Source organism: Juglans microcarpa x Juglans regia, chromosome 7D (genome assembly GCF_004785595.1).
Source record: "Juglans microcarpa x Juglans regia isolate MS1-56 chromosome 7D, Jm3101_v1.0, whole genome shotgun sequence".
NCBI classification, from domain to species: domain Eukaryota; kingdom Viridiplantae; phylum Streptophyta; class Magnoliopsida; order Fagales; family Juglandaceae; genus Juglans; species Juglans microcarpa x Juglans regia.
Window position 1 is genome coordinate 17,183,195 of NC_054606.1, and position 268,455 is coordinate 17,451,649.

The window sequence follows — 268,455 nt, forward strand, 5'->3', positions numbered from 1 at the left end:
CGATTGAGTTTGTCACCTACACCTCAGAACTAGTGAGGGAAATAGTTGGCTTGAGTTTGTGCAGTGAGCATTCTCGTCGTGAGAATCCTAGGGAGCAAGTACTCCTCTTGGTGAGCATGGCAGTCACAAGCATTCTTTCGAGAGAGTACTCCTCTTGGCGAGCATCGCTGTTGCGAGCTTCTTTGTGATCGGGCACTCTTCTTAGTGAGCACCCTCACAAGTGAGCAATCTTCTTGGTGAGCATAGTTGTCGCAAGTATCCTCATGAGCGAGCACTCCTCTCAGCAAGCATTACTGGTGAGCATTTTCATGAGTGAGCACTCCTCTCAACAAGCATTGCCGTCACTAGCATCCTCACGAGCAAAAATTCCTCTTGGCCAGCATAGTCGTCGCAAGCATCCTTGTAGGCGGACACTCCTCTCAGCAAGCATTTATAGTCATGAGAATCCTCACGAGTGGCAATCCTTTCAACGAGCATTATTGAGAAGCTATCACTCCTTATGAGTGAGCACTCCTTATGAGCAAGTGCTCCTCTTGGGAAACATAGTTGTCGTAAACGCCCCTAGGAGCAATCACTCCTCTTGGCGAGCATTGCCCTCACGAGCATCGTTACAAGTGAACACTTCTCTTGGCGAGCATTTGCTGTCACAAGCATCCTCATGACCAAGCGCTCCTCTGGGTGAGCACTCTCGGCAAGCATCTTCATGAGTGAGAACTTCTCTTAGCGAGCATTGCCTTCACGAGCACCCTTACGAGCGAGCACTCCTTTTTGCTGTGTTTCACCTCTGATTCTGCGTTTGGACTTTTGGTCCTGGTAGGTGGGCTTGGTCCAAATGGGCTTTTATGAGGAGACTTTCTTTCCCCCTAACAGCTTCCGTTAGCAATAGAGATACCCTCACACAAACCCATATTTTACCCCCCCTATTTTCTTTATTAGAGAAAACCTTTTACTAAAGAATTAATCTTGGAATCAACCCACTGTTCGCATCAACCATAACACACCTGACATGTGGACCGGGTTCACTAACCAGTGGACTAGTTTTTCCCATTTTTCGCTTCGCGTCTCTCAGCCCTTAGATTCGAATTCCCCCGAGCCCCAAATTCAAATTCCCCCTCCCGAACCTCCTCATCCCTTCATCTTCTTCAATCTCAACCCTCGAAGCCAAGCCATCACTGGCCATAGCCCTCCCCACCATGACCTCAACCCTCTCGAGGAGATTAGTCCCTAAGCCCTGAGTCCTTGAGTCCACCAACTCGAAGCCCTCGGTCCCTAAGTCCACCAATGTGAAGCCCTTAGTCCATTCGGCCCGACGTCGGCCTCAGTCCACCGACACGAGCCTGCCCTCAATCCACTGAAATGAAGCCACCCTTAGTCCACCAATGCGAAGCCCTCAAATCTGCGGGAGGGTAAATAATCTGTGATTCTAGGGTTTGGGCATACTTTTTTTTTTCTCTGTATACTCCATTCTTTTTCTCTCTCTGTATTTGCTAGAAACTAATGGTGTAGGGTTGTAGATGTTGTCGATGCTGCCTCTCATGTTATACATTTCTCTTTTTTCTCTCTGTGACAACTAATGTTCAATTATTTATCTAGCATGTCAATAGTAACAGAGGTTCTTCTGTCAGCATTTTCTTTTCAGGAATTGCAAATGCTTCAAACAGAATAAGCAAGAAGAATTTATTACCCTCCATCCCGGTTATAAGTTCAAGCTCCTTCATCACATATTGAAATTCTTAGGATAGACTTGATATTTGAAGTTTCTTACATTCATATGTAATTCATGATAAACTGTTACTTCATTAATAAAATACAAGCACATATGGCACTTGATATGTGTAATTCTCATATATCATAATGTTTCATTTTTTTTTTTTTGTCTAATTTCTAATTGTTGTTTCAGAATACGTCTTAGACCTCTGTTATGGTAGTTCTATGTTTTAATTTTTTGAGGCTTATTAGTTTGCTCATTCTTGTGGACAAAAACAGAAAAAAAAATTAGCTCAATCCCATTGATTACTTCTTTGTAGTACTTGATTTGGTTTTAAAAGTAAAACAAATGCATAGTTGGCTAATATGTAAACTCAATTGCGATACTTTGTTTTAGCTTAACCCAAGAGTTGAACTCAAAATCCAACCATTTCCCTACACTTGCTGCTTGTCCTTTGGCAGTATGCTAGGATCCCTTTAACTATAACTTTTCTGGACTTGAATTTTGATTAGCTATTGCAATTCTACCAACTTTTGGGCTTGACTAGTTTTGGTTTACATATGTTTCTGAATTAAGTAGCACAGTTCTTGCTAAAATCATGTGCATTTTTTTTTATTTTGCACATACTGTCAACCCATTAATAAAAATTAGTGATAATAATGTTTAGTTTCTGATTTTGGTAAGATAAATTTTAAAATAAGCACTTACATTTTGTTTTTTGTGACACTTTTGTCAAGGTAAAGTCCTTTGGGGGTTTTGAGAATGATTTGAAGTTTTTGAATCTCCTTATTTTTTTTTCCTGAAAAGAGAACCGAGCTTTCAACCCAATATTTAAACAATATTTACGAATATCAAAATATAGAAATGGTGTTTGATTTCATCTTTGAATTGCTTCTTAGATGATCTTTTTGATAAATAATTGCTTCTGTGATTTTTAATTGTGTATGTTTACATATCTTTACTTGGTTGTCCTGTTCTATGCATCTTGTTCTAGTAGAGGTATAGAAAGTTGACCTTGCTTTTACTGCTTATAACTGAAAAATGTTGGTAGCTGGTTAGGGAAGAAGCTGCTCTCCGTAGCTTTGCCAGTTAATGATGAGAAGTCATATTTTCTCCATAAGTTTGTAACAATCTATTGGAAAATGGACTAAATTCTGAGACGAATTAGAAGTAATATATATATGGCTTATTGTCTATACACTAATTGCTTTGTTCATCTTATCTTATCTATTACAATATAGGTAATTGAATTTTCATGCTTATTTCTTGGTAGAACATGGTCTTCCAAGAAGAAATGACAGTACCTTAATTATGTGTGAATGGAATATGACAGTAGAATAGCCTGTATTGAATTATATATATATGTGTGTGTGTGTGTGTGCGCGTGTGGTGAAATAGATGCTAATTTTGATGTTTCTGATTTTGTTTCTATACACACATTCTATGGTTTTTGAGAATCACGAATGGAGTCATTCCAATCATCATTTTTAGTTAATGATTTTGTTATGGAATCACCAACTTGTTGGTGTGCACTAAAGACGTCCCACACTAAGAAAAATCCTGGAAGGAGATTTTTTGCTTGCCCAAAGTATAATACAGTAAAATGACTTTATATTTATTATATTTGCATATCGATTTGCTACTTGTAGGGTGTTCTTTATCATGTTAATTGGGAGTTCATACTGTGTGTAGGGAGATGCGAGGTGCGAATTCTTTGTATGGGCAGATATACTTCAGTTGCTAGAGGAGAACTTTTTCTTAAGAGAGAATAAGGCTTGAAATATATGGGATGATATATTACAGCGCGAGTATGACGTTTGAAAAAGGGAAGATAAAGTGAGAGAGAAAGTGAAGAATCTAAAAAAGGAAAAGCGAAAATTATTATATTTGTACTGGGTTGTGACCTTTGTAATAGTATTTGTTTGGTTTGGATAAATTCCATGTAAAAGCACTTTGTATGGATTAGACGAGTTTTGAATGGAAACAGGTTGTGCACATGGTTTGATGAACACACAGTATGTAAATTGTATTTTGAGGGAGCAACCTATGTAAATTGCATTTTGAGGAAGCAACCTGTGTAATTAAAAGAGCTTGTGCACTTCAATTGACTTTGTAAACTTAGCCACGTCTTGTGTAGTTATGTAGTTTGGAAAGCACGTCCAGCTCGAGTCAATCATCAAGTAATTCAAGTTGCAATTTCGAATGTCTAAACTAACAACAGTTATATTAACAACAAACTAATATTGTAATTATTCTTGATGCTCAATTTATTTTCACTTCTATTAATTACTTTCTGTTTTCAAAGAATGAGAAATGAAAGAGAACATAAAAACAATATTCTAGAGGACTACTATTTCAAGGACAAATTGTTGTCAAAATTTTTTTGAAGTGAAATATACATTGTAATAACACTTTAATAACACCAGAAAATAACAGTGTAATAACTCTTTCAAGCAGAAATATACACTTTAATGAAATATACACTTTAATAACACCATCTGATATACATTGTAATAACAATATACAAGAAAACTCCTCCACAAATATTGCTTGTAGAACCCATGATAGAACTTTTTCTGGAGGTCAGGAGGGAAGAATGTGGGCACACAATTAAACTCCTCCAACAGTCTTTGAGAAATTTCTTCTTGCTCTCTGGCATCGATACCAACTTTCAGAGATCCCACATAATCTCTGCAAAATCAACTTTAAACTCCCCTAATAGTGTCTGTTAAGTTGTTGAGCCTGCATCCATAGAACCAAAATCAACTATAAAACTTCAACCCGTACTAGTCAACGTTAAGAGAGTATAAAAAATAATAAATAATTAGATACCTCAGGTGAATCAAATGGCATAATGATGAAGCACTTTAAAACAACACTTGTTCATGCATCCACTAACTGGTATTTAGATAATGTCACTGAAATATTGCTATGGTATGTAACAGCACCTTATTCTTATAATTTAAAATTGCTCCGGTTTAACTTAATGGTGTAAAATAAAGATAACATGAGATTTGAAACATAAAAAAACTTTGAATAATGAAAATAAACTGAGAATGTCTATGAATGCCATTGATGTCTATAAATGGTGCAAATTAAGTAAAATTTCGAGCATACTAAGAAGATGATCCTCCAAGGAACCAATCCAATCCCATTGATTTCAAGGTGTTACACCCCACGTCTGACTGAATAATTCCCTGTGCAATACAATGACCACTTAAGCTAATACATTTTATGGAGACCAAGAGTTTTAAATAACAAATTGGACATCACTGTTTTGAGGTAGGGTTTCCACCCAAGTTTTTTTTTTTTCATGAAACTAAATCTACATACTGTGGTCTTCATTATAATGACAGAGATTGGTTCATATAATAAAAAATCTTTTAAGACAATCAGTTAAATCATGTTCCTGATCAACGAATCACAATTCAAATGTAACATTGCAGAACATAGAGCAAAAAGTTGTCTAAATGGAGGAAACTCCCTACAGAAATATGACTACTAACCAGTGAAGAAGCTGCCATGTGCAAAATACATCCTTCACCCATCACCCTACACAAGCAAAACCAGCAAATGTAAACGTGTGATTGTTAACTTGAAACCCAAAATAAGTAGTGGTTTAATTAAGCAGAAACCCCGCAAGTCATTAAAAATATTTCTTACCAATACTACCCCTAATCCCTGCAAAAATGAATATGATGTTCTAGCAAGGGCAACCTGTGGACAGAATCATGGGAACCTTACAAGTCAATGTATATCATTAAGTCAAATAATATGGGCAACTTTCAAGTAATAGCATTAATCTATAGGGAGGAAAAAGCTGTAACCTAGAATGCATTACCTAATAAAGGGGGGCAGGAAGATAAACGAGTATAAAACCCGCACATATGGCCATTACCTAAGAAAGGTAATGAGTGGAATTACACATTCCAAATAAAAAGTGAGAATTTCTAAAAAGTCACATATTCTGAAGAATGAAATAAGATATAATTCAAATATATATATATATAAACACAACTTTCCTCGTTATTGCCACAACAAATGGGATCGATGCCTAATCTTTCCTTACCCTTTTTCACTCAAATATTCATACAATAAATTTTAAAATGAGAATGGAAAGAAACCAAACATTTGCATGTTGCCCGTCATCAAAGACACAGTTAACCAACATACACAATCATGCTACCAAAAACCAGCTACAGGAAGACTAAGCTCATGGTACCAAAACACCTCATCTCTCCAAGAGGTACAAAAAATAAGTCGTTGCATCTCCACAAAAAAACTTACCTTACCTTTGACATATTCGCAAAATACACTAAAACTACACCAAGAGGTACAAAAATGCATTTTGAATACCAGCCCATACCCTCTCAAAGAGGTACAAAAATTACACCGGAAGCATATTGATAAACTACACCCTACTCTCTCCAATAGACACAAAATTTTATTACGTTTTGTATATTCACAAACTACACCCTACCCTTTCTAAGAGGAGCAAAAATGAAACACTTTACATATTTACAAACTACACCCAACCCACTCCGTGAGGAACAAAAAAGAAACACTTTGCATATTCACAAACTACACCCAACCCTCTCCAAGAGGAACAAAAAAGAAACAATTTGCATATTTTCAAGCTACACACAACCCTCTCCAAGAGGAATAAAAATGAAACACATCAACAGATACAAACTACACCATGACCATTACCAATAGACACAAAAACAACAACTCAATTATGGCGGCACATCTAAAAGAAAACAACTATAATGTAAACAACTTTTAAATTATGCATGTAAACTTTAATCGAAAAAAATATATTCAAAGACACATTTAACCAATAGTTGATGACCTCCTGATTTCCTGATGGCATCGATTATGTGATGATGCTGTTTTGTGTCCTAACACCAACCCTTTCATCAAATTGGGGGTGTTGAGATCTCTGGGTGTCACCCAATTGTGTTTCATCATCTAATATTTTTCTGCAAGCCTAAGTTAAAAAAAAAAAAAAACAATATACATAGATTAGAAAAAGAATACTAACTAGTAACTGAAATTTAGAAAGTGTACTATCTTTCTCTTTCTTGCCATCTTCTCCACGGGCGGAACCTTTCTCTTACTTGGAGGTCTCCCTTTCCCTCGGACCACGTGGGAGCTTAATATCTTTTTATCCTTATCTACGACTACATTCGGTCCAACCTTCGTTGACTCGAATCTCGACCCAAATGTTACATCATCACATTTTGAATCAAAGTCATCGACATAGCGTAGGAATGCATTGATACTCATCACATGGGGATATTTTAATTGCTAATTTCATGCATCTTTTAACTACCATCTCATATCTCCGTGCGTCTCCACTGGCCTGCAAGTCATCATAACTACTTTTTATCAATGTGTATCTCCTCTTCTCGTCCTTCCTCCAGCAGTCCAACTGTTATCTCTACCTCCACTTTCTTTCTTAGAGCATTATCAAATTGGTCCACAAATTCATTCAAGGTCGTACCGGAATAAACATACTCGTCGAAAAAAGCATTCATGCTTTATGACTGTTGTGTTGTGCTCATACCAGCCCAAAATACATCATTCAAGTAAACCGGAACCCAAAAAGTCATTTCCTCATATGAAGACTATATCCAATTATTGCCTCTGAGATCATACTTATCAAGAAGTTGACCCCACCTCTCTTCAAATTCTGTGCAGGTCTGTGAATCATACAATGCAGACTGAATGGAGGTCTTCAACCCTGTGCTGAAATGAGAGTGAGATCCTAACTTCTCTGAAAGTTTGCACATTATATACCATAGACAATATCTATGGTGGGTTTCTGGAAATACAATCGAAATTGTTTTCTTCATTGCCTGGTCTTGGTTGGTTGTGATGGCTTTGGGTGCTCGATCATTCATGCAAGTTATCCACATGCGGAACAACCAAACAAAGGAATGCGTGTTCTCGCTTGACCGCAACCCCGTCCTTAGTAGTATGGACTGTGTACGATGGTTAACACCAACAAATGGAGCGAAAGGCATCCCATATGGGTTTGTTAGGTACGTTGTATTGAAGGTTACAACGTCTCCGAAATACTCATAGGCCGCTCGATCCGTGCATCAGCCAAAACACATTCCATAACCTTCCCTCATCTTCATCTATGTCGTATAACATTTCTAAACATGGAAATATAGGGATGGATTAACATCAATTCAATATTAGCGTCATTAAAGTGAAAGCAAAAAAAAAAGGTGTAATACCATCAGCAACATCAGAAAATATACTTCCAACATTTTCTTTAAATTCAGAAAATTCTTGCCTAAAGTTCTATGGATTACTTGGCGGCAGAGGGTAGGGCATATTTACATCAGAATTATGATGCAATTATGCAACTAATTAGATTAATGAGCACGTCAAACACACTTTTTAAAAAAAATAAAAGACATCAACCTGCACACTCACATGGTAATCATTTGGATCTCCAAATGTATTTTGAGGCGTCATTAATGACTGTGAAGTCAAAGTCGAAGGCTTGGGTGCCATTCTATCTTCCTATTCCCCCATCACACTAATTCTATGAATGTCTTCCGAGATTTTAGGGGAAGCACATGATAGCAAAAGAAGATAAATGAACATTAAAGTCTCATAATTGATAACAGTAACAAAAAGAAAAAGAAAAAAGAATCTAAAAAGTAAAAAAATAAAATAAAAAACATTTAAGCATAAAGAGACAATTTATCATTCCTGCATTCACCAACATTAACATTATTTTTTATGGAAAACATATCTGTACATTTGATTTGATGTTGTTTAATTCTGTTGATAGATAGGTCTAGTTTCAGGCCTGATTTGGAAGATTTATTCGACCCAACTGGTGGTGCATTCTTTTAGGTCAATGTTTAATTTATGTTATTTATCTATTGTTGGAAGTAGTTGACTATCTATCAACAGAGTTGTAGTAGTCTTCTTGTCCCTGTCACTACCGTTTTTAATATATTTTAGATTGAGACTGCATATGATATGTTGTTCATGCAAAGTCTAACTCAGCGGCGAGTGGGAAAAGTTGTGAATATTAGCATTCGTTATCCTGATGTTAAACCTTTAAGTGCTCTTGGGATGGCATCAATGCCTCAGTGGTGGCAGGTTGCTATGAAGAATCCACCCATTTCAGTTGAAACACCATCAAGCAGTGATTTGGGCATACAAGTAGGTGTATATGGGGCTTTAATGGTCTTAACTTTTGTCAATGGAGCTTCAACATCCATTGCAGCCCTGTATGCTAGGGCTAATGTTCCTGGACTAATCTTGGCCAGTAGTTTTGGAGCTTCTTTGTATTTCATGAGAAAAAAAAAATGTGAAGTTAGGTAAGCAGCTTTCTTATGTCTATGATTCTACTTGCATAATTTTATTTGAATACAAATGTATGTTGTCGTCGAGAAGTTTGAGATGCCTTACAAATTTAAACTCAAGAAGTTTAGCAGAGAATGTGATGGAAACCAGGAAAGAGAAGTTAAAAAAATTCAAATAATTTCACTTATACAAATTAGCTCCATTTTGGATGGGAGAAAACCCAATACAAGATATAGTTTACTAACCACAGACAAAGTAAACTACACCAATAAACCTGGCTTTTATAGACTCAACCTACATTTTTTTTAATCCAATCCACTTCCACAGGCATAACACACTCTCTTCTCACAATCAAATTCTATACATGCACCCACATCACACACTCAGACTTACCCATGTTGCTCTCACACTACACGACTCAATTGACTGGCTGTGTCTCTCTCCACTAGCTACATCCCTTTGACATGGCTGCATTCTTTCTTTCTTCCCTTTTGCTCCACAAACAGAGATCATGGAAGCCTCTCACATCTCCATATCTCATCCCATATAGCTTGTATCCCTTATGGTGTATCACAAGAATAATGCCTCTATTAATAGAGCATTATTTGTGCTCATAAAAAGGGCATTATCTCGCAATTATTTGAGATGGATGTAGGAAGAGTACAAAAAGTCTATTGATAATGCTAATACTCTGCTTAGCCCAAAAACTTAAACCTACACCAAGAACTGAATATCAAACATATCAAATAATCCAAGCAATATCAAAGGCAAGCAAGAGAAAGGGAGACCCATCTTCTCCATGGCTGTGTCTTCATTTTTAGACACCCAAAATCATGACCCAACCCAAAATGAGAGAGTTAGCAACTGTGCAACAAAAGACACCCAAAATACCCAAAACACAAATCATGGTATGCACGAACTACAAACCACAAACTAAAAATCAACAACAGCACTCCAAACTAAAGCCCAAGCATTTTGGGTTGAAATATGCAAGATAGGGAGGGACTTTAGGGCAAGAAACCACTCACCTGGCTACCGAGATGTAGATTTGGAACGTTGATGTCGATTATGAAGTAGGGAAGATGAGAGAGTTAGCAACCGTGCGACATGTATTTCCCAAAATCAATTTCAAATGCCCAAAACAGATATGAAGCAAAGAAAATCAGGGAGAAAGAAACGCACACACGCACCTGGGACGATGACCAAAATACTTGGAGAGGATGGGGAAAAGGATGGACGATGCGGGTGGTGGTGGTGGGGGTGACGCGGGGGCCCCGGGTGGGAGTGGAACAAAAGGGCGGGTGATGGGGAGGGAAGAGAGCTGGGCGAGGAGTGGTGGCGCTATGCAGACGGGCTCAGCGTCACTTGAAAGAGAGACGGCATTGCCGATGGCAGTAGGCAGAAGAGGTTTGACGCGGGTGGGGAGGAGATTCGACGTGGGGGCTTGAATTTGAATTGGGAATAATATGAAAACACTATCGAAAACGGTGCGTTTCGCAGAATAAAAAAATAAAAAAAAAAACGATTGTCACGTAGTGTGTGCAAAATTGCACCCCGCTACAGTGGCTAATCCCTATCAAAACTCTTTACTAAAACCAAGCTTCCGACATATAGAATTTAGCAAAAGCTACCATAGGTTCTATTACTGCAACAAGTTTTAAAGAGTAAGTACTAACAAGACTCCTTAAATGACGCAAGGTGCTTTTATTAGCTATACGTCTTATAACATTAACAATGATTCATTTATCTTATCTTTTAAAATACATAACTAAACCTCATTTTTTTTATTTTACATACTGACTTTTACAACATATCATACATCATTTTATCTATTTTTTCTTCATATCATTTAAATAATATTTTTTATTCTTTTTAAACATTTCATTTCTACCAATAAATTTGTAATATCCATATATTTTTTTATATTTACAATATATAATTATATACAATGTAATATAATTCAGTCCTATACACAATATATATATATATATATATATATATAAGCCAAATAAAAATTAAAAATAAAACCAAAATATGAAAAAATTGGATAAATAATATTTTCAAGATATTTTTTAGAAAATAAAAATAAAATAGAGGTGTTTTAAATGATGAACAATAAAAAAAAATTGTATTGAAATGTAAAAGTAAAAGGAAATAAGGGAGTAAATGAAGTATAAATAATTAAAAATTTGTTTGAAGGATGAACAGTACCCGCTACATATAGTAAGTTACTCTAGTGATTTGTATTTTACATGTTCTTTTACATAATCGGATGGAACTCATTTTATGAACAATTCTTCAAATAATTTACATTTATGAATAGTACCTGCTACTGCTGCCATTTTTTTGTTTTTGTTTTTCTGTTTCGTGATTAAGGAAGTGTTTTTTAATGATGTTGTGATTTTTTTTTAAAAAAGTATTTAAAAGTGTTAAAAAAATACATGTAAAAAAAAAAACTAAAATAATTATCATGAACTAGCGACGGCTATAGTGCCATCTTAAAAATTAAGGAAAATGATATTCTCACCATTGGTTCTTACAGCTCGGTGTTACAGCTGGAATTTTTTATTTTATTTTTTTATTTTTCTTTTTACTTAATGATTAAAGAAGTATTTTTTAATAATATTGTATTTTTTTAATTTTTTAAAAATATTTAACAGTGTAAAAAAATACCTGTAAAAAGGACAATAAAAAAATAAGATCAATTATACCTAATGGTAGCTCCCAGTGAGAGTTGGGAGCGGTGGACGTAGCACCGTCCTTTTTATATTATACACAAGTCATTGAGAATGCTCATTCCAAACTAGGATTCTTTGCATCAGGAAAAGATTTTGGTAGATGATTTTGGGATAGCCCACTTACCATTGTAACCCTTGCCCTAGCCACACAAGCTTTTCACTCTCGAGCAGCTGAATTCCTTAATAGCTAGTAGCTATTCCACCAAACGGTACCAAACCCTTCTCTGCCACATTTCTTCTCTCCATTGATTCAAGATTTTTCCCGTCAATTTGTGGTAAAAATCCTTCTCCTAAGCCACTGGGATTTCCTTTCGGAATTTTTTGTGCACTTTTTGCATTCTCTTCAGGTGGACTAATGCTTGCAATTTTTGAGTTCTATATAATTTGTTGTACATATAAGATGGCAAGCCTTGCAAAATGGATAATTTGGGCATCTTTGAAATTTGCCGTCTAGATGTTGAGGTTTGAGTTTAGATTTTTCTTGTGTCTAGGTTCTTGTCGTTCGTAATTTTCTGAAGTAAGTTGATTATGGTTTAATTTCATTGATATTATGTGACATAAAGGGTAGTGTAAATGTGTCGCCCAGCTTTGGGTGGGGGTGCCCATTAGTACAGATTTTACTTTTTATTTCTTTTTTTTTTTAACATTTTTTTAACATATTTAAATATTTTTTTAAAAAAAATACACCAATACATTTTATAGTCACTTTAAGTAAAAGAAAAAAAATTAAAAAAATAAAATACATGCATGAGCGGTCAAAATGAGGCAATATAATAGCATTATTCTTTGTGCAAATAGGTTGGATGAAGATTATTTAGTTTCTGAATCTATTTGGTGGCTTGGGCTTCTACTTTCTAAGATGGTTAGGTAATATGAAAAATTGATGCTTTGAAATTCCAAAATCATCAGACTCATGTTGAATTCAATCTAGGACGGTAACTTTTTTGGGAGGTGGGATGGGGCAAAACCCAACAGACGTGTTGCAGCCCTATCCCTTGTCTTAATAAGTTTTAAAAATCTACGCCATTTATAATATGAAAACAGCTCATACAGAAAATACGTATAGCATAAAGAACACCACGGAGCATATTCAAATTCTAATACATATCCATCATCTCCCAGAAAGGTTAAAGAGAAAAAAAGGATAAAGAAAAGACAGACAGTTCCATCTTAACAAAACCGCATCATTTTTAAACTTTTTATTTGTTTTTCACATTCTGAACTCACTTGGAACTGGCCAGCTGTGAGCGAAGCAGCTTGGCAGCAACAACCATGTTGCTGAGAGCTGGCTTGACTTCGGCGTACTTGCGTGTCTTGAGGCCACAATCAGGGTTGACCCAGAGGATGTTGCTCTCCAGGACTGCAAGCATCTTGTTGATTCGGTCAGCTATTTCTTCTGAAGAAGGGATCCTGGGGGAGTGGATGTCATACACTCCAGGTCCAATGCCAGCACCATATTTCACTCCCTCACGGAAGACCGAAAGAAGCTTCTCATCCGATCTAGAGTTCTCAATGGTGATCACATCAGCATCCATGTCTATTATCGAGTGAATAATGTCATTGAAATTTGAGTAGCACATGTGGGTGTGGATCTGTCCAAATACATAAGATATTAATACCTTTTCTTCTCTTTATATGCATACATAGCCCGCCTTTTTTTTTTTCCAACGTACATACATATATACACAAAAAAAGAGACGGACAATCTTTGAAGGAAAAAAGGAAGTCACCACATCAATTTTACGTAATTTCATACATAAAATAATTCCAGATCATAGCAGCAGATAATTCCAAAATCTCAAAGCGTAATATTCCAGGCCTACTGTTACTCAAGTTGAACCAAGAGAATCTGGGACTACTAGACTGCTAACAGACAAAAGGGAAAGAAGCAGTATGAACCTGCGTAGTGTCTTGAATGCCAGTGTTGGTGATCCTGAAGGAGTGAACAGCCCAATTTAGGTAGAAAGCCTGTTCAGACTTCCTAAGAGGCAAACCTTCTCTTAGAGCAGCCTCGTCAATCTGGATGACTGTGATACCAGCTTTCTCAAGATCCTCAACTTCGTCCTTAATGGCCAAAGCAATCTGATAGCAGGTCTCAGATCTGAAGACAGATGTCATATGGCGTTAACAACTTGAAAAATCTCAGAACAAAGCACATCAGATGCAAAAAAAAAAAAAAAAAAAATCAGATGCTTCGTTACCTAGGCTGGTCATTTCTCACGAAGGACCAGTTCAGAATGGTAACAGGGCCAGTAAGCATTCCCTTCATAGGTCGCTTAGTATAACTTTGAGCCGTTGAAGACCAAAAGACAGTCATGGGCTTGGGGCGGCTCACATCACCATAGATGATTGGTGGCTTCACACAACGAGAACCATAAGATTGGACCCACCCATTGACAGTGAAGGCAAATCCTGATAACTGCTCTCCAAAGTACTCAACCATGTCGTTCCTCTGAATTTGTATGATATATTGGCAACAATATTAAGATTTTGAAACCTTGTATGTATGCCCCTAATAGAACCACCAAACACTTCTATTTAGGATGATAACTCACCTCTGGCTCTCCATGTACCAAAACATCAATGTCAAGCTCTTCCTGCAGCTTGACAACTTTGTTAATTTCTTCCTTGATAGCCTTGACATAATCTTCCTCAGAGATCCTAATATTTCAGGAAGACTACTTTAGATTAGATAAATATTCAAAATAATCACAAAAATGTTAGACCACATATTTATAAAAGCAGAATGCTCACTTCTTAGCCTTGTACTCCCGGCGGATTCTTCTGAGTTCCAATGTCTGGGGGAAAGATCCAATTGTTGTTGTTGGAAGAATAGGAAGGTTCAGCTTCTTCTGCTGAGCAACCAACCTGCTACTCACATCTGTGGCCCGGCGGTGGTCAGAGCCCTTCAAAGCAGCAGCCTAAGCAAGAGGAAAAAGCAGTCAAAAGTAAGTGAAACTGCAGAATATTCAAAGCTTTCAGGATAAAACTGTTCATCAAAACACTTACGGCTTTTTGGACAGCCTCATTTGTCACCCTTGGGGAAGATTTTCTGGAAGCCTGAGCCACAGCATTGGCAGAGAAAAATCCCTGGAGGCAAGGAGGCAAGGGAAGAATGAAATGAAAGAAAGACGATGTATGAATGTATGAAATGCTTTGACCATATGAAAGAAAAGAACTGCAATAGTCTAGATTTAAAAGGCGGAGGCAACCATCTTGTATGCATCTTGTATGGAGATTGGTTCACAACAGTGCACCACCTCTTATCGAGTGATGTCCATATCTTAGACACAATTTTACTTGAATGGAACAACGAAGCCAGAATTCTTGTGATCGTCAACTCTTATACAAGGGCCGTAAATGTATGTAGGCCACCCCAAGAGATTAAAAGAAAATTGTTTTGTGAATTGTGTGCAAGGTTTTATTTCATTTTACAACATGTTTTCAAAGATGAAAGATGTTATAACTCTCTTTAACGTATGATGTATCTACTTACAAGCCAGGAAAATCAGAGTGAAAGTCTTTTACTTAGAGGATGCCTTTCAACTAGTGCTTGTAGCAAAATTGGAATTTTATGATTAGTATGGATTGAAGATTATGTTTAATATTTAAATTTCTTTTTATGGATTGCAATAACGATGTGTGTTGTTTAAGTCTACTAATAAAATTAGTTTTGCTTTGGTTTTCCTGAATTCTTGAATGTTTGCACTTCAATACGTAATTATATGTAGTATCTATCCATAACATGAATAAGTGATACACTGACTGTCGAAATTATGTGTTTGTTGTATGTGTGTGTAAGCCTCAAATGGAAGACCTTGATGTAATTAATTGAGAATATTGCAGCAGCACAAGTGAAATTCTATATAAAATGGCCAAAGTTATGAACTAAACAGACCAGCATTAGATTATACACAATTATAAAGCACTAAATAAATACAAGAAAAAATCAGTTCTAGACGATGCACATTTAAGAAAATTTTTGCCATAATCTTAGGGATAAAAAAGAAAGATAGTCAGGACTCAAGAAAATGAACAAAAGGGTACCTCATCCTCGTGTCCAGACAATGCCTTGGCCAAAGCGTTTACTTCAACAACCTTTTGTGCAGCAAATGCAAGCCATGACTTAATCTCCTTATCCAACTTAGTCTCATTCACAAGATCAACCGCAGTGTGAAGAAGAGAGCAGGATGTTGACACAACAATCCTGTCTATATAATAAATAGCATCAATTAACTCCTACACGTTAAATGAATTTTGGGGGTAATTAAACTTTCCCCACAAACTACCACCTATTTTCACTTTGAACCATAAACTACAAAACTTTCAATTAAACTATTTATATTTTTCAATCTGCACCCTTGATTAAGATTTGACCATTGAGATGTATGAAAGTTTGGTCACATGACACAATCTCAATGAATATTTAAATGAAGGGTGCATGGTGAAACATATTATTAGCTTGTGGTGCAAATTGAAACTTATTTATGTTTAGGGTAATGAATGAAAAATGGGTGCAGTTTTTTGGTGAAAAGTGGGATTTACCCTAAGTTTTAGTATAATGAATAGTGCACTCAATGATGGATACCTTTTCCAACAATGCTCTCAAGAGTCTGTAGGGTATTAAGCGAAGATGCAAGATCATTTGCCCATATATTCCTCCCATCAACCACGCCAGCAAAGAGGTACTTGCCCGAAGGAAATCCACCCTTGATCAAATCAAGGGTCTGTGGTCCACGAACTAGGTCAAAACCATAACCATCCACACCCTTCAAAGACGTAAGTGTCTTGTATGCATTTGCTGGAACATCGGCGAAGTATGTCTCAATCAAAACATGTAATCCTGCTAAAGTTGACTCTAGCTCTGAGTAGGCATGTGTAAAGGCTTGCAATTGATGAGAATCAAGATCCATTACAAGGGTAGGCTCATCAAACTGGATCCAAGTAGCACCAGATGCCTTTAGTTCAGTCACAACCTCTCTGCATAGTGTAAATCCTCAGTATAGATAACCATGGCAACACAGCTATGTATATGTATGATCACAACAATATTGCTGAATAACGATCTTACTTATAGATGGGAAGAATCTTGTCAATTAGGGAGAGGAGGGAAAAGGATTTCTCGACACCCTTTACTGGTTTCGATAGCAGCAAGTACGAGACAGGACCTATAAGGACTGGAACAGTATCAACTCCAAGCTGCATAGATAGGAAAACATCAGTGTACCATGAAATATATAGCGACTGATTTTAAGGTATTCTTCTATTCAAAACACACGAGTCAATTCTGTGGAAATCAACATTGAAACTCAAAATTTAACATACTAAAAAATTAACATATTTTTTAAACATCCCATCAGCCTTTTATCTTCCTTAAATCAAATAATTGTCGAAACTATCATAAGAAAAGTCCTTTATATGGACAGTTGTGAGGACAGATTCAAATGAAAAATATGCCCTTAACTTACGAAGGTTACAAATTAAGGTGATATGATAAGAGTGTGGTCATCAAGTTGGGAAGGATTGGTATGCCACATAGTGGGTTGATAAAAAAAATAAAAATAAAATAAAAATAAAAAAAACTGTGATTTTGTCCCATGATTATCCAATGTGCTTCAATTACCTTCAAACTTCTTTGAAGTATATGCAAAAAAATAACTTCAAACTTCTTTGAGGTTTATGCAAAAGCTAACCTACTATGCATATCTCTGATAATACATTCCACTTGATCGAATTTTGGAAATCCTTAGTCATTATTCTTCCATTGTGTATCAAATATAAACTAAACAATTGCACCCTACATTCAAATAAATCATAACCTAACTTTACAGGAAAATATTAATTTTAAGATTACCTCAAATGGCAACATCTGAGGAAATGCTTATGCTCTTTACAGTGTTTTCATTTACATATAAAAATCCAAACGCTAAAGCTAAACATGCAGTTATTACAACTTTGTGGAGACCACTAGTTTCCAATTTTGAAGCAAATAAGATACCATCCAAAGAATCAAATATGACAGAATTAAAATACTTACAGCTTTAGCCTCCTTGAATTCATCGACAGCCTTGTGAGATGCATAAGAAAACTTAACATCTGGTCCCAATTCCGGGACAATGTAATGGCTGCACCAACAAACATAGACGTTTCATGTTGCATGACACCATTGACAAATATATACTTTACAAGCTTACCGACATTCTTGAAACATCAACAGAAAATACACATTACGTACTAGTTGGTGTCAAACCACTTGGTCATTTCCATGGCAGGTACAGAGGCATTTCCCCTAGCCATAGAGAAATATACATCAAAGCCAATCTCACCACCATTCCAACCATATCTAGGAGGAACAGCCCCAAGCATGGCTGTGGTGTCTAACACTTGATCATAATACGAGAAGGTGTTGCTAGGAATGTGCTTGATTCCAGCATCAGCCATCTGCTTCCAGATGGATGACCTGAGATCTGCAGCCACTTTTTGCAATTCCCCGGCATTGTTCTTCCCATCCCAAAAAGATTCCAAGGCAAACTTAAGCTCTCTCTTGGGCCCCATGCGCGGATAACCAACAATGTGGGATGCCATAGCCCTGTACCACCATTTACCATGACAAATTAGATTCCCTTGTTATGTTAAAAGGACTATATCACATTTGCAAACAAAGCCAATAAAATTGTTTCAACCAATAAATAATAAGAGAAAAACGTAAGAACATAAGTAGTTAACTTAGATTAAGATTTCCAATGCTTTTGGTTGAAATGCATTGGCGATCATGGGGGAGATACTGACAAAAATCTAACAATGCTCATATAACATATGAACGATAATGTATAGTTCAAATCATATCAATTAAAACTAATGTATCACTTTGTTTTTACCAATTTTAGAGTATGGTTAAAACGTTAACCCAAATCAAGAAAAAACAAATGATGAAAGAGGAATCTGACAATCGAACATTCTGCCTAGTTTACATCAAGTTTAATGCGACAAGGAGAGAGCAATAACTCTAGATAACCTGAATATTTAAGCATTAAACTACTGAATGGTAGCAAATGGAAGAGAGAGAAAAGACCAAAGACGAAAACTGTCACAATGTGACCAAAACACATTTTATTAATGAATGTGAGACTCATTAAATAAATACTACAAAGTTCCAATCTAATCCACGAATCATCCACATTTAAGATTACAAAATCAAAGCCAGAAAAAAAGAAAGAGATGATGGTCATTGAACAAGATAATACTAATACATTCGGAACACACGCAGAGATGTAACACTTACACATGAGAAATCCGAAAGGTTAAAACCACTGTTAAAACACAAAGGAATAAAATGCATATCCACTGTTTGAGATAAAACCGTAAAGATGCTCTGCATTCATCTTCTGTAAAATGAATTAGTACCAGACATTAGAGATTGGATTTGGTGGGCAAGGCGGGATTCGTGGTTGAGAAGGAAGCTGAAAATCTGGTTGGGGGGGGGGGGGGGGGGAGGGAATCTGGTCGAGTAGTGAGAGAGGTCTCCAGACACTCATACTGAGTTCCAAGTCCTGCTAAAAGATAAATGGACATCTCAGAATCAGACAAAGGGTGCCCCGCAGCCCCTAAGGTTGCTGCAAGCGATTTAACTTTGTTGAAGTAGTCGGAGATAGACTCAGGGCCTTTCTTCAAGGTAGCAAGTTGATATTTGGTATAGATTAGATGAGCAGAGGATTTGGCTGCAAAGAGATTATTAAGCGTGGTCCATATCTTGCAGGAGGTGGCACAGTCAAGAACTTGAGCCGGAACCGAATCTGATAGAGATGAATTAATAGCAGAAACTATTAATTGATCTTGTAAAAGCCATTGTGTATGGGCAAGATTTGCCTTATCATCAAGCGTGGCTGGGGGTGGAGGAAGGGTACCATCAACATACCCAAACAACTGATGCCCTTTCAGAAACGGCACTATCTGTGCCTTCCATAGAAGAAAAAGTTCGCTGGTAAAGTTTTATTGTAATGAAGTGTGTGGCTGAGTTATGAAGAGAGGGATTTGTGTTTGTGTTGGTGGATTTATCGGAAGAAGCCATTGAAGAGGAAGAAAGAAGAAGACGAAAAGGACGTGGGTCCGTTAGTCTCTGACACCATGTTAAAACACAAAGGAATAAAATGCATATGCACTGTTTGAGATAAAACCGTAAAGATGCTCTGCATTCATCTTCTGTAATTTTCATACAACAAAACCTCAGTACAGTAGAGAATATATAGAAGCATTTCATAACAGAATTCTAAAACAAACCAATCAACTCATGACACCTAGCTAGACTATTTATCTTTTCTGTTACAAGGAGATATTCCAGAAGATTCTTTTGAGTGGAATAATTCCGCTGCCTTAACAAACAAAGAGAGGAATCTATTTCTGGATCAGTAAAAACCCTAACAGAGACATAAAGCACCTATACATAGAAAAACCAATAACACAGAAATCATATGTAAAGAATCAAACGGCTTCTGAAGGAATTTGAATCCAAATTTGCACACACTCCATTCGGGTCATATAATAAGCACGGAAAAGAAATAAACAAATATTTGAAGGCTTCGCAGGTCTGAGAAGGAGGCAATTGGAGTCAAAGAATAAAAAAAAAAAACTCGAAAACTTTTATGTTTAATTCCATTCGCTTCTTTTACACAATATCTCAAAAACATCCATCCCGTAATTGAAGTCACCATGCAGCTAGCGCAGATCAAAGATTGAATCATGCATCAGGTATAAATTGGAAAACGGAAAAATTGTATCAGAGAAAGTAGATAGAAATAAAGAGAGCGTCCGTGTCTGTGAGTGTGTTACCTAGCACGGATGGAGAAGCGAAGGAAAGATAGCCGGTTGTTAGCAGCAGAGAAAAAGAGGGATGAGGAGAGAGGGCCTTGTGACAACAGTCCCAGAGAAGTGAAGCACGGCGCGAGTCTGTGAAGGGAGAAGACTTGGTTCATTTATAAGCGCGCTCGACCTCAGAGTCTCACTCACTCTCCACTCTACTGTAATTTGTACGTGAGGTCCCTTTCCATGGGTTAGGAAAGAAAAGTAAAAACTAATATGATTTGGAGAGTAGGTTGGGCAAATTCTCAACATTTTCAAAATTTTTTATAATTTTATTTGCAAAATATTACTAAAATATAAAATATTTTTCAATTTAAAATTTAAAATTTTTTCATTTAATCATTACCGATTTATTATTTAAATACAAAAATTAATACAACTTTTACAGATTTTAAAATAAAACACAAAAATCATTATAACTTTTATAAACTTAAAAAAAAATAACATATTTAAATAATATTTAATTTTATAATATTTTTATTCAATTTTTTTTTCATTTCTCAAAATCTAATAAAACATCTTAATTCAAACTATTTTATTATTATTTACATAATTATAAAATATTTCAAGTGTCCAAACGAGTGCTAAATTTAATGCATTTCTTGATTATTTGACAAGAAAAATGCTACTTGCAATCGCCTTGGAGAACTCCCGCAGCATCGTATCCAACGTGGCAAAGCAACGACGTCGTTTGCACTCTGTCTTTGTTCCCGTTTCGCCCCCCATCCCCACCAATGCTACTCTTCACTCTGTCTTCATTTCTTCATCTTCTACGTCCACACGAAGCCCTATCATCCTCTACCAAGTCGAAGCCCGCCTCAGCCTAATCTTCGTCTTCTCCACAGTTAGTCGTCGTGTTCTCCACGAACCCACGGACCCACGGAATCCACACGAACACCCAAAGTCACTGTTCGTCTTCTCCACCACTTCCTTGTTCCTGTGTCTCCAGTCTTTTATTTCTTTTCTTTTTTTTTTGGATTTTTTTTTTGTTGGGTGGAATCTTTTGTAATTGTGAATCAAGCGTTTAATGTCTATTAATATTTATGTAGTATAAATTTTATACCCTATCTCTCGAAGAAATGCTCCCTTCATCTTCCCACAAAAGAAAATCAATAACCTTAATTCAAGATTAAGAATCAGAAAATGAAGAAATCAAGGAAATGAAGAAACCAAAAAAAAAAAAACCAAGGAAATGAAGAAACTCCATTACAAAAAAAAAAAAAAAAAGACCCAGGAAATGAAGAAACCCCTCAAAAAAAAAAATTAAAAATGAAGAAACCCCTCACACAAAAAAAGAAAAAAACAAAAAAAAAGGACCTGAACTTACAAGATGGTTTACGAAGTGGAAAAATTATGCTTAGGAGAGATGCCAGAAGGCATGCTAGCAGGATGGAGATGACCAGTGGCAGCCATGGATGAGTAGGTGATGTACGCTTTGGAGAGCTTTTTATTGTTTCGGTGAATTTTGGACTCAAACAAAAGATTTCAATCGGTTTCAGACTTTCAATCGACCTTTTAATTTTTTTTTAATATTTGATAAATATTGAGGTCACGGTTACACAATGATTCCGCATATCGATTGCACGTAGCAATGCTGATTTGATAAACATATAACTTTTCAATGAAATGGTACGTGTCTATTTTAATATTAAGACTTTAAAAAAAAAATACTTACTTATCACGTTTTTAACGAACGCTTATCAAATTTATAGATAGATTGGAGGATTTTTCTGTCCATATAATTTTTGCCTTAATATTTTTTTTCTTTCCTTTCTTTTGAAAGGTGTTGGACTTTGTGCAGTGATCGTGTTGGATAATCAGACAAATTGTAGAATAAGCCTCAAATACGTCTAAATATCATACGAAAAACTTATAAATATGCTTCGTAAAAACGAGGTGAGAGTTCTCTTATCCATATTGATACACATTAATGGTATTCTTTTGAATAAAAAATAGACAAAATTCTGCAGCTTTTATTAGGCCCACAATAATCACCTACGAAACAAAAAATAATAATCTCGAGTGATCATAATAAGCTCTGCTATATTGAGAAATCATTTCAACTCATTTTATTACTATTCACAAATTTTAACTCATAAATTTTATTATTATTCACAAACTATCTTAACTCATCTCATCTTATTTTTGAATCTCAACGACGTAAATTTGTGAGAGAAGTAAGAATCTCTTAACGAATATGTCATCATTCTCGTAACGAGTACTTGAAACGATGTTTATAGGTTTTGGGTGCACTCAAGCACCATAAAAAAGATAGTGGTATCCATCCGAGGCAGGTATCTCTGCGAGACTTGTTACGCTAGTGTGGATCTCTCATGGAATAAATTCTATTGAAATGAGAGTAAGAAGTTGGATAGAACTTTTTGTTGATCGCAACAAGTCCATGTGTGGCCACTTGGCCTTGCCAAAGAGTGTGTTTTGCCTAGTTATAACCATTTCTCGCCTTCATGTAGGCTTTCTATGCATACCTCTTTAGTTGCCTTGCAACATTTCCTCGCCCCTAACGCACACTTCTACCCAACAGAATCCATATTAAATTGGTCTACATGATTTACAATTGATCAACAATTTAATGCTTATTATGATGCCCAAAAACATGACAAAATGATAGGGGGAAATACTCTTTTGGAGAATATTATATCCACGTATTAACTTATGCGGTCATACAAATGTAAGATGAAATGAGATAAAAGTTAAATAAAATATTGTTATAATATAATTTTTTAATATAATTTTTATTTTGTGTGGAAGTTTGAAAAAAGCAAAATGATTAACATTTAGGTAGTGAAAGTATTTGAGAGTGTTTGAAAATGTTTGTAAATAGTAATGAAAAAATAATAATTGAATATTAAATAATAATAAAAAATAATGAATAATAATAAAAATTATGTAAAAAATAATAATAAAATAAAAAATAACAGTGAAGTATTTGAGGGGTACCTGAGTACCCAAACCTAAAATAGTTTGTATAATCAAACAAGAACCTGGTATGTAGCAACCGCTGAATGTTGGGCGACACATTTTGTCGGTGTCATCTTCTAGACATGGAATAAGTGGCGGGAGGAGGAGGGTTAAGAGGTGTAAGAACTACGTAATAGAGTCGTAAATGGTGAAAAATAATTATAATAAAAAAAAAAAAAAGGAAAGAAAGGTAAATAAGAAAATTGTTACACGTAGGAATATAAACGGGTTGAGTGGTAAGTTTTTTTTATTTAACTTTTAATTGAACTCGAGTTAAATAGTTACACCTACACGGGTTCAAATAAAGCCAAGGTGGTCAATGTTCATGGGAAGTAAAATTCATTATAAAATAATCAAGAAGAGTACAAGACACAGCTCTCAAATTGGTTACAATATATTAAAGAGTTTTTCTACACTTAAGCCTATATAGTAACCAACACTACACACCGCTTATGTGGATTTCTCTTTTTTTTTTTTTTTTTTTTTTTTTTTTTTTTTTTGGCTATAGTAAAACGCGCCTGTTTTACACACAAACAAACCTCTCGACTTTTTCCTTAAATTAGTTCAAATTTTCTCCCTCCAACTTTAGAATCACCTCTCTCGCTCGTTCCTACCGCTCTTCTATTATCGTCCGCCTGCCGTAGTCGTGGTGTTTACAGTGGCATTTGTTTACCCAGTAAAGTGTTGCGTCGCCTCTCTCCCTCCAGCCTTTTGCCTCTGCCTCCTGTGTTCGTGTGTTTGTTTTTTTTGTTCTATTTCATTGTCAAGATGCTTGCGAGCACTTCTATTGTAAGCTCAGAGAGAGAGAGAGAGAGAGAGAGAGGGATATGTGGCAACTATAATTAATTTTGTCTTTTGTTGGAAAACTCAACGCTACCTTTCCCATTTTCTTTCCGACGAGCTTTTCGCTAGAAACTAAAATAAAACAAGAAAAAAAGACTACGCTGTTCTCATCCACTTTCTTATTCACATTTTCATTTTTTCGTTCGTTGCATCGAGACGTGAGGTGTCTCGCGTCTCACGCATCTGAGATGCTTTGGAGGGGAGATGAAATCGCTCGGTCTTGGTGCTTCGTGGTGTTCGCATCGTTGTTCGTGGGGGATTTGTTGTTCGTTTCTTTCTTGGGGATTCGGCAGGAGTAGATGGAGGGGGTAACTTGAAGGCATTGGATCGTTGACACTAAACCCAGTCAGCCACATCAGCTAGTGTGGGGTGTTAGAGCCTAGACCAGCTTTAGAGTAGATTTATTCTATATTTAATTCCCTTGTAATTAAAAAGCATTTTCAAAAGAACCCAAGTCCTTAATATACCATTGAGTCGGCCCTAGCATTTTGTAGAGAGAGAACCTACAACCTCTCTCTAACACCCAAACTGAAACCAGCTTGGGGGGTGGGAGCTTCGGCTCCTCCCTCCTCCCTCATTCCAATCCAATATTTCGTCTATTTCCATATTTATGTTTTCTATTTTGTTTGTTTTTTCAAGTCAAATAAAGAAGAAATGCTGATCTGTGGTTTTTCGATAGCCAACGTCCTACACACGCCCCATCGTGGGTTTTCTCAGTCGTTGATCTTCTAGACTACAGAATACGGCGCCAAAAAGGGTAGTCCATAGCACATACACGCGGGTTATCACGCACGCGTGGCTTCCATGTGCCCCGCGAGAAGGCTTATGCTGCCGCCACGCGCAGCATTTTTGAGGCTAGTGACTCTGGTATCCTCAAGATTGACTGTCCGACATTCTCATAGAGTAGCGCGTGTCTTTCATGCACCACTATAACCACCTTGGCCAGTGTATTTTTACTTTTTTTGCAGTGTTTTTAAGTGTCTATAATTTTGTTCTTTGTTTGTGTTAGGAAATAAAAGAAATAGGCTATTGGACTTTTGTCCATACTAGGATAACCCCTTCCTCTTATGGAGGATGAGGTGGTCTTGTCCTTCTCCTCCTTTGGAGGATGGGGGTGGATTTGTCATTCTCCTCCTTAGGAGATGGGAGATGGTTATCTCTTTTTTTTTTTTTTAGAGAGTGGTACTCTCAGACAAATCAGTTTTGTTAGTAGAGAGTTCTTAGAAGTTAAGACAATATCCGTCGTAAAGAAATTTGTGTGTGGTGAAGCTTCCCACAGATGAGTAATTTGGCCTGTAATATGAGTTTTTTTCTTTGTATTGACCAGTCACAATTGTAGCTTCGATTTCATGAATGAAATAATATCTATTTCCTATGTATAAAAAAAATCCCTCGTAATTAAACATTTTCTTTTTGTAATATTTGTCAAGATGAAGAAAAATAGGAAGAATATTTCATAGAAGACTATCATCCCCTTATTGTAAGAATATTTCATTTTTATCTCCTTGCATGAATCTCTTACTTGTCTAACTTTATTCCTCTCTAATAAATGATATTTATAGTTGTGAAATGCACAAATATCGTGTAATCTTTTAAAAAAAAATGAGTAAATAAGATATCTATATATAAAAAAAAATTAATTTTTTAATATTAAATATTATTTTTTTTCAAAATGATTATGTAGTGCACTTGTGTACTCTAGTGTAGCATTAGTTTTGAAGAAATTGACAGAAGAAGGCATGTGCCAAGCCACTCAAATAGTCCGGTCGTGTCCCTTATTGCTAGATAAACTCCTTGACTTTTGAGTGCCAGTGACTCAGTGGGCAAGAGTGAAGTGAAGAGAGAGCCTTTATTTTTATTTTTAAATATTTCAAAGCAAACGAAATACCTAACACTTTTTAACGGATAAGTTATTTTAATTAGAGGGCATAATTAAGAATTATTACATTAAATTTGCGAAGCAAATGTTTACCTAACCCACAAGTATCATGATCATTTTTGTTCTCTTCTTTTGGACTTGACGTTGACGTAGAGTTTAGAGTTACATAAAAGCATGCACGCGTCTTAAGCATCATTGGGAGACTCATTTGGTCAAATGTCATGTCAAGATATGGTAAGATCAGATGGCATATATTTTTCACAGACGACAAGGTTCTATCCGACGATTGCATTCATGCCACAAAGGGAGGAACTAGATTTTGACCAATGCTTGTGTTGTTTTTTTATTTTATTTTATTGGATATTAAAGTTAAATTTTTTATGAATAATAGTGAATTGAAATGATAAAATGAGTTTTATAGAACCCATCTAAAATGAGTTTAAGATGTATTTGAATGTTAATATAAATTTATATGTATTTATAGAAATTTGAAAAATATTATAAATTTCATGTGTAAAGAGGTGTTGAGTTGAAAAAAATTGTAGATTCTACATGTAAAGAGGTTTTGAATTGATATGAGTTCAGTAATTTGAATGTTAGATGTTTAGATATTAGAAGAGATCTAAATCTGAACCGAACTCAATTGAGCTGAGTGCGGCTAATGAATCAAACAAGCCTGCAAAATCTTCATCAATTTTTGAAAATATTATTTTTATATTTTCTGTTTATTTTTGTTCACAGTTGACGATACAGATCTGAAAAAAAATCTGAGTGATGAAAGTACTATATATATATGCATGCACCATATTTTATCCCCACTTTCGATATGGAATTATGTCATAAAGTTGGTGGGCAAGTAATGAGCAGGCCACTCCCCCAAACAAATTAATCATGACCTACCGTCAAAGGCGTGCCGGGGTACAAAATCACTAGCTGCATATATAGTATGTTGGTTCATTAGGATACATTCTTTAGAGAACTTTAAACAAATTCTAAGAAATATGAACTCAAGCTAATAGCATTGATTGAGAATTTAAGGTGTGATTTGGACAGCGAGTTGAAATGAGGTGAGTTAAGTTGAGATGAAAGTTAAAAATTGAATAAGATATTATTAAAATATTATTTTTTAATATTATTATTGTTTTGAGAATTGAAAAAATTGAATTATTTATTATATTTTGTATGAGAATTTGAAAAAGTTGTAATGATAAAATGAGATGAGATGAAATGAAATGAAACGAGATGAAACATTTTTACTATCCAAATGGGACCTACTGACTGATAAATTAAAAAGAGCAGCTATAAATTATATTGTAAGGTCTCCTCTATATGTCTATCTCTCTTCTACTTTATGCCTTAGAAATTAGTCAAGACTCTAGACAAATTACAATCTATATCATGTTCATTTACGCAAAGGAGAATATAAAGTAATGATTTTTTCTTTTCAAATATGTCATGTGAATAATGCTATATAGCCAGATCACATGATCTAATTAATTAGACTTATACTCTAAGTCTTGTTGTTACACTAGATTAACACCTGAAAAAGTTGAATATCTGTTCTGAATAATGAACAGCTAGATTTTCTTGTTGATCCTCCGCCATATGATTGTATTGATTGTATGGGAGTTCCTTAGAAAATCCTCCAAACATGTCGTGCATACCTAGGACAAAGTTTGAGAAAATTCTTACTCTATGCGTGTGGCCCAAGTGTTTCACTCAAGTAAATTTTCTATTTTTCTCTTTGTATTTTAGCAATATTCACTGGGAGATGATAGAATACTATATCTATAAAGAGATCTAGTAAAAGTAAATTAATAATTATCGTGACTTTAAGTAATACGTTAGATCTATTTTATAATAAAATTAATTTTATAATTTAATGTATCACATCAAGTCACGTCAATTTATGAGTTTATTTTTATGAAATCTCTTTTAATGCTAAATATGAGATGACTTTAATATCCTCGCTAATCACATATCCAGTCCATTTCTTGTCAATTGCACTGTTCAGTGCCATTTCAGGCTACTTATTTGACCTTGGAATGAAAATGAATAGTTTGAATGGTTGGAATGTAAGATTCCGAATAGTTGAAACGGGTGGAATGTATTTGATTTGGTTGGCAACCTTTAGGTCTCAATGTTCAACACGGGGAGGTCATCTGGTGAATCACTAATCCAAATTGGTAGCTTGGACCTGGGCCAAGCACTAGGTTTTTTCCGAGTCAATAATCGTCAATGAAGGAGTTTCAATGGATTCTCGAGTCGGACTGTCATCACTAGGTACATCTATAACACCACGTCCTCTGGGGTTAACAATTATGTTAATTTTAAAAGAATAATATTATATACCATACTCTCATCCTATTTTAATTATACTAAGTGGTATGTGACACATTCATCACTATTAAATGATAAAAAAACATGTAATAAAATTTTCTATTTTAAAAACCAAGAGGGACTGGAATGCTGCACGGCTTTAAAAATTTTATTTGTAATGAAACACCAAGTATAAAAGATTTCCTTACATAAAAATAAATTATAATACATAAAACTAAAAAGGGTCTCAGAAGTATTTATTAAATTTTTTCAAATCTTGTTCAATTAAAATCATGAATAAAAACCTTTGTACGTGATTTGCGCCTCAGCATCTTCTCCATGAGCTAAGTCCTGTCATGCAGTTTCATCTTCACATCAACCTAGGACAATCACATATTAAAAGAAAAATAAGTTGAATACTTAAAAAGAACTACTTCACACAATAAATACATAAGAATGTAGGTTTTTGTGAGGACCATACCAGCTCAAGGGAACATATTACATTCCGAGGACAAGTGGAAGGCAAAGAAGAGAGCTTTACCCTAAAAAGGTGGAAGAAGAGGTAGTGATGGCCAGCAAAGTGTAGCTAGTCCAAATAGGGTGAGTAGCACTATATAAGTTCAGGATGATACACCTCAGCATAGGGAGAAACAAAGGACTTGTCACCCAGAATTGGTCAAGCAAGAAGAGGTGTCAACCATATGTAGGTGAGAAAGACTAGTGTAGAGAGTGAGTTACAAGCATAAGGCGAGCAACAATCAAGGACAAGACCCATATGGACGTAAGGGCTTTCTGAATAACATGAAAATGCTCAGAAGGCAGCAACTTTATACGCAAAGACCCATACCCTACCTGAAATGTCACATTTGGGGTGAGTTTGCAGAAAAAAGCCTACGACTTTGCAGGCCATATTATCTGAACCTAGAGGTATGGTCCAATGCCACGTGGGAGACCCTTATTTGGGTCGGGACTCCGGATTGGACGCAAGGCAAGCCATAAGAATATGTGTACCTTGTCCCGTCAGTTTGTCTCTATCATCCTACAGAGGGACAATTGAGACAAAAGGGCTCTGATTCATGCATGCTTAGGGTCAGAAGTGCATTAGAAGGACACATGGAGATCCTACCCTATAAAAGGGATAGGACGAGGGACATAATCTCACTACTGAGATTTTGAGGGTTTGAGCTTCTTTGGAGTCGGAGTTCTTCAAGAAAGCAAGTGGTTTCAAAGAGAGTAATGGGAGAAGCAGCATTGGTGCTGCCGTAGTATTTTAAATATTGTTGGGGTAGGTTAGCATATAAGACAGTACTGAGAATGTGGGATAAATGTTGTGGATATGTTGTAAGATCTAGCCTTGCATATTTTGTAAATTTTTCCATTTCTTTTCATGAAAATAATATGCATCTTCTTCATTATGTTTATAGATTATCTTTACACTATGACTTTGAGATATTGATTTTGAATGGTTTGAGTTGATGATGTTGTGGATTTTCAAGTGCATGAGTCTTACCGTATGTCAATTATCAAGGATAGGTAGATGAGTCCCTGTGCCATTCCTACGACACGTTGCCATGAGTTTTATACAGGAGAGTATGGGTTCTCATGATGATTGGGGTGGAACGCTTTTATATTGGCCTCACTTGATAGAAAGGTCTAAATATTTCTTAGGCGTATCATGTGTGGTGTCTTCGAGTTGGTTAATCGGATGGAGTGTCACCAGGTCGATCATGTATATCTCAGTGTGTGTTGGATAATTTGAAATAGGCAACTTAGTTTGCATGTTGGCTGGGTGGGAGCCGCTGAGTTGAACAGTGAATTGATTCCCTGCAAGATTTGTATGATGAATTTTATGTGCTTGAGAAGAAGGTGGTTCATTGTCTCGGTGATAAGTATGTATACTTAAGATTTGCACAGAAGATAATTCCTCAAAGGATGATTCTTTGTTATGCTTATGTACTAGTATTTTATTCAGAGGTGGTTCCTTGCCGCAACTATGAATGCATGTGTTTTTTTCTTAGAGGGTGATTCCTTGTGACGCATAAATATGTGTTTATAGATCTTTTATATGAAACTGTGCACTACATCTTCACATCCATTATGTCTCATTAGCAATTTTGTCATGGCTCTTTAACCTATATATGGTTTCTTTTATCGGAATCGTAGACTTTGATGCAGAAGTAACCTCATGAGAGGATTCCGAAGAAGAAGGATTGACTCCGCCCGAGTGATAGTAACAAGGTCTGTCTCCATCAATAGTTGTTTGTTTTTTGGAGATGTACTATTTAGTCAGGCGACGAATCATATTTCATGTGTCGTACCTGGACATAGGAAATGAATAGATCGTACTGTGTAATATTATTTGAAAAGTGATAGTAACATATGGATATTTGTGTTTTAATGGATGAACCTATTTCTGGTTTAGACCTCTAGTACAAATAGCATTTAGTTTCTGACTAAACCTTTTACTTATTTTGCTGCGATATACATATACATGTCTATTTTGTTTACACGAGTACTACCTTGTGAAAATTGCATGCCTATTCCTGATTTAAATCTGGGGTATTACTGACTTGCTGGCATCCTTGGTACGATGGATCCTCGCTAGGTCCTTTACCGAGGAACAGAGCCCCACATTTTTCATTCATACAATAACATTCACATTCACATTCATCACTTTTAGTCATATTAATACATATACATACATTTCTCTTGATTTCTATACACTTCAATCATACATTAACATTTAATCATTATTTGGTCTTATTTGTGCCTTTATAGTCTTTCATCTTTTAACTTCATGGTTGGTACGCTATTAATGCTCGTGTATAAGAGTTAATGACCCTTACGGTGTTGGTTCTCCTCAAAACTATCTAGAGAGAACCCAATCCTCCTTAGAAATGGGAATCACTAGGTGCACCACCAGTGACACATTTCGCAGCTACAATCCCTTAACCTCATGGCACAATCTTCACTGTCATGATCCTTTTTAAGTATTATAACTCAAATAATAAAAAAATGTATTTCAGTCAATTTCCTTTCTTAAGCACACTGTAATTTTAAAAGACTTAGGGCCTATTTGGGATTGCGTTAGGAGTTTTAAAAAGTACTTAAATAGCCTAAAAAGCTCTTTAATGGAAAAATTAAGTTGTTTGGACATTACATATTAAAGTATTTTTTAGTTTCAAATGAGCTAAAAAGTAAGTTTGAATTACAACTTTTAAACTTTCTTTTGCGGATAATGCATTTTTTAAAAAGATTGTCAATGATCTAGAATACTCATACAATTTTAAGATAATTACAACTTTTAAAATTTTAAGGATATACTCATAATTTTTAAAAAATCAAATAATCGTCTTTACTACATTAGAAAACACGTTTTAAATTTGTTTCCAAACAAATGTAACATGTTTGAAAGTGTTTTAAACACCTGGTTACCAAACAATAAATAATTTTTTAATAGTAGAACTTATTACTTAAGCTATAAGTTATAAGCCGTAAAGTTATAAATTATATTTTTCATTGCAATCCCAAACATGTGCGTAGAACTCACTTAATAAGTGCTTTAGACTAATAACACTCCTTTAAATAATTTCTACTTGACTTCATGATAAATATTCAAATATCCAATCAATAACCACACGCCTAACCCTTAACCTACGGTAATCCACCTTAAGATTGTAATAGCCATAAATCATTAAACATTGACTCGTAATATAAAATAATCATGACCAATTCTTTCAACATTAAGCTCGTAAAATCGAATTGTATGACATATTAACCTCAAACTCGTCAAATCGTGAGGTTACATAGTCTCCACACACTTTGAACGCATTAGCCCATAATTTGCATAAATTCATATTTTCATGCAAGTCCATAATACAAAAAATCATCATCATGACCCAAAATAATTCATTTGCTTGAAATTTATCATTACCTAGTAACGTGAATATATAAATGGAAGGCCTAATTTAATTCCACTACCCGTGGTAACCACTTAGCATCAAAACAAGTCGCCATGATAATCTTTGTTTAACCCATTAAATATGACTTGTAGTTTTAAACTATAGCAATTTCTCCTGTAACACTACACGTCCAACCCATGACTAATTTGTAACTTGTAAGCCAATAAAATATATCACTGTAATATCTCTATAAGCACGATAAACCCATGGGCTTAACTAGGAATGACAATATATGACATGACTTATGAATCCAACCTGACACAACATATAATAAGTGGGTTTCGGTTTGATATAAATGAATTTGGGTTAAAACAAGTTAACGCAATAATATATGATTGATAAACGGGATAATTGAGGGTGAATTGCTTGTCAACCTGTTAAATCCGCAATCGACCCATATAACACGTATAGATATTATTTTCTAATTTTATAAATGTTTAGTTTTATGTGCCTTCTTTTGTTACTTGAATGTAATATTAATCTTAGTATTTGAATACTTAATATTTCAAACTATCAAACTTCTTTTTTGTTAATATGTAATTTTATTTTATAAGATATTAATGTTTTTACATATTAATGGTTTGAATGTTGATAATAAAAGTTATATTAATTGGGTTAAAAAATAAATATACGGATGAGTTCAACCCATTTATATGAAACATGTTGGGTCCAAGTTAACTCACTAAAAAGTTAATTATTAAACGAGTCAAGCGGGTCGTATCATGTTACCTGTTATTTATATGGGTCGTATTATGATTTTAGGGTCTAACTTTTTTTTTTTTTAGAAGAGCCAAGAATCACCTATCCATGAGTGACCCTATCTAATTTTATTTATAAACCCTCACTTATAGTGGAAGAAAACCGTAATTACAGACCGACACCTAGGGTTACAAGATAAACAAAAAAGTTCAAAAACCAGGTGTAAAAAGAGCCTAGAATTTGCTCGCCAAAAAATAACCAACCAAAGGAAAAAATTGAGCTCAAAAACCACACCTGCAAAAACGACGTTAGCACAACAAAACAAAAAACAAAATCTTACCAAACCAATAGGACGACTAAACGCCACATGAGGGATGACGCAAACAGCAATGCAAAGATGGCAAACCCAATTTATCCAAGCGAATTAATCCTCGAAGAATCCTAGGCGTATCCATAATATTCCATTCCGTGTTAAGACCAGTTGCCCCACTCCGAGCCAACCAATCAACAACTTTATTTCCTTCCCTATAAACGTGCTGAACTACGCAAACCATAGAATCCATAAGGGCAAGAATATCCTCCCAAAAATCCTCCAAGTACCATACATCACATCTCCGCCTATTCCACCATGAGATCACCACTTGAGAATCTAATTCAATTTCCACAAAACTAATCTCCAGATATTTACAGGCTTTGAGACCCTGCATCAGAGCTAACAACTCAGCTCCATTGTTTGAACCGAAACCAATATGAGAATTAAAAGCATGAACCAAATGTCCTCGATCATTTCTAATAATACCACCCACCCCTGAAGAGCCTGAATTGTCTAGACTACTACTATCTGTATTCAACTTAAATCACCCTTGAGCAGGTTTTTGCCAAGCCACAAGCTTTAAATACTACCCAGCGGGAACCAAAGGTGGGATTTGCAATGCTTGTAAAATCTGCGAATTGTACGTAGAACATTTAGTAACCTTATTCATGTCTTGACTTACTGAACCCATCCAACTCTTAATAGTATGCCAAACCGAACTGATAGACTGAATGTGACCCTCCATACGAGCTGTGCATTTTCTGCACCAAAGATGCCAAGTAATAATAGAAGGAAGAAGCCCCACAAAAAGCCCCACTTGAGAGTAGGATGACGCACCTCAAAACTAGGCCGTCACCATCTCCATCCAAGTACGACCAAGTGGAAGACCAAAAATAATGCCACAATAACGCCATATGTTAGCTACAAAATCTCCTCCAAATAGTACATGATTTTGGTCTTCGTACTTACCTTCTTCACAACAATCACAACGAGAAACTATCGAGATCCCAATACGTCGAAGACAATCATCAATGCTCAAATTCATATTCCATGCTTTCCACATAAAAACCAAAATTTTAAGAGGCAATAACTTATGCCACATCCAAGGATGCCAGTCCATGCTTAAACCTCGTATACGAATGCAATCCCAAGCTGATTTAGTAGAAAAACTACCACTCTCGTGCTTAGTCCAGATCAACATATCAGACCCCCTTTACAACCAGCCAAAGCCTCAATAATGTCATCCACATTATCTTGTCCCACTAACGTAGCCAACAACTCCACATCCCAAATATTAGATAGCTTGCAATCTTTAACTTTAAGCAGCGAGTTACCCACAAGTTGGAAATCATCAACTAATGGACCCCTATCCCTCCATTTATCATACCAAAATAAAATGTTCCCATCTATCGCTTGCCACTTTGAATTATTAAGAACATCAGGAATACTCTAAACGATCATTTTCCAAAACTCGTTCATTTTTTTAATGTCAATGAGGGACTAAGGAGAAGAACCAACATATTTTCCCTTAAAGAAATTAGCCCATAAGGACTTACCTTGAATTAAGTTCCATGCAAGCCGCATGTGTAAGGCTTTTTGCATATCCTTCAAGTTGCTCAAGCCTAGGCCACCTTCCTCTATTGGCTTACAAATAACGTTTCATGCCACCTACTTTTTTTTACCTTTACCATTCACCTCACCCCAAAAAAAATGTGCTCATCATACTGTTTAACGCTTTAATAATGATTGGGGAACTTGCAAAACAACAAATAGATATAAAGCTATAGTAGAAAGCACATGTCGAAGAAGTATTAGCCGGCCACCTGAGGAGAGGAGCTTCATTTTCCAACCGCTGATTTTGTTCCAGACTTTATTAACCATCTCCTTCAAATGCACATGCTTTAGACGCCCCAAGACCATTGGAACCCCTAGATATTTAAAGGGAAACGAACCTTCCGAGAATCCTGTCAGCCTTTTTAGAGCTCTCTTACGAACAATAGAAATTTTTGTAGAAAAGAATATGGCAGTTTTTTCTTTATTAATCATCTGGCCTAGCCATGTTTCATACTTTTCAAACACCAATAAAAGTTCCCTATCATACTTCTTACTACCATTCAGAAAAATCACAATGTCATCAGCGTACATAAGATGAGAAATCTGAGGAGTACCTCGAGCTTGGGAGAATTGCCCAATCTTGTTGGCCGCCACGCGATGTCTTAAAAGTCGAAAAAGTATCTCCTGAAGAATAATAAAAAGATAAGGCGATAGGGAATCCCCTTGATGTAACCCACGACCACCTTGAAAAAAACCTTTCATCGTTCCTTTTAGCATGACTAAATACCAAATATTCGAAATACTAGCATGAATTAATTCACAAAAAGAAGGAGGGAAGCCAAAACAATGGAGGACCTCCAACGAAAAATTTCAATCCACCCGGTCATATGCTTTGGCCATATCAACTTTAATCATTATATTGCCATCGTGAGACGCCTTATTTAGGGAATGAGCCATTTCTTGAGTAAGACTAATATTCTCAAATATGCTCTACCTGGGGATAAAAGCTCCTTACTCAAGAGATATCAATTTGGGAAGAAGGCCTGTCATACTATTCGCAGTTATTTTGGAACAAATTTTATAGAAGACCGAACAAAGACTTATCAGCCTAAATTTATCAAATCCCAAAAGCACATCTGTCTTCGGAATAAGCACAATGAAAGAAGCCGAATAAAACTTCTAAAGATTTTTAGAGAGAAGAAATTTCTAGATAGCTGCCAAGACATCCATCTTAACCACCTCCTAGCAGCTCTTAAAAAAATCTGCACCAAAACCATCTAACCCCGGAGAACTATTAATAGCAATAGAAGAGAGAGCCTCATTGACTTCATCCAAGGAGGGGGTGCAACAAAGACAGACATTATCCTCTTCTACAATAATCGGCGAGATTAAATAAGATAAATCCGGAAGTGCTCTTAACTGGTTAGTATTTTGGAGAAAACCCGCAAAATAATCAATGGCACCATGATGAATTGCTTCCGGTGAATTAAACTCAATCCTGTCCAAAGTTCTCATTCCTTGAATTCTTTTACGCCCTTTATTAGCTAACCATACATGAAAGAATTTATAGTTACGATCGCCTTCCATCTTCCATTTGATTTTAGCCATTTGAGCTAATATGGTATCTTCCTACGTCTCCAAGAGGACAACTTAGCAGAGGCCAACGCAAGCTCCCATTCGGCATCTACATCTCATTCTCTTCGCAGATGACCTTTAAGACCTTCGACCTTCTCTTCAAGAAAAGCAATATGAGCATTGGTCTGCCCAAACACCCACTTATTCCATTCACGAAGAGCCATCCTGCTAGTTCAGATCACACATACTTAACAAAATCCATAAAATCTGGGTGTTCAATCCACATTTGCTGAAACGAGAATGGAGAAGGGCCATAAGAATAATGATCCTTAAGGAACTCTACAAACATGGGGCAATGGTCCGAAGTTGTCCTCGGCAAATACGAACAAGTCGCATTAAGGAAAATAGATAGTAAATTAGCATCAATGAGCACTCAATCCAGTTTAGCCCAACCCCTAGCCAATCCACGCTGGCCATTGCACCAAGAGAACTTACTTCCCTGTGAATTCATGTCAATCACCCCACCCTGGTGAATCCATCGGTTGAAATCGTCCATAGCAGCTATTGGCCTTGGTCTACCACCCTTCATTTCCAAATTCGAGCGAATAATATTGAAATCTCCAACAAACAAACACGGATTCGCACCCATACTACTCGACCTCAGCTCCTCCCATAAAATCTGCCTTTCAATCATATTACACTTAGCATATATAAAGTTACCCAAAAAATGAAAATTTCCCTCCGTTATACGTAACAACACAAACTGCGAAGCCATTTGGACAACCTGCACAGCCATATCATTCTTCCAAAAGACCTAGATTTTCCCACCAACTTCCTCATTGGTTATTACGTTAGCAAAATGAAGTGCCAGCATATATCTTTGAGCTTTATCAAGAGTCTGGAATGGTTCCATCAACATTGCCATCTTCGGTTTAAATTATATGAGCATATTCTTTAAACGTCTCATAGAAGTTCCGATCCCCCTAATGTTCCAAACAAAAATTGGACTTGTCATAGAGAGAATTTTGTGGCTTGAGTGATCACCCGATTGGAACTCCTAACTTTCTCAAAATGCTTTTTATAATATTTCCGGTTCCCAGCTTCACCCTTTGTTTTCGTATGATATTATTTGTCCTGCGGAAAAACTTCAGCATGTAAATCAGGTTTCGGATCCGACAATGACCCCTCTTCCAAAAAGAAAGCATCCTTTGCAATTGATCCTCATCCCTCTGCTCTGTTTCCACCTCCAGATCGTTAATAAAAACGTCTTCAACCTCTAACCTATCTGTGTCCACCTCCGCCTCCCTCAGGAGGGGAGAAGTATGTTGTAACACTTCATTCATCTCTGATGTAACCTTATTCTTCCTCTCCTCAGCTGAACACTCAATAATAGGAGCCTCACCATGTTCTTTATTCACTTCCAACTCAATCAACAAAGGTGACGAGGATTCCCCTGTTACCAGATTTGCCTCAGGGACTATATTCTCTACAACCTCTTTTTCTATAGTAACCGAAAGAAATGTTGTACCTTCGGTTCTTCAATGACAGGTACTTGTTCTTCAACAACAGGTTCTTCAATAACAGGTTCTTTTGGTTCTTCAACAATAGGTTCTTGTTCTTCAACTACAAGTTCTTGTTGCCGAACCCAAACTTTGTTTTCAGGCTTCTTTTTCCCAGCCCAACAAGTCCGCACATTATGCCCCCAAATTTTACATTTAGAACAGAACGTGGGTAGAGTTTCATATACAATTTCTTGCTTACGGCTAGACCCCATCCCCGAAGTCCCAATCTAAAAATGAGATAGAGGCTCATTGGCAGCATCCATCTCCACACGCACCATCAGTGTGAGTCGCACAGTGAGTGAGATTATCACGCCTAATAAATCTACCTATCAGGGTTGTCAGAATTTTTAGAAAAGATTCATGGTAATAGTTAGGAGGCAAACTTGGCAATATGACCGGAACAATTGATGATTCTTCTTCTTCCTTAAATTCTGGTGTCCAATGGAATGCACGATATGGAACCCCATCAATGTTGCAAGCTTCCCATGATAGCGCCTTCATGCAATCTTCCTCCGAAGACATTCATATAAAAACATTCCTAGGACGCCTCATAGTAGAAACAACCGGAGTGCCATCAAGACTCTATCGGTTTCGAATGAAAGCCCGAATTGCATCCAAAGAAGGACGATTCCGAAGAAATTTCAAAACTATAAAGAACCTAAAGGGTTTTGCCGAACGATATATTTCCTCATTTGAGAAGTGAAAGAATAGTTCCCATCCTTAGTTTTCAGCACTCGGTGTGACACAGACAATTCGGGAAGAGGCTGGGGCACCACCGAAATGAGATCCACGAACAATCATCGACCTGCATTTTCAGCGGCTGCCATGCAGCCTTACGTGAATTTGGAAAAATCCCTAGCAAATAATGAAGGCTCAAGAAGAGCTTTCAAGAAAAAGCATCGTTCTTGAAGCTTCCAAAAAAAAAAAAAAAAATCAATGATTCATGAATATTTGTTAGAAAGGATTTAGGGTCTAACATGTTTAGTTAAAAGGGTTGTATTCGGATTGATCTATATAGTCTAATACTTATGATTTGACACGACACAAACACGACCCACAAACACGAGACGTTGCGGCCCTAAGCTTAACAACACACTCTTACCCATATATGACTCATAACTTGCATGATATACCATACTCTTACAACTTATATACCTATAACACACCACCCTTAAGATAAATATCACCGCCAACCCGTGACCCATGATACATGGTATAAAATCTTGGAGAGAAATAGAACAAATGCTCATTTAGCGTGTACAATTTACTTAGGAGTCTTTGTTATTTACTTAGTGAAATAGATGTGTGAATATAACTAAGTGTACACGTAGGAGAAATAACTAGACTATGTACATGTGTATTTTATATGATTCTTACAATCTTAACACTCCCTTCAACATGGGAAAAGATGTTAAAAGACCCATCTTGCAAACGAGAGTAAAGAACTGAGAAAATTGAGAAGGTTTAGATCAGCTAACTCATGCATATAGTGTGAACATGTAAATGGTGCGTATCAATCCAGCTTGTAATCTCGGACAAGGTTTCAATCAATCTCTATATGTTTCGTACGCTCATGAAACATGAAAATAAGTAATAATGCATGTAACCGGTTTAGTAGCTATGGGCTTTGTAGCTATTTGCAAAGAGTAGTGATATGGTTACTACCATATTACTACTCATTTACTACTCATAGTTCATTTCAAGTTTTTTTATTTTTTTTATCATTTTCTTTTAAGTATTTTTTTAACATCCTTAATCATTAAGAAAAAATTTTAAAAAAATATAATTTTACTAATAGTCACTTCCTTAACCATTAAGTAAAATAAAAATATAAAATCAAATATAAAATGAGTAGTAAATATATAGTAAGAGGGTAGTAATCCTATCATTTTCCATTTGCAAAAGGGCTTGATTGTCACAAAATAAGATAGCTAATTGTGAATGTGAAACATGAAAATCAAGCAATAATGCACGTAACCAGATTAATTCACAAACTGTAGATGCCATAGCCCGATACTGAGCCTTAGTCAAGGAATGTGAAATTATAGTTTGCTTCTTAAAAACACAGAATCTAGTAATGGAACACTTGGTATCAATGCAAGCAACTTAAGAATTCTTAAAGGTCTTGAGATGCAATGTATAGGAAGAAGAAAAAAACAAGCCACAGCCTAGAGAGCCTTTATACAACATAAGGCACAACAAGCAGCATGTAAATGAGATTCACGAGGTCTATCCATGAACTGAATCAAAGCATGGACGATTGAGTAGGTAAGATCTGGCCGTGTAAGTTTAAAATAGAGCAATTGACCAACAAGTTGTCTGTAAGCATTAGGATCTTCAAGTAAAGGACCATCAAACTTAGAAGGATGCAATTGTTGTTCCATCAGAAAGAGACTTGTTTTGTTCCAGGAAAACTAGTGTCATTTAGAATATCCAAGGCATACTTCATTTGACACAAAGAAATTATTTTTTCCGATCTAGCACCCTCCAAACTCAAGAAAACTTTAAGGGACTTGAGTCTTTAAGCTTGAACTAACTGTGATGAAATTCTTTCAAAGCATTAACAACAATAGAAGCATTATTGGCAATGATTATGTCGTCAACATAGACTAACAAGGCAATGGAGGAAGGACCTTGAATTTGAGTAAATAAAGAATAATCATTTTTTGACTAAACAAACCCATGTTGAGCAAGAGTGTTGGAAAATTTAGAAAACCATTGACAAGAGGTAACTTTATGCAAACCTCCTTATCCAAATCGCCATGTAACAACGCGTTAACATCTAATTTCACCAAAGATCCAGCAGCCCCCGTCCTCCTTGGATTAAGAATAACGTTAATTTTTAGGAATTTAGGAGAACCGGTATGCTACTAAATTTACCTTAAAATATTTTCTTTGCAAAAGAAGGGTCAGGTACAAAAGACTATAAAATAAACAAATTCATTCCTTATTAAAATAATTCAAATAAAACATTGAGTCTACAAAAGTACTTATTAAGATCAATCAAGTCTCATGTGCTTAACAAAATAGTTGATTAAATTGAAAATCATAAAATTGAGTAGGTCATAACTGTCTAGGCCTCTACCTGCCTCCCTTGGCCAAGTCTTGTCTTGCAGTTCCATCCTCATGAAAATTCTCACCTGGGGTGGTTAAAACATAAAAAAGTACAAAAAATGCTCAATAAGCAATATATCATACAACAAACATAATATTAACATAGATTTCTTGAAAAACATGCATACTCGTAGTTACATACGTAAATAACATGAACACGAACCTAAACTATGCATGAAATGCCTTGTCTTTCACTTGTGCTCATTAGTAGGTAACCACTGTTGACCCCCGTGAGTTAAGGTTAGCAAATTGAGATTCTGATTCTGCCTATAGTCACGGGTTGTGAATCCATACATAAGGAAGATAAAGCTGGGTGCACTACTAGCATATACATCTTGGCAATGCAATATGCCCCTTAACCTCATGGTACATTATTCACTGTCATAACATAAGTCATTACGTATCTTAACAGTCATACCTCATTATAATCATACATGCATACTTTCTTGTCATATATTGCCTTATCATATATTATCATATCATATATTTCAATTGAAATCATAATCTTTCATAAAATGTTGTGATACATATTTCCTTATATAAAATTACGACCTTTCATAAATATCTTGATGCAAAATTCCTTACATTAAATCATGACCTTTCATAAAATATTTTGATGCATCACTCACATAAAATTATGATTTTTTTTGTAAATATTTTAATGCAAGACTCATCACATAAAATCATGGCTTTTCATAAAATATTTTTATACATGTGTCATGCAACTAGCATAAAACTTATGCATAAATCATGGCATTATAAATCTATCATGTCAGTAAAAAATCATTTCCTTCATGACTTGGGTACGTAAAAAGGAGCTTCCAATGAAGGGTGTACAGAAATAATACTTTTATAAAATATATGTTGTTTACCATTCATACGGGTAAGATTATGATTATGCTACTTACCTTGAAGCGTTAATATAATATTTTCAGAGCAAAGTCGATTAGCTAGTATTAATTGATTAATAAAGGGTCATGATAGTGAAGATGACACCATGAGGTAAGAGGTAAATTGCAACGTCGGGATACATCATTGATGGTGCACCTAATGATGATCATTCTTAAGGAATGCTAGGTTCTTACCTGTTAGCCTTGGGAAGATATAGGATTGTAATGACCACTAACCCAAACACATGAGGGCACCATTGTGTACCAGCCAATGAGGAAGGAGAAAAAATGTACAGTCAATAATGAGATTAAATGTGATGATTGTGACAGTAGATGACTGTGACTGCTTATGTGTGAATGAAAATCTATCATTTTATATTGTTAACCATATAATGTAATTCCTTATTGAGTATTCGACTCAGTTTATTCTAATGTGTGTATGCCCTAAGTGATGATCTTTATGATGATGTTGTAGGACATAACTTGGTCCAAGGAGAAAAAAAGGCAGAGGCGTAATGACTTTAGAGATTTACCATTTACGTTGAGTACTTGAATTATGGTAGACACATGAGTTTGAACTGTTCTAAGTAAGTCCTTTCATTGACGTCTCTTTAAATTTCAATAAACAACATATTTATGTTATGGAATCTTCAATATTTGGTGCTTAAGTAGGAGGATTTTTAAAGGTTGGTAGCATTCGCTCTCATATTTTAAAAAATCTACTTCATTCTTAACCCTAGATAGACATAGTGCTATAATTCTAACTCAATTAAATTAAGTTTAGAGTAGTCAAAGCAACTAATAATCATAAGAAAGACAACACCTATCATTCGAATGCAGATAGAAGGCTAGAAATGAGAAACATCACAAACTAAGCATTCGAAACTATGAAAGTCCATCCAGACTACTAAAAATCTTCGCATCTATGTTACAAAATATTCCGTATTGTGCAATATGGTCAAGAGATTGTTGGTTTTGGTCACTAATTGTACAGGCTTCATATGGCAAAGTTCGAACAATGCCAAGTTTGTATCAGGTCATTAACAATCGTTATGTGCCATGTACAACTTAGCGATAATGCAGTATGACTTTTTGTCACATGATAGGTCCTTACAATTAGACATTGAAAAGTTTACCATTGGATAGAACCTAAGTATGATATTCTATATTATGTGATGATAAAGAGAAGCTCTACTTTTTATAATGATTCCAATGAGGTTCATATTGTACATTGACTAATCATTTTGCAATGACTCATATGAAAGTTGGGACTCTTTGGGGGGATTACATTTGGTATTAGAGCCTATCCTAAGTTTCCAACCAGAAGTGTGGAACTTGAACTCTCCTAGCTATAACGAAATAACCCACAAGGACGTTGAGAATTTAAGAAGGGAATTGTGATACGCTATATTAAGTGGAGAGTGTAGGTGACTGGGAAGGGTTTTGTGGGTTCCCAACCTTCCCTTCCAAAATCTTTTAAAAAAAAATCACTTAGGCGTTGTTTTGGAAATCTAAAAAAAAAAATTAAATAATTCCCTTATATTATCCATTTAAAATAATATTTTTACAACAAGATTAAGAGTATATTAAAAATATTTACTTTTTCTTAAAAATTTAAAATCTGGCTCTAAAAAGGATTTTTTTTTTTTTTTTAGGAAAACCAATATCATTAATAGAAGGAAACATTACAAGTTTTTGTCAAGCCAAATAGCTTGAGAAACAAACTCAAGAATATTCTCCCACCACATTTCTAAGCTCTCAACATTTCATGCATGTCTAGCCAGTTTATGTGCTACTTCATTCCTAAACCTGTCCACATGTTGGACTAGGGGTGTGTAAAATTCTGAGAATTCCGACTCCGTCCGACCTCCGTTCCAACGCCGACTCCGACGGAGTCGGAGTTTTTGGAATTCGGAGTCGGAATTCAGAGTAGCTTCGAATAGTTATTCGGAGTCGGAGTCGGAGTCGGAGCTCCTTGTAGCTCCGACTCCGACTCCGAATTTTTTTTAAACCCAGCTGTAAAACGACGTCGTTTTACAGTTAAGTTTAAAAAAAATTATTGAACGACACCGTTCCACTTAATATGGAATGGCGTCATTTCATATGTCTTCCTTCTTCATACGTTCCCCCCATTCTTCTTCCTTCTTCAGTTCTTCTTCCTTCTCCCTTCTCTCTCGCGTCTCCCGTCCCAGTGACTGAACCAGTGAACTGTGAAGCCGTCCTCACGTCTTGTGTCTTTCTTGCCAGCGTGCCGCCATTCGTCGTTGCTCCTCCGTGCCGCCATTCCTCGTTGCTCCTCTATTCAGCTTCCACCTACGGTGAGCCCTAAATTTAATTCAAGCACGTCTCTTATGAATTGGAGCCAGCAGTTGTGATTCTTGTGAATTGGTTGTATTGAATATTCAATATAGTCCCAACACGGCGCTCAAAACCCTGAATTTTACATTGTATTGCAGACTTGTGCTCGAGCGAGGTGTCGAGCGCAAGTCGAGCGCATGTTGTATTGAACATTGGCTCGAACGATATGTCGAGCGGAAGTCGAGCGAACCTCTCTGGAAGAGTTCTGCTCGAGCGCCACGTCGAGCGCAGATCGAGCGAACCTCTCTGGATGGATTCTGCTCGAGCGCCACTTCGAGCGCACGTCGAGCGAACCTCTCTGGATGGATTCTGCTCGAGCGCCATGTCGAGCGCACATCGAACGAACATTTCTGGATGGGTTCTGCTCGAGCGCCACGTCGAGCGCACGTCGAGCGAACCTCTCTGTATGGCTTCTGCTCGAGCGCACGTCGAGCGAACCTCTCTGGATGGTTTCTGCTCGAGCGAACGTCGAGCACACGTCGAGCGAACCTCTCTGGATGGGTTCTGCTCGAGCGCCAGTTCGAGCGCAAGTCGAGCGAATCTCTCTGGATGGGTTCCGCTGAGTCAAGCGCACGTCAACCGAACCTCGATGTAATTATGATACAATAATACATGTCCTATTGTATAATACAATAGCCTAGTTTATTTTTAAACTAATTTTTTGCTTCTAATTTAATTTTTTCAGCTTCATTGATTGTGATATGGATCTTAGACATAGTGGAGATGATCGTCCACAAGGGGATGTGGCGGATGCCAATGCTACAACTCCTACACCGGTGGGTACTTCCACCCCTAGAGCCACATTTAGGGCAACTACATCTAGAGCAGCTACATCTTGTGCGAGTAGTCGACTCCCACTCCCAGTTGATATAGAGGATGAGGATATGTTCAACGAAAAGGAGGAGATGCACATTGAGCAAGATCAACCACCACGACCTTCTAAAAAGAGGTCGTGGGCATGGGAGCATTTCACCAAAATTCCTGGTGAAATTGCGAACCCAGTAGCAAGATGCCATTACTGTGGATCACTTTGTAGATGTCATTCCAAGAAGCAAGGTACCAGTGTGTTAATAGCACATCTAAATGGTTGTCAACGATATAAGATAGTGAAGGGATTGCAAGCCACTGATCAGACCAACCTCAGTTACCAAACTTCTACAGCCACTGATGGTACACAGACTAAGAAATTGGTCATCCCTAAATACAGTGAGAAGATGTTGAGGGACATGCTTGCAGAGATGATAATTACTGATGAGATGCCATTTACCACAGTCGAGAAAAGAGGCTTTCGAAAGTTTCTAAATTTTTTTGAGCCACGATTTCCCATTTCATCACGGTATACAGTGATGCGAGATTGTATGAAGAGGCATGCGAAGGATAAGGAGGAGATGAGGAAGATGTTTATTACCACTGGCCAGAGAGTGTGTTTTAAGACTGACACATGGACTTCCATACAGAACGTCTGCTACATGTGTATCACAGCACACTACATTGACAGTGAGTGGATTTTGCATAAAAAAATTATTGGTTTTAAAGAAATTGTGGATCATAAAGGTGCGTCCATTGGGGCGAAGATGGATGATTGTTTAAAGGACTGGGGAATTCGAAAAGTGCTGTGTATTACAGTTGACAATGCTAGTGCGAATGAAACAGTAATTGATTGGTTTAAGCGGAACACGACGGTGAGAGATGATGTCATTCGGGCCCACAAGTTTATTCACGTTCGATGCTGTGCTCATATCATTAACCTTATAGTTGTTGAGGGATTAAAAGAGGTTCATGATTCCATAACCCGAGTCCGCAATATTGTACGATATGTGAGGGGTTCCCCTCAAAGGCTTGCCAAGTTTAAGGCAATAGCAGAAGATCTGAAGATTGAATGTTCTAGTATGCTGTGCTTGGACGTTTCGACTCGATGGAATTCTACATACATGATGTTGGATGTGGCACAGAAGTACCAAAAAGCATTCGAGCAGATGGAGGTCGAGAATGGGGGCCTGAGGTATGCTTTGTTGGAGCCAGCAGGACAGGGGCTCGGTGCGCCGGACGAACATGATTGGACCAGTGTGAGTTATTTTGTTGAATTTTTAAGAACTTTTTATGAGATAATCATGCGGCTATCTGGATCCAAATATACGACTGCGAACTCATTTTTCAGCGAGCTCTCGGAGCTTCACTTCCAGTTGGAAAATAGTTGTACTGACTCTGCTTGATTGTTATCTGCTATGGCTACGAGGATGAAGATCAAATATGATAAATATTGAGGGAATATTGGGAAGATAAATAGATTGCTATCTGTGGCTGTGATCCTTGACCCCCGAGTTAAGTTGGCCGTTCTAGAAGTTTGGGTAAATTCCGTCCTCGGGGCAGTGAAGGCTGCAGAGTTTATTAGATTGTTAAAAAGTGATATTGATGACTTATATCATCACTACAGTACTAGTGCTCAGCCTTCATCCGCAGTTGGTAGCTCCTCACATTCGAGGCCGACAAGATTGACAGTTTCCTTAGGTGATACTGACCCATCTGTAGGGGTTAGAGGCAATCGTATTATACGGCACTATCATCAACTCATGTCAACAAGGAATATTATGCATTGTATATCTGAGGTTGAACGATATTTTATGGAAGTTGTCGAGGCACCTAGTGATGTATTTCAGTTATTAACTTGGTGGAAAGTTAATTCCACCAAGTATCCAGTCCTTTCCCGTGTGGCCCGAGATGTGCTAGTTATTCCTGTCACTACGGTTGTCTCAGAGTCGGCATTTAGCACTGGAGGTCGCGTGTTGGATGCTTATCGGAGTTCATTGTCACCGTCAACCGTGGAGGCCCTCATTTGCACACAGAATTGGATAAGTGAAACGCCTATTGGACTAGATACCGTTGGCGTTGATGCCGAGAGCTATAGGCTTGAATCGGGTAAGTTTATATGCTTTTAAATGATGATTTAATTATTTTTAATGTTTCTAACTTCTACTTTTTATGATTTTATAGATCTAATTGTGAACCCTAACATAATTACCAATGATTGAGAGTCTAGAACAGACGCTACTTGAGAGTTGGGATAGAGTTGAGAGAACCTCATTTCTTGGTAAGAATCAAATTATTCTTTTACCGTATTCAATTTTTTATTATCAATTTTTTTTTTATCTATTGATTGCTACTTTCTATCTTCATTTCAGGCATGACCAATGGAACAAAAAATATTTGAGTGAAATCCGTGTTTAATTTTTATATAGTTATATTTCAAGATTGAGTCATATTGTTATTACGTTATAAATGAGACTGTTATAACTTATGGCTACATCATACATGTTATTTACTTTTTAAAATATTTATATAGTTATATTTATGTAGTTATATCCCGAGCAAAGACGTGAGATAAGTACTCTTTATTCTATAATTTCTATTAGTACTTATCCATCCTCTCTCAAACGTTTAGAATTTATTATGCAACTGAAATTAATCGAATTATAGAAATTCGTACCATCATTCTTTTTTATAAAATTTTAAATTTGTGTAATTTTCAACTCATGAGTCATGAGCACTTTTAATGCTAAATTTCAGGCGGACATAAAACAAATTAAAGATATAATCAAAATTCAGTAACAAAATCAGAACGAATATTTAAATTATTGAAAACTCTTGAATAAACCAAATATTTGTAGATCGTTCACTTTTAAAAAAAATATATATATGTTGCTCACTATCTGAAACGAAATTGAATAATAAAATTTAAATAATAATAAAAAAAAGAACAAAATTTCCGAAATTGAGTTCGGAAATTTTGTTCGGAGTCGGAGCTCCGACCTCCGTTCGGAACTCCCTCCGAACTTCAGTTGGAGTTCCGATTGGAGGTCGGAGCTCCGACCTCCGTTCGGAGTCGGAGTCGGAGGGGAAATTCGGCTCCGACTTTTGTCGGAGTCAGAGGTCGAAAATGACAACTCCGACTCCATCGGAGTCGGAGCCGACCCCTATGTTGGACCAAGCAATCTACAAATAAAAGCTGAAAGTTTTTAGTCTCTCTCACCAGGTTCCTAACATAGAAGAAGAATTACAGTTGCTTTGACTTCATTAACCATCATTAGGCTATCACTTTCAAGAATAAGCTTTTGTATTCCCATACTAGCACATATTTAAAGACCTTTGAACATTACAAGCAGCTCTATATCTTCTGGCTCATTAACTTCATTTTCTAATTTACTAGCTGCCATTACAATATCCTCATTTTTATCTCTTAGAACAGCTCCAATTCCAGTCTTGTGCCAATCAAAAAACATTAATCCATGCACATTTAATTTCAAGTACCGTTGAGGAGGGCTTCCAGCAGCATGATTTTCTCATCTTTATGCTTGGCAAAGCTTTGGCTCCCCTATGCAATTGCTGCAATGAAAGATCATGTTCTATTACCTGGCTTGGTTCCATAAAACTCTGCCCACTCACCATTTTATTTCTTCTATACCAAAAACTCCAAGCTATGAGGAAAAGTGTAGTAAGATTATCTATACTTCCTCTTTCTATCACATTTTGTGCAATTTCCATTATAGACATATTTATGTCTATCTCCTGCAGTAATGGAATATATTTCTTCCAATAATCCTTGATAGCAAGACAATAGAAGAGTGCATGAGGAAACTCCTCCTTACAAAAACATCTCTCTTCAGTGAGTACATTCTTTTTCTTGAGATTATGTTGTGTAGGCAATCCCTCCTTACATGCTCTCCATGCAAATAACTTTATTTTGTTAGGTACACACATTTTTCACAAAACTTTCCAAAGAGTCTGCTGATTGGTTGCATTTGAACACTCTCTTGGGCTTGCTTTGCTAGTGTCCCTTAACAATCTGTAGGCAATTTTGACACTAAACTTGTCATTTTTCTCTTGAGTCTAGGTCCATTTATCTGGTTGGTCTCCAGGATAGATAATAATCTTCAAAACCTCTTATGCTAACCTTGGATTGAATACAACTCTCACCTTATCCACATTCCACCATTTTGTTTGAATGTTAATAAGCTTGTCCACTATCTCTTCTATATCAACTTCTTTGATGTCACAAACTCTTCTGAGTATAGGGCTCGACGACCTGGGTTCTAGTGGTCTTTCTAAATTTTGACAGTTTTCCCACCTCCTATCCTCCATTTGCATCTTGTACTTAGCCTCTTTTTAGCTTCCCAAATACCTCTCCATTCATATGAAGGATTATTGCCTAGACTTGCCTCAAACAAATTCCCTTTTGGAAAATACTTGGTTTTATACACTCTTTGCAATAATGTGCCTTCCTCTTGCAATATTCTACAAGCTTGTTTAGCCAATAATGCCAAGTTAAAGGTTCTTAGGTCTCTAAAGCCTAAGCCACCTCTGAACTTTGAATCGCACATTTTGTCCCAACCAACCCAATGTATTTCCTCTCATCTTTCTTCTGCCCCCAACAGAATCTTGCCAGCAAAGCTTCTAGTTCTGAGCAGAGCCCTCCAAGCAATAAAAAATAGCTCATGGAGTATGTAGGAATCAATAGAGCAACAACTTTTATTAGGATCTCCTTACCACCTTGGAGCATTTGTTCCTTCCAATACTGTAGTTTCTGCCAAACTTTGTGTTTAATGTAAAAAAAAGCTTGAGTTTGGATCTTCCTACTACTGGAGGTAAGCCAAGATATTTTTCATATTGTTGTACATGATTTACACCCCACAATGTCAAAATCTCTTTCTATACAACTTTAGGCACATTTTTATTGAACACCATTGATGTTTTCTCTCGATTTATCTTCTATCCAGAAGCCTTTTCATATTTATCCAGTAACGGTTGCACCTTTCTGTTTTCTTGCAAATCTGCTTTACAAAAAATCACACTATCATCTACAAACAACAGATGATTAATGTGTGGGGCACCCTTGCATAGCTTTATACCCAAGAAGTGAAACTCCTTATCACTTGTTTAAAGTAGGGATATAAGCCCCTCAGTGCATAGTAAAAATAGATAGGGGATAAGAGGTCCCATTGCCTAAACCCTCTACTAGACATAATAGGACCTTTGATTCCCCATTTATCAGCACGGAAAAAAGTTATAGTTTTGACACATTGCATAATCATACTTATCAGCTGAGTATCAAACCCCATATTTGTCATAATAGCCTCCAAAAAATCTCATTCTAGCCTATCGTAAGCTTTACTCATATCCAAGTTTAAATACATATAACCTTGTTTTCCTTTTCTTTTCTGTTTCAATAATGAATAAGCTCAAAGGCTACTAAAACATTATTAGTTATAAGTCTTCTTGGTACAAAATCACTTTGTGACTCTAAGATAAGTGTAGGCAAGATTTTTTTTTTCAGTCGATTAGCAATAACTTTAGAAATCAACTTGTAAAGCACATTGCATAGGCTAATTGGTCTATAATTAACCACTTTCACATGAAAGTTTGTCTAAGGAATCAGAGTGATAAACGTGTAGAGGTTGGGAAATCACCTTGGTTTAAAATTTGCAAAACAACAGTTGTAGTTGGATTTCAAACAGTGCCACCAAATTTTGGATAGAAAATTGGGGCCATGCCATCAGGTCCTGGAGCCTTGGTGAGACTTATTTGTGTAAGAGCCTCAACGACTTCCTCTTCTGTATAGGCCTTGGTTAAGTCCTCATTCATTTCTTTTGTAACCTTACCAGATAAAATGTTCAAAAACTCCATGGTGCAAAGTTTTGAATTCCGTTCTAGTAATCGTTTCGGTCAAGATACTGGAAAGAAACTTTTCGGTACTGGTACTGTTTTAGTGTACCGTTTCAAGATAGTCTATATATATATAATTTATATATATAATTAATCTATAAGCAAATTATCGAAGTGTTTCAAACATATCCTGATCAATCTATAGTTAGTGATTGCTTCAATATATTTACAACACTGCATAAATATTTACAACAAAAATAAACACTACATAAATATTTACAATAAAAATAAACATCGTCTCAGGATAACTAAACAACAAAAATATTTACCTGTGGCTCACGTGAAGAAGCACGCACCCTTCCCTTGTAGCTTCACTTGGTAGATAATGATTGTCTCAATTGTTATAAGAATGAACTTGTGAGAATTACCATGTTTCTAGTAAATACGCCATCTATTTTCATTGCCACCATCAAATTTGATTTTATTTTGTCCATATGATTTCCTCATTCACCCTCCTCAGTAGTTCTGGGCAGGAAAGAAGGAGCATCATCTCTAGAATGGAGAAGGAGAACGGACGGGAATGGAGAAAAAAAAAACAAAGGAAAAGCACCGTTTAGAAGATTGGCTATTTCATATGGAAGTCCATCGTTTCACTTGAGTTTTTGTTTACCGCTTGCATTCAGTCCATTTTTCATCTCCCGCCCAGAACGCTCTTGAACGAAACGCCCCATATCATTTTCAACCTTTTGTGCACAAGAAGTACACAAAAATGACTGCACTTTCCTAAATTATGTGAGTTGAAAAGACTGAGGTGGGATTTTGCGAACCCACAAAAACTGAGTTACTTTGCAATAAGCCCGATTAAATTAACTTATAATTTGCATGCCTCAAGAAACATATTTTTATTATAAATTAAGAATGTAAATAGAAAATTTGTACCACAACAGGTAATTGAACAACGTGTATTTAGATAGATAGGAAAATGCAAAAGTAGATAGTTTAAGCAAATCACAATACTTGTAAACCATATGAAGCTTTACATTTGAAATGACTCGGATTTTGTAGGTAGGTCATTTCTTATTATTCCGTGTTTCACAGACCAGCACCACCAGGTGCTTTCTGCTCCTTCACAATACTTACAAATTACAATTTCAACAAGAACAATCATGTTCTTTGCCTCCTCCAGAGGCCAACTTATAACTGGTCTCCCACAAATCAACAGGTGCAGCTTGTGCATGAGGGACATGACTGGGATGCTTCTCTCTCTTGTCCCCCTTTATCTGCTTTAAAGCGTGCTTAAGGGCAGGCAACAAAGCCGCCATGCATTCAGCAACAGCATTTGGGTTCCCAGGCATGTTAATGATCTGAACACAAAATCCCATATCAAGGGAATGAAACAACCATAGATTGACTGAAATATGGTGCAGGCATAATCATATATGGATTCAGGTGCTACTCATGTGGGCCTCCAACTTAGTAAATCTGACCCACGAACCAGAAATCAATAATGTTTTGATAGGCAAATAATTGTTTTTGATGAGTAATAGGCAAATATAATTAACACATTAAACCCCGTGACTTCACTTTCCACCCCTTGTATCAGGAGATGGGAAATAGCATTTACTCAAGAGATCATTTGGGAAACAATAAATTTTAGCTGAAGATATCGGTTAGGTTTGAAATGAATTGTCAAATACAATTCCTACTAAGAATATTAGTGACAGTTACGAGTCCTCATATAAAATTATTCACATTTCTTTATTTGGGAGAAATTATGGTAAACTTATCTTCCACTTGTTATAGGAAGAAAGAATTGAAACTCTTCATTCTATGAAAGGTCCAAAAGTGCCTTCTGAAGGCTTTCATGACATGGCTCCTTCTTATCTCTCTAATAAACTTCATTTTCTCTTTATTTGCTTGTTCACGTTACCACTTAAGTTGATTTTATCATCAACGAGAAATTTAAAATATGTAATTCCTTCCCATGTTAATATCTATATAATTTTAACTGCAAAGAACCTAACTTGATGACAAAAAGCACCACCATGTCAATAAACCAGGAAAATAGTTGAATGAATTGTGGCCTTACCAATGATGAACGCCGTATTCCAGCTGCAGAGCGTGAAAGCATACCAAATGGTGTCACCTGTTTTAGAAAAGGAAAGGGGAATTGCAAACAAAACAGAGATAAATTAACCTGCAGTTTTGGTGCCAGAGAATGGGGAAGTGGTAAAGGTAACAGCTGGGAAAGGAAGGATAAAACCAATCCTAACATCTTAGACCATAGGCTTGATTAATAGGAAGCCTAACTGCAGCTATTTGAACTACCAAATATATTCATACTTCCCAGTAAAATTAATAACTTATAGATTACTAGACAAAAGTAATCTTGAACCCTCAGTTTAATCTCTCCCCCGCACCACGTGTCTTTCATGGTATATTTAGTACTGGTTTGGATAATAAGAGCCTCCTATCCCATCTCGTCTCAATATTCGAACACCACAAACACAAACATTTTTCAATTTCAAATCTTCAACTTTTTTTTTTATCTAATTATTATCTAATCATTACAACTTTCCCAAACTTCCAAACAAAACACAAAAAACAATTCAATTTTTTCAAATCTAAAAAAAAAAATATATTAAAAAATAATATTCTAACAATATTTTAACTTTATAACATTTTTATTCAACTTTTTCTCTTTCCTTTCCCAAAACTCCATAAAATATATTAACTCAAACCATTTCATTACTATTTACAAACTATTTCACTACTATTCACCAATAATCTCATCTCATTTCATTATCCAAACGAGGCCTAGTCAAAAGTTGCTGCCCGTGTCGTGATATGGGGATTATATGTAGCATGTGTTTTTTTAGTAAGCGGGTTGGTCAAAAGGGTTAACGGTATTATTGGGTCTAAAAATGGTTAGTTGGTTAGTTATAATCATGTTACACATGGGTCATGGGCTATGCTAATTTTTTAGGATTAACCGTGCACATGACGGTTATGGTTGATGGGTCAATACAGGTCCTAGCTAATAAGAATAAGAAAATTACGGGATGCCGGGTAATCAAATTTTGGGTTTACATATCTTTGTTTTGATAGAGATGTTGTGGAGAAATCTTTTTAGGGATTGATTATTTTATGATTATCTGTTTGGTGATAAATTGCGAGAAATTAGATTTTTTGGGTGTAGTAATATTTTAGGGTTTAATCGTATAATCATTTGGAGAAGTTATGCGGATAGAAATTAGTTGGGTGCAATGGTATTTCGGGTGACATGTGGATATTAGATTTTAAGGAAATAAAGGTCATCTAAGTGTTTCGGGTTTTAATTAGGATGTGATAAAGCTCCACGTCCAGATGGCTTCTCTATGGATTTGATCCAAACTTGTTGGGAAGTGACCAAAGATATAATGGGCTTCTTGCATAAATTTCATGAAAATGGAAGGTTTGCAAAAAGCCTCCATGCAACATTTATTGCACTCATTCCAAAAAAACCCGGGATTGAAGAGGTAAAAGACGTCCCATTAGCTTGGTGAGTGGAATGTACAAGACCCTCTCAAAAGTTTTGGTGAATAGACCGAGTATGGTGATGAAATTGATATCAAAACCCAAAATGCCATTTGTCAGAGGTAAGCAAATTCTTGACTCGATACTTCTTGCCAATGGAATGCTTGGATAGTAGATTCAAGTCGGGAGAGTCGGGGCTTTTGTGCAAGCTTGATATGGAAAATGCCTATGACCGAGTCAATTGGAGATTCTTGCTTTACATGCTCGAGGGATGTGGCTTTGGTACGAAATGTTGTTCATGGATAAAACATTCTATCTCTACTTCTTCTTCCTTTATCTTGGTGAATGGCACGCCAAAGGACTCATTTAAAACCTCACGAGGCTTGAGACAAGGTAACCCTCTATCTCCACTTTTGTTTTGTAATCGAAGCTTTTAGCAAGATGATTTTAGGTGTCGTGTAGAGTGGGTTCATATCCAGATTCTTAGTGGGGAAGGCAAATACAAGATCACTAAACAAATCCCATCTATTATTTGCCACTGATACCTAATATTTTGTGGGGCCAACTATCATCAAATTCAAGCTTTGAGGGCTCTCCTTCTATGCTTTGAAGCAACTTTAGGGCTGAAGGTGAACTTGGGGGGATGTTCCAAATGTGGAGTATGGTTTCCATTTTGGGATGTAAGGTATCTTAACTGCCTATGAAATATCTTGGCCTCCTTTTGGGTTCCCCGTTCAAATCGAAATCTATTTGGAATAATGTACTAGAAAAAATGGAGAGGAAATTGGCTAGTTGGAAGAGAATGTATTTATCCAAGGGTGATAGGGTCACCTTAATCAAAAGTACCCTTCCCAACTTGCCAACCTACTTCGTATCATTATTTCTGCTCCTTCTCAAGGTGGCTCATCGCATGGAGAAACTTCAAAGAGAATTCTTATGGGGGGATGAATGAAAAGTTTGAATTTCACTTGGTAAAATGGGCAACGGTATACTCCCCTATTTCAGAAGGAGGATTGGGTATTTAGAACTTGCAGCCTTTTAACAAAGCCTTGTTTGGCAAATGGCTTTGGAGATACCACAATGAACAGGGACCTTCTGGAGAATCGCCATAGAATCAAAGCACAGTGAACCATGGAGAGGATGGTGTTTGAATGAGGTGAATGGGGCATATGAGGTGGGGCTATGGAAGCATATAAGAAGAGGATAGAACACATTTAAAAAATATCCATGTTGAGGTGGGTGATGGACCTAAAATATACTAAATCGCGACAGTACCACAGTAACGCCTACAATACCAATGAACAATCTTTTCTTCCTACAGATATTGTCCTCCCCACCTTGTACGGTTTCACTCATTTTGATGATTTAATAGATTCCAAAGTATACATCCTAATTCTTCAAGGGAAACTTTTGTTGCAGTGAGACTCCGCTTGAGATCTAGTGAGCTTAGCTTATAAATATGGGGATCAAAATTTCAATGTAAAGAAGCATGTATTTAATAGAACTGAATGCCATGCCCCTAAAAAGGAGGGTTGTATTGGGAGAATAGGTAGACCTTGTTAGCATCAAATAATCAGGAATGGATTCAATCAACAAATTTCCCTTTGACTTCAGGAACCATTGGACAGGTAGAAGATATTGAGATAGTCTTGTGGCTCGGTTTCACAAACACTTCTACAGCACCCACAGGAATGTGTATCCAACAAAAATGTGAGCGTATCCAACCAATGTAGCACAATGACACTATGAACATGAGCAATTTTACCTAGGATTAATGAGTGGAAAGACACTACAATCTAATTGGTATGATTGGCCTGGCTCAGTTCATCATCATTGAAACCACACAATAGGAATGCTTTACTCTACCTCTTATGCAAGAAAGGTCAGCAATCTAGAAAAGAAACATCTCCAGTTGACCATGTTTCAAGGCGCAATTATTAGTTCAATAGCTACCAAGTCCATGACTACCCAAACGACAATAAGGGTTTAACATGGACAGCAACAATTCAGCCCTCCGATTAGGACAATCTCCTCATTAAGTTTTAAATTCCTTTCAGATGATAGTAAAGGTACAATAAAGAAACAGAAAGTAGACAAGTACTTATTTGTTTCGTACACAAACAGATAACTTACTGTATGAGTACCAATTCATGTAAACCAGTCGTACCTTTAAGCTCTCTTGCATCATTACATGCAGAAGACCAGGTGTCTCTTTCTCCAGCAACCCTTTTGTTGCTTCAGGGGTTACATCTCTTGGGGTGAAGCCAGTGCCACCTTCATTGAGAATATTTATCACAAAAAGGAAGAAGAAATTTCTTGGAAAAGACACATAGAGACTATGTCATATTCATCCATATAAATGAAAAGCTGGATTTGGATTATAAGAAGAAATCATACCAAGGGTAAGAATCAGATCCATTTTGTCGATGTCACTCCATCTCAATAGAACATCCTTAATTTTGCTCACATCATCTGGGACTACAGCCGTTGCGACTACCCTTGCTCCTCCTAACCTTTCTGACGAAGAATTTACAACAGAAACTGCCCTGGGACCACTGTCAATAAGCTATCTCATTACCCGCATGACTACAACCATAGTTTCAGTGTAATGTGTGTACTTCCAAAGAGGCCTCACATACTGGAGTCAACAGCCTAAGTCATCGAGTAGCGAGTCTGGAGGGTGCTAACAAATTGCCAATTGGCCATATAAACATACAAATACTTACATCCTAAGTTGTGACATATACTTTTTGGGAAGGGGATGCAGGACATTTTGTCAAGAACTTATTACGCTGAACTATTGAGCTATTTCAAACATATTGTTGCAAAGAATGTACTTTCAATTCTCCACTTCTAGCAAGCAGTATCAACTTCGCTCTTTCTTTGGCATCAGTTCAGTGACCTTTCTGAAACAATCATTCAAAAAGGAGTATCTGGATGCAGTTAAAGTTTTGATACTCACCTTCCTATTCCAAGCAGGGCATCATTAGAAAGCAGGGCATCAGTTTTTGGTACCAGCTGCTTAGCAGTGTTTAGATTTCATGATTTGAGTCTGAGACCAATGGCATTCATATTTTCATAACTGCTATTTGTTCTGTATAAAACAACTATCAGAAGATTATTCTTTTGATCAACTGATAGCATGATTTTGGCAACTTTTATTTAAACCAAGGCTCAAAAAATTGGAATTGGGAAAAGACCAATTCAATGAATTGGGCAATTCAACAAAATGAAAATTCAATGAATTGGGCGATTCAACAAATTGAATCGGACGTTTCATAACAATTTTGAATCGGTTATTTCAGTGTTGATAAAAATTATTAAAAATCATATATGATACAATTCAAGTATTTAATATCATGTATAAAAGAGTATAAATATAAATTCATTGACTAGTTTCAATAAAAATATGATATGAATCCAAATAGTTTCAATAAACATGTAATTTATGTATTTAACCTCAAATTTTGACATTTTTTTGCCTCATATATAATGCAATTCAAGCATTTAATATCATGTATAAAAGAGTATAAAATATAAATTCATTGACCAGTTTCAATAAAAATATGATATGAATACAAATACAAATGCAGTATTTTATGCACAACCACAATATAATACAAAATAATCATTCATCTCCTAATTGTTTTGTTCAACCAAAGAAAATAAAGAACTACATGTTTTATCTTTCACTTTTTCTTCGATTCTTATTGAATACAATAATGAAATTAAAAAAAAAAAAAAAAAAACAGTTGTTAGATAACTTAAATATAAATACATTTTTGAATCGGTTGGAATTTGTCTAAATCGGTCTATTGAAATAGTTCAGTGAATAGACTCAAAAAGTTCACTAAAATTGGTTCGGTTTCTAACCGATTCAATTTGAATTGGCTTGAATTGAATCATTTTTTCGAGCCTTGATTTAAAACCAAACAATGGAGGCTGAAGAGAGGAGGTTGCAAATTATGGTTTACAAGCACTGCTTTGTATGTAAAACAGAAAGCCTATAGTCTAACTTGTAGCACTTGACAAGTTTATGGCTAATCTTACACTAACATTTTTCACCATCACCTTCTTCACCAATTTTAGATGTTGTACCTCATACCAAGAATGTAGAATCTGAGGTGCCATTAATTCAGGAATGGCTGGAATTACTGATACCGTTATAGTCACTGGAATGGAATTATCGATACCATTAGTCACTGGTATACTTGCCCCTTTATTTCTTTTCGCTCTCAATTTCAGGTTGTCCCTGGTATTTCACAAACTTTGGCAATTCCAGGTCAGTATTTTCATGAGTCTGGAATGTGTTCTAACACAGATCGTCTTCATTTGCAAATCACATCTATGGTAATCTAGATGACTAAAAGCAACATCATCCAACTACAAAATGTTTTTATACCTCATTTTTTAATCACCAATATTATTTAACAAACTGTTAACATATCAAAACACCAACAATTCTATTGATTGATTCAAAACCGTACAACAAATTATATTGAAAACCAAGTCAGGATTTGAAATGAAGTTTAGTAGAGTTCAAAATAAAAAATAAATAAAAAAAGATATAATTCCATAAAATTGCAAGGAGTGCTATGTATTTTACTTTTTTGATTTCATTAGGATTAACAATTTTACTCTGTAACTAGTATCTTTTTACTTTTTTAAGTTCCACAAATAATTATTAGAATGTACCAAAAAGGGGAGCTGGATAAGAAAGAAAAGTCTACCTGGAAAAAGAAAATCAACCCTAAAGACTTGAGAAAATCTATACAAAGTATCTTTTTATTCATGTAGATGAAGTGGATTCTTCCATGGGGACACTGCAACTGAGTCCTTTTTTACTTTTCTTACTATTATGCATTGATACATTACATTTAAAAAAATTATTTAGACTTATGGTGTATCGCTTTAATTAGTCGTAGTAAAGTATTTTTTGTTTATGAGATTGGGAAGTATCATAGAAGATTTACATTTGTTCATTTTTTTTCGAACATGTGCGAAAATGAGATTGTATAAGGCATGATTTTCATATATTTATTTAATGGTGAGTTATGAAGTATGAACTTATATATTGTGGTAATCCTGAAACGGTATACTCGTTTACACCGGGACCAAAATATTCCGTTTCGATGTATAAAATGGAATGTTTACCATAACGAAATTCAAAATTGTCATATGGTCATCTACTCATGACTGATGACTGGCATGACATGAATCAAATCCACAAACATGAAGATTAATTGTCACCCAGCATTTGTGTGATAAGGGCATTTGAGTATGTATTTCTATACCGAAGCCTCATGTTTACTCCCCACAATAGAATGGCATCACTAAACCAAAGAATATTCATTTATTTCCCTCCTCTTCTTTCCCTCTTCCACCAAAGGTGTTTGGATATCTCTGCTAAATTCATAACATGAGTCTTCTTGATAAACTTTATCCTCGTGCTACAAAATGTGTTTTCTTGGTCATTGTCAGACCCAAAACAGATAATCATTGTTACAGTCCCTCTTGTTGCTACTTCGTCAGGGCTTTACACCATATTTCTTGAATGTCAATTCTCCTTATGATTATGATCTGGAACCTACCGCATCACTTGTTCCATCTCCTATCCAATGTACTTTATTGTCACCACCAGACCTATTTCCACCTCTATCTCACTTCCATTGCCATCACACACTACTGATCTGGAAGCTAATTGCTACCATGCGTCCACTTTCCACCCCATCTTTGAGTCCAGTCACACCCCCATTTTTGTCACTAAGCACCCAATTTCTCATTTTGTCTCTACCTATTCATCATCTCCTTTCAACACTTTAGATCCCAACTTTCTGCCATCTCTATTCCCATGACAGTTTAACAATGCCCTATCTAACCAAGGTTGAAGGATAGCAATACAAATGGCAAATGCCGCTACATCATAATGACCCTTGGGATCTTGTCCCATTTTCTCTTGAGAAGCAAATAGTTAGTTGCAAGTGTGTTGTTAAATTAATCCAGACAGACCTGTTGAACATTTGGAAGACATGATTGGATGTTAAAGGTTATACATAGACCTACCCTACTGATTATGAAGAGACTTTCTCTGGTTGCCAAGATCTTTTCTATTTGGTTCCTTTGCTGCTAACTGTAATTGGTATTTGTTTCAGTTGGATTGTGACTTATCGGAGGAGCTTAACATGGAGTAATCACCTGGGTTTGTCGCTCAACGGTAGTATTGTGGTTGGTTTGTATGCTTGAGATGGCAGTGAAGGACAAGAATAAAGATATGGAAGTTTTCTGATGCAAAAGTTGATCTCCACAAAGTTGAAAGGAAAAAAAAAAAAAAAACTCAACAAATGTTGAGCAGATCATTCAATATTTCGGTTACATACTTGTGTGTGGATTACATTCTTCTCATAATTTATGTACCATGCAGATGATATTGTTATTATAAGAAATGACTCTGAAGTTATCATCAGATTGAAAGACTTTTTGCAGTACTGATTTCGAACTAAAGACTTACACAAACTACGTACTTTCATCATATTGAAGTTGCTAAATCGAAAAAGGTACAAGTTTGTCTCAGAGGAACTACACACTTGATTTGTGCAAAGAAACTAGTTCGTGGGTTGAATGATCATTGATGTCCTTATAGATTCAATCACACTATTGCAGGATGAGGGACAGTTATTTGGACATTCTTGTAGGTATCATCGCTTGGTCGGAAGATCAAAGTATCTTAACATCGTTAGACCAAATATCTCAGATGCTATTGGTGTAGTGAGCCAGTCTTTTGGACCTCCTAAATTCCACTTTGGGATGTTTTTTTTTTCATATTTATGTGATTACACATTGGGATGGTATCACTCGTATTATTCATTATTTGAAAAAAGCTCCAGGTTTTGGATTGCTTTATAATTCAAATGAGTGTCCTAGACTAGAAAGCTTTGCTGATGTTGATTGGACAGGTACTCCATCAAAATTGGAGTTCTGTTACAGGGCATTGAACCTATTTTGGAGGTAATTTGCTAACATAGAAGAGTGTGAAACAGATGGTGACTGTGGGATCAAATGCAGAGATTGAGTACAAGGCAATGGCCCAAGCTTCCAGTGAGTTCTCTGCCCATTCACAAGGACTTGATTCTATGTCCAAACATCACATGCCAGCAGATGTAGTCACCAACATAGGTACTCAAGATATTGTGTCTGGAGAGGTGGATAGATAGGACTACTAGTTGCTCGATCAGGACCCTAGCTTTATTGCGAGCCAAAAACCTTAACATTGTTGCAACATTTTCTTGAAGTGATTGGGTTTCCAGCTCTGACTACTATTGAACTATATTGTGATAACTAAGCCACACTTCGTATTAGGTTGACTGTCACTACATTAGAGAGAAGATAATGAGTGTATTTATTCTATAACATTTTTTTTATCAGTAAATAAGATTTTATTGATCAAAAGAATAGACAAAAACCCAAGTATATGGGACATGTACAAGAGCAACGCCTAGGCATGCTTAATTTGGAGATACAAGGAATTTATGAAACGACAAGTCATGAAAAGCAATTACAATCGACCAATGGAGTGAAGTATTAAAAAAAAGACTTCTAAGCTCATCCATTGACCGTGCTTGATCTTCAAAACTTCTTTCATTCCTCTCCATCCAAATACACCACCATAAACATATTGGAACCATCTTCCAAATAGAGGCGATTAGAGAGTTACCCTAAATGGCTTTCCAAGAAGCTAGGAGGTCCACTACCCATCTCGGCATCACCCAAGCTAATCCCACCTAAGCAAAAACTTCATTCCACAATGTTCTGACAATCTCACAATGTAGTAAATGGTCAACCGACTCTCCACTCTTTTTACACTTACAACATCAATCCATGACAATGATTCAACGTTTCCTTAGATTGTCTAGAGTGAGGATCTTCCCTAAAGAAGCCGTCCATACAAAAACTTTTGCCTTTAGGGGCGCCTTTGTCTTCCAAACACTCTTCCATGGGAATGAAATTGTACCGTGCATTGTCATGGCTTTGTAGAAGGAGCGGACTAAGAACTTCCCAAAGTCTTTTGAAGTCTGAAGATCAATTCGAATATATGTTTACAAAGTCTTTGGGTTGTAATCGGTTGAAATTTACTTGTTCGAACCTAAGCTTATATGATCTATACGCTCCAACTTGAGGGTGAGTGTTAGATAGTATTCTTGTAGTCATATTCCATTGAACTGATTTTGTAACATTCATCAAATTGATCAGGATAGTTGGAGTTCTCTCCCCTCATTTTGTTGACCCTAATGCTTGACAGTAATGAAGGGAAGTCTGAATGGGAGAACATACTTTGTATTCCACAGTTCTCTTATATATGATTTTCAATGTCACAATTTGAAAGAAGAGTGGAATGTGCTGTGCACATAGAAAGGAGTTGTATGTATAAGGTAGTGATGTAAGCTCTTAATTTCTTGCTTTTATTTCATTTTATTTAAGCTAATCCAGAAAGAAAAATATTACAATAGATGGAAAGACAAGTTGAGAAAGTGGCAAAATCTAATAGGGACTGGTGCACATTGAAATTCACATGAAAGTTGATAGGAGAAAAAAAGGCAGTACTTTAATGGGGTCTTTTGTCAAAAACTGATGCTCATGGGGTAAGAGTTTCAGGCTCTTTAGGTAGTTTGGGCATTAGAAATATGAGATTTTTTAATCGGGCATTACTTGAAAAGTGGTTGTGGAGATACCATCAAGAATCAGAAGCCCTTTGGAAGATGGTGATTGAGAGCAAGTATGGTGGGAGGGAAGTGGGTGGGTTGGTGCACAAAAGAAGTGAGAGGGGCATATGGAGTGGGGTTGTGGAAACATATAAGAAGAGGGTGGGAGGTCTTTACTCGTCACACTAGATTTCGTCTAGGAGAGGGAGCCAGAATTAAATTCTAGTATGATACTTGGTGTGGCAACGGTGCTCAAAAAGATTCATTATTTCCCTCACATTCTGGATTGCAAGTGACAAAGATGCTTCAGTGGCGGAAGTCATGGTGAGATCAGGGGAGCAAATTCAGTGGAACATCAATTTCAGTAGGCTGCACAAGATTGGGAAATGAGAAGTTTTGAAGCTTTTTACAGACTTTTGTATTCCATAAAACCGAGCAACGCACATGATAGGTTGTGGTGGATACTTGCAGGTAAAGGTTCCTTCTCGGTTCGCTCTTTTTATAAGTCCATCACTTAAGAGCCTCATACTCAGTTTCCATGGAGAAAGCTTTGGAGACATAAGGCGCCACCCAAAGCAGCGTTTTTTGTGTGGACTGCTTCCTTGGGTAAGATCCTCGCAACTGATAATTTGAGGAAACGTAGGGTGATCATCGCAGATTGTTGTTGTATGTGTAAGAAGAGGGTGAATCTGTGAACCATCTCCTACTACACTGTGAGACAGCTAGAGGGTTATGGAATGAGGTTCTTGGTAGAGTAGACTTGGCTTGGGTTATGCCTGAGATAGTGGTGGCAGTTTTGGCTAGCTGGACAAACTTTAGAGGTATTCAACAGATTAAAGCTATGTGGAAGATGATCCCTATATGCATCATGTGGTGTTTGTGGCAGGAGCGCAATGAACGGACGTTCGAGAACAAAGAGATATCGATGGAGGAATTGAAAGCTTTCTTTACTAGAACTCTTTGTACTTGGGTCATTGTTGTTGACTTTAATGACCTAGATTTTCATGATTTCCTTATCTCTATTGCTTCTACTTAGCTAGGGCAAACTATACATTGTATCAGGCTTTGCCTATTCTTTGATTAATATATTTATTTACTTATAAAAAATAAAAATAAAAAAGAGTTTCAGGCTCAAGCGACCAGCATGGGGGAGTTATCAGAGAGAGAGAGAGAGGCAAAGAGAATTATCTTTAAGATTCAACAATTGAAATTATGAATATAAGGTTCTACGTTCAAGAAGTTACAGATTATTGCAGATGAATCAAGAATCAAACAGCAAAGGTCTTGACATAGAAAAACATGTAGGACAGTACCTTCGATCAGGCCCAGCACCTAATGCAACAGTATCACTCACTGTAAGAACAGCTACTCTGATCTCAGCACCCTGAGAGTCATCTGCAGTTATTTCTTTCGATGCACTTCCCTTGAAAGCCAAAGTCGAATCTGACAATAGTGAACTACTGAAAATGGCAGTACTGCTTAAGTCAGAAATGATGATGGCTGAAACAGCAGTCCCAGTAGATATGACACTGCCTGTTGCCGGCAATTCCAACAAAGCATTGGCTGACTTCATATTTAATAGTCTGCTGCTCTGCTGATGACCAGTGCTCTCTGCTACAAAACTGACAAACAAAAAAGTGATCCATTATCTTCATGCAATTAGAAGTAAACAAATGGAACAAGTTTGTTAGTAAATCATGTCCAGCAGACGATCAATGGGGAACCTCATTCCTAAAAACCCGTAGTCTCGTTTAACCTAAAAGAAAAACATATCTAGAGAACTTACCCAGGATTGCCTGACCCATCATTGGCCTCCCACCTAATAATGGCATGATGGAATTCTGGTCGAACGGGATCTGTTTTTATGGGATGGTGAAGACGAGCCTGCACTCTGCTCATGTTATTAAAAAAATGCAAACAATCACTTTACTGTACTAACAAAGATGGAAGGTGAGAGAGAGACAGCAGTCTTTTTGAAGCTTTATCAACCTGAAAAGATGTGGGTTTGCCCATCCAGCAAGATGACGAATGGTCGGGACCACAAAAAGATGGAAAGTGACTAAACAGCTCACTGGATTTCCTGGCAATCCAAATGCAAGAATTTTGTTCTGCCTTGTACTTTCAACTGATTTTAAATTGATCACGGCAAATGTCAAAGGCTTTCCCGGTTTCATAAAAACCTGAAACGGCAATCAAATCTCAAACCAAGATAATATAGTTCTTTTTCATCGAACTCCACATATTTTGATTGTCTGAAACCTCATCACGCTCCGTAGTTTGTTCCAACTACAAACATGAATTTGCCTCAAACAACTTCCTGAAAGAAATTGTTAATATGATAAAGAATGGATTATCGATAGACCTTGCTAAAATACACCGCCCCTCTGCTTGCAAGCAATGGCTTGACAAAATCCTTATCTCCCATCGAAACCCCTCCAGAAGTCAAAAGAATATTAATCCCAGAATATAAAGCAGTATCCAAGATCCTCTCAAGTTCTTCTTCATCATCTCTAGCAATACCAAGGTCAACAACTTTGCACTCCTGCTGTGCAGCTGCTGCTAGTATCATAGCACGGTTAGAGTCCCTAATCTGCAGTAAAGAAATCCGCTTCTTTCCCCAGATTAAACTTATAAAATAAAGCACATGGACGATATAAGCTAATCTTGATGAAAACACAATGCATGTTTAGACAACCTCCAAATAAATTATAGCATTTTGGACAGTGAAATGATGAGAAAAATACTACTATTTTAATTAGCAAAGAAGATATATATATGTTTTTTTTTATAGAAAATAAGAGAATTTATTCCAAGTATAAAGGCATAACCCAAGTACTCAGGAAATATAGAAGTACACCTAAATACAAGCTGAAGCAAAACAGAACTAAGGCAAAACATTACAAATATTCCAATCCCTTACAAGGTTCTTCACCCAAAAACTTATAGTGCTAAAGAAAAAATCCCTGAATTCCCCCATAGAATGTTCGCAATCTTTGAAACACCTCCCATTTCTCTCTAACCATAAGCACCAAAACAAACACAAGGGGATCATCCTCCTACACTGCCTCCACATCCCACTGAATCTTGCCAGCTAGCCAAAAAGTCCACCACATGCAAAGGCATCACCCAAACAATGCCTACCCTTGCAAAAATCTCATTCCACAGCTTCGTCACCACCACACAATGAAGGAAAAGATAATTAACAGATTCGTCATCTCTTTTACACATAAAACACCAATCAATCACAAATAAACCTCTTTTCCTCAAATTATCCATGGTTAATATTTTCTCAAGAGACACCATCCAACAAAAAAATGCAACTTTACTAGTACCCTTGCTCTCCATATACATTTCCAGGGGTATACTTTATCACCATGACTATTTAACACCTTGTAGAAAGATCTCACTGAGAATATGGAATTATAATCATGCACCCACAGCAGCCTATCCTCCTTTCTGATCGATCTTCGTATCATATAATTTTACAAAGAAATCAGCAGCTTCACACACTTGCCACTCCTGTAGATCTCTGGCAAATTCCACATTCCAATGCAACATATTATTAGAAAACTGATAAGAGTCAGCCACTGCAGCCCCTTTGTTTCTAGCAATCCTAAAAAGATTAGGATAAACATATTTAAGAGCTGAATCCCCGCACCATTTACCATGCTAGAAATAAATATTTGTCCCGTCCCCCACTTTGAAATTAATGTTTTTGACAAAATCCCCCCATCCCAACCGAATGAACTTCCACAAACCCACCCCATACACCCCTTTTACTTCATTAGTACACCAATTCTCCCACATCCTCCCATATTTAACATTCACAATCTCCCTCTGACAATGTGATTTTAATCAATGTGACTCTGCCCCCTTTTGACAAATAAAGCTTTTTTCAACTTGCTAACCTCCCCTCAATCTTGTCAATCACCCCATCCCAAATAGAAACTGATTTGTGAGGGGCACCCAGAGGTAACCCAAGATATTTCATAGGTAACAAAGCTACCTTACATCCCAAAATATTGGCCAGATCCAAAATATTTCTGATTGTACCCACTGAAACAATTTCTGACTTAGTTAAATTAATTCTAAGCCCGGAGACAGCTTCAAAACATAACAATAAGGCTCTTAAAGCTCGAAGATGATCCTGGTTGGTATCACTGAAAATTAAAGTATCATTTGCAAAGAGTAAATGTGAAATAGTAATGCTGCCCTGTGAAACATCACCCACCATGAAACCCGACACAAAGCCCCCTTCCACAGTTGCTTCAATCATACGACTCAAAGCGTCCATGCTTTGAAGGAGATAAATAGGAAAGGAGATAAAGGGGGTCTCCTTGCCTCAAACCATGGGAGCTGTTAAAATATCCAATCGGAGAGCCATTCACCAATATAGAAAATCTGGCCGTCGAAATGCAATGTCTTATCCACGAGCACCACTTCTCCCCAAAACCAAATCTCCCAAGCAAATAGAGTAGAAAATCCCAATTGACATGGTCAAAAGCCTTTTCCATGTCCAATTTGACTAAAATCCCAGATTGCCCCATCTTTTTTCTACTTTCCAAACACTCATGAGCAATTAAGATTGAATCAAGAATTTGTCTTCCCCTCACAAATACATTTTGAGATTTCGCAATAAATCGTTTTTTTTTTTATTGGCATCGGGTGTCTAGGAACAACGTCCCGACTAATCTCGGGGGTGCACAAACCCTCGCACTTCGTTATAATCTTACCATAACCACACTTAGGCGGTTAGCTAACACCTTTGAGATGATCTTATACACCCCATTTATCAAGCTAATGGGGCGAAAATCCCTCATTTCTATAGCACCCGCCTTTTTAGGGATGAGAGCAATGAAAGTGGTATTAGAACTCTTCTTAAATTTCAGGAAGGAATGAAATCCTTCACAATATCCCAAAATGCTTGAAAAAACGCCATGGAAAAACCGTCTGGGCCCAGAGCCTTATCCTTAGACATGTCTCTAACCACATCAAGAACTTCATCTTCCTCAAAGGATCTCTCTAACCAATATGCAGTAAGATGATCAATGGTTTCAAAAGCTAGCCCATCTAACTTAGGTCTCCACGAAAATTCTTCCCGAAAAAGCTTCTCATAGAAATTCACAATATGATCTTCAGTCTCCTTGTCACAAATCACATTATCACTTCAATGGAATTACTTCTTCGATGAGAATTTGCCATTTTATGGAAGAATTTCGTGCATTTCTCTCCTTCCTTTAGTCATAGAATTTTGGATTTTTGCCTCCATGAAATTTCCTCCATAAGCATTAATTTTTCAATTTCTGCCAGCACCCTTTTTCATCTTCTTTTCCGCTAAAGAAATTGAACCCATCATCTCCTTTTTCTCCAAACTATGCAACTGCTCCATAAGAAGTTTTCTATTATTTTCAACATTACCAAAAGTCTCCGCATTCCATCTCTTCAAGTCTTTTTGGAGCTCCTCAAATTTTCCAGCCAAGATAAAACTGGGAGTACCAGTAAAATGATAAGAGGCCAACCACCTTCTTACTCTTTCAACAAAACCTTCATCCTCTAACCACATATTTTCAAATTTAAAGTGTCTTCTCCCACTAATAATGCCCCCACAATCCATCAAAATAGGATAATGGTCAGAAACTATTCTCTGCAACCTTTTCTAACTTAACACCAGAAATAATGCTTCCCAAGAGACCGAAACCAAGAGTCTGTCCAAACGGAACCATGCTCTCCCATTTGATCACGTGAAATCCCCTCCCGCCATAGGTAAATCAATCAACTGCAACTCATAAATGAGTTCTGAAAATTCAGACATAGCTTTAGTAATTATCGTGTCCGCTACTCACTCACAAGGAAAGCGAGCAATATTAATATTCCCTCCAAAACACCACGGAAGATCCCACCAACAACAAAGACCCGCCATTTCTTCCCACAATATACTCCTACTAGAATTTGAATTTGGCCCATAAACACTAGCAAAAGCCCATTCGACGCCATCATCCACATTCTTAAAGTGACATGCCACCATGAATTCTCCCATGTAATGACCTTCTATTTCTACTGCCGTCCTATCCCACATAACAATAATGCCTCCTGAAGCTCCAATAGAGACTAAGGTATCGTTTGGATTCGAAGATGAGTTGAGATAGATTGTAAATAGTAGTGAGATAAGTTATGAATAGTAGTGAGATTTGTGAGTTAAAGTTGATGAATAGTAGTGAGATGAGTTGAAATGAGTTGAGATGGCTTGCGAATACAAACCGGGCCTAAATCGACCCAACCCACATAATTACACCTCCATAAACTATGAACCACCGATTGGTTAACGACCTTCAATTTAGTTTCTTGAAAACAAATAATTTCAGTCTTCCACTGCCTAATCATATTTTTCACTCAGAGACACATTCTATAATCGTTTAACCCCCGAACATTCCAAGAAATGATCTTAGGCTTCATGAGAAACCATTGACAGCCCTCTCTCTGTCCTTTTCTCTAAAGGCACTCCCATCCCTGGATTTGTAATTAATTGTACATTCCAATCTTTTTAGCAGCAGATCTGGCCAGAGCAGGATGTCCAGCCTCAATAGCAATAAGTAGAGCTCTAAATTGCTCTTCAAATCCCTCACAAGAAATGGCAACACAATTTCTAATTTTTTCCACCTTCTGTAACACCCAGTCAGATGATTTGCTAGGCCATTCAATGCTCGGGTTAATAGAGCATAAAGGAACAGGATCAAGGTCTTCATCTGATTCAAAAAACTCTCCAGATTCACAAGATTCAGAACCTTCACCTCCACCAATCACCAATTGCAAGTCAGGTTTATTAACCTGAGTACATGGAACTTGTGAGATTGACGCTCGGTCCCATTTGTCCCCTCACATCCTTCATCTTCAACCTCTTCAACCTCCCCTGTTGCGAGATCTATGGAGGACATCACAACCCCCACACCAGGCGCAAAACTCGACTCCAAAGAATCCCCTGAAGAGCCTCCAACCTCCATCACATCTTCCTGAGCAATAGGTTCACCTAACAACTTCGTCGACTGAGTCATCTAAGCCTCCAAACCTATAGGAAAATTGTTGGGAAGATCTCCTAAACCTGTTGACTTCTTCTGTGAAGGCAGGATCTGCGTCGAAGCATTCCTCTCCTTGGGCTGATCTCTAAAGTTTTTTGCCTTGTTCAAGGTCTCTTTCGTCATGAGTACTGTAGCAGAACTCATTGCCAAGAAACCTCCAAGAGATACGCCCGCCGCCGACGACGACTGACTTTGTGAAGACGGACCAAGTCACAGAGCCACCACGGGCTTGGGCTGGTGCAACTCTCTTCTCAGGCTGGTAGATTGTTAAGGCCCAATGCCAGACTATTTCTTTCATATATCAGGCTTCTTGAATGGGCCTTTCACAGGCCCAGTTCCTACATAGACATTAGAAGCCTTGGGTCCATACAGCCTCCCCTTTTCCTTTACTAATCCATCTAGTTTTCTAGTTGAAACCAGACCCATAATTAAGCCCAGTCCCTCATCAATCATCTTCAATATCGAATCCAGCCTGTCCTTCCAACCAAGAAGTTTTGCCCGCACATGCCAAAATGACCCTTCGACTTCACCAAATTTCTGCGACATCACGGGATGCCAACCATCACCTTCATCACCGGAAACATTCTTATTCCTCGCCCTCGACACTACCACATCTTTCTTGTTATTTCCTTTTCCATGTTTGTTACTGGGGCCAGGCTTATCATTAATAGCTTCCATCAATGCAGACAAATAAGGAGTTGTATGCGAGGAAGAAGCTTTGAGGATTAACCATCACCTATTTTCCTTTAGAGTCCCTCTTAGAAGCACCCTTGTTAAGTACACCTCTGTTTCTAGGATAAAAAACAGAGGAATTTGAACCAACAATCTCCTTCGTTTTCCTAACGAAACTTTCCCATCCACTTTCATTCCTCCCTTCAGGGTTAACAATAATTCATTTTCCCTTACCAGTGCCCAACTCCATCATTTTCACAAACCTACCAAACGATTCAACAAACTTGGACCAAAAAGACTCTATTTCCCTCCCTTTTAGTCTGATACGGAGCCCTATTTTATTACTCGAGAACTTCTGACTTCCCTCAACCACCTTAGCCAACTAGACCACCACATCCCTACTGAGGTAAAGGGTCTTCATAAACTTATTACACTTCTCGACAATACAAAAGAGATTCCCCTCTATTCTTCTAATCACAAAAAGCTTGGCTTCAATCCAAAAACTACTCTCCATCACCATCATCCTCCAACAAAGATTAAGAAGAATAAAGCAGAAGAAAAAGGAATAGAAATGAAAAAGAAAAGAGATGAGAGATTATAAATTACTCCCGACGAGAAGCGTTGGGAATAGAAGATGAAAGGTCATAGAAGAGAGGAGAGAGAGAGAAGTGTTTGGTCGTCCACAAATGTGATTAGTAGCACTAGGTTGAACAAAATCTAGGTTCAAGAACTCCTAATTTTCTTATTAAGTTCTCACAATTCAATTGACATCATTCAATAGGGTGCCTTAGAGATAGGCATGCAGCCCAAGAGGAGATTGGTAGAGAGAGCTCTCTAGCCCAAAAAAAAAAAAAAAAAAGATAAAGAAGATATTCTGCTGATAAAATATGAGAAAGAGAGAGAAATGCAGCCCAAATTATGCAGTTAGTAGTTCTCCAATAGAATATAATACCTGGCCACGGCCTAGAAGCTTGGTAGTTGGCTCTGATAGTTCATCACCTGTAGAAAGCACGCCAATCTTTGGCGTAGGATATACCTACATCACAACATCAGGCCTTAGTGTTTTGAAACTTTTCCTTCTGACTGAACAAATAAACAAGTACACAGGGGATGTTCACTAGTTCCTCCCCAGGGTCAGAGTTAGACGACATTTTTAAGCACATAGTAAGTTATACACCTTCACCATCATCACACCCATGGTAGCAAGTAAGCCAATTTCTGCAGCACCAACTCTTTCTCCAGACTTTAATACTACAGCATCTTTCTCAATGTCACATCCCTGGCAAACATGTGCTTGAGTGAGCTAAAAGATCTAATAGCTCAAAAGAAAGTGACACCATGAAACAGGCAAATTAAGTTTTTATTATTAGAGTATATTATATAAAGACAAATTCCAAGTGGAAGACTCAATTGTACCACTGCATTAGACTGCATAAAGCAAGCACTTTGAATACAACCTTTCCTATTCAAAAGTGGGTTTTAAGTAGTGTAAGTGACGTGACACTTGCATGGAGGTGCTGGATTAAATGGTGAATCGTGATGTGGTGCAACTTTAAAAGTTCTCTGTGCCACACAATAACTTTTGTATAATGGTACTCAATTTATTTACTATCACTGATCCATCAAGTTGGAGTTTCCTTGAGCAAATAAACACAAGTAATTAATTAAAGTTTACATTCATCAATAATGACCTAGTAACCGTCCTGTCATTGCCTTTTACATATTTTTAATCCAAATTACTTGTCAAAAAATCAATCATGACTAGTTGAAAGCCGCATGTATACAAAGTGATTGGAATGATTTGCTAAGCCTCAAATTCATTTTTTGCTTCATGGTTAAATGGCCATGAAGGGAATAAGTTAAATGGGTGAATAAAATTAACATCCACCAGCCAAAAGGGCATATTTTATTTTTCTGTATGACGAGGGAAAAAAGTGAAATAATAGATTTGGGTGTGTTTCACTATGGACATGCATGCCAAATTCTGAATTCAAACCACGCACTGAAGTGAATCAGCCAAAGAATATTAGTGGTTTTCATTCAATATTATGTGACCCAAGTTAAACAGAAGTTTGAAGATCATAAATCTTGGTTAAACATTTTTTTTTATGAACAAGAAATTTTATTGAGACAAGTAGTAAGACAAAGCCAAGTACACAGAAAGTATACAAAAACTGAACCTAGTTATAAGTCAGGAACTAGAAAAAACAAGGAAATCGTGAACGCTAGTTCCATTAAACACAATAGCCGAAGCCCATTGAAATAAGGTATTAAAGAAAAAACATGTAAGTTCATCCACTGAGTGTTCCTTATCTTCAAAGTATCGACCATTCCTCATATCCCAAATACACCACATAAGGCATAAACTATAAAGGGATCATATTCCAAACATCAGCAATTTGCAAATTACCCCTTAAACCTCTCCAGCAAAAAAAAAAAGATTCACCAGCCTCCTAGGCATCACCCAAGTCATTCCACTTCTATTAAACACTTCATACCACAACACCCTAGTCACCTCACAATATAATAATAAATGTAGGGGTGAATTCGGTCCAGTCAGGTCAGTTTTTTTGGACCAAACCGAAGCCCCAAAGGGACCGGACGGTCCGGTCAGTCCGTTCTTTTCTCTTTTTTGCACATAAATTAATAAAAAAAAATTAGTAAAATTAAAATTAAGTAAACTATTTAATGTGGATTATGTAATTAACTTAACTCATAAAAAAAATAGTTAATTATAATTATATTTATGATGTTAATTGCTAATTTGTAACTAACTTAGAGTATGTAAATGTATTATGATAGTTAATGCATAATGAGCTATATTAAACTTTTTACATTTTGTATATTATTAATAAATAATTATTTTTTTTATAAGTAAAAACATTATATATATATATATATCAATAGGAGTAGCCAAGTACAATGGATGTATACAACAAAATCCCTAACCCATACTAGAGAGCTCCTATTGCCCCAAAAGCCCACGAAAAACTACCCAAACATACATCAAGCCCGGCCCCATGTTTCCCGTAGCCCAACCCCATACATCAACCTCTATGTTTCCCCAACCCCATACATAAACCTCTATGCCTTCGACTTGAGCTACCACCCTTAGCGTCATAATTGATTGTACAAAAAAGAAGCTTCAACTCCCTGCTTTTCTTAAAGCTTGATTTGGCATCACTCAGTGGCTTGCCTCAATCGCCGTGATTAGAGCTTTAAACTAGTCTTCACATCCTCCATGTGAGATTCCCACAATATGCTAAATACTATTAACCTTTTGCAAAACCCAATCCGAAGATGATCCATCTATATTGATTAATGGAGGAACAGATACCAAGGGGACCACGTCTTCCCCCGATGTAGCACCCGACGTAGTTCCAAACAGTTCCAACGATAAACCCTTGCTCAAAACCTGTGCCTCCTCAACAACACCAATGGTACTCTCCATTGTAGATTCTGGGTTGGCAGTAAGTCCCTTCACCTCTGGCGACCTTGTGTGTGCAACTTTGACAGACCCTACAGACGTCGGAGTTACACCATGAGCACGTGACGGAACCAGAGCCAAGGGTCCCATCTGTGCCTTCCCACCGTGCTCCAAGCCTTCCACAGACTCTGCTCCTATTGTGGACTTCTCAGATACCCAACCTATCGCCTTCTCCGCCATTATGACTGGGGACAAGCCAGAAACCATTAATAAATAATTATGATTGTCGCCTTCTTCGCCGCCATTAATAAATAATTATCAATTTGTCATTAAACTTGATCACATTATTTATGATATATTATTAATTGATAGTATATATTATTTAATATTTTATATGGTCAATGATAATAGATTATATGAAAATTACATTAAATTATATAATTAATACATAAAAATATTATATTAAATTATTAAAAATATTTTTAAAATATATATATATATAGTTCGGTCTAGTCCGGTCCGGTCCAAAATTTATAGACCCTAGGACCAGACCGAATTTATTTGGTCCACAATGTATGGGACCGAGACCAATCGGGGGAGGATTTGGTCCAGTCTGGTCTAGACCGAAATCAAATAGGACCATGTCTTATTATTGGACCACGTAAAAGCACCCCTTGCAAGAGGTAAATCAACAAAATCAGCCTAAAAAATGAACTCAGAGAACTCTCTCATCACTGAGGTAAAGCTAGAATCCATCGACTTCTCACTTAGAAATGAAATGACATTAAAATTCCCACCAACACACCAAGGCACGTCCCACCAACTAATTAAACCAGCAAGCTCATCCCACAACAAACTTCTACTGCTGTCCACATTAGGGTCATAAATTCCAGCAAAGGCCCACTCGAAACCATCGGCTACACTTCTAAAATGACAAGCCACTGAAAATTCTCCCATACAATCCTCCAAATTCTCCACTACCCTCATATCCCACATTACCAACACACTCCCGAAGTCCCATTAGAAGGGAGAAAAAGCACATCCTGCATACGAACAATCCCATAAACTTTTGATAAGGCTTCTATCCACCCAAGACAGCTTGGTTTCCTTCCATAGATCTTTCTCGAAAGCATGACATTCACAACAAACACCCAAGAGAAACAGCAGAATGGTGAAGAATCCAATTGCAAATTGGAATATCCTAGATCCAGAGAAAGCTCGGTATGACTGAACACAGTAAGCCTTGGGCCCATTAAGTGTGAAAGTAGTAAGAAACCTTTTTCAGCAATTGTGCACAATCAACTGATAGTAGATCTATAAAGGATGGACTTCCAAATGGCATCCATTAAAGAATGTGCAGATTTCAGTCAAGGTCCTTGCAACCTCCAAGTCCTCGCACTTTATTTTGGGTCAAATCGCATCTTGGTCCTCCAAGTTAAGGCTTGTTATCAATTTGGTCATTAAATCTCTAAATTAAACAATTATTATATACGTGGGGTAATTATATTTCCTCCTACATCACTCCAGTGCCACTTTTTCTTAATCTTTGAGTTGGTGCAACTTGAACCCTAGATTGACTTCTCATTATTAATTTCCCACATAAATTAAAAATCACTGTTAACTTTAGTGAACTATGCAGATTAAAGACAAAGATACCCTTGATACTATCCTTTCACTGAAATGAAGGGTAATTTTGTATTTAATAATTTCATCCTCTGAATGTGATGGTAAATTGACAATGAAACTTCAAATTAAGCTTCGAGTTGCACTGAGTTTAAGTCTAGGGAGGCATGTGACAATGAGGTAGTAGCTCATAGTTATAATGTAATTATCCTATATCCAATATTGTTTCCAATATCTATTCAGTTCCATTAAATAACTGGTGTGCAGTGTCATATGAGTTGCATGTGACAGTAAAACGATGTAGTTTTGGTGAAAAATGTTATAAAAACAAATAACTCATTAGAAACCAAAAAAAAAAATGTTTTCTAAATAAGGTAAAAAGAAGAAAGCGGCAGAAAATGAATAGAAGAAAAGGAAAAATTCATAAAAAGTTTGGCGAAACATAAAGAGATGTCAGAAGAACATCCAATCAATTGTGATCAATGTTCTAGATGGCTTGAATACGATTTTGGAGCTTGCTTGCTTGCTTGCTGAATGTGTGCCACGAGGATGGAATCATTGCTTTAGGTGGAAAGGAAGGAGGGGGAAGGGGGGTGGTAGAGAAGGCAAAAAGCATATGTTAGTTGTCCCTCATCTTGAGAAAACTAACAATACGTTGGACCAGGGTGGCAATTCGTGTTCACGGGTCATGTTCATGTCGTGTCAAACCATGAGTATTAGATTATATGGATCAACCCAAACGGGTCGGGTTTGACACGATACAACCCACTTAACCCGTTTAGTAATTAACTCTTTTATTGGGTTAACCTGGACACGACCCATTTAACCCGCTTCAACCCGTTTTATATAAATGGGTTGAGCTAACCCGTATGTTTATTTTTTAACCCAATTAATATAATCTCATATATAATACAAGGATAACTATAGAAATAATTCACAATTACAACTGGATTCATGATAAAATACTTTATTATCAATATCCAAACCAATACCACATAAGAAAACTAATATTTTCATAAAATATGATCCCATCCACAGCCGATTTCACAATTTGACCAAGCCTTTTGAAGATTTTAAGTATGAACCATTATTTTCCTTTGTATTTTGTGCATCTTGGCACATTTTGGATAACATGTCTGTTTATTGGAAAACAAATCCTGTCTACTTTATTTATATATAACAAAATCAACCAAGGAGCAATGCAGGTGGCCAAGAAACTACCAATTTATCAACCATATATGTGAGAATTTCTGGTCAGCAAAAGGCCAAAAGCTATGAATCTTAAATGTGTCTTCGGAGTTGGCATCGTGGCAAAGTTCAACTGATATACACTTGGCAAAAATTACTCATGTTACAATTACATCGTTGACAAAGTTATGTCCCATTATAAGAATATTCATGTCACATACATGTCCTGAACAATTAATACCAATAAATCCATTAGCATAATTCTAAAGAAGTAATAAATCATACCACTGGACGAATATCAACACCTTTGCTAGTTTGTACCAATATTTTGACTCGCTTTGATTCACCTAAGGTGTTTTCAATTCCCTCGGTGTCCTCAACTTGAACAACTGCATCAGCACCATCAGGTATTGGACCTGAGAGAGGAAAAAGGAATACAAAAGGTGAGGGAGGGATCAAATATCAAATTGAAAAACGAAATTCAACTTTGCAAACAAACACTTGGACATATAGCTAGCTTAAACGGGTCTGTCTAGCTATATCAATTTTCTTTTAAAATTTAAGTTTTCTTTTTCATATTGAAATTTTGTAAGGAAAACCCTCCTTTTTTTTATGCAGAAGTGTGGAGCGAACTCAACTGACAAATTTGATACATATGTTCAATTTTCCCATACCCCACGTGGCAGCAATAGGCCACAGTTAAAATTCAATGCAGTACATCTCACCAACAAAAGTTCAAGTTGATTCATCTCCCAGATTTTACCTTCGGAGATTCTCTTACTACTTATTAAAAAAAAAAAAAAACTTTGGAGTGAATTTTTTTTATACATGCAGAAGTAGAAGGTGACTGCCAAAATTTCAGCATTCTAGCATGTGGGGCCCTGCATGCAACATCCAACAGACAAATCTTGAATAGTTTCAAATATCACATTATAAGTTATTTTGATTTTAAGAGACTTGAGTGATTCTCATGATAGTTATGGTCCTTTTAACTAAGCTTGAAAACTTCATGCAGAAATTTAACTCAAGCCAAAACACAAATACTTTCGTAATTGCATTATGTTGAGAATTTTCCAGAAGAAATTTGCATTCCAATCCTTCATTCTGATCCAGTCCAGTGGATACTTACTAGAAAGCTTCCATCTTGGTGAACATTTTGGCCTTTCTCGCTAATGTCCCTGGTAGGTCATTCTCAAGTGGATAGTGAGTTCAAGACCTTGGAAGGTGTTTATTGGCAGGTAGCTGTCATAAGCGAGAATCCCAAATGCCCTAATTAATTGCATATTGATACCCGGCTGTTTGATATTCTCTTCTTTGGTATCAATTGGTCTTTGTTTAAATGTTGAATGGTTTTATTTATCCAAAATTGTAACGCCCCAATGTAAGGTTCAAATTACATGGCCTATACTCCAAAAAGACTAGTCAATGATACAATTGAAGCTCTATTGGAATCTTATAAAGAGCAAGAACTTCTCTTTCACAAACAATGTAATATCATACACAACCTACTCTTATCCTTATCATATGGGGTATTACAATCTCCCCATCTTAAATTCCCGACGTCCTCGTCAGGTCTGTCCGTCGTAGATGGCAAGACTCAAGTCCCACATTTTTTATTAGGATAGGCTTTGATATCATTTGTAACGCCCTAATGGAAGGCCCAAATAACATGGCCTATACTCCAAAAGACTTGTCAATGATACAATTGAAGCCCTATTGAAATCTTATAAAGAGCAAGAACTTCTCATTCTCAAGCAACGTAGGATCTCATACACCACCTACCCTTATCCTTATTATATGGGGTATCACAAAACCCGACCCAAATAAACAAACAAGTCAAACGGGTCATGTAAGGTCAACCTGTGAAATAGGCATATAGGGTTCGGATCGAGGTGTTTAACCCGTTTAATATTCGTATTGGGTTTGGGATTGACTAAAAAATTACCCAAACCCAAATAACCCAATTGACAACCCTGCCGCACGCCGACAAGGCCAGCTCCAACTCACACACGTAGCCCAACTTCACCTCCACCACAGAGACAAGCTGGCCAGTCATCCCCGATCACCAACCTCACTTTGCCAAAGCCCACAATCATCTCTCTCTCATGTTCAATTCACTGCACCACCGAGAACCAACTCTTCGTCCACCCTCTGTCACACGTCTGTTGCCTCTGCACTACTAATGACAATAGCAAGCTTAAACGCGTTGTCTCTCATATTTGGAGTAATTACAACTTGCAGTTGCTATGTTGACAAACATCAAGTTTTGTTTCCATTAGGAATCCCATGAGATGCCCAAACACACCTAAACCACACAACTAACAGCTGCTTCAGAAATTAAAATAAAAAATAAAAAAAAATAATCCTGCATCATGAATTCAATATGATCAAAGGAACCAACCTCCAGTTGTTACATATGCAACTGCTCCAGAAGTCAAAGTCACTCCAACTCCATCGTTCCCAGCTCTTGCTTCAGCAATAACAGGATATTCACCGGGCCCATCTGAAGCAATTACAGCATAACCATCCTACCCATGAAATTATCAATACCATGAATGTCTCCAAAATTAAAGCCTAAAATGGACAATATAGCAACCAATTTCTCTTTAATTATTAACAATTACCTTAACAGAAGCTCGGTATGGGGGCAAAGGGTCAGGAGCATGAATATCCTCAGCCAAGACCTTGCCAAGAGCATCATATAGTGGAACATTGACAGATTGCAGACGCTGAGCCACGCTCAGTATTGTTTGGAGAGCCTCATCTGCTGAAATCATCAACGCTTGGGTTCTACCATTGCTAACATTGTGAGTGTCCATTCTGATTCTCACCCACTTGACGACAATCAATAGGAGACGATAATGAGAGTTAGAAAGGCCATTGTAGCAGAGAGAAAAAATTAATAGCTCAAAAGGGAAACCGTCAAGACAATTACATAAAGTCGAGGTGTCGGGGTTAGGTCACGCCATGAGAAGGTAGGAAGAAACCATGCATCTCCAGCAAGATTGACATTCTACCAAGTAAACAAAGGCAATGAAATGTCCAGTTAATTACTTTTTTTAATGAATAGAGGTCATTAGTCATTACTGTTAAGATTCATCCTAGTCGAATAATACAAACATTATCAGTTTTCCGATTTATTGACTCGAAAGAAAAATACTCTTTTCTTGTTAGTAACTCGACCATGTTGACTCGTCCATTTCTGAACACTTCAGGGTTTTTGTTCTTTTTGTTTTTTAGAACATTCGCATGAAAATCAAATTTCAGCAACTTTCACATCCACCCAAAAATCAATGCATCCGATCAAACTAAAAAGTATTCGAGTGACTTGAATAGCTTTACCCCAAAACTTCAATCAGTCGTCGCAGTGGCGCTGGGTTCGCAGCTGACAGTGTTTACCGGCCGGTATGGAAAAGCGTTGCAGAGACGTCTTGCAGTAGATGATAGATGTATAGATATGGTCGCTCAACCTGTGGGGATGATTCGGTAGCGGCGGCAACGGAGATTTTTTCTTAAAAATTTAATATAATATTATTAAAAAATCATTCAGCACATCAGTCTGTAGATACAACACATCATCTATTATTTTTTTTTTTAATTACAGCACATTAGAGTATGGGCTGATATGAATAATTTTTTATTATTAAAATATATTTTTTAATCTTATTTTTTTAAAAAATTAAATTATTTATTTTATTTTATATAAAAATTTAAAATAATTATAATAATTATATAAAAAGAAATGAGTTAAGTTGTAAAAATAAACAAAACTCTAGAATCATATGTATAATGTTGTGTTTATTATTATTTAATATTTTATTATTATCTTTTACTTATGTTTTATTATTATTTACTATTTTTTTTTTTATCGCTTTTCATTGCTATATATCGAGTATCTCAAATTCACCGTACAAATTTAATGGATGGAAACGGAAGGTCGAATTTGTGGGTCGGTCGATGCTTTCTCAGTACGTTCTTTTTATAAATGCCGACAATAAGGCCAAAGAATAATGTCAGACACTGTAGCAGGTTGAGTACTTTGTTTGGTTACGACGATTAGATGAATTGAAATAAAATATTTTATTTAAAATTAAATAAAATATTATTATAATATTATTTTTATTTTAAAATTTAAAAAAATTGAATTATTTATTATATTTTATGTGAAAATTTAAGAAAATTATAATGATGAAAAGATATAGCCATGAAATGTATTTATTTTGAAAAAAATATTATCTATTTTTAAAAAATTAATTTTTTTATATAGATCTTATATTTTTTTTTCAAAATGAGTGTGATTTTTGCACATTCTATAATTATAAATATTATTTTTTTAAAAAAATGTAAATATTTCATCTCATTTTAAAATTTCTTCTAATTTCCATTATAAATATCACTTAAATATAAAATATTTTTTAATTTCAAATTTTTAATTTTTAACATCTAATCATTTCTTAATTATTAAATTTTTCAAACTTAAAAAAAAAACATTACAAGTTTTTTAAATTTCAAAATAAAAAATATTTTCAAACAATTTGTTAACTTTATAATATTTTATTCAACTTTTTCTCTCTATTTTTCTAAAACTCAATAAAATATATTAACTAAAATTATTTCACTATTATTTATAAAATTTTCATCTCATTTCTCAAATATTTCCTTAAATGTTTTTTAAAAAATCATTTACAAGCTTAATACAAAATGGACTATTGATTTTTTCTCCTCTAAAGGTCTTTCTTTCAATCTGACCAAATCTCTTATATTTTCTTGCATTTTTTATTCATTCAATCACATTTCATCGAGCATGTTATAATTGGCATCAAAGAATTGAATATTGATTTGTTTGAATAATGAGATGAAATGAAAATTTTATAAATAATAATAAAATAGTTAAAGTTAAAATGATTTATTGACTTTTGAGAAAACAAAAAGAAAAGAGTGAATAAAAATATTATAAAATTAAAATATTATTATAATATAATTTTTTAATATAATTTTTTTTAAAATTTAAAAAAATTGTTTTTGTTTTCTATATTTTGTTTGAAAGTTTGAAAAAATTGTAATGAATAATAGGTAATGATTATATAAAAATGTTGAAAATTTAAAATTAAAAAGTGTTTATTTTTTAATAATGTTTGTGAATGAAATTATAAGAAGTTTTTATATGAAATTAGATCATCTCAGTTTTCAAACAATCTCGAGGAGTGAGATGAGATGAGAATTTTATAAATAATAGTAAAATAATTTGTGAATAATAGTGAGATAGTTTGAATTGAATATTTTTTAGATTTTGAAAAATGAGAGAGAAAAATTGAATAAAAATATTATAAAGTTAAAATATTTTAATAATATAGTTTTATAATATTATTTTTGTTTAGAGATTTGAAAAAATTAGAATTATTTTTTATTTTTTATTTGAAAGTTTGAAAAAAATGTAATAATTAGTTTGAAAAAATTATAATAATTAATTTAAAAATTTTATATTTAAATTATATTTAAGAATAAGATGAGATCAAATCAGTCTTGCAGGAAATCCTTGCATAGATGAATAAAATTATGGAACTAATGCAGCAAAACCATGAAGTCTTCCGGTAGCAGTTAAACGACTTTGCAAACAACTTTAAAGAAAAGTAAAAATTTTGATGGTAAGCGATTATGTGTATTAATACGCATATTAATTTAATATAATTGGTCAAAAAATAAATTTTATTAAAAACAGTATTAATTTAAATTTAAAATATGAAGACAACAATATTAATACACAAATTGATACATAAACTTACTTGTATATAACAAAACTTTAAAGAAAATTTAAATCAGTTAGAGGATCAGATTGGAGCAATACAAGGCCAAGGATAACGAGCAGCAACAGTTGACGAAAAGGGGAAATGTACCGGAAAAGAAAATCAGAACTGTTACGGATAAAAAAAATTATATAAAACTAAACTCATAAATTGATTTATTCATAAATTTATTAAATTTATTTTATAATAAAAGTAATTTTATAATATAATGTATCAGATCAAGTTACGTCAGTTTGTAGATTTATTTTGGATAATTCCTTTGTAATTAAAGTATTTTCTAAAAAAATATAACTTGTTTAGATACAGAAACTATCTCTTCTTATCATTATAAGTTTTTCAAATTTTTATACAAAATATAATAAATAATTTAATTTTTTTAACTTTTAAAATAATAATAATATTAAAAAATAATATTCTAACAATATCTCATCTCATTTCATCTCAATCATAACGAATTTTGTCCAACCAAAAACAATAATGGAGAAACAAATAAAGAAAAAAGAAGCACACGGAAGTGTGAAGCAAATAATAGAAAAGAAAGAAGAGTCCCAACGAAAGAAAAACTAGACTTGTTAATGTTGATTATTTTACTGGGGTTGCGGAACAAACGCAGGAGAATAAACTAATTATGGAGACAAAAGACAAGTGCCAAGCAAGGGCAAAAAGAGATGTCAAGGAACCTATGTAGTATGCTTTAACTACTAAGAGCACTTTCAATGCATCTTTTATAATATATATTTTTTTTAAAATATAAAGAAATTCTCTCAAAAGTGCCCTTCATTAGATCTTTTATTTTAAATATACTTTACATTCTTCTACTGTAAATCTCTAGATGTAGAGAACATTGTTCATCATTGTAAATATTTTTAATTAATTTCTCTTCCCTCCTCCTGCTAAGTTTCTCATTTCTTCAATTCTCTTTATTCACATTATATAATTATTAAGAATGAATATTATCATAATATATTTTGAAAATATTTTCATTATATAATCTCTTCTTTTTATTTTTTGAATTAATTTATATTTTGATTTAGCTTATAAATTTAGATTAATTTAAAATATGACATAATTATATAACATTATATATGAGGAGATATTGTAAATATAAAAAAAATATGAAGATATCATTAGTAGTTAGAGAAAATATTTTAAATGAATAAAAAAATAAAAAAATATAATATTTAAATGATATGAAGAAAAAATAGATAAGTTAATGTATGGTATATTGTAAAAGTCAGTATATAAAATAGAAAAAATAAGTTTTGGTGATGTATTTTAAAGGATACAATGAAGAATCTATTGGGAGTGTTTTAAAAGTGTTATAGTTATAAAGAGATTTCACAAAATTAAACTAATAAACTGACCTAATTTTATATTATATGTTAGATCTATTTATAATAAAAATAATTTTATAATATAAGGTATCACATCAAGCCATGTCAATTTATAAATTTTTACTTTTGTATGATCTTTTCGTGACTAAAACATTTATCTGTGTTATCATGTTATTTCATTTATTAACCTTTGAGACTCGATTATATTTTTATAATTGATATAATACTTGGAGAATTAATCACCCACTTTGAAGTTTAAGTAATATTCTCCAAACTAGAATTTTTGCAAAACTATTTATTATTTATTCTCATACAATAGCTAAAATTAGTCTATGATACTTTTGTTGCATGTGGTCAAGTTGTTGACAAGTAATGTTTTATTTTTCTTTTACTTATAACAGGAAAATGAATCCTGATTTTATTAATCTAAGTTTTTTTATTTATTAATTTATATGCTGCTATATATTTTATTTTAAAAAAATGGTTAAAATTAGTTTATACTATATCTTGGTTGCAAGGGAAGAATATGCTAGCCTATTTAGTGTCTATACAAAAATGACTTGATATTACCCTAAGTTAATCTTATTCTTTTTTTGTTTTATAATATTATATTTATCTGTTAATTTACTATTTTAGCAGATGCGACTAACCACTTAACTGTTAATTATTATTTCACATTTATTATTATTTTGTTTTCCTAAGTGTTAATTATTGTCTCGATTAACTATTTACTATTATTTCATTATTCTAACTGTTGCTATCTAGCTAACCGTTGTTCTATTATTTTAATAATTTTGACTAACCACGTGAATATTATTTAGTATTGTAATAAACTATTTATTGTTGTTTTATGTTGACATCCATAATTAACTAATTAATTTTTTTTTGTTTATTAATATTGTCATTTTGATGTACATTTCATTATTATTTATCATTTCAACATTGTCACTTATTTGTTTAACTAAGTGAAAGTGATTAACTTGCATCTTTTTTCCATCGCTCATAAAGTTGCGGATGGTTGCACAAACCATGCACAAATAGGAGACCATTAAGTCCTATGAGAGGACAACCCTAGGTGCTAAGGGGTAGTACAGGTGTAACACTTCGCCTATTTATCCTTATAGATTTACTCTTAGATCGTATTAAAATTTTAGATAAACATTTATACATAACATTTAGGGTAATCACATGTTAAACCCGAATTCACACCAATCGGCACCCATGTGTATTCTTGTGCACAATGGACTGATATGCCCCTAATTCAAACCTTTTTGTGCCATTTTTCTCAAAGGCATTTCTGTCTTTTAAGCACCTCATTTCATTTCTTAAAATGCAACCAAGCTTTGGTCACATTGATATCAAGAACCCTTGCCGAAACCCCAAACCAAGTGCACCAATTATTAGGCAATCGAATGGCATTTTTTTTTATTATTAAAATTTTTGCTATGGAAGAAGCACCACCCCACTCCACTCTCTTCTACTTCCATTCTTCAAAAGCCCCTCCAAATATCATAAAGAAATTTGAACCAATCCAAATGCACCTTTAAGTATCTCAGCAACCACCATTAAATCACCTTATTCATTCGGTTGCCATTTCATCATCACTTGGCAACTATTCCCCCACCCTCTACCGCCTATGTAGGGCACTTGAGAGTGCCTTTAAGCTAGGCATAACAACTATAGAGAAGAGTTCAAGTGAATAAGACAAAAACAGTTGACCTTGGGAAAACACCCTACCCGGCGGCATGATAACATGCCTTCATGCCATGCATTTATTCCACCACCCTTTCTCCACTCCCACACGGCAACTCTCCCTCTTCCCTAGCCGAATTAGCCTATATAGATGTCATCATGATGGAGAACAACCAACTACACCCCATGGCAAGGAGGATCTAGGCGCATCATCAACTGCCCAAACCCCCCAATGGGAAGCCACCGTTGCCGCACCCATCCACCCCTTTGAAACCTATATAAGCTCATCTCCCCTTCACTTCTTCCTCACTTCATTTCCTTAAGCTTTCCTTGAGTGTTCTTGAGAGCACTCTTCCCTTGCTCTTTGAGTGTTCTTAAGTGTTCTAAGTGAGTTCTTGAGTTTGTGAGTTTGAGTGGGAAGCTTAGGAGGGCCGCAAAATCATTGTAAGTTTTTCTCTCTAGATCTTAGTTTATGTGTTAAGTTGTGTCTTTGAGTGTTAGTATTAACCTTGGGTGAGTATAGCATGAGATACTATATTTAGCTAGAAGCCGAAATATTGGTAGATATGTTTAGTGTTTAAATTATTTTTGGTGAAGATATTAGTTATGGCATGCCTTGATAATTCATGATATGATTTGATTATGTCTTAGAATAAATTCTGAAGGTTTAGTTTGAGGTTAGAAACATGCTATAATAGGTTTTAATTTCTATCTTGTGTTGATCATCAAAGCATGTATGATTTGATTTTTAATCATGCTTCATTTGAGGAAATTAACTTGTTTTACTTAGGTTTGAAATATGAGCATTTAGAAAACCTTCTGATTGTGATAAGAAGAATGCATGATTTAATTCTAGCATATCACTGATAGAAATGTCATATCATGCATCACTTGAGGTTTAGTTAGAATGTAAGGAATTTATTAGGCATGACTAAGTGTTGGGATGAACTTGTTCAAAGTTAAGCTTTTATTTTGTCATTAAGATTTATAGTGATCAGCTTTTTATTGGAAGAATTTGTCGTGCATGCCTTCATGAGGATCAATAGTCAAAATTCCATATAGCCATATAGGCATCAACTAGAGAGCATGCCATGAATTGAGAATGAATAGGCTAAGATCCTTTTGATTTTTAAGGCATAGACGATCTTATAATGTGCAAGATATGAGGATTATGAATTATGGTTAAGTTTAGAGAGCATTTGTATTAGTAGTAGTATTTGGAAGTTAGGGGTATAGATTCTAAGATAGTATAGATTCTAACTTAGTGCAGCTTTTTATCACATACACTACCTCACTTCCAACTTCAACAGTCTGTAAGTTGGCCTCTAACTTACACTTTGATGATTACTTATGATTTATTGATAAATGTCGAATTCCTTTTATAAGTGTCATTTTGAGCATGAAATGTCATATCTATTATCTTATGTTCCATTTTTGTCATTTTGCATACAACTATCATTTTTTAAATGTGCCACATTCATGCATATCATGAAAATCATTTTTTAAGTATTGCATGAAAATTATTTTTATCACGACTCCAAAGGTTAGGATGAGGAAGTATCCTAGTGGAACTCATCCATTCTAGAGTGATTAAATATCGAGTGGTAACCTTTGAGATGACGAAAAACAATCAACAAACTTCGAATGGGTTCTTTTCAAAGAACGCCGGAGCAAAGTTATATGTTACGATACCTAATGCTAGTGGGTGTACATGTTATGATTTTTTACGATGTTATGTTTTGTTATATTACCAATGAATTGAGAGTGAGTCTATAGACAACGTAGTTTCAATGTGAGTTGTACTACGGTCACCGGCAGGTCCTCACAGTGCATATGGGAAACTGTGATGATACCATATGTTACAATAATTCCATGATTTTATGTAGTTCTTGATGAAAGAGTAAGTTTTTAACGAAGAAAGTAAAATTATGTTCTCTGTAAGAAAATATGCAACAAAAGTCTATTTTCTAGAGAAATCTGAATGGGAGACAAATACAGTTTTTCTGCACTGCATGCATTTCATGTTTATCATTCTTCATGCATAGTCTATCTTTGTGCATGTTAGTTGTCTAACTTATGGAGATTTCAAGTAAATCTCACCCTTTGTGGATCCATTATCATTTCATTCTAAATGATAGAAGTTGTAGATGTAGATGGACTCAATGGACCAGTGGATCATGAGGATTGAGGAGGAACTAGACGTCGACAGGAGACTTGATCTTATTTTGATATTTCTAGATCTAACCCTTCGTGCCATAGAACCCATGAAGTAGTTGGTTTAGATTTTTTTTTTTTTTTTTTTTTTTTTTTTTTGGGAAACTTGGTATTTTGTACTAAGATTAAGCTACCGGATGATTTGAAACTTATGGTTTAATCAACATTATTGAGATGATTTTAGTTATTCTGGCATAAGTTCATTTTCACCCTCACTTTTCACTACGATTATTGCATACTGCTAGCTGCATTTCTAGGATGCATTGCATATTAACTGTTATGGGGGTATGTGACCTTATGCTGCATGTCCCGACGCTCTAAGTCTCTATTACATCCCAAGCAGAGGTTGGAGGTGTCACAACAGGGCGCACAACCCACTTGGGGGGAAACCAAGCATGCAGGTTACATAATACCATAAATAATGAACAATAATAAATATAAAAATTTGGGATAATGGAAGATAAAGATGACAGATGAGTTGCATTATTTGATATTCTCTTTACGTGTTCATAGCTCATTTATACATGTTCAATTTCTGGTATAACTCGAAAGTAAAATGAGCCATTTAATAATTGTTGCATCTATTGGTACTATACTTTTATTGAATCATGGTTCATTATAACTAAATATGAGAATGAGTTTTCTGATAATTGTTAATTGATGAAGACTCATTTCTGCGTATTAAATGCCTATATGTTCATTGTTACATGTTCATTATTATCTGTGCACTATTATTATATGATGAATGTTATTTGTGTACTAATATTTGCAAGATATAATTTGCTTACTTGTTCACACAACTCACGCTGGGTCATCCCACTTACTAAGTTGTTGAACTCACTCATTTCATTAATATATCAGATGACACCAGTAAAGAGGAATAACAAAAGGACTTATTCCAAAGCAAGATATGACAATGATAGAAACCTCGATAAAATAGTGGGTTAGTTGTATAAGTAAGAATGAGTTATGACAATGCAATTTTAAATATATATTGATGAAATTAAAATAGGAAAAAAGTAAGAGATAACTTTTGGAGTCAATTGTGATATTATAAAAATAATGTTATTTTACTCCTTTCACTGTAATATTATTATAAATAGTCCAAATTATTGCGGACCCTTTTTGAGCTTTTGTTGTTATGAGATAGTTTTAGTTTAATTTATCTGCGTGAGAATCGCGGCAGCACATGCTTGCCATCACGGTGAAAAACATGGGAAGAGACATTGCTCGCCCGAGTAATGAACATGGAGAGTGGCAAGGGACCAAAGTGCTCACCACCCAAGGCGAGCACTACAAAATGCAAAATGCTCACCACCTTGGTGTGTATCATGGGAGAAATATTGCTCCTTTCGTGCAAGCAATTTGGCAAGAAACGTAAAAAGGGACTGTAGGCGAGTAATACGTTGAGCAATGTAAGGATCTCGCCAACCTAAGGGGATAGACCACCAATAGAGTTAAGTGAAAGGAAAATATAAGGAACACTCCATTGGTGTGAGCGGAGAAATTGATGCGAGTGTTGCAAAGTGTAACTGGTCCAACATGTGGACGAACAAGTACCTTGTAGAAGTCCTGACAGATATGTCTCAAAGCGAGGTAGAGTTAAGGGTCTCGCCTTATGGCAGGCAAGCTAGAAAAGTTGCCTATTTTGAAGGTAAGAACAAGGAGTTACATTTTAATAAGAGGGTGGTTCATCGCCATGTTTTACAAACCCATGTGTCTATGTCCCAAAAGGTGGTCCCTCGCCAAAACATACATATATGTGTCCTTTTGGTATTTTCATGAACTGTACATTGCATCTTTAGGAGCATTATCTCTCATTAGTAGTTTTTGTCAGTTTGCCTAACCTACCTATGATTTTATTTTCAGGACCATAGACTTTGATGTAGAGTTAGAACCAGGAGAGATGTCCGAGGAGGAAGAGCCAACCCCACTCAGCCTTAAAGACAGAGGCCTATCTCTGTCGTAGGCACCATGCCATATTTTTAAACTATTAGGTGACAAACTTTCCATTTCAGGTTGTACGTAACTCTATGTTATTATTTATGAGGAGTGATAGTAATGTTTTTTGAAATGTGTTTTAGACTCTGGTATTGCAAGTTATAGTTACTAACTAAACTTCTATATTTTTCGATGTGATCTTATATTTATATCATGCACGTGCACTTCCATGCGAATGAGGCACGTCTAACCCGATTAAATCTTGGGTAATGACCGCTTAGCTACCAACCTTGGCACCATGATGCCAAAACCTTTACACTAGGGACGAGGAGCCACATATTGGTATCAAAGCATGCTTATACGCAACTCTGGTTGAACCTATGAATTACGTAGGACGGTACCGAAATGTAGGGGTTGATTTTAGTGACATAAGTTTGAAATTTAAGTATCCTAGGTTTGATCTGCATTTAGAAATGAGCTAAGGATAAAGAGTAGTAGGCTCGGGTGGTGTGGCAAGATTTGAGTATGGTACGACCGAGAGTCCCATGAGGAGAGCAACCCCTAGTAGTCACAAGGGTGAATCATCAAGAGATAGGAGGGAAGAGGACCCAGCAAGGTCGTTAAATCGAATATCAGAGGTACTGGAGCAACAACACAAGCTATATTTCGATCATTTGCTAGTTCAGTCGTTAGAATCTCTCCAAGTAGAGCAAAGGGAATGCACATACGAGTGATTCTTGGCACATCGCTACCCAGGATTCTTCGATAACGAGGGTCCAATGAAAGCAGAGATGTGGATAACAGACATTGAAAGGACTTTCGAATTATGTGGGTGCACCAAAAGTTAGAAGGTATTGTATGCAAGCTATTTGTTATAAGAAGAGGTAGCGTTATGGTGGGGTACTAAGAGAAAGTTGATTACCATGGGGTTATGAGCCATGGAAGAAATCTCATGGAGAGATTTAAGAAAGAATTTTATGATCGGTACTTCCTAGTTATAGTAAGACAACAAGAGTCGAAAGACTTTGTTAGCTTGGTTCAGGGAAATATGACAGTAGAACAATACATCTCCAAGTTTATAAAGTTAGGAAGGTTTGTCCCTCATCTTATCTCTATAGAGAGTATGAGGAGGGAGAGATTTCAAGATGGGTTGCAGACCTAGATCAAGACCCAAGTAGAGCGCCTAGAAATCAAGGACTTTAAAAAATTAGTGCACGTAGTATCCATTGCTGAGCATGAGCAATGAAATTCGTAGACTGTACCAATGAGTTTAAAAAGAAAGACGATTCTCGGTGAAGGGAACAGCTCGAGTGTCCCTCAAAAGTTTGTGTCAAGGAAGAGAGACAACCACCAACTACTCCCAGGAGTATGCATGGGAAGGAGACTACTGGTTTGCGGTAATTTCCATTGAGCCCACGAAGGGGACTACTGACAGACTCCGATCCTATGTTTTTCGTGTAGGCAAGGCACTATGTGAAGGACTTCCCCCAAGTGACACAAGTGCAAAGAGCCGGACAAGGTGGAGGACGTGGAGACCATAGGCATGCTGTGCAAGCTAGAGTGTACACACTCACTTTAGGAGAAGTCGACGAAGAGGTTCTTGAGACCTTGAGACATAGGAGGCGGGTATCATCACAGGTACAGAACCATAGTTACGACTAGTTAATCATGCTAGTAGGTATATTGTATAAGTAGCAAATCGTAGTTGATTGTACAAGGCGATTTAGGGTGTCGCACTTCTATGCGAGTCAAGAGCTTTCTAATCCTTTGCGTCTACTACGTTCATTAGGATGATTGGTCTTCAAGTGGAACCAATGCGTCAAATAGTCTCTATAGCACTACTTGACAGAGACTACTTGATAGTATACAGCCATAAGATAGTTAGAGAGTGCCCTTTAGAGATAGATGAAGTCCTGTTAGAGGTAGATCTATTAGTGTTTGATATGCTGGGATTCGATGTCATTTTAGGAATATACTGGTTGTTTAGGCATTTTGTGAATATGGATTGCCGTTCGAGGATAGTGACGTTCCGCATGCCAGGAATGGAGGGTAGGATCTTCCATGGGAGCAAGTTGAGGTCAATGTCGGAAGTGATTACCTTGCTCTAAGCCAAGAATAAGTTATCGAGTAGGGCTAAGGCTTCTTTAGTGCACCTAGTGCTTAAGAAGAGAGAGCCCAAGGAAATATGGGATATACTAGTAGTGAGAGAAGTTCTAGAGGTTTTTGGAGAGATGCCAGGATTATCCCCTTCTAGAGAAATCGAGTTTTTGATCGAAGTGGAGCAAGGAGCAACTCCAGTGCACAGAGCACCTTATCAAATGCCCCATCAGAGTTGAAGGAGCTAAAAGGTTAACTACAAGAGTTGTTGATGAAAGAACTTATTAGGCCGAGCGTTTCACCTTGGGGAGTACCAGTACTCTTCGTGAAAAGAAAGATAGAACCCTTAGGATGTGCATTGACTATCAAGAGCTGAATAAGGTAACTATCAAGAATAGATACCCATTGCCGATGATAGATAATCTATTTGACCAACTGAGGGAGCAACAGTATTTTAAGATTAATCTTAGGCAAGATATCATCAATTGAGGATTAAAGAGGGTGACACACAAAATCGGCCTTCCAGAATAGGTATGACTATTACGAATTTATGGTGATGCCTTTTGGGTTAGCTAATGCCCCCAACAACTTTTATGGACATTATGAATAGTGTTCTGATCGTATTCTAAACTTATTTGTAGTAGTCTTCATAGATGACATCTCGGTATATTCTAAAGATGCCGAGGAGTATGAAAGCCATCTAAGATTGGTGTTGGAAATACTCAAGGACCAAGTTATTTGCCAAGTTCAGCAAGTGCAAATTTTGGCTTGATGAAGTAAGATTTCTCGGTCATGTGGTATTCAAGGAGGGAGTCATGGTTGACCCAAGTAAGATTGAGACGATAGTAGGATGGCAACGACCTACCTTTGTGCAGGAGGTGAGGAGTTTCCTAAGATTGAGTAGCTACTATTGGAGATTTGTGGAAGGATTCACTAGGCTATCAAGTCCACTCACGACGTTAACTACGAGAATGTTAAGTTCGTCTAGATTGACAAGTGCGAACCGAGCTTTGAGGAGTTGAGGAGGTTGACTACAACCCTTGTTCTAACCTTACTCATGTTTCATAAACCATTTGTAGTATTTAGTGACCCATAAAAGTACGACCTACAGGAAGGTAGGGTAGTAGCCTATGTGTTCAGACAATTGAAAGACCACGAGAGGAACTACCATCTACCCAACCCACGACATGGAGTTGGCAACAATAGTGTTTGCCTTGAAGATGTGGCGACATTACCTATATGGTGAAGAATGCAAAGTATATACTGATCACAAGCGTATGAAACATCTCTTCACCCAGAATAACCTTAACATGAGGAAACAAAGGTGGTTGAAGGTTATTAGCGACTACCGTTATGAAATTAAGTATCACGTAGGAAAGGCCAACTTGGTTGTCGATGCCCTAAGTCGCAAATCAAGGACAAGAGACACAAGAGAACTCTCAGAGGTGGATTCACTTTAGGAAGGAATGAGACATTTGATAATAAAGGACCAATCATAGGAAGAGGTTCTCACGGCCCTACAACAGATTGGGATACGCAAGAGAGGGATCTGAAATTATTAAGGATCCAAAAAAGAGTCTGCAAAGGTGAAGGGTCTATACATTTCAACTTGAGCAAGGATGGGACCTTGATGTTCAAAGGAAGAAAGTGGTTGTGACTAATTCGAATACTAAGCGAAGTATATTCATCGAATACTGAGCAAAGTACATTCATCGCCATACTCGATGCACCCTTGAGGAGTGAAAATGTATCGAAAAGTTAAGAAATGATTCTGGTGGGAAGGAATGAAATGACATATCGCCCATTTCATTGAGAGATGTGCCAAGTGATGGAGGGTAAAGGCAAAGCACCAAAGATCGGCAAGGAACTTGCAACCTTTACCTATTCCTGAATGGAAGTGAGAAGATATCTCCATGGAGTTTTTGGTTGGATTACCTAGGACCCCTAGTAGGAAGGACGCCATATAGGTGATCATAGATCGATGAACTAAGAGCGCTCATTTCTTACCAATCACCACGATAGACTGTAATGACCCGATCCAATATTATTAGGGATAAATAATGGATAATTTCATTGGGCCTAAATCAGGTTAATCGGCCAATAATTATAGAAGCCCAATTGAGTGTTAGAGTATTCTTACAATAGACTATGGGCCTAAAATCTTTCTTTTGGCAAGATATGATTTTTCTTTGAGTTTGATAATTAGGTTAAAAATCTTTTATGGGCCGAGAAAATTTTTGGACAAGTTGATTATTTTTTAGAGTATGAGTCGAAGCCCATAACTCAGGGAAAAAACTCTTTTTTTTTTTTTTATTAACTACCCAAAATGTAGGCCCAAATTTTTGAAATGGGCTCTGCCCGATCACCCTAAGGCTCACACCTATTTGTTGTAAACTGGGAGACCCAACGTGTAGTTTGTGTTTTTAAGGCTGCGTTTGGATGTTGAACTAAGTTAAGTTGAGTTGAGTTGAGTTCTTTATGAATAGTAGTGAGTTGAGAGGGTAGAATGAGTTTTGTGGGGTCCACCTAAGATGAGTTTAAATGTATTTGGATGTTAAGATGAGTTTAAATGTATTTATGAGAAGTTGAAAAAGGTTGTGGGTCCCTCGTGTAGAGAAGTGTTGAATTGAAAATGTTGTGATTCTCACGTGTAAAGAGGTTTTGAGTCGAGATGAGTTTAGTAATTTGAGAGTTGGATATTTGGATGTAAGACTTAGTTTAAAATTAGACTAAACTGAATTGAACTCATATGAGTTTAACAAACAAACGGGAACTCCCCACCTTGCACGTCTCTCTCCATTAGTCACACATGCATGTCTGTACGTCTATTTATACACTTCATGCACAGCCCCTTGCACATACTGCCTTACATGCATCCTAGAGTTTTCAGAGCCACAACAACCCCCACTGCCAAAACTCCTCAACACCATTTTTTGCATAAAAATATATCTACAACTATACAGAATCGTAACAAGTAGTAATATGTTTTAAAGAAGGCGGTTATCGAACCCACATGGAATAATTATGCTATTGAGGATTGAAATTGACTAAATTAATTACTATTTGAAAAATCAAAATTTGAAAAATGGATTACCTAAATTAAACTGAAGAAAAGAACATTAAAATTAAGATTTTAAAAATAATAAGAATAGATTTAGAGCCTTTGATTTCACCTAGCAAATCTCATGTAATTTATTCTTTTTTGTTATAAAATCTCAATTATCACAAGTTGATGATAAAAATCCATTAACTATTCAATATTTTCTCTCGAATAATACAAAAAATATCTCCAACTAATAACTTCAAATCTTTATGTGAATTTAACTAATTAGATACTCATTAAGTTCTTTGAATTTTTCTTGAAAATCACACTAGTCATAGTAAAGCATATATGTTTTCGCTCAATTAATGGTGTTTAATACTAGAGCTTTAATCACAAATCACCTCTTGGTCTAATTACAATCTAAAAGATCGAACAGTAGTTAGCTAGAAAATTGTAAGCATTAAGAACAAGGAATAAACACTTAATCATGAAAATATTGAAAATAAAAATAACTTGAAATATAAACTGTATGTTCAATACTAGGATACATCAAAGCTCTAGAAAATAGAATTAGTTTATAATGAAATTAAAAAATAAAAAATAAAACTGGTGTTCTTCTTTGAAGTCGGTTGATGGAGCATGCAGCTCTCACCTTTGCCCTCCATTTCTTCTTCTCGAAAGAACACTTAAAGAATAAATTCTAGAACTCTAAACTCAGACTCAGACTCTAAAACATAAAAACTCTTGATTCCGATTTAGAACTCTCTAACTTAGACCAAAATTAAAACTAAAACTAAGATTAAGAACCAAGACTCTTTATTCATCCCACAAGACGGGATTAAATAGATGTCAAAATTCAAATCTGGAAACAAGATAACTGTAGCTAAAATCTCACCTAAAGATCTGGAATATAGTTTCTAAATATAGATGTTAACATAAAAGGAAATTATCTAAAATGGAAGATTCAGTGATATGCGGCTTGAATTATAGAGTTCAGGAGGATTTGGTCAGCAATAGATTGACTGCAGAACTCGGAAGGGTGGTAAGTAGCAGATTGATCATGGTTGAGAGGAATTATTCCATCGAGTAGATGTCGTGTGAGCTGAATATAATTGGCATGGAGGTTACAAAAACCACACGATCCTCTCCTCACCTATGGAGTGGAAAAACTCCCGACTGGGAGGAAAGAATCCTCTCGTCTTTTCTAGTTGTTCCCCACGATGTCGTTTAAGTTGGTCTTTTAAGTTGGTCGTTTAGACTAGCCGCCTAATCTAATCGCCTAGAACCTTGTCGCCAAGTCTTCGCGCCTTCTGGTCGCGAGTCTTCTCGCCTACCGAGAGGTAAGTCTTCTCACCTTTGGATGAGATAAATCTTTTTGCTGCCCACGGGACAAGGCTCATTGCCCAAATCTCATCGGATCTCTTCAAATCTCGTTGCCTTTCATCGGTCTGGATCCGTAATCACTTCTTTTGTACCAAAATGCTCTTATTTTGCACTAAATCTTCTCATTCATTTAAATCTAAAAAAATAAATAAAAATATGTAGAAATAAAATAAAATTAATAGTATTGAAGGTAAAATAATACTTTTTATAAATAAAAGAATGAATAAAAATACATAAAAATAACACTTATCAACCGTGAACCCTCTCCCCCACTCAAAACCACCGTGTGATAGCCCACTGTCCAGTAGCCACTTCTCCTAGCATCAACCACGAGACCACCATTCCACCTCTTCTACACTCCTAAACAACGAACCACGAGCACACAACCCTACATTTAGTCCTGTAGCACTGCTACCCAAGTGTACTGCCACCATAACCCCTGAACACTACCGTGCCAAGCACCGAAATTTTATAGAGAGAGTGCTCTGTTTTTCACTACTGAAACAAAGAGAACTTCTTACGTTGCCACCAGTTGATTTGGACTCCAGACCTGTAACACCCGGGTTTAGCAACAAACAATTTTATAAAAATTTTGTTTTTTTTATTTATTTATACGTATGAAGAGCCTAGTTATTTTTTCAAGTATTTTTCTTTATTTAGACTACGTTCTTAAAATCTTTGTTTTGACCGATTATGATTTTTTTTTTTGGCTTGATAATTAAGTTTTCTCTAAAGGGCCAAAGTGAGTATTGAGCCAAGAATTTTCTGAGACAAATTGGATTATTTTTTTGTTCAGACTACACGTTCCATTTCTTTTTCACTTCATGCATGCCTCTTTCTCTCATCTCTAGGGTTTTATTTTTGGTCTTTCAATCACCTATATATTCTTCGTACATGAAGAAAACCCAAAATGGTGTTGCCGTCTCCTTTCCCCATCTCCCTCGTGCGCTGAAGCCGCCACCCTCCACAACCTCCATGCAGTCGCTATCGCTGCCTCTCAATACCTGCTAGCATAGCCACACACGGAGTCATCTTTGCACCCCCATTTGTCAACCAACACCCTCACGGAAGCTTAAACGTGTACGGAAGCCTAAACGTGTGCGTCACTGCTGCCTCTGCGTTACAACCCACCACAGTGCCATCCCTGCACCACCACCATGCTAGCCACTGCTCAGCCATCGCAGTCGCTTTCCCAACGAACCTGATTTGCACCTCCGTAAGCCGCGGTGACCCATTCAGCCTTCAGCCGCTGCACTTTGAAGTACAGATCGAGAGAAAGCCACGTCCAATGTGTGCACCGTAACACTCCCACTTAGCACTGCCCAAGCCCCTTCCATAAACTGCAGCCACCCATTTACATGGCCATTCCACCACAAGCCGCCAGCCCCGTCCGTTAACCTATATCCCTCAGCCGTGCAACACAGAAACGCAGCCTCACCAATGCCGAAGGACCTCTATTTTTGTTTTCCGAAACAGAGCAGTCTTGGCTCAACAAACCCACCGCCCTTAAGCCACCCACAGCGCGAACTCTCTTCTCAACCTGCCCAGAAAACGCTAGCCGTAGCCACCCGGGTCCGTCATTCGTTGACCTTCTCGATAAGCCCACAGCCTCGTTTCCTCTCACGGCACCATATGTCCGTCGCGTCTCATAGTGAGTTTCATCCCTCTCCCTCACGTTTTGCTCCCTCACTTCATATTTCTCTCTTGCTCATTAGTGGGTCTCTCTTTTATCACTCTATCTCTTGTACTCAACCGCCCAGTTGCCGTCGTCCACCTCTCAGCTTGTCGCACGGCTCCTTGCCTCACGGTGAGTATGCTTCTACTGCATGGTTTAATAAGGAAACTTATAATGTTACAAGTTCTCTTGTGCCATGCCCACAACCTTCCCATGATAGCCCATGCAATTTAAGTCGTTTTACTAAAACACCCTATCTTACGTACGTGCTATATTAGGCTAGTTTTTTTGTACGTATGAGGACTTTAGTTTCTAGATTTATATTTATAAAATAAACAAAGATTTGAAGTATATTATTAAAGTATAAATTTCGTATAGGAATAGTAAGTACAAAATTTTATTTTATTTTTTTAAAACCCCTTTAAATAGATACCAATTAAGCCTTTATTTTTTTTTTTATTTAAATGATATTTTTGCTTGATCCACTTTAATAGATTTTGATATAATTATATTATCCAATTTTATATTGTATAGTAAATAAGTTAGAATTTAATATTTTAGTCAGAATTACTAAGTGGAAAATGATGAATTTAGAAAGTGATAGTATTTTAGAGTTAAGAGAAACTTTAGGTTTTGAGGTATTAAAATATGTATTTCAAGTTTAAATATTGAAATACGTGGATTAGAAATTTATGGAAGTTACGTGATTATCTTATAGGTGACGTTTGATTTTTCGTTTAACACTGTTGTGGAGAAATTCAGAAGTTAAGAAGTCCAGATAAGCGGGGTTTCTATGCTAGACTTTGCATAAAAATAAAATGGGCTGAGGTTGAGTTTTGGAAAAGTATGCATGTTTGCTTTTAAAAAGAAATTTGAACTACCTTAGTTATTTGTTCTGCATTGCTCATGAAATTCTGTATAAGAATAAAGTATTTTCTGGCATGACTGGTATAGACATGAGCTATTTTGGCATTTTGTTTTTGAACTGTACAAAAAAGAGCGGATATGAAACTTTGTGTAAAAATTATATTTTTGTGATAAGATTCTATTCTGTTTTAAAGATGTCATGTACTCTGATATGATATAATGTGATTTCTAAAAACATCTGGCATAACATTCTATTTCTGTTATGTTCTAACCTTACCACTGGTGTAAAACTGTGGCCTCTGTTTGGGTTGTACAAACTTTCCTGTTTCTGGTGCACCCACTTTGGAAATAAAATGATTTTCTGCGTGGTCTTTCCTATGTGCATACTCGGGGTTCCGAGAATGAATAAAGGGAATATTTTCATTCTGTTTCTGCTTGGTTAGCTTCCGTGGTTTGGACAACCCTACCATGGGGTTAAACATGGTTTCTATTATGATATGATAAGATAAGATGAATATGTTCAGTTATGCTCTGCCAAAGGAAATTTTGCATAAGAATGTTTTCTGGAAGTTTCGCTCTTATATTTTTGGTAATATGTTATGATTTTGCATTCTGAAAACAAGTATTCTGATTCTACATTCTGAAAGAAAATATTTTATTTAGCATTCTAAATTCTGATAAATTCTCATGTTTACATACTAGTATATGTTTTTTACTTACTGAATTGTTGATAACTCATCCCTTATCTCCAAATATTTTTCAGATATTTTTTATGGTTCACCTGTAAAGAAGGGAAGTTTTAGTAAGGTGTGATGATCGTAGTGGAATAAGTGTCTGGGGTACAAGTGCTTATTTGCGAGTCGTAGTTAGCAAATTGATTTATTTTTGATTATTTTGATTTGATGAGTTAAGGATATTTTCAAATCTTTGGAGAGTTTTTAATTTATGTTATTAAGAATTTCTTTGTTGTCCCTATGGAGGAACATAGATATTTTGATTGAGTAAATGAATTAATATTTTATAGAGTTTTTTGAATTTTATAGTTGTTGTATTGAAGTTGATATTAAATAGTAAGAGCTAACTCTCCAAACCTCCAAGATCGGGGCGTTACAAGACCTACGACGAAGCAGTCCTGAACCACTAGTGTAACCAGTAAACGCCGGTCATGCACCCAGGTCCACCGTGCCCACCTCCCAATAAGCTCACGTCGATCCTCCCCATGCATAGCCTCTCGGCGTTTTTCTTGTTCCTCCCGTAATCTCTCATCATGTTATCTCTCTCTCTCTCTCTCTCATCACTCTCTATCTTAGTTGCACAATCTCCTACAGTACTTTGCCATCGCGCCCAGCCACGAGCAGCCGCTAGTTGTTGATCACGATAAGCCCACTGCCCACTACCTCTCGCGTAAGTCAATTCCCGAATGCATGAAACTAGTAGCATGAATTTTAGGTGGGTTAGTCAAATTATAGAAATGCCCCTGCCTTTTTAGGTTTAACAGTTGAGAATAATTTAGTATTAGGAAAATTTTAGGTTCAGGAATTATAGGTTATTTTAGTAGTTTAGATTTAAAATAAAATTGCATGTTCAATTAGAAATTTATGTAAATTACGTGTTTATTGTTATAGGCGATCGATTACGTGCCGAAAATAGTAGATTAGCACTACTAGGTAAGTAGCATGATCATTCCTTTACATGTATGTACGGTAAATGGCATGTCTTTTATAAAAAATATTATGCATGATGTATTCCCTCCATTAGAAGCCCATTTTTACGTGCCCAAATCATGATAAAATTATAAAAATTCATGATTTTATGTGAAAGTTTATGCATTAAATTATTTATGAAAATTCATGATTTTATGAAAGAAGTTATGCATTAAAAGATTTATGAAAAGTCATGATTTTATGTGAGAGTTATGTATTAAAATAATTTATAAAAAACTATGTATGATTTTATGTGAAGATTTATGCATTAAAATATTTATGAAAAATCCTAATTGTATGTGAGAAAACATCTATCACGGAATGTTATAAATGAATGCGATTTCATCTTAAATCTATAATATGACAAGTATGCAAGTATGATTATGATGAAATATGAATGATAAGATATGTAACGGCCTATGTAATGATATGAAGATGGTACCTATGTTATGAGCATATTGCATTACCAGGTCGTACATGCTAGTAGTGCACCTAGTATGTCTTCTTTATGTATGGATTCCACAACCCACGGTCACGGGCGGAATCGAAATCTATTTAGATTTGCTAACCTTAAGTCACGAGGGTCAACAGTGGGTATCGGCCTATAACAAGTGAAAGATAAATTCATGTTCATATTATTTACGTATGTATTTATGAGCACGCACATTTTTCAAGAAAATTTGACGTTTATTATGTTTACTATATGATGTGTTACTTATTAAGTATTCGACTCATTTTTGTATATTTTTATATTTTTAACCATCCCAGGTGATAATCTTTATGAGGATGGGATTGCAGGACAAGACATGACCCTCGGAGGCGAGGCAGAGGCCTAGACAAATTATGCTATGATTAGTTTTATGATTTAAAGTTTAAATAAATTATTTTGATAAGCACATGAGACTTTAGCATTTTTTAAATGAATGCTTCCGCAGACTCTATTTTGGATTTTAAATATTTAATAAAGTTTTTTATTTATTTATGGAATCTTTTGTATCTGGCGCTTCATTAAGAAGAAAGAGTTTTTAAATTCAAGTTTATTAGTGAAATTACCCAAGTACACCTGTAATGCAGCGGAAATATCTATCAATTCACTCAACAAATTGGTTAGTATTCAAGCATGTAATTAATTTAATAATTAAATAATAACATAAAATAAATAAATTGCATAACACTAAGATTGGTATCGAAGGGAAACCTTTTAAAAAACTTTTTAAAGGTAAAATCCTACGAGGCAGCCAAACCCAGGAAAGTCAATCTTATTATTTGAAAATCAATTACAAGTACTCATCAATTACAAAATCTTTGCAACTTGACTCTCTTACTTACTGAGACAAACGACCCATTTGTCTTCTATCGCAGTAGCAGGCAGAACCTCTGGCGATCTTCAAATATTGTCTTTCCTCCTAAAACTCTAGGGGCTGAAGTCTAATCACACGATCCTTCACGCTCGAAGTACAATCACACTCAAAGAGAGATCACAAATATGAAAATTCATTAAGGAATTTTCTCACCAAAATAATGTACTAAAAAGTGTTCTAGAAAATATGTAGATCTAAATCATTATGGATTCTAACCAGTAAGATCCTTTAAATAAACAATCTGGAAAGAGTTTCAGTTTCAGTAGGATTTTGCTGATAGATAGAATCTGTTGCGAAGACGTCTCCTGACGGATTGTTGACATGTCACGATAACTCTTCTCTGCAGTAACTAATTTATGTTCAGCTTCTGTTCTGGATAACTTCTTGATAGTTTGAATTATTTCTGCTTAATATCTTCTTTGTGAATCTTCTATCCAAATCACTTGATATCTCCTATCTTTTCAAACATTCAATTTTGATCAAAAGTCTTTTGAACATTTATCTATTTAACCCAATGTTTTGAAGATCATACCGGATGTCGTACCGGTCAAGGCACTAGAACGAAATATTTCGATATCGGTACCTTTTTGTGTACCGTTTCGGGATAGTCGATATATGAATAAATTATATATATAAATATATGTATATAAATTATATTTCGAAATAATAGTCTATATATGAATAAATTATATATAAATAAATATATATATATAAATTATAAATAGTCTAATCTGAATTGAGGGTCAAAAAATAAGCTTGTAGTGTGAAAAAATGAAAAAAAAATTAAGACCGAAATATTGGCCTGTACACAGGCCGGTACAGGCCAAAATATTGGCTGGTACGGCCGGTATTTGGGCCGGTACGAAATATATATAGTACTTGTACCGGCCCAATGGCCGGTACGGTACGGTATTAATAATAATGATTTAACCACTTATCTTAGAATTCAAATATTCATAGATAAAGATAAAGAAAAACCTTTATCTATTAATCTATTTATCTTTGAATTTAAATATTCATAGATAAAGATAAAGACAAATTACATTCATCCAATAATTCAAATAGGTCCTGATCATCTAATCCTAGCCAACAAACTTTTACATCAACAACCTCCCCCTTTGGCAGATTGGTGACAAAACCAACTTGATGAATGTAATTTAAAACCTGTCAACAGCACAAACAGTAGACCAAGAGACTGAGTAGAGATTCCAGGCAAAAAATAATGACATAGAACAATGACTAAAATTAAATTTTACAATTTTTAAAATCTAAGCATGTTCTAGTCTTGGAGTTGAATTATATCCATATTTTAGTTCTTCCCTCAATATTAAACTTTATTCATCAGAACAATAAAAATTCATTCAATTCCCCTTGTCACTAATCTGACAAGACTCATAACTCTCATGTGTCTCAACTTTTCATGGATTAAATACATCTGATGTATGAGCATGAATACAAGTAAAATCATGACAAAATGAATAAATAAATAAATAAAATTTGACAAAATCTTTATTTTTTTTATATATAAGCAATGGGACAAGTAACATGCCTAGATGCATCTTAGTTCAAACATAGTGTCACTCACAAAAAAAATTCAATAGAGTACACTCTCTTATTTGCAACAATCACCATGAATGTTCACATCTCATAAGATCATCAATGTCAAAGTTCATGTGAGTGTGTGAGTGAGCAAACTTATATAGAAAATTAACTCTTTATTTCTTTTTCTGTTCAATATATTTTTGATAAATTTATCCATGAATATTTTTTTCTTATAGATACTCCCAAAAGATTGTACTCACCTCAAAAGTCAAACTTTATACTAGGGTCTAGATACACGAGTATCTCCTCCAAACACTACACAACCCCTTTCATGTCCATTTTTGTTGCTCATTTTTTTCCGCAATGATTTGAGCCACGATTCTTTCTATAAGAACTTAAGGGATGGATCCGTGTATGATGTGTCTTTTTTCATAATAATGTAACACCAACTTTTTCTATATGGATCAACTATTTGTGTTTGGCAAGGGAAGATCTCTCTATTATTGTACTAGGTTCAACTAGTATTAGTCAATTCAAGGCATGAACTCTCTTTATAGTGAGCCTCTCAATAATAAATATGGAACTTAATTATAAGGTGCATACATATAAGTTTCTCACAGTGCTTTGTAAATGAATTTTGTCAAGATGACTCGAAAGGTTAGTATGCACAAAGTGAACTGCACAAAGTAGAAAGATGCATAAGTTCAAAAATTTATTTTGTGAGAACACATGTACTCAAAACTTTAATATATCAAGCATGTACTTCCCAAAAAAAATTAGAAACAAACCAGAAATTTTTTTTATATTATTTTTCTTATTAAAAAATATTGAAAACAGAAACATAACTTAAAAACAGAAAAATAAAATGCATGTCCTAGACTAATAAAATGAAATGCAAGAATGTAAGAACATGCAAGTGATCCTATCAATTAATGTGACACGGCATCTTCTTTGATCACCAATTTTGCTTTAAATTTTGGCCTATTATTTTCATTAATACCACTTTGTATGATCTTTTCTTTATTGTGAGAGTAAAATTCTGCTAGTTCACCAAGCTTTAGAGTTATGAATGTAATTTGTTGACTCATCTCATCAACTTGATTTTCTAGAGTCTTTCCCTTCCTTTTTAACTTTCTTTCACCTCCATTTTTCTTCACTTTATTCAAGTTAAAACAATATGATCTTATATAGCCAAGAATATCACAATGATAACAAGTAAGAATAAACTTACCTTCAAACTTACCTTAGAATAAACTTACCTTCAGACTTACCTTGGTTGGGCTTCTTTGTCATTGATCTATCATGAGAGGCTCTTGAAACATGAGTTTTAGACACGGCATTTTTTGGAGCTTCCTCATCTTGACTTCCTTTAACAGATATGATACTTTTTTATGAAGTGGCAGCGGATGATGAGCCTTTAAGTTCCATACCTTGGGAAGTCATATACCCCAAACCCGTGCGATCATAACTAGATTTTTGAGAACTTAACATCTCTTCTAATTTTGTGTTGCTGTTTTCTGCTTGCACTCTTGAAACTTTTCAAATTCTTTTTCAAGTGCAACCTTTTGATCTTTTAATATTGATATTTCAACATCAGAAATTTTTAATGCCTTAGAGAGATTGTTTTTCTCATTTTTCACAGTAGTAAATTTATTGTACAGCTTCTTGTTGAGTTTCTTTAATTTGACTAATTCTTCACACACATCATTATATGCTTCCTGTAAACTTAGTTCTTGGTTAGCATCAATAAGTGATACATCCGAATCACTGTAATCACAACCACTTTCAGATTTTGTTAGTGCAATCTCAGGAAAATCATTCACAATAGAAGGAAAAGTCATAAAAGATTTCTCATCATCAGATGATGAGCTTGAACTTTCAGAATCTGAACTATCACTAAGTGTGACATTCAACGCTTTTTCTTTACTTTCCTTGAAATTTGGACATTCAATTCTTATGTGGCCATAACCCGAACATTCATGGCACTTTACTTTATTTTTATTATCAAATTTTTCTTTATTTTAATTTTCAGAGTAATTTTGCTTTGCAAAAATTTTTTTACCTTACTTTTGTTTTCCACTAGCTTTCTTGTTGAACAAGAATTTTCTGAATTTTCTTGCAATGAGATCTATATCCTTATTGTTAAAATTTTCTTCATCAGAAAAATCATTTTGATCATTTTTTACTTTTTTAAAGCAATAGACTTACCTTTTCTTGTTTGAGGAAGTGAGGATTCATACGTTTGTAAGGAACAGACCAGCTCTTCAACCCTTATTGCATCCAAATCCTTACTTTCCTCAATGGGAATAACCTTAGGCCCGAAATCTTTTAGGTAGAGATCTCAAAATCTTTCTCATGACCCTTGAATCTTCCACCTTCTCATCGAGATTAAACCTGGAATTAACAATATCGTTAAGCTTAGCATAAAAATAATTAAAACTTTCATCTTCCATCATCTTAATCTCTTCAAATTTTGAAGTAAGCAATTGTAATTTTGAGTTTTTCACAATTTTTGTTCCTTCATGGGTAACCTCCAAGATGTCTCATGCTTCTTTAGCAATCTCACACATGGAGATTCTCTTAAATTCTTCCAGAGATATAGTCAGGAATATAGTATTTAGTACCTTGCTATTCCAGTTACAGTTGTTGATCTCATATTTTGTCCAAGCATCAATACTTGTTGCTGGTTTAGTCTATCATTTTTCAACTGAATATCACACTCGTTCATCCAATGATTTGAGAAAAGCCCTCATACGAACTTTCCAATATGCATAGTTTTCCCCATCAAAGTGTGGCAGGACAGGTAGCTACATAATCAACAGGGGAACGGATCACACTCGAATGAGTGAACCACGTTCTGATGTCAATTGAAATTACCTAAGTACCCCTGTAAAGCAGTGGAAATATCTACCAATTCACTCAACAAATTAGTTAATATTCAAGTATGCAATTAATTTAATAATTAAATAATAACATAAAATAAATAAATTGCATAATACTAAGATTGGTATCGAAGGGAAACCATTTAAAAAACTTTTTAAAGGTAAAACCCTACGGGGCAGCCAAACCCAGGAAAGTCAATCTTATTATTTGAAAATCAATTACAAGTACTCATCAATTACAAAACCTTTGTAACTTGACTCTCTTACTTGCTTAGACAAACGACCCGTTTGTCTTCTACCGCAGTAGCAGCTAGAACCTCTGGCGATCTTCAAATATTATCTTTTCTCCTAAAACTCTAGGGGCTGAAGTCCAATCACACGATCATCCACGCTCGAAGCACGATCACACTCAAAGAGAGATCACAAATATGAAAATTCACTAAGGAATTTTCTCACCAAAATAATGCACTAGAAAGTGCTCTAGAAAATATGTAAATCTAAATCACTATGGATTCTAACCAATAGGATCCTTTAAATAAACAATAGAGGCCCCGCCCCCGCTGCCCCGCCTCGCCTCCGTTAGGAGGGGCGGATCACTCCGCCTGTCAGATGCGGGAGGCGGGGCCACCCGCTTGCATCTGGGGCAACATCCGGGGGCGGGGGCAGGCTGGGGTGACCCCCGCCCCGTATATACCCCTCCCCGCCAGCCCCGGATATATATAATTATAATTATATATAATTATATTATATACGTTGTTTACATATATATTAAAAAAAAAAAAAAAAACCCAGGCATGAAACGACGTCGTTTCATGCCTGGGTTTAAAATTCCCAGACTTAAAACTGAAATCCAGCCCCCCTTTCTTGCCTCTGCCCCGATTTCTTCTTCTCACTCTCAGTCGCTCTCGCCTCTCTCTCTCTCTGAGTTACTTCTCGCAGCCGTGAGCCACCGCCCGGTCCGTCTATCTGCATCGCCATCCCCGTCGCACGACTCGGACTCGCACCCAGTTCCTCTCTCTTCATCTCCGAAGGTAAGAAACCCAAATTCGACACTTTAATTTTTTTGTGATTTACATATTTAATGGAGATTAGAGGAAGGATGTGGTTTATCGGAGATGGAGGATGGAATTTTGTGAATTGTGTGCTGTGGAGTTTAGATTGTGCATGTGGTTTGATCTTTGAAATTTTGAATGACTCCCGTGACCTGTGAATTGTGTGCTGTGAATTGTTTTTTTTTTTTTTGTTTGCATTATATAATGTGTGTAAATCACTAAATTTCAATATTATTGTGTCTAATTAATTTGGATTGGAGCCCTAAATTAATTTAGGGCTCCAATCCAAAACCCTAAATTAATTTAGGGGTTTTAATCTTTGAAACCCCTAAATTAATTTAGGGTTTCGAAATACTCTAAATTAATTTAGGGGTTTTAATCTTTGAAACCCCTAAATTAATTTAGGGTTTCGAAATACCCTAAATTAATTTAGGGGTTTCAAAGATTGAAAACCCTAAATTAATTTAGGGGTTTAATCTTTAAAATTGCTATGCACTAGGGGTTTAAAAAATTAATTTAGGGGTTTAAAAACAGAATTTCATGTTCCCTACCAAATTGAACAAAAAAAAAAAAAAAAAAAAAAGAATGCACTAGGGTATTTCGAAATTCAATATAATGAATTAAGATGAAATATATATATATATTTATATATATATATATATATGAAATTATGAATGTCAAGTGGTACTTTTTTTTATTCTACTTTTTTTTTTTTTTATGTTCATTATAATTTATATAGTTGCTATGCTTATGCCTTATAGTCTTTCAAGTTATAAATATATATATATATATATATATATATATATATTTTGAATGTCAAATTCATTTGAACACAAAAGAGAATTTGCATAAACATGTTTTAGTAAAAAGAAAGCATTTAGGGTGACAAGACAAAGCCCTCAACAAATTTGGAACATTCATACTAACACAATAATTATGGTGCATGCCCATTATCGATATGGACATCCATCCTTTTGTAAAGCGACCATAATCATTATTATCCATTCATATCAACATCTCATCCCTTGTTTTGAGTTGATTTCTAGACGTTTCATTTTTATTGTATTGTATTTAATTTTTTTATTTAATTTAATATGCTCGGATGTGATCATTTTTCTTAATATGTTGGTTCAAATTTGTCTGTTTTGAGTTCGGGGAAATAATTAAAATAGTACAATAAAAAATAACTAAAACCACTACAAGTTTTTTTATAACTTGAATAATTAATGTGTCTTTTTAATGCCTAAAATTTATGACTTTAAATTTTTTACAATTGTTTGATGAATTATATGGTCTAATTTTTTATTCTACTTATTTTTTTTTTATGTTCATTATATATTTGCTATGTTTTCTATAATTTCAGATTTGTTGTTTGCTTGAGTTCATGGATATGCCAGCAGATTCTAGTGCGAGCTCTCCTTTCCAGGTCGAGGGCACCCCTACCCCTACACCTACACCTACACCTACACCTACCCCTCCTACTCAAACCCCTACCCCTAGTCCTACGGCACCTTGCCCCGCCCCCAAGCCCAACAAGAAACCTGCTTCAATAGTTTGGAGTCATTTCACCAAACTAGAGGGTGGTGACTCAAGTAACCCCCAAGCCAAGTGTAACTATTGTGGGAAAATTTATGGATGTCACTATAGGAAATATGGCACCTCACAATTAAAGGTGCACTTAGAAGAGCAATGTAAAAAAAAGTCTAATATTAAGATCATTACAAGACAAAAGCCAATCTAGGCTAGAAATTGGACTTAAAAAAATGGCGGATGAGACTAGTGGGGGTGCAACTTTGAGGTGGTATACTAAGTATGATCCAGATGAGTGTAGAAGACACCTAGCTCGTATGGTCATAATGGACGAGCTACCTTTTCAAATTGTTGATGGGAAAGGGTTCCAAGCGTATTCTCGCTACTTGGAACCAAGGTTTAATATTCCTTCTCGCCACACGGTGGCAAAGGATGTAAAAAAACATTATTACATTGAAAAGGAGAAGTTGAGGGGTCAATTGGAGGATCAATTTGTTTGTCTCACCACTGACACTTGGACATCGATCCAAAATTTTAATTATATGTCTTTGACTGTGCATTTTATTGATTGTCATTGGACATTGCAAAAGAAAATTATAAAATTTTGTAAAATCACCGATCATAAGGGTGAGACAATTGGAAAGGCCTTGGAGGCCGCAATAAAGGAGTGGGGGTTGACTCGAGTGGTTACAGTCACAGTCGATAATGCCTCGTCTAACGATGTTGCATTGGGACATCTAAAAACCTATCTTAGAGAGGCAAATAAGACACTCATGGGTGGTGAGTGTCTGCATGTGAGATGTGCGGCACATATTCTGAATCTGATTGTCACTGATGGTTTGAGAGATCTTCATGACTCGATTGCTTGGGTTAGGACTGCTGTGAGATGGGTGAGATCTTCTCCTTCGAGGTTGGACAAATTCAAGGTTGCTGCGAGATCTGCGGGCCTAACATCTAAGAGGGGCCTTTGTACTGATATGCATACACGATGGAACTCAACATTTCTAATGTTGGAGGCGGCCCAAGAATATAAGCTGGCATTTACATTATTGGGTGACGAAGACATCCAATATTTTAAATATTTTGATGATCACGGTGGATTGGGGAAACCCGGAGAGGATGATTGGAAAATTGTAACTAATTTTGTAGAGTTTTTGAGGCTTTTTTACGATGTCACCATTAGGCTATCTGGAACTTTGTACCCTACATCCAATGTTGTATGTCAGCAAATATGTAGGGTAAAAGAAGAATTAGATCACATGGTCGCGGGTGGTCACATTAGGATGCGGGAGATGTCATTGATTATGAGGACAAAGTACGACAAGTATTGGGGAGATTTAACGAAGGCTAATATTTTGTTATATGTAGCTGTCGTCTTTGACCCGAGGTATAAGTTGGATGGCATGATATTTGGATTGGGCCTTGCGTACGGCAAGTATGGGCAGAGCTTATTGCAGCAAGGGTTCGGGAAACCCTTACTAGATTATTTGATGAGTTTTCCATCCTGCGGGGTGGTAATATTGTGGCACCTACACCTACCCCCTCAGCCTCAGGCTCACAGTTTCCTGAAGACAAAGTTGGGAAAAGACGTAGATTGGAGTGGGGTGAGAGGTATGAGCAGACCCCCTTCCTTCAGAGTTCTATAGAGGCTCAGCCAGAGATAGACAGATACTTAGCAGCAGAGATTCTACAATTATCACTAGATTTTGATATATTAAGTTGGTGGAAGGTGAATGCCGTGAAGTATCCCATCCTTGGAGAGATAGCCCACACACGTTTGGCCATCCCTGTTAGCACAGTAGCCTCAGAGTCGGCCTTTAGCACGGGAGGACGTGTATTAAATTCATTTCGGAGTTCATTAGCTCCTGCCACTGTGGAGGCTTTGATTTGCACGCAGAATTGGATCAAGGGAACTCCAATTCATGTTCCGGATGTTCTTGAGTATAAGAAGGCCGACGTCGAGGAGGATAGTGATGATCAGTTTGGATCTTGTATTTATTTTAATTTCATTTTCTAATTTCTTATTTTAATTTATTTATTTTCATTTAATTGGTATTCATTAATTTGATTTCAAATTTAATACTTATAGTGATACATGAGACGACGTCTACGGTTACTTCCGATGCAGTATGACTTTGTATTGGACCCACCATTGTCATGGTTTGCACAATTTCTTCCATAATTGTTTTTTGCATTTAAAATTTTGTTTCATCTTTATAAATTTTTAATTCTAATTTGTTTTATTTTTAACTTATTAATATTTCAGGTTTTATAACTTATTGACTTTTATGATCTTGATTTTCAGTCTCACAGCAATCGACATAACTCACCACTCAGTGAACTCACCGCTACGGCTCCACCCTAAAATCAAATTGATCAAATTGAAAAATTATGATTTTGTTAATTTATAATTAATTGTAATGTTGCTACAATAGCTAATTGTACAATTTGTAATATTTATTTCTTTTAAAGGAGTTTGTAATAGTGTAATAGTTTATTAGTTCTCTTAATTTGTATAATTGTAAACAAAATATTTTAGCATAGTGTCTTACTGCCTTAGTGATGATTACTACTTAATTAGTTAATAACGTAATAGTTCACTCTATGATTCTATATATATATTTTTCTTGTTTTTAAATCTATATACTTTTTAATCTAAATAATGGGCTCAAATGGCCCAAAAACGAATTATGGGCCCAAAGTGGCCCAAAAACCGATTCTGGGCGATTTAGGGCCCAGAAAAATGTACTGGGCCGAAGGCCCAGTATGGGGTGCGGGGGGTGTAGACGGGTGGGGGTCCACCCCCGCACCCAGGCCCAACGGACGGGGGATCCCGCCCCGCCATGCGGGGGCGGGGTCCGGGGAGAAATTCCCCACCCCCGCATATGCGGGGGCAGGGGGCGGGGGAGGGGTGGCCCCGCCCCGTAGGGGGCGGGTATCACCCCTACTTATTAGCAGTTTTTATTATGGTTATGCCCAAAGAATAATGCAGTAGTTGTAGCACAGCTTTGGGGTGTCGATTCCATAGAGAGACAAATTAAAAGAATTGTAGAAGGAACAAAAAGACTAAAGAAAGATATTAAATGACTAATGGAGAATAAAGATTAATTTTAAATGTAAATTAAAGTGAAGCAAAGTGACTAACAGAAAAAGTACTCAAGTTTGATAAACAGTAAAGCGTCGAGAATCCTTTGCACAAATCTGGTATTTTAATTATTCTTAATTTATTGAATAACTCAATCAGGAACTCAATTCTCAAAATTCCTAATCAGAAGGTATAGATTTATAAACCAAGATTAAACCAAATGTAACCCGATGAAAAATCATTCACTATTTTTAAAATATGTAAATTATTATCACTATTGAGAAAATTCAGTGACGACAATATACTCAAGAAGCGATATTGCAGCAAAGAATTAAATCAATATAGATAAATAATTTATTCAAACATAATAAAGAGCTAATCCATTCAATAGAAAAAGCGTGACTGAATCTATAAACATAATAAATTCTATGATTATTCGGAGAATAAAACATCAACAATGAATTGAAAATGATAACATAAAAGAGTTTTAGTAATTGAAAATCAAATACATAAATCAAGAATAAATTAAAAATATCATCTAATGTGCAAATTCATCCCTAGCCCTACTTGAGAATTTAGTTACTCATAAATATAATGGACAACAAAAATCTCAAGAGAAAAATAGAGCAAACGGCGGCCATGGAAATTAATTTCAGATCTTTCTCCTTCAAACTGAGTCGTCTCCCCTCTTCTGCCCTCTCTAATTTTGTGCTAATGATGTGCTTAAATAAGGTAGGAAAGAAACCCTAATGTCTTCATATTCCCGCACACAAAATCACCTAAATTTAAGGACTCAACTTGGTAGCCACTTACGTGCTTCAAGAGTTTGAATTTAGAAATCCCTTTTAGAGACAACTTTGTAGTCCTTTAAGATATCTTTCCAACTCATCAAGAATCGCATTAATCCAATATTTGAGTGGAAAGTTATGGTTAAAATACTAAAATATGTTCATTCTCTCTCCTAGCACATTTTGGACTCTAATCCGAATTACTCTTAAACCTCATCATTATCCTTATTTTGAAGAGTCCTGCACTCGTTGAAAGTTCTTAGGTTGTTCTAACTTCTTGTTCACTTGAAACTCCTTTGAATTTGAATGGGTTTGGACTTGCTCTTTTATAGACTCTGAAATTAAATATAAAAATTTGCTCAGGAGTATTCCAAAGTAAATAGAAATTCAATTCAAGAATACACATTAATTTCAATGATTTCTATTAACATTTTAGCATTTTAGTCCAATAATAGAGTATTTAGAGTGCACTTTCGTACACTCATCACACCCCCCAACTTGCTTATTGCTAATCCCTAGCAATTTCTATGCTAAAGAGATGAAAGATATGAGAATCACTAAAATAGGCCACCAATTCACATTTTCTAAATTCACATATTAAAAACAAACTAAGGAATCCAATAACCCATCAAGATCAATCCACTTATAGCAATTCACAAAGTGTGTGTTCTCCAAGCTATAACCATCTTACCACTAACATTGACATATGCAACATCAAGAATGTCTCAAGTAAAATGTTTAACTCCATAACTCACGGGTATAATAGTGTTTCGTATAAGGGCTCTCTCTATGAAGTTGATAAGTGGTGTACACACAATCACATAGAGATTTAGGTAATTATGAACAAGCAACAAGCAAGCATTGATCTTATGATAGGAATACTAACAAATGAGAATTCAACCATTCTTTCCAAAAACTTACTTAGGATCATAACAGTCAATACAAAAGGTTGTAATGTGGCTTAGGTTCGGGGCTATATGAAAAAAATGAAAAAGGATTCAAAAACTTTCAAGTACATACAAAGGGAATCTTATTAAATATCTCAGTAGACCACACTTCTCACTTGATGTACTCTCTAACTTTTCAGATCATCGAATAATGCCTCTTTTTCCTTCTTTTTTTTTTTTTATTTTTTTTATAATTTGGTGAACAATTATGTCACCTTGGTATTTTGCTATTTCTACCCAGCCATGACATTTTTGCCTTTGGAGCTCACTCACTTGAACACCTTGTAACTCATGTTCTTCCATTTTGTCTCTCTCATTTTTTTTCTTCCGTGCAAAAAAAAATAAGAATTTCACATCTAATACACATTTGGAAGTAATAAGGGTAGGGAAAATAAGTGTATAAGCTATACTCCAATGTGGAGAGGCATGCATGTGAGCATATGAAAAGAAAATGTTACATGTGTTTATTGGCTCAAAGTTGGCGACTAGGGGTCTATGATGGAAATGGTTAGCTTGAAAGGCTCAAACGTTGATCCTAAGTTGACATTCATCATATCCCAAGTATATCCACCATCTTACCACAAACCATGTAATGATATTCTCAAAGGAAGTGTCCAATTCAACAGATCAATGAACGTTTATCACAATTTATTACATTTGTATGCTCTCAATCCTCTCCAAAACCCATACTAATACTTAAGCAAAAGAGTTTTCTAGCTACATGTGTCAAACCACCATCTTATCACAAAACTTGGATGAGTGCATTAAAGAATCTGTGAATGCTTCAGCAAAAAATGATTATGGTGGGTTTAGTGAATTCACGAAGATGGTTATGAATGAGAATGAGTACACATGTGAAAATGATGCACGTGTGATGCAAAATTAAAAAATATTGACATATGAAAATATGTCACTTGACACATGAAAATATGCCACAGAGTTCCAACAAGCATTTTAAATACTGAATTTGCACCACCACCCTCCAACTTGAATAAAACATTGTCCTCAATGTTTAAGAATCAAATTTGAATGGGAAATAACTAAAAAGGGTAGAATACACCTGATGAGTGACATGGGTAGCTTGCTAAGCACCAAAGATGGTAACCTGAAATGACAAAATGAAACTAACCTGCAAATAAAAACAAAGAAAACAACAACAAACAAAAAGAAAAAGAAAGAAAATAAGAGAGAATAAAAATAAAACAAAACAAACAAAACAAATAAAGAAAAACATACCTGAGTGGTGTGGTCAAGGTTGATAGACCGGATCCACAAGTGGAATGTCTTCCACTTCCGAAACTTGTCTATCAATTAATACTTTAAGGTGTTGACCATTTTCTTTGAAGATCTGACCATCCTTAAGATCCTCTATTTCTACCTCCCCATTTGCAAAAACATTCTTCATTATAAAAAGGCCGGTCCACCTAGACCTAAGTTTTCCTGGGTGCTTATGGAGTCTAGAATCATGTAAGAACACTCGATCATTAGGCTTAAACGTCTTCCTACCAATATTTTTGTCATGAGACGCTTTCATTTTAGTCTTATAGATTTTAGGATTCTCATAAGCATCATTTCTCAACTCCTCTAACTCGATTGACAGAATTTTCTAAACTTACCCTCATTCAATTTAGAAGAAATATTAACAGGGGAAGTGTCACCTCGGTCGAGAAATGCATGCTTAAGACTTGGGGGCAGTGGCTTCAATTCCAATTTGGGACTATCCATGCTTGAAGGAATTTGCTTTTCACTTTTCTTAGACAGCTCCTCAAATTTCGATTGCCAAATATGTGAGCCATAATCTTGAAGTTCATAAAAAATAGCACAAATATCAACAACATCAAATGAATCATTCATAGTATCAAACTCAGAATTAATAAGAAAATATTCAGGGGAATCAGAATCATGAGTTGTGTGAACTCCCTTGTTTATGAGTGTGTCAATCATGTATGTTTGGTGGCACTCATCATCCTCCCTGGGCTGATTATTGATGTAGAAAATGTTGACCTCCATGGTCATGTTTTCAAAAGATAGTTTCATCAGGCCATTCCTGCAGTTTATAAGTGCATTAGCCGTAGCAAGGAAAGGTCTACCTAATATGAGAGGAATTTTAAAGTCAGAGTCAACAACCGACTGAGTATTCAAAATTAAAAAATAACAGGGTGGTAAAACTCGTCAATTTGGATCAAAACATCCTCAGCTATCCCTCTTGGTTTCTTATCTGAACGGTCAGCCAATTGAAGCACAACAAAAGTAGGCTTAATTTCACCCAAACCAAGTTGCAAATAAATAGAATAAGGCATCAAATTTACACTAGCTCCTAAATCTAGCAAGGCTTGCCCAAATTCATAATTTCCAATATTACATGCAATGGTGGGACAACCAGGATCCTTGTATTTAGGAGGCATTCGCTGCTCAATTAGAGCACTAACTTGCTATGTTAGAAATGTTGTCTTCTTAACATGGTGCATCCTCTTAACTGTACACAAATCTTTGAGAACTTTTGCATAAGTAGGAACTTGTTTAATAACATGTAAAAGAGGAATATTGATCTTTACCTGCCTGAGGTTTTCTAAGATTTCATTGCTAGAATCCAAAGTTCACATACTAGATTTTAAAGTTTGAGGAAATGGTACCTTAACTGGGCTCTTAATTACCTCGGCTTCCTTGGGCAACTTGGCACTATCTTTGCTTTGTTCCTCTTTGACATCCTCTGGCTTATCAGTTGTTGGGATGTGTGAGGACTTACCACTTCGTCTCACAATGGCATTGACCTCCTTCAAATTTTCTTGAGCCATATGTTAACCTTGGGGTATGGATTGAGCTTGAGAAGGGAACTTGCCACGCTCATTCACACTCAAGGAGCTCATCAACTTGGATACTTGGCTCTTTATCTCCTTGTTTTCTTCAACAACTTGCATAATCAAAGATTCAAACTTTTGGTTAGTCTTACCCTGTGCCTCAATAAAAGCGTACAAAGTGTATTCTAAAGGACTCCTAGAAGATGAAGGTGCATGATATGGTGCAGGATATGATCTAGGGGCTGTGCAGATGGCTGGATTTTAAACTTCCAGCTAAAATTGAGGTGATTGCGCCACCCCAGATTATAAGTATCAGAGTAAGGTGTAAAAAGCTTCTTGTACATACCTAAGACATTACATTGTTCCTCATACATCCCTCTCATTTTAGTAAATGTGAGACACTCTTGGGTGAGGTGATCTACCCCACTACATACAAAACATGGTCCAAAAGACTCTACATGATTAGCCACTTGTGTTGGCTTTAAGTCCTTAATCTTTAACACCTCTAGCTCCCTAGTGAGCATCTCAACCTTAAGCTTTAGGCTATCCTCTTCCCTGAGATGGTAAATTCCTCCACCATTTGGGTTTTCTACAAGTCGTGACCTATTTGTGCTTTCAGTAGCACTAGGTTCAGTCCAAGTGTGAGCCTTTTCAGCAAGCTCATTGAGGTATTCTATGGCTTCATCAGGATCTTTATGCAAGAACTCACAATTACACATCATCTTCACAAATTGACGCTCTCTAGGTGTAAGTCTCTCATAAAAATAGCTCACTAAGCGCCAATTCTCATACCCATGGCGAGGACACATACTCAACAACTCTTTAAATCTCTCCCAAGACTGATACAAAGTCTCACTATCCTTTTGTGCAAAGGTGGAGATTTACCTTTGTAAGGCGTTGGTCTTATGTTAGGAAAATAATTTATTAAAGAAGACCTGAGTCATCTCACTCCATGACCCAATAGATCGGGGTCTCAGTGAGTATAGCCAACTCTTAGCTCTATCCTTCAAAGAGAAATGAAAGAACTTAAGTCTCACAATATCATCAGTTGCATTTTGACTATGAAAAGTCACAACTACTTCCTCAAACTCCCTAATGTGCACATATGGATTTTCATTTTCCAAGCCATGAAAAGTAGGGAGTAACTGTATCATCCTTGTTTTAAAATCCAGTTGGCGAGTATTAGCTGGAAACATGATGCATGATGGTGTGGTTGTGCGTGTAGGGTGACTGTAATCATGAAGAGTTCTAATGGGTTGATTTTCGTGTTCACTCATTTCTTTAGGACTAGATGGGTTGTCAAATAAAGAATTTAAAAAATTTGATTCTAACTCTTCCACAGGCCTACAAGCAAATCTACCGAAGGTGTCTCGATATCTGTGCATGCAAGGTAACAAAATACTAAAAACTAAAAATACTATGAAAATAAAGGAAAAAAATAATGCAGCAAGCTAAAAGAGGGAACAAAGTTACTGCCTTTACAAACTGCTGAAAAGAAAAACTATCTAGCAATTCTTCTACCGTCTCTCCGGCAACGGTGCCAAAATTTGATTACGCCCAAAGAATAATGCGGTAGTTGTAGCACAGTTTTTGGGTGTCGATTCCATAGAGAGACACATTAAAAGAATTGTAGAAAGAATAAAGAAACTAAAGAAAGATATTAAATGATTAATAGAGAACAAAGATTAATTTTAAATGTAAATTAAAATGAAGTAAAATGATTAACGGAAAAAGTACTCAAGTTTGGCAAACAGTAAAGCGTTGGGAATCCCTTGCACAAATTTGGTATTTTAATTATTTTTAATTCATTGAATAACTCAATTGGGAACTCAATTCTCAAAATTCCCAATTGGAAGGTATAGATTTATAAACCAAGATTAAACCAAATGTAACCCGAAGAAAAATCATTCACCACTTTTAAAATACGTAAATTATTATCACTATTGAGAAAATCCAACGACGACAATATACTCAGGAAGCGATATTGAGCAAAAAATTAAATTAATATAGATAAATAATTGATCCAAACATAATCAAAGAGCTAATTCATTCAATAGAAAAAGCATAACTGAATCTATAAATAAAATAAATTCTATGATTATTTAGAGAAGAAAACATTAACAATAAATTGAGAATGATAAAACAAAAGAGTTTTAGTAATTGAAAATCAAATACATAAATCAAGAATAAATTAAAAATACCATCTAATGTGCAAGTTCATCCCTAACCCTACTTGAGAATTTAGTTACCCATAAATATAATGGACAACAAAAATCTCAAGAGAAAAATAGAGCAAACGGCGGTCATGAAAATTAATTTCAGATCTTCCTCTTTCAAACTGAGCCATCTCCCCTCTTCTGCCCTCTCCAATTTCATGCTAATGATGTGCTTAAATAGGGTAGAAAAGAAACCCTAATGTCTTCATATTCCCACACACAAAATTGCCTAAATTTTAGGATTCAACTTTGTAGCCATGTACATGCTTCAAGAGTTCAAATTTGGAAATCCTTATTAGAGATAACTGTGTAGCCCTTTAAGATAGCTTTTCAATGCATCAATCAGATATTTGAGTAGAAAGTTATGCTTAAAATACCAAAGTATGTATATTCTGTCTCGTAGTACATTTTGGACTCTGATCCGAATTACTCTCAAACCCCATCATTATCCTTATTTTGAAGAGTCATACACTCGTTGAAAGTTTTTAGGTTGTTCCAACTTCTTGCCCACTTGAAATTCCTTTGAATTTAAATGGGTTTGGACTTGCTCTTTTATAGACTCTGAAATTAAACGTAAAAATCTGCTCAGGAGTATCCTAAAGTACATAGAAACTCAATTCAAGAATACACATTAATTCCAATGATTTCTATTAACATTTTAGTATTTTAGTCCAATAATAGTGTATTTACAGTGCACTTTCGTACACTCATCACCAAAGCATACATATATGTGTCCTTTCACTATTTACATGAACTGTTCATTGCATCTTCAAGAGCATTATCTCTTATTAAAAGTTTTTATTTTGGTTACCTAATTTGCCTATGGTTTCATTCTCGAAATTATAAATTTTGATGTAAAGTTAGAACCATGAGTGATGCCCGAGGAAGAGCCAAACCCACTCAAACCTTGAAGGCAGACCTTTCTCTATCTTAGGCTCCATGCCATATTTTAAATTGTACTTAGTCTTTTAAAAAGGGGCGACCAACTATAATCAGTCTGCCAGCTATTAGGCGACGAACATTCCATTTTGGGTTGTATGTAACTCTAAGTTAATATTTATGAGGAGTGATAGTAATGTTTTTGGAAATGTATTTTAGACACAGGTACTGCAAGGTCTAATTACCGACTAAACCAATATCGTTTTCACTACAATGTTATATCTATTTCCCACATGTGATTTTTGTGCAAATGAGGCACGCCTAACCAGATTAAATCCTGGGTGTTGACCGCTTGATTGTTACCCTTGGCACAACAGAACCTCGCCATAACCTTTACAAGAGGGACGAGGTGCCACAAGCAAAGTGCTCACCACTAGGTGCGCACCATAAGAGACGAAGGGTGCATCACTAGGGGAGCAATGTCGTGAGCAAAGTGCTGACCAGGTGGGGAACAAGTGTTCACCAACAAGCGAGTAATATCAAAAGAAAAGTGTTGCCAGCAGGTGAACACCACGTGAAATAAGTTATCACCACCAAGCGAACAATACTGAAAGAAAATGGCTCGCTACCAGGCACTCACCACTATATTAAAAGTGTTTACCCCCAAGAGAGCACAATGGAAGTAACTTGTTCCCTAGGCGAGTTGTGACGCCCCTAGATTCCGCTTGAGATCGAACGAACATCTGAAGCATCGAGAGACGCAACATAAGGTTATTTGCCCCCGTTCATGACAAATAACGATGCAATGCACCTAGTATGCATCTAACAATATGTAATATTCACAGTGGATAATTTTTTCTTTGAGTAATACTATGCACCAACTAAAGATATCCCAAATATATGAAGCATAATCCATACATATTGAAATGCTAAGCATCCATTATTACAATATGAGTCTCAAAGGGACTGTAATTTCAAAGTATGGGACATAGAGCTTCATCATTAGATTGCCAAAATATAATTACTGGGCTAGTTTGTCGGGCAACTCGCGTAACTCGACCAATGATGCCATAATACTGTCCAAAAATCTAACTAAGGAGGCCACAAGCTCTGCGTTGCTTCGGTGCCGCCTAATCAACCTCCTCTAATTCGCCAGGCTCCATTTCCTCTCCTAATCCTGACACATTTCCTACCATTTGGAGGAAATGGTAATTGGGATTACCATAGTGAGATTTGAATACAAGTATCAGTAAGTTAACAAAGAACTTCCACACAAGTTAATGATGCATGCATGGTAGTAAATGTATGAATGCATAATCAAATTCATAAGCAAGCGTAAAATAACTTGACATGTAATATGACATAAATTGATATGACTTGAACTGAAATATGAATAGGGGTGTCAAATCGTGTTAACGGGTCGTGTTCGTGTTGTGTCAAGGTATGCACATTACACTTAATGGGTCAACACAAACACGACTCGTTAAGGATTTCGTGTCAAAATTTCAAACCCTAACACGATATGGTAAGATAACGGGTTGATACGACACGACCCGTTAATGAATAAGAAATAAATTGACATGACACGACACAACCCGTTCCATTTCAACCCATTTACGTTAATGGGTTGAACAGACACGATACGACACGACAAGACCTGTTTGACTTGATTTATTTTATATAAATATTTAAATATAAATAATATCTATAAAAATAAAAAAACTAACTACAAGTCTAAAATTACAATCCAAACAAATATGATCCACACAATTTGTAATAATATTCATTATTAAAATTATATCCCAAATATAATAAACAAAACAAACAATGTAAATATCTTAATGTTACAATATCAAATATAATAAAAAATTAAAAACATAGATCTAAACAAATTTAGAACATGAAGAAGAAAGTGGAGCGTCCTCCTTGCCCTTTAGGTCTAAGGGTATAAAGGTAAATTTAATTTTCCTAACGAGTTATGACTTGTTAGTGACCCTTTAAGCAATCGTGTCTTAACGGGTCAACCCGTTTTGACCCGAACCCGTTAAGGCTAAATCCTAACCCGCTTTTATCATGTCGTGTTCGTATTGGGTTAACGGATCGTGTCACATATTGTCACCTCTAAACGTGAATTGAACTTGAAACTTGACATGACATGAACTTGATCTGGATAACATGAACTTGAACTGAAACATGACTAAATGTGAACTTGAGACATGACTGAATGTGAATTACATGAACTTGAATTGAATAACATGAACTTGAACTTGATAGACATGAACTGAGCATAGCATAAACGTGAACGTGAAATACATGAATTTGAAGTCTTGTTCAATAAGCATGATAATTAAAAGTGACCATATGGGTACTACATGGGTCTCCTAAAGTCGTGTTCCTACCGAATACCGTATCACATCATAGGTATATGCATCAGCTGTGAGTGTATTAACATACGTGCCAGTTCACAAGTATCTGCAATTGCTGTAGACACACATTGTACATGCCAGTTCATAGGTATTTGCACCTGCTGTGGACACATGTACTGTACGTATCCTGTGTCAGGTATTTACACCTAACATGGGATACATACAGTTCACTTGTCAGGTATCCCGTGTCATGTCAAGTTTCAAGTTCAGTTCACGTTTCAGTTCAAGTCATGTCAGTTTATGCCATATTACACGTCAAGTTATTTTATGCTTGCTTATGACTTTGATTATGCATTCATGACACGGGATACCTGACATGAACTTGATCTAGATGACATGAACATGAACTGAAACGTGACTAAATGTGAACTTGGGACATGACTGAACGTGAACTACATTAACTTGAATTGAATAACATGAACTTAAACTTGAAAGACATGAACTGAGCATAGCATAAACGTGAACATGAAATACATGAATTTGGAGTCTTGTTCAATAAGCATGATAATTAAAAGTGACCATATAGGTGCTACATGGGTCCCCTTGAGCCGTGTTTCTACTGATTACCCATCACATCATAGGTATATGCATCAGTTGTGAGTGCATTAACATACGTGCCAGTTCACAGGTATCTGCACTTGCTGCGGACACACATTGTACGTGCCAGTTCACAGGTATTTGCACCTGCTGTGGACACATGTACTGTACGTATCCCGTGTCAGATATTTACACCTACACGAGTACTCATAACATGAAGTTGAAATATGGGTGGCACCATTGGCGTTAGTGCTTAATTTTACTCCGGTAACCAGTTAATTAGGCCCCATTCAAAACTTATTGATCTTTATCTTGTTAACCTAGGGAATTTCACACTAGTTTAGACACTCCAGTGTGAACAAATAAGTTCCACTAGGATATTACCACATCCTAACACTTAGGGTCGTGATAGACGTAAACAGACTTACATGACTTGAAATGTTGTTCTTGAAATACACAAACTGTACTCGAGACAAAACATGACGTGAAACGAAAGAATAGAAGTCCTAACGTAACATAACATGGCATGAATGTGAGACGAAAGACATGATGTACTATGAGATAGAAAACATTTCGTAGCATGATTTAATATGTAATAAACAATATTTCTTATCATGGCATAATATGTAATAGACAATATTTTGTAACGACATAACATGTAATAAAAAACATTTCATGACATGATATACATGTAACAGATAACATTAATTATGTGACATGACATACATATAACAGATAACATTACATGACATAATACATTATGTAACAGATAATTATTTCGTGGCTGACTGTAATGTGATAGAAGCTCAATACACATCACCGATCGTAAGTGAATAGAAATTGTTTTTATGCTTGATAGAAGCTCAATGCACATCAACTTAGTAACAACTACCTGGGCAAGATGAATAAAATTTTCAAAAGTGAGAGCATAACAACAACCTGGTGGGAAGCCCAGAGTGGAGTGACTCGTGAGGGAGGGAGGGCAGGTGTGCGATGGTGGCTAGGGTTCACAGTTAAGTTCCCCATCCGTCAAGATGTTCTTTTGTTTCTGTTAGCAAATTTTCCATTTTTTTTTTTTATAAAAAGTGACGACGTGGCGCATGCCATGTTGGTCGGTAAGTTAGAGTGGTCACCACAGGCTAGCATTATTCCACGTTTAAATTCTGTTGAATGTGGCGTGCCTGTCATTTATAAATCTGATATTTCTTCGAGAAAGTAACCTTAGATGGGGTTTGGACAGTGAAATGAGATGAGATGGTTTTAAATGAAAATTGAATAAAATATTGTTAAAATATTCTTTTTTAATATTATTATTATTTTGAGATTTAAAAAAATTAAATTTTTTATTATATTTTATATAAAATTTATAAAATTGTAATAATAAGATGAGATGAGATAAAATAATTTCTAAATCCAAACCGGACTACAATCGGGTCATAGCGGGTTTAGTTTTGGACTCTCAAAGACAACATAACCAGTAAACATTGAAAATTATCGGGATTACACGGAGATAAAGTAAACAAATTCTCGCTGGAACTTGGAGGGAGTCAAGGTTTTGTTATCCATATCCTTGTCACAGCATTTAATGGTTGCCACATATTCCACCACACGTGTGCCTAGAAAGCCTTTTATCCAATATCTGGCAACCTTAAATCATAAATGAGCAAACCGCAAGTTTTAGTGTCACAGGCAGGGCAGGTAAACTGAATTTTGCATAAATGGAAATAAGTTCTGCCCATCCTCTTCTCCATTCCAAATTTCCAAAGCCTCTGATAAGTTTTCCCGCACCTTCATCGCTTCCCTTCTTTCAATGTAAAGCTTCTTTTCTTTCTTCTAATTCAGCACTGTCTCAATCCTCTAAGAGCTTTCTCACACAGTTACAAGGAGTTGGAACTAAAACAAGGCAACAGAGGAGTGTTGGAGCCGTACATGCTTCCAAGGCTGAAAGTCCTCTAACAGATGTTTCAGAAAGATGGCTTCTTGTACCTGTTGGTCAGTAAGCTCACCCTTTTCTCTATTGCATACAAAAAGGTTATATATACAGCTTTCATAAAAGATGAGGATGTAGGAGAAAATTGCTATTCTGGGAAAATGTTGTAGAAATCTAATTATAAGTACATTTAGTTTTGCACTCCAATATAAGCTTTAGTTGACCATATTTGTGAATAGTGTCCTGAAATTCAATGTCTATATTTTTTTTCCTAGCATTCTTATTTTTAAACAACCTCTTGGATTTCTCATTTCCTTTGTTAATTTTTTTTGGGTATGTAATTGTGAAGCAAAACCACTACAGAGAAAAATTTTGGTCTTAAATTAGCTTTATGTTTGGCTATTTTGTTAGATAGAAAATAATTGATGAGAAGAGAAGCTTGTAGTGCTTTTCTAAAGAAGTGAAGAGAAAAGACGTGTTAGAAAATGGGGATCCTGTCATGAGCAGGGTCCTCTGACATTCTGTAGTGATAAGTTTGTACAATATGCTTTGGATGTCGCGCTTGCACACTTCCTTCCCTCCCATTTTTGGATAGAAGTAGAGGGCAGTATTGAACTTGGACAGTAAACACAATAAGACGTCTTATCTTTGCCTTGTGAATGTCTTTCCCAACAACACTCGGTCACTTAAAAAAAATCTGTTTCACGAGAGGGAGTTGCTTTTAAATGGGAGTATGCTAGTCCATATTCTGGTTTTAATTGAGGACAACGAACAAAAGAAACAGTGACATGTTTTTTTATCAAAGACTTTCATGGAAAGCTTTTCTCAATGTGCCAACAAATCAAGGCTATGAAGCCATTGAACCCTCATAGTGATTGCTCACTTATAACCAACTCCTACCATCAAGGGAAGCGGCAGAAGGAACTAAGCATGGGAGATCAGCAATTTGATGCAAACGATAATTGCATACTTAGCCTGACTGAAGGTTGGAATGGTTGACTTGTAATCTGCCATGACCCCCCCCCCCCCCCCCCCCCCCCGCATCTGCATAAAATATGTTTCACCTTTCGATGAGTTAAATGTTGATGTGATCATGCCCATAGAAATCGCTCTCTTAAATTTCAAGCTATAATGTTAGAGAGGTATAAATACTTATAAAAAAAAATGTTAGAGAGGTATAAATAAACATTTTCTTTTCTCTTGAGACGGTAGTGTTGCTGTCGGATGTTGGATAAGCAACCTGCATTTTGGCACCAATATCCCAAATGCTTCTCCAGGAATTAGGAGCCTCATCTGTGCTTTCATTCAAAACTATAGGAACTTCTGTGCTGTTGTGACTGATATACTTCAAAATATAATCTGAACTTTATTTGGATTAGGTTGTAATCTTCTCATGTTGCTACATTAGATTCAGACCTTTTATATTACATTGATGGTGTATTCCTGTTTAAGAAATAACAAGTCGTCTGCATTTTTGCTGCCTCATAGGTGATGGAGATACAAGACACATAGGTTACAATGTCAAAATGCCAGATGCATTTGAAATTGCTTCTGTAAGTACTCTTAGCATCTTTTCTAATAATTATTCTATGTATAACTTGACTATGCAACAAGATAAGTTTTCATTTGGATGTTATCTAGGGCGAGGTGACTGTTGGTCGACTTCCTGAGAAAGCTGATGTAGTAATTCCAGTTGCAACCGGTATTTCCACCTAAATCCCTTGAGAAAACATTGATGTTATCTCATACACTAACAGTCAAAATGAAGGAGTTATTATATAATTTCATTATAGATATTCAAGCTATTTTTTTGAGTAAAGAAACATGGAAGTGATCACAAAGATTTATCATACTTAAAATTTCTTAATATGCTTTCAATAACAAAGCATTTCATACCTCTTGCAGAGGAAGCTCTGGATTGCATAAATTCAATAGGTCTTCTCTGCAATAAGATTCCTTCCTTTTTATTGTTAGTTTAGATCATTTCATCATCAGGAAATCATGTTTGGATTTCAGCAAACAGTTTTGATATTAATTCGAATAGAAATATATTTTTTTTTTCAAGATCAAGATTTATGAATTTTGAAACATTTCTTCCTACCTAACAGTATCCGGTCTGCATGCTCGCATTCAGAAGAAACAAGGGAATCTCTTGGTCACAGATTTGGACAGCACCAATGGGACATTTATTGATGAAAAGCGGTTGAGACCTGGAGTTGTTTCCACTGCATCATCTGGGAGCCGCATTATCTTTGGTATTGCTTTCTTAACTAAATCATATTTACTTATTATCCATATTTCTTTGGGGAAAACATACTCATGTAGTTCGTTTTCTTGAATTGACAAGCTGTAACTTTTAACTTCTAAACCTAAAATTAAGTAAGTCTCCATTACCTTCTGTATGCTTATGGATATGATTTTATAAACTCAATGTAATATGTTATTTTTCATTCCTTCCGTACCCTGCCTGTGTAAAAGTGGGAGAATTGTTGTCTTTCACCTAAGGTAATCTGGAACCCACCAAAGATGATGATTGTTAATGGACAGTTCCATGGGTTGACCATACTTCAACTCCATGAAAATTTTAATATCTTTCAAACTCCTCAAAATAATTTTGGCTAGCTAATTACACCCTTCTAAATTACATCTGAACTCAAGGCGGTCCCAAATGTGTCACTAAGGTACCATTTCTTCTTCCTTGAGTCTTTTTTGTCATTGACTTTGATTCAAGGTGGTTCCAGAGGTGATATTTTTTTTTTTTTTTTTTTGCCTTCAATTTTACGTATACATGGTTCCAGTCTTCCACCAGCTAATTTTAGATCAAGCAGAAGTTTAGACAGCATGCCTCTAATTCATTGAGGAACATGAAGCCTATTGTTATGAAAATATCAGTTGGGCGGGTAAAATCCCATGGATGGCTACTTTCAATCCAACCAGTCCTTTTACTCTGTTTAAACTTCAGAAGCTTAAGTTGGAGGGATAATCAAAGGACAGTGATAACCATAGAAAAAAGAGAGGCCTAGAAGTTGCTGACTGCACTTTGTTGACTGTCTTTCTCTATGTTTCCATTAACTTTAATAGTGAATTAGTAGTTATCACTGATTACTAAATTTGAAAAATGCATCAACAAAAGGACTTTCAAGGGATTGGTGTGGAAAATATTAAAGGGGATATGATTAAATTGCATAAAAGATAATCACTTATAACAGGAACACAGCTCAACAATTAATAATCAAGATCTTTAGTTCAAAAAGCACAAGTACGCTACAAGTTGTGATTGCACACACCATAAGCAATGTACATATGAGTTACTTGGTAAGTGTGATGTGAATGGGTGGCTGAGCAGTAAGCTCTTATAGGCTTGTAACAAATTTTCTATTGAAGTGTTTTAATTACAGAGCACCTTTAATAAGTCTGTCTATGTATATGAGTGTCAAAAGTGATGACACTTCTAGGAGACTTACTTTGTCTTTAGAGCACTTTTAAACCATAAACCAGAATATAAACGAAGGGTCAATCCACATATCGACTTCTAAAACTACCTGAAGAGAAGAAAACTTCTCCCTGAGATGTTTGACCATTCATATAGGGATCACTAGTTCAGATTTTTGTCTACAACACCACCCTAGTTAACTTTGACATGCTATCACAATGTAAAGGCATAGTCCCCAAACACCTTTAGTTGTGTATACATTTTCCTGATACTTTGTCAACTTTATTTTTAGTATTAAAAAAAGTGGGAAAGTGTCAAAAAAATCCAAAATTAAGAATACATACACATGTATATATAAGTAATTTTTGGATGGTTATTCTTATGAACAATTATGAAATGCCTTGAAAAGAGAATTCCAAATGGAAAAGAGATGAAAATACACATCTTGGTGAAAATGTATCTTTTTGATGGAAAGCCACATCTTCAGAAGAATCACAATGGTTGATGAAAACATACCATAAAATCTATGAATAGCACATTCTATCATAGAATTAATGAGATAAAATTTATTAGAAGTCTCTCTCTCTCTCTCTCTCTCTCTCTCTTTCTCTCTCTCATCTTGGCAATGACATTATCCCTCTTCTTTCACCATCTTTTCCACAAACTTGCTGTTAAGAATTCAATCTTTGTATTTCTGAAACTTAATTTTTACAATGGAAGAATAATCAAATAAATAGATACAAGGCCTAGGCAATCTATGGAAACTAGTCAAGTATGGAAATATGTTACAAATACAATTTTATGACTAATTTCCTAAAATCAAGATGATGCTGATTTGGTGTTGATTGTCCTGATTTTGTGCAATGGTGATTCTGTCAATACTCTCCCTCAAGTTAGTGCATGGAGGTCCGTAATGCCCAACTTATGCAGAAAATGATGGAAGAGCTCCTGTCCCAATGCTTTAGTGAAAATGTCGGCAATTTGCTCATGTGAGGAAGTGTGAACGGCGGTGAAGAGTCTTAAACGGATTTTATCACGAACAATGTGACAGTCAATCTCAATGTGTTTGGTGCGCTCATGAAATATAGGATTGTGAGCGACGTGGAGAGCAGATTGATTATCACAATATAAGCTGATGGGCTCAGAATGAGGAACACTAAGATCAATGAGGAGCTGTTTTAACCATGTGAGTTCGCAAGTGGTGACAGTCATGTCACGATATTCAGCTTCAGCAGAGGAACGAGCCACTGTCGTTTGTTTTTTTGTGCGTCAAGAGATAGGACTGGTACCAAGCTAAATGAAGTAGCCTATAGTGGATCGACGAGTGGTGGGACAGCTGGCCCAATCTGAATCCGTGTAAGCGGTAACATGCAAAGTGCTAGAGGAAGAGAAAAAGATGCCTTGTCCTGGACTGCCTTTGATGTAGTGGAGAACACAGGTGACAGCTTGCATGTGAGGAATACTATGCATGAACTGACCGAGAATATTCACTGCAAAGACAATATCAGGACAAGTGATAGTCAGATAAATGAGGCGCCCAACGAGTCGGCTATAGGCGCAAGGGTCGGTGAGAAGAGTGCCGTCACGATCTGTGAGTTTCAAATTTTGTTCCATGGGAAAACGAGCAATCCGAGCACCAAGTTGGCCACTATCAGAGAGAATATCAAGGGCATATTTTCGTTGATTGAGAAAGATGTTTGTTTGAGAACGAGCAACTTCGAGGCCAAGGAAATATTTGAGAAGACCAAGATCTTTTGTTCTAAAATGGGTGGATAGAATGCTCTTGAAAACTTCGATCTGAGAGATGTCATTGCCAGCAACCAAGATGTCATCAATATAAACAAGAACAATGGTAATGTTGGTCTGGGTGACAAGAGTAAATAAAGAATGATATGCCTGAGACTGATGAAAACCTGCATCAAGAAGCACAATTGTTAGTTTAAAAAACCAATGACGAGAGGCTTGCTTGAGGCCATAGAGAGATTTTATGAGTCGACAGACACAAGTCTCCCCTTAGGGCAATATCCGGGTGGTGGGGTCATGTAGATTTCTTCATCAAGATCACCATGCAGAAAAACATTGTTGACATCGAGTTGATGAATAATCTAATTTTTGGTAGCAGCGACTGCCAATAAGCAGCGGGCCGTGGTCATTTTGGCAACCCGAGCAAATGTATCATGATAGTCAAGGCCTTTAACATGAGTGTAGCCCTTGGCAACTAGCCGAGCTTTGTACCTCTCGATAGAACCGTCGGCCTTGAGTTTAGTTTTGAAAACCCATTTACAGCCAATGGGTGTCTTACCAGGAGGGAGTGGCTCAAGAGTCCAAGTAGAATTTTCTTCAAGAGCACAAAATTCAGTAGACATGGCTTCACGCCAATGAAGATGGCAAACAACAGTGGAATAACAAAAGGGTTCAACATAAGTGGTGAGGGCAGTTAAAAAATTAAGATGAGAAGGTGAAAAACGAGAATAAGAAAGAAAAGCAGATAAAAGGTGAGCAGTACTTGAGGGTGAAGCAGCCTGTGAGGATGCAGTGGGCTCCATGTGTATGGTCGGGCAAACATAATCATGAAGATATGTTGGGCGAGTAGTGGTGCGACGAGGACGAAGAGAGAGAGAAGGTGGCAGAGGGGTTGGGTCGGGAATGATAGTGAAGGTAGGAGGAGGAGATGATGGTAATATGGGTTCAGGAATAGGGAGAGGAATAATAGGAAGAGATGTATCTGTGAGATTAGGGGTATTCTGGAATGGAAATATTTGTTCATGAAAAGTGACATCACATGAATAGAAGACGACTTGGGTTCGAGATTGTAGAGTTTGTATGCCTTATGAGTACCAAGATAGCCGAGAAAGATACATTTAGAGGCACGTGGAGAAAATTTATCGCGGGAAGTATGGAGGGTTTGAGCATAACAAAGACATCCGAATACGCGTAAGTGAGCGTAGTGTGGTGTAGTGTCAAAAAGGAGTTCAAAAGGGGATTTATTTTGGAGAATGCGACTCGGGGTGCGATTAATGAAATAAGCAGCGGTAAGAACATAATCACCCCAAAATTTTAGAGGTAAGTGTGCTTGAAATCGGAGGCTACAAGAGACATTCAAGAGGTGCCGATGTTTATGCTCCGCAATACTATTTTGTTGTGGAGTTTCACCATAAGTACGTTCGTGAATGATGCCATGATCATGGAGATAATTTTGAAATTTGTGGGAAAGAAATTCTTGTCCATTATTAGTTCTTATTATTTTAATCATGGTGTTGAACTGATTTTGAATAAATGCAAAAAAATGCATGAGATGAGTATAAGCTTGACATTTATGTCGCATGAGATATATCTAAGTGGTGCGAGAAAAATCATCAACAATTGTAAGAAAATAACAAGCACCACAAATTGAAGAAGTATGATAACCATCCCATATATCACAAAAAATGTGATTAAACACAAAAATACTTTTATTAGCATGCGAAAGAAAAGGAAGTAGAGTGTATTTAGAGCGAGCACAGACATCACAATCAGAAATAATACAATGATTATTATTAAAAAGAATAGGAATATTGAAGCGAGAAGGGTGACCTAGGCGTTGGTGCCATAGGATCTTATTGGCAATGATTTGAGTAGAAAGAGCCGTAATGGGTTCAGACTGGTACACATAAAGTTCATTGCAAAGCTCACCCGCTCCAATCATCCTCGTCGAGTATGGGTCTTGGAAAAAAAATTTAGTAGAGGAAAAAGAAACAAGGCAAGAATTATTAGTGGTAAGCTGAGGGACAGAAAGGAGATTAAAAGTAAATTGAGAGACAAAATAGACATTGTGTAAAACTAGGGATTCGGTCAAGGGACAAGTGCCGATTCCTTCTATTTGGAGAGTCTGACCAGTGGGTAAACTAACATGCTGCGTATGAGGAGGTGGGGTGAGATGCGTGAACAAGGTCCGATCATAACACATGATGGCTTGCCCCACTATCAACCACCCATAATCGGCAGCTAGCAGAGGAAAAAGGTGAAGAAACGTTACCCACAAAATTAGTCGATGGTGTTTTCGGGTTGAGAAAATCGAGTAATTTTTGGTAGACATCAGGTGAGAGACCAGGGACAGGCGACGAGAGAGCAGAGGAGGAAGCTTGGTGAGCCATTGGTGGCAACCCAGTGGGGGGTTTGCCGAGAAGAGAGGGTTGTTGTCGGTTGCGCGGTTCACGGCCTGCAGGATAGCCGATTATGCGCTAACATCGGTTGCGAGAATGTCCATTTCTGCCGCACTCGGTGCATCGCAAAGGGCCTTTCATGGAGCCAGTGGATTGGGCAGCAAGGATCGAAGCGTCCGATGGTGATGGCCGCGCATGGAGGAGGCGCTGCTGCTCTTCCTGAAACAGAATAGAAAAAAAATTTGTGATGGGGGGTAGGGTTTCCATAGCTAGGATTTGGGTTCTGAGTTAGGAAAAAGAATCGTTGAGGCCCATCAAAAATTGTTAAACTCTTTCATCTTCAACTTGCTATTGCAAATCTTTGAGATCGTTGCTTTTCTGTAGATGGCTGAGTTCATCCCAGAATTGTTTGATTTGGTTGTAATATTCATGGATAGAGTGGGTTTGTTGTTGTAGGGAAGCTAATTCTCGTTTGAGGTGATAAATGAGGGTGTTGTTGCCGTGGCAAAATCGTGACTGAAGATGAAGGCACACCTCTCGGGGATCGGTATGAGATTCAAGGGAATTGGCAATGGATGGACTAATGGAATTAAGAAGCCAGGTAAGAACCATATCTTTTGTTTGGTTCCATTGGGTATAGTTTGTAGAGGTGGGTTCGGGTGGAGAGAGGGTGCCATCAACAAACTGAGTTTGTTTTTGGCGTGAAGGGCACAGGTCATGGCTTTTTGCTATTTGAGAAAATTGTCCATTGTAAGAAAGCCAGAGACAAGGATAAGGCTAGGTGAGTCTAAGGGGTGGAGAAGATATGAGGAGGGAGGAGGGTTTGAAGAGGAGGATGCTATTTGGGCGTGAGAAAGAGGACCGGTTTAGGCTGATACCATGTTAAGTATTCAATCTTTATATTTTTTAAACTTAATTTTTACGATGGAAGAATAATCAAATAAATAGATACAAGGCCTAGGCTATCTATGGAAACTGGTCAAGTACGGAAATATGTTACAAATACAATTTTATGACTAATTTCCTAAAATCAAGATGATGTTGATTTGGTGTTGATTGTCCTGATTTTGTGCAATGGTGATTCTGTCAATACTTGCTGTGACATTGCCTATTTAGATTTCTAGTTAAAAACTGGCCTTATAGTTGGATTGATTGCCATTAATTCCATGTAATCAAAAAAATTTGGTTCTCAAGAAATAAATTAGAACCTAGACCTTCATGTTGAATGCCTTGTACATCCTTCCCTCCAGCCAGATCAAACTTAGAGACTCAAAATCTTAATCTCCGAGTGAAAACCTAATATTGACGACCAAAATGATGACATAATAAATGCTTAGGAATTTCTTATCCACCCACTAGATTTTCCATTACTAGTCTAGGACATTGAACTCTGCATATATTTGCATAAGCAGTGGATATTGAGCCGATCCAGTGTTTTGTATATCATGTGAAAACAGGTAATGTGTAATCTGGAAAATGAAATATATATTAAAATATATATATATGGTTTTATATAGAGATCATGGAAATATCTTTCGAATTTCAGTACATAGATATCACAGTCTTAATGACTTTGATAAATCATAGGTTGTTTATATGTGCTTTAGTGTGAAGTTCTTAAAATTGCATTCTTGAGTCTGTGGCCGGTGAACATTGTTTATTCAACGAGCTTCAGAAGTTCCATCTCTAGCTGATTAACTTCAGATCTTTTTTTATTGTTAGGGGATACTCATTTGGCAATGTTTCGTGTTTCCAAGCTTAACGCGGTGGACGTTACAAGCAAAGCAGAAGAATATGAAGATAAACAAGAGACTGATAACCCAAACGAGACTACTGAAACAGCTTGAAGCAGAGGACATGACATGTTAGTAAACTATAGGAGTGAATGAATAAATTTATTTACTCAGATATTTGAACCTCTTCAAAATTTTACTCGATTTTGTTGAGGAAATCGTATGTATTTTCACCAAATTTTCCTGGCAATGACATCTTGATATAAATAATTGAAAAGATATGTAGTACATCACTCCTCATTTCTCAATCTACAGTTTCCAATTTTATTTTTATTATATTTTGGGTGCCAAAGCAATTTCTTTCTTGCTGGACATGCTTTAATTTTGAAAACGAACATATATATACCATATCAAGTGCTATCTCCAATAGCATATTCAGCGTAGTGGTATCTTTAGCGCATTAATTAATCCCCAGGAAGTCAAAAACAAAATTGTAAAAGTTCTTGTTAGATGAGGTTAATTCGAATTACTTTAAGCGAAGTGGAATTCACCCAAGCTCATATCTTTACTTGTCTTATATCTCACGTCAAATTGTTGCAATTGCACCTCTACGTCATTTAGAAAGCTACTAGAATCTCCCAAATAATTTCACACTTTAAAATTAAAAGCATAAGGTGGTTGATATAGAAAATTGTAAAGATAGAGTAGAGATTTTTTTTTTTTTTTTTGTACGTTCACTGCTCTAAAAGCTAACGTATTTAAGACTCTCTTTGAAGGCTCTTCTAAGCTTAATTAACTTCTAATTAACTGCTTGCGGGTTGGTGGAGAGTTAATTAACTCATGGGGAGTTGATTAACTGAAGCAGTTACGTAACTGGAGGGGAGATATTTAATTCATGGGGAGTTACCAAAGTAATTTCTCCATCCATGCTATTAACCCATGTAGACAATACATGGATCATGGGTTTCAAGCCATTTACCATCATCTCTAACTTGTCCACAATGGGCGTCATGCTTATTTATTGTGTCCTCCTAATCTCTCAACCAATTATCTCTCATACAGAAAATAAAGCGTGCGACTTGACTAGAAGGTAAAGGGTAGGACTACTATATTTAGTCACCATCTAACTAACATAGTAAATCACTCATAACGTCTTGTTCATGCCCCAAACTATTTGGTTTCACTAGGTCAAAGATCCTTAGGCTACGTTTGGTTGCAAGACTCAGCTGAGCTCAACTGAGTTCAGTCTAATTTTAAGCTGAGTCTAACATCCAAACACCTAACTCTCAAATTACTAAACTCAGTTTAGATGGGTCTCACACAATTCCCTGCATTATTCAACTCACTATTATTCATAAAGAACTGATGTCAACTTAACATCTAAACGCAACCTTAATCCCTAGTGAGTTTATAACTCAACGTAATTCTTAACTTCATATTATATGTTCATGATTATATTGAGTCAAAATGACCTAATTGCCTAGGTTGAGTCATAAAATAAAATGTAAGAATTCAAATAATCTTCCCTCAATACTCATATCAATTCAATCAAAATTTATTACTTTTCTAGACATGCTTCCTGAGACCATATAAATCATGGCCTTGAGATAATAAGCTCAAGTAATAGCATCAAGCTTTTATCTCATAACATAGTTCTAAGTTCAAGGGCATATAAATAGTTCATCTATTAATTCATTAGAGCTTACATATTGATGGAGTACGGACCCATCCAATCACTCCTTTATATGGTAATATATTGCACATATAGCACATATAAAATGAAATGTATACTACGGTAGAACTTCGGTCTATTCAATTTGGCTTGTCACATTCAAGTGTCATAGGGATCTTAATCTAGTTTCCATGAAGGCACCCTAACTCGAGTTTTTTAGCACATTAACTCATCTAGTGTCTGCCTAAGACCTCACATTCCGCTTGAGTCATGCTGGATGAAGTTATGCAAATACTTCATCTACAATTCTTGTAAGTTTTATCTTAGCCAAGCTAAAACAACATTCTTTAAATTTATCTTCAATGCTTCCAAATCATCAAAATGTTTATTTGCTCAATTTTTCAAGTGACAAAGTAATCAATTTATCTTATCTAGCTTGCTATTCAAGTGTCAAGGTGATCATCTATATGAGTGGACTGATCTTAACCAAGTGTCATTTTTATAATGTGTTTTTTACTTAATATCAATTAATATAATATGAGATAAAAAAAAATCTCACTGATGCAATCGATACCATCCTGCTAGTAGAGATATCTTTTAGGATCATCTCGCCTTGCACAACGACGTCCCGAATGTAGTGAAATCGAATATCTGTATTTGGTTCTGCTATGGTTTTAGGAATCATTGGCATATGCCAAAGTTGCCATACTATCACTATATATCTTAATGCCTTCATTTGCAAGAGTCATAATCTTTAGGTATTGAAAAAATCTCTTCAACCAAATAGTCTCTTGTATTGTTACTGAACAAGCAACGTACTCAGACTCTATCATAGGCAAAATAATGCATAATTGTTTCTTACTACACAAATAAACATCTCCACCACTAAGCATAAATGTGTAACTCGTCATGAATGTACACTCATCCTCTTGGTAGCCTAATTAGTGTCGTTATAACCCTCAATCTCATGTATCTACCCTGATAGCAAAGAACGAGATCCGTTGTCCCATGAAAGGTATTGGAAAATCCTTTCAACTGCTTGCTAATGAACATGTCCTGGATTCTCTAATAATGACTAATCATTCCAACTACAAAGTAAATACCAGGTCATGTACACAACATAACATGTATCAAACTTCCAATTGCACTTACATAAGGAATTCTAGTCATCTTTTTTTTTTTCTCATCATTCTTAGAGTAATGTTCTAAACTCAATGTATAATCATTCTCAATTAGAGTGTTTATGGTTTTGGAGTTGTGCATACAAAATCTTTTTAAAATCTTGTTAGTGCAAGTCTCTTGAGACAAACCAAGAAGTTTTCTAGATCCATCTCTTGAGGTTTTAACTCTAAGCATATAATTTACTTCACCCATGCTTTTCATCTTAAAAGTAGATGAGATCGCAACTTCATCCCATATTATTTGATTTATGCATACTTAGATTGTGCAAGCCTCATGTAGATTTTTTTAAATATATGTAGATTTTTTTAAATATAATTCACTTAAAAAGCTCACTTTTTTTTTTGAATTTTTATAATGGGTCCCATATTTGAAAAAAGAAATTCTCATATTACTTGACACTAGTTATTACAAAGTTACCAATCGACTTGTATACTAAAAAGAAAAAACAAATGGATGGTTTAGCGACCCATGTGGGGGTGGCTAGGGCAATAAGAAAAAAAATGGGGAAATCGGTGAACCAGGTCAGGTCCGATTTGGTACCGTTTCCTATATAGCAAAATCAGTTGAAAATCGGTCCGATTCCAATTCTGATTTTTAGAACACCGATTAGAATTGAACTGGACCGGTACATATATATATATATTATTTTTAATATATTATGTAATATATAAAATATTATTTATATGATTTTTTTTATATTATTACTATATGCTAAATTGCTAATTAATATAACATGAAATTTTAAAATCTTATTATTTATGTCTATTAATCTTATAACATAAGATTAATGTAACATTTGATTGAACATAAAATTAATCATATAAATCTTAATATAGCATTTGATTGTGATATAACATAAATTAATCTTATAATTTTTAATATAACATTTGAATTTTGATATAACATATAAATTTTAATGTTATTTCATAAAATTAATATAACATTAATATAAAAAAAATGCAGAAAATGAGTCAATCACTTGCTAAAATTTTGTTGGAGTATGATTTTGTTTATCTATAAAATCAAAAAAGTAGGACAAAAATCGAAAAAATCAGAAGTTTCGGTTTCGGTGGTGAATCAGTTCGGTATCAGCTCTTAAATTTTCAAAAGTGATATATACCAATTTAGTTTTAAAAAGTGTCCAAAACCGGACCAAACTTGTGAAAGAATTGATGTGATAGAAGTAAAGTAGAATAAGCAACAGAGGATAGCGGAATTGTTCCAGCTTTTGAATTGATCTCTTTTTAGTAAATCAAACATCCTACACGGATAACTCTTTATAGAGTTTACAACAGAGTAGCTATCTTCTAGATATTACAAAATTTAAATAATAACAAGATCATTTCAAGAAAAAACTAATAATATAATATCTTTTCAAAATTTAAAGCATAACAGAAGATCGGATCAGCTGTCCTCCTAATCCTCCTCCTTATTTTCCTCCATTTGACAGTTACGGTTTGGTTTGTTATTAAGCTCCATTATTTCCTCTACATGCCCCCTCTATCTAAAGGGTAGTGTTCGAACATTTAGATTGGCCAATATGATTTGAAACTTGTGAGGAGACACCGATTTTGTTAATGAATCAGCAAGTTGATCTTTAGTCAATATGAACTGAACAATAAGCTACTTTCTTTGAACCTAGTCACACACATAATGAAAATAAATCTCAATGTGCTTTGTATGAGCATGAAACAAAGGATTGGCTGCCACGTATGTGGCTCCAATATTGTCACACCACAACATAGGCACGTTTGGAATTTTAAGGCTAATTTCATATAAAATCGATTGGAGCCATTGTAGTTCTGAAGCAGTATCCGCAAGGGACTTATATTCAGCTTCGGTACTACTACGGGCAATTGTGAATTGTTGCTTGCACCGCCAGGAAATAAGATTGTTGCCCATCAAAATGCAATATGCACCTACTGACTGACGATCATCTCGATCAGCTGCCTAATCGGAATCTGAAAACACTTGAACTGTAAAATTAGATGACTTGTTGAGGAACAAACCCGTTGATATGGTATGTTTTAGATAATGTAGTCCTTTTCACAGTCTGCCAGTGTGGTTCCAATAGTTTATGCATAAATTTACTTACTTTGTGTATTGAAAAAGCAAGATTAGGTTTGGTTAAAACTAAATATTGTAGGCTTCCAACAACTTGTCTATGGAGATGAGGATCTGAAAATTTAGCACCCTCAGTTGCAGAAAGTTGACATAGGACTTGTGCACGGCTTGACTTGTGCACGGCTTGGCTTCTGCCATGTGAGTGCGTTTTAGAAGATCCACCACATACTTACGTTGAGTTAAATGCATACATTCTCTTGAGCTCAAAACTTATATCCCCAAAAAGTAGCTAAGATTGCCTGTGATGATAATATCATCAACGTAACTAAGAATCACGACTAGAGCACCATCCTTGCGCCAAATAAATAGAGAAGTTTCGGCCTTGCTATCATGAAATCCTATTTCTCGTAACTTATCTGTTTGACGAGAGAACCAAGCTCTCAGAGCTTGTTTTAAGCCATATAATGACTTATGTAACCTATAAAGATGATGATGATACTGTAGATGAATGTAGCCCTTGAGGTTGTGCCATATATACTTCTTCTTCCAATTTTCCATGCAGAAAAGTATTTTGGACATTAATTTGCTTAATTTGCCAGTTAAAAGAGACAACCATGGACAAGATAATTCGAATTGTAGCATGCTTGAAAACAGGGCTAAAGGTTTCATTAAAATCAACACCTTCTTGCTGATTAAAATTTTTGGCAACCAACCCTGCTTTATAGCGCTCTATGGAACCATCGGCATGCTTTTTAATTTTGTATATCCAGCAGCAGCCAACAACGTTGGGCTTTAGAGGTGGTGCAACTAACGACCATGTTCCATTGCGTAAAAGAACATCAAACTCAATATTCATTGTTGCATGCCAGTGTGATGATTTTACTGCATCACTATAACATGATGGTTCTACATTAGCAGAATCAAGGGAGCTAAATAATGCTTTCGGAAGAGGGTACCTCACAAAGTCATCAAAGGTGGATTTTGGTTTGAAAATATTGTTTTTTGATCTAGTCACCATGGCATGCGTGCTGGTGTTTTGTGGTGTAACAACAAGATCTGAAGTTTGCAGAGGTGCAGCTTCTGGTATTTGAAGAGAGAGATGGATCAATAGCTATGATGACTGGGGAGAGGTAGAATTAGCAGGCCTGACAGGTCCTTCTTCATCTGTTCCTGTAGAGTGAGATACTCAAGGCACATTAAGATTATTTTTAGGTGGTAAGGTCGCAGATTGCATATCAGTAATTCTGGCAAGAGATGCCATTTTGAGATTTAAATGCAAGTTTACATGTGTGAAAGAATTTGATGTTAAAGATGGTGGGGGTGAGGGAATTTTCTGATAAGGAAACAATTGTTTCAATCTCAAAATGGCACTTGTACTCATGGTGATTAACACTATAATCAATGCAAACACATGATTTGCTTCGGAAATCCAATTTATGTTTGTTATATGGTCTATGATTAGGCCAACATGCACATTCGAAGACTCGTAAAAATAAAAAATTAGGGACTCGTTTATAGATAATTTGATAAGGGGACAAATTGCGGAAAGTGGGTGTGGGAAGACGATTAATTAAATAAGTTGTAGTATAGAAGGCATATTCCCAGTAATTTAGAGGTAAATTCGAATGTGATAACATACTGAGTCCTATCTCCACAATTTGTTTATGCCTTCGTTCAATGGAGCCCATTTGTTGGTGAGTGTGAGGACATGTTATACGATTGGCAATGCCATTCACTCGAAAATAGTTATGTAGCCTACAATACTCACCACGCCAATTAGATTGTATGGCCTTTATTTTATGTTCAAAATGTTTCTCCACTCAACTTTGAAATTGAAGAAAAACACCCTCAACATCAGACTTTAATTTAATTGGAAAGAACCATATAAATTTTGAAAAATTATCTAGAAAACTAACATATTACCGAGCACCTGTAGTTGAGGCTACAGAAGCCAGACCCAATACATCTGTGAAAATTAAGTTTAATGGAGAATGAGAAGCATAAGTAGACTTCCTAAACGGCAAAGCATGGCTTTTGGCTAATTGGCAATCGGAGCACACAGAGTGGCTTTTTATTTTTTCAGCTGGAAGCTTATTGAAGGATAGAACACGTTGAACAACTTGAGGAGCAACATGGCCAAGTCGACGATGCCATTGATCAAAGGAAACATGAATACGAGAAAGGGCTTGAGGATGAACATTGGTGTTGGAAAAATGGTATAAACCATTATTGACTTGGCTGCGATGAATGACGTTTGCTGAGTAATCCTTCATAAGAAAATATTTGTCATGAAACTTGAAATAAACATTATTAACAATACAGAATTTTTGAACTGAAAGTAAATTTTTCTGAATTTGAGGGACCAAGAGGACTTGATTTAACACAAAAGAATGAGATGATGTATTAAGAGTTGATTTGCCAGTTTTAGAGATACGCAAACCTTGACCATTGCCAACTTGGAGTTGGTCTGTACCATCATAGTCATCACTCTTTAGGTTCAGATTGGCCATATCATGTGTGATATGGTGAGTGGCACCTGTGTTCGCATGCCAGTCATTCTCCCAACCGCCATTTTTAGCTACAAGCAAGGCTTGTTTATTCTGAGATCGAGGAGGATCCTGATAGGTGCGATCGAAACGATGGTAGCACTTGCGAGCGGAGTGACCAGGTTTTCCGCAAACTTGACACATAACTAGAGAAGAATTATATGTGTCATTGTGGTTATAGGAGGAAGTACCCCCTCCCCGAGAATGATTATAGCAGCCTTTACCACGAGAGTTACTTCGCCCCCTATTTTGAGATTGGTGTAATTGTTGTTGGATGACATTTGCTTCAGCAAGTGGTGTAGGAGTAGAAAGATGATGACGGTTTAGACGAGATTCAGTAACAATGAGCAGAGAGTATACCTCCTCAAGTGTGACATGGTCAGTGCGAGCATAGATGGAGGATACAAAATTGTCATATTCATGCCCGAGTCCAGCAAGAACATAAGAAATGACATCGTCACACTTGAGAGGTTGACCAACCATAGCAAGTTCATCGACTAATTTTTTGATGGACAAAAAATAATCACTGGCAGATTGATTGCCTTTCTTGGCATTGGCAAGTTAAGTTTGAACTTGGATGGTACGAGCTTTAGACTGTGAAGAGAAATTTATTTCTAGTGCATGCCAAACCTCATGAGATATTGCATGAGAGACAACCTGGGCTAAGACACCCTCGGTCATGGAAGACATGAGAATGTTTAAGATGAGATTGTCTTGTCGCACCCATTGAGAATGCGCAGGATTTGGAATTTGAGTGGTTGCATTCGTATCAGGTTGCAGAGAAGAAATAGTTTGGGGAGGAATTTGGGAAGTACCATCAAGGAATCCATACAGATCCTAGCCACGGCAATAGGGCACTAATTGTGCCTTCCAGATGGGATAATTTTCGACAGTTAATTTGATTGAAACAATATTGGAGAGTGGAGTTATAATAGTGACAGAAGAAGCATGAGGATCAATGCTAGTGGAGAAAGAAGGAGAAGGAAGACATAATGAGACGCTAGTCTTTTGGTGGCTCAAAATGATACCATGTGAAAGAATTGACGTGATAGAAGTAAAGGAGAATAAGAAATAGAGGACAATGGAATTGTTCTAGTTCTTGAATTGATCTCTTTTTAGTAAATCAAACATTATACATGGATAACTCTTTATAGAGTTTACAACAGAGTAGCTATCTTTTAGATATTACAAAATTTAAATAACAATAAGAAGATCATTTCAAGATAAAACTAACAACAGAATATCTTTTCAAAATTTAAAGCATAGCAGAAGATTGGATCAACTGTCTTCCTAATTCTCCTCCTTATTTCCCTCCAGTTGACAGTTACGGTTTGGTTTGTTATTTAGCTCCATTATTTTCTCTACAAAACGAACTTGTTACACCTAGAGGTGACTAGCAGCCACCTTTGGGCTCAAGAAAGAACTGTTGTGTTTGACGATAGGGAGGTGTTAGAACTGAAAAAATTCGTCCACATCAACAGTTAGAAAACTTCTCGACTCTAGTACTAGCCTTAGTGACTTTTCTGATCGCCTCATGGTGGTGACAACCACTAGTGCTGATGAGGGCCACCATCTCGAACTACGACTGGACTAGTTTTATTTATGTGATTTCTTGAAATGTTTCTTAGGATGACAGCTATAATCGGCCACCTCAATTGATTGCCATAATGATGTCTGAAAATTGTTTTTAAAATAATTAATATTAGAGTTTTTAGAAATTTAGTTAACATGCTGATTAATCACATTCTAAAATATAAAAAGAAAATGTTTGGTTTATCAAATTACCTATCGAGCGTAGAAAAGATTTATCGAGCTATGAAAAAGATTCAACAAAATATACTATCTGTTTAATGTCAAGCAATACGTAGATAATATGTGGTGTAAAAACTTTTAAATAAAATTATTCTATATAATTTATTAAAATGTTAAGATGGAGTTAGGATTGAAGGCCTAATCGAAATTGTAGACATTGTCAACTAAAATATTATTAAAAAAAAAAAAAGCATTTATCCTCTTTAAAATTACAACCCAACTTTCTTCTTCATTTGTGTTGAGTCCACCAAAAGAGCATTTATTCCTGGAAAATCTTTGGGCAATGTAAACGCGGCACATGGCAAACTGATTCATTGCGGGCAGAAATCTCAAGCAACCCAGACAAATTCTTTTCCTGCATCCCTTGTTTTTCGTCCATATAAATATAGAGTTATAATTCTCGTCTCCACTGCGGACCAGAATTTTCATTACCAGTCACGCTGAAGTGCCTCCGCTGCGGAAACCTTTCTCTCCCTCTCTTCTCAAAATGGAACTGTTTCAGTCTCACAGGGCAGAGATGATAAGCATAGCCGTGGCTCTCGTGGCCATTGCCGCTGGCACCTCCTACTATTACTACCTCACCAAGAAACCTAAAGGTTCGGCTTTCGCCCCTCGCGTCGTTTCTCATTTTCGGTTTTTATCTTTCAATTTACATTGCCTCTGATTCCCAACATATTGTTTCCTTTTTGCTTGCATGTGCAATGTGATGCTTTATCTAAAGCCTAATTATAGTTAGCGAGAAGTTTCAAGTACATGGCAACTTTTGTTTTTTCTTTATTAGAGTTCGTTTATGATTGTATCGTCCATTTGGTTTTTAAATGCTCCTAAGAACTGCACCTCTCAGGTTAAAATTGATGATCTGAATGATGCATTAAAATAGATTCAAAATACGGAACTGATCGGAGAGAAAGCAAACTGCAGTTATTAATTTAATTTAAAGCAACGATAGTTGTTCCTAATTATTGTAATTGATGAACGGAGAAGATAAATATTTAAGATTTTATATCAACACTTATGAGAAAAGCATGATACAAATAACAGGAAAAATTGCAGATTTCAATTAGGTGTGGCGAGTAGGTTGCTGCCGTGCTCGCATGTTGTTTACAAAAACATGGACTTTAGAATATTATGTTACTGTCGCATTCTTGCAAATTCAGAATGGTTATTTGGAACTCATTCTGCTCTAGAAGGTCATTACAACGACAGAGGATTTTATATTAGTCCCATGGCCCATTTTCCTTACTTCAAAGCCCTAAGAAACCATTTGTAACAGTCCTTTCCATAGGCTAGGGATGTTACACACCTACGTAACTCACAGCAGGTAAGAGATCCAACGTAAAAATAATTTCTTCATTAAAATGAAGCCATTAAATATAAAAACATAATTGGAGTCTTGAAAGCAGAAGGAAACGGATAAAATAACATGCTAACATAAAATCTAAACAAACTAGTCACACTGATTTCATTGACACTAGGTTCTTCTATCTAAGCCAGCTTGCTCACCTGGGTGGTTAAAACATAAAACATTACCAAAAAAAAGAAAATAGTTGGTTCTGAGCGAGACTAGAAGGAATAGAAATAGTGAAGGAGAGAGAGATTGTAGGAAGATAGGAAAAAGAAAACATAGGAATGGTGAAGACAAATTACCCAGCAGCAGTTTTGTGATTTGCTAAGACTGGGCTCTCGGTGAAGTCGATCTTCGACTTGGCAGAGGAGATGAAGTGAGTAAAAGAATTGAGAGAGATGGGACTTTTAAGGCTATCTCTACAGTAACATGATTGTGAGGATAACATGGGGAAGATCTTTGAGAGAAGAGGATCTGTATAAATGCTGCTTTGTGACCAGGTCAAGCCTCCAAATACTCGTCCCTCTTAGCTTGGGACTGTCAAAGTATTCAGTATTTAATCTTATTATTAAAACATAATTATACATTATAATCATAATGTATTGGGGACTTTTAAAAAAATTATTGGGCTTCCAAAGAAGTAAGGCTTGTTTAATCAAACATTGATTCTTTAAATAGATTGCCCTTTTATGAGTTATGACCTGCGGGCAAAAAGTAAAAAATCTTGGCTCATCATTAAGGGAGTATGTTACCCCATCAAAATGTAAAAGATGAACTTAAAGATCAGCATCCAGATGCTAAAACTGCTTTTGACAGCAAGGTGGCTAAAGGGCCCTCTCTTTTTAATTGGGGAATTTCAGGTGAACCTCTTCAACTCATAGTCAATGAGAGAGTGCATATTTCTTCAAATTATGTATCCACTTACATGGCTTGGTACCAACAATAGACCAAGATTTTAGGAATTTTGTTGTTTACAAGGTAAATTATTATATGGATTCATACATCTACAATCTTTTGCTAAAGATAGGAAATAAATAAATATATTTGTAATTATTTTTATTTTAGTATCTCTTGTATTCCTCCCATGTACTTTGGCTGTGCACTATTTGTTTAGTTGATTTTTTTAACATATCAATAGAAGAGAAGGAAATTAGAGCTCTCAGTGCATCATAGTCAAATTTACTAAGAAAAAATAACATGTTTATGCTTTTATTGTTTTCTTACTTTTCCTTTGTTTTCTAATGACGTGGGATTTCACCATGATTGTATCCTTTGGGCCCACCCTTGGGGAGTAAATTCCAGATTTACAACCCCTCCTATCAGAACTGTGTATCAGGCAATTCAGGAGCTCTGTTTTTTTTTTTTCTCTGAAGTAAAAGTAATTAAGGAGAACTCTCAGTGCAAAGTTAACTTAGAATGTTTGTTTGAATGGATGTCTGGATACAATAATTTTCAAAATGTTTCAAAAAAGGTTTTGAACTTCAATCCAAACATCACTAGATCTCAGAAGTTTTTTTCTCTTTCTCGTAAAAACTTGTCATACAATGATTTGCTTAGGTTTCTGTGAAAAAATAAACATAAAATCCAAAACAACTTTCACACCCCCCCCCCCCCCCAAAAAAAAAAAAAAAAAAACTTATCAAAAAAAAAAAAAAACCCCCCAAAAATATTGCTTTTTTTTTTTAATAATTAATAAGGCCAAAAATATTGTATTTAAACGACTTTTCAAATTTTCCTACCTATTTTCAAAAACCCAATACAAAACATATTTCAAAAACCCTTTATCTAAGTTTTTCTATCAACTATTACAAAACCCAATAAAAATACATATCTCAAATCTTTTCTCAAACTTTCTGAGAAATTTTCAAAATTCGTTTTATCCAAGCTATTCTTAAGTCTACAGCTCATCCCAAGCTCACCCTATGAGCACTAGGCTGCTCCATGACAGGTAGTTTTCCCTTTTTAAGTCAAGAAATATAATCAAAACGAGTTGTTTATTTCATAAAACATTCAGGAGGGTTAGCATATTTAGGTCTTCATTAAACTAGACGACTGATTTTGTAGCACTGGGGAACTGATGAATTATACATATTGCATGATTCAATAACATTACTTTGCATTTCAAAATTTGATAAAAGGTAGTTATTGAATTAGTTACTACAATTGTTATATTTTATACTTAAAATATCATTTTGTTGAGATTCTTCTCCGTACAACCAAACTTAGACGATGAAAAATGAGTTCTTTTCCTCCAATGATGCTTGGTGGTCTATGATGGAGGGATTTCGTTTTTATTTGGTGTGTTAAGGATGGGATTTACAAAGGATTTAGTGATTGAGTCAAAAGTTTTTTCCTTAGAGATGGATGGCAACTTCTTGCTCATTACGGAGAGAAGTTGGAAGGTGATGAATAGGCTGACTTTGGGGTCTTCCTTGGTGCGGTGGTTGGTTAAAGCTTTGGAGGATTGTTTGAAGGGAGATAAGAAGGATTTTTACACTACGGTTAGGGAGAGCAATCACAGCTTCATAGTACAGAGGTGCTCGAATGCTCGGGGCCGATACATGGCGTTGGTGGAATATGGGAGTGGTGGCAGACGCAGTTTTATTTTCATACTGGAAGAGAAGAATGGCAATGGATGGAGGAGGATGTGGGAAGCATTGTGGGAATTTGTTGAAGATGGGAGAAGCAATGCTAGAGGGGCACCGTTTAGACCAGCGACGGTGGTGTTGTAGTCGCAAAAAGGCTCCTACAGGGAGGCATTGGTGCCTCTGCATGAAACTAGAAAAGGAGAAGGCGGCGACATGGGTGCTCAGAGAGGTGCTTACGCTAGAAAGGGCAATGGGTATGTTTCTAGCAGAGCACCGCGTAATGCACAGTGGAAGGGTGGTGGTGACAGGCTTGTTGTCGGCTTGGCAGAGGGTGATGTCCTTGGCTCGTTGCTGGACATGAAGACTGAATTGGGGAAGCTTCAAGATAAAGTGGAGAGGATGATATGGTGCATTCAACTTAAAGGAAATTTGGTTGATGGGCTTAATTCGGGTGATGGGCTTGAAGTCGGCCTGGTTGGGTAGGTAAATGAGATTACGAAGGGCGTGGGCCCAAAAGAAGCAGGACCCAGTGGCCTTGCAATGAATCAAGGTCTCCCGCATGAACCTAGCATGGTGGGCCTCCCTGTTGTGCCTCAACCAGTGGGAATTAGGCTTTTTGAGAGGCACGGGACCCAGCCTGTTTGGAGAATCTGAAAGGGGGGGTGATCCTTGACCCTCGACCGGTAGGAGCGGTGCAAACTCGTCTGGGAGATGTCCAGCAGCACATCAACCAGTCGGGGAACCGTTGACGGGGTCCTAGAGGGCGCCGATGATGATAGTGGAGCCGTTGGCATCTGCGATAAACAAGGATCTGGTCCTTTCTCCACCACAACGTGTCGTATTTGTGGTGGCTCCCGGCCAGACAATGTCGACAAACAGTAAGGAGGTAATATCTCCTCCGACGGTGGCTCTACAGCAGCCTGAGGTTGTTCCTTCTCTGGCGGTGGCCTTGCTACAGTTGGAACTGTGTACCGAGCCACAAGAAGAAGGAAAATTTTGTGGGTATGCTCTGTTTGATGCTCTCTCCCTCTCTGGGCAGTGACAAGGATGTGGTTATGGGGCTATCTCAGAAGCTCATTTCTTTTTAAGAAGGGAGGTTTGTTGGGGAGGGCGGAAACCTATGTGGGGAGGAGGAGAGGGGGACGCTAGCATTTTTGCAGTGGGTTCTTGGTGATGGGGAGCCCACTCCTCTGAAGCGTATGTTACTAGATGAATCCAGTGTGTCAGATTGGGTGCTCCGCAAGGTAAAGAAAATTCAATTTTGTGTGGGAATGGAGTGTGTGGGTTTTGAAGAACAGTTTATGGCCCTTCTTACGACTGTTGAAGTGGGTCACTCACAGTCCAAGAAATTTGGGTCTAAGAAACAGCGGAAGCTTAAACGACTCAATTGGTTGTTGAATTATGAGGGCAACTCCAGTTGCGTTAGATCCAAAGGGAATGGGATGGTCTCTCCTTTATAAAGCCAAAAATTATGTCTTGGAATGTCCACGGGTTGAATGAGGCAAATAAGCGACTTGGTATAAAAAATTTGCTTCGGGAATGGAGGGCGGATATATTATGTTTACACGAAACCAAGCTGAAATTGGTTTCTAGGAGAATAGTGCGAAGTGTTTGGAGTTGTACTTATGCAGATTGGGTTTACCTTGCATCAAATGGGGCTTCAGGTGGTATTTTAGTGATGTGGGATAAAAGAGTTGTGAAGAAAATGGAGGATTTTGTGGGGGAGTATTCAGTGGCTTGCTCCTTTAAGAGTGTGGAATATAACTTTTTGTTGGTTTTTGTAGGTTTATATAGGCTGAATGTTGACAATGATCGAAGACTTTATGGGAGGAACTTGCTGGGTTACATAGCCGGTGGAATCTTCCCTGGTGCATAGGTGGAGATTTCAATATCATTAGATTCCCTAGTGAAAGATTAGGAGATAGCAAGATGCACCCAGCAATGACAGATTTTTCAGATTGTATTTTTGACTTGAACTTGTTGGATATTCCTCTCATGGGAGGCTCTTTTACTTGGTCAAATAATTAGACATGAATTCGACTGGATATATTTTTAATCTCACCAGAGTGGGAAGCGCATTATCTAGAGGTGTGTCAAAAGAAGTTGCCTCGTTTTTGCTTAGATCATTTTCCCATCTTGTTGGATTGTGGTGGTATCCAAGGTGGTCGCCGCTATTTTAAGTTTGAGAACATGCGGCTTAAAAGTGAAGGATTTGTGGAAAGGGTTAGGCAATGATGGTCATCGTATCAATTTCAAGTTAACCCCTCCTACATTCTAGCCAGCAAATTGAAAGCTTTGAAGAATGACCTTAAGCTTTGGAATTCTCTATCCTTTGGAGACATAGGGGAGCAAAAGAAAACGTTGGTGGAGGGGCTTCAATAGTTTGATAGAGTACTTGAGGATAGAGCCCTCTCCTGAAGAAGTATTGTGGAAGATAGACTTGGCCTCAGAGTTGGAGTGAGTATTATCTCTTGAGGAGATTTCATGGCATCAGAAGTCAAGAGCATTTTGGTTGAAAGAGGGGGATTGAAGTACTAAGTTTTTCCATAGAGTGGCTAACTCTCATAGAAGAAATAATACCATTGAGATGCTGAACATCAATGGTACTGAGTGCAGGGAGGTCCTGGTGATTCGGGATCATGTGGTGGATTTCTTTGAACAGCTGCTGACAGAACGAGAGGGGTGGAGGCCAAAACTTGATGGTCTTGGTTTTGACTCTATTGAGCCACATACTGGGTCATGGTTGGAGCGTCCGTTTGAGGAAGCAGAGGTATATGATGTAGTAAGACGCATGGTTAAAGATAAAGCACCAGGTTCTGATGGCTTCTCTTTGGGCTTAATCCAGACATGCTGGGAGGTTGTAAAAGTGGACATCATGAATGTGTTTCAGGAATTGTTCTTGGCTGGGAAGCTCGAGAAAAAGCTTAAATGCTACCTTTATTGTGCTCATCCCAAAGAAGTTTGGAGCATCGGAGGTTAAGGATTTTAGGCCCATTAGCCTCGTTAATGGGGTATACAAAATTATCTCCAAGGTGCTAATTAGGGGAGGTGTTGGGTAAGATAATAATGAAACCACAAAATGCGTTTGTTCGGGTTCACCAAATGCTTGATTCAGTCCTTATAGCGAATGAAGGCTTGGATAGTAGATTAAAGTCTGGCTCCATGGGGATTATCTGCAAATTAGACATGGAGAAGGCATACGATCATGTAAACTAGGATTTCCTTCTTTATTTGTTGGAGAGATGTGGTTTCGGGGAGAGATGGCGAACGTGTATAAGTTGGTGCATCGTAACGGCAAAGTTCTCAGTCTTGATTAATGGCAGTCCCATTGGTTTTTTAGTAGTTCTCGTGGCTTAAGGCAAGGAGACTCGCTGTCCCCACTTTTATTTGTGATTATTATGGAGGCCCTCAGTAGGATGATCTCGGCGGTGGTTACAAATGGGTTTGTGTCTGGTTTCTCGATTGGTGACCCCAATCAGGGTATTATTATTTTGTCTCATTTACTTTTTGCAGATGATACGCTGTTATTCTACGAGATAGATCAAAACCAGTTGAAGGCAGTGAAGACATTTTTACCATACTTCAAAGCAGCGTCAGGCTTGAAAGTGAACTTCGATAAGTCAGAGTTAGTGCCAGTGGGGAATGACAACAATACTCGGCAGTTAGCTAGCATACTTGGGTATAAGGTAGCCTCTCTCCCTATGACTTATTTGGGATTGCCTTTGGGAACTGCTTCACGGGCTTCATCAATTTGGGATACAATCATCGAGAAGATAGGAAGGAAATTGGCAGGGTGGAAGAGATTGTACTTGTCAAAGAGTGGTCAGTTAACTCTTATTAAGAGTACCCTTTCTAATTTACCTACATATTTCTTGTCTTTGTTCCCTATTCGAGCTAGTGTGGTGGTTCGGATTGAAAAACTATACCGTGATTTCCTATGGAGCGGGTTGGGGGATAATTCAAATTCCACCTAGTCAGTTGGGATAAGGTGTGCAGGCTGATTTCGTTAGGTGGGTTGGGTATAAAAAATTTTAGAACATTCAATCGAGCCCTACTCTGGAAGTGGCTATGAAAGTATAACATGGAACTAGAAGCCCTATGGAAATTGGTGGAGGGACATCAGGCGTGGGTGGGGGGTGTTTAATCGCCATTCTAAATTAGTGGTGGACGAGGGTTCCCGGGATAAAGTTTTGGAGGGACATATGGTACGGGGATGAGGCCTTGAAGGATTCCTTTCCAGCTATATTCCGAGTGGCACGTGATCAAGAAGCTTCAGTAGCAGCCCTCATGCTTTGATCAGGGGACCAAGTTCAGTGGAATGTCACGTTTAATAGAGCGGTGCATGATTGGGAAGTAGACAACTTTGAGGCTTTCTTCAGCCTGTTATATTCTGTGGTGCCGAATGGACAACAAGCTGATAGGCTATGGTGGATACCCGCGGGTAAGGGTGCCTTCTCAGTTCGCTCCTTCCACAAGTCCCTTACACTTTTACAAAATAGCCAAGTCCCATGGAGGAAAATTTGGAGGAATAAGGTGCCTCCTAAAGTGGTCTTCTATACTTGGACATTAGCCCTGGGGAAGATTTTGACAACCGATAACTTGAGGAAGCGCAAGGTCGTCATCCTAGACTGGTGTTGTATGTGTAAGCAATCCTGCAAGACAGTAGAGCATCTCTTGTTACATTGTGAGATAGCTAGAGCCTTGTGGACGAAGTGTTTAGTTATCGTATGTAATGCCTGCAGCAGTGGTTGAGCTACTGGCTAGCTGGACTCTCTCTTGAGGTGTCCTCAAATTAAGGAGGTGTGGAAGATGATCCCGATTTGCATCATGTGGTGCATATGGCAAGAATGTAATGATTGGACTTTCGAAAACAAGGAGCGGTTACCAGAGGAACTTCGAGCGTTATTTTTTCTTATTTTATTTCTATGGGCCATAGCTTTAGATTTTAATGGCCTGAATTTTCATGATTTTCTTGTTTCCTCTGCTTCAACCTAGATAAGTCTTATCTCTTATATATCATCTTATATACTTGGGCTATGTCTATCTTTATTAATAATATTGTTTTACTTATAAAAAGAAAAAAAAAAGAATTAGTTACTACAATTTGTATTACAAGTACCTAGGTGTCTTGGTGTCTCTGTAAGCCAAACTTATGTTGGAGATAATTGTAGTGAGTGAAAGCTGCGGTGAGTGAAAGCTTGAACCTAAACGTATGTAGGCTTTGAGGTCATGGCAATCATACTCAAGATCCAAAGATTACGAGAGGGGACTTAGAAGTCAGAAGGTGGAGTCGTTGTGGAGGGAAATTATTGTTTGTAGACACGAAAGTTGGGGGGGGGGGGGTTGGTGCTCCAAGGAAGTGCGAGGAGGGTATGGTGTGGGCTTATGGAAATTCATTAGAAAGGGGTGGTCGAGTTTTGTAAGCCATACCAGGTTTGTGGTTGGAGAGGGTACAAGAATTAGGTTCTGGCAAGACGTTTGGTGTGGAGATTGGGCTTTTAACACAGTGTTTCCAGCCCTCTATAGTATTGCAGCGAACAGGGAAGCTTCTGTGGTAGATGTGCGGGGATCCCCTCACGACCCTCCTCAATGGAATGTCCTCTTCAACCGGGATTTTCATGATTGGGAATTGCCCACTGTTTCGGATTTCTTTAGCTTGATACATGCCACGGGAAATACTACGGCATAGGGGGATAAGCTGCAGTGGAGGATTAATGGCAACAAGAAATGTACAGTCAGGGCGTATTACAAAATATTGATATCACAAGCTGAGGCACATTTCCCTTGGAAGTCTATCTGGAGGTCTCGGGTGCCTTCTAAAGTGACATTCTTTGTATGGAGAGCTGCTCTTGGGAAGATATTGACCACGGACAATTTGAGAAAGAGGGGCTGCGTTGTGATGAATTGGTGTTATTTATGCAAAAAGGATGAAGAAACGGTGGACCACTTACTTTTACATTGTGAGGTGACAAATGTGCTGTGGGATGAGATCTTTAGAAGAGTCGATGTTGCATGGGTGATGCCTTTGAGGGTTGTGGATTTATTGGCTTGTTGGAGGAAGATTCAGGGCTATCCTCAAGAGGCAGTAGTGTGAAAAATGATTCCGTTGTGCATCATGTGGTGTATTTGGTCAGAAAGAAACGAGTGGTGTTTTGAAAACTACAGAATTTTTTCTTACACACTTTAATGCTTTGGTTTTCAGCTATTGTGCTAAATGGAAACAATGTGCATGACTTCTTTTCTTTATTCTCTTGATCTTAGAATGTATTTAGGTGTTCTTTTGTATACTTCCTGTGTACACGGGCTATGCCTATTTCATTCGTATTAATATAATTACTCTTACTTATCAAAAAGAAGTGAGAAGGTCCCGAGTTTGATTCTCGGAATGCCCCTTTAATATTACTTTAACCTTTACTTATAAAAAAAAAACGAGAGGGGACTTAGAAGCTATGGGGGTGTTTCGCTGATTTTCCTTTTGAGTTATTCAAACTAAAACAACCTCATTTTCTGCTCCTCACTTATCTGCATTCTCTATTCACCCCATGCTTCATTTTTTTTGTGTGCATAGACATACATGTGGCATGCCTCTCTTTATCGCAATTTTCAATGACACTTAGATGTGCCTTAATAGGTTGCTTGGACCCTGAGAGCTTCAAGGAATTTAAACTTGTCAAGCGCACCCAGCTCAGTCATAATGTGGCTAAGTTCAGATTTTCTCTTCCTACACCAACTTCTGTGTTGGGTCTTCCAATTGGACAGCATATGAGTTGCAGGTTTGATTTCTAAGTTGTCTCTTACTTGTCCACATCATTAAAAAATGCCAATGCCCAGCTTACTTTTTAATGAGAATAAATGCTGAAGTATGAGTGTGTACTGCTTGAATGAAACTTGTTATTTTATGGTTTATCACGATGATTTCACACTTTTCTGTCCTCTTCCAGAGGAAAAGATGGTCTTGGTGAAGAAGTTATCAAACCATATACACCAACAACTTTGGATTCAGATGTTGGATACTTTGAGTTAGTTATAAAGGTTAACATACTCTGCAACCTAACATTGGTGAATTACATTTTGTCATGAATGAATTAGAGAGCATCTTTTGTCTGGATATGGTGAAAAGTTTGGTTTTACACTGCCTAATGAGAGATTGGCACATCAGAATCTCATTGTTTCTCAAATAAAACGAGATCCATGGAATTAATGCCCTTATGAAAAAGAGACCCTATTTAAAATCTCATCTGGCCTAAAACCCTTCCTCCCATCTCCTCTCTCTCTGTCGCCAGCTCCAATGGCTGGTCTGTCCAATAACTTTGTTTGCTGCCTCATCTAATAACTCCATTTCTAACTCCTTTGGTCGCCCTGGCCAGGAACTATGCTCACTGCCCCAACTAAGAATTCTGTTTCCTACTCTTTTGACTGCCCTTTTAAAAAATGGCTGAAATGGACTTAGAATGGTTGAACTGTTGAAGAGTTTCTTGGACCTACCATCTCTCATTGTTGTACAAACTTTGTATAGCTGTCAACTTTCGAAATTAACCACAAATTGTTCTTCAACTATTATTTGGAAAAGACTGACTGAAAAATCAAATCCCAGGAAAAAAGACCTCTGAAACTGGGTTGGTTTTTCTCTTTAGAATAGACAAAAGTGAGAGAAAAATGCCCAAACATACAGGAGAGAGAACTCACTGATTTGCAAGAGTATAACAGAGCACATGGGCAGGCAGGCAATACATTATGCTTTCTCAAAAAAAAAAAAAAAAAAAAAAAAAAACTCAGTTTCTTGCCATTTTTTCTTCTGGGCTTCCAAGCAGAGTTTGAGGATAAAACTCCCAAAATACAAAGATAATAGCTTCTGTTTCATTTTTTATTTTCAGGGTCCAGTTGAGAGTGAAAAGGGAGAAATTCAAAAAAGGGAACCAGAGAGAGAGAGAGATGGAGAGAGAGAGTTTTCCCTCCTTTTTGAACAAAAAGTGTCAATGAGGTCGGATGGGTTGAAGACGGAGATTTTGGGGTCTTCTTTTTCTTAGACTGGGCTGTCATTTCTCGGTTATATCTGAGAAGAAATAAGAGCCTGACATGATCTCTCATTGACTGGTGTAAATAACAAGCTTTTACACCAATAGTGAATTGACGATATTTTCAATGAAGTATTGTGGATTTATTTATGTTACTTTATTTATTTCATTTTTAAATAGATGTATCCACAAGGAAGGATGTCCCACCATTTTCGAGAGATGTCTGAAGGGGATTACTTGGCTGTGAAGGGTCCAAAGGTAAAGTCACTCCCTTTGAGATGCATTATTTTCGATTTGATATATTGTCTAATGGTCCCCTAGACAAGGTAGCATGTTGAATTGTGCAATTCAATTGGAGTGAGACACTTAATTAATTATCACATGATTTACTTTGAACAAACTGGAGTAATATTGATTATGGGAATGCATGTATGGTCTATTGAATGAGCTGATCTCTATAAGCATTAAAAAGCACATTGCATAAATGGTGATGCCCTATTACATTTTAGTCCTCTCTCACATTCACTCATTCATGAAATAGATTAAATGAAGGAGATACCAAAGCCTAAAGCATACATTATATGCATATTTTTGTTAACAACTGAACATTACTTTTTAGCTATACATGCAAATACAATTTGTAGTCCAGATATAAGTGTCAAAATACAGAAGATTTTAGTTTGCTAATTCCAGAAAACTTACTTTAAAAAAAAAAAAAATTCCAGAAAACTTGGGAATCAATTTTGTCCCTCCCACACTCTCTCTCTGAGGTGTAGAGCAGATTGATAATTGATTCTTGCAGAGATTTGAGGGCATGAAGAAGACTTCACGATGGAGAAACCTGCAAAAAATCGAACTTTTATGAGGCCTTTGCTCGGGTCATGCTCGAGTGAGTTATGGGACTTATTTTGGAATGCACAACATGATAGTTTTCATGAAGACATTCTTGAGCGAGTTTTATGGCTATTTTTTAGAGGATTTCACTTGACTTTTCGTGTGATGTTGGCTCGAGCGAGTTGGCAGTGAACATTTAGCTTGAGAGACCCTGCGATAGTTTTCATAAATCCTGTTTTTATTAGAATTTCGGTTTGTTCTAACTTCTTATCATTGTTAAGCACCCTAAGATCGGTTTTGGCCGAATTAGTTTACTTATCAAAAGAAAAGGGTTGGTTTTGGCTGAATTAGTTATTTTTCTTGTTTTCAATAAACATAATCTTCTTGAGAGAGTTTTCTTCATTTTATTCTTTTGGTTTTAAAATGGTGGGATCTATGTTAGCATATTCAGCTTCTCACCTCATGTGATACATTAGTTGGTGTTAGATACAGAAATCATGTGGAGAACAACATGCTTAGGTTGGCGAGGTGTATTAACGTTATTAGGCGATATGTGATTTGCAACTAGACGAATGTTCATAATGACTAAATGTGCAATTTGGGAAGCTCCATTATCAGTTCCATGTGTTATCTGAACAACTCGCGGCCTTATATGTGGTCAACAAGCATCAATGTCACCAGATTTGCTTTCTTTAAGGAACATGATGACAATAATAGTCTTGGTAAATGACCATTTAGTCTCTTTGCAGGGAATGGAACAGGGAGTGCCCATAATACATAATAACATTGACAGATGGGAGTCTGGTTTTAGACTCAACATATCAGAATCATAAATTTATCTACAACCTAAAGAGTTCTTGTATGGGGTTACTATTTCTGAGGATGTAATGGATTTCAAGGAGGTTCCTGATGACAGTTGAGTACCTTTGGTGGCTACCAAATTTGTGTCGCAAGCTACAGTATTATGGCAATGGTTGAAGCAAAGTCGAGTCTACCAAGGAAAATTGAAGTACATTAGTTGGATGAAATTGATTAAGCACACAAGGGTAGCTCTCTTACCCACAATTACGTGAGGATGATGTATCACCAACTTCGAAACCTCAAGTTGGACATGTGATAGATTGATGAGTATACAGCAGAGTTCTATAGATTGGTGACACTTGTAGATTTGAGGGAGTATGATAATCACCCGGTTTTACAATTTAGTAGATGTATGAGACACCAATTTTGAAATCTTTTAATTTCTTTGATCCTGTGAATGTATCTTGGGTGCAAAAAACTTCTTGGGGCCATCGGATTGGGAGTATTTCTCCTTAAATTATTTGAGTTGTATTTGAGGGAAACTCCTTGTCGAGGGCCCCCTGGGATTAGTTGGGACTTTGTTTTAGACACCTAGTGCCAATAAAAAAAAAAGAAGAAAAAAACATAAGGGATCTCAAGCGCAAAAGAGGGCATTGAATCTAGAATAGACTTTGTTAGGAAGCCATTGGGTGCAATAGTAGATGATGTTGGTAGTATTTGTGTAAAACCAGTCCCCTAAATTGTAATGTGGCTCCATGCCCTGCACAAAATAGAGGGAAACCAACTTCCACCCAATAGGACGGGTTCAACTAGTGTCTTAAGTCTTGTGTATATTGGAGAGGTGTGGATTTGGGGAACAGTGGTGTTCATGGATCATGTGTTGTGTCCACAGGTTGCCTCTCTGTTTTGATGAATGATATCCTGGTTGATTTCTTCATTAGATCTCAAGGACTGAGGTAGGCCGATCCTTTATCTCCTTCATTTGTTATCATAATGGAAGTCCCAACCTGAATTTGTTAACGATAGTTTTCGGTGGCTTTATGATGGGGTGGGGGACATTAACCAAGGAGTTCTTAGCATCCCACATTTATTGTTCGTAGATGATATGCTAATATTGTGGGGGCGGTTCGAAGCCAAACCCAGTCTTTAAGGGCCCTTCTTCTATTCTTTGAAGCTGTTTCTAGTCTAAAAGTGAACTTGTTTAAATCAGAAATGGTTCTAGTGGGGCATGAACAATGTTCAGAGTTTGGCCAATACTTTGGGGTGAGTCCCCCCCGCAAGTTGGAAGATTTAACCTTGAAAAGGCTTCTATAACCAACACAAAAAGTAAGGTTGTTGTATTTGGCAAAAGGTGGTCGTACCACCTTAATCAAGAGTACACTCTCAAAGTTGCCGACTTACTTCCTATCCTCTTTTCCTCTTTTGGGTGGCGTGGTGGGTTGTATTGAGAAGTTCCAATGTGATTTCTTTTAGAGTGGATTGGGTGAAGAGTCGAACATTTTCATATTAGTCAATTGGGGAAAAGGTATGTTATCTAACCTCTTGTGGGGGCTTGGGGATTTGAAATCTAAGGATGTTCAATTTGGCCCTTCTTGGGAAATGAATGGTGCACTAAAAGGGTGGGAGCAGCTGATAAGATTGTCTGACATCCTTTGAAGAAAGGGAAGTTCAGCATTAGTTCGTTTTACAAGTCTCTCATCATTTCTCCCTCTTGAGCGTTGTTCCCTATTATGTGCATACTGTTCATTATGGGCTAGGTATTTTCTCTTGTATATATCCAGTGTACTTGGTTACACCTATTGATATTTTTTTTTTTATAAGTAAACGATTCTATTGATATGAATAGGCATAGCCCAAGTATACAAGATGGTATGCAAAAGGTAACACCTATTTAGGAAGAGGAAATAGAAACTAGAAAATCATGAAAATTGAGGCCGCGAAAATCCATAGCTGTGGCCCATAGAAAAATAGTGCTGACAAAAAATAATCTAAGTTCTTCCAATGAACGCTCCTTGTCTTCAAACGTCCGGTCATTTCGCTCCTTCCACAAGCACCACATAATACATATCGGAACCATTTTCCACACCTCTGAGATTTGTGAGAGACCTCGTAGATTGCTTCAATTGGCCATGAGCTCAATCACTGTGGCAGGCATCACCCAAGCAAGATCTAACCTGTTGAACACTTAATTCCATAACGTTCTAGCGACCTCACAATGCAACAACAAGTGATCCATAGTTTCACTATTTTTCCTACACATGCAACACTACTCTACTATGATCACCTTTTGTTTTCGTAAGTTGTCCAAAGTCAAGATCTTACCCAATGTTGCTACCCATACAAAAAATGCCACTTTAGGAGGCGCCTTATTTCGCCAAATCCTTCTCCATGGGAGCTCAGTGTTCTATGGTTGTGTGAGGGTCTTATAAAAAGAGCGAACTAAGAATATACCTCTACCGGTGGGTATCCACCATATCGTGTCAACACCTTGGTGTTCTCGATATCACCGTGTATAGAAGACCAAAAAACTCCTCAATGCTGCCAACTTCCCAATCTTGGGCCGCCTTGGTGAAATTCACGTTCCATTGGACAAGGTCCCCAGAGAACTCCATACAATCAGCTATTGATGCATCTTTCTCACGTGCAATTCTAAAAATTGAAAGGAAAGAATCCTTTAGAGCATGATCTCCGCACCATCGGTCAGTCCAAAATTTTATTCTAGACTCATTAGCCAACACTAGCCGAGTGTGCCTAACAAAAATCCCCCACCCTCCTCTAATGTGTTTTCAAATTCCAACTCTATAAGCCCCATGAATTTCTCTAGTGCACCACCCCCCGACATACCTCCATATCTAAGATCAATCACCGATTTCCATTAGGCCTCCGATTCCATGATGTATCTCCACATCCACTTCCCAAGTAAGGCTCGACTGAAAATCTTCAATTTTCTGATACCCAACCCACCGAAGGTGATTGGAGAGCAAACCTTATCCCAATTGACTAGGTGAAATTGAATTCATCTCCTAACCCACTTCACAGAAAATCACAATAAAGTTTCTTGATGTGTTTCGCCACACTTGTTGGGATTGGGAATACAGATAAAAAGTAAGTTAGCAGATTAGAAAGAGTACTTTTGATTAGAGTGATCCTGCCACATTTCAAAAGATACAATCTTTTCCAACCTACCAGTCTGCATTCAATCTTCTCAATCACTGTATCCCAAATTGATATATAGACCTTACTGCTGCCCCCAAGGGAAGACCAAGGTAATTCATGGGGAGAGAGGAAACCTTACATCCAAGGGTATTAGCCAATTGCCGGATATTACGAACATTACCCACTGATACCAACTCTTATTTATGATAATTCACTTTCAACCCTGATACCGCTTCAAAACAGAGTAATAATGTCTTCAATGCTTGAATTTGGTTTTGTTCTACCTCACAAAAGATCAGTGTATCATTTGCAAACAATAAGTGAGATATAATAATGGAGTCCCTAGTAGGATTCCCAACCGAGAAGCCATCAACAAATCTATTGTTCACCAAGGCTAAAATCATTATGCTAAGCGCCTCCATAACAATGACAAATAGAAGTGGCGATAAAGGATCTCCTTGTTTATGACCTCGGGAGCTGTTAAAGAAATCATTTGGGCTGCCATTCACCAAGACTGAAAACTTCGCCGTTGAGATACACCATCTAATCAACGAGCACGATTTCTCCCCAAACCCACACCTCCCAAACAAATAAAGTAGGAACTCCCAATTAACATGATCATACGCCTTCTCTAGATCTAATTTGCATAGAATCCCCGACTGTTCAAATTTTAGTCTACTGTCTAGACTTTCATTGGCAATGAGAATTGAGTCCAGAATTTGTCTATCTTTCACAAATGCATTTTGGGGTTTTGTAATGATTCTCCCCAGGGCCTTCCCTAGGCGATTTGCGAGCACATTCGATATGATTTTAAACACCCCATTCATGAGGCTAATGAGCCGATAATCCTTCACCTCTGATGCCCTAAGCTTCTTGGGAATAAGTGCGATAAATGTGCAATTGAGGCTTTTCTCAAACTTGTCAACCGAAAAGAATTCATGGAACACTCTCATTAAATCCTCCCTCACCATATCCCAACATGTCTAAAAAAATTCCATGGAAAGGGCCATATGCTTTATCTTTGACCATTCTCCTTACCATGCTATGAACCTCCGTCTCCTCAAAGGGCCTCTCCAACCGCAAGGCTTGCTGTGTATCAATGGACTCAAAAGCTAGTCCATCAAGTTTTGGCCACCATCCCACCTGCTCACAAAGCAATTGTTCAAAAAAGTCAGTAACATGCTCCCTAATCACAGGAGCCTCCACAGAGTCCTTGCCATCTATTTTCAACATCTCAATATTGTTTGTTCTCCTATGAGAGTTGGCTACTCTATGGAAGAACTTTGTACTTCAGTCTCCTTCTTTCAACCATAATGCTCTTGACTTTTGGGGCCAAGAGATCTCCTCCAATAACATGACCCCATCTAGCTTTGCCACTAATTCAGCCTTCCGAGAAACTTCCTCTAGGGAGAGAGCCCGACCCTCTTGTGTCCTCTCTACCTTCTGAAGCTCCTCCAACAGGGACTTTTTACGGTCACCTACATCACCAAATGATTGGGTGTTCCATAACTTTAAATAATTCTTTAGAGCTTTCAGTTTACCTGCGAAAATTAAACTTGGGCTACCATGAATCTGATACGAAGACCAACATTGCCGTACCCTTTCCACAAAATCTTCAGTTTTCAGCCATATATTCTTGAATTTAAAATACCGACGCCTTCGTTGAATGCCCCCCACAATCTAATAATAATGAAAAATGATCCGAACAAAGGCGGGGCAACCTCTTTTGGCAAAGGTCCGGATAGTGTGTTTCCCACTCCGATGAGACTAAGAATCTGTCCAATTTAGACCACGGATGATTATTGGACGACGTCCCATGAGGGGGATATCCACCAAACCCAAGTAAAAGATACACTGAGAATTCTGTCATTGCTGGTTGTAGCCTGCTGTCTCCTGAACGTTTGCTTGGGAATCGTATAACGTTGAAATCACCACCTATGCACCATGGTAAATTCCACCAGCGTAAATTCCACCAGGTATGGATTCCAGTAAGTTCTTCCCACAATAATCTTCTACTGTTGTCCAGATTTGGCTTGTAAATGCCAGCGAAGGCCAATACAAAATTATCATCTACACTTAAAAGAACATGCCACTGTATATTCCCCAATAAACTCCTCCAATTTCTCCACCACCCTTCTATCCCACATCACCAAAACACCTCCCGATGCCCCATCAGAAGCAAGATAGATCCAATCTACATATTTACAACTCCATAAACTCCGAACAATCCTCCTTGTGATAAATTTCAGTTTAGTTTCCTGTAAACACACAATGTCTGCCTTCCACTCATGAAGCAGGTTTTTCACCCGAAAGCTCTTATTTGCCGCTTTAAGCCCTTGAACATTCCAAGATACTATTTTGGGTTTCATAAATGTGGAGCTTGTCCCCTCCCCTTAGCTCTCTCTGCTGGAGCTTGAGCTACCTTTATAATTTAGTGACCATGTTAGCCTCTTTAGTTCCTGCTGTTTTTTAGAATCTGATTTCTTTAACTGACCATGACCCACTTCAATGGCTGTTAGTAAAGACATATATTGTTCCTCAAAACCTTCACACTCAATTCCTATTTAATGCTGGATTTTCTTTACCTTATGCAACACCCATTTGGAAACACTAGACTGATCTGGCAGCAGGAATTGTAGCAGAATCGGGTCCCCCCTCATGTCAATCGCATCCTTGGGTGCACACTGTGTCTTCATTGGCACTTCTAGATTTTTCTCAATATAGATAGGCGTTCCCCCCCCCCCCCCCCACCTCTCTCTTAAAGGAGTCCCTTATAACAACTAGCATCCTTTGAAAGCCCCACAGACTCCCCCACGTCGCTTCCAGACTCTGAAAATAGCACACGGGCTACATCTAGTGGGTAAAAGTCACTCATCGACAAAGCTGCCTGCTGAATCTCTACCGGGGGCTCTCCACCTCTGTCCGTCGGCCTTGTCTGTCCTTGTTGGGATTGAATATCAACACTCATTTGTGTGACAGCCCTAGGATCAGATTCAACCTCTTCCAGTGCCGTCGTCTCCACTTGGTTACTCACCGTCGATAGCTTCTCGGCCAGGACGAGACTATCGGGATCTTCTTCGCCGGCGTACCTTGCAGCCTCCCGCTGTTAGAAGGGCAGCCTCTCCTCCCTCTCTGAGTCTCCAAACGGGTTGGGCTCCTGCTTTGGATTTGCTCTTGACGAGTCTCGTGGGCTGTGGCCCACAAACCTGGCCCTTATGCCTTTCAATTCGACCCATACCATCCGATAAGCTCACAACTTCAGCTTGCCCACCTCCTCATCTTCCCCAACGCACTATATCAATAAGTTGATTTGCTCCTACAGTGCCTCCACCTATGTTTGCATTTTTTGTGAGGTATAGTGCACGCCTCTCTTCAACAAGCCATCAAAGGACCTGCCACTGCCTCCTTCCCTCTGCATACGTATTGTACCCGAGGGCTTAGGAACCATTATTGACTTCTAGCCATTACCTTGAGTTGCCCTACCGCTAGTGCCTCCACCCCTATGTTGTTCCTTGGACTGCAACAACGCCACCCTATACGACTGATGTTGTGTATTGAACTTCATCACCGGTAACCTCTGCAGAATCCCACTTCCATAATGTTTCACACCTTTTGCCTCCGAGATAAGGTCCTTCATCACATCTGCCAACCTCCTCCAGCCCCTTCCCTCCACATCTTCTAGAATGAAGATAAAGTTATGCCTTCCAACCCCCCTCCCCCTAATTCCACCAGTGCCATATATCTGCTGTGAGTATTTGAGCACCTCTGTGCTATGAAGCTTCTATCACCTTCCCTTGCCGTAGCATACGTCTCCTTCATCCCACCCTTCAGACATTCCTCCAATACTCTAATAAACTAGTGTACCATTGCTTTCCCCAAACATATCTCCTTCAAAACCTTCCAACTCCTCTTTGTAATGATCAAGAAGCCTCCCTTCCTAATCAAGACGAAGTCTTTTGATTCAATAACTAACTTTTTTGAGACTCCTATTCTACTCGAACTCACCTGAACTCACTATCCACACGTAAACTCATTGGAGAGGAAAGTTGTACGGAGAGAAAAGTTTATCAAGTTTTCTATCAAGCCTTTATTATAACAAGATTACATCTATTGATATTAATACATTTTTACTTATAAAAAACAATTCTCTCATCATGTACAATGCAAACCTATTCCCATTGAAAAGTATTTGGAAGACTAGGCTTGGTTTGGATAGTGAAATCATTTCAACTCATCTCATCTCATATAATCATTACAATTTTCCCAAACTTCTAAACAAAATACAATAAACAATTCAATTTTTTCAAATCCCAAAATAAAAATAATATTCTAACAATATTTTATTCAACTTTTAACTTCCATCTTATCTCATCTCAACTCATTATCCAAATCAGGTCTAAGACACCCCTAAAAGCAGCTTTATTCGTATGGATGATTTCTTTGGGAAAGATCCTCATCATAGATAACTTAAGGAAATGCCGAATTATTATAATGGATTGACAATGCATGTGCAAGAAGAGTGGGTAGATTGTTGATCACTTTCTACTTCACTGCAAGGTTGCTAGGACTCCATGGAATGAACTCTTTGCTAGAGTAGGATTAGCTTGGGGGATGCTAAAAAGGGTTACTGATTTCCTTGCAAGTTGGAAAGGCCTATGTGGCATTGCGCAAATTGTAGCAATATGGAAGATGGTCCGGTTTGACTATCGTGGTGTCTTTGGAGGGATAGGAATGAAAGAAGTTTCGAGGATTGCGAGCAGCCAATGGATGAGCTTAAAATTATCTTTTTTACTACTTTATTTTATTGGTCAATTATAATAGATTTTAATGGCCTCGATATCCATGACTTCCTTGTGTCACTAGTCACTAATGCATAGGTGTCGCTCTTGTATATGTCTCATGTACTTGGGCGAAGCCTATCAATTTCATCAATAAATTTTTTGTATACTGACGAAAAAAAAAAAGAGAAAAGAAAAGACTGTTGCACTATCACAGTGAGAGGGAGGCCTTGTGGAAGGCAATGATTGGAATGGTCCTAGAAATTCTTCTTGATGTTAAACCTAGGCTGCGAGTTGGGGATTCCCTCCTTTCACGAAGAGCCTCGAACTCACCCTCAATCTGAGGGAAGAGGCCTGTTTGGAGCTGGTGACCGCTTGGTTTAGGGCCCATCCCGACAAGTCTCAGACTGTTGTGGTCCTTTCGGATGAGAACATTCGTAATTACTTTTCCCCGCCCGATCGCTCGTATGCTACCAGGAGAAATTTCTTGGGTGATATCCCTTCCCCTAGGGGCCGGAAGCGTGCCTCAAGCTCCGCCCATCATCTGGAGAAACGTTCTAAGGCTCATCATGATTCGCCCCCGAGGAAGCAAATTGGTGACCCTAGGGATTCTTCTTCGTCCCATGGTCATGCTCTGGAAGCGGGAGGCAGTTCCCAAGCGCCTTGTGACTGGGCATTCTCGAGTGCAGAGGTCCCGGTTCCTTCAATGTGGGGGAGCACAATATCATTCCCTAGCGGTTCCCGCTCTGCCGCCAGGCCTTCTTCAGCAGACCCTGGGCCTGCCCTAGTTGAATCCTTTTTGGACCCCTTACTCCATTCCGAGGAAGAATTGGATGCTTGCAACTTTCAAGCGGTGTTCTTCGATTCTCTGGCGCACCCCCTTCCCCACGAACCCAGCTTTTTCTAGCCCTTCATGCCCTTCGAGGATACTTTTCTGGAGGAGATGGCCTGCGAGGTCCAACAAGCGGGCTCGGCCGCCAAGCCCCAAGAAGTAGAGTAGAGTAGATCCTTCCAGGGTTCCTCAGGCCAGCTATATGGTGGTGTGATACCCCATATGATAAGGATAACGGTAGGTGGTGTATGAAATCTCACATTGTTTGGGAAGGAGAAGTTCTTGCTCTTTATAAGGTTTCAAGGGGGGTCCAATTGTATTATTGAGTAGTCCTTTTAGAGTATAGGTCATGTAGTTTGGGCCTACATTATAAATTGTATCAAAGCCTATCCCAACCAAAAATATGTGACTAGAGTCGTGCCACCTATGAAGGACAGGCCCGACGAGGACGTCGGGAATTTAAGAAGGGTACATTGTGATACTCCATATGATAAAGATAAGGGTAAGTGGTGTATGAGATCCTACATTACTTGGGAAGGAAGTTCTTGCTCTTTATAAGGTTCTAATGGGGCTCCAATTGTATCATTGACTAGTCCTTTTGGAATATAGGCCATGTGGTTTGGGTCTTCTATCGGGAAGTTACAGGTGGTCCTTGGGGAGGATGGTGCTCCATGGAGTTGTAAGAAGTTTATGTTGTCGGGGTGTGGAAAACATTAGAAGGGGGTGGGGCATATTTTCTTGACACACAAGATTTGTGGTGAGAGATGGGTCCAAGATTAGATTCTTGCACGGCATTTGGTGTGGAGATAGAACTCTTAAGGACACCTTTCCAATTGTTTATAGAATTGCTGGTAGACAAGAGGCTTCATTTGCAGATGGAGATTCAGGTGGTTCTCTTCAGTGGAATGTCAATTTTATCAAAGCTGCCCATGGCTGTAATTGAGTTGATTTCGAGTGAGTAGTGCCCATCAAGCTACCTATCGGGTAGCATTGTTTATTTACAGCCCTAAAGCTGCCCATGATTGGGAAGTCAGGTTCTTTGCAGGTTTCTTCAACCTGTTGTACTCAATGGGGATAATAAATCAATAGGTAGACAAGATGCGGTGGGTTCCATCCATAAAGGTAGAATTTTGTTTGTTCCTTCTATAGGTCCATTACTAATTAGGAGAACAATTCTTTCCCTTTGAAGAATATTTGGAAGAGTATGGCCCCTCGGAAGTTTGCTTTCTTTTGTATGGACTGCATCATTGGGATAGATATTGACAATGGACAACCTATGAAAAAAGCAGATTGTTGTAATTAACTGGTGTTGCATGTGCAGGAAAAGTGACGAAATAGTGGACAATTTTCTTCTTCATGGTGAGGTTGTCAGGGCCTTGTGGGATGATTTTTTCAGCATGGTTGGAATAGCATGGGCAACGCCAGGGAGGGTTTTTGATCTCCTAGCCAGTTGGAGAAACATTCATGGTATTCAGCAAATTATAGTAATTTGGAGGATGGTCCCCATATGCATCCTATGATGTATTTGGAGGGAACAAAACGACCAGGGTTTCAAAAATAAAGAATGTTTGGTATAGGAGCTTAGAAGTGAATTAAAATGTCATTTCTTTGGACAATGACTAGAGATTTTAATGATCTCAATGTTCATGGGTTCCTTGTATCTATTTTCTTCTTCTTCTTAACTAGGTCTCTCCTCTTGTATACAAACTGTGTACTTGGGCTTTGCCTAGTTTCTTATTAATAAAATTCTTACTTATAAAAAAAAACAAAGAAAAAGAAAAAGAAAAGAAGAAGAGTTAACAATATGGATTGAGTTTTTATAGAATTTCAGGAGACCATTGGTGACACTACGGTGGGTGTAGAGCAGAGCAGAGCCTAATTATGAATTGAGAAGGAATGGGGGGAAGAACTCTTCCATTGTGATGATGGACTTTTGTTGGTAGTCAAGATGGTTTGCTTTACACCTTGGAAGTCAGAAGGTGATGATTGGTGTCGCGATACTATTTTCCAGTTCACTTGCTGCGCGATAGGGGTGATGTCTGCAGACTTCTGATTAACTTTAGGGGTTGTAAGAATGTTCTATTGAGAAAGCTGCCAAGAAGTTGAGGTTGGAGACGGAGAAGCATCTCAGTCTGGACAAATTGGAATTGCTCAAAAAAGAAACAAGGTGACAGCCAGTGTTGATTAGGAGCCTTTTTCATTGAGTCAAAATACTAGGGGAGTGTGTGGTGTGATATGGTAGCATTGGATGTTTATACTTATAAAACAAAAGCACTGGGGATGTTTATCATCTTCTGTTAGGTAGACCTTGGTCATATGCTAGAGCAATTGTACATGATTGGAAGCATGATACGTACAGTTTTTTTTTTTTTTAATATATATATATATATATATAAGGTGAAATTTGCACTCTTATTGACCGAGGTTGAATTTAAATCATTAGTTAGGGAATGTAAAAATCTCTTATCAAAGAAAGAGATTGTACCTGAGCTGATGGATTCCAGAGTTGTGTTCATAGTAAGGGAATAGTAGCAAAGCTCATAAAAAGATTTATTGGATGAATTTATTGATGTGTTCCTACTTCCTAGGAGATTTATACGGGGGGTTACTGTTTTTAAGGGACATTCAACATCAGATTGACTAGGTGCAAGGTCCAGCTTGTTAACCGTCCACATTACTGTATGAGTCCTAAGGAGCATGAAGTGCTCAAGAGTTGGGTGGAGAACTTGTTGGCAAAAGTTCATATTCTAGAGTGCCTCAGTCTTTCTTATTTATTATTTGGTTGGATGATTTGTTTGAACCAACTCTATGGGTTTACTATGTTACCAAACTGGATCTGGAAAGTGGCTACTATTACGTCTGTATCTGTATTGGAGAAGTAGAAGACAGCCTTAAAGTTGTCTAGGGCTGTATGAGTGGTTGGTGATCCCCTTTGGATGTCAATTGCCCCTCCCTAAAATAGTCATGAATTGGTAATTCAGATTTTTCAGCCTTTCATTGGTGTATTCTTGGTGGTTTATTTAATTGATGTCCTGATCTACAATGTTTGCATTGAGTTGCACCTACAGTAATTGTGTATATATTGAAGGGCTTTAGGAGGGAGAAGTATTTACGGCCATAATCAAATGCTCATTGTTGATAGATACTGTGTTGTTATTAGGTATGTCTATGGATGAATCTACGGCAATGGATGTTATGGAGTGACCATTACCAACTATTGTACATGACATGCGTGGTTTTCATGGATTGATGATCTACAATGTTTGCATTGAGTTGCACCTACAATAATTGTGTACATATTAAAGGGCTTTAGGAGGGAGAAGTATTTACGGCCATATTCAGATGCTCATTGTTGATAGATACTGTGTTGTTCTTCGGTATGTCTATGGTTGAATCTAAGGTGATGGATGTTATGGAGTGACCGTTACCGACTATTGTTCATGGCATGCCTGGTTTTCATGGATTGATGCTCTTTTATTGACATTTCATTCATGAATTCATTCCCAGATGGAACCAATCACAGACTATGAAGGCTAGGAAATTTTTGACCGGAGGAAGAAACTGCAGCATTTGAGTGGGTTGAGGCAAAGTTGACTGTTTCTCTTGTACCAACATTACTGGATTTCTCTTAACCTTTTGAGCTACATGAACGTTTGTAAGGTCAGGATTGGTGCTATACTTAACCAAGGTAGCAGACCTATGGCTTATTTTAGTGAATGGTTGAGTAGGTCTAAGCTTAATTACAATACCTATGGTCTGCAGTTTTATGGTGATTCACTGATTCAAGCTTTGAAGTAGGAAAGTTCCTATTTAGTCTGCAATGAATTGATCCTGTGTTCATATCATGAAACTTTGACGCATCTTGACAACCAGGATAAGCTCTCATTTAGGCATCTGCGTCGGGCAGCATATGTGTAACAATTCTCTTTTTGTTATCAAGCACAGGCCTCATGCTTTGCACACGGTAACATATGTGCTCAACGGGAATGCATCCCTTATGGTCAATATGGGGGCTAAGGTACTTAGATTTGATCTATTTAGAGATTGTCTACTAACCTATATTATGGCCTTGTGAGTGATTTTGCCTAAAGATTATCCAGTAGCTCTTAATGAAAGTCATGTGGAACAGGACGGGATTCTGAAGCTTGTGTACGTCCAATTCTATTGGCCTAGTCTAAAAATAGAGAGGTTGCCATATTTGTGATGGAGGGTGTGCCAATTATCTAAAGGAGGTACTACAAATGCCAGGTTTTACATGTATTTCCTTTTCTTCATCAACCTTGTACCAATGTTAGCATGGATTAGTCTTTGGGTTACCTTCAACACAACACGATAGTAACTATCTTTGTAGTAGTGCATGGATTCTCAAAGATGGTTCACTTCATAGCATGCAAGAAGTCCTCAAATGCAATAATGTTGTTTAGTCATATTTTTGGTAGGTTTACCATATTCATGGGTTAGCACTATCCATTGTATATCATAGAGATACCCACTTTCTGAACCACATCTAAAGGTGTCTATTGCATTTATCTAACTCCAAGTTGGAATTCAGCAATGCTCATCATCTGCAAATATATGGGCAGACAGAGTTGTCAATTTTGCACGGTGTATTTACTTTGTGGTCTAGTAGGTTATCATCTCAGATCGTGGGATCAGAATTTAATCAACTGGAATTTGTTACCTTTCTACATTTTTTATGACTATAATCCACATGCCCCACATGATCTTGCTGTTATTCAAGATTTGAAGTGGGTAAATGCCAAAGCAAAGAGGATCTGATTACTCATATTTAAAAGGTCTATAAGATGACTGTCAAAGCATCTACAGGATTCAAGTGCTACGTATAAGATGAGTGCGGACAAGAACTGTTGAGCGGTAGAGTTTTATGTTGGTGAGTTTGTTTGGGTCAATACATCTAAAGACAAATTTTCTATGGTCGAATACAAGGAGTTACCTACAATAAATAATATTTGGCCATTGGAAATTATTGAGAAGATCAATCTGAGTGCATAGAGGTTGAAGCTTCCAAGCCGCATTGAAACATCCAATAGATTTGATGTTAACCCCTTTGTTCCTTTCACTTGTGATTCTTTTGATGAGACCCAAATTCGGGTAACCCGAGGAGGATGGCATATACAACATTGCCAATTGGTTCTTGGAAAGGTTTGAGGGCAAGAATGAGATTTGAAGATGGAGAAACTCACAAAATTGGAATTTTGTGCGGCCCTCAATTGAGCAAGTTGTGGGACTGATTTCAAATTACAAAAGCCAAGAGTTTGCACTACCCTTGCGTGACGACCCACTTGAGCAAGTTTTGTGGCTATTTCTTTGGAGAATTTTGCTCAACTTCTACATGTTGGCTAAAGTGAGATGGCTTGGCGACAAACAGGTCACGCAATGCGTGTGCAACCTATGCCTGAGCTATCATGGATAATTTATATAAATCCTGCTTTTCTTAGAATTTTGTCCGAGTTTGACTTCTTTCATTATTTAAACCATTAAGGCTGGTTTTGGTCAAACTAGTTGTTTTCTTATTTTCAGTCACTGTATAATCCGCCTAAGTGGGTTTTTTTTTTCTTTTTTTATTTATTTTATTTATTTATTTATTTTTAATTTTCCTTTGATCTTGGGGTTGTTTCTTTGAGATATACAAAGGATTGAGATTTTTGTGTCAGCAGATTCAGCTTCTCACTATGCAACACTGCATCTCTCTCTCTCTCTCTCTCTGGGATTGCTAATGGTCTTTGAGTGATTCATTTATTAAGTTTTATAAGTCAGAAAATGTTCCAATGCGTTGAATCAGATATAAAGATATAGAAATTCAATAAATAGTTAATAATGTAATTATTGTTGCTTCTAGGGACGCTTCAAGTATCAGCCCAACCAAGTTAGAGCTTTTGGGATGCTCGCTGGTGGAACTGGCATTACTCCAATGTTCCAGGTATTGTATTTTGAAGTGTAGACTAGAGGGCTTTTCTTGAATCCCTTCTTTAGTCTATCAATACTTTCAGTTTTATAATAATTTTTCTTTCTGGTTTCTTCAGGTTACAAGAGCCATACTAGAAGACCCAGATGACAAAACTAATGTGCATCTCATTTATGCCAATGTCACACATGAGGACATTCTTTTGAAGGCAAAACTCTCTCTCTCTCTCTCTCTCTCTCTTTACCTAGGGTTGCCAAGACATGACTCCCCTGACATCCTCTCCATGTTTGATGCTTGCTATGTGCCTCTAAAACTTTTTATTCCACAATTTAGTCCATACAACCTTTTACCTATATGTGATTAGTACTGTTCATCCAAATCAAAGGCAAATCTGGACGTAATCCGGGTCAGCATTCAGGTGTAAATCTGGATGCGGATATCTAGATCCGGATAAGCGTTTACATCCTGGGATATGCATTTATCTAGATTTTTTTTTTTTTTTTTTTTTTTTTTTTTGTAAATACTGAATTTTTTAAAATTTGAAAAAAGTATAAATGAAAATAAAAACGGAAATTAAAAATAAATTTAAAAAAAAAAAAAAAAAATGCCAACCATGAGGGCTGCCCATCTCACCATCAGCCACCTCATAGTGGGCCTCTGCTAGCACACCCCCACCAAGGGCTGATCCACAAGGGCCACCCTGTAGGAGGCTCCGCATGGGCTGCCAAAAGGACCCACGAGGGTCACCTTTTTTTAATCTCAATTTAATTATGTATTGTATATTTTGTTTTTATTTTAAAAAAACCGATCTGCTATCCACCCGGGTGTAGGGCATATACTGGATCTTGTGATCTGCCTTTTACTAGATGGGTCGGTTATCTGGCCTGGGTATCTGATTTTGGGTCTGAAACTAATAAAATATAGGTAGCATGCACAGCTTTGTCAGTGATTGATTAAAGACCAACAAAACTTCTTAACCCAAGCCTCCAGCATTTTGTGAAGGGCACACTGTGCTGTACCTTCTAGTGATATTTGACACAATTCTTAAACCTTCCCATAGACAGGCTTAGGGATGGGACGTGTGGTTTCTTGCAGTGATTAAATTTCACATTCTCGTTATGACTTAATTTGAAAGGAATCATTTCTTAAAAAACAATGAGCTATTAAATGAATGGTGAAAAATTATTTGCATGGTGCTAGTGGGCCCTGCCCAGCACTTACCGCTGGGCACACCGCTAGCACAAATGTGCAGTTTTTTTTTTTTTATCATATTTTTGTAAATATCTTTTTAACATCCTTAACCATTAAGAAAAAATTAAAAAAATATACAACTTCACTAATAATCACTAAGTAAAATAAAAAAAATAAAAATATTCGAGCGGTAACATTGAGGAGTCTAAGTAGCATTTTCCAAATTATTTTGATGTTGACAGGTGAGAATAATCGTTTCTGGAAGCATACTGTGCATGATGTTTTTGGAGAATGAGGATAGGGTAGATGCTTAAAGAATGTGGAAGTATTTGATTAGATTTTCATATGAAAATAATAAAAAGAAAAAAAGGGGTTTTCTTACGACTCAAAGAAGGCATAAAGATTGGACATTATGTGATGACAGTGTCCTTGAAATATTGTGGATTATGAAGTTTCAACATGTGAGAATTATTGGACACAAGAAGTGAATGTTAAGTTACAAGTGGCTTGGAAATTAATGGATAGCAGAAGGTGCTAAATATTTAAGTTAATATCCTTGCAATTAATTATACAGGAAGAGCTGGATAACCTTGCCAGTAACTTTCCCAACCGCTTCAGTGTCTACTATGTTCTGAATCAGGTATTATTCATTACTTGAATTGACGACTATGTAATGTACATTTTCCCATCCTCAGTAATTGAGTTGAATAATTATATTTCTTGATGAAATATTATAGGAGATGAGTAAAAGAGAGTATGGAATTGTAAAGGAATATGAAGTCCCAAAGCTTGAATTTCTTGTTTATTATATATTCTTGTATTTACATCAAGTCACAGAGAATCAAAACATAAATATCGAACTCTTAAAATTATGATAAAATCATGAAATAAAAAAGGAAATCTAATCTTCCAGACTATTACACGCAAGTAAGCCCCAGGTCTGTCACCGCCGAAACTGTGTTCCATTATAATTGTTGATTATATCCTAATTCTTTTTTATAAGTTCCTAATGCTTTTTTTATTTATTTATTTTTATGGGTGCTGATTCCTTATGCGTCGTACCCTTTTGATCTGCTCCACCAACTTCCATGAAAAGCATAGAATCTTTATAAAAAGTTATACTCTTGTAGATTTCATGGTTATCTGTTAACCTGTTATACTGACTTTGAATACAATCTATAGCCACCTGAAGCATGGGATGGTGGCATTGGTTTTGTATCCAAGGAAATGATTCAAACATTCTGCCCTGCACCGGCACCTGATATTCAGGTGAGATTCGGAAGGAGGGCTCCTTCAACCTGTCTCGCCTCTCTTATTAGTTAATAAGTTAATATGCCAGTAGCTAGGACTAATCTCTTTTTTTTTTTTTTTTTTTTTAACAGATATTGAGGTGTGGGCCACCGCCAATGAACAAGGCTATGGCTGCCATTCTTGCTGATCTTGGATACACTCCCGAGATGCAGTTCAAATTTTAAGCCTCTGATGGAGCTCCTGTAGCATTAAAATTAGACCTTGATGCAATTCCAGGAGTATCAGATTAGAGGTTTTAGAAAGGAGCTGTTAGAAGTTCAATTAAACTTGTATACAAATAGCTTGCATGTATCCTGCAATTTCAAGCTATTGATTTGACACGTTTAAACGCTCCTTTATTTTGCCCGTTTTATTAATCTAGCTAATCGTCAAAAATACGTGGAAATAGGACGATGATTTTTCCAGTACATGGATAAATATTAATAATACTTCTGTAAGCCAAAAAGGAATGCAAGGGCCAGGGGCCAGGGGCCAGGGCAAGTCACTCGGAACATTTCACATTTTCGACCTATATTCATGATATTGGTAAAACTTTCCCAATTCTCAATGCTTTTTAGAGAACCATTTTATATCAAATCCAAGAAATAGGTACTTATATATAAAAAAGAAAAAAAAAATCCAACAAATAGGCGCAAACTTATGCACGTGTAGGAATAGTTGGGTTTATTTATTGAAAAGTTCCCGATGAAGTTAAGTCCTCGTTTGGTTACGCAGTTCAGATGAGATTAGATGGTATATTTTATTAAAAGTTGAATATATATTGTTATAATTTTATTTTTTAATATTATTTTTGTTTTAAGATTTGAAAAAGTTGAATTGTTTATTATATTTTGTGTGAAAGTTTAAAAAAATTGTAATGATTATATGAGATAAGATGTGATAATTTGGTTTTGTGTAACCAAATTAGCTCTAAGTTAGCAATTACCACTCTTAAAAAAGTTTGATTGCAAGCATTTTGATCTTGAAACTTTTGGTCGAACAAACTGATGTTCTCAGTCCTTGCATCGATTTGGCCTTCTTTGTAAGCAATTAGAAATCTCACAAGCTGCAATTGTATTAAGACAGACCCCTGATATTTATGTAGCAGTGTCAAAGTAAAAGGGCATTAAAGGATAGATGACGTCATAATCTATATATTAAAGTCTAAAAATAAATGGGCATTAGGATACGATTTATTAATGTAGAATAAAAAAAGGCTCTATTTCTAAGTTTTGCATCGAGGATAGACAGACCTCTCTTCTATGAGTACGGTTGTATGTTGGCCAAGATGAAACCTTCGAGTCCAAGCTTCTAGGATTAGTTCACAATAGTCTAGTACATGGACATTTAGGATTTGACAAACTATTTATAGATCTAGCTAAAACTAAAAGGGATTTCTATGGCCATATGAGCTGGTTTGGATAGTGAGATGAGATGAGTTAAATAAAATATTATTTTTTAATATTATTATTGTTTTGAGATTTAAAAAAAATTAAATTATTTATTATATTTTGTATGAGAATTTAAACAAGTTGTAATGATGAAATGAGATGAGTTAGAGTATTTCTATATCTAAACGAGATAAAGGGAGATGTTAAGAGTTACATTTGGAATTGTGAGTAGCTAGGTACAATAATTTCATCTCCTTGGCTCATCCCTGTACAATTAAACCATAACATTTCTTCTTGCAACACATCTTCAAACTCAATGGTTTGGCCCAATCTCTCTTTTTTTAAAGATTCTATTTTTACTAGAAAATTTCAAATTCTAAGGGGTTTATTTTTTATTTTTATTTTTTTAAATACAGGAGGGCGGCACCTCCATTTATTAAACAACCCTCACTAAGGTGGATGAATAATCATGAATACAATTTTACCCAAAATAAATAGAAAACAACCCATCAAACAAAGGCTACCGACGAATATAAGGTATATCCCATCTATCGATACAAACAAGCCCACGAAATCTCTCCGGACCAAAAACATCTCCTAAAAAATCCATTGCTCGACCATTGACCCATTCTTTCGCCTATATTGATTGAGTTGAGTTATTGCATATTTTATACATTTAGAACTAATATATTTTATTTATTTCATTACATTATTATTAGTTTTAAATGAAAAAATGGTTAAGATGAATAAATTCGAGTTGTGTTTTAAATTGGTTAATAGCATGATTTATGCTTAATTTTATAACTTGTGATTTAATTGGATAATATTCATTCTCATGCACAATATATTTTTTTATATTCTATTCTTCTATTTTATTTTATTTTATTTTATTTCTTTTCTAATTTTTATATAGGCAAAGAAATGCATGAGAAAAGTCAAAGAAAATGACAAGTCAAAAAGCCAGAACGAAGTAAAAAAGACTCCAATTTCTTGGTGTTTGGCTATTGGACTGAAGTAACAAAGAAAAAAAAAAAAAGAGTTCTTTTGGCTATTGGACGGAAGCAACAAGGATATAAAAAGCAAAGGAAAAAAAAAGACGTAAAAAGGAGAGAGCGCCGCACGAGAGAAAAAAAAAAAAAAAAACTTTTTCATTCACTATTCGGATGCAAGAGGGAGAACAACGCACACAATGCCACATGCAATTGAAGAACTCCTCCAGGGGTTCAATTGCAGTTTCAGACTTCTCCTCCACTGCTTTTCATTTTTATCTTTATTTATTTAGTTTACTCTTTTCACTCTTTACTATTTATTTAATTTTAGTTTAAAGTTTGTGATGTATTGTTGAGATATTTAGCTTAGACCTTTGGGTATTTTATTTGCTGTTTATTTACTTCGTGCTAATTATTTTTCTCGCTTCTTTAAATTTTTATTTAACAGTAATTACAATTACTATAAATTGATTTTGAGAATTTGTGATTTGAGTACAGGGATGATCTCTAGAATCTTGATTTTGGGACTTTTTCAATTCTCAGTTCATATTTTGTCAATTACTTTCTAATCTAGTTTAATTCTTATCTTAATTTTATTAATCTCTTAATTCCATTGCTATTAGATTGATTAAATCTTAATTAGGACTTAAATAATTTCAGTTTTATTATTTAATTTTCAGATTAATTAAGATTGTTTAGTTTAGTTGATTCTTTGATTGTTAATTTCAATTTTTTAATTTTTTACATTTCATTTCGACGCTCAAAAATCCAAAAATATGAATCTAGTCCATGACTATTGACTAGTGCCTTTTCATTCCCGTTGCACTCTTCCATTCATTGCGCATACCATCATTTTTATTTTCTCTTTGTGAATATTTTCACCATTTTAAATGAGTTTGATTTTAAGTAACTTTTCCTGAGGAGACGATCTAGGAATTTATTCCTAATTATTACGCGACACTCTCTTGCACTTGGGATAGACTTTGTGCTACTCATTTTTGAGTGAGTCAAGTTTTTGGCGCCATTGCCAGGGAATAGTTGCTTGATGTAAATTTAGACTCGTTATTTTTTATTTTTTTTTGTTTTTTATTTTCATCTCAAATGTTCTTTCACTATCTTATGTCTGATTACACATTTCACTTGTCACATACTACTCAGTCACTTGAACCTTACTTATGCTATTTGGACTGATGTTTAATGTCATGGGTGAGAGACAATTCAAATAGGTTGGTTAGAGTTACATTGAGCATTGAGAATAGTATACATAGCTCAGAGATAGATAGCTCTTATGTTTTTTCTACAGACGAGGACATTGAAATTGAACAAACCATGGCTGCACCTGGACAACGCACTCTTAGAGATTATTTGCAGCCCACTTGCACCACTACACCATCATGCATTATTTTACCAGACGATGCACCTAATTTTTCGATTAAGCATGGCATGATGTCAGTGATAGCTTAGTTCTACGGGATGGATTCTGAGAGTCCTTATCAGCACTTGACAGATTTTGAGTTGGCCTGTACTACTTTTATCAATAGAGCCACTACTGATGAATTTATTAGACTTCGTTTATTTCCTTTCTTTTTGAAGGATAAAGTGAAGATTTAGTTTAATTTTTGGAGGCCTAATTCTATCTCTAGTTAGTCTGATATGCAACGTGAGTTCTTACAAAAAAATTTTCCTTTTCAGAGAACTCAATATTTATAAGAGCAGATCAACTAGTTCATTCAAAAATCAGATGAGACTTTCTAGGCTAGCTAGGAAAGGTTTAAGGATTTGGTGAACATCTGTCCACATCACGGTTTTGAATCCTGGAGGTTGGTGAATTATTTTTACACTGGTTTCACTCCACAATGCAAGCAGTTTGTTCAGACTATGTGTAATGGAGAATTCTTTAGCAAGGAACTTGGTGAAGCATTGTCATTTTTTGACTATCTTGTTGAGAGCGCACAACAATGGAACACTTGCACTGATCGAGTTTCATTGGCAGCACAGCCACTGAGAGCTATTGCTGGTGGGGGCAGATATGAGCTTAAGGAGGACACTGACGTTCAAGCCTGAATAGCTGCATTGAGTAGAAGATTAGAGGTCATGGAGATGGAAAAAGTGAAGGCCGTGAAAACAGTAGAGGCATGCTCTATATGCGCTGATTCGAACCACAAGACCCAAGATTATCTGATTATGCCAGTATTTCAGGAGAGTGGCTCTGAGTAGAGATGCAATCAGCGAACTGGGTAAATAGAGCACAAAATCAGCATTTCTCCAATACATATAATCCGGGATGGAGGAATCACCCAAATTTCTCATGGAGGAATGATCAGCCTGGCCGGTCTCCACCACCTTCTCAACAACCATTTCATCAGGCTACTCCTCAACACCAGTATCAACCATATCAGAGTTCTCAGAGCTATCTTTTTGTAGCACCTCCAGGATTTTAGCCTCATGTAGCTACACAGAGTTCTCAGCCTCAATTATCTGCGAAGAAGTCTCTAGATAACAGTATGGTACAGATGGCCAATACACTTCAGTAATTCATGCAAATTCAGGCCACCACAAACAATCAGAACACTCAGGCCATAAATGACTTGCGGGGCACCATCAATAAGATGAGCACGACATTGAGTATTCTAGAGAAAGGGAAATTCCCAGCACAGCCTAAGCCTAATCCTCAAGTATACCGGCAACAACAACAGCAAGTGCATAATGTCTCAGGGGAGGTTTTTGAGACAGCGAAGGTCGTTCTTACTTTGAGAAGTGGAAAGGAAGTTCCCCAACCAGAGATGACTATGGACACACAAGTAGTTGCTCCTACACCTGAAGATGCAACAGAGACTGGTGAAACTGAAAAAGAACCCAAGGTAGTGAGACCAAAGCTGAAGAAGCCTGTGAGTGCAGATGCTGAAACTAGTAGGGGTAACAACCTATGGTTCCCTATCCTAAGAGATTGACAGTTGGCTAAAAGAATAAATACCACACTGAGATTCATGAGATCTTCAAACAAGTAAAGATTAATATTCCACTCTTGGATGCCATATAACAAGTTTTTTCAAATGCAAAATTTTTGAAGAACTTGTGCACAGTGAAGAGGAAGCTGAATGTAAAGAAGAAAGCTTTTCTAACGGAGCAAGTCAGTGCATTGATATTGAGCGATACTCTTCAGAAGTTTGGATATCCCGGCTCTCCCAACATTTCCATTATGATTGGTGAGTCACGCATTGGGAGAACTTTACTTGATATGGGGAGTAGTGTGAACTTGCTACCGTTCTTAGTGTATGAGCAGTTGGGATTAAGTGAGCTAAAAAAGACCTCTATCATGCTACAGTTGGCTGACAGATCAGTTAAGGAGCCGAAGGGTATTGTAGAGGAAGTGCTGGTCCAGTGGACAAATTTTACTACCCAGTGGATTTTGTAGTTCTCGATATGCAGTAGTCAGCTTCCACTATTTACCAAGCTCCTGTCATTCTTGGAAGATCATTTCTACCTACGTCAAATGCTTTGATTAATTGCAGAAGTTGAGTTCTAAAACTCACTTTTGGGAACATGGCACTTGAGTTGAACGTTTTCAATGCTTGCAAGATGTCAACACATTTTGATGACACAAGTGATTTTAATGCTGTAGAGAGTTTGACACCAATAGAATTTATTTGTTCAACTTTTCCTTTCTCTGATGATGATTCTATTTTCTAGACACCTGAATTTTTACTTGATGAAAAAATTGACAATGTTGATGAAAATGTCTTTGAATTTGTGGACTGTTTTGCAGATTTTTTTTCACCACTTGAAGTACAATTTGTAGGCATAAGATGGAAACCCCAGTTTGAAACTCTACCACCACCAGATATACTTAAATCTTGAGAGGAAGAAATTTCTCAATTGGAACTGAAACCACTTCCTCAAGATTTAAAATATGTGTTTCTTGGTCTTGAAGAAGACACTTTTCCTGTAGTGATTTCCTCAAAGTTAAATCAGAAGGATGAAGCCTAGTTGAATGAAGTCTTAAAAAAGCATCGAGGCTCAATTGGTTGGACAATAACCGACATCAAAGGTATTGATGCTGCTGTTTGTACCCACAGAATCCATCTTGAAGATGATGCTAAACCGGTTCGTGATGCTCAACGTAGGCTCAATCCTACCATGAAGGAAGTTGTCAAAAAGGAAGTGCTTAAACTGCTCGTAGTGGGTATCATTTACCCAATCTCAGACAGTAAGTGGGTAAGTCCAACTCAAGTGGTACCAAAAAAATTTGGTTTAACTGTTGTAAAAAATGATAAAAATGAGTTGATTCTAACTAGAATGGTTACTGGTTGGAGAATGTGCATTGATTATAGAAAACTTAATTCAGCCAGTAGGAAAGATCATTTTCCTTTACTATTTTTGGATCAAATTTTAGAAAGAGTGGCTGGTAATGCATTTTATTGCTTCTTGGATGGATACTCTGGTTTTATTATCAAATTGCTGTAGCGCCTGAGGACCAGGAGAAAACCACTTTCACCTGTCCTTTTGGCACCTTTGCTTTTACCAGAAATCCTTTTGATTTGTGTAATGCTCCAGCTACTTTTCAGAGATACATGATGAGTATTTTTTTTAACACAGTTGAGGATATTTGTGAAATATTCATGGATGACTTCTCTGTTTTTGGAAAATCTTTTGATAGTTGTTTGCATAATTTGGCACGTATTTTCCAGAGATGTGAGAAAAAAAATCTTTTACTTAATTGGGAGAAATGCCAATTTATGGTTACTCAGGGCATTGTCTTGAGACATATTGTTTCTTTTGAAGGTATAAATGTCGACAAGACAAAAATTTAATTAATATCTAAACTTCCTATCCCTAGGACGGTTAAGAATATTCGTTCTTTTCTTAATCATGCTAGCTTTTATAGGCGGTTTATTCAAGAGTTCAGTTCTATCGCAAAACCTTTGCGCACTCTTTTATAAAATGATATTGAATTTGTTTGGACTGATGAGTGCCAAAAAGCTTTTGATACCCTTGAAGAATCGCTCACCACTGCCCCTATTATGCAACCCCCGCAGTGAGACATTCTCTTTGAAATCATGACTGATGCAAGTGATTATGCCTTAGGAGTTGTTTTGGGATAGCGTGTAGATAATAGACCTTTTGTGATTTATTATGCCAGTAGAACCTTGAATGATGCCCAGAAAAATTACACCACTACTGAAAAAGAATTGCTTGCAGTGGTTTTTACACTTGATAAATTTCGAGCTTACATTCTTGGTTCTTCTGTTACTATTTTCACTTACCACTCTGCTCTTAAGTATTTATTGACTAAGAAAGATGCAAAACCACGCTTGATTCGCTGAATTTTACTACTTCAAGAATTCAACATCAACATTAAGGACAAGAAAGGAATTAAAAATGTGGTAGTTGACCACCTCTCTAGATTGCCATCATCCTCCTCTTCAAATTTCAGCCTTCCTCTTGATGATAGTTTCCCGGATGAGCAAATGTTTGTGATTAATAGAGCTCCCTGGTATGCTGACATAGTCAACTATTTGGTGACTGAGCGAATGCCTTCTGAATGGTCCACCCAAGATAAGCGTCGATTTCTCTCTGAGGTATGACACTTTTACTTTAATGATCCATACCTTTTCAAATATTTTTTGGACCAATTGATTCGAAGATGCATTCCTGATGATGAGTTTTCTTCTGTATTGAGATTTTGTCACATGGGTGCATGTGGTGGTCATTTTTCAGCAAATAAAACAGTCGCTAAAATTTTGCAAAGCAGTTTTTATTGGCCTTCCATGTTTAAAGATGCTTATAATTTTTGTAAGGCTTGTGAGCCTTGTAAAAAATTGGGATCTAGTAGCAAAAGAGACATGATGCCTCTTTCCCCTATACTCACTTTAGAAATTTTTGACTGTTGGAGAATAGACTTCATGAGACCATTTCTAGTTTCTTTTAGAAACACATATATTTTATTAATTGTGGATTATGTTTTAAAATGGGTGGAGACTGTCGCTTGCAAAACAAACAACCATCGTGTTGTCCTAAAATTTTTGCAATCTTTGTTTGCTCGTTTGGGCATGCCCAAAGTTATCATTAGTGATGGGGGTTCTCATTTTTGCAACAAACCATTTTCTACACTTAAGAATAAATATGGTATCACACACCAAGTTTCTACCCCCTATCACCCTCAAACAAATGGGCAAGCAAGATTAACAAACAGAGAGATAAAAATCATTTTAGAGAAAACTATCAATCCTAATAGGAAAGACTGGTCAGTTAAGCTTCTTGATGCTTTGTGGGCTTATAGGACAATTTTTAAAACAAATCTAGGGATGTCCCCTTATTGATTAGTTTATGGTAAAACTTATCATTTACTTGTTGATATTCAGCATCGAGCTCTCTGGGCTATAAAACATGTCAACATGTCACTTGATGAAGTTTCAAGGTTGAGAAAATTGCAGATCAATGAATTGGATAAAGCTCGTCAGGATGCTTATGACAATACTCAGCTGGCGAAGGAACGCATAAAAATTCTACATGATCAGAAAATTCATCCCAAGTATTTCACACTTGGCCAGGAAGTTCTTCTTTACAACTCTCGCTTACATGTTTTTCCTGGTAAATTGAAATCCCGATGGAGTGGGCCGTACATTGTAAAGAAGGTTCATCCTCACGGGGTGGTAGACATTGTCAATCCGAAGAATGGAAATAGCTTTACTGTCAATGGACAACGTCTAAAACCATTTATGACTACCTTTGATCCACATGAAGGGATCTTGCTTGTGCAAGATTCCAGTGAAGTATTTTGATCTTTTCCCTCTTTACAACTTTCTTTACTTGCATTTTGTTTTTTTATTTGTTGTTTTGCTTTGATTTTATATTTCATGTTGATTTGTTTTTTGTTTTGCTTTCTTATTCTTGTGCACTTTGTTTTCTTTCGTTCGATTTATTGAGGACCATGTCTCTCACTAGTTGGGGGTGGCGTGTGTGCACAGATAAAAAAAAAATTTACATTAATGTGATGTGCATTGATACACACATGATTGACACACTCTATTTCTAATATTTTGTGAAATCTGAGCATCTTGGTGGAGTAGCTGAGCGGAATCATTTTGTGAAGATTTATTTTCAAACTTAAGCATAGAACATGATTTTTGAGGCATCATATTTTGTTGATGTGTAGCTTGAAACACTAGGATGCTATACTCATTGAGATGAGACTTGGTGAGATTTTTGTAGAACGAATGACAAATTTTGAAGGACATTTTGCACATGCTTACACTTGTATTGTTCCTTATTTACTGTTCATTGATTTAACACAAGAGAAGTAAATTGCAGGACTACCGAGCCATGCTTTAAAAAAAAAAGAGAAAAAAAAGAAAAGAAAAAGAAGAGATTTGAAAAGAATAAAAAAAAGGAATAAAGACGACTTAGTGAGCTTTTCTAAGTAAAGGGTTAGAAACAGTTATCCAAGATTTTAGAGGTTGAGTGTTCAATCTTTAAAAACATAACTGATGTGAAAACTGCTAGTCCTTTGAGCTTTGAGGTAGTCAGAATCAGCAATGGTTAATCTTAAGATTGAAAAATACTATGACAAATCATGGCTAGTAATAAGGAACACACAACCAGTTTAGCTCCACACACACATTTGAGTTCTGAGACATTTGCCTCAATTCTATGTGAAAGATTGTTGAGATAGTCTTGGTGGGTATAGCTCCTGGGGGTTGAGTAGTAATTTTGTGAGAATTCAGAATTGTGTTTAATTGTTTCTGTTTGGATTTCGATCTTTATGAAATATTCATCTCAATTAATTTTCACTATTTTGCTCAAGGATTAGCAAAACGCTAGTTGGGGGTGTGATTGAACTGAGTTATTGCATATTTTATACATTTAGAACTAATATATTTTATTTATTTCATTACATTATTATTGATTTTAGATGGAAAAATGGTTAGGATGAATAAATCCGAGTTGTATTTTAAATTGGTTAATAGTATGATTTATGCTTAATTTTATAATTTGTGATTTAATTGGACAATGTTCATTCTTATGCACAATATATTTTTTTATATTCTAATCTTCTATTTTATTTTATTTTATTTTATTTCTTTTCTAATTTTTATTTATTTTTAAATAGGCAAAGAAATGTATAAAAAAGTCAAAGAAAAAGGCAAATCAAAAAGTTAAAAAGAAGTAAAAAAGACACAAATCTCTTGATGTTTGGTTATTGGAAGGAAGTAACAAAGAATAAAAAAAAAAACAAAAGATGGTTCTTTTGGTTATTGACGGAAGCAAAAAAGGATATAAAAAGCAAAGAAAAAAAAGAAGTAAAAAGGAGAGAACGCCGCACAAGAGAGAAAAAAAAAATCTTTTTCATTTACTATTCGGATGCAAAAAGGGAGAACAACGTATACAACACTGCACGCAGCTGAAGAACTCCTCCAGGGGTCCAACTGCCGCTCCAAACCTCTCCTCTCTTGCTTTCTATTTTTATCTCTATTTATTTGACTTGCTCTTTTCAATCTCTACTATTTATTTAATTTTAATTTAAAGTTTGTGATGCATTTTTGAGATATTTGGCTTAGACCTTTGGACATTTTATTTGCTATTTATTTACTTCGTGTTAATTATTTTTCTCTCTTCTTTAAACTTTCATTTAACAGTAATTACAATTACTATAGATTGATTTTGAGAATTTGTGATTTGAGTACATGGATGATCTCTAGAATCTTGATTTTGAGACTTTTCAATTCTTAGTTCATATTTTGTCAATTACTTTCTAATCTAGTTTAATTCTTATCTTAGTTTTATTAATCTTTTAATTCCATTGCTATTAGATTGATTAAATCTTAATTAGGACTTAAATAATTTCAGTTTTATTATTTACTTTTCAGATTAATTAAGATTGTTTAGTTTAGTTGATTTTTTGATTGTTAATTTCAATTTGTTAGTCTTTTACATTTCATTTCGACACTCAAAAATCTAAAAATATGAATCTAGTCCATGACTGGTGCCTTTTCATTCCCGTTGCACTCTTCCATTCATTGCACATACCATCATTTTTATTTTCTCTTTGTGAATATTTTCACTATTTTAAACGAGTTTGATTTTAAGTAATTTTCTCTGAAGAGACGATCTAGGAATTTATTCCTAATTATTATGCGACACCGTCCTGCACTTGGGATAGCCTTTGTGTTACTCATTTTTGAGTGAGTCACATATTAGTCTCTCTAAAAATATGACACTCAAGCGTTGAGAGAAGTAATGAGGCCCATAGCTTCATCCCAAAAATGTGCAAAACCCAAGTTGATGACACAATCTCAAGCCCTCTAGAAAAGCTCGACACTCCGCAACTGTGTTTGTTATATGTCCATAAGAATGTGCAAAACCTGCCACAACTTTTCCATATTCATCCTGAATGACCGCTCCCCACCCAACACACCCGGATTCCTACAAGAACCACCATCAGCATTCAGTTTATACAAACCCGTAGATGGCCTTGACCACACACACACCCTCTGAGCGATTACTGGCACAATGGGATGATTAAGATCCCTTAGTATACCTCTCCCGCTAGAACTCAAGCCTCTTACAAACACTACTTATCATGCCTAAACAAAATGGTCAATTTGTGGTAGTTAAGAAATGTGTAGAACAACTTGCGATGCTTTGTAGTTACAACACTATAATGCTTGTCTCTACAAAAATTACCCTTTTGAAGCTATATATAATTAGTTCTCTTATAACCCTATATGCATGCCAAAACAACTACTTGGTGTTTAAATTAGAGTAACTTCTTCATTTTGGTGATGAGACGTAATTATTAACATGGCATAACCTACATACATAAAGTAGTTGATCGAATGAAGAGATTTGCATATCTATGACATAAAGACTAGGAGATCTTGGGAGCTGGTGAGTGGGTTTATTTAACTTTCATCATCGTAGTACCAGATTTTAGCACACCAATCTTGTAGATTGAACTAGGCTCGTCGTTTGGCATTAAGAAATATTAGGTATGATATTTAAATGAATGATCACCGATGTAATATTTTCTCGGCCATTTTTTATACGTCGAAAGATAACTTTCCACTATAGCATTATCAGCCCCAATATTTTGTAATGCTTTAAATTCAAAATTGGATTGTTGTCACTCAAAAATCATTCCTACCTTTACAATCCAATCTATTGTAATTTGCAGTCACATTACACCATTCGTGCAGGTCACTGCTTATGCGACAAGTCATGTTTTCAAAATCAACCAAAAAAGTCATAAACCGACCCTAATTCCACGGCTCCAAGTATATCTCTTAAAAAAATAGATAAATATAAAATTTATATAAAAAATATTAATTTTTAATAATAAATCTCTTCGGTAGAGTGGTAGGCGGCACCTCAAGTGGCTGGCAAGAGGCCCCACCTTGTCGGACTATCCCCCAACAGTTGGTGACAAGTTTTTTTTATAAATACATTATAATGTTAATCAGTATCACTTGGTGACAAGTTTTTTTTATAAATACATTATAATGTTAATCAGTATCACTTGATTGAATAGTAAAAATATTTAAAAAGTGTTAGTAATATTTATAAATAATAATAATAAAATAATAAATAATTAAAAAATAATTAAAAAATAATAATAAAATAAAAAATAATAGTAAGAATACTGAATATACTCCCTTGCCAAACACTAATCGTCTTCCTGTTGTTGCAATAGCCAGCTAGCTGACAAAAGCATGTGCCTTTTGTATTATTTATTATTTAATTTGTTGCAAATCACGATACTTTAGTTGGGTTTTAATTTAGAGACGGATTGATATGATTTTACAGAGAATTAAATAATATATTATTAAAATATTATTATTATTTTAAAATTTAAAAAAAAATAAATTATTTATTATATTTTATACAAAAATTTTAAAAAAAATATAATAATAAAATAAAATAAATTGAAGTGAAATAAGATGGGTCTCAAATCCAAACAACCGTTAAATTATAAGGGACTACAGACAACAAGTAAAAAGCAATTAGACTCTATTTTTCTAGGATTTGACACCAATTCCAGTATCTGACGCAATTAGGCTTTATTTATGGCGATCCTTTTTTCTCACGCAATGAAAACATATTATTTAGGGAAATAATATTCCGAAAGACTACCGGCCTATCGATTGTGTATTTTTTTTTATTTAATTTAATAGTCATGGAAGTATTTTTTTATAAATCTGTAATTTTTTTAAAAAAATATTTAAAAAATAAAAAAAGTAATTTACACTATCAATAAAATGTTTTTGATGATTTTCGTGAGTGACTGAAGCATCACCTATTATTTATAGAAAAATGCTATGTGTAACAACCTTGGGAAGCACTTGGAGAATCGGTGCCAACGTGGATAAGAAACTCAATGTTTCATTTGATTATTCTCTCTTAACCTCTTCCTTCTTTTCCTTCTTTTTTTTTGTTTTTAACTCTATTCTCATTCTCACGAAGGCCACTTCCCATGAAGCCAACCCTTGCCAATAACTTCTAAATGAGTTTTGTAACCTTGGAGCAAAGCAAACTGATCCACTAAAGTAAAAGTCCAACAAGGCCAAGCAGTGGGAAGAAGCTAATATGCAATGAAATTAAAAGATTAACAAAACTAAACTAAGAACTAAGCTAGATTAGAAAATAATTAATACAATATGAGCTGAAAATTGAAAAACTCCAAAATCAAAATTCTAGGATTCATCTATGTATTTAAATTATAAATTCTCAAAATCAATCCATAACAATTGTAATATCTATTTAATGGAAGCTTAAAGAAGCAAGAAAAATAACTAACATCAAGTAATTAAACAACAAAAAAAATGCTCAAATGTCTAGGCCAAATATCTCAAAAATACATCATAAACTTTAAATTAAAATTAAATAAATAGTAAAGAGTTGAAGGAGCAAGCAAAATGGATGGAGATGAAGGTGGTAGGCACTGGAGGATGGCTGCGCAGCAGCAGACGTTGGACACCTCAAGGTTCTTCAAGGTGCGACACTCTCTATTCTTGTTTTCTTTTCAAAACATAAAAACCCCCCAATGTATAATAATTCTCCATACATTGCGTCCCTCCCTCACGTAAAAAAGAAATCTTGCTTTTTCAAAATGCTCAAAGGTCTCACGTTCGTCCTGTGCCTCTCTTTGCCTCTCTCTCTCTCTCTCTCTCTTTCTCGCTTTTTTCCGTGTGAGTTGCCCAGCATGCATTTTTTAGAAGCCCCTTTTTTTTGCTTCTTGCCTTTTTTTCTTTTCCGCCCAGCCTTTTCTCCCAGCGTGAGTTTCAACCCTTTTATTTTTTTTTACCTTGCGTTTTTGGCTTATTTCAAAAAGTAGAAAATAGAAAATAAATTAAAAAGAAGAATAAAAATATATCAAAGATGTATTGTTCATGTAAGAAACATTGCCCAATTAAATCACAAGTTAGAAAATTAAGCATAAACCATGCTATAAATGAATTTAAATCACAAAACGAATTTATGCCTCTTAACTATTTTTCCATCTAAAACCAATAATAATGTAATAAAATAATTAAAGTATAATGCTTCTAGATATATAAAATATGCAATAATTCAGCTCAATCACACCTCCAACTAGCATTTTGCTAATCATTGAGCAAAATAGTGAAAATTAATTGTGATGAATATTGCATAAAGATCGAAATCCAAACAAAAGTAATCAAACACAATTTTGAATTCTCACAAAAGTGACACGCTACTACTCAACCCCCAGGGGCTATACCCACCAAGACTTTCTCAACAATCTTTAACATAGAATTGAAGTAAATGTCTCATAATTCAAATGTGTGTGTGGAGCTAAACTGACTATGTGTTCCTCATTACTAACCATGATTTGTCAAAGGATTTTTCAACCTTAAGATTAATCATTGCTGATTCTAACTTTCTCAAAGCCCAATAGACTAATAGTTTTCATGCCAGCTATGATTTAAAAAGTTGAACACTCAACCCCCAAAGTCTTTGGTAACTGTTTCTAGCTCTTAATTTAGGAAAGTTTCATAAATCGCATTCATCTCTTTTTTTCTTTCTTTTTTTTCTTCTTTTTTTTAGAAAAAAGGCTCGGTAGTCCTACAATTTACTTCTCCTGTGTTAAATCAATGAATAGTAAATTGAGGAATACTACAAATGTAAGCATGTGAAAAATGTCCTTCAAAATTTGCCATTCGTTTTACAAAAATCTTACCAAGTCTCATCTCAATGAGTATAGCACCCCGATGTTTCAAGCTACACATTAACAAAATATGATGTATAAAAAATCATGCTTTGTGCTCAAGCATGAAAATAAATCTTCACAAAATGATTACATTCAACTACTCTACCAAGATGTTCAGATTTCACAAAATACTAGAAATAGAGTGTGTGTCAATCATATGTGTATCAATGCACATCACATTAATGCATTTTTTTTAAAAAAAAAAAAAATCTGTGCACATACGTTACCCCCAACTAGTGAGAGACATGGTCCTCAATGAATTGAATGAAAGAAAACAAAGTGTACATGAATAAGTAAGCAACACAGACAACCAAACATGTGATATAAAACCAATGCAAAACAACAAATAAATATAAAAGACAAAATGCAATTAAACAAATCCGTAAGCGGGAAAAAGATAAAAACACTTCACTGGAATATTGCACAAGCAAGATTTCTTCGTTTGGATCAAAGACAGTCATAAAGGGCTTTAGACGTTGTCCATTAACAGTGAAGCTAGTGCCATTCTTTGGATTGATAATGTCTACCATCCCGTGAAGATAAACCTTCTTTACAATGTACGGCCCACTCTATCGAGATTTCAATTTACTAGGAAAAATATGTAAGTGAGAGTTGTAAATAAAAACTTTCTGGCCAAGTGTGAAATGTTTGGGATGAATTTTCTGATCATGTAGAATTTTCATGCGTTCCTTCGCCAACTGAGTGTTGCCATAGGCATCCTAACTAGTTTCATCTAATTCATTGATTTGCAATTTTCTTAACCCTGAAACTTTATCAAGTGACATGTTAACATGTTTTATAGCTGAAAGAGCTCGATGCTAAATCAATAGGTAAATTACAAGTTTTACCAAAAACTAATTGATAAGTGGACATCCATAGATTAGTTTTAAAAACCGTCCTATAAGTTCATAAAGTATCAAGAAACTTAAATGACCAGTCTTTCCTATTATGATTGATAGTTTTCTCCAAAATGATTTTGATCTCTCTATTTGCCAATTCTATTTGCCCATTTGTTTGAGGGTGATAAGGGGCAGAAACTCGGTGTGTGATACCATATTTCTTCGTAAGTGTAAAAAAAATAATTTATTGCAAAAATGAGAACCCTCATCACTAATAATAACTTTGGGCATGACAAAGCGAACAAATAAAGATTGCAAAAATTTTAGGAAAACACAATGGTCATTTTTTTTGTAAGCGACAACCTCCCACTATTTTGAAACATAATTCACAGCCAATAAAATATATGTGTTTCCAAAGGAAACCAGAAAATATCCCATGAAGTCTATATCCCAACAATAAAAATTTTTTAAAGTAAGAATGGAGGAAAGAGGTATCATGTCTCTTTTGCTAATGGATCCCAATTTTTGATAAGGTTTACAAGCCTTACAAAAATTATAAGCATAATTAAACATGAAATGCCGGTCAAAATTGTTTTGCAAAATTTTAGCGACTGATTTCTTTGCTAAAAATTGACCACCACATGCACCCATATGATAAAATCCCAACACAAAATAAAACTCATTATCAGGAATGCATCTTCGAGTCAATTGGTCTGATAAAAAATATTTAAAAAGGTATGGATCATCATGTCGTACCTCAGATAGAAATCGACGCTTATTTTGGGTGGACCATTCAGAAGGCATTAGCTTAATCACCAGATAGTTGACTGTGTCATCATACCAAGGAGCTTTGTGAACCACAAATAGCTGCTCATCCGTGAAACTATCATTAAGAGGAAGGATAGCCTTTGAAGGGGAGGATGGTGCCAATCTGGAGAGATGCTCATTTATTGTCCTTAATGATAATGTTGAACTCATGAAGTGGTAAAATCCAACAGATCAAACGTGGTTTTACATCTTTCTTAGCCAACAAATACTTAAGAGTAGAGTGGTCAGTAAAAATAGTAACATGGGAACAAAAAATGTAAGCCGGAAATTTATCAAGTGCAAAAATCACTGTAAGCAATTCTTTTTCAGTAGTGGTGTAATTTTTCTAGACATCATTCAAGCTAGCTGACAAAAGCATGTGCCTTTTGTATTATTTATTATTTAATTTGTTGCAAATCACGATACTTTAGTTCGGTTTTAATTTAGAGACGGATTGATATGATTTTACATAGAATTAAATAATATATTATTAAAATATTATTATTATTTTAAAATTTTAAAAAAATTAAATTATTTATTATATTTTATACAAAAACTTTTTAAAAAAATAATAATAAAATAAAATACATTGAAGTGAAATTATAAAATAAAATCCAAACAACCGTTAAATTATAAGGGACTACAGACAACAAGTAAAAAGGACACCACAGAAAAAGGAAATTAAAAATAAATAAATAAAAGCTTCTAGTTCAAGCAATTAGGCTCTATTTTTCAAGGATTTGACCCCAATTCCAGTATCTGACGCAATTAGGCTTTATTTATGGCGATCCTATTTTCTCACGCAATGAAAACATATTATTTAGGGAAATAATATTCCAAAAGACTACCGGCCTATCGATTGTGTATTTTTTATTTTATTTAATTTAATAGTCATGGAAGTATTTTTTAATAAATCTGTAATTTTTTTTAAAAAAATATTTAAAAAATAAAAAAAGTAATTTACACTATCAATAAAATGTTTTTGATGATTTTCGTGAGTGACTGAAGCATTACCTATTATTTATAGAAAAATGCTATGTGTAACAACCTTGGGGAGCACTTGGAGAATCGGTGCCAACGTGGACAAGAAACTCAATGTTTCATTTGACTATTCTCTCTTAACCTCTTCCTTCTTTTCCTTCTTTTTTTTGTTTTTAACTCTATTCTCATTCTCATGAAGGCCACTTCCCATGAAGCCAACCCTTGCCAATAACTTCTGAATGAGTTTTGTAACCTTGGAGCAAAGTAAACTGATCCACTAAAGTAAAAGTCCAACAAGGCCAAGCAGTGGGAAGAAGCTAATGGCAATAGTTCTTCTAGAAAACACTGATTGGAAAATGTGAGATTCATCTGTAAACCATCTACAAACCATTTGTCTTGTATTTCCTTGACAATAGATTAAGTTTTGTTTGCTCAAATTTGAGTCCATATGTAACTAACTCAAAAATGAGTAACGCGAAAGTTGTTCCAAGTGTAGGAAGATGTCGCGTAATAATTAAAAATAAATTCCTAAATTATCTTCTTAGAAAAAATTGCTCAAAATCAAACTTGTTTAAAATGGTAAAAATATTCGCAAAGAGAAAGTAAAAATTGTGGTATGTGCAATGAATGGAAGAGTGCAACGAGAATAAAAAGGACACTAGTCATATACTATATTTACATTTTTTAGATTTTTTTGAGTGTCGGAATGAAATATAAAAGATTAACAAATTGAAATTAACAATCAAGGAACCAACTAAGCTAAACAATCACAATTAATCAAAAAATTAATTAATAAAACTAAAATTAAATAAGTCTTAATTAACCTAATATGCAATGAAATTAAAAGATTAACAAAACTAAACTAAGAACTAAGCTATATTTGAAAATAATTAATGCAATATGAGCTGAAAATTGAAAAGCCCCAAAATAAAAATTCTAAGGTTCATCTTTGTATTTAAATCATAAATTCTCAAAATCAATCCATAACAATTGTAATGTCTATTTGATGGAAGCTTAAAGAAGTAATAAAAATAACTAACATCAAGTAATTAAACAACAAATAAAATGCCCAAATGTCTAAGCTAAATATCTCAAAAATACATAATAAACTTTAAACTAAATTAAATAAATAGTAAAGAGTTGAAAGAACAAGCTAAATGGATGTAGATGGAGGTGGTAGGCACTGGAGGACAGCTGTGTAGCAACAGACCTTGGACACCTCATGGTTCTTCAAGGTGCGACACTCTATTCTTGTTTTCTTTTCAAAACATAAAAACCCCCAATGTATAATAATTCTCCCCACGTTGCGTCCCTCCCTCACAATATGCATTTTTGAAATCTTGCTTTTTCAAAATGCCTAAAGGTCTCGCGTTCGTCCTGTGCATCTCTCTCTCTCGCCTTTTTCCGTGTGAGTTGCCTAGTATGCATTTTTTAGAAGCCTTTTTTTTTCTTTTATTTCTGCCTCTTGCCTTTTTTTCTTTTCCGCCCAACCTTTTCTCCCAGCGTGAGTTTCAGCCCTTCTATTTGTTTTTCCTTGCGTTTTTGGCTTATCTCAAAAAGTAGAAAATAGAAAATAAATTAAAAGGAAGAATAAAAATATATCAAAGATATATTGTGCATGTGAGAAACATTGCCCAATTAAATCACAAATTAGAAAATTAAGCATAAACCATGCTATAAATGAATTTAAATTACAACTCGGATTTATGCCTCTTAACTATTTTTCCATATAAAATCAATAATAATGTAATGAAATAATTAAAATATAATAGTTCTAGATATATAAAATATACAATAATTCAGCTCAATCACACCTCCAATTAGCATTTTGCTAATCATTGAGCAAAATAGTGAAAATTAATTACGATAAATATTTCATAAAGATTGAAATCCAAACAAAAGCAATCAAATACAATTTTGAATTCTCACAAAAGTGACACGTTACTACTCAACCCCTAGGGGCTATTCTCACCAAGACTTTCTCAACAATCTTTCACATAGAATTGAAGCAAATGTCTCATAATTCAAATGTGTGTGTGGAGCTAAACTGACTATGTGTTCCTTATTACTAGCCATGATTTGTCATAGGATTTTTCAACCTTAAGATTAATCATTGTTGATTCTAACTATCTCAAAGCCCAAGAGACTAATAGTTTTCATGCCAGCTCTGATTTTAAAAGTTGAACACTCAACCCCCAAAGTCTTTGGTAACTGTTTCTAGTTCTTAATTTAGGAAAGTTCCATAACTCGCATTCATCTCTTTTTTTCCTTCTTTTTTTCTTCTTTTTTTTTTTTTTTAGAAAAAAGGCTCAGTAGTCCTACAATTTACTTCTCTTGTGTTAAATCAATGAATAGTAAATTGAGGAATACTACAAATGTAAGCATGTGCAAAATGTCCTTTAAAATTTGCCATTCGTTCTACAAAAATCTTATCAAGTCTCATCTCAATGAGTATAGCACCTCGGTGTTTCAAGCTACACATTAACAAAATATGATGTATCAAAAATCATGCTCTGTGCTCAAGCTTGAAAATAAATCTTCACAAAATGATTACACTCAACTACTCCACCAAGATACTCAGATTTCACAAAATACTAGAAATAGAGTGTGTGTCAATCATATGTGTATCAATGCACATCACATTAATGCAATTTTTTTTAAAAAAAAAAATTTGTGCACACACGCTACCCCCAACTAATGAGAGACATGGTCCTCAATGAATTGAACGGAAGAAAACAAAGTGCACATGAATAAGTAAGCAAGACAAACAACTAAACATGTGATATAAAATCAAAGCAAAACAACAAATAAATATAAAAGACAAAATGCAATTAAACAAATCCGTAAGGGGGAAAAAGATAAAAACACTTTCCTAGAATCTTGCACAAGCAAGATCTCTTCGTTTGGATCAAAGACAGTCATAAAAGGCTTTAGACGTTGTCCATTAACAATAAAACTAGTGTCATTCTTTGGATTGATAATGTCTACCATCCCGTGAAGATGAACATTCTTTACAATGTATGGCCCACTCTATCGAGATTTCAATTTACTAGGAAAAATATGTAAGCGAGAGTTGTAAATAAAAACTTTCTAGCCAAGTGTGAAATGCTTGGGATAAATTTTCTGATCATGTAGAATTTTCATGCGTTCCTTTGCCAACTGAGAGTTGCCATAGGCATTCTAACGAGTTTCATCTAATTCATTGATCTACAATTTTCTTAATCCTGAAACTTCATCAAGTGACATGTTAACATGTTTTATAGCCTAAAGAGCTCGATACTAAATAAATAGGTAAATTACAAGTTTTACCAAAAACTAATTGATAAGGGGACATCCATAGATTAGTTTTAAAAACCGTCCTATAAGTTCACAAAGCATCAAGAAACTTAAATGACCACTAACTTTCCCAACCGCTTCAGTGTCTACTATGTTCTGAATCAGGTATTATTCATTACTTGAATTGACGACTATGTAATGTACATTTTCCTATTCTTAGTAATTGAGTTGAATAATTATATTTCTTGATGAAATATTATAGGAGATGAGTAAAAGAGAGTATGGAATTGTAAAGGAATATGATCAAGTCCCAAAGCTTGAATTTCTCGTTTATATATTCTTGTATTTACATCAAGTCACATAGAATCAAAACAAAAATATCCTAATTCTTTTTTATAAGTTTCTAATGCTTTATATATATATATATATATATATATGCATCGTACCCTTTTCTGCTCCATCAACTTCCATGAAAAGCTCAGAATCTTTATAAAAAGTTGTACTCTTGTAGATTTCATGGTTATCTGTTAACCTGTTATACTGACTTTGAATACAATCTATAGCCACCTGAAGCATGGGATGGTGGTATTGGTTTTGTATCCAAGGAAATGATTCAAACATTCTAGCCCGCACCGGCACCTGATATTCAGGTGAGATTCAGAATGAGGGCTCCTTCAACCTGTCTCGCCTCTCTTATTAGTTAAGTTAATATGCCAGTAGCTAGGACTAATCTGTGTCCCTTTTTTTTTTTTTTTTTTTTTTTACAGATATTTAGGTGTGGACCACCGCCAATGAACAAGGCTATGGATGCCATTCTTGCTGATCTTGGATACACTCCCGAGATGCAGTTCCAGTTTTATGCCTCTAATGGAGCTCCTGTAGCATTAACATTAGACCTTGATGCAATTCCAGGAGTATCAGATTAGAGGTTTTAGAAAGGAGCTGTTAGAAGTTCAATTAAACTTGTATACAAATAGCTTGCATGTGTCCTGCAATTTCAAGCTATTGATTTGACACGTTAAAATGCTCCTTTATTTTGCCCGTTTTATTAATCTAGCTAATCGTCAAAAATACGTGGAAATAGGACGATGATTTTTCCAGTGCATGGATAAATATTAAAAATACTTCTGTAAGCCTAAAAGGAATGAAGGGGCCAGGGCAAGTCACTCAAAACATTTCGCATATTTTCGACCTATATTCATGATATTGGTAAGACTTTCCCAATTGTCAATGCTTTTTAGAGAACCATTTTATATCAAATCCAACAAATAGGTGCAAACTTAAGCACGTGTAGGAATAGTTGGGTTTATTTATTGAAAAGTTCCCGATGAAGCTAAGTCCTCGTTTTGTTACGCAATTCAGATAAGATAAGATGATATATTTTGTTGAAAGTTAAATAAATATTGGTATAATATAATTTTTTAATATTATTTTTGTTTTAAGATTTAAAAAAATTAAAATATTTATTATATTTGTGTGGAAGTTTGAAAAAGTTATATTGAATATATGATATGAGATGTGATGATTTAGTTTTGTGTAACCAAATTAGCCTTAGTTAGCAATTACCACACTCCTAACAAATTTTGATTACAAGCATTTTGATCTTGAAACTTTTGGTCGAACAGACTGATGTTCTCTGTCCTTGCATCGATTTGGCCTTCTACGTTAGCAATTAGAAATCTCACAAGCTGCATTTGTATTAAGACAGACCCCTGGATATTTATGTAGCAGTGTCAAAGTAAAAGGGCATTAAAGGATAGATGACGTCATAATCTATATATTAAAGTCTAAAAATAAATGGGTATTAGGATACGATTTATTAATGTAGAATAAAAAAAGGCTATATTTCTAAGTTTTGCATCGAGGATAGGCAGACCTCTCTTCTTTGAGTATGGTTGTATGTTGGCCAAGATGAAACCTTCGAGTCCAAGCTTCTAGGATTAGTTCACAATAGTCTAATACATGGACATTTTGGATTTGACAAACTATTTATAGATCCAGCTAAAACTAAAAGGGATTTCTATGGCCATATGAGCTGATTTGGATAGTGAGATGAGATAAGAAGGTTTGAGATGAGTTGAATAAAATATTGTTAAAATATTATTTCTTAATATTATTATTATTTTGAGATTTGAAAAAATTAAATTGTTTATTATATTTTGTATGAGAATTTAAATAAGTTGTAATGATGAAATGAGATGAATCAGAGTATTTCTATATCCAAATGGAGTAAGGGGAGATGTTAAGAGTTACATTTGGAATTGTGAGTAGCTAGGTACAATAATTTCATCTCCTTGGCTCATCCCTATACAATTAAACCATAACATTTCTTCTTGCAACACATCTTCAAACTCAATGGTTTGGCCCAATCTCTCTTTTTTAAAAGATCCTATTTTTACTAGAAATTTTCAAATTCTAAGGGATTCGTTTTTTATTTTTCTTTTTTTCTTTTTTTAAATAAAGGAGGGCGGCACCTCCATTTATTAAACAACCCTCACCAAGGTGGAGGAATAATCATGAATACAATTTTACTCCAAATAAATAGAGAACAACCCATCAAACAAAGGCTATCGACGAATATACGGTATATCCGATCTATCCATACAAACAAGCCCACGAAATCTCCCTGGACCAAAAACATCTCCTAAAAATCCATTGCCCAACCATTGACCCCTTCTTTGGCCTGAAAATCAGCGATCATATTAGTCTCTCTAAAAATATGACACACTCGAGCATTGAGAGAAGTAATGAGGCCCATAGCTTCATTCCAAAAATTCCAAAAATACCAGTAATTACAAGTCCTTGAAAAAAACCATCCCACCACTACCTTTGAATTAGATTCAACTAAAACATCTCTCAACCCAAGTTGATGACACAATCTCAAGCCCTCTAGAAAAGCCTGACACTTCGCAACTGTGTTTGTTGTATGTCTATAAGAATGTGTAAAACTCGTTTAAAATAGTAAAAATATTCACAAAGAGAAAATAAAAGTTGTGGTATGTGCAATGAATGGAAGATTGCAATGGGAATAAAAATGGCACTAGTCGTGGACTAGATTCATACTTTTGAGATTTTTTTGAATGTCGGAATGAAATGTAAAAAATTAACAAATTGAAATTAACAATCAAGGAACCAACTAAGCTAAAAATCACAATTAATCAGAAAATTAATTAATAAAATTGAAATTAAATAAGTCTTAATTAACCAAATATGCAATATAATTAAAAGATTAACAAAACTAAACTAAGAACTAAGCTAGATTAGAAAATAATTAATACAATATGTGCTGAAAATTGAAAAACCTCAAAATTAAAACTCTAGGGTTCACCCTTGTTTTTAAATCATAAATTTTCAAAATCAATCCATAACAATTGTAATGTCTATTTAATGGAAGCTTAAAGAAGCAAGAAAAATAATTAGCATCAAGTAATTAAACAACATATAAAATGCCCAAAGGTCTAAGCCAAATATCTCAAAAATACATCATAAACTTTAAACTAAAATTAAATAAATAGAATAGAGTGGAAAAAGCAAGTCAAATGGATGGAGATGGAGATGGTAGGCACTGGAGGACGGCTGTGTAGCGGCAAGCGTTGGACCCCTCAAGGTACTTCAAAGTGCGGCGTTCTCTATTCTTGTTTTCTTTTCAAAACATAAAAAATCCCAATGAATAATAATTCTCCCTACGTTGCATCCGTTCCTCACATAAAAAAGAAATCTTACTTTTTCAAAATGCCCAAAGGTCTCATGTCTGTCTCGTGCGTGGTTCTCTCTCTCTCTCTCTTTGCTTTTTTCTATTTGAGTTGTCCAGCATGCATTTTTGAGAAGCAATCTTTTTTTTCTTTTTTCTTTTTTAGCCTTTTTGGCTCTTGCCTTTTTTTCTTTTCCGCCCAGCCTTTTCTCCTAGCGTGAGTTTCAACCCTTCTATTTTTTTCAGCTTGCGTTTTTGGCTTATCTCAAAAAGTAGAAAATAGAAAATAAATTAAAAGGAAGAATAAAATTATATCAAATATGTATTGTGCATGTGAGAAACATTGCCTAATTAAATCAAAAGTTAGAAAATTAAGTATAAACCATGCTCTAAATCAATTTAAATCACAACTCAGATTTATGCCTCTTAACTATTTTTCTATTTAAAACCAATAATAATGTAATGAAATAATTAAAATATAATAGTTCTAGATATATAAAATATGTAATAATTCAGCTCAATCAGTATAAAGTGATGCCGCTGAAACAAAAACTTTATTTTTGGAATAAAATCTGAAAACTTTTGTATCTGAGATGTGTTTTCGTGGATTTTATGATGACCTTGACGATAGTAGCAACAATTTTGTGTTAAAAATTTCGATTCTTGTTTGAATATTTTTGTGTTTTGCCTCAAATTTGACAACATGAGGAAGAAGCTTGAGACTTCATTTCCTACCGCTCGGATTAGAAAGATAATGCAAGTTGATGAGGACATTGGGAAGATAGCGTTGGCGATGCCTGTTTTAGTTTTTGAGATAATCAAATTTTCTCAGTAACCAGAAGTGTAGAGGAGAAAATAATTTTCTGCATATAATTAACTTGGACACTCTGCAGTGGAAATCGGTTTGGACGTTTTCCTTCCCAAAATGGGTTCTGTCTGAGGTCGAGGTTGAAGAGTTGTTTGAGAGAGAGTTGTTTGAGAGGTGGTGCTGTTGCGTTCTCTAGAGTTTTCTCGAAGCCTCTTGCTTCCGTAGCTCTTTCCTATTTCCCCTTTCGCTGGGACACAAAACAAGATCATGGGGCACTCCAACGTATGGAATTCTCACCTCAAGAACTACGGCCCTGGCTCCCACACCTATCGGGTTTGCAAGAATCCCCATGGGTTGATTAGGAAGTACGGCCTCATGTGTTGTAGGCATTGCTTCCATAGCAACGCCAAGGAAATTGGCTTCATTGAGTACCGCTGAATGGTTTTGTCCTTCTATTCCACAAGAGCAAAAGCTTTGGCTGAAGCATGATATGATTTGTTGTTTTAAAGTTTGAAGAACCTCTTGATTTTCAGTTTTAGTACTACGTAATGTTTAAACCTAAGTTATATGACAGGAGTATGAATTTTTTTGCTTCAAATGTTTGAAGATCATTTACAAATTATCATTTTCTATTTGTTGCCATTGTTTTTCGTTCTCATCTGTTAGATTTTTCTCATGAGTAATGGAGTACTTCTAATTGAGTATAAAAGAAAAGAGAGAGAGCTGTTTGAGAGAGTCGAGGTCGCCAGAACACTCTGCAGAGAAGAATGACTAGTGGGTGACGAAGCGTAGAGACTTGGAGTCCCTCTTGTAAGAGAGAAGCACTAAATCAAGTTCCTAAATTTTTCATCGATAGATCAAAAAATGAAAGGGGAGAGAAAGAGGGAGGAAGAAAGGGAGAAAGTGGGACCCAACTGTGTTAGTCGGTTACACAAAGGTTGCACATGCCAGTTGTACGTAACATTATTGTTATTTATATCCATTAGAACATCTTTTCTTGCCTATCATTAATGGAAACATACCATGCATGAAATTTTAGAAGATCCTTAGAAGCCTGATCAAAGAGATTCTACTGGAATGGTACGATAAGTTCTCATTCATAACAAGCACATCAAGGTCATTTATGGAGGTAAACGGGTTGAGTTCGAGCTAGCAGTTGGTAGTCAAATCTGGTACGTTTAATTTTTATTCAAATGTGAGTCCAACTTGAATTTTGCGTTGAGTTAGAACTTATGTTCATTAACAGCATATTTAATAGAGTTTTGCTACAAATTAGCAACTGTTCACATCATACACTCTACACATGACGTGAATTTTTTTTTTTTTCGTAGGATGTGAGGTGTGGAATGTTGAATAATGACTGATGAGAATAATTTTTCTATTTAATACTCGAGTTAGTTCCAACTTATTCATAAGCTATTTTATTTAGATGAAATAAATTATTTATAGTTATTTTAGAACATTATCTACTAGTTTTGACAAACAAATTTTAACCTTTTACTTATATCTTTATAAAGTATATAAATCGTTACATTCATAAGGACTCAAGTAACATATTTAGTACAAGGAACATAATTTCTTCGAATCTATTGACATATTATAAAAGAATAAAAATATGAAGTTATTCAAGCTCGTATGAGTCGAGTCGAGTTTTATATGAGCTATATTGTTTAATAATTGATCATAATTTTATATTTACGAACAACTCATTTAATAAACGAATCGAGCCAAATTTGAATTTGACCAATCCGATCCTGACTTGTCAAGTAATGATTCCAGGGCGTATCATATATATTGGATGTCTTGGATTTGAAACTTCATATTTATAATACTCTTGTGCTCATTAAAATGGAAAATTTTCTCTTAAATTACTCTTGGTTCACTTGCAAGTACCTTCTTGCCAAAAATCTATATACCCATAAGATTAGTCAAAATTTTGTTCTCGGATATCTATTGGCAATTAAAAATGAATAATTCTACTTATTATTCTCACACACCACACTTATTCTAAGTTTTTGTTTTTGTTTTTTTCATTTTTTCTATAACAAGTACATGGTGTATGGATGATAAGTAGAATAAATTAATTAGTTTAATAAGAATAAAAGAAGAATAAAATACAATAAAAAATAATTTTAAAATATCTAAAATATGTAGTGTGAGATGATGAGTAACATCTCCCATTAAAAATACCTCAAGCTCATTTATCATGTGCATCCCTTTATGAGTCGAGATTTTGTTTCCAAATAACTGGTGCTAATTAAAATAAAAAAATAAAAAACTCAATCTCATCCAAACTAAGGGCAACAATATCCACAAGTAGCCTGATAAGCGGCTTAGATTGCAAATGAACCCCACACGCGGTCTTTAGTGCCTGTCCAAGGAGATGGAAATTTTGAGGAAATGTACGTTTTGATAAGAAAAACACGTAATCTCCTCAAATTACCACACCATGATTTGCGAACACCCTTTTAAATGAATGATTTTAGTAATCACTCCCTTAAAGTTTTTGAAAAATACGCTGCACCAACTTTTTTTTCTTGAGAACGACAAACTTAACCCTAACAATTAAAAAAAAGGAAAAATAAGTATATTAAGTTAAAAAGAAATTTAAAACGTAGGAAAGAAAAAGTAACCCAAAAGATATAAAATACTTTATATTTCCTTTTCTATTTATCGATATTTTAAAAATTTTTAATGAAGGATTTTGTCATCCTATTAACAAAAATGATTTTCAGATATCACACTTTAAGATAGTAAATATCATTATCTTATCATTTTAGAATTTTTAATATCAATCAATAATTTTCTGTAAATCAATTGTCTACTTAGATACGAATTAGATAATGAGATGAGATGAGATGATTTCAGATGAAAGTTAAATAAAATTTTATTTTTTAATTTTATTATTATTATTTAAAAATTTGAAAAAAATTAAATTGTTTATTATATTTTATATATAAATTTAAAAAATATTATAATAATAAAATAAGATGAAATGAAATAATTTTACTATCGAAACGGAACCTAATTACTTCGTGTTAGCACTTGGCGGCTGCTCGTTGGTTAAACCAGAAGTATAACAATAGGCTATTACCCTCCTACCACCTTTTGGCTACTCTATAGTCTATTTGAATTTTTTATTTTTTATTTTTTATTTTTTTAAAATATTTTTTAACATCCTTAATAATTAAAAAAATTAAAAAAATATATAATTTCATTAATAGTCATTTTTTTAACAATTAAATAAAAAAATAATAATAATAAAGTAAATAAAAAATAAAAAAAATAATAAATGAGTCTTAAGAAATAGGAAATCTATGGTTACCTCAAACCAAAAGAGAGAGAAGAGGCGAAAAAAAACAAAAAAAAAACCATCCGTTAGGCCAAAAAAGGTTAAACCACAGACGACATTATGTCGCAGGCTCTATTTGTTTCTCCACGTCCATCTTTCGCTTTTAGAGTTCCGTCATAAATTAGCATATGTCGAAAGAAACAAACTCGACTGACGACTCCTTTAAAAAGGGTGCTTGTAATGGAGCTCTGAGGTGAAAGGCTCCAAATCACAAAGTCACTCTATGCTTGGAAACAGCGTTGTCTTTGTTCTGTTTATAAGTTTGTCGACGTAATCGACAAACACAGAAAAAAGTAATGTTTTTGATCCGCAAGCTTCGGTCATCGCGTTGACGGATTAGGATTGGGTATCGGTGGAAGCTTTTTTATTTAAATTCGAGAAGAGAAGAGTAAAGAGGCACCAAAAATGGCGGAGGCCGGGGATTTCAAGTGTATCCCAGTAATTGATATGCAAGAATTTGAAGGTGTAGAGCAGTATAGGAAACTGAGAGAAGCGTCCGAGGAATGGGGTTGTTTCAGGATCGTCAACCACAATATCCCTGTAGGACTGATGACTGAAATGAAGAAAGTGGTGAGAGATCTGCTTGACCTTCCCATGGAAATCAAAAGGCGCAACACCGATGTGATTGCCGGCAGCGGCTACATGGCACCAAGTGATAAAAATCCTCTTTATGAGGCCTTGGGCCTCTATGATTTGGGATCCCCTCAGGCTCTGCATGACTTTTGTTCTCAGTTGGGTGCCTCTCCTCACCAAAGGTTTCTTTCTTTTCCTCCCCCCCATCTTCTTTCAGTTCCGTTCCTGATAGATAGATGTTCATCCGAAATATATGTTTTTTTTTTTTTTTTTTTTTTTTTTTTTTCCTGTCAACTCAATCGAATATGACATTGGCAGGGAGATACTAGAGATGTACGCTCAAGCAATACATGATTTGGCGCTTGATTTGGGACGAAAGTTGGCAAACAGCATGGGGTTGGTTAGCGATTTGTTCAAGGATTGGCCATGCCAGTTTAGGATAAACAAATACAACTTCACTACCGAAACTGTTGGATCATCTGGTGTACAAATTCACACAGATTCTGGGTTTCTAACTATACTTCAAGATGATGAAAATGTTGGTGGTCTTGAAGTAATGGACAAATCTGGTGCATTTGTATCAGTCCATCCATGGCCAGGCACCCTCCTTGTCAATCTTGGGGACCTTGCTAAGGTAATCAGACGATCCCGTAATACTGTTGGTTGTATAAATTTTAATTCAGAAAATTTGTCATTAATACTGTTGGTTGATGTGTTGATGAAGGTATGGAGCAATGGAAGGTTTTATAACTCGAAGCATAGAGTACAGTGCCAAGAAGCTAGCATCAGAGTGTCTATTGCCTCTTTTCTCTTGGGACCGAAGGAGGCAGCGGTTGAAGCCCCACCGGAACTCGTGGATGCCGAACACCCTCGTCTCTACGTCCCTGTTACTTACGAAGATTATAGAAAACTCAGAATCGCAACAAAATTGGAAGCGGGTGAAGCCCTCGAACTGATGCGCGCCCACTCTTGATCGATCATATGGCATGCATGCATTCCACATCCTCACCACCCCCCCCCCCCCCCCCCCCCCCCCCCCCCCCTCCCCCTTCCCCACCATTTATACTATTATACTATATTTATGTTCGCAGAATTACTATTATACTATATTTATGTTCGCAGAATTGCTAGATCTGCGAGTTATGTAACTAGCTTGGAAATGAAGGTGTAAAAACAGAGCTTAATTAATCCCGAGCTAAGTTATGTGCATGCATCTCTATGATGGATGCAGCTTGGTGTTAATGGTTTTAATAAAACTGGTACAAGGATGATCGGAACGGTTTGGATTAATGCTCATTTAAAACTATCTCATTTAATATTTTTTTCAACTTTCATTTAAAACCATCTCATCTTATCTCTAAATCCAAATCAACCCTAATTCGAGTTGTCGACACTTTGTAATAATTTAATGTATGTGTAAATGTAATTTATTATTGGCTAGGTTTAGATGAGTCTACATTTAAATTTAAATTATGGATGAATATAATTTTAAATAGGACTCTAGGATTGCATCCGATAAAGATGAGTATTTATCCAATAAGGATAAATGTTTGAATTGTAACTCTTATCAAATTTTGTTTAGATTATAAGATAAGAGTTTACAAGAGTCAATGTATATTTTGAGTCTAAGAGTTAGTTGAAGAGATAAATATGTAAACTTTATTGAAGAAACTGAAGCTGCTTTGAACTTGATGCAATCCATAAGAAGTGATCCAGTTCGAGATGTTCGTAAATAGTGAGCAACGTATCTAACTGAGATTTTGGATAAACCTGTCAACAGAGTCCTCCTCCAAATCAATCACATCATTGCCTATTTGTAGAAGAGTGGGCCGAGCATTTCAGAAAACATACTTGAACAGCACATATTCACAAGTATTGAGAGCTTAAAGATCTGGGTAGAACTTCAAGAGATCATGCACATGAAAATCCTTGAGAGAATGATTTTCCAAAAAGCTTAGTCCGTGAGATTGAGTGAGAGTATACTCTAAGGGGGAGTTGCCGTATTCAAGTTCAACCACTGGAGGTTCCAGTAGGAAAGACAAAAATTGGAGAGTATCAAGAGTTCTGACTACCTACTGTGGTAGAAGATATGTGGGTCCCTGTCTTGGGTAAATGTGTCTAGTTACAAAAGTTTTGTAAACGTTTTACTTGTAATATCAATCAATAAAATTGGCTTTCCTAGGTTTGGTTGCCCTGTAGAGTTTTACCTTTGAGGAGTCTTTCAAAGGATTTCCCTTCGTACCTAAATTATTGTGTTAATGCTCTTAATATTTTATATTGGTTTCTAATCCGTGCTTATAGCTTTTGTTTAGCATCAACATTCATAATCAGGGGTACGTGGGTAATTTCAATTAGCATCAGAGCGTGGTTCACTCAATCCGAGTATGATTCATTCCCCTGGAAGATCATGGCGTCACTGTCATCTCCACCACATTTTGATAACTATGCCTACTGGAAGGTAAGGATGAGAGCATTTCTAAAGTCGCTTGATGAGAAAGTGTGGCTAGCCGTGAAGTCAGAATGGACAAGGCCCACAACACCTATAGAAGAGTGGACCAAAGAACAATCAAGCAGTTGTAATTGGAGCAACAAAGGTCTAAATGCCATTTTCATGGCAGTTTCTCCTTATGAATTCAATAGAATTTCCATGTGTGAGACATCCAAGGATGATTGAGATATTTTGGAAACCACATATTAAGGGACCAAAACGGTGAAAAATTCCAAATTCCAAATTTCAAATGTTGACCTCAAAGTTTGAGGAGATAAAAATGCTGGAAGATGAGACTTTTAATGAGTTTTATGCTAAACTAAATGATATTGTTAATTCTAGGTACAATCTTAGTGAGAAGGTGGAGGAGGCACAACTTTTAATGATACTCCTTGCCTGAAAGGTTTCGACCAAATGTGATAGCCACAGAAGAAAGCAATGATTTAGACACAATTCGGGTAGAAGAACTGGTAGGTTCTTTGCAAACTTATGAATCTACTCTTCCACAATAAAAGAAAGATAAATCCATCGCACTCAAAACTACTAAGGAAGCAAATCAGTCTGATGATAAGATCTGTGTAATAATGACATAGCTCTTGTAGCCAGAAAATTAAAAAAATTTCTGGTAAGTTAAAAAAAATGTAAGAATTTCACTAAAAAGAATGAATTTGAAAAGTGGAATAAAGACAAAATCGAGTTTAAAGATAAAGTCCAATTTCATGAATGCTCTGGCTTTGGTCACATAAGAATTTAGTGTCTAAATTTTAAAAGAATGGCAAAAGTTTTGAATACTACTCTAAGTGATGATTCTGACTCTAAAAGTTAAGATACATCTGATAATGAAACTGCCTTTATTGCTTTCTTTGCCTCTGTTACTGATTGTGCTGACACGAGCAAATCATGTGCTGACGACATCGTTGTTGTTTGTATATTGACTTTGATATTGCCATTGAAGTTGCTGATTATGAATTAAGTGTGCATGAAGCATATGGGGACTTATGTAAAGAGTTTGTGAAAATCCAAAAGGTAAATAAAAAGCTGTACAAAAACTTAACTAACATAGAGAATGAGAAAAACAATTTGGTGGAGGCATTGAAAGTGACGGAACTAAAAGTGACAAAGCTACGCGCACAGAAAGAGGTACTGGAAAAGAAGTTGGCAGCTTGTTAGGAAGTCAAAGAAAAGACTTCCACTCAAAAACTTAATGAACTACTGAAAGTTCAAAGAGATAGTTCCGATCACACAAAATTGGGATACAATACTTCCAAAGATTCACATCATTAAGCATCCACTACCTCTACATCCAAAGGTATCACCTTTGTAAAATGAAGTAATGTAGAAAATGTCTCAAAAAAACCTATGAACAAAGACAAGTCAATAATGACTTCTCCAGGTAAGTTCAAAAGTATGTTTGTCCCTATTTATCATTATTGTGGAATAATTAGACACACTAGAACAAATTACTTTAGACTTAAAAAAGAGAAATAAAAAAGAAATAGAAATCAGTTTTCGAGCAAGGATATGAACCTAGAAATTAAGGTGGACAAATTGAGCAATCAAATAAACACCCTAGGTAAGAAGCTTGGTGAATTATCCGAATTGTCTTTTCCTAAAAACATGAATAAAACGAATATCAAGACCAAGTGGGAAGTGAAAGAAAAGGTCGTATGTCTACTAGCACACACAACACTCAAAGCTATGGACACTAGCATGTAGTATATGGACAGTGTTTGTTCCAGACATATGATAGGAGACAAAGGGTTGCTTAAGAAGATTGAGTCCATCAGTGGAACTTTCGGTGATAGAAGTACAGTAACAGTGGAAAGAAAGAGAAGTGTAGATGTTTGGGGTTTACCTACTCTTCATAATGTTCTTTTTGTTAATGACCTCAAGGTCAATCTGTTAAGTATTAGTAAGTTTTGTGATGATCATCTTTCTGTGCAGTTGTCAAAGAATGAATCCAAAGTCTACAATAGTGATGGAAAATGGATCTTGAAGGCACCAAGACTGCTGACAACTGCTATGGAGTTTCTCCTATGAAGACGATGCATGGTCACAGAGTAGAGCTGGATGAAACTGAGTTGTGGCACTACCGTTTAGGCCATATCAACTATAGGGATATGCAAAAAATCTCTAAGAAAGAAGTTGTATGTGGATTGCCCAAAATTTTGAACAACAAGAAGATGATGTGTAGAGCCTATTAGGAAGGGAAGCAGACCAAGGCACAACACAAGAAAATAGTTGATATTCTGACCTCAAGACAACTTGAGCTGTTACACATGGATTTGATGGGTCTTACTCAAACTGAGAGTCTCCGCGGAAAGAAGTATATAATGGTCATCGTGGATGACTACTCAAGATATACATAGATTATTATTCTGTTGAGAGAAAAAACAGAAATCTTTGACCATGCGAAGAAATTGTTCAGATGACTACAAACAGAAAAGAATTCCTCTATCTCTCGTATTTGTAGTGATCATTGGAGAGAATTTGAACATACTAATTTCTCTTCTTTTTGTGATGAACAGGGGATACATCAAGAGTTCTCAGCCCCAATCACTCCACAACAAAATGGAATTGTGGATATAAAAAATAGGTCAATACAAGAGATGGCCCGCACCATGCTGAGTAACAAAAATTTGGTGTTATACTTTTTGGGGAGAAGTTGTCAACACCACTGAACACATCTTGAACCATCTAGTCTTTTGTCCAGGCACCAAACTCACTCCCTATGAGTTATGGAATGGAAAGAAACCCACAGTAAAGTACTTTAAAGTGTTCGGGAGTACTTGCTACATTATAAAAGACAGAGAGAATACCCACAAATTCGATAGCAAGAGTAATAAATGAATATTTCTGGGATATTCATCAAATAGCAAAGTATACAGAGTTTACAATCTACGGACTAAAACAGTGATGGAGTCAGTCAATGTAGTTGTTGATGACAACTCTAAGGAGATGACCAAGACGAAACTTGACAATTTTATCGGGAAGGCTGAAGAAAATTCAACCGATCAAAAGGACACAAATCCAGTGGAACCTGCTACACCAAGCTCAATTTCACACTATGAAAAAGAGCCCTCTACAAGAATCAACCACAATCATCCAAAGGAGAACATTCTTGGAGAATTGGATGAAGGTATGAGATTAAGAAAATGTGTTTTAAATCAAGTCTTATACGTTTGTTATTTGTCTTAAGTTGAACCTAAAAATGTGGAAGAAGTCTTACAAGATAAAAGCTAGGTCAACGCTATGCATGAGGAATTGCACCAGTTCACTCGAAATCAAGTATGGGAGCTAGTTCCAAGACCTAAAGATCACAACATCATTGGAACAAAGTTAATCTTCAAAAACAAGTCAGACGAATATGGAACCATTGTTCGAAACAAGGCCAAACTGGTAGCATAAGGATACACCCAAGTTGAAGGAATTGAATTTGACGAGACCTTTGCACTAGTAGCTCGTTTGGAATTTGTTCGCATATTGCTAGTAATTGCAAGCCATTTAAATTTTAAGATTTATCAAATGGATGTTAAAAGTATTTTTTTTAAATAGCAAACTCAATAAAGAAGTGTATGTAGAACGACCAAAGAGATTTTCTAATCACTTGTTTCCTGACCATGTTTTCAGATGAAGAAAGCTCTTTATGGATTGGAGCAAGTACCTCGAGCATGGTATGAGAGACTAACGAAATACTTGCTTGAAAATAACTTCGTAAGAGGTCAAGCTGACCAAACACCTTTTTTAAGAAAATCTGGTAAGTATCTACTTATTGTTCAAATTTATGTAGATGACATTGTGTTTGGTTTCACTCTTGACAAACTCTCACATGACTTTTCCAAAGAAATGAAAAATGAGTTTGAAATGAGTATGATTGGGGAATTAAATTTCTTCCTTGGGATTCAAATTAAACAGACTAAAGGTGGGATTTTTATTTCGCAATCTAAATATGCTAAAGATCTTGTTAAGAGATTTGGCATGGAAGGGAAGACACATGCTCGCACTCCGATGATCACCTCGGTTAAAATATGTTCGGATTCTACAGGTAAAAGTGTTGATCCTACTCTGTATAGAAGCATGATAGGAAGTCTTCTTTACATTACTGCTAGTAGACCTGATATTCCTTTTAGTGTAGGTGTTTGTGCATGATTTCATGCTAATCCTAAAGAATCACACCTCACGACAATAAAAAAAATCTTGAAATACTTGAGTGCTACTATTGACTATGGCATATGGTATTCAAAAGATTCAAATCTGAGTCTGGTTGGCTATTCTGATGCTGATTGGGCTGGTAATGTTGACGACAGAAAAAGCACCACAAGTGGTTGTTTTTGTGTCGGTAGTAATCTGGTAGCATGGATGAACAAGAAGCAAAACTCCATCTCTTTGTCTACTGTTGAAGTCGAATACATTGTGGCTGATAGTTGTTGCACTCAACTTCTTTGGATGAAAAAGATGCTTGAGGACTATGGGTTCTCTCAAGATACTATGACTGTCTACTGTGACAATTCAAGTGCAATTAGTATCTTGAAGAACCCTGTGCAACACTTAAGAACCAAGCATATAGATATAAGACAATCACTTCATAAAAGACTAAGTCAAAACAAAGGTAGTGGCTCTGGAACACGTTAATACCGAACATCAACTGGCCGATTTGTTCACTAAACCTTTAGATGTCTAAGGTTTGAATTTCTAACGAAAGCCATTGGTGTGTGTGACATTCCCTAATTTTTTTTTTGTTTTTCTAATAATAAAAAAAATGGTGTTTATTTTGTTTGTTTCTTCAAAAACTTCATATTGTTATCATTCTGCAAGGTAGAAATGTTATGAGTGTCTTGAATCTTTGAGCTTTGTGACTCCACCAATTCATTTGAGTCTGTTTGGCAATTTTTCTCAATGTCGTCATCTTCCACCCTATGCTGTGTTGGTCCTGTGCTTAGGTCTAGATATTTTCCTCATCTGGTAAAAATCTCTCAACATTTATGTGCTTTCTAGATAATTTTCTAGAAACACGTGTGTGATTGGATTAATTTTTTTTAAGAATTATCTTCACATTCTTAGCCCTGTTATGTCGATATTTTGGGAGAAAAGTGAATCTGGTTACCTATTTATCATGCTTAGAAAGAATTTCTTTTGCAGATGAAATACAAGTCGATTGCAAAGAAAGTGAAGTTTGATAGTAAAGCACCTCCATTACATTCCTCTAGTGAGGAAGAATTTGACTCTCATGTGAGAACTCCAAAGAACTCCCCTAAAAAATTCAAGACAACATATAAAGGATCTATCCCTTCTAAACGAGTGGGGAGTACATCAAAGACTTCTACCAAAGGATCAAAACCACCAAAGTTTGTAAGTGAGGAAGCAGAGACAACCTATAAGACTGTATTTTCAAGAGGAATATTTTTTGAGAACGAGAGGTAACTCTAAATGATGTGAATGACCCTGCGTTTGAATTTATTGCTCACATATTTGCTGATAGAGGATGGGAGAAAATTAATAAGGGAGCTCCTGCCCCCTATATTGAAATTATGAGGAAATTTTATGCTAACTCTTTACTAAGTATGGACAATAATTTCATTACATCCACTGTTAGGAGTGTTGATATGATCATAACTCCCGAGATTTTTAGAGTTCTATGAACTCCCTAGTATGGAAAACCCAGGCTTTCCGGACAAGGGTATGGAGACCTCATCAAAAGCCCAAATGAAAGATTTGTTTGCTGGATCCAACGCACCAGCATTGCCACCGAAGACTCATAGACTCTCTACGAAGTCAATGCTTCCTGAATATAGATTCCTTGCCAAAGTTGTATTGACAAATCTTTAGCCCATCACTAGGCATACCGAGCTGACAATTGAAGAAACCCAATTTATGTATGCTCTAGTTAAAGGTGTACCTATAGATATTCCCTCCCATATTATTGATGTTATTTCCAAGGCCAAAGCTGACATGACAAATAAGGAAAATCTGTCATTTGGAGGTCTCATTACGAAGTTGGCTAGAAATGCTATAGTTCCTTTAAGGAGCACAAAGGCCACAATAAAAATGTACGAGAATATCTCCTCTAAAACGGCCACCAAGTCAGAAGTTGTGGTTAGTGGAAAGAAAAAAAGTCACGTTGAGGCATCCACATCTTCCATCCTGCCCCAGGACAATCCACCGAAGTGCTTGAACAACTTCAAATTTTGCAGTCAAAATTTGATTCTTTTGTGGATAAATGGGAAGAAAAGATGGAAAAAATGGAATAAATGCTATGCTAACATATCTGCAGGACGAGTCAAAGAAGGTGAATGATAGGCTGCAACAAGTTGTTCTGGATGTAGATCAGATTCTGAAGACAGTAAATCCACCTGAAGAAAAAGAAAAATCAGATTCTGACTTATGCTGACAACACATAGGGGAGATGGGATGAATCTGTCAACAAAGTGAGCAGCAGGGCAGTGCAGACAGAATGCGGACACCACCATCACCTTTTATTATTTTTTGAAAAGTTTCTTTTAGTTTGCATATTGAACAATGATTTGCTTTTCTTATTTTGATTTCACTTGCTATATTAATTGATATGTGTGTGGTTACGTTAAGACTCATTGTGATACTTCAAATATTTTGCTTATGATGAATTTTTTTTGTTTGATATGAAGTATAACTTTCAATATGAGATTTTTGTCGGTGGTTTGGTTACTTGTTTTTGTAGGTTTAAATCACATTCATCCAATATATGTTTTTGTCATCAATCAGCTAAAGGGAGAGATTGTAAATGTAATTTATGATTGGCTAGGATTAGATGAGTCTGCATTTAAATTTAAATTATGGATGAATGTAATTTTAAATAGGACTCTAGGATTGCATCCGTTAAGGATGAGTATTTATCCGATAATGATAAGTGTTTGAATTGTAACTCTTATCAAATCTTGTTTATATTATAAGATAAGAGTTTACCAGAGTCATATGTATATTTCGAGTCTAAGAGTTAGTTGAAGAGATAAAGATGCAAGCTTTATTAAAGAAACCAAAGCTACTTTGAACTCCATGCAATTTAGAAGAAGTGATCTAGTACAAGATGTTCGCAAATAGTGAGCAATATATCTGACTGAGATTCTGGATAAACTTGTCAGCAGAGTCCTTCTCCAAATCAATCACAACATTACCTATTTGTAGAGGAGCTGGCTGAGGGTTTCAGAAAACATACCTAAACAGTACATATTCACAAGTATTGAGAGCTTGAAGATCTGGGTAGAACTTCAAGAGATTGTGCAATAGAAAGTTCTTGAGAGAAGGATTTTCCAAAAAGCTTAGTCCATAGGATTGAGTGAGAGCATACTCCAAGGGGAGTTGCCGTGTTCAAGTTCAACTACTAGACGTTCTAGTAGGAAAGACAAAAATTAGAGAGTATCAGAAGTTTTAACTATCTACTGTGCTAGAAGACAAGCGGGTCGTGTGTCTTGGGTAAACGTGTCTAGTTACAAAAATTTTGTGAACATTTTACTTATAATACTCTCAATTAATAAAATTGACTTTCCAGAGTTTGGTTGCCCTGTAAGGTCTTACCTTTGAGGAGTCTTTCAAAGGATTTCCCTTTGTAACCAAATTATTGTGTTAATGCTCTTAATATTGTATATTAGTTACTAATCTGTGTTAATAGCTTTTGTTTAACATTAACATGCATAATCAGGGATACTTGGGTAATTTCAGTATGTTAATGATATAAATATACTAGGAATTATAAACCACAATTCCTTATAGCATATAAGTTCTAAGTTTACAGTCGGTGATAAAATTAAACATTTGGGTATACTTTATTTGTATATATTGCTCTAGTAAAGAGAATCCCATGATGGCGATTGTAAGATGGCTAGCTTTTTATTCAGATGCTCTTTATTTGGTCTTATGGTGACTAGCAAGTGCTTAGTTAGATCTACGTACTAGATGATATTGATCTATTATTCTGAAAATACTGTAAACTTAATAATAGATTGACTATTACTAATAATGTTAGATTCTTAACTTTGATAAAGCTTTGGAATTAAATGCAACTTGTAAGTTGCTAATTTGATGTATTTTGGATTGGAGTTTTTCTACTTATAAGTCGGTTGTGTGGAGAATACACCATCTACACTGCTTATATGACAAGTTTTCATTTGTAAGAGATTTGTTAGAAATTTTAGATGAAAATAGAGCGGAATCAATATTACCTCTAGCAATAACCCTTATATCTACTACGGTTGTTCTATAGACTTTTCCACCATTGTTGTTCGTCTGACTTCATAATTCTCAATAGTGGAGTATGCCACGTGATAAGAACTAGAACAACACTCACGAACTCGATAACCTAAATGCCAAGATTAAAAAGAATTAAAACACTTTTTTCCCTCTTCATATCTATGAAAATGGCAATTGATATTCCAATTTAAGAAAGTGAATAATTTTTTAACCTTCGAGCATTCATACTGGTGTGGGTAAAAGTTCCGGAGAGCTAAAATTTGAGTAAATATAGATCAAAACCAGGCTGTATTGAAGTAACCATACCTTTTGTTTTTTCGATTTTAAAAATGGTGGTTCAACAAATATATAAGTGATCTAGGACTTAGCCATTTCTATTTTTTAATATTATTTTATCTTTAAACTCGTCAAACGGTAAAATTTTCTGAATATTCTTTGAAGGACTTTAAACCACATACCAAAAACGTAGCATGATTTGATTTGTAACATTTAAATTTTAAAATTTATATTAAAATTTGAATCTCACAAATCAAATCATGTCATATGGATGATGTGTTGTAAAAAATTTCAAATAGCACTACTCAAAAGAGAAATTAAAATTTAAATATTACAAATCAAATTATACCATGTAAATGATGTGTGGTGTAAAGACTTTCAAATAAATTCATTCAAGTTTTTCTCTCCCTTCATCATCTTTTCCCTCTCGTTCAATACATAGAACCTCGTCTCCATACCCTTCTCTCTCTTTTTCTTTTTTTCCTTTTTTTTCTCTCTCTGTCTCCATCCTCATCTTTATTGTAAATCATCGATTTAATTTTTGTTTTCAAATCTCTACTCCAAATTATTTTTTCATTCATAGATTCACATCAACTTGAATTCTTTTATTTATATGTTGGTGAAATATACAATAATATAATAAAAATTATAATAAAATTAACATTCAAATGAAATCAGTTTGGACTAAGGTACAGAAATCTCACTCTCTTTAAGGAGATTCAAGCCCTCTACTATATACAAAATTTCAATTTAACTAGTGGAGCATACTTCCTATTGACTTGTTTCCTCCAGGATACAACAACACAACTGATCGTCGTATAGTTCGAACCAACTCTGTACAAGAGGTTGAAGTCAAAACTCTACTAGTAAAAAACCTCTCTTTTGTTTGGAAAAATCTCAAAGGTGCATACTTTTCCCTTCTCTTTTCTCTACTGTACATACAAAAAATAGATTACAGTTGGGAGGTTTGGATACAAAAAACATTTTAACTCATCTCATCTCATCTTATCTAGTCATTACAAATTTCTCAAATTCTAACACAAAATACAACAAACAAATTAATTTTTTCAAATCTCAAAACAATAATAATATTAATAAATAATATTTTATTCAATTTTTAATTTTCATTTCAACTCACTATCCGATGAAATGGTTGCTGAGAAGGTGGCGGAGACCAGCCACGCTGATCATTCCTCCATGAGAAATTTGGGTGATTCCTCCATCCCGGATTATATGTATTGGAGAAAGGCTGATTTTGTACTTTGTTAACCCAGATCACTGATTGCATTTGCTCAGAGCAAATCTCCAGAAATACTGGCATAATCGAGCAATCTTGGGTCTTGTAGTTTGAATCAACACATAAAGAGCATGCTTCTACTGCTTTCACTGCCTTCACTTTTTCCATCTTCATGACCTCTAATCTTTTAGTCAATGCAGCTATTCGGACTTGAACGTCAGTGTCATCCTTAAACTTATATCTGCCCCCACCAACAATAGCCCCTAGTGGCGGTATTGTCAATGAAACTCGATCAGTCCGAGTGTTCCATTATTGTGCACTCTCAGCAAGATAATAAAAAAATAACAATGCTTCATCAGGTTCCTTGCTAAAGAATTCTCCATTGCACATAGTCTGAACAAATTGCTTGCATTCTGGAGTGAGACTAGTATAAAAATAATTCACCAGCCTCCAGGATTCAAAATCGTGATGTGGACATATGTTCACCAAATCCTTAAACCTTTTCCAGGTAACCTGGAAAGTCTCGTTAGATTTCTAATTGAACTGGTTGATCTGCTTTTGTAAATACTGAGTTCTCTGAAAAGGAATTTTTTTTATAAGAACTCACGCTGCATATCAGACCAACTAGATATAGAATTAGGCCTCAAAGAATTAAACCAAATCTTCGTTTTTTCCTTTAAAGAGAAAGGAAATAAACGAAATTTAATAAATTCATCAGTAGTGGCTCTATTGATAAAAGTAGTGCAGGCCAACTCAAAATCTATCAAGTGCTGATAACGACTCTCAGAATCCATCCCATAGAATTGAGGTATCACTAGTATCATGCCATGCTTAATAGAAAAATCAGGTGCATCATCAGATAAAATAATGCATGATGGTGTAGTGGTGCGAGTGGGCTGCAAATAATCCATAAGAGTGCTTGGTGCAGGTGCAGCCATGGTTTGTTCAATTTCAATATCCTCGTCTGTAGAAAAAACAAAAGAGCTATCTATCTTTGAGATGTGTATACTACTCTCAGTGCTTGATGTAACTCTAAGCAACCTATTTGAATTGTCTCTCACCCATGACATTAAACATCAGTCCAAATAGCATAAGTAAGGTTCAAGCGACTGAGTAGTAGGTGATAAATGAAATGTGTAATCAGAGATAAGATAGTGAAAGAAACATTAAATATAAAAATAAAAATAACGAGTTTAAATTTACGTCAAGCAACCATCCCCGACAACGGTGCCAAAAATTTGACTCACTAAAAAATGAGTAGCACAAAAGTTGTCACAAGTGTAGGAGGATGTTGCGTAATAATTAGGAGTAAGTTCCTAGATTGTCTCCTCAGGAAAAATTGCTTAAAATCAAACTGGTTTAAAATGATGAAAATATTCACAAAGAGAAAATAAAAGTTGTGGTATGTGTAATGAATGGAAGAATACAACAGGAATAAAAAGGGTACTAGTCGTGGACTAGATTCATATTTTTTAGATTTTTTTTAGTGTCGCAATTAAATGTAAAAGACTAACAAATTGAAATTAAGAATCAAGGAACCAACTAAGCTAAACAATTTCAATTAATCAAAAAATTAATTAATAAAACTGAAATTAAATAAGTCTTAATTAACCTAATATGCAATGGAATTAAAAGATTAACAAAACTAAACTAAGAACTAAGCTAGATTAGAAAATAATTAATACAATATGAGCTGAAAATTGAAAAGCTCCAAAATCAAAATTCTAGGGTTCATCCTTGTCTTTAAATCATAAATTCTCAAAATCAATTTATAACAATTGTAATGTCTATTTAATGGAAGCTTAAGGAAGCAAGAAAAATAACTAACATTAAGTAATTAAACAGCAAATAAAATGTCCAAATGTCTAAGCCAAATATCTCAAAAATACATCATAAACTTTAAACTAAAATTAAATAAATAGTAGAGAGTGGAAAGAGCAAGCCAAATGGATGGAGATGGAGGTGGCAGGCACTGGAAGACGACTGTGTAGCGGCAGATGTTGGACCCCTCAAGGTACTTCAAGCTGTGGCGATCTCTATTCTTGTTTTCTTTTCAAAACATAAAAAACCCCAATGAATAATAATTCTCCCTACGTTGCATTCGTCCGTCACGTAAAAAAGAAATCATGACTTTTCAAATTGCCCAAAGGTCTCGTGTCCGTCCTGTTCATGGTTCTCTCTCTCTCTTCGTGTGAGTTGCCCAACATGCATTTTTTAGAAGCCCTCTTTTTTTAACTTTTTCTTCTTTTTTTTTAGCCTTCTTGGCTCTTACATTTTTTTCTTTTCAGCCCAGCCTTTTCTCCTAGTGTGAGTTTCAACCATTCTATTTTTTTCAGCTTGCGTTTTTGGCTTATCTCAAAAAGTAGAAAATAGAAAATAAATTAAAAGGAAGAATAAAAATATATCAAAGATGTATTGTGCATGTGAGAAATATTGCCCAATTAAATTACAAGTTAGAAAACTAAGCATAAACCATGCTATAAATCAATTTAAATCAAAACTCGGATTTATGCCTCTTAACTATTTTTCCATCTAAAACCAATAATAATGTAATGAAATAATTAAAATATAATGGTTCTAGATATATAAAATATGTAATAGTTTAGCTCAATCAGTATGAAGTGATGTCTTTGAAACAAAAACTTTATTTTTGGAATGAAATTTAAAAACTTTCGTATCTGAGATGTGTTTTCGTGGATTCTATCTATCGTGATGATGATCTTGATGATAATAGGAACAATTTTGTGTTAAAAATTTTGATTCTCGTTTGAATATTTTTGTGTGTTTGCCTCAAATTTGACAACATGAGGAAGAAGCTCGATACTCGATTTCCTACCTCTCGGATTAGAAAGAGAATGCTGGCTGATGAGGATGTTGGGAAGATAGCATTGGCGGTGCCTGTTTTAGTTTCTGAGATAATCAAATTTTCTTAGCAACCAGAAGTGTAGAGGAGAAAATAATTTTCTGCATATAATTGTATTGGACACTCTGCTGTGGAAATGGGTTTGGACATTTTTCTTCCCGTAATGGGTTCTGTTTGAGGTCGAGGTCGAAGAGTTGTTTGAGAGAGAGTTGTTTGAGAGGTGGTGCTGCTGCGTTCTCTAGGGTTTTCTCAAAGCCTATTGCTTCCATAGCTCTCTCCAATTTCACCTTAAGAACTACAGCCCTAGCTCCCGCGCCTATCTAGTTTGCAGGAATCCCCATGGGTTGATCAGGAAGTACGACCTCATGTGTTGTAGGCAATGTTTCCATAGCAACGCCAAGGAAATTGGCTTCATTAAGTACCACTGAAGGGTTTTGTTTGTCTGTTCCACAAGAGCAAAGGTTTTGGCTGAAGAATGATATGATTTGTTGTTTTTAAATTTGAAGAACCTCTTGATTTTCAGTTTTAGTTCTATGTAATGTTTAAACCTAAGTTCAATGACAAGAGTATGAATTTTTGTGCTTCAAATGTTTGAAGATCATTTAGAAATTATCATTTTCTGTTTGTTGTTATTGTTTTTCGTTCTCATTAGGTAGATTTTTCTTATGAGTAATGCAATACTTATAATTGAGTACAAAAAAGAGAGAGAGAGAGAGAGAGAGAGAGAGAGAGAGAGAGAGAGAGAGAGAGAGAGAGAGAGAGAGAGAGAGAGCTGTTTGAGAGAGTCGAGGTCGCCGGAACACTCTGTAGAGAAGAATGACTAGTGGGTGACGAAGCATAGAGACTTGGAGCCCATCTTGTAAGAGACAAGCACTAAATCAAGTTCCTAAGTTTTTCATCGACAGATCAAAAAATGAAAGGGCAGAGAAAGAGGGAGGAAAAAAGAGAGAAAATGGGACCCAGCTGTGTCAGCTGGTTACACAAAGATTGCACACGCTGGTTGTACATAGCATTATTGTTATTTATATCCATTAGAACATCTTCTCCTGCCTATCATTAGTGGAAACAGGCCATGCATGAAATTTAAGAAGATCATCAGCAGCTTGATCAAAGAAACTCTATTGGAATGGTACGACAAGTTCTCAGTCATAACAAGCACATCAAGGTCATTTATGGAGATAAACGAGTTGGGTTCGAGCTAGCAGTTGGTAGTCAAATCTGGTTCATTTAATTTTTATTCAAATGCGAGTCCAACTTAGATTTTGCGTTGAGTTAGAACTTTGTTCATTAACAACATATTTAATAGAGTTTTGTTATAAATTAGCAATTGTTCGCATCATGCACCCCACACACGACATGAAAATTTATTTATTTTCGTAGGATGTGGGGTGTGGAATGGTAAATAGTAACTGATGAGGATAATTTTTCTATTTAATACTTGAGTTAGTTCCAACTTATTCATAAGCTATTTTATTTAGATGAAATAAATAATTTATATTTATTTTAGAACATTATGTACTAGTTTTGACAAACAAATTTTAACTTTTTACTAATATCTTTATAAAGTATATAAATCATTATTCCGAAGGACTCAAGTAACATATTTAGTACAACATAATTTCTTCGAATCTATTGACATATTATAAAAGAATAAAAATATGAAGTTATTTAAGCTCGTATGAGTCAAGTCGAGTCGAGTTTTATACGAGCTATATCGTTTAATAACTGATCATAGTTTTATGTTTACGAACAACTCATTTAATAAACGAATCGAGCCAAATTTGAATTTGACCAATCCGATCTTGACTTGTCAAGTAATGATTCTAGGGCGAATCATATATATTGGATGTCTTGGATTTGAAACTTCATATTTATAATACTCTGCTCATCAAAATGGAAATTTTCTCTCAAATTACTCTTAGTTCACTTGCAAGAATCTTCTTGCCAAAAATCTATACACCCATGAGATTAGTCAGAATTTTGTTCTCGGATATCTGTTGGCAATTAAAAATGAAAAATTCTACTTATTATTCTCACACACCACACCTATTTCAAGTTTTTATTTTTGTTTTTTTTCATTTTTCCTGTAACAAGTATATGGTGTACGGATGATAAGTATAACAAATCAATTAGTTTAACAAGAATAAAATAAAATAAACAATAAAAAAATTTAAAATATATAATATATATGGTATGGAATGATGAGTAACATCTCCTGTTACAAATGCCTCAAGCTCATTTATCATGTGCATCCCTTTGACAAGTCGAGATTTTGTTTCCAAATAACTCAATCTCATCGAAACTAAGGACAACAATATTCGTACTAGCACTTGGCCGCTGCTCGTTGGTTAAACCAGAAGGATAATAATGATAGGCTAAACCAGTAAGTCTATCGTTACCTCCAAACCAGAAGAGAGAGAAGAGGAAAAATTAAAAAAAAAAACCATCCATTAGGCCGAAAAAGGTTAAACCACAGACGACATTATGTCGCAGGCTCTATCTGTTTCTCCACGATCATCTTTCCCTTTTAGAGTTCCGTCGTCAATTAGCATATGTCGAAAGAAACAAACTCGACTGACGACTCCTTTAAAAAGTGAGGTTGTAATGGAGCTCTGAGGTGAAAGGCTCCAAATCACAAAGTCACTCTATGCTTGGAAACAGCGTTGTCTTTGTTCTGTTTATAAGTTTGTCGACGTAATCGACAAATACAGAAAAAAGTAATGTTTTTGATCCGCAAGCTTCGGTCATCGCGTTGACGGATTAGGATTGGGTATCGGTGGAAGCTTTTTTATTTAAATTCGAGAAGAGAAGAGTAAAGAGGCACCAAAAATGGCGGAGGCCGGGGATTTCAAGTGTATCCCAGTAATTGATATGCAAGAATTTGAAGGTGTAGAGCAGTATAGGAAACTGAGAGAAGCGTCCGAGGAATGGGGTTGTTTCAGGATCGTCAACCACAATATCCCTGTAGGACTGATGACAGAAATGAAGAAAGTGGTGAGAGATCTGCTTGACCTTCCCATGGAAATCAAAAGGCGCAACACCGATGTGATTGCCGGCAGCGGCTACATGGCACCAAGTGATAAAAATCCTCTTTATGAGGCCTTGGGCCTCTATGATTTGGGATGTCCTCAGGCTCTGCGTGACTTTTGTTCTCAGTTGGGTGCCTCTCCTCACCAAAGGTTTCTTTCTTTTCCTCCCCTCCATCTTCTTTCAGTTCCGTTCCTGATAGATAGATGTTCATCCGAAATATCTGTTTTTTTTTTTTTTTTTTTTTTTTTTCCCTGTCAACTCAATCTAATATGACATTGGCAGGGAGATACTAGAGATGTACGCTCAAGCAATACATGATTTGGCGCTTGATTTGGGACGAAAGTTGGCAAACAGCATGGGGTTGGTTAGCGATTTGTTCAAGGATTGGCCTTGCCAGTTTAGGATAAACAAATACAACTTCACTCCCGAAACTGTTGGATCATCTGGTGTACAAATTCACACAGATTCTGGGTTTCTAACTATACTTCAAGATGATGAAAATGTTGGTGGTCTTGAAGTAATGGACAAATCTGGTGCATTTGTATCGGTCCATCCATGGCCAGGCACCCTCCTTGTCAATCTTGGGGACCTTGCTAAGGTAATCAGGCGATCCCATCTCATCCGTTCTTTGATCAGCTTGTATAAATTTTAATTCAGAAAACTTATCATTAATACTGTTGGTTGATATGTTGATGAAGGTATGGAGCAATGGAGGGTTTTGTAACTTGAAGCATAGAGTACAGTGCCAAGAAGCTAGCATCAGAGTGTCTATTGCCTCTTTTCTCTTGGGGCCGAAGGAGGCAGCGGTTGAAGCCCCACCGGAACTCGTGGATGCCGAACACCCGCGTCTCTATGTCCCTGTTACTTACGAAGATTATAGAAAACTCAGAATCGCATCAAAATTGCAAGCGGGTGAAGCCCTTGAACTGATGCGCGCCCACACTTGATCGATCATGGCAAGCATGCATCTCCCCCCACTACCATTTATGTATATATTTATGTTCGCAGAATTGTTAGATTTGCGAGTCATGTAACTAGCTTGGAAAAGAAAGTAAAAAAACATAGCTTAATTAATCCCGAGCTAAGTTATGTGCATGCATCTCTATGATGGATGCTTGTAAAGAAGATACTGGAAACTTAATTATATATATATAAGGACTGTACAGGATATTGCAGTTACAAGTTCAAATATAAAAAACATTCGAATAGCGTAAGAAGAGGATCCTATATTATCGGATAGCACTTTTACAGAGGATAGACTACAACTGATCTAGTTAAGGAGATTGAGTTGGTTACAACTACATGATTTCCTTTATACGCCCCCTCAAGATAGGCGTGCCATCAGATAAGCCGATCTTGGTGCACAAATTCTGAAATTTCTGTCGTGACAAGCCTTAGTTAGAAGGTCTGCAAGCTGGTCGTGGGTGCTGACATGAGAGACTTGTAGCATTCCTTTTGAGACTAGATCTCGAACGAAATGGAGATCAATAGCAATATGTTTCATCCTTGAATGCATTACGGGATTAAGACTTAACTGAGTGGCACCAATATTGTCACAGAATAAATGAGGAGGCTTAGGAATCAGAATACCAAGCTCATGAAACAGTGAACGAATCTAAATGAGTTCTGATGTGGCTGAAGCAAGAGCCCGGTACTCTGCCTCAATGGAGGAACGGACTACCGCACACTGCTTACGTGTGCTCCAGGAAATTGGGCATTCACCTAGAAAAATGAGATAGCCAGAGGTGGAGGATCGGGTATCCTTATCACCTGCCCAATCCGCATCAGAGAACCCTTTAAGAGTGAGGTTGCCAGTGCGTTTGAGAAGAATACCATGATTGAGAGTGCCCTTCAAGTATCGCAGAACACGTTTGGCAGCAATCCAATGAAGCTGAGACGGTTGATGCATGAACTGAGCCAACTTGTTGACCGGGAAGGCGATGTTAGGCCGAGTAAAGGATAGATATTGGAGAGCGCCTATAACTCGACGATACTCAGTTGGATCAGTAGGATAAGATCCATCATGAAGCTGTAGTGAATCCTTGGTGGCAAGTGGAGTCATCACAGCCTTGGCATCGTCCATCTTTGTGCGAGTAAGAAGATCCCGAATATATTTTTGTTGGGATAGGAACAGCCCTTGTTTCACTGAAATGACTTCAACACCGAGAAAATAATTTAATGGTCCAAGATCCTTCAGAGAAAAATGACGACCAAGCTGTTCAACCACTTTAGAAATAACATTAGAGTCACTACCAGTGATTAAGAGATCATCCACATAGATCAGAAAGAATAGCGTAACTCCATCACAATTATAAATAAATAAAGAGGAGTCCGATTTGGATTGTTGAAATCCCAACTGAATAAGACAAGTACTCAGTTCTTGATACCAAGCACGGGGTGCTTGTTTTAAGCCATATAAAGACTTCTTTAACCTGCAAACATCAGAAGACAGATTAGGATCAACAAAACCCGGAGGTTGAATCATGAAAACTTCCTCCTGAAGTTGGCCATGCAAAAATGCATTATTAACGTCCAGTTGGCGAAGGGGCCAATTTTTCTGAACAGCAATGTAGATGACAACTCGGATAGTCACTGGTTTAACAACCTGGCTGAACATCTCATTATAATCAAAACCATGCTGTTGATGAAATCCTTTTGCCACCAACCTTGCTTTGTAGCGAGAAATACTACCATCAGGATTTCTTTTAATTCGAAAAACCCATTTGCATCCCACGGTTTTGATGGTTGAGCTTGGTGGAACAAGCTCCCAAGTGCCATGTTTAACCAAAGCCGTGAACTCCTCGGACATAGCATATCGCCACTTGGGATCTTTCAAGGCTTGAGACACACATGTGGGCTCTACATGTTGAGGAAGAGGGTGTTTTGTGGCTAGATAAAGGTGTTTGGGTTTATGAATATTATTCATAGATCTGGTGGTCATAGTATGAGTGTGAATAGGCTGGGTTGAAGCTGCAGGTTGAGGTGTTTCTGCTGGACGAGATTGTGCAGGTGAAGATTCTGGTTGAGGAAATAGAACTGGAGCTGTAGGAGCGCTTTCCATCATGGTATGAGAGGAAGGTATCAGTCCAATGGAAGGCACCACTGGTATTGCAAGGTCTTGTGTGTTAGCACCTGAAACTGACAGAGAGGACTTAGTGACCTGGGTAGAGGAAGAGAAGGGAAAAATATTTTCTTCAAAGACAACATGCCGAGACAGGTAGATGCGAGAAGTATCAAGGTCCATACACTTCTAGGCATTTTGTGAACTCGAGTAACCCAAGAAGAGACAAGGAATTGATTTTGGTTGTAGTTTATTAGTGGTATAAGGTTTCAACCATGGATAACACTGACAACCAAATATTCTCAATTTCTTATAATTAGGTAGACGACCAAATAAGCACTCAAATGGACTCTTATTTTTTAAGATAGTAGTCGGCATACGATTTATTAAATAAACCGCTACCTGAAACGCATAGAACCAATAAGATGGAGGCAAACTTGCCTGACTCAATAGAGTTAAGCCTGTTTCGACAATGTGACGATGCCGTCGTTCACTTGTACCATTCTGTTAAGGTGTATGAGGAGCGGTGGTTAGCCAGCTAATGGAGTTAGAAGAAAGATATTTTCGAAGAGCATAATATTCTCCCCCATTATCTGAGTATAAGTGCTTAATTTTAAAGCCAAACCGATTTTCAAGTAGCCCTTTTAACTAAACGAAAATGGAGTGGACATCACTTTTTCGATGGATTGGAAACAACCACGAATACTTGGTAAAATGGTCAACAAACAAGGCATAAAACCGAAATCCATCAAGTGAAGTGGAAGACGTAGGCCCCCAAACATCTGTATAGATATATTCAAGAGGATGAGTACTAATAAGAGAAGTTGAGGAAAAAGGCAATTTATGACTTTTATTGCATTGACAAGCAGTACAAAGAGATGGTGAAGAGGAACGAGATACGACAACAGGAAGAGAAAATTGACGAACAACCAAATCAACAATTTTATTCGACGGATGCCCAAGTCTTTTATGCCAAATTTCAGACGTTGTGCGTTCACCAACTAGTGCTAAAACAGAGGACTTGGTAGCAGGAGAAGCCATTGGCATTGGATAGACACCTTCCTTACATTTACCACGAAGAAGAGTCGCCCCCGTGCTCCGATCCTTCACAAGAAAATGAAACGGATGAAACTCGAGATAAACATTATTAGAGCGAGTAAAATTATAAATTGAGATCAAATTCTTGTGAATATTAGGAACACAAAGAGTATTGGTTAAGGTAAATGTTTTCGAGGAGGAGGGAAGAGTCATAGAGCCAATATGTGTGACTTGCAAACGTGAACCATCGCCAATAACGACCTCATCCGTGCCATCATACTCCGAATGAACGGATAAATTTGCAAGATCCAAGGTAATGTTATGGGAAGCAGCTGAATCCACAAGCCATTTCTTGTCGTTTGACCCGCTGGTAGTGGCACAATTTACAGACTTCTCAGTAGAAGGCGAGCGACAGGTCTTGGCCGAGTGTCCCAATTTGTCACATAGCTGGCAAACAATTTGTGACTTACCAGACCGCTCTTTACGACCATAGCGATTGGAGTTGGTGCATTGCTGGCCAAATGAATTAGTGTTGAAGCGTTGATTGCGGTTGGATTTGGGAGCAGCAGAGTGACGTTGGGTTGAGTTTGCAGTAGCAACCAGGGATGAGTTAACGGCTTCAATACGTTATAAGTAGTTTTCATGACCAACCAGCATGTCATGAAGTTCTTCAAATGTAAGAGAAGTTTCACGCGCCCGAATAGGTGCTGCAATATCACGAAATTCAGGACCGAGGCCATTGAGGACATAAAGAGTAATGTCATCTGCTGAGACAGGGGAGTCTATTATTGCAAGTTCATCAACTAGAACCTTAATGGCATGGAGATACTCTGAGACCGAGCAAGACTCTCGTTGAATGAGAGTCAATTCCTCCTTAAGTTGCATAACACGGGTACGTGAACGATTGGCATACAACCATTGCAACTTGGACCATGCATCACGAGCAGTAGTTGAAGCAGCAATTAGTGGCATTACCGGTTCGGAAACTGATGCAAGGATCGCATGAAGGAGCAGCTTATCTTGCCTAAACCAGCACCAGAAGGCTGGATTTGGAACAGCTGCAGAAGAGGAGGTGCTGGTAGGAAGCGTTGGTGACGGGCAGGCAATGGTGCTGTCAAGATAGCCTTGGAGATCGTAGCCAATGAGTAAAGACATCAGTTGGGCACGCCATGAAGGAAAGTTGGAAGGTGTCAACTTCAGAGGAAGCTGAGAGCTGTCATTGATGGCAACAAGATGAGTGTCACCATTGCTAGTAGGCTCAGATTTATTGAGAATCACAGACTCAGAGGATGTGGCCATTGAAAAGGAGAAAAAAAAACTCGTTAGAGAACTTGTAGTCTCTGATACCATAAAGAAGATATTGGAAACTTAATTATATTGATACAAGAATGTCCTATATATAAGGACTGTACAGGATATTGCAGTTACAAGTTCAAATATCAAAAACATTCGAATAGCGTAAGAAGAGGATCCTATATTATCGGATAGCAGTTTTACAGAGGATAGACTACAACTGATCTAGTTAAGGAGATTGAGTTGGTTACAACTACATGATTTCCTTTATAGCTTGGTGCTAATGGTATTAATATGATGCTTGGTATCTCATCTCATCCCTTCATCATCTTTTCCCTCTTGTTCAATACATAGAACCGCGTCTCCACACCTCTCTCTCTCTCTCTCTCTCTCTCTCTCTCTCTCTCTCTCTCTCTCTCTCTCTCCTTCCTCCTTCAGTGTTTAGTAAAAACTTGTTTTGCAATTAGATTATAAAAACAATAAGTTTGTTGTAAGCTAGTGAAAGGCAGGTTATAGATCACTTCTTGCAATTATATAAAAATAATAACAATAAAAAAAGAAATTATAAATAGATTGATCATGAACAAATTAATGTGTGGTTAAACTTTACGTAGAATAGACAAAAGATTAAAATAAAAAAAATTGGTATATTAGACAAAATTTGTCTAATACGGTGGACGATCCAATGCTAATTCTAACTTTAACCAATTATATAAACTAGGATTTCTTTTTCTTTCAACTCTGTTACCTTTTTTAAATCTTAATTTTTAAAAACAATAAAATTAAAATGATTTTTTATTGATGGTTACTTTGTTTTTTTGCTACACATTTACACCTCTTGTCCTCGCACAGCCACATCATTCGGCGTATGAAACGGAAATTGTCTTCCTTTCCTGAAGCAAATAGACAAAGTGTTTTTTCTTTTTATTTTATGGTTCAGGTTGTACGTTTCCGTGACATGTAAGATGAATGCATCTGGAATTAAGAATTTATTTTTAATTAAAAAAATTATTTTAATCACAAAAAAATTTTATTAAAATAAATTTATAAATTAATATGATTTGATATGATATATTAAATTATAAAATAATTTTTTATTATAAAATTTACCTAATATATCATATAAAATCATATATTTATAAATTTATTTTTATATTATATCTTTGTAACTGAATTCTCTTTTAATTTTATAGCTTGGCTACACGGTGAACGAGACAACATCGAGAAGATAATTAAGGGAATGTTTAGGTTTTTAGAGTATCTCATATTTAGTGAATAATTATAAAATAATTTGAGTAAAGATGTTTTATTGAATTTTTAGAGAGTAAAAAAAAATGAATAAAAAAATAATATAATTAAAAATTTGTTTGAACATTATTTTTATTTTAAAGTTTGTTAAAATTATATTGATTTTTATATTTTGTTTCAAGTTTGTAAAAGTTATATTGATTTTTGTGTTTGAATAATAATTAAGTAATATTTAACAACTTAAGTAATAATGTATAGGATGTTTTTGTCAAACATCTTATAAATCTTTAACAACTTCTTAAAAAAAAAAAAATATCCATCAAACTAAATTCCTTACTCTTTCTAATATGCTTTAAATGAAACTGAAATAAGATTTTTATTGTATATCATCAATTTAGCTTTTGTTTTCAAATCTCCGCTCCAAATTATTTTTTCGTTCATAGATTCACATGAACTTCAATTCTTTTATTTATATGTTGGTGAAATATAAAATAATATAATAAAAATTATAATAAAATTAACATTTAAATGAAATTAGTTTGGACTAAGGTAGAAAAATCTCACTCTCTTTAATAAAATTTAAGCCCTCTACGATGTACAAAATTTCAATTTAATTAGTGGAGCATACTTCCTCTTGACTTGTCTCTTTCAAGATACAACAGTTCAACTGATTGTCGTATAGTTTGAACGAACTCTATACAAAAAGTTGAGCTCAAAGCTCCACTAATAAATAACCTCTCTTTTGTCCCGTCTCGTCTCATCTCATCTCATATAATCATTATAAATTTTTTAAATTCTCACACAAAATATAATAAACAATTCAATTTTTTTAAATCTCAAAACAATAATAATATTAAAAAAATAATATTTTATTGAATTTTTAATTTTCATTTCAACTTAATATCCAATAAACTTTGTTTTTTCAGCAATAGAATATATATTTTTTTTTTTCAATAAACAAGGTGCTTTCTTCGTACAAGTATATATATCACCTCGCACCGTTTTCAAAACCTAAATATTGAAGGCTATTTAATCCCGTAAATGTAAAAGTTCAAGATAAGAAAAACTGAACGAGATAAAGCCCAGGCTTTCGACTTTTCTTCTGTATACGGTTTTTTTTTTTTTTTTTTTTTTTTTTTTTTTTTTTTTTGTTTTTTGTTTTTTTTTTTTTTAAATTAACAGGCAATTAATATAATAAAAGCAGCCACCAACGTCAATAAAAAGCTAAACCTTTCCACGGGCGTTTTATTTTTCAAAATAAAAACATACAGGCGTTTTTCGTGCTCATTAGTAGACATTAAACAAACGTTATAACTAATATTTATTAAAAAATACCAACATTTATATAATTCCGATGTGCATTTGCTTTTTAAATCTGATATTTTTTTGCTACATGAAAAGCTTTCTTTGGTTGAATTTTACATGTATTTCATAATTTTCTCTTCAAAAAAACATTTCATTAGTTGAGTTCACTTGAATAGAAAACAACAGAAGATGCTATATACCATCCTTTTTTTATCATCTTTCTACCATTCTCTAAATGGTTGGAAAATTATTTATTACTGATGCATGCCACACTATAAGGGAATGTTGAGTGGATTGTAATTAAGAGAATGGTGGGTAGAATTTTTCAGAGAACAAAACTCAAGAAGATCCTAACACTATCTAGTTAGTATTCCTAATCCTATAACAACCTAACACAAAGAAACCCAAACACAACTAAGTCCCGGTTTAGTTAGCCAATACAAATGAAAAAATTTCATCTAGACTTGTACCGTACAATAGTTTTGGCTATCTAAACATAATATTTCATCTCTTAAGTTTTGAAAACATCCACTTAAATGAACAGTAAATAAATAGTATAAAATAGTAAAAACTGACATGAACAGTACGTGAATAGTGCCAAAACTTACGTAAACAGTGCATGAACAGTATATGAACATTGAAAACTGATGTGAACAGAACATGAACAGTGTACAATTTGGGTACTCTATAAAATAGTGGGACCCACACCTTTTTCAAATCCCAAAAATTAAAAACTATCTCATTTCATTTCACTATCCAAACACGTATTTTTTTTACAAACTATTTTATCTCATCTTAACTTAAAAAACTTTACTACTATTCAATATATCTCATCACATCTCATTTAATCTTACTATCCAAACATAAGAGAAACAATTCAGATGAGATGTGATGAGTTGTAAGAGTTTGTAAAAAAAATGCAACTCATTATATGTTTGCTCAGCATGAATACTATTGTCCATATGGAAATGACTTTGGAACTCCTCCATGTACTACTTTGATAGCTTTTGCACTTGGAAGACAGATCTAGAAAGCCATCAAGTTTTTGGCACCATTGCCGGGGACAATTAGTGTTTATTAGAGCATTCCATCGCTGCTAAGAAGATGTTTGTAGTGGTGTGAACCTCTTCATAGCTTGGGTGACATTCTTTTTATTTTATTTTATTTTTGTTTTTCTTATGTTTTCCTTTATTTTTTGCTCTTGTTTGTATGACTGGTTGGACCAGAGACCAAACTTCTCAGTTGGTTAGGACAGAATCACTAGCATCTTTTAACTCAGTATCCTTTTTGCTTGAATCATCTTCTGACACTCATAGCACCATGGCTAAAAATGAGAATCATGATAGGGAAGTAGTAAATTAGAATAGGACACTTAGTTACAACATGTCAGAACTAGCACACCCTTATGCATAATCCAATCTTTGAATGCAAAATGCCTTTAATTTCAAATCTGGATTGATTCCATTGATTCCACATTTTCATGGCATGGAATCTGAGAACCCTTACTTTCATATCAAAGAGTTTGAAGAGGTTTGTTCTGCATTTATGGACCGGACATGCACTGAGGAGGTTATTAGACTCTATTTTCCTTGAAAGATAAGGCTAAAACATGGTTGAATTCATTAAGACCTAGAACCATAGGCACACGGCAGGAAAAATAAATTGAATTTTTGAAGAAATTTTTTCCAATAGATAGGACAAATGCATTTAAAAGACAAATCACGAACTTTACCCAAAGATCCTAAAACTTTTTATCAAAGCTGTGAAAGGTTCAAGGATCTTTTAAATACTTGTCCTCATCATGGTTATGAAAATTGGCGAGTGATAAGTTTTTTTTTTATGAAAGTTTGACACCTAAAATGCATCAATTTGTACAAACCATGTGTAATGGAGAACTTTTCGACAAATAGCCTGAGGAAGCATTCGAATATTTTGATTACCTTGCTGAAAATGCTCAATCTTGGGACACAGCTGATGTGCATGATAGGTTTAGCCAAGTTGAGTCTGGTCATGGAAAACATACTTTAAAAGAAGATGATGATTTACGTGTTAAATTAACCTTGCTGTTCAGAAAAATGGAAGTCATGGATTGAAAAAAGTAAATGAAGTGCATGTTGTACCTAAAATTTCTGAGAAGTGTGGCATATGTGAGGATCATGGGCATTCAACTAATGAATGTCCCACAATCCCTGCTTTCAAAGAAGTATTGTTGGACCAACCTAATGTTGTAAATATAATACATAAATCATATTCTAGTCCTTACTCTAATTCTTACAACCCAGGATGGAAGAGCCACCCAAATTTTAGTTAGAAGAGTGACCAGTAGGTAGCTCCAGCAACCTTGGCTCCAGGACCCTCTCAACTCACAATTCAAGCACCTCCAATGCAAAAGAAGGGACTTGAGAAGACGGTACATCAACTGTCAAACACCTAACCGTAATTTATGCAAAGTCAAGCAACAATCAATAATCAAAATTTTCAAGCAATAAATGACATTCAAAGCACACTTATAAAGATGATTATGGCCTGAAACTCCCAAGAAAAAGGAAAATTTCATGTACAACCTCAACCCAATCCACAAAGTCAGCCACTTCAAGAAGCAGTTGAGAATTCAAATGTAAGGCAAGTGAAGGTAACCACTACTTTGAGAAATGGTAGGGTAGTGAACATTCCAGTTCAAGGTTCAGACAAGGCTGGTAAGGTCTCTAAGCCTATACAAAATGAGGCTGAAAAGAGTGAGGTGGAACAAACTGAAACTAAAAATAAAATTGTAAAGATTTCATGTCCTGTACCTGCTTATTTTCCTCAAAGATTGGCTCTCCTGCACAAAGACAAACACCAATCTAAAATTTTAGAAATATTCAAGCAAGTTAGGATTAACATCCATTTGTTGGATGTTATTCAACAAATTCTCATTTATGCTAAGTTTTTAAAATATTTGTGTACTGTTAAAAAGAAATTAAATGTACAAAAGAAAGTCTTTCTTACAGAGCAGGTCAGTGCCATAATTCAGAGTAATACCCCACCAAAATATAAAGACCCCGATTCACCTACAATTGCTTGTGTTATAGGAAGTTCAAAATTTGGTCAAGCATTGTTAGATCTTGGTTCAAGTGTGAATTTACTACCTTATAATGTATATGAGCAGTTTGGTTTGGGAAATTAAAACCAACTCTAATAATTTTACAACTAGCTGACAGATCAATCAAAATGCCAAGAAGAGTTGTTGGCGATGTCTTAGTTCAAGTGGACAAATTTTGTTACCCTGTAGATTTTATAGTGTTGGATGTTCACTTGACGCCAAAATCTTCTTTTCAAGCACATGTGATTCTTGGGAGGCTTTTTTTTGCTATTTCAAATGGATTGATAAACTGTATGAGTGGTGTTTTAAAGCTGAGTTTTGGGAACATGACTCTCGAACTAAACATTTTTAATATTTGTAGGCAACCTCAAGACTTGCAAGATGTACAAGAAGTCAATTTGCTGGAAAGTATCCTTGAGGAAGAGGCTTATTTGGCATATCAACCCATTAACTTGCTGTTTGAATTAGAAAATATTTGTGATCTCATTATTAATGACACCCCCACTGATGTTTCTCTTGTTCTTAATGCAAAAAATAAATTTGAAGCTAAATGGAGGCCTAAAGTTGAGCAGTTCCTGTCATTGACAGCAAGTTTAAAGCTTTCAGCAGATGAAATCTCAACACTAGAGCTGAAGCCATTGCCGACTGACCTGAAGTATGCATTTCTGGACCCTAACAGCACCTTCCCAATGGTGATTTTTGCCTAGCTCACTCATAACCAAGAAGGGAAACTAGTGGAATTTTTGAGGCAGCACAAATGTGTTATTGGATGGACAATTGCGAATGTAAAAGGTATAAATCTTCTTGTGTGCACTCATAGGATTTATTTAGAAGAAAATGCTAAAGTCTCTAGGGAGATGCAAATGAGATAGGTAGTAAAAATAGAGGTTTTGAAACTATTTGATGTGCAAATTATCTACCCTATCACGGACAGTAAGTGGGTAAGTCCCATTCATGTAATTTCAAAAAAGTCTGGGCTTACTATTGTGAAAAATGAGAAAAATGAACTAATTTCTACTAAGATTCCTACTGGTTGGCGAATGTGTATAGATTATAGGAAGTTGAATGCCGCTACTAGGAAATATCATTTTCCTTTTCCATTACTTGATCAAGTGTTAGAAAAAGTTACTGGTCATGATTTCTATTGCTTTCTTGATGGATTTTCTGATTACTACCAAATAGAAATAGAACCTAAAGATCAGGAGAAAACAACTTTTACCTGCCCGTTTGGCACTTTTGCATTTAGAAGATTGCCTTTTGGACTATATAATGCACCAGCTACTTTCCAAATATGTAGGCTTAGTATTTTCAGTGACATGATTGAAAACAGTTTGGAAGTATTCATGGATGATTTTTCAGTATTTGGTAGTTCTTTTGATGCATGTTTGACTAACTTACAAGCTGTTTTAGCCAGGTGTGAAGAGAAGTATTTGCTTCTCAATTTGGAAAAGTGTCACTTCATGGTTCAAAAAGGCATTGTTCTTGGTCACATAGTCTCATCCCGAGAGGATGATAAAGCTAAGATTGAGCTTATCTCCAAGCTTCCTATATCCAAAACAGTAAAGGAAATCAGGTCTTTTCTTGGACATGCTGGGTTCTATAGGAGGTTCATTCAAAATTTTAATTCTATCTCTAAGCCCTTATGTGAGTTACTTAGGCATGATGTTATTTTGACTGGACCTATTCTTGTCAAAATACTTTTGATGAGTTGAAAATTTTGCTTACTACAGTCCCTATCATGTAGCCTTCTGTTTGGTCTATTCCTTTTGAGATGTGTGATGTTAGCGATGTAGCCATAAGAGCTGTACTTGGACAGCATAGAAGTAAGTTCACACATGTCATTTCTTATGCAAGTAGAACTCTAAATGGAGCCCAAAGAAATTATTCTACCACAGAAAAAGAACTGTTTGCTGCAGTTTTTACACTAGACAAGTTTCGAACTTATATTTTTGGTTCCCTTGTGGTTATTTTCACTAACCATGCAATATTTAAGTATTTATTATCAAAGAAGGATACTAAACCAAGATCGATCGATTTGATGGATTCTTCTTCTCTAAGAATTCGACATTATCATCAAGGATAAAAATGGTGCTGAAAACATAGTTGCCTACCACTTGTCTCGGCTAACATTTGCTAAAAATGAGCACATTATTCCTATTCTTGACTCTTTTCCTGATGAACAATTAATGTCAGTTGAAAATTTGTCTTAGTTTGCTGACATAGTTAATTTTTTAGTAACAGGACAAACTCCACCCAATTGGAGTGCTCAAGACATAAGAAAATTCAAGCATGAGGTAAAGTCATTCTTCTATGATGATCCTTATTTGTTTAAATATTGTTATGACCAAATTATAAGGAAATGTGTGCCTGATCATGAAATACAAGCTGTTCTTTCTTTTGTCATACTGAGGCTTGTGGGGACATTTTTCTGCACATAAATTGTTGAAAAAATTTTACAAAGTGGGTTCTATTGGCCGCATATGTTTAAGGATGCGTATAATTTATGCAAAACTTGTGAGCCATGTAAAAAACTAGACACAGTCACTAAGAGGAACATGATGCCTTTATAACCCATTTTGGGCATTGAGATTTTTTATTGTTGGGGCTTGATTTTATGGGGCCATTTCTATCTTCTTTTTGTTATTTATATATCCTAGTAGCAGTTGATTATGTTTCTAAGTGGGTTGAAGCTATTCCATTTAAAACAAATGACCATAAGGTAGTACTTAAATTCTTGAAAGAAAACATTTTTGCTAGATTTGGCATACTTAGAGCTATTATTAGTGATAATGAAATCTATTTTTGCAACAAACCATTTGCTGTCCTCATGAAAAAATATGGTATACACCATAAGGTTTCCACTCCATATCACCCTCAAACAAATGGGCAAGCTGAATTAGTTAATAGGGAGCTTAAACACATCTTAGAAAAAAAGTCAACCCCAACAGAAAATATTGGTCTTTAAGGCCGACTGATGCACTTTGGGCTTATAGGACAACTTTTAAAACTTCTCTTAACATGTCCCCTTATCGCTTGGTATATGGAAAAGTATGTTATCTTCCCGTTGAGCTTGAATATAAGGCATATTGGGCTATTAAACAATTCAAATTTTCCTTTGACCATGTTGTTCTGTGAGAAAGTTTCAAATTTCAGAGTTGGATGAGTTTAGATGAGATGCATATGACAATTTTAAATTGCCAAAGGAACGTATGAAGATGTTTAATGACAAGCACATCCAGAGAAAAACTTTGAGCCTAATGAACAGGTTTTACTTTACAATTCTCGCTTCCATCTATTTCCAGACAAATTATGATCGAGGTGGAGTGATCCTTATTTAGTTAAGGTTGTATTTCCACATAGAACTGTTGAGATTACTAATCTTCAAAATGGAAATACTTTCATAGTAAATGGCTAACAACTTAAACATTTTTTGGCAAAACTTTTACCTGAGGATACTTCTATTCCTTTGCAATATCCTACTTATTCTAATGATCCTTAGTTCATTTCTATTTTGCTTTAATTTTTTTTTCTTTTTTTTCCTTTTTTTTTTTTTTTTGTTTTGTTGTTCATTTCACTTCTATGTTCCTTTTTTTTTTTTTTTTTCCTTTCATTTATTTTGTTTTCTTTTACTTTTCTTCATTCTATCTTTTCAAGTTCATTGTATGTTTGTTTTTTTTGTTTTTTTATTTCATTTTTACTTTCATGATCCCTTCAGCCATCTCAACTATTTCCTTCGACCCTATTTATGCCTTGTTTTATTTATGTTTTGTAGTTAGGACACTGCTCATTTTTAGTTGGGGTAAGGAGAGTTTGAATACCACTTAGTCTCTCAAGATTTATAATTGTGGAGTTTGAATTTTTTGTGCTTTACTGCCAAGTTACTGTTTTCACACTTCTCTACTTAAGATCAAATAGTTGCAGTTTTGGGCTACACTAATTTCCACTGGTATAGTTTAAGTTCAACACAGGACCTTATTATCAATCTTAGCAACTCAAATTTAGGCAATGTATTTCAAAGCTATTGATTGATGATCTTAATAGACACAAACAAATACTTTTGTTGTTTGTTTGATGTCAATCAATGGTTTCATCTAAGTAACTAACAAGAACTACAATGAATTATATCTTAATGGCCTAGAAAAAGTGAAAGAGATACTCCATAAATAATAATAATAATAATAATAATAATAATAATAATAATAATAATAATAATAATAAATGAGAGGTAAAAATATTTGAGAAAATGGACAGGCGAGAGATCAAGGAAAATAATTAGTGCAAGTGCATTGGAAAAATGATGCCTATCACTGGGATTCTTAGGAGGGGGGGGGGGGGACTTTCAAAGTGTGATAACGTGAAAACCACCAATGTAATGGTTTTGAATTGGAGTAAAAATCTTTTGGTTTTTCTTGAAAAAGTTACTAAGCTAAAACTATTGTAAGAAATCTTGAAACCAACAAATGGCAATCTATTCATACATTTGAATGCACTAAAAAATCTGCAGCTTAAATACATTTCCCTTGTTTGGGTTCTTGAGAATTTTATAAGCCTTTGTGTTAATCTATAACCTGACCTGACTATATTTTAATGTCCAAGACCACAATATGATTTAATCTTTTGTAGAGATTTTTTAGTTCAAAGGCTCACTCTTAGATCCTTCAATTTTTTTATCGCATTATTTGCTAAAGACTAGCAAAAAGCTAGTTGGGGGGGGGGGGGTTTGTGATAAAGTATTAAAATTGCGTGATTAAGCTGCTTAAGTGAATAAATTGTTTAACCAAAAATTGAGTTAAGCACTTAATTATGCAGTAGATTATGATACTTGAGTCAATTGATAAAGTATGATATTTTGCACTTGAAAAGAGTTACAATGCAGCTGTTCCATACCAAAATTAATACCCCAAATTTTAAACCTCTTATATCTTATTTATATGTTGCAAGGCATTATTGGAAAAGAGTTGCTGACATCCTAATTGTACAAGGATATTGAAGCACGGGGGTATTCTTGGAAATACTCAACTTGAACGTGCAGCATCCAAAAGCTAAGGGGCTAGGGATCTGAAACACAAAAAAAAAAAAAAAAAAAAAAAAAAAAAAAAAGGAAAAGAGAGAATGAGGAAGTTACGGATGAGTGGGACGGGGGAGTGCTGGACTTGCTGGTTGGAATCAATGGCTGGGCAAATTCATGCACGGGAACTAAAGGCACGATGACATGTGGCCTCAAGTGCGAAAATGGAGCAAAAATCCAAAGGGGAATGGGAGCCAGCCAATCACGAGCCCACAGGAGAAGAATATAAAGCCAGGCATTTCGAGGGACATTTTTTTCAACTTCTTTTTGGTTTTTCATTTGGGTTTTCATTTTCAGACTTTTGGGCCATTTTTATTTTTCATTTTCTTTTGGGTAGATTCAAAAAAAAATGTGGATGGAGTGTTTGGATTCAGTGATGTTAGGCTAAATTTCTAAGCCTAGTTGGGGAGTAACCTAGAAACAAATTGGTTTGATTTGCTCTCTTTTCCATTGATTTTCATTTCACAACTTATTGAGTTGCAATGTTATTATATTTGGAGAAACTTAGAATTCTTTCTCATGAATCCTGATCTGTTGTAGACGCTAGGCACAATTAATACTTGAATTGATGCAAGATTTTGATAAACTTCTTTCATTGTACATCTAGTTTTGCAACTTAGTAGGAAATTTGGGCTAAGACATATCTTGTGCATGATTTATTATATTTTTCAACCATGATCCTTACGAATGGGTTGGTGGTTGAGTAAATAGGGATTTCATCATTTTTTATTAACAATCTATGAAATAGTGAAAACTGCATCCTAGGCATTTGATATTTTGTTTCATTTCTATTTATTTTTCTACAATATCTAATTTTCTTGCACACACCTCACTAATATTCATTTGTTTCACTTCCTTCAATTTACAAACACCCATAAAACTATTTTATAAAAAGATCATAACCTTCGTTTCCTCGATACCCTCCACACTAGTACATAAATATATTCTTGTTTCTCTCTTTAACTACGTAAAAACTCATTTCTCAAACATGCTCATTGCATAAAAATGCAACTCATTATATGTCTGCTCAATATAAATACTATTATCTATAAAGAAATGACCTTAAAACTCTTCCATGTATTTTTTTGATTACTTCTACACTTGAAAAACAGATTTAAAAAGCCATTATGTTCGCGTAACCTAATTTCCCGCGAGTTGCCGATAGCAGGGGCCCTCTGATAAGAAATACAATGAACATACATAGGAATGTAACGTTGAATTGCTGAGTTCAATGATTCTGTCAAAATAAATGAGTACGTACGTGCCGAAACATTCATGGAACTAATTAACCATCATAGCTAGCTTAAGCACGAGGCTGCTCTAATTATTCAATAAAAAATAATATTTTGAAAAAAATTAGCAAATCTGAAATTCATATAAAAAATTATATTTTTTAAAAAAAAAAATATGTGCCGCTTGTGGAACCCAAAATTATATTTAACACTCAGCCAACTTAGAAAAACTTTTAGTGCTATAAATAAAATAATTGCTTTGGCCAATCACATCAGTAGAGTGCACAAAGAATATATAAAAATGACTGTATGTAATAAAACTCATATATAAATCTCGAACACGAAGTGAAAATATGAAAAAAATGGGCATCTTTGGCCAAATTTGTTCCATTATCAGAAAAAAATTATTATATTCTCAAGTCTGTGTATAAAGCATACTATCCATATTACTTAAATAATAAAGCTTGATTTGTAAGATTTAAATTTTAAAATTTGTATTTCAAATTAAATTATGATACATGTATAAACAGTCTGGAGTGTAAAATTTTTAGAATAGCAGTACTTAGAAAAAATTATAATTAAATAGAAAGACTTATCTGAAATGTGAAAGGAATATTTTAATCTATTCATCTTTATAAGGATGAAGTACACAAACTAATTGTGATATTAGGTTAGAGATCTTTCCATTTCTATTTAGAGTAGTGTTGGTACTCTTCCATCAAGGGATGCAGTACTATTGATATATTATAGGAGACACAACCCTTCATGAGTAGTCATCTTTATCTATCACGTATAAATTTATATTAAATAAATACATCATTATATTCTGGCCACAATAAATCTTTTCATATAAGAAATGTGTTCATATCCCACAAATTAGTTAATGTTATATGAACTGCATATGGTCATAATGATACTCATTTTGATGTACTCCCACTCGTATAAAAAGCACAACACAAAGAATCATGATGATAACACTCTTTATATATGTAGCGAGCACTCTCTTTCATATATTACAAGAAAATTATTTATTTATTACCGGTTATTTATTGTCAAAATGAATCTATTCTCGTTACAAATAGTCATTTCTATCGCAAATAACTTGTTATAAATGCTCTTTTTTTTTTTTTTTTTTTTTATAATGATAGTTCTATAAGCGAGTACCTTATGAGCAAAAAATCTTCAAAGACCTAATACCAATATATTAGTCATTCAGCTTCATTTTTATGTTTATATCCCAATGAATAAACTCAATACTCTATGTGGGTCAGAATAATACCGTACTTATAATAGAATATTCATAAAATTCTAACATATTTATAAATCTCTATCATAAAATTCTAAACTTTATCATATTTAGCTTGTTGTAATTAATGTAAATCAATTATTATAAATGATTTATGTTGTAATTGTATTTCCATTCTTTATATGGCCTCATTAAACTATAAATATGACTTTTTATTGGATAGATTGATAGGCAAAATTACAAGGTTTTCCCTCTCAATTACATTTCAATTTGTTATTTATCAATGTCAACAAATAAATCTTCATTTTTAATGAATTAGTATAAGTTTACGTCTACATACCATTTAGAGAGAACTTCTCTCAACTCATCTCATCTAATCATTAATTTTTTTTTTAAATTTCTACATAAAATAAAATAAATAATTCAACTTTTTCAAATTTCAAAACAAAAATAATATTAAAAAAATATATTAATTCTAACAACATTTTATTCAATTTTTAACTTTAATCTCAACTCATCTCTTCTTATTGACGAAAACAAATGAGGCCTTAAACTAATGAGCTAGTCTTGTATGCTCCACGTGACTTTTATGTAGTAAACTAGTACACAGCTTAGTCATGGCGTAGCCTTCATTAATTTTGTGCTTATATATACTTTATGTCTCTTAATTTTTCCTCTTACAATGAATCACTTTAAGACTTGCATGTTCTTTCTTCTGCCTTTTTGTTCTAAGAGAATTTAATTAGAATAAATTTAGTGGAGAAGATTTATAGGTCTCACTATATTATTTTCAATCTTGAAATATTGTCATTATGATAATTCATAATGTAATATAATATTTTCTTCATGCCAATATGTAATCCTTAGTTCTTTAGAAAACCCAATGACCTTAATTACAACTTATTTTCACAATCCAATAATCCTACGACAAATAATAATAATAATAATAATAATAAAATATTTTATTCAACTTTCAATTTTTATTTTAATTTATCTCATCTCATATATTGTTTTCTTTTTAATTTCTAGTATTAAAAGAATTTTTTATTTTTTACTGACACGTGGCAATCCCTCATTGATGGTGATGTGAAATTTTGATGAATCTGTAATAGTGTCTTTTTAATGGCATTATAAATTTTGAGAACTGTAAAGTGAAAAATTAAATTTGAGAGATTAATCCGTCTAAAGAGCAAAAGCATTGGGGCTAAAATAGCATTTATCCCAATTTTTAATGCAAAGCTACGCATACTACTGGCTATCTACTGTACAGGCAATATATCATTTATATATAGAACTAGGAAATTTGCTGAAATATTCTTTAATCCCATGCACTAACCATGGGATATATGTACATTGAGTAACAAGGTTTTAGTAAACCCATATAAGTGGCACCCAGTGAAATAAATTTACTAAATCATAGGACTGTAAGGGGGTTGTATCTAGCATTACTCTTCTATTTCGAATGAATTTATTAAGGTCGGCTAGGAACTTTTTGTTAGAACCTTAGGCACAAAATTTTATTTTAAGACCCTTTGAGGCTTAGAGAATACTTTTTGGACCATAATAATGTGCCAATGTTTTGAGAAATCCAATTGCGGTTTATGAGTAACTTTAAGGTTCAGTACTCTCAACTCATCTCATCTCATCATTATAATTTTCACATAAAATACAATAAAAAAATTCAACTTTTTCAAATCCTATAATAATAATAATAATAATAATAATAATAAATTATTCATCTCATCTCATCATTATAATTTTCACATAAAATACTACAAAAAAATTTAACTTTTTCAAATCCTAAAATAATAATAATAATATTAAAAAATTATTTTTTAACAATATTTTATTTAACTTTTATCTTTCATCTCAACTGATCTTATCTTAACTCACTGTCAAAACCTAACCTATAAATAGGTCATGGGGCCATTATTATGGTGAGTTAATGATTTCTATTAGGTGCAATAAATAGTTAAAGCCTATTTAATTTTTAAGGAGTTAGTGGACCCATATTTAATTAGGCCATGGGCCCATATGCATTTATTAGACAAGTTGAGTTTATTTTGTAGGCAAAATCGGCCCATTAGAAATTATTAAGTGACTAGGCCTATAAAATCTAGGAAAGCCCAAGAATTTGGCTAGACCCATTAAATGGCCCAACCCATTTTGTTAAGTCCCAAGGGCCCCTTAAAAGTCAACAAAAAGATCTAAAAAAACCCTATGACCCATGGGCCAAATCCATAAAAGAGACCTAACTGGTTTATGTGTGTATAAAGACAAACCACAGACCCAAAACCCAAGTACAGGCCCACCCGATCACCCAATATTTTAGACCTGACCCAGACACACAAGCTGACCACCCATCTATAAAGATCCACTTGCACGTATACCTCAAGAAATACTAAGGTTGTCGCACTATGCACACTTTTCTCCACAAAAATTTACATTTCCATGAAAGCCGCCAGCCTCCACGGTCATCCACAACAAGCCTCCCTCCAAGCTACAACCACGGCAAGGCACGTCCAACACCTAGTCAGCAAGCCTCCAAGTTGCACCATTTGAAACCACCACAAGAGTTCAAGCCGTCAGCCACCCAGCCTTGAACCATTGCACTTGGGCCAACCATTCACTCTTCCACGTCGCCTCCCATCAACAAAGCAGAAAAAATGAAAAACAGACAACTCGGCAACACACATGGGAACTTCTTCTTCTTCTTCAATAAAGTTCTATAAACAACTTATACATTTGAAAAAAAAAAATGGGCCCTTGCCTCTTCAAAAGATTATACAAAAACCTTTTATGAACACTGAAAAATTAGATTTTGTTATTTATAATTTTTCCATTAATTATATATTAAACTAATAATGATAAAAGAGAAGTGTATTCTTAGAAGGAGAATAGGTAAAATGATTATTATCTATGATATTTTTAAAAACTAATAATGACATAATATCTATTTGATCTTGTTTATATTCTCATTCCCATTGAGTTAATTAAAATTTTTTATTACGTATATATATTTTTAAAAAAATTCTACTTTATATATATATATATATATTATTTTTGGGCCTTTTTCCATTAGGGGCCTTAAGCAATTGCCTAACTCGCATAATGGAAGAGTTGTCCCTACATGCACGGCTTCCGCTTTCGCCTGATGCCAAACATTGTGCAGCACCAAACCCACAACCATGCATATGGGTGTAACGGGTCCGGTTTTGTACATTTTTTAGAACCGAACCGATATACATCCTTTTGAAAATTTAAGAACTGATACCAGAACGATTCTACCAAAACCAGAACTTCCGATTTTTTCGGTTTCAGTCTGGTCTGATTCGATTTTACAGATTTTCTATGTTAGTAATAATATGATGTTTACATATACTAAACTATTAGTTTATTTATATTATAGTATAAGTATATCATTTTATAATAATTAACACATATGATCAAATGTGTAAAAATGTATTTACAAAAAGAATATATATATATATATACACATATTCTAATTTATTATGCCAAAAATGTATTTATCCTTGTTAACTTAATATCAATGTTAATGTTTAAGATTAAAATTTTAAGTTACATTAATTTTATATTATAAGATTAAATTTATGTGTTATATCAAATGTTATATTAAAAGTTATAAGATTAATAGACTTGAATAATAAGATTAGAATTTTATATTATATTAATTAGCAATTTAATATGTAATATATATAATATAATATAAAAATTATATATAAAATAAAAATACCGGTTCGGTTCGGTTTAAACCGATTTTCAAAATATGAAAATCGGTACTGCACCGATTTAGGACTGGTTTCGATTCTTAAGAATTGGTACTGCATTGGACTACTTACAAATTGGATTGGATCCACCAATTCGGTCCTGTCCGGTCTAGTTCAACTGATTTATTTCTTTTTGGCCACCCAACCAGTCAAAATCTTTTTGGCTACCTTGATGGATCAATCCCCTGCCTTCTACCCTCCCACAACTCATCTTCATTTTCCACACCTCCTCTTCATCTTCCCTATCCCTCCTATGATCACTAGATTCAGCAAGACCAACTTATCCTTAGCATTATCCCATCCTTTCTCTCGGAAACTATACTTACTCAGGCAGTAGGTTTTACCACCTCTTGGGAAGTATGGCTATCCTTAGAAAAAACTATTCTCATTAGCCTCATCTGCTTGTATTATGAGCACTCAATACCAACTCTCTACATTGAAGAAAGGATTTCTTTCTATTGTTGATTTTTTCACAAAAGTAAAACAATTAGTCAATATCCGCTCTGCTATTAGTCAACCCTTAAGTGATTTGGAAACTATATCCTACCTCCTCATGGGTCTGCCCTCTACTTATGAATCCCTTTTCATTGTCACAACAAGGGGTGAACCCATATCTTTAGAGGACCTTTATGGCTATCTTTTCACACATGAGCTTTGTCTTGACCAGCAAAATGAAACTCACTTTGCCAACTTAGTTACAAATTCCCCTTTCCTTAAGTCGGGGCCCTTTCCCTAACAATCAACAGCCTTACTCCAATTCTAGTCGCGGATGTTCCAATTCTAATAATCACTATAGAGGCAAGGGACACACCTATAATGGTTCCACAACACCTAAGTCTCGTTTATTGGTTCAACTTCTCGACCTCAATGCTAACTATGTTCTAAAATTGGCCATGTTATTGCTGCTTGTTGGCACAAGTTTGATCAAAACTTCTAAGGAACTTCTCCACCTCAAGCATATGTTACTTCATCTCCAACATCTTCGGATCAACAATGATATCTTGGCACAGGTGCCACCACCCATATCACATCCGAACTTGGCAACCCCAACCTACATGCAGAACAATACATTAGTTCTAATTAGGTTCGAGTAGGCAACGTGCAAGGTTTGAAAATTCATCACACTGACTCTTCTCTCTTATATTCTTTATCAAAACTATTATTTCTCAACAATATTCTTCATATCCTTGAAATTAATTTATCAAAGACAACAATTTACCAAAGAATATGTTATCAATCTATCAATTTACCAAAGACAACAATGTTTATTTTGAATTTCACCATTTATTAATCTGTGTTAAGGATCCATCATTGGGAGCTATGATTCCCAATGGCAAGAGTATAAATGGACTCTATCCCTTGGATGTTATGTCCTTTTATGTCTCCATCCCCAACTGTCTATTTGGGTGAAAAAGCCTCGGTTGCCCAGTGACATGCTCGATAGAGACATCTTGCCATCTATATTATCCAAATTATCATATCTAAAAATAATTTAGTGGTTATAAAAAATATGAATTTCACCATTTGTCATGCCTATCAACTTGGCAAAAGCCATAAACTCCCATTTTCCTCGTCAATATCTCGATCTTCCAGTCAATTATAGTTACTATTCACTGATGTATGGGTACCTTCCCCAATTGAATCTTTCAATGGAAATAAATACTACTTAAGCAAAGTGGATGACTTTTCCAAATTTAATTGGTTATTCCCTATCAATTCAAAATTAGATGTTCTCATACATTCCTTAGTTCCAAACTCAAGTTGAATGCTTCTTCAACTGCAAAATCAAGAGTGTTCAATTGGATTGGGGTGGTGAATTTAGGCCTCCCACACCCACATCACTAAAGCCAGCATCCACCATCGCCTATCATGCTTTCACACCCATGAGTAGAATGGCTCTGCTAAAAACCATCACCGCCATTTTGTATAAACTAGTCTCACCCTCCTCGCCTTTTCCTTACAACAATACTGGGATGAAGCTTTTGCCACAACTACCTCCCTCATAAACCGTCTACCCTCTCTTGTATCTCAACACAAATCTCCTCTTGAGCTTTTATACAAATAGTTACCAAACTATAACTTCCTAAAATCTTTCATTTGTGCCTGCTAGTCCTGCCTTCACCTTTATAACTCCCACAAGCTCGACTTTCACTCCCAACTCTGCGTGTTCATGGGCTACAACATCATTCAAAAAGGGTATCGTCGTTTAAACATTGACTTCTTCACAATGACATATCCAATATCCCCCACTTAAAGCCTTGCTAACATTTACTGATGATCCTTTGGTTCGGTCCACATGTTTCTCATCTACAATCAAGAACTCCTGTTGAAGAAAAGCAATGAATGAAGAGTTTCAGGCCCTTCTCGACAATGGGGAGTGGGTACTTTTTCTGCATTGACCAGATATGAATTTAGTTGGATGCAACAAATGGGCCTTCCAAATTAAGAAACAAGCCGATGGGTCCATTGAACGTTACAAGACCCGCCTTGTCGCCAAAGAATTTCACCAAATTCCCAGGCTCAACTTTGACGACACACTCAACCCATTAGTAAAGCCCACTACCATCCAGATAGTTCTATCTCTTACTGTTTCATCCAATTGGCCCATATGCCAATTTTAGGTAAAAAACACATTATTGTATGACCACCTTCATGACGATGTCTATATGACTCAACCTCCCGGGTACTCAAATCCATCTTGTCCAAACTATGTCTGTCATCTATGCAAATCTCTAACTGGGCTTAAGCAAGCCCTTTAGGCTAGGTTCTCTCGGCTTAGCACCAAATTGTCATATATGGGCTTCAATGGTTCCAAGGTTAACACATTCTTATTTATTCTTATATTTGGATCAAACATTATTTTTTTCTTAAATTATGTAGATGACATTCTAATCAATGGACCTAGCTCAACATCTCTTTAACATATAATCACTACAATCTAGACAAAGTTCGCTTTCAAAGACCTTGGGCCAATTCATTACTCTCTGAGGATAGATGCCCAATATGACACTAACAAATTATTTTTATCTCAACAATAATATATCCTGGATCTACTCCAAAAGACAAATATGCATCAATCTAAACCCGTCTCCTCCCCCATGTCCATTACAACAAACCTATCCTAATACAAGGGTGACCCCTTCAGTGATCCAACTCTTTCCTGAAGCGTTGTGGGCTCTCCCAATACCTCTCCTTCACCCGACTAGACTTATCATTTTTGTCGACAAGGTGTGCCAATATATGCAACATCCAATGATAGAGCACTCGAGTGCTATTAAAAGGATTCTGTGGTACCTTTGGCAAACAATATATCATGGCCTTCTTCCTGATACAACTCCTCAAATAAACTCAAGGCTTTTTTAGATACTAATTGGACGGGTTGCCTCGATGATTATCATTTAGTAAGTTGTTACTGTGTGATCCTTAGGTCAAATTTGTATCTTAGAGTTCTCAATAGCAATCCACAGGTTCTTGGAGCATAGTAGTTGAATACCGGGTAGTTGCTAATGCAACAATAGAACTCATTTGGCTCAAGTCATTATTTCGAGAGCTAGGTATTCATATCAAAGATCCACCTGTAATGTGGTGCAACAACGTTGGTGCCACTTACTTAATGGAAAACTTGAACTATCATGCCCGAACGAAACACATTGAATTGGATCTACATTTTGTAAGGGAACAGGTCTCACAAAAACTATTGGCAGTGAACTTAATCTCCAACAAAGAACATGTTGCCGGCACATTCGCCTAGGGGTGTAAATCGGTCTAGTCCTCTCCGCGGGGCGGGGCGGGGCGGGGATGATGGATTGAAACTTTTGGTCAATAATTTTCCCGGACCGAACCGGACCATGGGGGCCCAATCATACAAAAAAAACCCATCATTTTTTAAGTATATAAAAAAGCCTGCAAGGTGTATTTTCGGCTCATTATTATAAAAGAAGCTCACAATGTTTATAATTTTGAATAATACAATTACTTAAATTTATTTGCACATTCTTTTTTTTTTTTACTTTAAAATAGCCTAAAAAAGTTGTTCAAATTATCAAAATTGATAATTATGTATTAGTTAGTTGATATTAGTTAATTAATAATTATATATTTGACATTTTATATTGTCAATAGTCATAGGCTAGGTTAGATGAAAATTACATATTTCACTTATATAACTACTATATAATTAATATATAATTTTTTAAAAAAAATATTTAAAAATATATATTTGTAGTTCATTCAGTCCACTCCGGTTGAAAAAATCCCATTCCGAGACCAAACCAAAACACATTCAGTCTCACAAATGGAGGACCGAAACCGACCAAACAAGTGGTCCAGACCGAAAACTTTACACCCCTACATTCCCCAAACCTATTCCCACAGCTCGGTTCTGTACACTCCGACACTCTCAACATTCATGAATTACCGCTGCAATTGACGGGGTGTAATAGACCAGACTCTTAACGACCTCAAGATAAAGATAAACATCAATTCAAACATCTTGAAGATAAGGATAAGAAGGAGGAAACCGAAGGTAGTGCATATTCAAACCAAGAGAACAGTTCAAGTTCAAAAATATATTATAATCTTGATAATGTTATTGATAGAATCACTGTAACAGACCTTGTAATACAAAACATTATAAATAGGATCGTGCTACACGGGCTAATGAATTAACCGAACAAATCAACCGATAAGTGTAAATTTACTTTTTTATTTTTTTATTTTTTAATATTTTTTTACGTCTTTAAACATTTTTAAAAAATGAAAAAAATATCAATTCACTAATATTCACTTCCTTAACTATTAAGTAAAAAGAATTAAACAAAAAATAAAATTTCAATTGATCACTTTTATCGGTTCAACTAGCATTTTCCTTATAAATATACATAGATTTCCTCGTTACTGACATAGAGGAAAACAATATTCAATTCAACCAATATCTGTTAAGTTTCTATAAGCTGAAAACAACTCATACCCATTGAGGTTGAGTACATTAGCATGCATTCAAGATACAAGCAACAAATAGGTGTTGGTTCCACGTGCATATGAGTTACAAGTATAGAGGGTCGTGGTCATGTTAAAATGAGAGTACGTGTTACGAGTCAATGCTAATTATAATTAGAGGTTGTGTTTTTTGGGCTTGTAGATGTAAATTAGGATTTATTAAGGTGATTTTAGAGTTAAAAATAAAATGAGGATGAATTGTTTGGACTGCTAATTATGAGGATTTAGTTATTTAGTTGAAATGACTTCTTTTGGGTATCATGTGGTTATTTATATTAATTGAATACATGGACCAAAACGTGGTTACAGATCAAATTAGGTATTAATGACGGGCCTTGGAGTCAAGTTAGGGTTTTGTTTATGTATGTATATATGTTTGAGGAAATGATAAATTTCAGGAAGATAAGTAGTAATTTAGGTCAAGATGATGAAATTTTAATTAGTATTATGGACTTGCATGAAATTATGAGGTTATGTAAATTATGCATTTACGTGTTCAAGGTTAATACGTTACATTACGTTTGACAGATTTTAGTTTAATATTTGTTATAGGTCAATTTTAATGGCTTAAGGTTGAAAGATAGGTGATCACTCGTGTCATGTTATGTTATGAGTTGATACTGAATGATTTTTGGGAATTACAGTCTTAAGGTACTTGATAAAAAACGAAAAGGACTTGGGTGAAGGATTTGATGTATAAGAGCCATCTGTTAATATTTGAGTATATATAATGAGTTTGTTTTGGTCACAAATGATCTTTTTATCGCAATAAAATGGTTACAAAAATCCGTTTTTCTTGTAGTGTACCGTTTTAAATAATTTTTTTTTAAACTATGATATATGTACATGTTTTAATTATATATGTGTATAGATCGTTCTTTGACAACCAATTTTACATGTACCCTTATTATTATAGGCGATATATGAATGAAATGAATTGCATGTTTCTGACTGAATATATATATATATATATATATATATGTAGTATCACTATATATTGAATGAATGGAAGATAAGGAAAGGAAACAAAATGGACTGAAATCATGCATGGTTGACTATTTGAGGTAAAATGTTAAAAGGGTCATCATGACAATGAAGACGGGGTACCTTGAGAGCATTATTAGCATTGAATTGGTTATCATATTCTTCAAATTTTGACTAATATGTAATTTTTTCATTTTTAACTAATCATTCAAAACCTGAAGACTACATTGGATTAGTCATCACACTCTCTATAATAATAACATATTATTATTTATTATTTTTATATTTTTTAATTAATTCTTTTTTTAATTAATTTTTATTTTTTAATTACTTGTTTATTTTATTTTCATAATCTTCAATAACCTTCAACAATCATATTCATTTTCATTTTCACTATCCAACAATCTATAATATAATAATCTCATATGTATATAGATAGTAAAATCTCATATGTAAATAAAAATTCCATATCTATAATATAATAATCTCAAAAAATACTTTTAGACTTGCTATAGTTCTTTTCATATTTAAAAAGAAGAATGCATTTACTGTAACTTATATTTTGGATGAAAACAATTTAGCTAATTTAATGTGGAGTAAATATGGATGATATTTGCTAAATTTAAAGATGAAAATGTATTTAACTAATCCAATGTCAATGCTCTTAGTTGGCGGATTTCAACGCTGAAATGCATTATTACCAATGCACCTAGTGATATATACCCATTCTTGAAGAGGCTAGATTCTTATCCACTAGCTACAGAAAAAAACCTACGATCTTATATGTTTATTGTATAAAGTAGTTCTTACTGAATATTTGACTTATTTTTATTTTTAATAATTGCTTCTCTAGACTTTTGGTTTTATAAAGTATGTTTTGTTTTCGTGAAATTGAATCTTATGTGCCTGGTCCCTAGAAAAGAAGCAAGTTTTATTATTATTATTATTAAATGCGAGTAGCAATCCGGCCCCTCTATCATTCAAAATAAACGTTATTCTTGCATCTACAAGGATTTGGTATTACAAAATATCTTCTTGTAATAAATTTAAAAGGAATTAATTACTAAAATTATTAATTCTATAATATGATTCTAAGAGTACTAAAAGAATCCAAAGATTAGATTGGGTACTCAATATAGTGATTATAAAGTGGTGAAAAAAATTACATTTTATTTCTTTGTTGATAGTTTGCGGAGAGTTCAAATGCACTACTTTAGAAGTAGAGTAGGGGTGTAAAACGGTCAGTTTAGTCCGATCCAGGGGGTAATTCTCATCCATCATTTTTCCCAGACTGAACCAAATTGAACATCCATAGAGACCGGATGGACCGGATTGATAGCTATCAGTCCCATCTAGTCGGTCCGTTCGGTCTGGCTCAATTATTTTTTATTTTTTTCTTCTTTTATTTTCAAATAAATTAATAAAAAAATTATTTAAATTACTAAATTAAAATTAAGTAAATTATTAATGAAAATTATATAACTAACTGATTTAAAAAATAATTAATTATAATTGTATTGATGATGTTAATTGCTAATTTGTTACTAATTTAGAGTATGTCAATGTATTATGATAGTTAATGCATAATAAGCTATATTAAATTTTTTACATTTTGTATATGAAGCAAAAATAATTGAATTATCCATAGGTCCCCATCCATATATGCTTTATATTTACTTGCTACTTAGGTATTCTACAAAAAATTTATCTAATAACTTTAATTTGATCATAAATGTAGATGTTAGTAATTAGTTAATGGTGAATTGGTGATAGATTAATTGATAATATGCATTAGTTAATTAATGGAATATTAATATATAATTACATATTTAAAATTTTATATTGTAAATGGTGATGGGTTAGATGAAAATTATATAATTATTATATAAATAATATGGTCTCAATCTTGGTTCGGTTCGGTCTGAATCGAACCAATCGGTCCAGTCGGTTTCTCCGATCTGGACTGACCAACTTTCAACCCTAAGTAGGAGCAGTTGTATAGTTAAGTGCAATTTTTATTTTTATTTTTTAAAATGAAACTTCTTTTTTTTGTAATGAAGATTTTTTTATTAATCAACTCCTCTATAACAAAGACTAAATGCATGGAGGACTAGCCTCCATATCCACAATTACATCAGAAATATTCAAAGCATTTTTGGCCAGGACATGTGCTATCTCATTTGCTCCTCTACTAACATGGTGTACTTACCAAGATGTAACACTTTGGAGTTTTCTTCTAATGTCCCTACCAAGTGTCCCTGTACTAGTCCAAGACTCTCCTACATCAATGATGTCTTGAATTACTTGAAGGGAGTCTCCCTTGGGTATGATGTTTGTTAGCCCCAGTTCAGTTCCAAAGATGGTTGCTTGGAGAACACCAAAGCTTCTATAAGGAATGGATCAAGAAATAAACTTTTATTCATTCTCATAGAGGCAATGACTCTTTCTTCCTGGTCTTTAGCTATAATTCCAATTCCAATCTTGCATTTAGCTTTTTCAATTGCAACATCTCAGTTGAGCTTAATGATATTCTGTAGATGAGGAGTCCAACACTGACGTTGATTTCTATTAGCTTCTGATTAGCTTATTCTCTCTGCTTGAATTTTCTTCATCTCCTGCAAAACTTGTTTTGAGTGCAACACCAATGTTGTTGGATGGTTTAAATATGCATTAAAAACAAAACCATTCATTCTCAATCATATTCTTCTAGCAACCAAAGCTATTTTCTCAATTTGTTCATTCTCAAAAGTTTTGCAAAAGTTTTCCATCAACTCCATAAAGCTCATCTTAGGAAAATTGATTTTTTGTATTTGCTTGAAACATTGATTCCAGACATCTCGAACTGCAATACATCCCCAGAAGGCCTAATCCACAGATTGGGTAATTTGGGTTCTCTACAATTTTCTTTCTAAATAGATTCCAATTTGTAGGAATAGCTTCTAAGCATGCTATCCACAAGAAGACTTTGGTTGCATTTGGTATGTTCAACTTCCAGACTATTTCCCACACTCTTCTCTATCTATTATTGCTGGATGGCTGCCCTTTAGTTCTTTCTTGAATTTCTTTTTGTAGATGATAAGCACTCTTTATTGAGAATAGTCCATTTGTAGTACCTCTCCATATTAACTTGTCTTGACATATGCAGAAACTTTTTGAAATTTTCTTAATGGTTTCAGCTTCTTCCCTTGAGAAAAATTCTTCAATTAGAGAGTTTCTCCAGTGATTAGTATCTGCTTTTATTCGTGCTTTCACCTTTGAATCTTCCTTAAGGATCTTTGCAACACTCAGAACACTGAATGAAGTGGGGGGTGGGATATCCATTTTTCCTTCCATATTTGAACCTGTTCACAATTGGCAACTCTATATATTGTACCTTTTGTTAAATGATGTCTTACTGCTAGGATACTTCTCCAAATAAAAGATGGTTTGCTGCCCATTTTAGCCTAAAAGAGAGAGACCTCTGCAAAATATTTAAGCTTTAGAAATTGTAAAGCTAAAGAGTTAGATCTCTGGATAAGCCTACAACCTTGCTTTGAAAGCATGGTAAGGTTAAAGCTTTCCAAGTCCCTAAATCCTAGCCCCCCAACAGACTTCTTCTTTCCCATTTTGTTCCAAGAGACCTAGCGTATTTTTCTTTCCTTGTCTTGATGTCCCCACAAGTATTATTGCATAACTCTATTGACGTTTCTGAGAAGGGAGTTAGGCAATTTGAAAACTCCTATAATGTATGTGGGAAGTGCTTGAATCACTAATTTGAGAATAACTTATTTTCCTGCATGTGATAAAAACTTAATTTTGTAATTTCTGATCCTTTGTCTCACTCTATCTAGGATGCTTTTAAAAGAATTGGCTCAAGATCTTCCAATGAGTGCTGGCAATCCTAGGTACATTTCATATGATACAATAGATCAAATCCTTGTTATGTTGAGAATGATGTCTTGTGTTGCTCTGGGTGTATTTCAACTGAAGTATATGGAAGGTTTTTCTTTGCTCAATTTTTATTTTATAGTTTAGAAGAAATTTAAGGTGAAATCATACATTTCAAGATCTTTGCTTGGTGTTAAAAAAAGAGACCTATGCTAGTTTGGTTGATGAAAACAAAGTTAAGACATAATAAGTGGAACCTATGTAAGCAAAAATGGGTTATGACTGCAACTTTGCTGCGTACTCAATCGGTAGTAGTGGGAGGTTTGACCCTACTATGGAACCAAGATGTGGAGGTTGAGATAGTGAATTAGTCCACCCAGCATACATGCATATATAATGATGAGGGAGATGGCTGTAAGAGAGTTTTACACAAGGGTTTATGGACTTCCTGACATGAGCAGGAGACTAAAGACATGGATTCTAATGAAGGCACTCAAGCCACCCTCGTCTAAACCATTAGGGGTGGACAACGGGGCATCGTCCCCACCTCCTCACGTCCACCACCTTGGCCCCACCTAGGTAGAGCGAGCAACCCCGCCTGCCCTATGCAGGGGAGGGGGCAGGGGTTAGGGCTGTAAATAAATTTTTAGCATAATAATTTATAATATATATATTCATTTTGTAAATACATGTTTATACATTTGATCATATATACTCATATAAAAAGTCTCGAACTTATAAGACTATAGTTAAATTCAATACTATACTAGTATGTATTAATTATTATAAAATAATGTACTTATAATACAATATAAGTAGACTTATAAGCCCTCGTTTGGATAGTGAGATGAGATGTGATGATTTTAGATAAAAATTAAATGTTAAATAAAATATTGCTAGAATATTATATTGTTTTGAGATTTGAAAAAATTGAATTGTTTATTATATTTTGTGTGAAAATTTGATAAAGTTGTAATGATAAAATAAGATGAGATGGGTCAAGATTGTTTCTCAATCCAAACGGGGCCTAATAGTTAAGTATATGTAAATATCATATTAATATTATTAACATAGATAATCAGTAAAATTGAAAAAGCTGGACCAGATTGAACCGAAACAAAAAATAAAATAAAAAATCGAAAGTTCCAATTTCGGTGGTGAATCAGTTCTTCAATTTTTGAAATTAGTGTATACCGATTCAGTTCTAAAAAATTTTCAAAATTAGATCGAATTAGATTGGTTACAACCCTAACAGGACCTCCCACCTGCATGGAAAAAAGGTGTAAGGGTGGGGGCGGGCTGGGACTAGGCCTACCCCTTCCACACCTCGGGCTGGGCTTGTGTCCAGGAATATATATATATATATATATATATATATAAAATGCTCGTTGCCAAAACAACGTCTTTTTGGTAACGAATATTAAAAAATAAAAAAAAATGCTAAAACGACGTCATTTTTTTTTTTTGAGAGGGGTTAAGTAAACCCTAATTCCCCCTCCCCCCGCAGTCACTACTCCTTTAGTCTTCCCTTTCTCTCTCTCTCTCTCTCTCTACTCTCTCTATCCTGTTTGGCTCTCTGTGCCGCTGCCCTCTCTCTCCCTCTTCTAGTCGCCACGGCCGATGTCTTCTTCTTCTCATCCTCCTTCTTGGCTCCTCCTCTCCTCTCCTTCTTAGTCTCGTAGGCCCTCTTTCCCTCTTGCAATCGATGTGTCTTGTGTTTAGATTTTTGCTTTTGCTAGTTTAGTTTTTTTTTTTTTTTTTGCTTGCTGTTTCCGCCATTCGGATTCGATGTGTATTGTTGTGGATTTAATTTGTATTTTGTGACTTTGTTCATTGTTACTTTGTGATATTTTGTGTTGTATTTTGTAGCTTTGTTCATTTTCATTGTGTGTTTAAATTTTTCTTTTGTATTTTTTCGGTTGGGAAAGTCGTGGGTGACCCGGGGGGGCAGACTTAGGTGGCGGATTTCGGGTAAAACCCCTAGCCCCCAAGGCCGAGGTGAGGGAAGGAGGTAATCCCGCCCCATAGGGTATAGGTAGCACCCATATAAACTATGGTTTTGTGCAGATTATTCTAATAAAATTTTGATGCACTCTAAAAGAGAGGGAGGGGGAGTGAGAGTAAGTAAATTACTCGGGCTTCTCAGAAGATAAAAGTTCACATAAAGCAACAAGCATAAAGACAACACCATCACAAAAGAGTGATTGGATAGAGCAGTATCAAATGTTGATAGGAAATTATTTTTCAATCTGATAAGGGTTGAAATCTTAGCAGCCAAGAGCTCGGATCATAGACCTCTTATTACTACCATGAAAACCTTGAGTAGAGATATGTTTGGAGCCAAAAGAGGATTTAAATATAAGGCTACTTGGGATATGGCTGAAGATTGCAAGTGGGTGATAACAACAGAATAGCAATTATCCAGGCAATACCAACATTCACAATGAGCGTTTTCATGTTATCAAAGTCACTGCGTAAAGAGGTTTCTTCAAGGGTGTTGAGATTCTTGTAGGGCCACGAGCAAAATGAGGTTGAAATTGCATGGATGCGCTAGGCCAAAGTAGGAGAATCAAAGTCCAGAGTGGGATGGCACTTTCTACAAAGTCCTCAAAGCTTGATTGCTCAAATATTTATAAAAAATACTTCCAGGAAGGATCATTAATGGAAGAGAAGTTGGGATATAGGCCATCTCTACCATGGAGAAGCATTTGACATATTCTCTGTTAAAAATGCTTATCATATGGAGCAAACAAAGAAGGTTACCAAAAACTAAGAGTCATGTGTGAGTGGCAGGTCTGACTATAGATGTAAGTAGATGTGGAACATGAGCATCCTGCATGGGTAATGTAAAACAATTCATTTGGAAAGCAAGGAATGACATTCTACCTGCCAAGTTTAATCTACATAAAAGAGGAGTGACTGAGGACATGCTCTGTCCCATTTGTGAAAAAGAAAGAGAAACAGTCTGTCACATTCTATAGAACTGCGGATATCTAGGCAGAAAAGAACGGGGTGCTCCAGAAATGGCCAAGTGGTATAGAGGATTTCATGGAGCTTTTGAAGAGACTGCTAGCTGGACAAGAAAACAAACGAAATGGAGTTGGTATCAATAATTCTGAGGAAAATATGGTTACTATTCAATGGAAATTTTTCTAGCCCAAGTCAGATGGTACAGGAAGCAAAGGAAAGTCTGGATGAGTTCCAACAACCTTGAGCACTATGAACAGAAATACTTCCTGTCTATGGGGAAACTCACCTGCCCATGGCTTCATTTCTACAGATCATTATCACGCAGACGTTTGGAAAATTCAGTTATCATAAATATATATTGCTATGAAGTGATGAGGTGGATTCCAAAACCTTAGCTATTTCTCCATTAATATTTTATTCATTTTTTAGATTAATTTGCATCTTTAAAATTGATTTTAGTTCTTTATTGTCATTAACTTATATTAATTAATTCTTTAGTCTTATTTCACTCTAGAAAATTTATTTTTCTAAACTAGATTAAAATTTATTTAATTTATATTTGATCAATTTTCTACGTTTTCACAAGTCTATATGAATTCGGCCTCGTTTTTGCTAAATTACAATTTAATATGATTCACACCTGTCACACGGGAGGCAACGGTGCCAAAAAGTTATTGTGAATTTTAATAATAATTGCAATCGCACGAAACATAATAAATTAGAACGTCGTTTTCATTCTAGATCTTGACATTCTGATCAAACATTTTAAAGGACTTTCTAGTTAAGTAAATGACAAAATAAGCCAGTCAGTGCGATAGAGAACGACAAATCGATGAAGCTGAGATAGCATTTTTTATATCTCTCTCTCATTTTTCAAATTATACACACCTTTCAAAATTTCTAATGAGTAGAATAATCCTATCTGCCATGAGTTTCAATTTGATTTATATTTCGTTTATTTATATAATTAAAATGAGATGAGATAATATATTTTATTAAAAATTAAATAAAATATTATTATAATATAATTTTTTATTTTTATTTTTATTTTTATTTTAAGATTTAAAAAAATTAAATTATTTATATATTTTATACGAGAGTTTAAAAAAATTATAATGATTGTATGAAATAAAATAAAAAAAAGATAGTTTTATTTTACGTAAAATCATCTTAGTTAGGCGATTGTGAAATCAACAATTCATTTGGGCTTTCCATACACGAGAAATGAGAATTGTTCAAACACACGCAGGGATATTGGTAACAAGCTGGACGGAAAATTATTGTTCCCTGGAGTCGAAAAAATCAAAGATTTTTGTCATGAATCTCTTTTTTTTTTTTAAAAGAGACTGCGATATTTGTACATATTAAAAGTGTATCTAATATTATTCTAATAATAATGTTAATTTTAAAAAGGAAAATAATTTATACACAATATTTTTTATAATATATTTCACAATAATTTGTTAAATAATGGATAATTTTGTAAAAAACTTTATAAAAATACCTTCATCTTATAATATTATTGTAAAATATATTACGAAAATATGTTGTGTTTATATCAATACTCTACTCTCTTTTCAAATATAGGGCTGATATCAAATTGATCTATAGAGCCGTAGACTCTTATATTTAGATTTTAGTAAAAATGGATGTGGTTCTTCTAAATGAAACTAAAAGAAGATTTTACAATATATGCTTCCATTATCGTATTATAAAGTTAAAATATTATTAGAATATTATTTTTTATAAAATTTTATAAAATTTTAAAAGTGTTTAAAATATGAGAGGAAAAAAGTTGAATAAAAATATTATAAAATTAAAATATTATTTTTGTTTTGAGAGTCGAAAGTGTTAAATTATTTTTTGTTTGGAAAAGTTGAAATAATTAGATAATGATTAGATATATAAGTTGAAGATTTGAAATAGAAAAATGTTTATTTTTATAGTGTTTGGATACTAAGATGAGATGAAATAAAAGTATCTCTCTTTCCAAACCAGACCTGAATCTTCCAAGAGTTAAATAGGTGAGGACTAAAAGCCAGTTTTTTTATTTACATTTCTAAGCATTGTATTATAAACATAACGCAATTGACCAAATTTAAAACTTTTTAAACCATATCATGTATCATGTGGTGAAAAGCTAGAAACCTAAACTATCTATAACTTTAATTCCCTTTACTATAATCCTTGCTTAGAAAAACAACCCCAAAGCTGAGACAATCTGATTAGTTGCAAGTTGGTGGTATTTCATTAAATGACTAGCATTTAATAAGTGATGCCTCCCTGTGCATGCATTAGGCATTTATAATTAGGAGGGATATATAAATATATTAGTAGGTGTAGAGATCCGACAAACACTATTTTTTAAATATTACAACACTATATATATATAATAAAAAAAAAGAGGAAATAAACACTAGAAATAAATAAATATTCCGTACCCTTTTCTATTAAGAGGGGAGACGCATAAAATTACGATTTTTATACGATTAAAAAATAGAAGTATAATTTCATGATCGTAGGCCATGATAATGCTATAGGCACTAGAAAATCGGAAGCAATTATATATGGGGTCTACATTGAATAGATCATGACGTGAAAAATAAGGAAAATATTATTTTGTCCTCTCATTTGTACCGCTCCATTTGACCGCTTAGCAATTTTTTTTTTTTTTACACTTAGTGATTATGTAAGAATGTGAAACAATTGTAATTTGAACAAAAGAAAATGTAGAGAGCAGATCAATGGAGGAAAAGTTCCATTTCCATTAGGGGTGTTCAACCGGGTCCGGATATCCGGCCATAACCGGATCCGGATCCAGATGCTAAAATCCAAGCGGTTATCCGCCCGAATTTAATCCTGGCGGATAACCGGATTCAATCCGGATATCCGGTTACAAACCGGATATCTGGATTTAACCCAGATCCGGGTTATAACCGAATTTAATTTGGGTTATAACCGTAAATCCGGTTAAATCTCACTTTTTTTTTTTTTTTAAGACTTTAAAACTTTCCACAGGAAGAAAAAATATATATTACAACTACGGGATCCAAATCATACAAACTAGTTTTTCTTCCTTTTCATTTTTTTCTCATAAAATTAGAGATAAACAATGCTACTTACTGCATAATGAATCACAAATAACAAAGGTGAAAAAAAAAATTGTACACAAGAATAAGGAGAAACTGCAGTACAAAATGAATGACAAATTGACAATTGAGTTGCCTAATGACTGTTGCTTTCCCAATCTCTGCAGTGGGTCACCGATCCCACATGGCCTGAAATATAGCAGGTCTGTGCTTCAGGCATTGCACCATCTCCCTGTCCAATGAAGAATTATTTAGAACAACATCCAACATCAGGCTGCCAAAAACATTTGAGGAGCTCTTAAACGACCATTGAACATTCAAAATTAAACATATTTGCTAGTGTTTTTAACAGCAATGGGTACTCCCCTGCAAGTTTTCAGTACTGTCATAGAACCATAGGAAACCAAATATAATCACTATTTGTCAGTTCAAAGACGCAATGGGAAAAATTCGACCTAATATAAGTCAATGACAAGAGAGATGGTCATTTAAGCCAAGGCACACAACTAGCCTCAGATCGATATATTAGAACAAACAAATCCATATGGGTCTCTCAACCATATCTCAATAATACGAACCTATAGATCTAGTCATTGTCTTTGACTTTTTTCAATAAACAAACAGAGTATTACATAAAATAAATAGAGTATTATATAAAACAGTGATTAAAACTTGCCTTTTTTCATTTCATACACAAATCGAATAGAAAAAATCCACTGATAAGGTATCGAAATAAGCTTACAGAGCAAAGAACAAATAATATAAACAAAAAAAAAACCCTAATTTCATACGAATCTAATAGAAAGATGAGAAAATCTGAGAAAAATTCCTAAATACAAAGAAAGATACCTTATGAGCTTAGAGAGAGAATATGGATGGTAGCCTCCGCGTCTCCCACCCAGATGCGCAAAAGACTTTGAAGTTTCTGTTTCCGTGTTTCGGTGAGATCGAGAAACTTGAGAGAGAACAGAGCCTTGAGAGATTCGGTGGAAATACTTGAGAGAAAAGGCCAGAAGGGATTCGGGGAAAGACTTGAGACTTGAGAGAGAAGGCTATTGCAAAGAATCGAAGACGAGATACGTAAGTGCAAACCCAGTCTACCCAGATGCGTAAGTTCGAAGGCTTCGCCAGTTCGAGAGAGAAGGGATTCGAGAAGACGAGAATGAATAAAGATGGGGCGGTTTTTTTTTTTAAGGGACCCGGTAACGGATAACCGGTTCATATAACCGGATCCGTAACCGAATCCGAATTCTTCCTACCAGATAACCACCCGGATACACCTGGATTTCCTGGTTCAGAACCGGACCGAAAAAAAACCGGTCCGGTTGCACACCCTTAATTTCCATTACTGTAAAAATTGTTGTTGTATAGGTCTGTGCTCTCAGGCATATATACAGAGAATCCTTTAACAAACTAACAACCTAAACCTCTTACACTATTCCAGCTAATAAACATGTACAAAAGAATAAAATAATTGTTAATGCATACGACAATAAAAAATGAAAGAGACTGAATGTATAAAACGACTTGTAGCCTTAGTCTTGGCCTGTATCTGTTGACACCCCCTACAAGATGGAGAATAGAAATTTACCATTCCCATCTTGGACAAGTGTGCTTGAAGAAGATAAGATGGTAAAGCTTTGGTGAATGTATCGGCCAGCTGTGCTTGAGATGAAACATGAGCTGCAGCCATGGAGCGATACTCGGCTTCAGCTGATGATCTTGAGACAACCGTTTGCTTCTTAGTTTTTCAAGAAATAAGCGATTGGCCTAAGAAAACACAATATCCTATTGTAGATTGACGAGAATCCGGGCAAGAAGCCCAATCCGAATCACAATAAGCTATAAGTTGAAGCTGAGATGAGGATGGGAGCAAAAGGCCTTGAGCAGGTGCAGTTTTAATGTATCTTAAAATTCGGTAAGCTGCTGCCAGGTGTGAGGAAGAAGGTTGATCCATAAATTGACTTAATAATTGAACAGCAAAGCAAATGTCTGGACGGGTTATTGTGAGGTATAACAATCTACCAATTAATCTTCTCTATATAGTAGGATCAAGAAGTGGAGTGCCTTCAGACTTACTGATTTCGAAGTGTTGATCCATAGGAAGTCTAAAGGGTTTGCATCCAAGCATACCCGAATCTGCCAAAATATCTAAGGCATATTTCATTTGACAAATATGTATACCCTTGGAAGATCTAGCAATTTCCAAGCCCAAGAAATAACAGAGACAACCAAGGTCTTTAATCTTGAATTTGTTATTCAAAAAAGTTCTTAGAGAAGTAATGGAATCATTGGAATTGCTAGCAACCAGAACATTATCAACATAAATCAGCAAAGTAATAAAATTGTCCCCTTCATGCTTGGTAAATAAGCTGTAGTCAGACTTTAACTGGATGAATCCGAAGGCAATGAGGGATGAAGTGAGTTTAGAGTTCCATTGGCGTGAGGCTTGCTTGAGGCCATAAAGGCTTTTAAGTAATTTGCAAACCTGATTTGGTTTACCCTTCGTGTATCTTGGGGGTTTCTTCGTGTAAATTTCTTCATGTAAATTACCATTAAGGAATGCATTATTTACATCAAATTGATGTAAATACCATCATTTGATGGCAGCAACACTAAGAAGGCATCTAACAGTTACAAACTTTGCAATAGGTGAGAAAGTTTCAGTGTAATCTATGCCTTCTTATTGAGTGTAGCCTTTAGCTACAAGTCTAGCTTTAAGTCTTTCTACAGTACCATCAGACTTGAATTTAATGCGATAGACATACTTACAACCGATTGCTTCTTTCCCTTTAGTAAATTAGAGATGGTCAAAGTATGATTATTTTCTAAAACTTCAATTTCAACATCCATAGCTTTGCACCACTCAGGATCTTTAATTGCTTGTTTATATGAATTTTGCTCATTTTGAATGGAAATGGATGATGAAAAGGTTTGAAAAGAAGGATTAAAGTGCTTGTAAGATAAGCAATCAGAGAGAGAAAAAACTTACCATTTGATAAAGGATCTGCTTTGGAGTCTGATTGTTGAGGTGAGACAAGCCTGGCTTGTTTGTAGTGAAAGTCCTTCAGATATTGATGATCAGTTCTGTGTTAGGTGGATCTGTGAAGTACAGGGGGAACAGGCAAAGGAATAATGGGATTGATTTGTTGAGAAGGGGGGAAAGGGGGGAGGGAGTAAGACAATCAGTAGAGACAATGGGAGATGTATGGTGTGAAGGAGATGAAGTTATGGGAGTAGAAGGGTTGGAAGTTGGAAAATCTGAAAAAGGTGCTAAGGGAGGAGAAAAAATGGGTGTAGGTAAGTTTGTGGAAGGAGGGAAGATAGGTGTTTGAAAAGGGTAAATAAATTAATGAAAAGTAACATCCCTTGAAATAAAGATGATGCTAGTTTTGAGATCCAAAAGTTTGTAGCCCTTGGTACCAAAAGGATAACCAAGGAATGCACATCCACGACCTCTAGGGTCCAATTTTTTTCTATTTTGGATAAGTGTGGCAGCAAAACAAAGGGAACCAAAAATTCTCATATGAGCATATTCAGGTTTCTTATCGAAGAGAAGCTCATAAGGGGTTTTATTGTTTAGAAGGGGTGAGGGAAGCCTATTAATGATGTATGTGGCTGTAAAAATGGATTCAATCCAGTAAGTTAAAGGAAGACCAGCTTAAAAAAGAAGGGCACGAGCCACATTTAATAAGTGCTGGTGCTTCCTCTCAACAAGGCCATTTTGTTGAAGGGTTGCCACACAACTTTTGTGATGAATAATTCTTTTTTGATTGAAAAATTCTTGCATGTTAAATTCAACACCATTATCACTTCTTAAAATTTTAATTTTCACTTGAAATTGTGTTTCAATAAGATTGTAAAAGGCTTCAATGCATTTTCTTGTTTTAGTTTTGGTAGCAAGCAAATAAAGCCATGTAGTTCGTGAAAAGTCATCAACAATAGTTAAGAAATACTTTGAGCCATCATGGGCAATTGTGGGGCAAGGGCCACATAAGTCACAATGGATGAGCTCAAAGATTCTTGATGAAGAGTGTGAACTATCAGGGAAAGGTAAACGATGAAGTTTAGCTAAGGGGCAAATTGTGCAAGATTTTTCATTAATAGATGAAATTTGCTTGTGTACAAGAGAATCTGAAATTAACTGCAATCGAGGAAATGATAAATGGCCTAGGCGACAATGCCATAGGTGAGTATTAGAAACAGAGTTTGCAATGGAAGTAAAACAACTGAAATTTTTATTTTTGTTGTATGAGTTTGTCGAGGGGAAATTGGACAGAGTTGAGGGGAGAACTTCTTTGCAAATGAGGTGGTACAAGCCATGCTTGAGCTCACCCATCCCAATCGTTATCCATGAGTGCAGGTCCTGAATAAAACAGTGAGTGGAAAAGAAGAGCAAACAACAATTGAGTGTAGAAGTTAGTTTGTTTGCTGAAATAAGGTTGAAAGAAAATGATGGCACACAGAGAACATCATGTAAAATAATAGAGTTCGTTAACTGAATTGTTCCAATGTGTGTAACAGGAGCGGAATGGCCATTAGGCAATTTCACAAAATAATTAACAGTGGATGTGATGGTGGTAAAAAAGTTGTTGTCTAGTATCCAATTGATGGAAGATGTATGTGTGTGTTGACACAGAAATGAATGTACCAGACATTTTAGAACATGATGTTGTATGAAGAGGGGATTGAGATGGGTTCTTGGAGTGAATGGCAGAAGTCGCAATTGGAGAATCCTGAGGTTGGATCAACGCCATTAGTTGCTAATATTGTTGCTTAGTCAAACCAAATTTGTCATTACTGTTGTCTTCAGAGTCATTGGCAAACGAGAAAGAGGTCTGATTTGAAAGGAAACCAGAGTTCTGCTGCTGCTTGGTATGATATTTGTGGCCAGGTGGATATCCACTAAGTTTGTAACATTTCTCAATGGTGTGGCCAATCAAGTTGCAATGTGAGCAAACGGGAGGCTCAGCATTGCCAGCCTTGAAACAGGTCTCGAAGGTGTGACCAGTGATTTTACAGTGGCTGCAATAGGAACAGTCTTTTTTGAAGGATTGGTTTGGTTTAGAGAGAAATTTGGAAGGTTTCTTGATTGTCATAGCCATGGTTTCGGGGGATGGGGTGTGGGAGGTCATTTGGTGGTGTCGTTCCTGCTGTTAGATGAGAGAAAATACTTTGGGAACAAGGGGAATCGGATCCATAAGCATGATCTAGTCTCGGATGGGGGAATAAGAGTCATTGAGACCCATTAAAAATTGCAGCACACAATCTCTTTGATATCTATCCAGTAAGGTTTTCATAGTACCACAATTGCAAGAGGGAATGTGATCATATACAGAAAGTTCATCCCAGAGAGCTTTTAATTTGCTATAGTAAATACTTATCAGATCGTGTTCTTGAAGCAGAGCAGCCAGAGCCTTCTTGAGTTGGTAAATACGGGGACCATTTTGTTGGGAAAACTGTTCTTGAAGATCCAGCCAGATTTCTCGAGCATCATCAACAAAGAGAACGCTAGGCTAGAGAGAATGATTGATGGAATTTTGGAGTCAAGAAACGACCATGTCGTTACAACGCTCCCAAAGCTCAAGTAAAGGGTTTGTCGGTTGAGATGGTTTGAGAAGTGATCCGAAGATCAAACCAAGTTTGTTTTTCATGCGAAGAGCACGACGCATTGAGCGAGACCATGTGGCGTAATTGTCTGTGGTAAGGAGGTCAGCAACAAGGGTTAAGGCTAGGTTATTGCCATGGTCAAGGCGATATGGATTCGCCGGATCACTAAGATTAAGGTATGGAGATGATGTGTTTGATTTTAGGTTTGAGTGAAGTTCAGAAGAATCGGAGCTAGGGGTTGCCATTAAAAGTGCTCTCGTTGGCTCACTGATATCATGTAAGGATGTGAAACAATTGTAATTTGAACAAAAGAAAATGTAGAGAGTAGATCAATGGAAGAAAAGTTCTGTTTCCATTACTGTAAAAATTGTTGCTGTACAAGTCTTTGCTCTCGGGCATATATACAGAGAATCCTTTAACAAACTAACAACCTAAACCTCTCACACTATGCCAGCTAATAAACATGTACAAAACAATAAACTAATTGTTAATGCATACGACAATAAAAAATGAAAGAGACTGAATGTATAAACCGACTTGTAGCCTTAGTCTTGGCCTGTATCTGTTGACAGATTAAAAAAATGATTTTAAGTGTATTAGTGTATTTTTTTAATTTTTTAAAAATATTTAAATGTATTAAAAAAATGTGAAAAAAAAAGAAAAAAAATGATGGGCGATAATCTCAACCGTAAGAGTGGGGCGGTATAGTAGCCCCACTCAAAAAACAAATTAGAAAAAAAAGGCGTACAAATTTGTTTTATATATGGGTGGCGTGGCTAGATACAATTCATGTAGAGAAATCAAGAACTTGACTTTTTATTTTTTTATGAGTAATTCTATATGTAATTATGAAGTGTGTAAATATAATGTAATTGTTTTGAAAAATAATATAATTTATTATTAAAAAATTTATTTATTTTCATGTAAATTTTATATTTTATTTTATTTTTAAAATAATTATACGGTAGTTACATAATTCATAATTATAAATATATATTTTCTATTACATGCGAGAAAAGGAGATTCGAGAAATTAAGATATTGCCAAATTTTCTAGAAGAACTCGGCTTTCCGTTTTTAATGAGAATTTTATGGTCTTATATTTCAATGCTCATAATCAGTGGAAATTAAAATGCAACACTGGCATTCATGGAAAGACGCGTACCATGTGTACCTGCTTTCGTCGGTATGTCTGTCAGTCCAACGCAACCAAATGCAGTAGCGCCACACATCTGTCTTATCTGCCGACCAAATTCTCTAGAAGGAAAACCCTATTCTGCCGGCTCCATAGTACCACTGTGTTTCGTTTAAAAAAAATTATTTTTATTTTTATTTTATTTAATAATTAAGAAAGTAATTTTAAATATTTAAATATATTAAAAAAATATAAAAAAAAATGAAGAAAATTAAAACTCAAAAATGGCGTGCGGACCGACTCTCTCTAGAAACCCCATGCATTTAAATTAGCAGCTAATCTATTAATTATCTAAAGATGCCAAGTAATGGATTTGGAACGCACGCGCAATGCATTATCCCATTTCGTGTCAAAAAAAATTAAAAAAAAAAAAAAAAAAGAAAAGGTGGGTGAAAGTAAGATTGATAATATATGACACAATCCGTTAATTTAACATGAACACGATACGATAAAATCTGGTTAAGGTTTAGCCTTAATGGATGTGGATCAAAACGAGTTGACCCGTTAAGATACGAATGCTTAACGGGTTGATAACGGGTTAAGATTATACCCTTATACCTAAAAATAAAATTATTGGAATTTTTATTTTGATATTTTTATTGTTTGAATTGTAATTTTAGATTTGTAATTAGTTTTATATTTTTTTTATAGATATTGTGATTTTAACATTTATATAAAATTATGCTAAACTTAACTAAGTTGAACGAGTTAATTTTGGATCTGTTCAAATC

At 35.7% G+C, this 268,455-nt stretch overlaps 7 protein-coding genes, 1 long non-coding RNA gene and 1 other non-coding gene across 12 annotated transcripts; 7 read left to right on the forward strand and 2 right to left on the reverse strand.

Moving 5' to 3' along the window:
- Positions 1-12,832: 12,832 nt before the first annotated feature.
- LOC121238800 (5-methyltetrahydropteroyltriglutamate--homocysteine methyltransferase-like) lies at positions 12,833-20,812 on the reverse strand. The gene is made up of 12 exons (XM_041135832.1): positions 20,611-20,812; positions 18,020-18,373; positions 17,822-17,909; positions 16,856-16,983; positions 16,373-16,764; positions 15,832-15,995; positions 14,794-14,874; positions 14,539-14,705; positions 14,340-14,445; positions 13,986-14,236; positions 13,684-13,885; positions 12,833-13,376 (listed from the first exon to the last, which is right to left on the reverse strand). The coding sequence occupies exons 1-12, from the start codon at positions 20,751-20,753 to the stop codon at positions 13,008-13,010; spliced, it is 2,445 nt and encodes an 814-aa protein (XP_040991766.1). The 5' UTR covers positions 20,754-20,812; the 3' UTR covers positions 12,833-13,007.
- A 31,578-nt stretch (positions 20,813-52,390) lies between these two features.
- LOC121239334 (molybdopterin biosynthesis protein CNX1) lies at positions 52,391-81,019 on the reverse strand. Of its 2 annotated transcripts, none has more exons than XM_041136560.1 (14): positions 80,882-81,019; positions 80,164-80,370; positions 79,941-80,067; positions 77,825-77,955; positions 72,479-72,580; positions 72,254-72,337; positions 65,919-66,146; positions 65,546-65,736; positions 65,343-65,447; positions 64,870-65,178; positions 57,258-57,415; positions 57,028-57,134; positions 53,434-53,490; positions 52,391-52,708 (listed from the first exon to the last, which is right to left on the reverse strand). In XM_041136560.1, the coding sequence occupies exons 2-14, from the start codon at positions 80,356-80,358 to the stop codon at positions 52,496-52,498; spliced, it is 2,007 nt and encodes a 668-aa protein (XP_040992494.1). In that variant the 5' UTR covers positions 80,359-80,370; positions 80,882-81,019; the 3' UTR covers positions 52,391-52,495. The 2 variants fall into 2 exon arrangements, with proteins under 2 accessions (XP_040992494.1, XP_040992493.1); XM_041136559.1 differs by having other exon boundaries at positions 80,164-80,373; positions 80,882-81,013.
- A 37,047-nt stretch (positions 81,020-118,066) lies between these two features.
- Positions 118,067-118,174, forward strand: LOC121240127. The gene has a single exon (XR_005935456.1). It is a non-coding gene; the product is annotated as a small nucleolar RNA R71 (small nucleolar RNA).
- Positions 118,175-124,993: 6,819 nt separating this feature from the next.
- On the forward strand, positions 124,994-136,243 carry LOC121239569. The gene is made up of 6 exons (XM_041136837.1): positions 124,994-125,327; positions 126,754-126,818; positions 126,907-126,967; positions 127,374-127,520; positions 134,563-134,752; positions 136,098-136,243. The coding sequence occupies exons 1-5, from the start codon at positions 125,054-125,056 to the stop codon at positions 134,685-134,687; spliced, it is 672 nt and encodes a 223-aa protein (XP_040992771.1). The 5' UTR covers positions 124,994-125,053; the 3' UTR covers positions 134,688-134,752; positions 136,098-136,243.
- A 7,857-nt stretch (positions 136,244-144,100) lies between these two features.
- On the forward strand, positions 144,101-196,763 carry LOC121239567 (NADH--cytochrome b5 reductase 1-like). Of its 2 annotated transcripts, XM_041136834.1 has the most exons (9): positions 144,101-144,445; positions 154,414-154,555; positions 154,724-154,814; positions 155,978-156,055; positions 172,059-172,139; positions 172,243-172,332; positions 173,890-173,955; positions 174,498-174,584; positions 174,698-174,946. In XM_041136834.1, the coding sequence occupies exons 1-9, from the start codon at positions 144,337-144,339 to the stop codon at positions 174,788-174,790; spliced, it is 837 nt and encodes a 278-aa protein (XP_040992768.1). In that variant the 5' UTR covers positions 144,101-144,336; the 3' UTR covers positions 174,791-174,946. The 2 variants fall into 2 exon arrangements, with proteins under 2 accessions (XP_040992768.1, XP_040992769.1); XM_041136835.1 differs by lacking the exons at positions 174,498-174,584; positions 174,698-174,946 and adding an exon at positions 196,677-196,763 and having other exon boundaries at positions 144,117-144,445.
- LOC121239572 lies at positions 183,447-190,583 on the forward strand. Its single transcript, XR_005935322.1, has 3 exons — positions 183,447-183,576; positions 184,645-184,647; positions 190,570-190,583. It is a non-coding gene; the product is annotated as an uncharacterized LOC121239572 (long non-coding RNA).
- A 4,022-nt stretch (positions 196,764-200,785) lies between the features above and the next one.
- On the forward strand, positions 200,786-201,123 carry LOC121239571 (40S ribosomal protein S29-like). The gene has a single exon (XM_041136838.1). The coding sequence runs from the start codon at positions 200,880-200,882 to the stop codon at positions 201,048-201,050; it is 171 nt and encodes a 56-aa protein (XP_040992772.1). The 5' UTR covers positions 200,786-200,879; the 3' UTR covers positions 201,051-201,123.
- Positions 201,124-204,047: 2,924 nt separating this feature from the next.
- Positions 204,048-205,558, forward strand: LOC121239566 (2-oxoglutarate-dependent dioxygenase DAO-like). Its single transcript, XM_041136833.1, has 3 exons — positions 204,048-204,719; positions 204,856-205,171; positions 205,262-205,558. The coding sequence occupies exons 1-3, from the start codon at positions 204,370-204,372 to the stop codon at positions 205,508-205,510; spliced, it is 915 nt and encodes a 304-aa protein (XP_040992767.1). The 5' UTR covers positions 204,048-204,369; the 3' UTR covers positions 205,511-205,558.
- Positions 205,559-222,197: 16,639 nt separating this feature from the next.
- On the forward strand, positions 222,198-244,721 carry LOC121239565 (2-oxoglutarate-dependent dioxygenase DAO-like). 2 transcript variants are annotated; one of them, XM_041136832.1, is made up of 4 exons: positions 222,198-222,800; positions 222,934-223,249; positions 223,350-223,645; positions 244,702-244,721. In XM_041136832.1, exons 1-3 carry the CDS (start codon positions 222,451-222,453, stop codon positions 223,596-223,598), a joined length of 915 nt encoding a protein of 304 aa, XP_040992766.1. In that variant the 5' UTR covers positions 222,198-222,450; the 3' UTR covers positions 223,599-223,645; positions 244,702-244,721. The 2 variants fall into 2 exon arrangements, with proteins under 2 accessions (XP_040992766.1, XP_040992765.1); XM_041136831.1 differs by lacking the exon at positions 244,702-244,721 and having other exon boundaries at positions 223,350-223,769.
- The last annotated feature ends 23,734 nt before the right edge of the window (positions 244,722-268,455 follow it).

Coding starts and splice junctions, on each gene's coding strand:
- LOC121238800 (XM_041135832.1), bottom strand. CDS start 20,753: ATGAACCAAGTCTTCTCCCTTCACAGACTCGCGCCGTGCTTCACTTCT. Junction 14,446..14,538: donor CGGGAGTACAAGGCTAAGAA/GTGAGCATTCTG, acceptor CTGAAATATTAG/GATCTCTGAGGAAGATTATG. Junction 14,237..14,339: donor TGGTACATGGAGAGCCAGAG/GTGAGTTATCAT, acceptor ATACAAATTCAG/AGGAACGACATGGTTGAGTA.
- LOC121239334 (XM_041136560.1), bottom strand. CDS start 80,358: ATGGACACTCACAATGTTAGCAATGGTAGAACCCAAGCGTTGATGATT. Junction 72,338..72,478: donor TGGGTGTGATGATGGTGAAG/GTGTATAACTTA, acceptor GTTGTGATGTAG/GTATATCCTACGCCAAAGAT. Junction 65,179..65,342: donor GATGGGTCAGGCAATCCTGG/GTAAGTTCTCTA, acceptor TTTGTTTGTCAG/TTTTGTAGCAGAGAGCACTG.
- LOC121239569 (XM_041136837.1), top strand. CDS start 125,054: ATGGAAATAAGTTCTGCCCATCCTCTTCTCCATTCCAAATTTCCAAAG. Junction 125,328..126,753: donor ATGGCTTCTTGTACCTGTTG/GTCAGTAAGCTC, acceptor GCTGCCTCATAG/GTGATGGAGATACAAGACAC. Junction 127,521..134,562: donor TGGGAGCCGCATTATCTTTG/GTATTGCTTTCT, acceptor TTTTATTGTTAG/GGGATACTCATTTGGCAATG.
- LOC121239567 (XM_041136834.1), top strand. CDS start 144,337: ATGGAACTGTTTCAGTCTCACAGGGCAGAGATGATAAGCATAGCCGTG. Junction 154,556..154,723: donor GGACAGCATATGAGTTGCAG/GTTTGATTTCTA, acceptor GTCCTCTTCCAG/AGGAAAAGATGGTCTTGGTG. Junction 172,140..172,242: donor GCATTACTCCAATGTTCCAG/GTATTGTATTTT, acceptor TGGTTTCTTCAG/GTTACAAGAGCCATACTAGA.
- LOC121239571 (XM_041136838.1), top strand. CDS start 200,880: ATGGGGCACTCCAACGTATGGAATTCTCACCTCAAGAACTACGGCCCT.
- LOC121239566 (XM_041136833.1), top strand. CDS start 204,370: ATGGCGGAGGCCGGGGATTTCAAGTGTATCCCAGTAATTGATATGCAA. Junction 204,720..204,855: donor GGTGCCTCTCCTCACCAAAG/GTTTCTTTCTTT, acceptor TGACATTGGCAG/GGAGATACTAGAGATGTACG. Junction 205,172..205,261: donor ATCTTGGGGACCTTGCTAAG/GTAATCAGACGA, acceptor GTGTTGATGAAG/GTATGGAGCAATGGAAGGTT.
- LOC121239565 (XM_041136832.1), top strand. CDS start 222,451: ATGGCGGAGGCCGGGGATTTCAAGTGTATCCCAGTAATTGATATGCAA. Junction 222,801..222,933: donor GGTGCCTCTCCTCACCAAAG/GTTTCTTTCTTT, acceptor TGACATTGGCAG/GGAGATACTAGAGATGTACG. Junction 223,250..223,349: donor ATCTTGGGGACCTTGCTAAG/GTAATCAGGCGA, acceptor ATGTTGATGAAG/GTATGGAGCAATGGAGGGTT.